Source organism: Bos mutus, chromosome 15 (assembly GCF_027580195.1).
Source record: "Bos mutus isolate GX-2022 chromosome 15, NWIPB_WYAK_1.1, whole genome shotgun sequence".
Classification (NCBI taxonomy): Eukaryota; Metazoa; Chordata; class Mammalia; order Artiodactyla; family Bovidae; genus Bos; species Bos mutus.
Window position 1 is genome coordinate 57,771,004 of NC_091631.1, and position 252,119 is coordinate 58,023,122.

General features: G+C 41.8%; 3 protein-coding genes across 10 annotated transcripts; 1 reads left to right on the forward strand and 2 right to left on the reverse strand.

Annotated features, from left to right (window-relative positions):
• The first annotated feature begins 15,510 nt into the window (after window positions 1-15,510).
• Window positions 15,511-49,798, forward strand: PPP2R1B (protein phosphatase 2 scaffold subunit Abeta). 2 transcript variants are annotated; one of them, XM_005901538.3, is made up of 16 exons: window positions 15,511-15,658; window positions 16,495-16,585; window positions 16,989-17,089; window positions 20,263-20,495; window positions 20,784-20,931; window positions 25,316-25,471; window positions 26,136-26,250; window positions 26,696-26,766; window positions 27,124-27,258; window positions 27,982-28,155; window positions 31,131-31,191; window positions 35,182-35,336; window positions 35,695-35,837; window positions 36,230-36,321; window positions 40,552-40,673; window positions 49,733-49,798. In XM_005901538.3, the coding sequence occupies exons 1-16, from the start codon at window positions 15,545-15,547 to the stop codon at window positions 49,796-49,798; spliced, it is 1,977 nt and encodes a 658-aa protein (XP_005901600.2). In that variant the 5' UTR covers window positions 15,511-15,544. The 2 variants fall into 2 exon arrangements, with proteins under 2 accessions (XP_005901600.2, XP_005901602.2); XM_005901540.3 differs by lacking the exons at window positions 40,552-40,673; window positions 49,733-49,798 and adding an exon at window positions 36,728-38,510.
• Window positions 47,740-177,627, reverse strand: SIK2 (salt inducible kinase 2). Of its 4 annotated transcripts, none has more exons than XM_070384233.1 (15): window positions 177,326-177,627; window positions 164,013-164,129; window positions 161,228-161,291; window positions 91,559-91,720; window positions 75,937-76,061; window positions 75,387-75,510; window positions 73,803-74,023; window positions 71,894-72,046; window positions 64,406-64,570; window positions 58,067-58,295; window positions 57,314-57,598; window positions 57,017-57,180; window positions 55,915-56,028; window positions 54,923-55,014; window positions 47,740-54,031 (listed from the first exon to the last, which is right to left on the reverse strand). In XM_070384233.1, exons 1-15 carry the CDS (start codon window positions 177,458-177,460, stop codon window positions 53,461-53,463), a joined length of 2,721 nt encoding a protein of 906 aa, XP_070240334.1. In that variant the 5' UTR covers window positions 177,461-177,627; the 3' UTR covers window positions 47,740-53,460. The 4 variants fall into 4 exon arrangements, 3 of the variants coding, with proteins under 3 accessions (XP_070240334.1, XP_070240335.1, XP_070240336.1); XM_070384234.1 differs by having other exon boundaries at window positions 53,893-54,131; window positions 177,326-177,626; XM_070384235.1 differs by having other exon boundaries at window positions 53,893-54,135; window positions 177,326-177,626.
• Window positions 177,628-225,144: 47,517 nt separating this feature from the next.
• LAYN (layilin) lies at window positions 225,145-248,751 on the reverse strand. 4 transcript variants are annotated; one of them, XM_070384236.1, is made up of 8 exons: window positions 248,491-248,751; window positions 244,226-244,523; window positions 234,201-234,358; window positions 232,755-232,856; window positions 229,623-229,655; window positions 228,724-228,807; window positions 227,635-227,734; window positions 225,145-225,766 (listed from the first exon to the last, which is right to left on the reverse strand). In XM_070384236.1, exons 1-8 carry the CDS (start codon window positions 248,573-248,575, stop codon window positions 225,403-225,405), a joined length of 1,224 nt encoding a protein of 407 aa, XP_070240337.1. In that variant the 5' UTR covers window positions 248,576-248,751; the 3' UTR covers window positions 225,145-225,402. The 4 variants fall into 4 exon arrangements, with proteins under 4 accessions (XP_070240337.1, XP_070240338.1, XP_070240339.1 ...); XM_070384237.1 differs by lacking the exon at window positions 248,491-248,751 and adding an exon at window positions 247,567-247,749; XM_070384238.1 differs by lacking the exon at window positions 232,755-232,856 and having other exon boundaries at window positions 248,491-248,747.
• Window positions 248,752-252,119: the final 3,368 nt, after the last annotated feature.

Below are 252,119 nucleotides of genomic sequence, written 5' to 3' on the forward strand. Positions count from 1 at the left end.
CCAAGTGGTGTCCGACTCTTTGTGACCCCATGGACTGCAGGACTCCAGGCTCCTCTGTCCCTCACCATCTCCCAGAGTTTGCCCGAGTTCATGTCCATTGAATTAGTGATGTCTTCCAACCATCTCATCCTCTGTTACCCTCTTCTCCTTCTGCCTTCAGTCTTTCCCTGCATCAGAGTCTTTTCCAGTGAATCGGCTATTCACATCAGGTGGCTAAAGTATGAGAGTCTCCATAGTCATAGAAATGGGATCTAGTCATATCTAACATTTAGGTAATTTGCCACTTTGTCAGGCACAATACAGCTTTGTGTATGTGTGTGTGAATGAACTTCTAATATCACTCCTGTATCTCGCACCTTAGAGTCAATAACTTCTAGTAGCCACCTGGCTGTTCTGTGTGGTGCTTAGTTGCTCAGTCGTGTCCACCTTTGTGACCCTATGGACTGTATGCCCACCAGGCTCCTCTGTCCATGGAATTCTCCAAGCAAATGCACCAGAATGGGTTGCCATTTCCTCCTCCAGGGGATCTTCCCAACCTAGGGTTCCACCCACATCTCCTGCATTGCAGGCAGATTCTTTTACCACTGAGCCACCAGAGAAGCCCTTTTATACCAATACCACTGGTTAACTAGTTTTCTTTCTGCAGGACCCAAAATGTCCATGAAACTTGGTTTATTTTTCACAAGTTGTTTTCGAGAAGGATGTTTTATTAATATAATTCCAGGAGGGAGAGATGCACAGCCTTAATGAATTTCTTTTCCCTATCTAGAAGGTCATCCTTCTTGTTTAATTACTCGTAGGGCAGGCTTGAGTCTCCCTCTCTTTAATTGAAGCCTTTCTAGACTTCAGACTACTGTGATTACGCCCTTAACCCTCCTGAGTATCTAGTGGCTTTACTAATGACATAGAACCTTTTCCTGTAACCCCTGTAAACCTGTCTCTCAAGAACATTGTTGGCACTTGGGAGCAAAGACCATATCGCACTTCTGTCTATTCTCAGCGTTCAACACAGCTCCCTGAATATTTTGGTACTGAACCAAAATGGTACAAATTTGGGTACTGTGTTTATTGCCAATAAAGAAAAGTACAAAGAAACCTACAACTAATATACAGCTGTTGCTTTCAGTTTGGTCAATTTTTGACCATAGGAAATAGAGCAAGTCAAAAGCCCTGTAGTGCTCAAAGAGCAATTGATATGAATGAGGCTCTGCTGCTGCTAAGTCGATTCAGTCGTGTCCGACTCTGTGCGACTCCATAGACAGCAGCCCAACAGGCTCCACTGTCCCTGGGATTCTCTAGGCAAGAACACTGGAGTGGAGTGCCATTTCCTTCTCCAATGCATGAAAGTGAAAAGTGAAGGTGAAGTCGCTCAGTCGTGTCCGACCCTCAGCAACCCCATGGACTGCAGCCTACCAGGCTCCTCCATCCATGGGATTTTCCAGTCAAGAGTACTGGAGTGGGGTGCCATTGCCTTCTCCGGAATGAGGCTCAATGCTACGTATATTTTAGGAATTCTGAAGGACACATGCTTTCACACAAAGGCAGATTCCTCAGAGTCCCTTATTGGGTACCCTTAATGAATATTTTATTATGACTTGATTTTGGAGGGTCAGACAGCCCAGGAGAACTTCTGATGAATTTGGGGCAGAGAGCCCTCTCCTCCAGGTGTGAGGAAGCGTGGGGTTCCTACCAGCTACAAGCCCTGCTAGGAAAAGGAAGTCTAACTGCAAGATGACTTCGTGGTGACATATTCAAATTCAATAATATCAAGTGGTAAGTGGTTTTTTACAGCTGAAAGATATTTTGGCTCTCCTCAGCCCTGAGTTCAGCATAGACCTGGCATGGAAACAAATTATAACCAACAGATTTGATAAATGAAGTGAGGGCCATTCAGATAAGGGATATAAGAATGTGGAATTGTAGTGATAAGGGCAGACTGGGAACTTCCGTTGTGGCTCCTTAGAATAAACAGCTCACAATTAAATTAATTGGGTTAAATAGCAGTTTACTTGAATACGAGTATTTCTTTAAAATGTTTGAGGAAATCTTAAGATATCTTCATAAAATAATTTAAAATGGTAGGGTTTTTTTGTTTGTTTTTGCTTCTAGTTCCTAGGCTGCTTCTTCTGTCTTGACATGCCTAGAGATAAAAGTATAAAGCAGGTGATTCTTGATGGTTCTAACAGCCAAAAGATTGTGTGAGATAAAACTAACTTCTTCTGACAAGGATTTTTTGCAGATCTGCATTTCAGCCACTTCCTTCCTTAGGATGGTTCTCTTTGACCTTTGTTTGCCTGCAGAATCAGTATTTGGCAATTGGTACCACTGGCCTGCAATTTGCCATTTTAACCCTTGAGTTCCAAGTTGCCAAGTGAGGAAGTTATGGATTCTGGTCTGTTTGCTTCAGTGGATTATACTGAATGCTGGAGATGATGGAGATGGAGATGATTCATAGAGCAGTGATTCTCAACTGAAGCTCCACAAGAGAATCACCTGGGGACCCTCTAATTACCCACTGCTGATGACACTAGAGACTGGAAAGCAATCCCACCAAAGATCAAAGATTATTGAGTGTGTGCTCAGTCGTGCCTCACTCTTTATGACCCCATGGACCGTAGTCCACTGGGCTCCTCTGTCCATGGGATTCTCCAGGCAAGAATACTGGAAAGGCTTGCTATTTTCTCCTCCCGGGTAATCTTCCCAACCTAGAGGTTGAACCGCGCCTTCTGCATCTCCAGCATTGCAGGCAGAGTCTTTTACCACTGAGCCATGGGGAAGCCCTCAAAGATAATTAAGTCAGCAAAATGTTTGGGGTCCTTTTCCAATGACAACCCCTGCTAACCACACTCCATCCAGGCCTCTTCCCCTCCCCCGACCCTTTATTATGCTTTTTCTATCAAACTTTACCTGTCTCATCTCTCCTTCTCTCTTGGCCCTGCTTTCTGGGAAACAGTTAACTAATGTGATACTGAAGTACATGAATGGATGTTAATAATTTACTATGGTTCCCTTCTCATTGATCCTCTCATCTCAGTACATTTGAATAACAATCTGGAAAAAAAAAAAAAAGGAATGACTAGTTTTGGCAATTTTAGACCCATTCAGATGTCATGTAATTAATTTACTTGTTACATGGGAGGAGAGTTTGAGCCAGCAGACCCGGCCTTCAGGAAGACTGCCCGGGGGTTTTCAAACGGTACTGCCTCCTCAGATAAGGACCTGTGGTTGTCTTGAATAGGAACATGTGGGTATTGGGCCCTCCTGCTCAGGACACACTGGGGAACCTGCTTTGCTGATTTTACATACTTGGCTCCCTTTATTTGACACAAGTACAGTGAAAACCTCGTCTTTGTTATTCTGCCACTGGTCTTCCACAGAGTTTCTTTGGAGCTGCTTTCCACCCCTCTCAGAAATAAGAGCAAAGGTTAATCTCGTTTTGAGAGAAGTGACCTGAAATGTGCTCATTCAACCAACAAAAAAACACCATGTATCATTCCGGAATTGGTCTTGCTCCTTGTCTCCCTATTAACAATACGTCTCTAAGCCTCCTTGGTATTTCCTATAATATGCTCCCATTTTTTCTCTCGATGAAATATTTGTGGAGTTACATAGAAAATGAGGCTGGTTCTACAGTGCTGCTTTTGTAAAAGAATCTTGTGGATTTTTAAAAACTCAGCCCCTTTCCCTATTCCTTGGGACATTTCTATAATTGTGTTCCCAGAGCCTGAAATTACCAGAGGTACTGTAAAAAACAGAACCCAAAGTTTAAATTTGTTGCCATGCTTTTTGGGTTTTGTTTTACTCCCAGGTATCAGTTTCCAGAAACTCAACGCAGCCTCGTCCGCAATGCCCTAGTATCCAGCAGAGGGCACCCTGCACTCACTAGAAGCTTCAGTGGGTTTTTTTTCCTCCAGGAGTCTGATTAGTTTCATATTAGCTGTATCCTTGGTGTCAAAATTCCAGTGTAAATTGAAATATCTGAGTTATTTCTATATGCCTATATTTCTAAACATAAATTTATTAATATAATATTAATATATACCTAAAAAATAAATATATACCTATGTGTCTAAAATTGCACAGTTTTCCTGGGAAAACCCATGTCCATAATTTGTGGGAGCTGGATCATCACCACAACAGTGGTTCCCTGCTTGGTAAATGACCCACAAGTAAAATTTTCACAGTTAATTTCCCTTCTGTTTGACGTGACCTTGATGGTATTCAGGCAGTAAAAGATATGTGTTTGGTTAAGATGGGGAAGCAACTACTTTTAAGGGGAATACAGGAGACCTGGATTCAATCCCTGGGTTGGGAAGGTCCCCTGGAGAAGGGAATGACTACCCACTCCAGTATTCTTGCTAGGAGATTTCCATGAACAGAGGAGCCTGGTGGGCTACTGTCCATGGGGTCACAGAGAGTCGGACATGACTGAGGGACTAACACACACCAGTCATTTACCCATCTTCAATTTTCCAAACATGAGCAAAGCACAGTCTTAACTTTGCTTCTGCTAACTTACTGATATCATCAAAGGCAACTCAAAGGATACACGAATGTTCAAAGTTCTCCCCTCCATCAGATGCTGACATTATCCACAGCACAGTAGCTCAACTTAATGTAGCAGGGGCTGAGCCTCTATAGAGTAAAATGCTTCAAAATACCTTTGACTGCTCCTCATGTGTAGGTCATGTGTTGAAAAGCAAACATTTGCAAAAGGAAGTAGAATTTGCATTTAAAAGCATAGGATATCCACTTAGGCCGCTGTAGGCCTTTAGGGACAGACAAGTTCAGCTCTTTGATAAAGAAGATTTCTTTAACACACAAAGATAGATACCTATTTCTGAACTCAATCTTAGAACTTTATCAGGAATGTATTGAGGTTTGGGTTTTTCATTATTTTGGGGATTTCTTGTTTTCCTTTTATGCTTTTTTACATCCTCTAGATCATCAGATTTGCTCTGTAGAGAAATAATGAGTAATAGCTGATATTTATTAAGTATTTACTCCTAGGTGGCTTATGGTAAAGAATTTGCCTGTAATGCAGGAGACACAGTTTGATCCCTGGGTCAGGAAGATCCCTTGGAGAAGGAAATAGCAACCCAATCCTGTATTCTTCCCTGGAAATCCCACAGACAGAAGAGCCTGGTGGGCTACAGTCCATAAGGTCACAAGAGTCGGACATGGCTTAGCGATTAAACCACCACATGTCAAGAATACTTCAAGTTGCTTTTTTTCCCTCATACTCATAATCTTTACAACATCTTTATGAGCTTGATAACTATTATCCTCTTTTTAAAGATAGGGAAACTGATACTCAGATCACCTAGGTAGAAAGTTGTGGACCTGGAATTCAAACCCAAGCAGTCTCTCTGGCACCAGACCTTCCCTCTTAACCATGATCTTACACTCTCATGACCTCTCTTTTAGATATTATGTCTAGGTATCTGGAATGATAAGAAGGGCATAGATAAGAACAGGCCCTTTTGCAGACACAGGTCCAGATAGCCAAAAATATGGTTTTTCCAGTAGTCATGTACGGATGTGAGAGTTGAACTATAAAGAAAGCTGAGTGCTGAAGAACTGATGCTTTCAAACTGTGGTGCTGGAGAAGACTCTTGAGAGTCCCTTGGACTGCGAGGAGATCAAACCAGTCAATCCTAAAGGAAATCAGTCCTGCATGTTCATTGGAAGGACTGATGCTGAAGCTGAAGCTCTAATACTTTGATCACCTTATGTAAAGAACCAACTCATTGGAAAAGACCCTGATGCTGTGAAAGATTGAGGGCAAGAGGAGAAGGGGACAACAGAGGATGAGATGGTTGGATGGCATCACCAGCTCAATGGACACAAGTTTGAGCAAGCTCCAGGAGATGGTGAAGGACAGGGAAGTTTGGCGGGCTGCAGTCTGTGGGGTCACAAAGAGTAAAACGTGACTGAGTGACCGAAGAATAACTACAAGAACAAGAACAGGATCTAGTCAGATTTGTTTCATTCTTTTACCACCTTCTTATTTTGCCTCCAATAATCACAGCCTAGGGGTTATCCTAGTAAGACAGAGTGTACCAATAATATATTCAGTTTTTGTAGGGGCTTTTTGTTTGTTTGTTTTTACTTTATATTGAGGTAAAGTTGATTTACAATGCTATTAGTTCAGTTGGACAGCAAAGTGGTTCAGTCATGGTATGTACATATATCCACTCTTTTTCAGATTCTTGTCCCAGGTAGGCTATCACAGACTACTGAGTATAGTTCCCTGTGCTGTATAGAAGGCCAGTTATCTCTTTTATATACAGTAGTGTGTATATGTGAATCCCAAACACCTCATTTATTCCCCTCCTTCTACCTGTTCACTTTGGTAACCTTAAGTTTGTTTCTAAAGTCTGTGAGACTGTTTCTGCTTTGTCTGTCTATGGCCATACCGCCCTGGATGCACCTGATCTTGTCTGCAGGGGTTTTCTAGAACACGGTGAGCCCTCAGCTAATTTAATCACACAGCTAGATTAGAAAGGGAGCTGCTTTCCTGAAGTTCTAGAAGTCAGTGGAAATTCCGGTTTCTGATTACAGTCCCAGTGGAATTTCTGCTGAGATATAAATGGTACATCCAGGGGTCTTGGCTCTGCTTCTTTCTTACTCCTGTGACCTTTTCCCTAACAGTTCTGCTCGGCAGATAAGGTAAAAAAAAATGAGAATACCATCTTCAGGGGACATCAGAGGGAACAGCTTTGAGGAGATCAGTAATATTTTAAGTCATCTCTGCTTTGCTAAATCAAATCTCTGTTTAACTGGGGTCTGGGGACACTGTGCCATAATCCTGAAAGCTACCTATGTTGGGTGGGTGTAGTACAATCCGTGGTGATGAGGGCTTACAAAAATGAGGGCAAAGAAGGGAATCTAACCCGTGGACATAGCAGGGCTAGACAGGGACTAGTTGGCAAGGGTTGGGGTAGGGGTGGGAGGACTATGAATACAGATCCCTGCAGGTCAAGGGTGAGACCAGCCAGGCAGAGGCAGAGTCCAGTTTACGGTATGGTAACCAATAGCTAGAAGGTTTGATTGTTTGTTTGAATATGTAATAACTTCTTTGGTTCAGAATTTAAAAAGCTTAAATGCAATGTGTTATTCTGGATTGGGTCCTGAAATAGAAAAAAAAAAAAACACTAGTGGAAAAATTGATGAAATTTGAGTAAAATCTGTGTGCGTGTGCTCAATTGCTCGGTTGTGCCTAACTCTTTTCGACCCCATGGATGGTAGTTCACCAGGCTCCTCTGTTCACACAATTTTCTAGGCATGAGTACTGGAGTGAGTTGCCATTTCCTTCTACAGGGAATCTTCCCCACCCAGGGATCGAACCCACAACTTTTGCATCACCTGCACTGGCAGGTGGATCCTTTTCCACAAGTGCCACCTGGGAAGCAGTAGCACCTAGAGCCAGACATCCTGGAATGTGAAGTCAAGTGGGCCTTAGAAAGCATCACTACGAACAAAGCTAGTGGAGATGATGGAATTCCAGTTGAGCTATTTCAAATCCTGAAAGATGATGCTGTGAAAGTGCTGCACTCAATATGCCAGCAATTTAGAAAACTCAGCAGTGGCCACAGGACTGGAAAAGGTCAGTTTTCATTCCAATCCCAAAGAAAGGCAATGCCAAAGAAGGCTCAAACTACTGCACAATTGCACTCATCTCACACGCTAGTAAAGTAATGTTCAAAATTCCCCCAAGCCAGGCTTCAGCAATATGTGAACCATGAACTTCCAGATGTTCAAGCTGGTTTTAGAAAAGACAGAGGAACCAGAGACCAAATTGCCAACATCCACTGGATCATGGAAAAAGCAAGAGAATTCCAGAAAAAAACATGAATTTCTGCTTTATTGACTATGTCAAAGCCTTTGACTGTGTGGATCACAATAAACTGTGGAAAATTTTGAAAGAAATAGGAATACCAGATCACCTGACCTGCCTCTTGAGAAACCTGTATGCAGGTCAGGAAGCAACAGTTAGAACTGGACATGGAACAGCAGACTGTTTCCAAATAGGAAAAGGAATATGTCAAGGCTGTATATTGTCACCCTGCTTACTTAACTTATATGCAGAGTACATCATGCGAAATGCCAGGCTGGATGAAGCACAAGCTGGAATCAAGATTGCTGGGAGAAATATGAATAACCTCAGATATGCAGATGACACCACCCTTATGGCAGAAAGTGAAGAGGAACTAAAAAGCCTCTTGATGAATGTGAAAGAGGAGAGTGAAAAAGTTGGCTTAAAGCTCAACATTCAGAAAACGAAGATCATGGCATCTGGTCCCATCACTTCATGGCAAATAGATGGGGAAACAGTGGAAACAGTGTCAGACTTTATTTTTCTGGGCTCCAAAATCACTGCAGATGGTGATTGCAGCCATGAAATTAAGACGCTTACTCCTTGGAAAGAAAGTTATGACTAACCTAGATAGCATATTCAAAAGCAGAGACATTACTTTGCCAACAAAGGTCTGTCTAGTCAAGACTATGGTTTTTTCAGTGGTCATGTATGGATGTGAGAGTTGGACTGTGAAGAAAGCTGAGCACCGAAGAATTGATGCTTTTGAACTGTGGTGTTGGAGAAGACTCTTGACAGTCCCTTGGACTGCAAAGAGATCCAACCAGTCCATCCTAAAGGAGATCAGTCCTGGGTGTTCATTGGAAGAACTGATGCTGAAGCTGAAACTTCTTTGGCCACCTCATGGGAAGAGTTGACTCATTGGAAAAGACCCTGATGCTGAGAGGGATTGGGGGCAGGAGGAGAAGAGGACGACAGAGGATGAGATGGCTGGATGGCATCACTGACTCGATGGACATGGGTTTGAGTGAACTCTGGGAGTTGGTGATGGACAGGGAGGTCTGGTGTGCTGCGATTCATGGGGTAGCAAAGGGTCGGACTCAACTGAGTGACTGAACTGAACTGAACTGAAATAGTAAAAAGCAAACAAAAGGATAAATAGATTGTACACTGAAAAATCTCCTATTTCTGTTTCCCAGATACTCCATCAACCAATGTGGTTAGTCATGTGTGTGCTCCTAGAGATTTAAAAAAAAAAAAAAATTTTTTTAAATGCTCATACAAGCACATGTGTGTTCATTCTATTTTACACAAATAGCTACTACACACACTGTGTAGTATTATAATGTGTTATACTACTGCACACACATTGCTTTTTTAAAAAAAAATCTTAAGGTATTTTAATATTAACTATTTAGGAACAATTTATTATTTCCAAACATTTTCAGTTCAAAGTACCCTGTGTACTACAGTTTCAGTAACACCGTATTCTTTGCTTTTTCACTTAACACTGTAACAAAGGGTATTTGTTGGACTGTGTATAGCATCTGGCAAGATACCCATCGGTCTGTCCTAGAATATTAGGGCAATGATAGGACTCAGGGGCCTAAGACTTTTGCGAAAGGTCACCATGCCTGCTCAATCACCGGGTTTGTTGCATCTTAAATATACCCTTGTGGTCAGGGAGGTACTCATTCTGACTGTTGTTATTCAGGAACTGGGGGGACAACAGACCTTGAACTTACTTACAGAGGCTTACTAACAGAGGCTTACTCCAGATGTTCTCATTATGTGTTTGGTGTGGGCACTGGATTCAAGGACTCAGTGAGCCCCTGGAAGTCAAAAACAAAACTGCCAACATTTGTGTTATGCCTGCCATTTCGCAAGTCCTTTACAGTCTGGATCTTACTCCTTGAAACAATCCTGAAAGAGAAGTAAGGTAAGCATTGTCTCTACCTTACCAATGAGAAAGCCTCCTGGAAGGCCTTGAATCAGATCATCTGACTCTAAACCATGTAGATTTCATCAGCTTTTCACATGGGTCCTCTTTGTTGCCAAAGCTCAGCTGATTGGAATGTTTTCTTTCCTGCTTCTGCTTCCTCAGTGGATAATAACTATTAATGGCAAATTTCTGAGGGCTTAATCTTGTCAGATACTAATCTAGGCACTACATCTTAATTATTTAATCTTAACAACCACGAGAAGTAAGGTTTACAACCATACTCTACAGATGAAGAAACCAAGGTTCAGAGAGGGTATGTAATTTGCCCAAAGTCACACAATTAGTTGGCTCCAAAATCACTGCAAATCATGACTGTAGCCATGAAATTAAAAGACACTTACTCCTTGGAAGAAAAGTTATGACCAACCTAGATAGCATATTCAAAAGCAGAGACATTACTTTGCCAACAAAGGTCCGTCTAGTCAACGCTATGGTTTTTCCAGTAGTCATGTATGGATGTGAGAGTTGGACTATAAAGAAAGCTGAGTGCCAAAGAATTGTTCCTTTTGAACTATGGTGTTGGAGAAGACTCTTGAGAGTCCCTTGGACTGCAAAGAGATACAACCAGTCCATCCTAAAGGAGATCAGTCCTGGGTGTTTATTGAAAGGACTGATGCTGAAGCCTAAACTCCAATACTTTGGCCACCCGATGTGAAGAACTGACTTATTGAAAAAAGACTCTGATGCTGGGAAATATTGAAGGCAGGAAGAGAAGGGGATGACAGAGGATGAGATGGTTGGATGGCATCACTGACTCAATGGACATGAGTTTGAGTAAACTCCGGGAGTTGGTGATGGACAGGGAGGCCTGGTGTGCTGCAGTCCATGGGGTTGCAAAGAGTCGGACACGGCTGTGCAACTGAACTGAACTGAACACAATTAATAATTGATAGAGCGAGGATGTCAATCAAGGTCTTCCTGACTTCACTGTGTACTCTCTTAACCACTGTATAGACTGGCCTGAGTCAGCCCATCTCTTCCCAAGAATTATATTCTTCCCAAGAATTCAAAGAAAGATTTGCTCTGGAAATCCAATACCTTTTTATTGTTTATTTTTTTGGTCACACTGCATGGCGCATGGGATCTCCACCAGGGATCGACCTCATGCCTGCTGCACTGGTAGAAGGGAGTCTTAACTGCTGGACCACCAGAGAAGTCCTCCTATACCTTTTTTACATACAGTGGTAAGCTGTGGCGTGGTGGGGGCTGGGGGATAAAGCAAGGTATGATAGTGAGCATCCCTGGTTATGAGTTCTTCAGCTTGGAGAACTTGACACCTGGAGTCACTGTGTGAGTCCAGGTAAAGTCTCTTTTTCTTTGCCAAGTATTCCCATCCATAACGTTGGGATTAAAATTTTGCCACAAAATGGAAAAAGAGAAAGAAGAAGAAAATATCAAGGTAGAGTTGAGGGGCAAATATTTGAGTCTCACAGAATGAAGACATTCTTTATATAAATATAAATTTGAAATGTCATTAATGCTGTGGTGATAATTACTACTCTGCCATGAATTAAGTACAGACCTGGGAATCGGTTTCCCAGGTTCATCTCGCTAAATGAAGAGGGTTGGAAAGTATCTGTATATGCCTCTGGTTTTCCGTGCCTGAACTGAGCCACCCACCTCTTTCTCGATGGCCTTCTCCAGAGAATGGTGCTTCTGGGTCTGCCCTGAGAGAACCTCCTATGCACAGTTCTTTCTCTGCACTCAGCCTTTGCTCCCAGTGGGGTGACTCTGGAACAGATCAGCGCTTGAAGGAGTGCTTACTTGTAGAGCTCTGCAGAAGAGGCAACCCTAATAAACGTGAGGCAAGAGGCAGGAGAACACGGCGACGTCATTCAGACTTCCTTAGGACTATCCCTTTTCTATTGTGACACTCAGAGCTGTGGATCCCGTCAGCTTGTGCTTCTCAGTATTCTCCATGCTTCATCTGACCAAGAACTGGCAAGTCTAACCTTGTCTTCCTTTGATTGACTGGATAAGTGAACTGTACGTGGGTGTCCGAATTCCGTGCTTTTGTGCTGAGCATATCACACTGCTTCCCAGGGGTTGCCTCCAATCCTGTCTCATCTCAGTGGTTGCCCCTGATGCTCCCGGGCCTCTAGTTCCTTGTCGTGGGTGTGGGACAGGGAAAGGAGACCAGAGAGAGCAACAGAGGGGAGAGGGGAGCGTGGAAACAGCTCAGCGCCACAGGACTGTATTTGTGGTGCTTTGCTAGCTTCCAGGAATCCCGCAAAGGAGGGATCTGTTTAACTGGCAAAACCCACAACCAGAAGGGACAGAACTGTTTCGCGATGAGCAACTGGAGTTGTCATTTGCTTTTTCTGGACAGAGGTAGCTTCCAGAGGCTACCTGAGCAGACTCTTCCTGAGCAGATGTTTCCTTGTTGACCTGGAAATGATTTTTCCGGATAAACTTATCAAATCAATGACTTTTGAATATCAGTGTACATTAAAATCACCAGGGGGCATGGTAAAAATGTGCCCCATTCTCAAGGGTTCTTATTCAGTAGATCCTGGATGTAGGCCAGGTATCTGCATTTTTAACAAGCATTTTAGGTAATTCAGGTAGTCAGTGGACCACACTCCCCAAAAGACTTAGATTTAGTTCCAGTTTCCCTTCAACCCAATTTTTGAAATAGGCTCTTTCTGCTGCAGTCTATTTGTTTTAATTACTTTCTTTATTGAAGGATTTACTAGCATCTCCATGTTTACTGTCTGTTTCATTCTCACATAATCACAGTAACTGGAAAGGGAGTCAGAGATGGTTAGCTCCATTTTATTGAGGGTGAGGGGGTGGAGGTGGAACCGAGGCATAGGGAGGGGTAAGTCGTGATGAGTCAGCCACAGAGGTGGGAATTGAAGTCCAGAATTGATGACTCTCAAACCAGGCAATCTTCTGGGGCCTATTTTCTCAGCTTGTGATTTCATATTTAATCATAGTTATTTCATAGGTGTCCAATTCATTGTGCTTGGGTAAGCAAAGTGTATTTGAGTTTTAAACAAAATAGCTTAGCATCCATCAGTGTACTAGGTTTTATATTCAGCGTATTGAAGCTTGTCTAAGCTTGAGTTAATATCTGCCCTGAGAGATGATGTGAAACTGACTTAATGTGCTTCTTTCTGTGCTTGCTTCCTTTATCATTTCTGACTTTTTTTTTTTTTTTGGCCTGCTTCATCATACAGGATCTCAGTTCCCTGACCAGAGTCTTAACCACTGGATTGCCAGGGAAGTCTGATGAAGACTTTTACGAGAATAGATTTCTCTTCCTCATGTCAACAGGAACCCCTCTCTGGTCTTTTGGTTAAAGGACTAAATCAAAAAACCTCTTTTATTTTTTTCCAACTTGTATAGTACTTGGAAAATCTTGAAAACTCTCAGTTTACTTATTTTTATTACAGTGTTACTTAAATGTACAAATATAAAGTAAGAATATAATGATCTTTTATTTATAGTTCTTATATAACTAAAAAATATAAGTTTGCAAGTTAAATACAAATGATATCATAAAACTAATACCATTCAAACTAATATTATAGCAATTTAACATGGCAGATGATGTATTTTGCTGAGACTAAATTATCCCTTGTATTGTGATTATGGTATTCCTGTGAAAACTCAGCTTCTTTTGAGTTCAACATACCTATACCACCAAGTGACCTATATTATCTCAATTTTCTCATCACTTTTCTGTTAGAACTACTGTGACAATGCAGTCTATGATGTGGTTTGGCTTTCATTTTGTGCATGAAAACACACTGTCATTTTAAATCCACCTCTGTTCTTTTCTCATGATCCCAGAATAGTAAAAGCACCACTAAGACACACATGCAAATGCAGGTATTGAAATCCCAAGGCCATACCAGGTTGTAAAGTGGTCATTCAAATAGTCCAGAATGCCTAAATTAAGAATTACTGTTCAGATTCACTGGTTCCTAAACTTACACTACGATCAAAAGCCTTATCTACTGTGTTTACTTCCAAGAACCCCATTTTTTTAAAGTCACCTAAATTAATAGACGGGGAAACAGTGGAAACGGTGTCAGACTTTTTTTGACTCCAAAATCACTGCAGCTGGTGATTGCAGCCGTGAAATTAAAAGACGCTTACTCCTTGGAAGGAAAGTTATGACCACCCTAGATAGTATACTGAAAAGCAGAGATATTACTTTGCCAACAAAGGTCCGTCTAGTCAAGGCTATGGTTTTTCCAGCGGTCATGTATGGATGTGAGAGTTGGACTGTGAAGAAAGCTGAGCACCGAAGAATTGATGCTTTTGAACTGTGGTGTTGGAGAAGACTCTTGAGAGTCCCTTGGACTGCAAGGAGATCCAACCAGTCCATCCTAAAGGAGATCAGTCCTGGGTGTTCATTGGAAGGACTGATGCTGAAGCTGAAACTCCAATACTTTGGCCACGAAGAGTTGACTCATTGGAAAAGACCCTGATGCTGGGAGGGATTGGGGGCAGGAGAAGGGGACGACAGAGGATGAGATGGCTGGATGGCATCACCCACTGGATGGACATGAGTTTGAGTGAACTCCAGGAGTTGGTGATGGACAGGGAGGCCTGGTGTGTGCTGTGATTCATGGGGTCGCAAGGAGTCGGACACGACTGAGTGACTGAACTGAACTGAAATTACATTTATTGATAATTTTCCTTTTTTATTCATCAGACATATAAAATTACCATTGCAGAGCTTGTGATCACCACAGGTAGTGATCACTCTAAGCAGCTTATAGTCCAAAACAAACAAAAAAGAGGACATTCTAGTTATTCTGTGCTGCCTGCCCAAGGGTAAATGGAAACTTCCTACTAAACTTTGCAAGAACTCTCATACCGTCGGACCTCCTCCCACCGCTGCCTTTGAGGACTCTTGGAGTTCTAGAGAGGTCAGGTTAGCCTTTCTTGTACAAGCAAAGCAGCCGCTTCACCCAATTTGGAAGGATTAAAGCTTGTCCTAGTTTTGCTTGATTGTTGTACTTCTAGCATGCTAAAGACCTAAAAAATAAGAGAAAGAAAATACAACAGAAGGCAGCATTCCAGTACCAAACTGAAAAGAAACACAAAAACAAGAGAGCAGCATGTTTTTAACAGCTTGCATGGAAAAAGCGGAAAAAATATTGACTGGGGTGTTTGGATAGCACTGTTCATTTTCTCTCACCGCCCGCGGTATTTGTCTTACGGAGCAGGAGCCAGATACAATTCTGGCGCACATGCCGGAGGAAGGGGTGGAGGGGTTCTGTGGAAGCTTGTGGAAGCGTGAGGATATAGCGGGGGAAATTAGGGATGGAGACCCAAATGGCTCCGGGCCAGGATGAGATCGGGGGAGGGAGGCGCTAAGTCTTTTTTCCTCCTGGCCTCAAGCATCCTCTTGGTCCCCTGAGTCCTAAGAGGGCACAGCACAGGTCACGCAGGTAGGTTCCCGACGCCTTCAGATCAGCACGAGCAAGATGAATCCCTGCCCCTGTTTCTTTCGCCTGGGAAAAGGACACGGAGGCTCCTTTCGCCTTCTAAGCCCACCTGTCTTTTGGAGTTCAGACCTACAGCTCCGGAAACGGGGACCTGGCAGGGGTCTCCACCCGCTCTGCAGGAACTCAGTTCCCGGACTTCGGCTCCGGCCGAGCTCCGGCCTTAGCCCCGCCTATCAGGGCGCGGGGCGGGGCCAGGGTGTGGGGCGGGGCCAGGGAGCGCAGCGGGCGGCCGAGTCCAGGCGGAGGAGGAAGAACATGGCGGGTGCGGCGGGGCTTGCCACCGGCTCGGGGGCCGCCGGCGGAGATGGAGACGATTCGCTCTACCCCATCGCGGTGTTAATCGACGAGCTCCGCAATGAGGACGTGCAGGTATTGGAGTCGCGCCCGGCAGCGGACGCGGGCTTGGCTGAGCGCGTGGTAGGGAAGGGGGCCAGCCGGCCCCTGTTGTGGGGGAGGCCCGGGGATAGAAAGCCGGGACCCTGAGCTGAAACTTGACGGGGAGGAGGGGAGGGACCCATGAGGGGTTCTGGTGGCTCGACCCGGCGGCCCCGGAGCCTGCCCCGCACGCCTTATTCTGACCCGCTGAGGCGGCGGCCCGGCGTCCCACCTGGTCCTGGGTGCTCGTGGGGGAACCGGCTTGCCGCCCGGGAGCCCTTTCTGGGCCGGGCGGTGAGGACGCCGGGGCCGGCGGCGCCGGTAGCGGGGCGAGCGGGAGGCGGGCGGCGCGGGGCCGCGAGGGGCTGCAGGACGCCGAGGCGCCCTCTGAAATGCAGGGGAATGACTGCCTTCCTCGCGGCCTGCTGGAAACTGGCCTGGCTTGAATGGAGGGGTGGCTAAACTAACCTAAAGGAGGCGGGATGTCATCTCTGATTGAACTTTTCTTTGAAAAGCCTGGGGTGGTACTCAACCATCTCACCTGCTTGACCACTGCTACATTTCTCTTTTTAAAATTGTCTCGCTTTTCCGGATATTGTATTTTCTTTCATTTCTTTAATGGGCCCGTCAGAGGATTTCTCCTGAGAAATAGCTAAAGAAGGCGTGTTCCCTTGTTTTTGAGGTTCCTCATAGAATAAAGTGTAAATTAAAGGTTTTTTTTTTCCTTCTTATCAGTATGCCATTACCTCACCTATTTGCAGCTACTCTCTTTTGGTCTAAATCACAACTGCTTCTTTACTTCATTCTTCTTTCTACTTTTTTTTTTAAAGCTCCGTCTCAATAGTATTAAGAAATTATCAACAATTGCTCTAGCACTCGGAGTAGAAAGGACACGAACTGAACTGCTGCCATTCCTTACAGGTATGTGACTCTTTGAGGAAAGTCCTGGGCATTTCTGTTTTCCAGTGGCTTTCAAAACTTGGATTGTTGTTTTGTATTTGTTGCCCATAGTATTAGTACTAAACTGAGCCTGTTGTTTCTACTGTGAAGAAACAGGGCAAAGCATATATTGTAATGTTGTGGCCGGACATATTCAGATATTAATTATTTAGCTAATAGAAAAGTAATTGATGTGCGATTATGAATTTCTAGTTCCTTCTATAAAACAAATCCATGAAGACACTTGATTGAGAAGGAGGAAAAGGCTGTTAGGATGGCGACAGATTGTCTAGTTACATATGGAGTGTCTTCCTAGTTTTGTGTGAGTGTCCAGCTTTGGGCCAGCTATCCTTGTTGATGAGTACTGGGTTCTTGTCATTTCCAGATACAATTTATGATGAAGATGAGGTACTGTTAGCTCTTGCTGAGCAGCTGGGAAATTTCACTGGCCTGGTGGGAGGTCCTGACTTTGCCCACTGTTTGCTGGTGAGTATATTCTGCCTGCTGTCCTTCTAGAACTTTTGCGGTATAAATAATACATTGTGTGGTGATAGGACAGTGCAGCATTTTTTTATGAAGATCTTTTTATGGATAGTCACAGGAGAACAAATTGAGAGAACAAATAATGTAGGCATTTTGGACTCAACCTTTCTTATTTTTTCTGGTTGTGAATGTGGGAACTTTCTCTTTTCTAACTTGTTACCTTAGCAGTTAGGAGAAAAAGGGCTGGATTGTTTCTGTTCATGATTTTTTTCCCTCTTATAGTGGAAATCTTAATTCTCATCTAACAATGCTGTGGCTTTGGGAATGTTTATTAGTTTTCTCTTTAATTGTAAGTGTAACTTTTGATTCTGACTTCCTTTGTGAATTTCATGAATTCAGTTTAATTCAGTTGAAATTTACTGAGAACCTTCTATATCAGTCACTGAAGTTACAATGTTCATGTTAAAGATGAGCATTGGGAGGGTAATAAGGCCTCTGTCCTTTTGTGTCAACAAGTAATTACTATGTGGTGTTAGATGGAAAAATTTGAAGCACATAAAAGAGAAAGGGATTAACCCAGGGTGATCAGGAAGACGTCCTTGGGAGAGAATGTCTGAACTAGGGTGTGAAAGATGACTAGGAATTTGACAGCTGCACAGGATGATGGGGTTGTATGCTTCAAGGCTTCAATATTGGCTGTATTATATTGCTGACTCTCATGACTTCTGTCTTTACCTCTGACCTTTCCATGGAGCTCCAGATATAGATATATGTAGAAAGATATAAATATCTGTGTTATGTATATCTGCTATGATTTTTCTACTTGGGTGTCAAACAGGCATCTCAAATTTAGTATGTCTGAAACAGAACGCAGTTTTTTCCCCAAAATGTATCCTAATTAGTTGTCCCATTGCAGTAAATCGCATCACCATCTACCCAGTTAGTTGGACAGCCAAAGCCTGGAAGATATTCTTGAATCCGTTTCCCCTCACTTCCCACATCTAATCCGTCAATCACTCCTGTAGATTCTGCATGTATTCCAAATCAGTTCTCTTTCTTCCGTCTCTACTACCGCTTAGCTCATCTTTCCACTGGTCTTTCTAGACCACTGGTCTTTCCTCTAGATTATTGCAGTAATCTAGTTGCTTTCCACTCACACCTTCTGCCCCACCACTCTAGTTGACTCTTCACCCAGAGATGGATCACTCCCTGCCATGGTTCTTAGAAAATTCATAATTTCTACCTTAGTTTGTACCTTAGTTTATAAAATTTGCCCCTATGAGCTTGTCTCATCATGTTCCCTTTAATAACCTCGTTCCATTCACAATAGTCTTTGTTCTGTTCTTTGAATACACCAAGCTTATTGCCCTGGATAGTCCCTATAATAACATGTGTTTTTGAGCTTCCTATGACTGGCTCCTTATCATTTAGATGCCAGCTTTAATGCATCTCAGCAATGCCTTCCCTGACCTCTCAACCTGAAATTCCTTCCCCAATCATCCTTCACCACATCAGCCTTGTTTTTACCCCCTCTTTGGCTGCACCACACAGCTTGTGGGATCTTAGTTCCCCAACCAGGGGTTGAACCCTGGTCCTCAGCAGTGAAAGCACAGAGTCCTTACCATCGGGCTGCCACGGAATTCCCCCTGTTCTCTTTACAGAGAGTTATTGTCCTGATGAGTTGTTATCTTCCTCCATTAGAATATAAAATTGTATTCAATGTCCTGTGATAAAACGATAACGGAAAAGAATGTATATGTGTAACTGAATCAGTTTGCTGTACAGCAGAAATTAACATAACATTGTAAGACCACGGTACTTGAATAAAGTAAATCTTTAAAAAATTAAGAAGAAAAGTCAAAAGACACCCCCCCCCAAAAGTAAACTAGCGCAAAGAAATCATGGCCTTATTTCTTCCCTCTCCTCAGTGCTAGAATATAAAAGTAATTATCATTTTAAAAGAAAGAGTTTAGGAGCCTTGGAAGTGTGAAACTGGTTGATTGCAAGAGTATAAAGTGTTGGTGCTAGAGTAGGCAGAAGTGGTGGTCCCAGGGCTGTAGGAAAAGGTCATGGAGAAATAGGCCACGTTTCAATCAAGAGACAGGAGCCTGCTCTTCTGTAGTGGTGATAGAGATTATCAATGATACTGCATGAGAGGAGGTCAGAGAAGGCAGTGGACAGATCGTGAAAGGCCTTTACTTTTAAGAAAACAGTATCTTTTCAGAGGGCTTCTGAAATTTCCCTTAGGAAAGCTGAGTACCTTGTGTCAAATAATTTTTGAAATGTATTATGTAGACACCCTTGTTTCCTTTGACTCATAATTCTATTTCACTCTCCTGGTCAGTTCTACATGTGGCTTTTGTCTTTAACATTGGCACTTCACGGTGTATCCTGAATTTGTCCAGACCGAGTGCAAACCCAGAAGAGCAGCAGTTGAGAGAATCAGCCCTCTGCACTTTTCCCTGGGCTGTGCTGCACTCGCTCACTGATCCTAGTCAGGGCCAACCCCTTTGGTCTCTCCTGTTTCTAAAGCTGCAGGCAAGGTTTCCTACTGTCTCTGTACCTTTCACTTAATTGTTCTTTCATAAAGTCCCACTCTATGTCTGGCTCATGGAAAAATTCTGGATGCATTCTGAGAAAAGTAATTTTGTACTCAGCCTTTAATAGTTTGGAAAAGGCAGTGGTGTGGAGTGAACTGACAGAGGTAGCTTCCACCTCCAGGAACGGTAGAATGATACTCCGGGCGCCGTGGCCTCAGTGTCCTGATGCGGGGTCCTCATGTAATTGTGGTGCCCAGAGGTGGTCATGTTTCTGCACTCACTCTTGAGGAAGTACACATGGTTCTGTCGACTTTGGCTATACAGCTTTTAAGTCGAGTGATTCAGCTCACAGTGATATTAATACTGTGTCAGGTCTCTTCCACCGTGTCATTCGTAGACACCATCTGGGAATCGCCATCTGGGACATGAAATCTTGGCTGTCCTACAGAAATCGTGTCTTCAGGTTGGACACAGCATATGCCATCACCGTGTGAACTGAAAGTAACCATTTGGTGTGATGTAGCTAACATTCTGGTTACTTGTCCCACCTCCCTCCAGTCACTTTAAAAGGTGATAATCTGTATCTAACCTGGTTGAGTAAGTTTTCTCACTGGTTTTCCATTTTGGTCTGTGCAGCCTCCTCTGGAAAGCCTGGCAACTGTGGAAGAGACTGTGGTTCGAGACAAGGCTGTGGAGTCCCTGAGGCAGATCTCGCAGGAGCACACACCAGTGGCCCTGGAGGCTCACTTCGTACCTCTGGTGAAGCGCTTAGCAAGTGGGGATTGGTTCACCTCTCGCACATCCGCATGTGGTTTGTTCAGCGTTTGCTATCCCAGGGCTTCCGTTGCTGTCAAAGGAGAAATTAGACAGTAAGATATGGTATTTTTTAGTTATTTGGGGTTATTGGGAGCTCACAGCTGACAGGATACACAGTACCCTGTTACCAGTGAGTGGCTGGTATCAGGGTAGTCAGATTGATGACAGCAGTTACCAGTGTCCAAGTGCACATACCAGTGGGTTGCCTTTGTTACTTCTATGAGTAGAAGTCTAATGCCTGATGTTTGTAGGAGAAAACCTCTGAAATTCCTGTGTGTGTTGGGGGATGCTTACTCAGTGACATGTAACAGGAAATACCTTCATTATTTTATCTGTTGCAGGTACTTCCGTTCCTTGTGCTCAGATGACACACCAATGGTACGCCGTGCTGCTGCTTCCAAATTGGGTGAATTTGCAAAAGTTTTGGAATTAGACAGTGTGAAAAGTGAAATCGTTCCTTTATTCACCAATCTAGCTTCAGATGAACAGGTAGGTTAACTCTTAGTAATTAAAGTACACAAATATGTTCTTACATTTGAAGAATTTCTTCGGATGTTTTGGTTCTCATGTTAGGATCATTTTTTTTTTTCAGAATTATTACTTAATTCTGGCCTGGCTAAAGTTTAAGATTACCCATCCCAGTGTCCTTATAATTCTTTCTTAGCCAAACCGTAATTTTCTTTTCCATTTAGCAGCTGTTGAAGGGGAGTTGAGGAATTGGGAGCCATAATTAGGAAGGAAGACCAAAGCCACATTAAAGAGTAACTGTACCTTTGGGTACTGCAGGCTGAATTATTGTGGGACAGTAATGTTTCCTGGAATTTTTGGCTTTCAGATAACAAGCATAGCATGTATTGGGAAAGCTTTTTGACCCTCTGCATCCTCTGTATGAGTGTATAGGATAACTTTGCATGAGGGCAGTTATAAATCCAAGGATCTCCATCTCATCAGTGTAGAAATTAGCAGTAATAATGGGTTTCCCTGGTGACTCAGTGGTAAAGAATCCATCTGCCAATGCAGGAGACGCGGGTTCAGTCCTTGGTTTGGGAAGATCCTCTGGAGAAGGAAATGGCAACCCACTCCAGTGTTCATTCTTGCCTGGGAAATCTCATGGGAGAGGAGACTGGCAGGCTGCAGTCCACGGGGTCACAAAAGAGTCAGACACAACTTAGCGACTAAATAACAACAAAAAGCAATAATGATACACTAGTAAGCACCCAAATGAATCTTTTTCAGCCTGTTTTAAGTGGTTTACATATGTGAAGTAATTCAGCCCTTACAACAGCCCCATGAGGTCATTACTTACATTTTACGTATTCGGAAACAGGCACAGGAAATTGGAGTAAATTGCTCATGGTTGCATAGTGAGCAGTGTTGGAGTGCGGACTTGAGTCTAGGCAGCTTAGCTCCAGAGTTGTGACCTTCACTGCTAAGCTGTAGTGCTCTTCTGTATGGTGCTTTGGAGAATCAGCCCCCAGAGTTCCTGGACTCTAGAGGAACAATTTACCTAGTTTTTGCCCTCGGATCACTGTATGTGTACAGGATCCAGAGCAGCAGATACATACCTTGAGTCTCATGTTCAGATTCTAGATCTGAAGATGATAAATCTTTGAAAATAATTTTTAAAATTAATTAAAATAATATATACAAAGTAGTACAAAGTGAATATGCATCTTAAGTATTACAAGGCATGTTATCCTGTAACTTTCATCTATGAAAGGAGACAGAACTTTGTTAGCCATCATCCAGGAAGCCCAGCATGATTCTGCCTCCCAAACAAACACCCCTCCCAGTTCCTACTCCCTACCCCCTTAAGACTGTAACGCTCTATCTTGATTTTTGGGGTAACCCCCTCCTTATTTTTCTTTGCATTTTTACTGTTCATAAAGTATGGTTTAAAACAACACTGTTCAACAGAAATACAATGTAAGCTACCTGTTAATCTTAAGTTTCACAGTAGCCATAGTTTACAAAGTGAAAAGCAGGTGAAATTGATTTCAATACTGTATTTTTTTAACCCAGTATATCCAGAGGAACTACCATTAGAGTGTGTGGTGCTAGTTACATTCCAGGTACTCAGAAGTAGGTAGTAAGTAGGATAATGGTTGTCACATTGGAGAGCACAGGTTTAGAATCCTCATTTGAGATTTTGTTGATTACATTTCCCATGGTATAACTCAGTGTTTTCTTTTGTCCTGCAAAATTGGTAGTTGAATCTAGAGTGGAGATTGGTGAATTTTTTCTGTAAAGGGCCCGATAGTAAGTGTTTTAGCCTTTGTGGACCGGACAGTCTCTGTTCTAACTACAGAGCTCTGCTGTTGGGTGTCACACACTGCAGTGTGCAAACTAACGGGCATGGTGCTGTTCCAGGAAAATGTTATTTACAGAAACTAGCTGCTTTCCGTATTTGGCCAGTATTTGCCTCGGCCCTGATCCAGAGGCTTAATGAGAGCTGGTTTGATATTTTGGGGGCAGTAAGATCACTTTGTTAGCTGGAGGCTGCTTTTCATCAAGAGGCATGTCTGGTTGTGGTATTAACAGCGATGGAGGCTGAAAGAATTATTTGTTTAGTTGTAACGTGTGTGTATGTTCACTGTGACCACTGATAGAATTGCTGCTCCTTTCTTAGTCATTCGTTGAGAAAGTATTTATTGAGACCCTTCTGTGAATCAGGCACTGTTCTTCATGCTGGCTTTCAGTGTTAAATGAGGGACCATGCTGTCACGCAGTTTATATTTTAATGAAAGAAGGCACAATAAACAGATAAACAAAATATTAGGGATCAAAATGATGTTTTTTGACCACCACTTCCCTGGTGGTTGGGAACCTGCCTTGTAATTCAGGGGACATAGATTTGATCCTTGGTCAAGGAACTAAGATCCAGCATGCTTGGGTCAGCTGTGAAGCAGCTAAGCCTTCATGCCACAACTGCTAAGCGCTTGTGCTCCAACTAGAGAGTTGGTGCGCTGTATCAAAAGATCCTACATGCTGCAACTAAGACCCCAGTGCAGCCAAATAAATGTAAAAACGGATGGAAATCGGGTAGGGTAACATAGTGGTGGGGCGTGATTATGGGCATTCTTTTAGACTGGTTAGTCAGAGAAGGGCCATGAAGAGGTGGCATAAACTGAAACTTGAACAAAAAAATGCCAGCCACGCCCTTTCCTAGTGTGTCAGAGCTCTAGGAAAAGAGAATTCCGAGAGGAGAGGACATTTAGTATATATAAAGATCCTGTGGTTGGAACATAGTGGGTGAAAAGGACTCTGATAGGAATTTGGATAAGATAATCAGGGCCCAGATTGTGGGGGTCCTTTAAGCAGGGTGTTGAGTTTGGGTTTTCTTTTCTAGGTGTAATGAGAACACACCAAGATTTTAATCAGGGATGTAATTTGATGTCATTTAAAATTTTAAAAGATTGTTCTGGCTTCTAGGTGGGAAACTAAATTGTAAGGTGGAGGGTGAGAATAGGAACAAGACGAGTTAGGAGACTTTCACAATAATCCTGACAAGAGACAGTGGTGAACTAGGGTGGCATGGTGAAGATGGAAAGACTCTGGTGATCGGTTTGGAGGCAGTCAGTAGAACTGTGATTGAATTGGGAGAAGGGAAGAGGCATCAAGATTTCTTGATTTTACTTGAGAAACTGGGTGGATACTGCTGTCACTGCTAAGATGGAGAAGATTCCAGGAGGAGTAGCAGATACAGGGAAGAAAATCAGGAGTTCTGGGAGAAAAGTAGTTGATTAATTGAGAAAGTATTGATGGGTATGTATTTACATCGGTGATAGTAGCTCCTTGATTCAGCATAGTTTCTGGAATCTGAAAATAGCTGTATGACCACTACCAAAGATACAGTTCTGCCTTTTTTAGCCTGTTCATTTAGATAGAGTAGTGAGTGTCTTGGGCGTGTAGTAGGTTATTGCTGATCTGTACTTTTTTTAATTTATGACATTTGGAAAGTTGGAGGCACTGTTGCCTCTTGTGTGCGTGCGTGTGCACGGATGCACACGTGTAGGTATGTTACATACTCTTACAGTTTTTGACGTTTCATCTGGGGGCTCAGATGTTTATGTATTTTCACTTCCTACTAATATATTTATGATTCCCCAATCTGTAGTCTCAATTCCTAATTTTTCACTGATCTATCTATTTGTATATTACTACTTTTACAAAGGATATATAGATACTAGGCTGATACTTGGCAGTTTACATTTGGGAAGTTGAATTCATTAATCCCTTAACTTTCTAATTTTTTCTGCTGGGTTTTCTAGGGTTGGCTATCTCAGAAGTTATTCTGTCCTTGATCATCAGCATTTAAATTTAATGTTTTTTAAAAATTACTTAAAAATTTTGTTTTTCTGTGTATTTTTCCGAGTCATTATCTCATGCCTAAACTCGGATTATTGCCATCCTAAACTGAGTGTTTTGAAAACTGAGATTCCTAAGTAACTCCCTTACCCGTACCCCCTTTCTCTTCCTCTGTTCTGATCTTCTATAAACAACTGGTACAAGCATGGTTTTCATTTTTATTGCTCAGCTTCTTAGAGTGAGGATTTAGAGACATCATTAAAATGTTCTTTTTTCACATAATCTTTACGTTTTTATTTCATTTTCCTTACGAAAAATTCTGTATTCTAACCAACGTCGTTAACTTTGCTATTCACTCAGAGAACAGTCATTTCTGCCTTTATGGCTTTGACATGCCTGCCATTTCAGGTAAAGGGAACAGCTATTTCAAGACATAAAGACATGAACTGCTTATAATGTGGTTTTTTTTTTTTTTAAGGACACCCAAGCACTACCGCAGCCACACACTGCCTCATGGCTTTCAGAAAATACTGTCTGACTAACATAAAGGAATTTTGTTCATTAGGATTCAGTGCGCCTGCTAGCTGTGGAAGCCTGCGTCAGTATCGCCCAGTTACTGTCTCAGGAGGACATTGAGGCTTTGGTGATGCCTACACTTCGACAAGCAGCAGAAGATAAATCTTGGCGAGTTCGCTATATGGTAGCTGACAAATTTTCAGAGGTAAAATTAGTGCACTGACATTTTTTAAGTACTAAAAGGAAGAAACCCCCCAAAAACCCACAGATTTGCTGTCATAACCAAAAGTTTCTGAATTGGAAGTGCTTGAGGCAAAAATATACATAGACCTTCCTAGACTCATGATGAGGTTATGTCCTGAGAAACCCATTGCAGTTGAAAGTGCATGTAATGGACCTAACCTGCTGAACAGCATAGCTTAGCCTTGCCTACTTTAAACTTTTAAAGAACACTTACATTAGCCTGCAGTTAGGCAGAATACTCTAACAGAAAACCTGTTTTATAATAAAATGTGCAATAGTTCATGTAATTTATTCACTACTGGTACTTGAAATGAAAAACAGAGCGGTTTTAAGTGTATCGGCTGTTCCCCCTTGTGATTCCATGGCTGACGGGAAGCTCTGGCCTCCCCGCTCTGCCCAGCATCACGGGGGGTGGCGCTACATAGCACTAGCCCAGGAAAGGATCAAAATTCAAAACCTGAAATTTGGTTTCTAGTCAACGTCTATTGCTTTCACAACATCCTAAAGTTGAAGAATCCTAAGTTGCACGATCATAAGTTGGGGACTGTCTATACTTGACGATTGTACTGTGCTTGTTAAGTTATTTTGATTAGAGTACATTAAAACCTGTACAAATTCTTTTATAGCTCCAGAAAGCTGTGGGTCCAAAAATCACCCTAAATGACCTCATCCCCGCCTTTCAGAACCTACTCAAAGACTGTGAAGCTGAAGTCCGAGCAGCTGCTGCCCATAAAGTAAAAGGTTAAGGTGTCGGTTTATGTTGTAACTAGATCACTTTGGTGCATTTTTTTATGTCAGTGAATTTTATAATATTTTTTGTCTTAGATTATGTTTTCAGATAAATAGAGATGATTTTAATGTGTTAAAATGTTAACATTGTCACACAAAGCTACTCCCTTATATATTTAAAACCAAATAGCTTCTGTTTAAAAAAAAAAAAAATTCCAATCCAGGTTGGATTGGTGTGGTACACAGTGGCATATAGATTGACCACAAAGTGCATTTAAAAGTAGCCATTTTTCTTCCTTGGAACTTATTTGCTTAAACATATGATTTGATTTAACTTGAAACTTGATAAATCTGGTTAAATTTCTTCATTTGGCTCCTTGTAAATGGCTCCTTCATTTGGCTCCTATGTAAATGACAACATAAGCATTTTTTTTTTCTTTCTCTTTATATATTTTAGAACTTTGTGAGAACTTGCCTATGGAAGGTAGAGAGACCATAATTATGAATCAAATTCTGCCCTATATAAAGGTAAACCTAACTTTAGTTTTTTTTTTGTTTCACTTTAGTTTATTTTTGTGAAGGTAACCCTGACCTCAGTTTTTGTTTGTATTACCTTAAAGCTCTTTGGGTTTAAACGTGGACCAGGGATGAATGGGACAGGTATATTAATGTGTGACACTGGTATTTATTACTTATTACTATTTTGTAAGTACAAAATGCTCTCTTTTGCATAGGTTTATTTTATCTGACAGATGGTCTGAGGAAACTTTATCGACTAATCAGTATTGAAAGAGTAATGTCTTTTAAAATTCCTTGGGAAATCATATGGAAGTTTCTGTTGTCTTTCAAAAAAACTAAAGGCTTTTAATTTTGACTTTATTCTAGGAATTAGTATCTGATACAAATCAACATGTCAAGTCAGCTCTAGCTTCTGTAATTATGGGGTTGTCTACCATTTTGGGCAAAGAGAATACCATTGAACATCTTCTACCTCTCTTTTTAGCTCAGTTAAAGGATGAGGTGAGTCTGGCTATAAATTTTGTTGTCTTTTGATAGTCGGTGATTTGGTTTGGTTTTTGTTTGGGATGTCACTGAAAAAGTAACTTACTTTAAACCATTTATGGTATTTGGGCATGGAGTTACAAGTTCCCGAGAAAATGGGCCACTGATACAGATGTAAAAATGTCTGTCCATCTTCTCTGCCTAATTCCTGATTATATTCATTGTTTTTTTCTTCTCTTTAAACTTAATGGATCTTTATTTGAAAAGTCTCATTAAAATTTAGATATAGTATTATAAAAATTACCCTTTTTGCCAGGCGTGATCATCAATGCTTTGCATGTGTTATTATTATGTGTAATTTTCACAGCAATCTTATTTTTGGGGGTCGGTCTTAACTATTACTCCCATTTTACAGATGAAGAAGGTGAGGCACAGAGGTAAAATAACCTACCTGAAGTCTCAGCTGTGGTCCATATGGGATTTGAATACATGTAATTTGATTTCATAGCTTATGTGCTCTTTACATTTCTATAGACTTTTCATTGAGAGTTTTAAGTCAACTAAATTATGCACTTTGAATTATTTGTGTACTCAGTATTAAGTATTTCTTCCAAGACAATAGTTTTTTCACCCAAGTAACTTTCTCATTTTAAAATTTATTTGCTCCTCATGGTGGTAGGAGAATATCGATCAGAGAACTTGATCTTTATATGTGCTTTTTTGGCTGTTGTGTATTTGCAGTGTCCTGAAGTTCGTTTGAATATCATCTCCAATTTGGATTGTGTAAATGAGGTGATTGGAATCCGGCAGCTTTCTCAGTCACTCCTTCCTGCCATAGTGGAGCTGGCTGAAGATGCGAAGTGGAGGGTCCGGCTGGCCATCATCGAGTATATGCCACTGCTGGCAGGCCAGCTGGTGAGTATGGGTATTGTGTGAGCTGAAGGATAGCATCACATAGTGGAGCAGCCTCGCCAGGGCCAGCAGGAGGCCCACATGGCTCGTGTGGTTATGTTCATTTAGATGCATGAGAAAGTATGGTCTCTGTCAGTTGCCTGTAGAATGGTTTTCATTTTCATCAGTGCATTTGTATCTAACAAAAAGGTATTATAAAAACACATTTCACCTCCCCACCATCTGAAAGCAAAGCCGTAGAAGAATATATAATTTCTTGGTATATGTCACATAGATTTTGTGATACTTAATGACTCTGTGACTTAAGGAATATTTATCTGAGAAGAAAGGGGAGTATGGTTTCGAGATTTGACTTTTGCTCAGGGAAGCTTCTTTCTCTGCCTGTACTCTGAGCAAATGTCTCTGGTTACCACTTTTCTTGCATTATGGTTAAAGGGAGTTGAGGACTCCCCATATGAAAAAGGAGTGTTGAAGTTTGTAATGCTAATATTTTGGCCAGAGTTTGTATTATCACATTATCTGTTACTATTTGAGATTTATGCATAGTTTTATTGATAACAAGTTAGTTAAAATTTCAGTGTTGGGTTTTATAGCCATATCCTTTCCTTTCTTTTATAGTAGGTACCCTAGTCAGTTCTGAGTTTGATGTGCCCTCATCATGGTGGTTGCACGTCACTATTAACTGTTAAAATGTAGATGAGGAGATAGACAACTGATCTCTTTTTGGGCAGGGCTGTGTTCAGTGTTTTATTTCCAGTGCCTCCCATGGTGTGGCATTAATCAGGCACCTAACATTTGTTGATTGTTGAGAGAAATGAATACTTGACTAGTTTCTGAGAAAGCGCATAATGTGTCAGTTTATAGCCAGTATTACTGCAGTTTGTTTCTCCTCTTTCACTTCTGTTCCTTTCATATCATAGCATATGAGATTTACTTTTTCTTTTCTTGGACTAGTGACTTTGTATTGTTATTTTGGTGTACTTAGTTTATGAAATGTGTCTTGTGCATGTCTGTGGGATCATGTTTTGTAAAACTTGAAGTGTCCCATTCTCCATAATAGATGCCAGAGAGAGCAGTGTTCAGGTTTCCCCGCTGTCTGAAAGTAGAGCATCCCTAAGAGCGCTTTTGCAAGCCTAAGGTGGTGTAAAGCAAAGAAGCAGTTACCTTAGGACACATCCTGCTAACAGATACATGAGATACTAGAGAAAGCACAGATGCCCACAGACAGTTTGGCGCAGTGGCCCCTGATGCTGAAATGAGATGTTGAGTGCAGTGCTCAGGGAAGGAGCTTGGCCGTGCCACGCTTGCTGCTGCCTGTCTAAGGGTTCGTTGGCTTGTTGCAAAACGAACACTGAATACTGTTTTCACCTTTTTTCGTTAAAGGAGAAATGCAATTTAGATTTCTTTCAGTTAGTGAAGACATGTACTCTTTTACAGCTCTTTTGTAAAAGTGAAGTGATATAAAGTGAACTTTCAAAAAGTAGAGGATACCTAATGGGGTCAAAGTCATCCTGTCGGTTTTTTCCCCCACCGTTGCTGCTGTTCAGTTGCTGAGTCGTGTCCAACTCTTTGTGGCCACAGACTGCAGCACGCCAGGCTCCTCTGTCCTCCACTGTCTCCCAGAGTTGTCCTACCATTCCCAAGTACTTAGTGTCATCTTCTGTTCCTAAGTGTTGGCTGTCATGACTCAGAGTGGAAAGCAGCAGTGGTTAACTGGTTTGCTGAAGGTTGAAGTAACTGTCCAGAAGGGACGGTGAATTTCAGTACCGTTTCTTTTAACAAACTCTGTTCCTTGGAAACAGACACTTGGTGACTTTGCTTCATGCTTGTCTAGCAGGGGTGGCATGCATCAGTCAGAAGTGTTTTATTATACAACTTCAACATCTGTTAGTGTTATATAGTTTATTCTTAAAAAAAAATCCATAAAGACTTTTATTTCAGGTAGTCAATTTATAAAATTCCTTCAAGACTTTATGTATGGCCTGGTTTATGGACCATAGTGAGTAAATGTAAGGCTAAACCACAAGAATCAGGAAATAAAAGGTAATTAGGACTCAGAGAAATCCATGATCTGAAATGAAAAATAAGTCTTTGAGAGCAGACATGGTAATCCAAATGTATGCTAAAGCCGGTTCATAACCTATTATTATGAAGCCATTTTATTATATTTTGAAAGCACTTGTATAACATTTCTATATTTAAAATATGTGGTCACTGGTCAGAAACTTCTTAGGTTCCAAAGAAGCTAAAGAGTATGAACATGTAGGCATCAAGAGAGAGGTGCGGGGAAAGCGTAGTTCACAGCCATCTCCCACATGATGTGAAGTCCACGGTGCTAGGTCTGTGTAAACCAGCTTGAGGAGCTTGTCTGTGGCCTGTGCTGGTATGGCCACCGTTGATGGGGAGAACTGGGATGGGTCCACCCCACCTGTAGTCTTGTGCCCGCTTATTCTCTCTCTGCTTTCTCCCATGGATCCCAGGGTGCTCTCTTTAATTGGGGAGGAGTCTATTTCTTGATGTCAAGTTCTTTATCCTTAAGGATTTATTAAGATATTAACCAAAAAAAAAAAAAAAGATATTAACCAAAAAGGGAGAATTTTGAGAATTATTAGTATCTCTGACTGGTATTTTCCTGATGGCTGGTTTTCACAGATATTCCATAGAGATCTTTTGGCAGACTGTCCATGCTGCGTTCTTTCTGCAGCGTAGTGTCTGGTTCCAGGCCACTCTCTTCTCTCCCACTTAGCAGTCCCTGGGCCATCTCATTTACCTTTTCTTTATGATTTCTATCCAATAAAGTAGTTTTGTAGTTTGTAAATCAGACCTCATGGTATTCTTTTTTCTGGCTGGTCCATGAATTCAGCTTATTTGGAAATAAGTGACTTTTTTTAGCTTTCAGGTCACTTTGGTGTAATATAAATAGACCTTGATTTTTAAACTTTGGAGACGTGTATTAATGGAATCTTCTGTATCCATAGGGTGTGGAATTCTTTGATGAAAAGCTGAATTCTTTATGTATGGCCTGGCTTGTGGACCATGGTAAGTAAATAAGTTAATGGGAGTCCTGTGTTTTTGCATATATCCCATTTTGTTTGTGTATTTCCTTTTCAGAAAGGAACCCTAATCTGACCATATTTTGTTTTACCAGTGTAGTGATGAAGACAGTCTTTCATTAAAGTCCAGTTAGCTTGTTCTGATAAAAAATTCGACATTTCTATCTTCTACCAGTTTTTCTATCTTAAACTTTATTTTCTTCATTGGACAATCTCTCTGTTCTATTTCTCACTCTTTCCATTATATTATTTTTTCTCTTTCATACATATACTCATTCCTTTCTGATTCAAAGGTCTTCTGTTCCACCGTCCTTTGCCATCTTTGTGTCTTCAGCCACTGTAGACTGAGTTGGATAGGGATTGGAATCAGAAGAAAGACCTGGGGGAAGAAATGGCTCGTGGGCTTCTTTGAGGTGACATAGAGAAGCAGGTGTGCAGTGGTGCAACAAAGATGTCAGGGCGTGGAAGGAAGACATCGCCTGTCCCCTAGGATAGAGAGGGCCCCGGTTTCTGGTTTGGGTGAGAGGCTCACTATCTTTTCTGTGCATTTATAGCATAACTCATTTCAGCAATCACAGAATCTTTTTCCTCTAGTGCCACATACTGTGTTAAAAAATAAAAGCTGAAACTGCTGCTTATCAAAATACACAGTTGATGTTTTATGTAAAACTATTTGATATGTTCACTTGTTAGCAGTTGACTTTTGAACAAGGTTTCAGGTCTGGATGTCTGCTTGTCTGCTGGGCAGCGATGGGTTGAGGGCCTCTGTCTACCAGTGAGGTCCAGAGTCAGCCTCCTGTCCAGACCTGGCAGCTCCCGTGTGGTCTGAGATCTGTGCAGATGAGGGCCCTGAGCACTTACAATGTCCTGGGAGCTTTGGTTCCATATTTTGGTGCTTATGATGGGTATCTTGCTTCAGTTCCACAACACCTTATTATATACTTTAGCATATCTCTGAGGGTGTCTCTGAGACCCTCCTTTGGGAGTAGAGGGGATATTGTATCTGCTTCTGCAGGTAGGTGGTTTTAAGGGTCAAAACAAACAAAAGAAAAGAAAAAACCCAGCTCTCCTGAGTGATTTAAAAGAATACCTCCAGTGTAAAGCACAGGACTTGGCGTAGTGGGTGTTAAATAACTGTGCTGAACTGAAGCTGAATCAGTGGACAGAAATGCTGACGTCCCGGATGAAGCATCACACATTTCAAGACGTCAGTCCTTGCCAAACTGATTTTTTTTGAAGAAAGTGAAAGTGAAGTTGCTCAGTCGTGTCCGACTCTTTGTGACTCCGTGGACTGTAGCCTACTAGGCTCCTCCGTCCATGGAATTTTCCAGGCAAGACTACTGGAGTGGGTTGCCAGTTGGATCATATGGTTAAAAAAGTGAAGAGGAGAGGTTCAAAAAATGTAAATTTCGTAAAGACATGTAAATGTAGATAATCTCGTTTTCAAACTAGATTGCAAAGATTTTATTTCTCTTTTTCTTGTCCTCTAAAGTTGTCTCTGTAAGGCTTCATTTTTTTTCTTCTTAGATGAAACTAAGGTTTGGTGAAATCATAGGTAAGATAGTCTTCTCTTTTTAGAAATAAAATGTTCATATTATTTCTGATAAATATTAATGTTAGTGAGTCCCAGCAGATTGGTCCATACTTTCTTTGAAAGCTAGTATTCTACACTTAATTTTGACATACTTTTAAAATCCTGATGTTCCACAAAGAATTGAATTCCTGACATCTTTTCTATATAGAATTCACCTGTCAATGCAGGTTAATTAATGCTTTCTTTTTTCTCTGATTTTTTGTCTTCCAGTTTAGGAGCAGAAGAGACCCTTGTGTCTTTTTCTGCAGCAGCATACTTAAGTGGCCTTTGCAAGCATTCTTTGAACCAATGAAGTGTCAGCTCTGAAATTGTTGGAGGTTTTGTTTTTGCATTTTAGATAACTGCCATGTAGTGATCAGTGATCTGTTAAATTTTTCGAAACTTTTTTTGCTTATTAAAGTACTAAGAGGAAATTGTGAAAAAGTACAGAGAACTAGAAGCAAGACAGTATCACTTACCCTCTTTTCCCATGGTTGGGTGGATAGTGTTGATCAGAGAGAGGAATTTAGAAGGGGAATTGATTTTTTATAGGAGGAAGGAAAAAGTACCAAAGTTAGTAATACACCACATATAGAGTGTGTTAGAAATTCAGAGGAACATTGCACATCAGCCAGACCTTGAGGGGAGAGGGAAGAAGGAGGGAGAGAGACAAAACAAGCAGAGAGGAGAGGCAGAACCGTGGAGTGGTTTGTTTGCATTCTTTTCACAGCAGAATTGAGAGGAGCCAAGAACATAGTAGGCGTCTGGCCAAGTGGAGTTGAGTGCAGTTAAGGTCTGGGTCAAGGCCGAGCTCTCGTCTCTGGTTACTCTGGCAATGAGATCGCTTCCCTATGGCAATGGCATTAGGATGAGAAGAATCTCAAGCAAATAAAAAAACAATGAGGGGAGAAGACACAGATGGGAAGAAGTTGGTGGGGGACAGTGTGCTCAAAACAAAGACTGTGCTGGTGAAGGGAGGGAGTTTTTGTTATGAGTGGAACAGGTGACTTGAGCGTGTTCCTTCGAGAGTGCTGCTGAATATCGATGGCAGGTTGCCTCTCCCACATGCTCTGGTCAGGTTGCATGTTGGTAATAATCTAGCCCCTTGTTAAAGTGTCTGGCCTGTGCTCACCAGCGGTGGCGCCCAAGAGGCTCTGGCCTGGGAAGAAGTGGCCGTTTCCTGGCTGGGAGCCGTATGTCAGCTGTCCGGGCTCAGAGCTGTGGCCTGGGTGCCTGTCACTCCCCAGCTGTCAGCCAGGAGCCTTGGGCGCACCTGGAGGGAGGGGTAGAAGAAGGAGTGAGTACTGACCTCTTCCCTGTTACCTAAGGCCAAATTTTGAGTGTATGGGACGTGTAAGATGAAGCGTTGCCACACCTGTCTTCGTTGGCTGCTGTATGTAGTAACTAGTTGTTGAGAAGATTGTGGCTCAGGCCTTTATTATCTAGATTTATGATGTCTTTGCTAAATGACCTTGTAGGGAATTACGAGATTAAAGCAGGCAGGTATATTCACAGAAGGCATTTGACGTGTTGCCTCAACAGAAACATTTTTAAGGGGAAAAAAGGCAAGTCAGTCTCAAGTTTTTATTTGCTGTTGTGTAGACGATGACAGTGGCCTCTGAATAGCCTCCTCGCTGTCGTTCTCTCAGCTGTTCTTGCTGCTGCTGGCATAATCTTGCTAAAATACCACATTGGTCATACGGCCACATCTTTGCTTTAAAAACCCGTCATTGGTTTCCTTACAGTCTAAATTTAGCTTTCATGAAGCCCGGTCTGGCTCCACCCTAACTGTTCAAACTTACAGTCTCACAGATTACAGTTTTTTCCTTTGTGTCCTGGGTAACTTTTTTTGTCCTTTCTAGGAATTCCTCCCCTCTTCTCTCCACTTAGACACATCCTCCATAATTTTTAAGGCCCAGTGCAAGGCCTGTGTTTCCCACAGCCTTCCCAGACCTCCGTGTTCTCTGTCCTCTAAACTCCTACAGCCCTCAGGGTCTTTACTATTGCATGCTTTATTATAATGCGTCTTAGACCCCATGACTTCTCAGAACGCATTATTTTTCACTTCTCTGCTTGAGTATGTGGTCTTTGGGGGCAAGTAACTTATGCATTCTTTCTGTGACACATAGCACATAGTTGGCAGGCACTCATATTTGCTAATTAATGATGCCTGTAATGAGCTCCTTACTTCCCTTTTCCTTGGACATCTTGAAACTATAGTCAGACCACATCAGCATATTAGAAGTCATAGCTGAGCATGCTTGCCATTGCAGTCTGACTAAATTTGGAGTGTTTACAGAGTTTTATTTTTGGCCCACCTTTGACGATGGCGTAAGGAAAAGTAAACTAGATTACGCCCGTGATGTGAGCAGCACGACAATATCTTCTTCACCTCTTCTGCAGTGTATGCCATCCGGGAAGCTGCCACCAATAACCTCATGAAACTCGTTCAGAAGTTTGGTACAGAGTGGGCACAAAATACCATCGTTCCCAAAGTGTTAGTAATGGCGAATGATCCTAATTACTTGCATAGAATGACCACTTTATTCTGCATTAATGTAAGTATTACATAGCTGTTTTGTTAAGCTCTGATGTTAAACCAGTTATTCAGGACTGTATTTCTGAATCCTGAATATGTTGTCCTCTGTTTGGACTATATTTCTTACTACTGATTAAGTTGGATATTTAGGAGATGAGAGAAAACCGTCAGTTTTTCAATTTGTGTTAAACTCTATAGTCAAGTCAGTTTTGAATTCTGGTCTAATTCTGGGATTCTGTTCTGCCTTGTATCTTTCATCACATACTCACACTAGAAACATTTTCCTGGTGGCCAGTTACTTTCTTATCTCTTTAGATTTGGGGATACTTTTTTTAAAAAAGGTGTTTTTTAATGTGCTGTCTTATTTCTTTTTCAAGGCACTGTCTGAAGCCTGTGGTCAGGAAATAACCACTAAGCAGATGCTGCCGATTGTATTGAAAATGGCAGGAGACCAAGTAGCAAATGTCCGTTTCAATGTGGCCAAATCTCTACAGAAAATTGGACCAATTCTAGATACCAAGTAAGATTTTTAATATTCTTTTTTAAAAAGTAGATTTAAATTTTCACCCCATGTAGGCAGAAATAGCTATAATTAGATTTGGTGATTTTCACATCACCTAAGATGTGGGTTAGGTTAAAGACAATAATAAAGTAATTGAACAACCAATTTTGAGGGTGTCTGCTCTTTTATATTTAAGCTCTATACATGTGTAGACCATTGTCCAAAGGTAATTCTGCAGAGACTTAGAGAAATTATTTAGTACTTGTCAAGTTAATATTATAGGTGTTTTAAAATATTAAAAAAATTTTAAACTGTGAAAATTACCATAGAGTATAATATATATTACATACCATAAAGCATTTCTCTGGCTCAGAAGACTGCCTTTCACAAATGATGCTGTTGGATTTTAGTGCTTTGCAGGAGGAGGTTAAGCCGGTACTACAGAAGCTAGGCCAAGATGAAGACATGGATGTCAAGTATTTTGCACAGGAAGCCATAAGTGGTATGTCTGTTTCTGCCTTCCAGCTTTGGCTTGGGCTCACAGGATGTGAGTGGTGTTAAGTGGGCCAGGCGATGAGCACCTGGGCATGGGAGGGGGTGAGCTCCTGAAACACCGTCTCCTCTTTGAGTAGAACCTTCTTGGCCCACCACCAGGCAGGCCATTTTCTCAATTCCATATCTAAGGGCTGGGTAGGGAAATAATTCTTACTGGTAAGAACAGTGTTTTGTTTGGATTTGAATCAGTTTTTAAAGTTTTAACTTTGGATTAGCCTGACAGTAAGGAAGCTGACCACTGTGAGAAGCTATTAGTCTTGCACTTCGGGATCATTGTTGCTGCGCTGAATATTCGCGTACATAGTTCATGTACTTTCTGTACCACTAACTTGATTTTGTTTGGAATTTTCTAGTGCTTGCACTGGCATAACGAGGAACGAGGGGAAAGACTTTACTAAATTCTTATCACAGACTTCTAGTCAATGTGTTCTTGAACTGGGTGGAGAGAAAAAAAATGGAAAACCTTCAAGACCTCATCCGAGCAAATGGCAGCAACTTACAAGAAATCAAATTTCAGTGACTTGATTCTTTCTAAAGATGAAATGGCATTGTTTTTCACTTGTCTTCCTTGTTGGGATAATTTAAACTGTTCTTATTGTTTGTGACCAATTTCTGATACTTGGCACAGTCATTTCTTGACTGTTTCCTAATGATTTATTTAGCACTGTCTGGGCTCCTGCATCGTCATTGTTTAATCAGGTCCCAGCCTGTTTAATAGTCCACCAAGCCTGGACGGGTTTTGGACCCAGACATGGAACAGAGTGACTCTTTGGATGTTTACATGTATCTGTGTGTCTCCATTCCAAAGTTAAATGTACATGGTTTAGAATAACTTATTTTATAAGCACTCCACTTGGGAGACACACTGAGATTCAACTGTAGTGAAAGCCATATTCTCCTGGATAATGATGGTCCGTGTCAGTGCCTCACGCGAAGGAGGAATGTGGATGCTCAGGGTTCATGTGTTCATCGTTTTGGTTTTTATTTGCTCGATTGTGGCTGTAATCATGTCATCCAGAAACCTGAAATGCAGATACATCTTGCTCCTAATGTGTCGTGTTGAAACCTAACTCCATTTCTGCAGCTTCCCACTGTGACTGCGTTCAAAAATACTCCTCTTTCTCCCTGCTGAGATGCTTAAAATTTAGTGCCCCTGAGTAAGCAGTGGTTCCACGGTATGATTGTAGGACTGCAGTTGCATCTCTAATGAGTAAAGGAACCAGTGGGACAGCACGGAGGATTTCCTGCTCCTTACCTGGTTCTGCTTCCAGCTGTGTGGACGTTTGGTTTTTGCTGTTGCACAGTAATAGCTTTCCAAACGGAAGGTTCAGTATTTGTTTGGTATGGGTGATGCTGGAATCTTATCATTTGAAATGTTATTCTACTTTTACAGTAAAACCTCATTAATTCCTCCTGGAATTGATAATGACTTAAAGCTGAAGGGTTTGCTGAAGCAAATTAATTGTATGTAAGGAAGCCTGATGTTTCTGAACTACTTAAACGCTCACCCTTTTCCCACTTGATATGCCTAGTTTCTAATCACTCTCATCAATTATATTAAAATACCGGCCACACCTTTATTTAGATACATTGAATTTGCTCTTTATACCTGATAGATATACACACATATTTAATGGAGGATTTAAGTATTTTTTCTTTTAAATTTATGAACAATTTTCACCTAATCAAACTTGCCTTGCACTAATGACTTTTTAATTAATGAGGTTTTATTGTAGCTTATTTTTCTCTCAGTGCATCTTGCTGAGTCTGAGCCTTGCTGTAGTCTGCTTGTTTCCATTTTGGTTTTCAAGTAGTTTCTTTCATTTATAGTCTCTTAAAGCCAGTGGCCCTGTTGTGTTTTGTGAAGACACAGAGACTTCTAGGAAGCTTTGTACATTAAACCATTTCAGAAAACCAAGTTTGACCAAATACTTTAAAGTTTGTCTTACCTTAGAAAAGCGGAACATTTAAAATCAAAATTATCTGAGTGCATTTCAAACTGCCAAACTAGTTTATAGTAATTTTCTATTTTATTACTTCTGGGCTAAGGATTAAATATTTTCTTAGGCAAAAAAATCTTTTCTTTCCCTGAAGAAATCATTAATTATTATGCTGTAAACAATGTTTGTTTCATGGTTCTTTTTTTTTTTTATTACCTGCAGTTAATGCTCATCTTCATTGAATTTCATATTTGAGAGACTGTTGTCTTGATTGAAACGAATTTACACAGCCATGGCTTTCCTCTGGTTTGTGGACAGACTCTTCACTGGCCTTGTGGCCCTGCTGGGGAGCACTGTGCATTGACCTCCACCCTTAGATGTGGCAGAGGGGAGACTGTGACCCTTTCTTTCTCAGGCTTGGGGCAGGGAGCTCAGCAGGGCCCTGTGTTTTTGGGTCACCCTGTAGGGACTTCATTGTTTCTTCTGACTTCAACAATAGGGATCCATTTTGTTATTCTTCAGAGGAACTGTTCTTTGGCCCATAACTTGTCCTTTTCTCCATGTATTAGTTTTCTTGCCTTAATTTCACAGGAATGTAAGCTCCAGGAGCTCTGTAAGGGCTGGGGTTTTTGTTTTGTCTTCTGCTGTATCTGTACCACCAGCATCTGGGTCAGTGTCTGGTGTACATAGTAGGTGCTCAATAAAAATGTGTTCAGTGAATTTCCAAAACCTGTCTTCTGTTGTGTTGTGTGTGTGGAACAAGTCAGCCAAGGTACCAGACTATTCTCATTCTCCTGTTGACACAATAAAAGAATTCCACTGCTCTTATGTGGCCCTTCCCCAGTCCCCAATCTTAGGCAGCAGTTGTATTTGGATTGTACAGCGCCTGGAATAAACGCCGCCATAGATACCCATCTTAGGCAGTTTACAGCAGTTGTTTGATTAGAAAAGTGAAGCAGAGACATGTATACAGTGTTATGCCAATAAAAGTCTTATCAGGAGTGGAATTCATCTTAGTGTTGTGGGGTTTAACTTTCACAGGTTTAAGAGACAAGATCTTGTTTCTCTGTCTATGCTGTCGTGAAGATACGAACCTGAAGTGCATTTGGTTTCGTAAGCATAAACAGGTTAATGTATGGTTTCCAGCGTGACTGTTTCCAGTCATGTTGGCGCCCTCAGGTCACAGAAATCCCGCGGCTTGGCCACTATGATTCTAGGCCCTGGGGGTCTTTGCTGGACAGCACGTCCTGAATCAACAGAGACGGCAGCCTGACCTTTGAGCGGTCTTCTCCAAGCGGCCAAGATACTGCATGGACCTCCAGGGGAATCAGACATGTCATTCCTGACCCAGTGGTTGGGCTGTGGTAACGCTGGCTTGTTGGCAGTGTTGTTAATCGCTGCGTTGTCATGGAGTTAAAAATCTGGTTCTTCCCTGAGGAAATCACACTGGTCCCGTTGCCCTGGGGATGGCAGGGCAGAGTGGCCCAGCAAGTTGGGTGCTTGTCTCTCGCCTTTCACTTAAATTCCTCTGACGCTTGTTTTCCTTCCTGGCCTTCTGGTCTTAAAGCCTCCTTTCTAAGCACTGCCTGGTTACAGACTGGAGGGGGAAGGAGCGGTCACCTTGTTCTCTCTAGTTAACAATGAAGAGATTGTGGTCTGATGTTATGTAATTGCTTCTCTGGGATTCTCTCATACTCCTGTTTTCCATCCAGCTCCATGCTCTTCTTTCCCGTTCACTCACATGTCTCCAGTCTTTTTTTGTACCTAGAATAGTCTTAACTATTCCCCGTTTGCCTCCATGAGCCCGCTTTTCCCAGGAAATTACATAATGTTCAGTTGAGATGGAAATCTTTCTGGAGGATGAAGAGATTTTAATTACTCATTGGGCAGAAAAGCCAAGTCATTTCTTTCTTCAGCGTTGTTGTCTTAAATTGATGTCAATTTTGCAAGGAGCCAAGTCTCTCCTGTCTGGCTGGGCTTCTGTAGGCTGTCAGTGACCCAGAGGTGGGGGAGCACCCGGCTGGCACCCTAGGCCCAGTAGGGTGGCTCTTCCCATGGCCCTTGAGGAAAAAGCACCTTCAGTCAGGTGCGGGGGTGGACCAGCTCCGTGCCCGGAGGCCTGTGTGCATCCCCATCGCAGGGCTGGCGCACCTGAGGGCCGTGGCGAGGAGGCGCAGGGGAGCTCCCGGGGACGCGGCCTGGCGGGGTCTGTTACCGTCTGCTGTCTGTGTCTCTAGCGATGGCCCAAAGGCTGAGGAAGCTAGATTTTCCTGTGAAGGACAGTGAAGAGCCCAGCACCCCTGGGCCTGACAAGAACCACTTCCTGAGACCCAGAGAGCCTGGAGAGGACACGGGGAAGGTAAGTGCCCTCACGCCGCGGGCCCGGGCCCCTCCGTCGCCTGGGCTGAGGTGTGTGGGTGGAGGGCAGCCAGCGCAGCCTGGGGCTGCTGCCAGAGGTGGCGAAGCCAGAGCTTTGAGCTCTCTCCCTGAGAGGACGGCGGAGTTCCGGGGACCAGGGGAGTCTGTTTTTATATATGTTACGTATATTTCTTGACCATTCTGGGAATGCCTTCTGAAGGGTGGGGTGGGCTTGCCAGCACCCTGCCACCCTGCCCCCAACGCAGAGGAGAGAGGTGGTTGGTAAAGAGTTGCTTATTGAAGCAGGCTGTTTCTACATACCTCCCAGAAGAGACTGTTCTTACTTGCTACAATTCATCTCAGGTAGTCACTTCCATTCAAGGAAAAAACCATTTACCATTTTACTGGGTAATAGTCTGAATGTTTTACTAGGCACCGCCCCCCGCCCCCGCCCCCCCCCCTGCTCCTTGACACCACTCTGAAGGACATGTGCCAAGTTCAAGTTCAGCAAAGTTGGTGCCAGCCAGTGCCCTGGGGCTGTTTGTGCGGAGGATGACGTATGACTTACAGACTCCTTCAGAGAAGCAGCACAGTGGGGTTGGCTGCCATGTGCTGATGTCAGGCTGCGTTTAGTTTATCTGGAAGATAATGGTATTTTTGTACCCACTCCAGTGCGTTTGCTTGGTGACAGTTCTAACATCAAAACGTTTGTCTTACAAATCTTCATGCCCTTTCCTTCATGTTTTGTGAACTGCGGCCATGAGAATCTTTTGCTCTGGCCCAGGCCCTGAGCTACAACCTCATCTTCGAATGTTCTCCCCTTCCTGCCGTGTGCACCGCTCTCCCAGGGCCAGCGGCTCAGCTCTCCCTGCAGTGGCTGCCCTGACCCGGAGGCAGGGCTGAGGTGACAGTACCCTCAGCTGCAGCAGCCTTTGGTCCTTGCCTCTGTTTCACTGAACTTGGCCTCAGGGAAACTACCACGTCTGAATAACAGTTTCACATGTTTAAGCCTAAGCCACAGACTTCCTTGAGAAGGAGTTATATTTTCCTACACATTCAGGGTCCACTGACTATGCCATTAAACACATGGTTTGCCTGTGATCTGCTCGTGGACTAGTTGAGGCGACCCCTCTGTGGCAGACTTGCCAGGTCTGGAGGCGGCCCCTGATGGCCACAAGCTGGGGAAACAGCATTTGCTGCCATGTCCTGAACCCTGAAACTTGGTAACTGCAGACAGCTTGTCAGGCTCCCAGCAAAATCTCCCTTCGTCCTCGCAGCAGCCCTGTGTGGTGGGTGCTGGTGGCTCTGTTTCTCGGGTAGAGAACCTCCCCCCAACCCTGTCCTGTCTACTGGGTGTCTTTTCCAGCACTGGAGGCCCAGCTGTGCTCTGCTTCTGAGGCTCCAAATCAGTCAGCCCGGTAAAACCCCCTGTCCTGACTCAGGGAGCCTTCCCTGAGTCTGTCTCACTGAAGGAAATGGACTCCGGGTGAGATGGAAAGGGAATTGGCTGTTGCCAGGCAGAGCCCTGTGTGTCAGGGGCCAGCAGCCAAGTGAGTGATCCAGGAAGTCATCCAGTTGCAAACCAGAAATTGTTCTTAACCCCTCACTCACTGTCAGTGGCACGTAGCAGATTGGCCCATCTGCCCCTGGCGGGGTCGGGGTGAGCCCCGGCTACTGAGAGCCCTGGGAACTGCCTCCAGTGTCCACTGGCCTCTGGGCCCTGCGGGAACCGTTTCACAACCTGGGGCTTGGCCTGCCTCTTGACCCAAGACAGGATGGCCCCGTGGGACGAGGGCCAGTTCCTGCGCTGACGGGTGCCTGTTTGGGGCCTCCCAGACTGGCCCCTGGTGGCTGCTCTCTGCTGACAGAGCTGCCGACGGGCCTCTGTCAGGCGAGGGTTAACAGAGGATTTGTTTATTGAATCGCGAAGTAGCTGTCACATGATTTTAATCAAAACACCATTTCCCTGACAACAGTGATGTCAGTCTTGTTATTGCAGGAAGGAGCAGCTGTGAGGGACAGTCAGGCTCCACGCTGAGCCCAGGTTCAGAGACTCAGATCAAGTGAAGCATCATCTGTAGAGGTCGCAGGCATGGCCCCCCTGAACCTGCTGTTGTGCTCTCTCTGACTCGACAGCCTGTGCTGTGCAGACGCTGGCCAGAGCCCGGCCACCCTGTCTCCACTGACACTGCCCCTTCTGCACCCATTCTTCCTTCCACCCTTTTTTTTCCTTCTGGTTTTTCCAGTTCTCCTTATTTGCCCCAAGCTCAGCGTGTCATTCATTTGGGCCCCTAGGATCTCTGACCCCTGCCTCTGGCACCTGTCTCCCCTCTGTGTTTTAAACCAGCAGTTCTTGCCAGCTTGAGGTGGGGCCCTCCTGCCGCTCGGGAATCTTGGCTCCTTTGGAGCTTGCTTCCTGGAGGAGAGGGACAGCTTGTCCTGTCTTTTTCTCTCCCGAGAGCAGGTTGGGGGGCCTGGGTGCTGCCTGAGGGTCTCCAGGGCAGTTCTGAGGAGCTCGGCTGAGGACGTCTAAAGGGGAGGAGCTCCTCAAGGAAGGGCCAACCTTAGGGTAGGAGGTTGGTTTTCTTGAGCCCAGAATGATGAGAGAAGGCCTGCATCCAATCTGGAGATCAGGGCCCAGGGAGGGGGGCAGCAGACCACTGCCACAGAGCAGTGTCCTCAGGGCCTGCCGCCTCTCCACACCTCTCTCAGGGGTGGGGACTGAGCAGCCGTCTCTGCAGAGAAAGACTGTGGGCCCTCCAGCCCTCCTGTATCCAGAAGCTCAGTCTTAAAAATTGGAGACGGAGGAGAAAAGCCTTCTAGGTGGGATATGGATTCTCACAGCTGTTCTTTTATCTGTGGTACCCATGCTTAGAATTCATCACTGAAAGGAGAAATCCTAGGCGAAGTTCTTGGTTCTTTGTATTTTTTTTTTTTAGTTTGTTTAGATATTTTTGGCTGTGCTGGGTCTTGGTTGCTGCATGAGCTTTTCTCCAGTTGCGACGAGTGGAGGTTACTTTTCGTTGCGGTGCACAGGCACCTCATTGCTGTGGCTTCCCTTGTGAGGCACGGCTTCTGGGGCCTGTGGGCTCAGTAGTCGCGGCTCCTGGGCTCTAGAGCACAGGCTCAACAAGTTGTGAGGCCCGGCTTAGTTGCTCCACAGCACGTGGGATCTTCCCAGACCAGGGATCAAGCCCACGTCTCCTGCATTGGCAGGCAGATTATTTACCCCTGAGCCACCAGGGAAGTCCTGTTCGGAATAGGGCACCTTAAATCTGTGACAAGATTTCATTGGCACCAAACAACTATTTTCTATGTTGAGTGCTGGGATGATCAGGAGTTAAATGGAAACAAGCGGTAGAAGTGACAAGCCATTGAAGGGATCTGGGAGTCTTCTGAGTGCTTCCTTGTTGGAGGGCAGGGCTAGGCCAGGCTGCACTTGAACCCCCCAGTAAAGCGGTTGTTGAGTCAGCTCATCTGTGTTTCGGAGTCACCGTTGGGATAATGAGCCTTTGCAGTGATTTGCCCAGGTTAGCAGTAGGGCTGGGAATAGTTCCAGGGGCCAAGGACCCAGCCAGGGGAACTTTGCTGCTTCCCAAGCTGTCCCTGGCAGAGAATGGATAGATTCCACCTGACTGGAGGGTCTTAGTGGCCAAGTGACCGCTCCAGGGAGTGGGCAGGGAGGCTGGACCCCGTTCTCCCACACTTGCTCCTGGATGGGCCCTTCTTGCCCAGCCCTTTTGTCCCTGAAGTCTCCTCCAGCTTCTTGGCTGGCGCAGGGGCCTGCTGAACATCGGGCTTCTCTAGTGACCAGGGGACAGTTCTAGTAGGCCCCGAACTGGAACCTGAGCCGCCAGCTGGTCTGTGAACTCGGGGTCCCACAGTGGGGCGTGCTTCAGGGAGAGCCCTGGGGGGCTTTCCCTCAGTTCAGTTGCATCCCACCCCCGCCCCCCAACTGTGGGTGATCCCAGTGTGGTGACGCGCTTCCTCCTCAGGGTCAGGGCTCCCAGTCAGGCCCCCTTTTGGTATCTCAGGCCCCGTTTGTTCCCTCATCTCTGGGGCGTGAAGAGAAAGACTGAGTCAGAAGCTTTCAGAGCCTGCCCAACAGGGAGGCCGACAACATCTCCCTCTGAGAGGCCGGATCCCCGACACCTCTTTCTTGGGGCCCAGACTCCCTGAGCTCTCCGCACCACCAGCTCGCAGGGCTGCGGCTGCAGCGGGGCGTCCACCCCTCCTGGGCAATGCCCTCTCCTGCACCCGGGTTCCTCACTCAGCGGCTCAGCCCGGCACCGGCTTCTCCTGGGCTGCAGACCAGCTCTGAGTCAGCGCACCTAGGAAAGTCCCCTGGAAATTTACACAAAGGGAGCTTTCAGTGTTCCCTCAGGGTATTTGCAACTGTCAGTCCAGAGGAGCTCAGCTGGGCCAGCGGACTGGCATACCTGGGGCAGAAAGGCGTATCAGTTGAGCGGCTGGAGGCACGCGCCAGCTTTGCGCTCTGCTGACCTGGCTTTGGGGCATGGCCTCGGTTGTCTGCCACTGATGTCTGAGGTGACATCCCCCTCGCTTCAGTCGGGACCCACATCTTTCTCCCAAGGGACCCTCCAAAGGATGAGCCATGAACAATATCCTATCCCTCCAGAGCTGCTCCACCCTGTCATTTCATTTTTTAAAAGATTCTTACTGGAGTGTAGAGGACTTCCGTGTAGCTCAAATGGTAAAGAATCTACCTGCAATGCAGGAGACCCGGGTTCAATCCCTGGCTCGGAAAGCTCCTCTGGAGAAGGGAATGGCAGTCCACTCCAGAATTCTTGCCCGGAGAATCCCATGGACAGAAGAGCCTGGAGGGGTACAGTCCATGGGGTCACAGAGAGTCAGACACGACTGAACGTTACGTGCCAGACGCGCCCGTTGATTTGCAATGTTGTGTTAGTTCCACGTGTTCTGTCATTTCTGTGAAGTGCTATCACTGGGACCAAATGAAAGGGGCAGAGTGGCTGCCGCCTGTGCAGGTGACACGTGTCTTGTAGCGATGTAGTACCCAGAGTTCAGTGCACAAAGCCTAGAACTTCCTCCCGTGGTGTCCTGGGGCTGCCGGCAGAGCAGGGGGCACTCTTGCTTTCAGGATCCACCCAGGGAGGGGTGGGAACACTCAGAAGCGTGAGTCCTGCTGCTGCTGAGTCGCTTCGTCGACTCTTTGTGACCCCGTGGACTGCAGCCCGCCAGGCTCCTCTGTCCGTGGGATTCTCTAGGCAAGAATACTGGAGTGGGTTGCCATTTCCTCCTCCAGGGGATCTTCTTGACCCAGGAGTTGAACCCAGGTCTCCCGCACTGCAGGCAGATTCTTTACCACTGAGCCACTACCAGGAGGGTAACTGAAGAGTGTTAGGGGTTGCAGACAGAGATGCTAGTGCTCTAAGTCGGGGGTTAGAAACCCCTCTGGCCCCACAAACGGGCCTCGGTGGGTCCGGGAAGCAACTCCTCTCCTGAAATTGTCTGTCTCAAGTTGTGTATATGTATGTTTGCTTGTTGCTCAGAAGAGGATCCAGAGCCTTTTATCAGCATGTCAGAGGCATCTGTGAAACCTGTTTAAGAACTAGTGGAGTAGAAAAGAACAGATGGTCAACAGAACCCTGGGTGGGACCCTGACTGGCCGTGATGGAGGGGGACTCTAGTGAGGAGCACTGCAGATGCTGCCTTGCTTTGGAGGTGGGAGCACTCTTGACAAGCTTTAGACCCCAGAGGTCCCGTGTCTGGAGCTCAGGGTGCCCTTGCCCCTTGCACTGAGCTTCTGGCTCATCAAGGCCACAGAACCAAGATTCTGCTTGTGAAGGTCAAGGGCTTGACTGGGGGCTAGAGTTCCGGCCAGTCTCTGCTGGCAGGGCTGTTATTTTTGCCTGTACCCTGGACACGGGAGTTGTTTTTGGCAACACAAAATCAAGAGGATGGAGAAATTTGGTGGGAAAGGGTAAAGTTTGCAAAACATTGTTGCTGAAATTGAGTGCTTTCCTTCAGAAAAAGAAAAAAAAAAAGCAGTTGAAACAGTGTTACTGAATTCTTGGGTAGCCAGACAGAGATTAAGAGCCATTTGGGAGCAGGACTGAGTTGCCTGTAGGTGGTGCTGGGACAGCAGGGTGGTCCGTGGGCAGGCTCTGCTCTCTTTCGCCCTTGGCTGTCTCCTCCAGGTGCCGCCCTCCCCCACCCCCCACCAGGGCCAGCGGGTGACCCCTCAGTTTGGGAGCTGTCTCAGTGCTGTAGCATGACTCAACTGGAATGGTCTGAGTGAAACCAAATCTTAAATTTGCTGCCAGAAAGTAGCATTTTTTTTTCCTCTGCTTTTAATTTGGCCACACCTTATGCAAGTGGGATCTTAGTTTCCTGACCAAGGATCAACCCTGTGCCCCCTACATGGAGTCTTAACCACTGAACGGCCAGGGAAATCCCCAGAAAGTGGGATTTAATACTGCCCTTTCACTTGGGGTCCAGCACTGAAACAAGTGCCGAGTGAGAGTGCCCCAAATGCCTCAGCAAATGGGTTCTCCAGCTCCCGTGGGCACTGAGCTGGTTCCTATCGGGAGGGGGACCATAGCCTGTGTGTGTGTCTGGTCCCATGGGCAGGGGGGCCGTAGTGTGTGTGTTCTGCAGAGATGTGCCATCCTGAGTAAGTGCCAGTGTCCCCTTGCCCTGCAGCTTGCTTGTCCCGGGGCGGGGGGAGCCCGAGCTCCCCCTCCCGCTGCAGAGACCCTCGCTTGGCTCCCTCTCTGCGTCCATCAGTGAGTGCCGGTGGCAACATCGCCCCCCCTGCACCCCAACCCATGTGCAGACTGCAGTCGGCTGTGCTCTGGCCAGCGTTCTCCAGCACTACCGTGTGCTTGGGTGACTTCAGAGCAAGGTATTATTTACCCTGCTGACGTCAATGAGAACATATTATCCACTGTCCTTCTCTGCAGCCTGAAATGAGCACCAGAGCTCAGGGAACACAGCCACCATCCATACTTTTCAAAATTCCACCCAAGGCCTGACGAGGGAATCGCTCTGCTTCACCCGCCTGCCATTCAGATCACCCGGGCTCTTAGAAAACAAGTTGTTTTTATTTTAATTCAAGAGGGTTGGAAAGGTAGAAACAGTACATTTTCCTTGCAGAAAATTACCCCATTTAAATTACGTTTGATACAAAGATCATTTATTAAACTGTATTTTAAGCAATTTTCTAACATTGAGTGACAGGTTACATTTTGATTTTTTTCACATTGGAGCTATTATGATTTGCACTCAAAATACCAAAGCTATTGAACTCACCATTTTTTCTTAGTAATTAAAAAAAAAAGCACACAGAAAAAATAACTACAATTAGATTAATTTTATCAAAAGTAACTCTTTCACAAAACCAAACATCCAGCAAAGACCACCCTCCTCCCTTCAGAAATAAGCAAATAATTTTGCCCTTTCTACAAAGTGCAAATATCTCTATCACTTTTGTTTTCTAAATTGCAACCCCAAAGAGAAGCAAACCTCCTTTCTCTGTGGTTCTTTTGCCTTCAGAGATTTTGGTGGAGGCAGATTTCTTTTGCCATCAATAGTGGGATGATATCACCACATGAATTTCCTTGACTGAGCAAATCTTGAACAGATAAGCATCTCACAGCCCCTAGCAAGGCCCAGTTATCTGTATTTGCTAATGTAACATTATTCCAATCTGGGGTCACATTTTTCCAGGATGTTATTTTGTACTTCTATTTTTAAAGCTTCTCCCTACCCACCCACTTTGCCTCTGAAGACAGAAGTATTCAAAGTATGTTATTTTTTTAACTCTATGGGCCTTCACTGTAAATATGCTCCACCCCCCTCCTCAGGGCTGTACTGAGCTCCTGATTCTTTTCTAAGCAGGACCCTTTCTTGGGGTTGAGTCTGTTCGTCTGCAATGGTGGCTAAAGCTGTGCAATTGGACCCCTTGGCATCAAGAAAGGGTGTGTCCTATTACCAGCTTCTGCAGGAAATTATTTTATTTTGGGAGATGGAGAAACGAGGCATCTCTGACATGAGCCTGAGCATCTGCAGTTAACTGGACACTGAAAGACGGCTCCTGTGGGCTCTCCGTCTCCCTGGGCCTTGCTCATGCACGGCTGTTAACTGGAGGGCAGCCCTTCCACCAAAGCCAGGCAGCAGTCGATTGGGAATAAGGTTTCAGGGACAATGTCACATTTATTCAGCGCTTAACCAACATGGGGCTTTGCTTATATAGCTGTTTACTCGTGAGATGCCTCAACTGCTACTGAGGAGGGAAGAGCGTCCCAAGAGCCTCCCTCAGCTCCTCTACTCCTGAGCTCTGTGGCTTGGACGTCAGTCTTCACAGAGCTTTGGTTTCCTCAGCTGTAAAAAATGAGGACTAACTGCTCAACTAATTTCATAGTACTGCTGTGAGGAATTAGCAGAGATCACTTGTGAAAGTGCTGGGTAAATCAATGAACAGATAGAAGCTACTGCTCCTTTTCGACAGATGAGCTGAGTGCCTGGCAGGAACCAGCAAACCTACCCTGACTGTGGGCAGCGCTGCTGCGTCTTTCTCAATCTCTGCAACAGCAGGTGCATGACTCTGCCCAATGTGTTGAAATCTGCATATGAGATGTGGGCAAGATGGTGGTATAACTAGGGCAGCTGTGAGTCTTCTGGAATCAGCCAGGCCACCTTCATGGGGAGGAGCAGTGAAACAAAGATGGGAGGGGCACTGTGAGGCCAGGGTCTCGGGGTCCAGGGTCTGGGGGGTGCTGGGGAAGGCCAGCCTGGGTCCCCTCACGCCTTCCAGGGGCCACGGGCTGACAGCGCTCCGTCATCAGCCTCCTCCCTGGGACCACAGGCCAGGGACCGCCGCACTACCAAACCTGTTAGAAGGGATATGCGGATTTGTTAAATTCTTTTGGTCCCAGTTTAGAAAGAGGCAGATGACACCGTTCTTGTCTTCCACACATCACTCTGAAGACAAGTTCTAGAAAAACTTCCAGAAGCAATAAAATGATCAAAGATCCCTGTCTGTACAGTGACTCCAACTTACTACCCGTTCTCCAGGTTTTACCTTTGATTTCTAGGCACAAAGAGACCGAGTGGCTTGCGTGGCTTCCGAGGAGGCAGTAGAAGCAGACCAGTTTAGGGGTCCAGGTGCAGCCAAGGTCAGCCCCGAACAGACTCCGCCACTGCTCACGGGACCAATGTTGTCAAAAGACCCTACGTATTGTCTCAAAGGAGAACAAATGTGAAAAATTAGCTGGAGTGAGATTTCTCTTAAGCCAACTGAAGTGTGACTCCTCATACAGGCTTTTAAATGTGATTGTGGCTAGAAAATTCTGACCCCAACACAGAACCCAGTATTAACCTGGGGCTTGACTGCGGCTGGGAGGACCCTGCCAGGGAAAGCATTCACCTCCTCACGTCCACACGTGGTAACTGCTCGCACCTGAGCAGGGCCTCTTTTTGACCACTACGCACTTGGACCCCTGACCGGCCAGAGCCAAGGCGGCTGCTTTTTACCTTCCTTTCGTATCTGGTTGGCCAGCCAGTCACGCTTCAGCTGTGATCACACCCTTCTTCCCAACTCTGGTAATTAGGCAGAATTCATTTCTCTAAGACCCACCCTTTCAGGCAGAGAGGAAACGGCCCGTGCCGCCACGAGAGGGCGCCACTCCCTCCCCGGCAGGGCGCGGGCCCCCCGTCCCTCAGCGGCTCCCGCCAGCCCCAGCAGACTGGCTCAGGTCACGGCTCCGACGCTGAGGGACAAGGGGACGCCGACTGTCTGTCCTTGGAGGTCTGACGCGGGGAGGGAGGAGCCCTTCAGCTCCGTCTCCTCGTCCTCCTTGACGGGCCCCTCTTGTGGAGACTGGAGGATGGCTGGCGTGGAGAACCTTCCTCCTCCTCCTCTGTTCCCAAGGCGGCAGCAAGGTGGCGGGGAGGATGGGGCGTCCGTCGCCGTTTCGGGAGGGCCCTCCACCCGCGCCTGCTGTGCTAACGTGCTCTGTTTGCCTTACAGGGACCCGCATATCAGCTGCACGTAAATACTAGAGACACATTTCCCCAATTGGACACTGCAGAAATAGTGCTTTTTCTCCCAAAGTATAGACTAATATCCCGGATTTAAAAGAGAAAGCATAAACGAAAATAAAGTACCACACATATTGCACTTTTTGCTGAATGAAGTTTTTACCTCACGTTCGTCTCACCAAAGTGTCTTCAGAGGAGCCTGGTTTACAAGAGGGTGATGCTGCTAATGGTTATCATACAGTAGTGTACACACACTGGTGTGAGACAGACTGCAAAGGCGTCGTTTCAGAGTACCTCTCTTATAAAAAGAGTAGTACAAGCCTTCTTAGTGTTACTTTAGTATTTGTGAAGAGAAAACAGCTTGGAGGCTCACACAGGTCACTAGTCAGGGGACAGAGCAAAGGAGATAGTCAGATGGGGGTGGGAAAATGCCTGACTGAACAACAGAAACAGCCTCCTCTCACCAGCTTACATTTCAGAGAATACAGATCGTTATGGAATTTATTGATTTCTGCTTGAAATAAATGAGAAAAGCAAACAGGAGCTTACAACACAGTCCAGCAGGATGGGTCATGCTCCTCGCCCGCGGTCTGCGGTCTGAACAGACCCGGGCACTGCTGGGTGCTCCCCAGAGCCTACCTCTGGGGCCGTGACACTCCCAGAGCCTCTGCTGCCTCATCCGTCAGCCCAGTAGTCCTGCCGGAGCGCCCAGCTTTCCTGGGCTCAGCGGCTCATGGCCTGGTCTGCAACTCTGCCATCCTAGGGACTCTGAAATGAGAGGCCCCCGTCTTCAATCCAGAAGGCATTTAATTCCATAAATATTATAGCACTTCTGTAGAACATTTTGGGAAAACATCCTTCAGTCTAAACAAATCAAGCTTGTTTTACAACTGGCTTATTTTGCAAAAACTTAGAACAGATTAGAGATCTTAATGAAAGGATCTCTTAGACGATGTTGCCTATTTCACAAAATCATCCATCTTAAGCATGAGGAGGAATAAACAATTCGTAGAAGGAGCCTACTTCCTTCTTGGGTTTCTGCTGCGTCTTATCCAATCACAAAAACAAGTCCTCCAAACCGCCCTCCCGTGCTCACACCGAGTCCAGCCCCGAGCAGAGTGCCTGCGGAGCGTCACCAGCACTGAACCCCTAGACCCTGCACGCTTCTCCTCGCCTGCCCTGGACACACACTACAGAGGAAAGGCACCTTAAGGGTGTTTTCTAGATGCAGCATCAGTGTAGTATCTCTCTTCTCTGTGCTTTAAGGGAGATGCTTTGTGCTTACGCGTTCATCTGCTCACAGGACAAGCCATTCTAAGGGACAGAGATGAGAGTCTTTGTACATAATACTGAATTTGTATCACTTGGATCTTACGGTCCCAATGACAGATTACTCATTATTTCTAGGTTACACAGTCAACTAGCTGTGGCATCTTTTTCACGTACTCTGAAGACTGAATTGTAAGGGTTCAGTTGTACGAGTAATATATGTTTGGCAGATGAATCTGTTCAAATGGTTAACACATCTGTGGTCTTCTGAATATTGCTGTAATACTTGAACATTTCATTACACGTCAAAACTCTAAGGAAATTAAGGATGTGATTCCCACATGGTGGAAAACAAATTCTGAAGTGACTTTGGATTTAGCGTTGACGTAAATGGAAAACTGTTGGTTTCTACAGAAAAGAAATTGTTAAAGTGTGATCTGGGGGAGGGGAAAGGCACAGCACACCACTTCACATGGGAGATAAAGTTCATTTTTCCTCGTCCTTAAAATTTCTAAGCCCTATATGAAACTGTCCAAATATACAAAGCTCAATAAACAACTAGCAACACCTAGTGTAAAGTCAAAGTAGTTATTACATTTTTAAAAGAGACACGAGGTTCCCTACAGACCAACTGCCCCAAACCGGAAGTCTCCACAGAAGACCGCGCGGGAAGAGCCCGTCTTCCCCGGCCCGGGGCTGCTGCTCTCGACCGATTCTTCATTTCCCGCCCCTGGTCTCCACTGCCGTGTGTCTCTCGGTTCCACAGGTGACATCTTTGGGAGCTCTCAGGACACTCTGACACTCTGGAACCCAGGGACCTTCCAAGGAGGTGTGTCACCCACGCTCAGACGGAGGTGGCCGCCGGTCTCAGGGGTCAGTGCCCGCTGTTCCGAAGTGGACCCTGAAACAGAGCTCAGGCTCTACCGTTTTGAGTGGTCTCGGGAACACCATGCATCAGCAGCTCAGAACTTAACGATTCAGCGACAAAATACAACTTTATTTCCTGTGCATCAGTTTCAATATGTATTCTTGATTTGCCTTTGAGGAACATGCTGTTGCTTGTTTCAGTGAAAAATATATTGCCTTTTTTTTTTTTTGCCTGCATATAATGGCACATATTTTTTTTCCTGCTTTCACCGAGGTTTCCCTTGATGAACTGATGTAGTTCTGTGTAAAACCTAGGTCTGGATGTCTTTTTCTTATTAAACTTTTGTTGGTGCCTCCAGAGCTGAGAGCTCGATCCACTTGACCTAAGGGCATGAGCTGCAGCCGACAACCACGTTCCAGCACTTGCCACAGAAAACCACGGTGGGACAGAACCAGCAGGAGGCGACACCTGGCTGGCCGGCCCTCCAATTCCAGTTGGGTGACTTGACTTCTTCCCCATTAGGGAGAGGGCGGGAAAACGAGCTTTCAAGTTTAAAAGGCTGGAATGAAAATAGAAAGACAACACTCTTTTCACCCAACCCGCCTCACTTCCTGTGAAGCTGAGGTTAATTTACCAGGACGTAGCCGCTGTGCTGTGGGTCCACGGCTTCCAGCATTTCACAATCAAAGAGTCCGGGGAACTCGGAGAGCGCCAGAGGGTCGTAGCCGGAGGGGGCCTCCTGTAGTCCTGAGCTCCTGGGACAGTCCGGCCCGTCCATGCTACTCTGCGGGGTTCCATCCGCGGGGTACTGACCGGGAGTGGGGTGCTCGGGCTCCGGGGTGGCCGCGCCCGGCAGCTCACAAGTCTGATAGAACTGTAAGGGGGCCGGGGCACCCCCCGACGGTGGCGGCGGGGGCGGCGGGGCCCCGCGGGCCCCCGGCGAGGCGGGCAGCGGCTGCAGCCGCATCTCGGGGTATGGGCTGAGGAAGGGGCTGAACGGCATGTGCTCGGAAGCCGGCTCCAGGACGGGGCTCAGGGGCTGGGTCAGGCTGAAAGGCGGCGGCGGCTGGGAGGGCTGCGGCGGCGTCTCCTGGTGGGGAAGGGGCTGTGGGTACGAGCTCTCTGCTATCTGCATCTGATTAAAATATGCCTGCAGCTGGGACTGTTTCTGGAGGAAGAGCCGCTTCTGCTGGAGTCTAAGTTGGCAATACCAAAAGAAAGAAGTTTAGGTCTTCTTCAGTGACGGCAATTCTAACGTAAATCCAGTATCAGTCATTAGCGTCCGTCCTCCCACTTCTCTCTTTCCCAAGGCAGGAAAAAAACAAAAAAACAAAAAACGGGGGTAGGAACCAGTCATGTTTGGTTTCTTAAACCCTGTCTTATTTTTTGTCCCTCAATTCTGGCTCATCCCTCCGTGCTCAAGTGAACACAGTGAATTCCTTTTCTCTAAGACCCTTAGGTTTTTCCTCCCTTTGAAGCAAGGGGCTCACTCCCCATCGTCTGGTTCTGAGGCGGGGGTGGGCCTCTGGAGGACCATGGATTAGGGGATGTCTACCTTGCTTAGCTGGTAAAGAATCCGCCTGCAATCTGGGAGACCTGGGTTTGATCCCTGGGTTGGGGAGATCCCCTGGAGAAGGGAATGACAACCCACTCCAGTACTCTGGCCTGGAGAATTGCATGGACTGTATAGTCCATGGGGTCGCAAAGAGTCGGACACGACTGAGAGACTTTTACTTTCACCTTGGCCGAGATGCCTCTACTAGGGAGGCCGGACAGCACCTATTACTACAAGGGAGGCTGGATGCCTCCTTTCCAGTAAAACCCACTTAAAATGCATTAGCCCCCAGGTCCTGAATGCTTAGGCTTATTCACAGACCAGAGGGGAAACACCAGGAGAAAATGAAAACAAAGCAGGTTTAGGGCTGCTCTTCTCTGACAGGCCTATATTCCACGGACAGTGGAACATCCGAATTAGCATATGGAAACCTGTTGTCCTGGTACAGGGAAATTTTAGAGGGAAGGACAACGCACCCAGCTGAAGTCCGCCACAAAGAAAGGGACCTCTCCGGCCGACCACCGTCTCTCACCTATGTTCTTGCAGCTGCTGTTCCAGGCTCCGTGGCGGTTCTTTGCAATAAAGCTGACAGGTGTTCTGGGCTTTTGACAGAAGGCTGGGTTTCTAGAAGAGCAGAAAAAATACAAGCATGACATGTTGTCATCTAGGACACAGTCATCAGCCTGTACTTCTGCCTGGAGGATGAAGCCACGTGAGTCCTCCAGAAGCTGCAGGCTGCAGGGACTGACGCTTGCTCGCTGAGAGCACGGGAGAGCCTGGGAGAGCATTGCGTCAGCAGGCCTGGGTGGTCTCAGTTCCAACCTGCTTTACTTTCCTGTCTCTAAAGTTCTCCAGGACCAGGAGGTTCATGGAGACTAAGAACAATGAGAAAAGTGGAGTTAAGTCTCTAGCAAAGGCACCTACTGAATGAGCAAATGATTCATTCTTTGTGGGATCTAATATTTTCAAGCACCAACAGAGAGCTTATGGTACCTTTTTGCTAAGTATTAAGAGGCATAAGGGCTTCCTGGGTGGCACTAGCAGTAAAGAAACTGCCTGCCAATGCAGGAGAGACGTCAGAGATCCAGGTTCGATCCCTGGGTCAGGAAGATCCCCTGGAGGAGGGCATGGCAACCCTCTCCAACATTCTTGCCTGGAGAATCCCATGGACAGAGGATTCTGGTGGTCCAGGGTCACAATGAGTCGTGACTGAAACGACGTAGCATGCATGTAAGAGGTGTAAAACAGAAGCAAAGAAGCCAGAGTTCCCTTCCCTGCTGCTCAGTGGCAGTACCCTTTCCAGGGGTCTGAGGACAAGCCTTTTTCTGCTGCCAAGATAGAGCATAAGGCTAAGTTTGAACATGTTTCTAGAAACTACAAATGCAGAGTCAGACCTGCTTGCCTATAAAGGAATTAAGCAGCTACCCAAAATAAATACCAAGCAAAATAGGTTCCTGCTGTGCAGAGAGGCAGAGTGGGGATGATCACGGTGAGCCGGAGCGACAAGAGGGAGGAGGATCCCACCTGGAGTCGGTGCTGCAGGTACTGGGCCTCCAGGCTGTGGCGCTGGGAGAGCTGCGGGTGTGCGCTGCCCCCGGGGAGCGCAGACACGCTCTTCTGCTGTGGAGGCGCTTCCTCCTGGGGAGCGAGGGGGGGGGACACACTTTCAGTTTCCCACGTGGGAGAAAGTTTCAAATCTGAGTGAAAGCACCTTGGCAAATGTCCAAGGGGAACTCCAGCTCTGTTAAGACTTAATCCTCAAGGTTTTTATGTAACTAGTAGGCTGAGGGTCAATCACTTTGCAGAAGAGGAATATGGGCTTCCCCAGATGGCTTAGTGGGAAAGAATCCACTGGCCGATGCAGGAAATGTAAGTTTAGTCCCTGGGTCGGGAAGATCCCCTGGAGGAGAAGTGGCAACCCACTCCAGTGTTCTTGCCTGGAGAATCCCATGGACAGAGCAGCCTGGTGGGCTACAGTCCACGGGGTCGCAGAGTCAGACCCGACTGAGCGACTGAACAACAGGATGAATGCATGCTGTTTACCCGCAGTAAACGATGACCGAGTCAGGACAGGAGCAAAGGCCCCTGCCGTCACCAGCAGTTTATTCCCTTCATGTGGCCATCAAACGTGCTAATATTTTTGATGTACTGAACATGGGCTCACATAAAATGAATTACATAAACAGCCATATTTTTTTGTACTTTTAGCACAAATAACTCACAATATTTAATGAAGTGATATCACATCAAAAATAAATGTCAACAAGCTTCTCATTTATGTTATTACTGGTAATCTCTGTGTGTGTGTGTGCGTGTGAACGTGCATGGTGGAGGGAGGAGTTCCAGGGAGACTAAGAGGGAATCCATATAGAATCTGTGTGATGAACTGAGCAGAGCATGAGTGTCTAGGCTTCCATGTGGTACTGACCACCTGGGCCAGTGGGGGTGGGCCTACCCAGCCTGTCAGGCAGACAACAGCTACCCAGAAAGCTTTCAGGCTGCAGGCTTTCCAAAAGGACGTGTCTGCTCCAGGAGGAGGAAATCCTCGGAATGAAATGACACACCTTTAGGACAGACTCATGCCTCGTTCTCACACAGCCACGGGGGCAGGGCCCAGAGCACCCACCTGCGGGCAACTGCTGGCCAGGTCCTGGAGCTGAGCGGCGGGAGAGGCCAGGCTGGGGTCTGCCTCTGAGCCCATCTGCTCATAAAGCAGCTGCACTTTGTTCAACTCTAGGATTCCTTTGGTTCTAGCCAGATTCTGAAGGTGTTGTCTAAATGCTACAATTCCTGAAAGAAAGAAGAGTGGCCAAATGGTTTAAATAAGACACAAGGCCTTTCAAGTGAGCACAGGTATGAAGCCAACATGGCAAGGGACCCCACGGAGTCCCACAGAAGCGCCCAGGGCCAGTGGAGAGCGCACCTTGGGTGAGGGAGGTGTCCGACGCCCGGCGGCCCTCTCTGAAGCTCACTGGAGACCTATTGTGGGCCTCGCGCTTCTGGGCGCTCAGGGCCTGCATGGCGGGGTTGGCAGGTCTCAGGCTCACGAAGGGAGATGTCATGCGCGGTGAGGGCGGGTTGGCTAACATCATGTCCTTGAGGGAAGGGTTGTCCTCAAGAAAGTGCAGGTCCCTCTGAACAGACCCCATATCATACTCAGAGTCCACACTGTCAAGGGAGGGATTGTCACTCATGGAGAAAATTTTCCCTTGAAGAGAAAAAAACAAAACAAAACACCAAGATCACCACCAATACACAGCATCTTCTTGGAACATGGAATACAAAGCATGCATGGCTACCATGTCTTCCACCTCCAACCAAAATGTTTTTTCAAAACTTTTTTACATGTCAACTAAATCTTGTGTGGGAAAACACTTCCAGAATTTGGGACTGTACAATCTTTGCCATTCCAGAAGAGCCAGAGTCCTTGATGCGCTACGTAGCTCTCGGATGAGTCCCAGGAGTTGGGTGTGGGGGTGGGGGGCAGCTCACAGACATTCCAGTTTAATCTCTGTGAGTTGCTGAGCAGGCCTAATCTCAACTCCTGCTGAATGCTGTCCACAAAGGAACAGGACACAAACCACGTTCCAGGAACTGGCTGGTATCACTACTATCTCTTGCAGCAGACAACACAGGATGCTGCAGAGACTCCCTCGGTGCTTACTAGAAATCATACCTGAACCAGGCACCACGACCAGCTGATTGGTCACTTCCGACAGCGTGTGCCGCCTCTGCCCGCCGCGTGTGGACTGGAAGGCGTCGAAGGCCTGACTGGGGTCTTCCTCGGCTTCGCCTTCGGTCTCCAGACCTTCATCGATGGAGGTCTCCATCACGTTGCTCGGCAGGGACTGGCACCCCTTCCTCGCCAGGATGGGAGGCACAGGGTCCAGGAGACAGCCGTTTACCTACATGTCAGGGGCAGAGGGACGCGAGAGGAAGGATCAGTTGCTGCGACATTTGAAAAATCCGCAAAGGCAAAAATGTCAAGAGACCTGCGGCCAATCAGAAATTAAGTAAAATATTAAAAATGTCCATATTTGTTACCAATGCCAACTGTGTAGACTAGAAGTTATGGCAAGTCCACTGCAGCACTAAGAGACACAAGCCCGCTATGTCCCAAACTGGCGCTGCCTCCCAGGTTTCTCTGAGTCATCATTATTACAATAAACAATTTTTTTTAGTGGTTTCCAGATGAATAGGGCATATTAGCTTGAAGCCTACCAGTTATTATTTTTAAGAAGGGAAATGAAGAGGGGGAAGATGAGATTAAAAAACATTCTACTGCATGGCTCATCGCTAAGAAAAGAGGAGTCATCAGCATTCTTCTAATTTCCAACCACAAAACATACAGGAAGGCTCCAGATATTTATGTTCAGAATCTAAGTACCTGCACATTTGATTTAGTCTTCACCTGGGTCTATGGACCCCAGGAATGGAAAAAAGAATTCTTTAAAGATGTACATAACACAAAAAGGAGTGAAAAAAAAAAAAATCCAAATGGCAACTGGCCAAGCCTTCCATTATAGAATAACAAATGACTCACAGGCCTGGAATTCCAGCAGAGGTTAACGAGCACCAAGGCTCTGAATTCTCTTTCCTCCAGCAATATACTGGGTATCCACGCTTCCTACCCCAAGGGGAAGAGCTCAGCACAGCTCCTGAGTGAGAACTCTGCCCGCCTCTGCAGTTGCCAAGCAAACCACCTCGAGGCGGGCAGGAACGCACACAAAGGGGAGTTGTGGTTTCAGTTCTGGCTGTAAAAGCCCCAGTGAGGAGACAATTATTTACCTCATTACCTTAACCATTCCCCTGTGGACACCAATCCAGCTTTCTCCTGTGAATAGCTGCTCAGGAGCAGCCAGGCGCGACACTGCGTTCCCAGCAGCACTTTCACCTGGAATACACCCGCGAGAGCTATTGTTTCCTCTGGAAGCAGGAGAGGCTCATGTATGTGAGAGGGGACGTGGAATTGACTGTGCCAGATGCAGGCAACTTTCCTCTTATGGCAACCACTCGGGAGGCGCTGTGAGGCCCTTTATTTGGAGAGGGAGATGGGTGACTCAGATGGTTGTTTGCTTGGGGGAAGGGACAGTTATTCCATAAAAAACTGTTCTGGGGCTGGAGCCATTACTAGGATAAGGCGGCTAATGCACTACAAGGTTTTAAAGTGACAAGTGGTCGTTCAAAGTGAAGGATGACAGATGCTCTTTCCTAGACCGAGACAGATCATGGCACTAGGAAACAACAGCTCTGAATGCCGGCCAGCAGCAATCAGGCCCGCCTTCCCCCTTCCCCAGACGAGTGTTTCCTTTTCAGGACAGGACTTCAAAATACAGTGTGAGTGGAAGGTACATTTTCCAATAAAGTGCTTTTGCCTTTCCTTAAACTCGATCAATCACTTCACTCTGCTAAGAGACCTCACATGCAGTAGGTAGCCTACACGTAGGAGTCAGACCCTCAGAAACTCCACCCCTAACTAATAACACCCCTGAGCTTACCACAAATACAAGATTCTAGTACAGGAGATTGGTAGACTGTTACAGACTGAATGTTTGGATCTCCCCTTAATTTACCCCCTAACTGGGGTTAAGGGAAGCCCTAACCCCAGGGTGACTGTATTTGGAGATGGAGTCTCTAGAGAAATGTAATTAAATCAGGTCTTAAGAGTGGGGCCCTGATCTGGTAGGATTAGTGTCCTTACACAAAGTGACCCTAGAAAACTCTTTCTATATATATGAGAGCATAGAGGAAAGGCCATGGAAGGACATGAGAAGGCAGTCCTCTACCAGTCAGGAAGAGCCCTTACCAGAAATCACCACAACCTTGATCCTGAACTTCCAGCCTCCAACAACTATTACGAAAATAATCTTCTGTTGTCTAAGCCACCCAGCTTGTGGCATTTTGCATGGCAGCCTGTGCTAACACAGCAGACTAATGCATAGTACAGCCAGTGAGTCTGGAGGCTGGAACATGCCTTATTTAATTCATATCTTAAGTGCCTGGCAAGTTTGTCATATATTGAAGAGGATTAAACCTCAGCTCTTATTAGGCAAGTTGCTTAACTTCTATAAAGCTCATTTTTTTCCCACTTGTAAAATGAGAGTAAAGTTTTCCAGGAGGGATAACTAAAACATTGTATATTTTATCATCATTTCTTGACTGAAGCTAATACTTTATAACAATAAAATTGTTTAAAGCATGAGAATAAAGCAACCTTTTCTTTTGAAGCATTTTTACCCTCTTGAGGCAAATTAAAATAAACAAATAACCAGGTAAGGAAGGAAAGAACTGGATAACCCCAATTCTGGAAATTTATCCTCAGGAGAGAACTGGATAACCCCAATTCTGGAAATTTATCCTCAGGAAATAATCAAAGCTAGTCAAAAATTTAGACACAGGGATATTCATATCCCTGAAGCATATATAAGGCAAAAAAAAAAAAAAATTAAAGTACTTGGTGTTTAAAAATAGGGGAGTGGTTAAATATGGGTACATCTAATATAAGGCAGTTGTTAAATATAACCCATGCTTTCAAACATGATTTCATGGTATGGAAAAAAAATGCCCATGATATATTATGTAAAAGCAGGTTTGAAATTATATATAATAGAATAAGATTTTGTTTTAACAAGACTACCTACGTGCTGAGTCACCCTATACTCATCCACCCACCCATCCATCTATCTATCCATCTATAACATACTCTAAGGAAACATGTCAAAAATGGGCTTACCTTTGTTTTGGGTAGGGGGATTATGAGTAAGTTAATTTTTTCCTTTATCCCTCTCTGAATTTTCTGTGTGTGATTCTGATTGATATTTTTTCATTATAAACTTAAAAATTCAAATTCAGAGGAATTTCTCCCCTTGACTAAGTCTTAGAGGTTAAAACTATTAAAGGTTTTGACGATCTTTTTTAGACTCTGTCTCATGTGTGCTACCTTTATAATTAAAATATTAAAAATGTCAATAGATGTGGAACAGCTCTACTTCACAGTTTCACAGTTTCCTTCCACTCTCCAGCTATGAAGATGGTAACTTGGAAAATCCTTTTATTATAACCTCTAATAAAATGTTAAAAGTATCTGTGCGTGTGTGTGGGTAAAGTCCATTATCCCCCAGAAACTCTCAAAAAAGAAAGACTAACCCTTTAGGCTTGCTCTGCCCCCTCTATGGGCCTCTGTGCTTCCCAGGGGTCGTGGTGACTGCTCAGAGTTGGATGACTGTCTCAGAAAGGTGTTATCTTTTGCAGCAATCCCAAACCCATGTTTCCACACAGACTCCCTGAAGGATTTTACTGACAGTTTTAAGTTGAAGTTGAAAACTTCTGGAAGGGAAAGAGGTGAAACCTCTGAGAGGCTCAGTACCTGCCACCAACTGCGAGCAGAAATGACGGAGCAACACATCAGTTACTCGGCATCTTCGAGACGACAAACAGGCACTGGAGTGAGGGGTACGAAGCCAGACCAGCGACAAAGGGCCGGTATCTCTGTCGGAAGGTTTTGCGTGTGCGCTTATTTATGGGCCCAGAGAGAGAGGTGCTAGGGAGGCGAGAGGCACAGAGAGCACCGCTGACATAAATGAAACGCTCCATAAATAAGACAGCAGAAGGCTACGGCCTGGCCAGGCGCCAGGGTGGCCCTGTCAGTGTGGGTGGCCAGTTCCAGCGTGGCATTGCTCTTCCTACAAATGCAAATATGCCATCTAGCTTCTGTCTATATCTTTCACAAAATCATTCATTTCCTGTCTGTTTCCTGGTTACGGTAACAATCACAAGCTTTAAAAATAGCCTGCCCTATATAATACGGCAGACAGTGCCCAATCTGTGTTTCGGGCCTGATGCCCTTACAGCCAAGCTTTCAGCACACTGCATTTTAATTTTTTCAAGGGAATTAGATTTTAAAAATAAATGAATCATGTTGTCCCAATTTATGTCTAAATTTCCGGGTGGGAATGTAACAGCAGTTTATGAGGATCTGAACATGCTAGGCAACCGCAGGCAGAGGAAACAGACCGTCCACAGGAAGTGGCCTTGTCCTCAGGGACACGGACGCTAACTCCTCGTGGTCGGGAACCCAGCTTAACACCTGCTTATGGCAGCCTAGCTTCAGGCTGTCTTGATTACGCTCTAGCTGAACTCATTACTTACCTTCCGAATCAGCTCTACCTCTGTTTCAGAAAAGGGCATTCACCTTCCTGATCCTCAAGGCTCATAATGCTGTCCTTGGTTTGGACTTCTAACAGTCTATCAATTTTATCTGTGCAATCTCGTTTATACCCTCGCCTCTTGTCCAGTTTCACAGGAACCATGTAGCTCAGTCTCTTATCAATCTCCCCTGGCACACGCTCTAACCTTCCACTGTCCTTGTCACCAGAATCTCTCCCACTCAAGGCAGGCTATGGACATTTCCAAGATTATTTCTGAAGTACAACATGGATCATGGTGCTTCCTTATCAAAAAATCTTCAGTTGTTTCCTGGAGAAATCCATCTGAGAAAAACTCTCCTGATAATACTGAAACATGTCCCCATGCTGAGAGCCTCAGACTAGAGAGAGTCTATCCCTTGGCTTTGCCATTCAAGGCAGGCTATTTGTCTTTATTTTGTACGACTCCCCTTCACAGGCCCGCTCCCTCAGCCATGCTGAGCTCCGGCTCTGACCTGTAGGGACGGGGCTTTCCTGACATTTCCCCTCCACTGAGAGAGCCAGCACACCCTCGTTTCCATCCGTCCTGATTTTGTCTCTTAATTCCCAGCTCTGACAGTTAAATTAAAGACATTACTGATCAAACTGGAACTGTCTCCTAGTCTTGCAGCATTTTAATCTTTGTCTCTTTAAGGGACCAATTAGGTATCAATTTATTCAGTTCTCGGCATCACTGCCGTTAGTTATGCATCATGTCTCTTCTGCTAGACTACAGACTTTGAGGCAGAATTAATGTCTGAGTCATCTTTTTATTACCTAATGAGGCTAAAAGACAGGAAACCAATATTTATTGAGTATCTACAATTTGCCTAGAATCTCATACGCATTCTCTAAATTAATCCTCACAACAGTCTCATAAAGTTGGTTTCCTTGTTTTACAAGACAGAATGTAAGTTCAAAGAAATCAGTCACTTTGTCCAAGTTCACACAGCTAGAGAAGAAATGAGTCTATTTTAAACATACTCTAAGACCTGCCCATTAATGTGATCTTCAGTATATCACTTGATGCTAAGTATATAAAACAAATAATAAGTGGAATAAATGTCTACTGGGCTTCCCAGCTGGCTCAGTGCTAAAGAATCTGCCTACCAAGCCTAAGACCAGGGTTTGATCCCTGGGTCGGGTAGATCCCCTGGAGAAGGAAATGGCATCCCACTCCACTATTCTGGCCTGGGAAATGCCATGGACAGAGAAGCCTGGCGGGCTACAGTCCAAGGAGTCACAAAGGAGTCAGGACATGACTTAGCAACTAAACAACAGCAAACACCCATTAAATGAGAGAAGCCATCATCTTCCACATACTAAAAGCCAACTTTATACAGCACGCCAGAATAAACTTATCTCCTTTAGGTATGTTCAAACTGGACACAAAGAGATATTTAGTTGAACAAAAAAGACTCATTATTTTGTAGCTGCAGCACATGCAGAGGAGGGGCCATAGTAACAGGCAAAGCCCAAGTCAGCACAATAGTTACGTTTTTGTTTTCAGAATTACAGTTGGCTTAAAAAAATTCAAAACCTATGAGGGATCTAGAGCTTGTGAGAAGAGACTGGTTAAGGAAACAGAAGGAAGAAAGATTCTGAAAAGTACACATGAGCTCTGACGAGTTACATAATCACGGTAAAGACAAGATGGAGAGGGAGCCGAGGTCGTCTCTGGACACGTTTCTCAGGTCTTCTGCACAAAAACAACACTCCTGAGCGCCTTGAGGAAATGACAAAGTTCAGCTAAGCCAAAGTACAATGTCTGCAGACCAAGCTGCCGGCTCCAGCCAACCCGCAAGCTCGGAGTCTCTCAAACACGTCCGTACCTTTGGAGTGTCGACACACTCTTCCTCCATGAACGCTGCCTCTGCCTGACAGCCAGACGTGGGAAACGCGAAGGCGTCCACGGTGGATGCCTGTGGGAGGAGGGAAGATCGCATCGCTCGCACGCTGGGTGAATGCACGGTCACCGGGAGCCCCACAGTCTGTGCCTGTAAATAGGGCAAGAATGGAAAGTTCGGGAACATTAATCCTCTCTCTATATACATAAATGTACAAATCCCTTGAAATATGACAATTCTTCCTGGTGCAATGAAAGGATAAACACTGATTTGTTGGAAACTCCAGAAAATGTGTGATGAAGTATGTACAGGTATAGGTATCCATCTGAAGCAGTCTCTGCCACCATTCTGAGACAGGTCGTACAGAAGTTCACTCCTGTTCCCACGGTGAGGTGCATAACTTTCACAGATATGACAAGAAAGCTAGTCTTTTCAAGAAAGGTAAGGATGTTCTTTTTTTTTTCCAATTCAACAAACATGGATCATCCGTATCCTTAAATATATTACTCCAGAAAGAGACAAAGAAGCATAGAACAGTCCCAGTCTCAGGGAGCAGGAGCTCAAAATGGAACCAGAGATAGATACGCACACAACCAACTGTAACACAAAGTACACTGCAATAAGGGCTATCTACCTGCATCTTTTTTTTTTTTTTGGTGGTATGGGGTGAGATGGTACATATTTCTTGGCAAGGATGTGTGTGAAGAGGAAGAAGAGAGAAGCAGCAGCTACTTGGCCGGGGCAGGAATTTCCTTCTCTGAAGGAGACTGCAGACTGAACACAGCCTGCTTGTCCAGCAGAAACAGAGATGCTTACTGCTGAGCAAGTTATGTTCATGAAGTCAGCCGGCTCTAGAAAGTCCACTCTCCATGTCTCCTCCATCAAACCCTCTAAGTAAACAATGTTCATGAAGGCAGCCAGCTCTAGAAAGTCCACTCTCCATGTCTCCTCCATCAAACCCTCTAAGTAAACAAGTATTACAAACTCTTCCTTTGAAAAATCATTTAAAGAAGATTTTCCTTAATGGTATGGAATGACTGGGAAGATGACACTGTTGGGTAATCCTTTCCTCCCCATCTCTTTAAAACTGGCAGAATTTCTTAGATCTCTTTTGAACATAACAGACATTGCAAAACGTCGGAAGGAACAATCATCACACCGGTTTCTAAAAGGCAGAGGAACGGCCTATATTTTTTTCTGCCATTATCGCTTCAGGAGATACAGGATGGTGAAAATGAAAAGGAACAGAATGGTATGATGCTAGCTTTTCCTTTCCCAAGACCTGGGTTTGATTTCTGGCTCCATCACTTACTAATTGTGTGAACTTAATCAGTTACCTAAACTCTTTTAATCTTATTTTCTTCACCTCCTAAAAAGGGCATAATATCTACTACACAGTGAAGTTAGGATTGTAACAGGCAACGTGTAAAGTCCTTCACTCAGTAATGTTGATTCCTCCTTCCTCCTTCTTTCTGAAGTCTTAGAATGATGACACAATTTAATATAGGAATCAGACTGCAAAATGAATATACACTTCTGTTCTCAGATACTACCTAATGGTTCTCAGTTAAAATTTCAGACCGATGGTTTTCAATAAAGCAGGGTATGTTAGAAATATACTTTATCTTTGACTATACTTTGAATATAGAGTATGCTTTATATTCCAATGTTAACATCATTAGATATACTGCATGAAATAAAGAATAAAATATAGCAATAGTAAAGTGTTGGTATTATACGGATGCTAAAAAAAAAGTAAGAAAATGCACTATATACATAAAGATAAAGAAATAGCTTTTCTTCTACCACTGCTCCTCAGGTCATTTTTGAAACTAAATATTCCCCCCGCCCCTTTCCAGCATTACTCATTTAAATTAACTGTTTTAGCTACAATGTAAAAATTAAACTTCCTAATAAAGTCTATTTGATATATTCTCCCTGCTCTTATCCTTGTCTTTTCAATCGAAGGATAAAGCTAAACTTTTGATTTCTGTTTCCTAAATTTACTTGACTGCTCCTTATTAGGGCAAAGCATTACCTATAGACGCTGCGCTGGAAATGAGAACCCAACATGACAACTAGGGTCGGGTGTGCTTCTCACTTCCTTCCTCTTATTAGCTGTGACTTTTTAAATGGCAGGATTGTGCTGGGCCAGATCAAGCATAGCACGTTTCTTGGCAACTTTCACATCCAACCTGGACTACAACAGCTTACCGTGAACTTGGTAAAGACAGAGACATAAGACATTTTATTGTGACAATCACTTCATAGGAAATACAATGACAGATTTAGAGGTCTGCTTTTTAGGATTCTTAGAATCATGGAATTAAATAAATCTTTTTGGTACAAATTACAGTATAAGTATTCAAACAGCATGCCCAACACTAAGAAGTGAACTAAATAATATGTTGTTATAATAAATAGATGGTTGACTAATATCCCAAACAAGCAGATATTACCCGTTTCTTCAAGAGTGGCCATAAACACGACTGGCACATGAAAAGATGCTTGACATCATTCATTATTAGAGAAATGCAAATGAAAACTACAAAGAGATACCACCTCATAGCGGTCAGAACTGGCTGTCATTAAGAAGTCTTCTCTGGTGGCTCAGACAGTAAAGAATCTGCCTGCAATGCAGGAGAGCAGGGTTTGATCCCTGGATCAGGAAGATCCCTTGGAGAAGGAAATGGCAACCCACTCCAGTATTCTTGCCTGCAAATCCCATGGACAGAGGGGCCTGGTGGGCTACAGTCCATAACGTTGCAGAGTTGGACATGACCGAGTGACTAACACAAACAAAAAGTCTACAAATAAATGCTGGAGAGAGTGCAGAGAAAAAGGAATCATCATATACTATTGGTGGGAGAGTAAGCTGGTGCAGCCACTATGGAAAAGTGTGGAAGTTCCTCAGAAAACTAAACACAGTATTACCATGCTGCTACGGCTGCTGCTAAGTCGCTTCAGTCGTGTCCGACTCTGTGTGACCCCATAGACGGCAGCCCACCAGGCTCCCCCGTCCCTGGGATTCTCCAGGCAAGAACACTGGAGTGGGTTGCCATTTTCTTCTCCAATGCATGAAAGTGAAAAGTGAAAGTGAAGTCGCTCAGTCATGTCCGACTCCTAGTGACCCCATGGACTGCATCTATGGGATTTTCCAGGCAAGAGTACTGGAGTGGGGTGCCATGGCCTTCTCCTAGTATTACCATATGATCCCACAATCTCACTTCTGGGTGTATATCCAAAAAAGAAAAAAAACAAACAAACTACTAATTCAAAAAGATACACACACCTCTATGTTCACAGCAGCACCACATACAACAGCCAAGACATGGAGACAATCTAAATGTCCACTGACAGACAAATGGATAAAGAAGATGTGGTACATACACACAGTGGAATACTACTCAGCCATAAAAAGAGTGAAATAATGCCATGTGCAGCAACGTGGATGCGACTGGAGATGATCACGATAAAGTGAAGTGAGCTAGAAAGAGGAAGAAAACACCATGTGACATCCTTACACGTGGAATCTAAGACATGGCACACATGAAGCCACCGAGGAAACGGAGAGAGGCTCACGGACGCACAGAACAGACTTGCGGTTATTGTGGGAGAGGGGTTTGCAGGAGGGCTGGACTGGGAGTTTGCAGACAGCAGATGCAAACTTACATTCAGAATAGATGAACAACAAGGGAACTGGGTTCAATATCCTAGGATAAACCACAGTGGAAAGGAATATATGTGTATAACTGAGTCACTTTTCTGTATAGCAGAAATTAACACAACACTGTAAGTCAATTATACTTTAATAAAAAATTTTAAAAAAGAGTGGTCATAAATAATAACCACGTCCACTAACTGCAATAACTTTTTAGATCACATATTTATTAACTGGAATCTCTTCTTCTGATTTTATGCTTTCCAGCACCATTAAAATGAAAATGCTTTTTCCTATCAGAAAAAATCTTTAGTGCTCCTGAAGGACAGCTGAAAACCTAGTAGAGAGAATTCACAATAAAAAGGCAACCAGTCCATTCTGAAGGAGATCAGCCCTGGGATTTCTTTGGAAGGAATGATGCTAAAGCTGAAACTCCAGTACTTTGGCCACCTCATGCGAAGAGTTGACTCATTGGAAAAGACTCTGATGCTGGGAGGGATTGGGGGCAGGAGGAGAAGGGGACGACAGAGGATGAGATGGCTGGACGGCATCACTGACTTGATGGACGTGAGTCTGAGTGAACTCTGGGAGTTGGTGATGGACAGGGAGGCCTGGCGTGCTATGATTCATGGGGTCGTAAAGAGTCGGACACGACTGAGCAACTGATCTGATCTGACAGTCAATTAGATGTCATGTTTCCTGCATACTATGTGGCAAATATAAGAACTCTCAATCCATCTAAGATGGGAATCTCACTGTTTTCTAAGTAGTAATCATGGGCTATTTATCACTACACCATAAATTCCCAGAGACTTGTTTTCTGGGCACCTATGAAACCGGGAGGGCTGGCACTGTCTGGCACGTAAGTGTTCTATCTGAACTGAACCGCTGGAATCAATTCACCAATTTCATCTTTGTAGGAAACTTGTGAAGTAAGTAGGTACTGCTGTTTCCATTCTATAGTTAAGGACACTGGGGCTCAGAGATGCTGACTTGCTGACGTCACTCAGCTCAGTATGGAGCCCAAGCTCTGCCTGACTGCACTGCTCATGTGACCTCTGCATGGGATCCTGTGACCTCCCTGGTTCCTATCGCTCCATCAAGTAATACGTGATCTGCCACTTCTTTAAAAAGAGAGCAGAACATCAAAGAATTCAAGGGGATAGGCTCTATTAAAACTTAAAGCATATTTATATTCACAAAAACAGAGAAATCTATTTTTTAACAAGTTCAACAATAAACATGAGAACCCCAGTCTCATAGGAAAGGGAGAACTTCAACCCAGTGCCTGCTGCTCAGCACTCAGACGGGACTCATACTCTTTAGATACATTTCAAGTCACAGGAAATAGCTTTCTATGATAATTTAGGTCAATGTATACAATGAAAAGAACTCATGGGGTGCTCTTTAATAAAAAGTAATTATCAAATAGAAGAAGCTATGCTAATACATCTGAACCTCAAGCCAAATGAAATACAACTTGAGATCTAAGGAACTTGCGTCAAATTTAACTGTGAAAAGGAAATCATGTGCAATAACAGACGTGTGTGCTTGGCGGGATCGTTTATGTAACCCTCACTTGTGTAACATCTCAGAAGAACAGAGGCCTGGGAGGGCAGCTGCTCAGTGTGGGGCTTCCCTGCTTCTTATTTTTCTGCTGCAGCATTTTCAAGAGGGAAGGGTCACCTCCATTTTCCTTTTGCTGCCCCAAATTTGGAATTCTCATTTTGTCACCCCCTCTATCTTGAAAGCAATACTGCTCCACTTTGAAGGATTACAAGTGCTCAGAGATACTTCAACCCAAATATCTGGAACTTTGGCGATACATTATTTTACTCACGTTAGTCTCAATATTCACATTATTTGAGATATTGAAGTATGTATAAGAAAGCATATCATTTGCCTATTAAAATCAAGAAGATTTCAATTTCCTTGGGTTTCTTTTTCACATACTCTGGAGAAGTCAATGCAAGATTCTATTATAATTCTATAAATTTTGCAGGACTGCCAAACAAGAAATACAAAGTGAAACCTCTTTTGTTCTTACTCCCACTTTAAATACGGTACTCACAGAAGTAGATGGAAATCCTGAAAGATCGTGTGAATGATCTGTACAGGCTATCTCCCAGTTCTCCTTAGCGCCAGCCTCTCTCTGGGGACTCAGGCCCATTCTTCCCCATCAGCTGAGTCGCCACCACTGTGACTCCCTCAGCCTTGGGCTCAACAATGGAGCCGCCTCTCCTTGTCCCTTCCTCCCCAACATTATTTATTACTTATCACTGATTATTTATTACTATATGCTGAACAATTATTTAACTATTTAATGTAAATGTCCCAGCATCTTATAATTATTCCCATTTTAAAGCTTGAGAAACTGAGGCACAGAAAGACCTCAGGTAACTTTTTTAAGGTGCACAGTAGGAGATGGCAGAATCTGGGATGTGCTCCAGAGCCCACCATGCTGGGCTGCCTCTCCAGACCAGGGCTGAGTTCAGCCAGGGCCCACCTGGGACAGCTCCTTACGCGTGCCCTTCCTGCCTACTTCCACTGGCACCATGTTAGTTTGGTCGTCAGTATTTCTCATCAACTATAATCATCTAATAGCACTCGCCAAATTTCTTCTCTCCCCTATCCAGTCTGTCCTTCACAATGTTAGCAGATTGCTTAGCTTAAAGTACAATATAGTTTTATCACTTTTTTTGCTTAATAGTCTTCAGCAGTTCCTCATTTCTTCCTGAATTATTAGTAAACCGAAGCTGAAGCACCAATACTTTGGCCACCTGATGAGAAAAGCCGACTCATTAGAAAACACCCTGATGCTGGGAAAGATTGAGGGCAGGAGGAGAAGGGGACGGCAGAGGATGAGATGGCTGGATGGCATCACCGAGTCAACAGACGTGAGTTTGAGCAAGCTCTGGGAGATGGTGAAGGACAAGGAAGCCTGGAGTGCTGCAGTCCACGGGGTCGCAGAGAGTTGGACACAACTGAGTGACTGAATAACAACTCTGTCCTTTACCTTGGCATTCAATCCCTTCACAGCATGGCTTCAACTTAACCACTCCGACTCTTTCATTTCCCTATTCTTCAGTTCAAGTGAATTAACTGGAACAAGTCTATACTGGCCCACTTGAGTACTTCTGGTCACACTGCTTCTGTCTACGTGTAATGCCTCTAGCTGCTGCCTCTCCTGAACAGCTGTGAGGCTCTATCTTAAATGCCATCTCTCCCACAAAGCCTTGCCCGATCAGATGTATCTCTCTCCCCTTTGCCCTTTTTCTAAAAAACGTTCTATGACACATCTACACAAGTTCAAAATGATGACATTCATAGCATCTTCTAAATTTTGCCTTTTCATTATTTTTGAAGGATTGCTATTCATGATGTTGTCTTATTTTGCTTCTATAATGTAATGACTCTGAGGGCACATTTATACATCCTGAAGGTACGTTTTATACATCTTCTTCCCTGTAGTGCCTAATAAGTGAAGCTTTCACAGTAAATCTGCAATAAAAATTTATTAAATGAAATTGAATGTACAGACTAGTTACATTAATTCTCAACATAAATGAATGATTTAAAAAAAAGAGAGAAGCCTCTTAAAGAAAAAAAAAACTGTCTGAAATAAAATTAAACCCTTACAAATAGGAAGATGGTAAAGTTTTTGAGAGCCTAGTAAATGACAGACAGAAACTTTACCGAGAAACAAGGTGTAGAGGATGAAATCCTAGCCCTTTGTACTAGGCCACGGAAAACGTGTCAAACGTCTGAACAGGCACACGCACCGATAAGACTATTGGCTAATAGGGCGTTACCTTGGCAACTGTTTGTTCGGCGATGGTGCTAGGCCGACGCTGGCGGGCATCAAGTCTCTGCTCCACAGGAAAACTGCTCCTGTGTGATTTCAGGCGCTCCACCAACAAGTAATAAATGGCAGCAAAGTGGTTATAGCTCTTGTTCTGCAAAGCCTGCAAGAGAAAACAAGTGCCAAAGGCGGAGAACCATAAAAACCAATGCAGTGATTTACACCTTTCTAAAAAAGAGGGAAAAGCACAACACTATAAATCAACTAATCTTCAATAAAATGAAAACCCTAAGGGAATATATGTACACCTATGGCTGATTCATGTTGAGGTTTGACAGAAAACAGCAAATTTCTGTAAAGCAATTATCCAATAAAAAAATAAATTAAAAAACAGAATGCAAGGAGTCTGGCTAAAATAAGTAAATAAATAAATAAAAAAGGGAGGGAAGAGATCATGTGTTCTTAAAAACAACAACAACAACAAAAAAAAGAGTAACAAGCAAAGTCTGCCTCAAAATGAAAGGTATTCCAGAATTCAGAAGAGAAGACAGATAACTTCATTAATTGTATAAAGGGTGATACCTCTGAATGACTTGACTGGTCCTTTTACATTAATTGAATCCATTTATTTTTCTGCATTCAGAGAAAACGCCATCATTGTCTCATGCAGCGTTCCCCAACGCTGTCACTGTGGTCCCATCTCATGGCTGTAACTAGGCTGTAAGGCTGGTTAGCAACCTGAGCCCACAGGCTCTAATTCCACAGCCTCGACACAAGCCCAAAGCACTGCCAACCCTGAGGTCAATGATTAAAGTCTTTGGGGAAATTTCTGGTGATTATTTTGGGCTGGAGAATGACGTTTGGACACTAGGTTGAGAGACGCTGTGTCTCCATTCTTAGGTAATTTTTTCCTCTTGTTTTTGCAGTCCCACCCTCGTGAAACCTTGAAAATAAAGTTGCTTCCCAATTTTTCACATCCCTAGCTGGCCAGCTCTCCAACGATGCTATTGAAAAAGAAAAACAGCGGCTCCTTTGGCTTCTAATTCCACGTGACAGGCTGCATAGGTGCTGTGCAGTGCAGCTCGTGTGCAGAGCAGCGGCAGCAAACATCACTGGCCAAGGGAACTGCGCTCACAGCTGCCGTCATGGGCAAGGACAAAGGCCTCGCTGAGCGCGTGGTGGGCAAAAGCAGGGCAGTGTGGTTTCACTTATGGCAACAGCGACGCAAAGGCAGCACGGGCCATAGTACTCTGTCTTCACCGGGGCGCATTTTATATTCTTGTTATGCTTCATTCTTAAAAATACTGTTTTTGACTGCTGTGGAGGTATTAAAAATATGTATATCCTATGAATATGCTAACTATTAAAGGACAGAAATAAAGCTGATGAGCAATTTCCCAGGTTCTTGACCTTCTCAGGTCTATGACCCATAAAACTTCCAAATCAGGAATCCACCTGTTGTTGCCTTCTGAGTTTCTTCAGCTCACATCTAAATCCCACTGGTTTTCCTAAACCTGCTGTCTTCCCTTCTTCCTTTATGTTTAGCTCTCGCCTTGTTCTGTATCTGCACACTTACATCCCATATAAACTAGCTTATTACCTATAAGAGTTTATGTTTCATCTTAGAAGAAACTTTCTAATTTTTATTTGCTAAGCTTCCATCACTGTCTTTCCTCAAACATACATAACACTTCCTTTTGAATTTTTTGGCTGATGGGGCAAAGGCAAGAATTTATATATTGATTAAAAGCAAACAAAAATAGAGTGTGATGAAATGTCCAGGAATACTAAATTGCACGCCGAGGTGCTGGTTTGGCCAGAAGACCAGGTTGACAAGTATGAGAATGAAATTTTAAGTTACTAAGTATTGATACAACAGAATCCTGAAATATCTTTAGTCAAATCTCCAATCCCTTTACCTCAATGGTTTTCTGTTGATCTATTCCAAGGCCGTGCATTAATCGCAGAACCTGCTCATTAAACTCCCCGATGGACGGCTCGTTTTCTTGCTCTTGTGGATAGAGAACAGGCCTCTGCACGGGAACTTCCACAAGCATCCACTTATGCTCCTTGATTTGCGCTATGGTCAGCCGTTTGGCTGGGTCCAGGACCAACATCCTTCGAATAAGGTGCTCACAATCTACAGAAAACACAGTGTTACGGAAGTCATGTGATTCTCCTTGCACTTTGGCGTATTTACCTGACTCGTGACTTTGTACAGTGGTGATAATCTTTGTATCCTCCACAGGGCCCACTGGAAAGCAGAAGGTCAAATGAGTAAATAAAACCTGAAAGCTATTTGTATTCGTCAAGTTCACACGATGCATGGTGACCCGTGAAATTAACCATCTCCGTGAATGAATACTTAAGAAAAACAGGAGGGTGTAGGTCTATTCAAATCTGTACTAAACGAACCTTTCTATTGAATTTCTTAATTGAAAATATCTAGACACAGACTTAGATTTCCACTAAAGAAAGAGAAAAAAAAAGTCTTTTTCCTAGAACAAGCAAATAGCAATGGATCCTTCCGGTCACTTCTGAGGCTGATATACTAAGGTTGTGTGAGGCAAGAGCCCTCCAAGGGACTGTTGCTATTCTCCATATCAGTGCAACTGAGGAAAATGTAGGTGAAACAGCAGTTACTTCTGATGACATTAGGTAAACTGTACTGCTGCAATTCTGGGCTCTTGCTTATCCTCTGAGCTGACAGCACCCTCTTTACTACCCCGCATAAGCTAACCTTCCATCACGAGTTAAGTGCCAGGCACCATGCTAAGAGCTCTACACAGATGAATTTAATTAATACCTCAACACCCCTGTTAGCAACTATTGTTACTTCCATTTTATAGAGTGAGGAAACTGAAGCACAGAAATATAACTTGCCAAGGTCAGACCGCCAGTAAGTGGTGGACTCAGGATTAAACCAGGTGGTCTGGCTCCAAAATCTACTTTCTTAAGTACTAGAACATTACTTCTCTTACTAGGAACTGCTAAGTTAAGGATGATAACCAAAATCTAAACTGAGTGAACTTAACTGCTGCCTATGCAGCAACTCAGTACAAGACTGGAAGGGATTATAGCACTTCATCTTAATTCAGTTGTTTTGCTAGTTGGTTTTAAGTTTAAATAAAAAGCTTAATTTTGTAACCTCCCACCAGAAGATATGGGAAAATCCATTTCATACTTAAGAGTGACATGGTTGTAAATCTGCATCTACAAAGTGCCTCTCAAAGGCTAAAATAAACACGTAGGACACTCACAGACGAGGGCAAACGGGAAGATTTACTGTTCTTAATCTGGGACACTTTCTGTTCCAGTTACAAGTAGGAAGGCTGGAATTTCTCTCACCTACATGGAGGGGGTTGCTTATTTCTATGACTTTTAAAGTGATTCGGTCACTTTATTTAGCACCCAAACTCTTAGAAAAAGAGAAGCCTTTCTTTAGGCATTCATTTTCAGAAAAAATTCTGTAAAGCACAATTTTAAGATAAACAGGTTGTTACCTTCTGACATGAAATATGGAATCCGGAATCTTCCTTCTAAAACTCTCTGCCTCAAAATTGGAAGAGTTGGTCCATCAAATGGTAGAGCTCCACAGACAAGAACGTAAAGAACCACTCCCATGCTCTGTGGAAGAAAATAAGGCTGTCATTTTTCTACTGAGAACTTTGAACACGCTTTGTTTTCCTAAAATATCCTCAAGCTCTTAAAATTATACGGACTGAAAATTCCTGTTTGAATTTACTACTGTCTCAAAAAAAAAAAAAAAAGCTGGAATGCTGACTACTGCAATAAAGCATCCTATAATAAATACCAAAAGAACTAAACTTAATCATTTTGATTACTAAACTTTAAATCACTGTTGATATTAGGATGGTAACATCTTCCCCTAGAAATTCTTTCCTAGAATCTTTACGCTGACTAATTACAGGCCAGTGGACAGGAAAAGTATGAACTACTATCTATGTGTTAGGTACCAAGAGCTTCAAAATGGGCCAGCGTACCCAGTATTATCATGATAGATGCATTTAACACAGCAAAGCAAAGAAATACCCAAATATCCAGCTGTGGTCCTTCATACTGCTGCCCTTCAAAGACTTCTGGGGCTGCATAAGGGGGGCTGCCACACCACGTTGCCAGCAGTTCACCACTTTTAAAGAAATTTCCAAAACCGAAATCTAGTGGGATGGAAATAAACGTTACTTTCATCTATGCTCTCAAACTATACTGAATTTCTCATACTAATTTTATAATACGCTGTATCGACAATACCACTACTAATTCACTCTGTGAGCATGGGGTGGCATGTAACTTGTGGTGTTTCCTTAGCATTCAGCACTGCTACTGCTGCTGCTGCTAAGTCACTTCAGTCATGTCTGACTCTGTGCGACCCCACAGATGGCAGCCCACCAGGCTCCCCCGTCCCTGGGATTCTCCAGGCAAGAACACTGGAGTGGGTTGCCATTTCTTTCTCCAATGCATGAAAGTGAAAAGTGAAAGGGAAGTCGCTCAGTCGTGTCCGACCCTCAGTGACCCCATGGACTGCAGCCTTCCAGGCTCCTCCATCCATGGGATTTTCCAGGCAGGAGTACTGGAGTGGGCATTCAGCACAATGAATAGCAAATATTAAGCATTCAATAAATATTTCTTGAATGAATGTGTTAATGAATTAAGTTTTCTTCTCAAAGAGAATGAGTGAGAAACTGGAAAAAGGACTTTAAATCATTTATTTTTAAGGCTGAAAAGAAAAATTCCACTGATAAGGACAACCAGCTTGAATTTGCTAATTTTAGAATTTCAATGACTCCATGATTAAGAGCTCTTGAGCTTATACAGTCTCTAAAGAAAGAAACAAATGAGTAAAACTCTAAGATATTTACCTAAACACAACCAAGGGACTGGCTGCTCTCATAGCCATTACTCCAAGGTAGCAAGAGAACCTTTTAAGGCAACTGAGGACAGTGTTTCCTAAGTAACAACTCTATGAAGTGTTGGCTCCCACATCCTGAATAGACAGATACTCATCTGAATAGCTCATTAACATGTGATGGCTCTGCGGCTCGACCACAGGCCACTTATCATCATTATCACTTATTTACTCATTTATGTAATGTGGTGGCATTATACTTCTCAACAGTTAATGGCCTTCCCCTTATGATATCAGTCACACCAAATCTGCAGCTTTGATATATAGCATGCACTCTGGAAGCACTGTGGCCTTCAATACACATGACAGTTACCACGGAAGACAAACGCAGTGAGCACTCTGGTGTAAATGCAAGCTTGTGCCCTTTTGCTAAGCCCTCACACAGTTCCGTGTTCTCAGCCGAGGAACAAATTCCTGTTATTTTGTAAGTTACAGCCATACTCTCTTTATGCTGCAACAGACTCCTGACTGAAGGACACACCTTAGTGATAAGAACTGGCTCTCCTCTGGCCAGTGTCTGCACTGCAGGGTGAGCTTTCAGAGGTGCCCCCAGGGGGCTGAAGCAAGTCTCCTGCATCAGACTGACTGTGGGACACAGGCTGTCTTCCTGAGCCTCAAGCTCCACAGCTGTAACACAGAAACATGTGTAGCCAGCAGGCTGCTGTGCAGATCCAGTAAGTTAACAGAAACTCACACTCTACTCACACCTTAAGACTATGGCGCACTTCTCTATTTATTTTTATTTTTGGTTGTGCTGGATCTCGGATGCTTGTGCTTGGGCTTTCTCTAGTTGCAGGGAGGGGGGTCTACTCTCTGGTTGCGGTGCGTGGGTTTCTCATTGCAGTGACTTCTCTTATTGCAGAGCACAGGTTCTAGGGCGTGAGGGCTTCAGTAGCTGTCTAGTAATTAAAGTTATTTAACTTTCCTGAATCTTTCTTTCTGTACCTATAAGTGTGGGGATAATTTGCCTACCCAGATAGGATGCTATGAGGAGTAAATGAGATTAGGAACGTAAGATTCTTGATTCCTGGAGCACAGTAGATGTGAAGTGTTAGCTCCCTTCTCCTGAAGTGAAGCCATCGTTACCAATGACTGCCCTTCACAGAAATGGCTCCTGAGAAAATACACTGGGAGGGTAAACAAGGTGAGGAGAGGGACTTTCCTGGTGGTCCAATGGCTAAGACTCCAGGCTCCCAGTGCAGGAAGGCCTGGGTTCAATCCCCGGTCGGAGAACTGGATTCCGAATGATGCAACTGAAAGACTCCGTGTGCTGCAGTGAAGATGGAGGATTCCACATGCCTCAGTGAGACTTGGCACAATCAAATAAATAAGCAAACAAATAAATACTAGAAAGAAAAACAGCTAAATACTAAAAAGAAAAAAGAAGCTTAAGGGTTCAGAAGAGAAAAGATGGTGCACGTGGGGAGAGGGACGGTGTGTCTAAAGCTGGAGGAACAGTGGTGTGGTCCATCCTTGGTGTCCAGAAACGCAAGGCAACGAGAATGCCGCCCTCCATCATGTGCCTACAGTTCAGTCCTACACTTGGCTTTCCAAACTGACTGTCAGAGAGGTCTTATCTTCTCAGCTCACTCCAAACCTAACAATTCACACCCCATCACAATCCATGTATTCATATTGACAGGTGTTTCTCATTTTCTAAAAAACTACACTCAAACCAGCCAAAGACAAGACGGTCAAATAATATCTAAAGAGGAAGATGTTAATTTCAGTCACATGGAAAAGCACAAGAAGCTCTGGGATGTGTGTTTGGAGATCCTGAAATAGGTCCAATAATTGCTGTCCTTTAAACCATAATCACAGGATGAGTTTCAGCACATGTAAGTTGAGGATACTCTCCAAATAGCACTGTAACATTTTAATGTCTCAAAGAGCCATTCTCATCCCCTTCAATCTGAAACCCTTCCCCCCTACCCCGCCCCGACTCCCTTTGAGTTTAAGTAGAACAAACTCAAAGAGGGACTTGGCTTGGACTCCCCTCCTCACAGCACCCACACTGGACGCTTCACTGGCAGGAAGACAGAAAAACTAGGAGAGCACCAGGGCGCCTATGGTGGCCTAGACTCAACCTCGGCTGCACCCATTTGGGAAAAGAAAGCCGCCTGCTACCTTAGAAGAAGAGGAGTGCTACACCCATGTCACCTCTGTTCCTGCAGGTAGCTGAAGAAAGCGGGAACTTGAGCCTGCAGGACATTCAAAGAGGCACCGCAACACTATCAGGTGCGTCAGAATTACTATGATAGCATTTAGGTGGGTGTTGTCTATACCCTGTCAAAGCATTAAATATTTAATTTGTAATCATGCGATCTATGGGTTAAGGAAGGCTTTGCTGCTGCTGCTGCTGCTGCTGCTAAGTCGCTTCAGTCGTGTCCGACTCTGTGTGACCCCATAGACGGCAGCCCACCAGGCTTCCCCATCCCTGGGATTCTCCAGGCAAGAACACTGGAGTGGGTTGCCATTTCCTTCTCCAATGCATGAAAGTGAAAAGTGAAAGGGAAGTTGCTCAGTTGTGTCCGACTCTTAGCGACCCCATGGACTGCAGCCTACCAGGCTCCTCCATCCATGGGATTTTCCAGGCAAGAGTACTGGAGTGGGGTGCCATTACCTTCTCCAAGGAAGGCTTTGGAGTCAGGCAAATCTTGGGTTTTCCGCTTAGCTGTGTGATCTTGGGCACATTACTTGATTTCTCAGAGTCCTGGTTTCCTTACTTGCAGAATAGAGACAATGTCTATGCTCCACAAAGTGACTATGAGCAATATATAATGAGTATATGTAGATATGTACACTTAAAGTAGATAATATATAATGCTTTAGGTATGCTATTGAAACACAGCAGGTGCTCAATAAACAGTAGCCGCTGAGTAAGCTACTCAATACGAGGGAAGAATAGCAATTCTTTCTGTTTTACTTATCTGTCTTCCCTATCAGACTAAACTCCTTGAGAGTGCAGAAAGCGGACTGCAACCCCAGACTCAGCACACTGACAGCCACTTAGTGAAGGACTGCTGAATGAATATGTTGTCATCGTCTCTTTAAAAGTGCCAGAAGCTGATCTAAGCTTTCCTAAGATGATTTCTTCTTAATAACCCCATAAGGTATCCTTATTCTAGGAGGAATGAGGGTAGGATGTTAAGGATCTTGCTAGAAATTATACTAAGCTGCAGGCTTGCAAGAGGAACCAAATCTGACTACAGAGCATTCACTGTTAACCACCTTTGTGTCCTTCTCTGGCCCAGTGACATGTAGCTATTTTTTGAACAAGTTAATAATTATCAGGCAATGGGAAGACACTTAAAAGTCTTTTTATTTCTTAGTGGAATCTGGACAACTTGCTTTGTTCACAGTCTGCAGCTTTCTGCTTAAAGGCATATAGTGAAACAAGGGGTGAGCAAGAGGGATGAAATATGAAAACAGCAGAGCTATGCAGGATTTTTTATCGTTATTTATTCATATGGAATGGGTTAATGTTTCAGCACATCAAATTCTTTCCTTCATCAAACATCTGAGTGCATACATGTGTCAACCATTCTACAAACAAAGAAAGATAGTCTCCCGACAATAGCGAAAAATCAAGGACCCCACATTATTACCTGACTTTTGAAAAGCATTATGAACAGTCATGTGGGCATTCCTCTCTAAACCAGACCCAGACCCAACCCCTGTCCTGCTGGAAAGGAAACCTCCTTTTAGTTTAATGCCTAGTTTAATGTGTTCTCTGATGCTCTGATCTGCAAGTGAATACTTCAAAGATGGCTGCTATTTCCTCAGACATTTTTTTTGATTCTTGTTTCTCTGTCATAGAATGTATGCCATGTTATGATGGATTCGTTTTGGTATTATTTAACTTTTAATTCTGAAATAAATTTAGATTTACTGAAGAGTGGCCACAATAAAGTAAGAAGAACTCCCTCTGTCCTTCATGCAACTCCCCCCTCCAGTATTAACATTCCATATAACTATAAATAATCAAAACCAAGGATAACACCGATGCAGCACTGTTAATTAAAACATGGACTTCATTAAGATTTCCCCAGTGTTTTCACTAACGTCCCTTCTCAGTGCAGGATTCCACACTGCACTTAGTTGTCATGACTTCTTCGTTGCTGTTTGGTTGCTAAGTCGTGTCCGACTCTGCCCATGGACTGTAGTCTGCCAGGCTTGGTCTTCTCTAATTTGCAACATCTCCTCAGACTTTCCTTGTCTGTCTTGACTGTGACCAGGGCAGGTCACATATTTTGTAGACTGTCTCTCAGTCTGGGTTTGCCAAGTGTTTTCTCACGATTAGATTAAGATGATTACTTTTGGAGAAGAACATCACAGCTGCTGCTGCTGCTAAGTCGCTTCAGTTGTTTCCGACTCTGTGCGACCCCATAGATGGCAGCCCACCAGGCTTCCCCATCCCTGGGATTCTCCAGGCAAGAACACTGGAGTGGGTTGCCATTTCCTTCTCCAATGAATCAAAGTGAAAAGTGAAAGGGAAGTCGCTCAGCCGTGTCCAACTCTTAGCGACCCCATGGACTGCAGCCTACCAGGCTCCTCCATCCATGGGATTTTCCAGGCAAGAGTACTGGAGTGGGGTGCCATTGCCTTCTCCAAGAACATCACAGAGGTGATGTATTCTTCTCAGGGCTTCATATCAGGGGGAGCAGGTATTATGCCTTAATGACAAGTGGGGTTAATCTTGATCTCTTAAGGTGGTATCTGCTGGGTTACCCCATTATAAAATTATTTTTCTCTTTGAAATTAATAAATATTTTAGAGAAGATACATTGGCACTATATATACCCTTTTCTCCTTAAACGTTCACCTACTAGTTTAGCACTCATTGGCAGGTCTTGACTGTAGCAATGATCACTGTGGTGGTCTAATGGGAAGCTTTTGTTTCCTGTATTCCTTCTACAGTATTAATCACAACTCTTCAAGAGTTGTCCCTTCTTCCCCTCTTATTTATTTATTGGTTAGATCATTTCTTTATTTTTTACAACACTGTCATAATATGTTCATCATAAGTATTTATTTTATTCTTTGGATTATAATTTAATACTGAAAGAAGAAAGCTAAAGTTTAATAGCTCAGTCATGTTCAACTCTTTGCAACCTCATGGACTGTAGCCTGCCAGGCTCCTCTGTCCATGAAATTCTCCAGGCAAGAATACTGGAGTGGATTGCCATTCTCTTCTTCAGGGGATCTTCCCAACTCAAGGATCGAACCTGGGTCTCCCGCATTGCAGGCAGATTCCTTACCATCTGAGACACCTTCTGATGCTTAAATAGTTCCAACTTTGGCCACTAGGAGATAATTCAGGTTGGCTCCTGTATCCTTTCAACACGCCCCCATCTTTTAAAATTTTCTTTTTATTTTAAGTATTTCCTTATCTTTTGGTACCAGAAGATGTTCCAGGCTCATCTTGTACTTTCCTGTCCCATCCCAGGAATCAACCACTTTTCCAAGGAGCCCTGATTTCTTTTACAGAGAAATGGTATTCAAGAACCAAGACTAAGATCTTGATGTACTCACTGCAGCTGGGCTGTCATCAAACAGAAGAAATATATGTATGAATGCTTATTGGTGTACACACACCCACACCCTATATTTATGTTGATTCCTTTCTATATATATATGTATTAAAAAGAAATGTTAACCTTTGAGTTCATATTGATACTTCTTACTCCAATTCAGGGTTCAGACTAGCATTATTTTGATATTATTTTTATTCCTACTTGATTGACTAAACAACAAAATTTTGAAGGTATAAAGTTTTTTTCCTTGAGGTAATTTGTTATTTGTGTGGGAGTAATTGCTTGAACTCTCACTCATAACATACGTTGAATGTGTCAGATCAATCAAGATTTTCAACATTTCCTGAGCATAGCAGGGAAAAGACACACTTTCTCAAAGAACTCTTAGCTTCAAAATTTTAAGATATGAAAGCATGTTCAGGATGGGAAACACAAGTATACCTGTGGTGGATTAATTTCTATATTTGGCAAAACTAATACAATATTGTAAAGTTTAAAAAAAAAAAAAAAGAAAGCATAAGTTTTTGAAGCAAAATGACAACTAGTCTTTCAACATGGCGTATGAGTTATAATCAAATCCAAACATCATTTAAATCTTGCCTACTTTGGACTAAGCATTACACACTTGGTATTTTTCTATATATTATCTCAATCATGAATGTCCTTACCTTACAAAGGGGGAAACTGAAGCTGAAAGTGGTTAATTGAGTTGCCCAAACTATTTACAAGTGGCTTAACCAGTATTCAAATACAAGTCCTTTGAACTCCAAGCCAGGTGGGTTTTTTTGTTTTTTATTTTTAACTGTATCACCATCACTCTTCAAAGAAGTTTAATACAACTTAAAAATGGAGGTAAGGCTATTATAAAACGTGGGGAAAATCCTTTACATTGTATGGAGATGACAGATTTTCTAATTTATCCCTCTGCTAGCAGAACTTGACAAGTGAGGGCTTTCTCATCTCTGCAATATTGATGCTTTGTTAAAAGCATCCTTAACAAGTGAATGGGAATAATTAGGATGTTTACAAGGCAAATCTCAAATATACACCTACATTCATTTTAGAAATCCATATTTATTTTAAGAATGCATGACATGTTAAAATAGACACATCTTGTCCTTTTCATATGAAGATGATTTATGGCATCTTATACTCTGAGGCATATACTCCAAGGTTTTACTGTGACGTTAGCTTTGGGATTTCCTGCTATATCCATATTTTCTCACTTGATTTACATGTCACATAAAATGTCAATAAAGAAAGCATTTGGGGTAGAGTTTCTAACTACAGAGCAGATTAATTACTGTTGACTAGTTCGCTTGGAAATCAACTTGGCTTCACAAGCTGAGTCCTCTATTTATTTATTATCTAACCACTAACAGACCATGGATGTATTTGAAAACAGTATTAGAACTGCTATTATTGTTTTCTGCTTTATATTTTTAAAGTGATTGATTGACCCAAATCTTCCTGATAAGAAAAATCAACTATTATTACTCTTATCACTAAGTTACATAAATTATCAGTGCCCAAACACCATTAGCAAAGGGCTAATGTTTTAGGAATAACAAGGCCTTACAAAGAGTAAGCAACCTGACATCTGGTCCCATCACTTCATGGCAAATAGATGAGGAAACAGTGGAAACACTGACAGACTTTATTTTTTGGGGCTCCAAAATCACTGCAGATGGTGACTGCAGCCATGAAATTTAAAGACGCTTGCTCCTTGGAAGAAAGGTTATGACCAACTTAGGCAGCATATTAAAAAGCAGAGACATTACTTTGCCAACAAAGGTCCGTCTAGTCAAAGCTTTGGTTTTTCCAGTAGTCATGTACAGATGTTAGAGTTGGACTATAAAGAAAGCTGAGCGCGGAAGAATTGATGCTTTTGAACTGTGGTGTTGGAGAAGACTCTTGAGAGTCCCTTGGACTGCAAGGCGATCCAACCAGTCCATCCTAAAGGAAATCAGTCCTGAATATTCATTAGAAAGACTGATGCTGAAGCTGAAACTCCAATACTTTGGCCACCTGATGCGAAGAACTGACTCATTTAAAAAGACCCCAATGCTGGGAATGATTGAAGCTGGGAGGAGAAGGGGATGACAGAGGGTGAGACAGTTGGATGGCATCACAGACTCAATGGACATGAATTTGAATAAGCTCTGGGAGCTGGTGATGGACGTGGAAGCCTGGCAGGCTACAGTCCATGGGGTCGCAAAGAGTCAGACACGACTAAGTGACTGAACTGAACAAAGAGTAAATAAGCTGATCCTGATGATTACTGTCTGATGGGAACAAAGCACATTAGCGAATACTGTCAGAGTGAAACAGATCAAATATTAGCATGCATACAAAGCACCTGGGGAACCACTGAAATGCGGTTCTGATTCAGTAGGCCTGGGGTAGGGGAGTTCGAGAGTCTGCAGTCCTAACAGGCTCCAAGGTGATGCTCATGCTGGTCCCCTGACCACTCTTCCAGTAGTCAGGACATAAAGAACAAAACAGAGGTGGTGAAAAAGATACAGAAGATGTTGAACAGCTTGTCACTGTTTATTGTTGTGAAATAGAATTACTAAATATTTTCAGGATTTACTATTTACATGACAAAGACTAAATAGAAGTCCTTAGGTAAACTATTTCAAGTCATTTTTTTTAAAAAAGAAAAAAGTAACCAAGACATTGAAAACCAGTCTTCAGGCTAAGAAAAAAGTAAATGATTTCCAGGAATCAACACAACCCAGGCAACTTTTAATCTCCAATAGTGTGTTATAATGTCTAATTTATAATTTTAAAAATCCTCCTACAGAGAAGCAGATGGCTTTCGTGTTAAATTTATCCTTGTTTCTAAAATTGCCAGTAGAATTCAGATATCCAGTCTTGCTGAAGAGTTACATGTCTTTTGCAGTTATTATAATAGGAGAGAAGAAGACAATTATGAGGAAATGAAAGCTGACAAATGAAAAGTAGCAGAGTGTGGAGCCAGAGCTGACCCACTGCACAAACTGAATGCCAATCAGCCATCACTGACGTCAATGCGTATTTTGTTGCCCACTGGCAAGAGAAGGCCAGCTGCACAGTTTACTGCCAAACATCAGTCACCTCCTCCCTACCTGACAGGAGGACACAAGAACAATCATCACAGCTGACGTGAAATGTGATCCTGCTGACCAGGGTGAGGCATCTGTTTGTCCAGTGAGAGAGTTTAGTGAGCTGAGAGGTGAATTAAACGCTCTTCCTCAGCCCAAAATGGAGTGAGGAGGAGGAAGGAGATGAAGAGGGGAGAAATAAGACAAAAGGAAACAGAAGCCTTTGAGCCACCTTCCATGCTCCAGGCTTAATGCCTGGCCAGGGCTAAGCAGGCTTGAAGGATAAAGACAAGGTCTCACTCTGTTTGCTGATGCAAAGCTCTCTGCACATTTTACATAATACTGGTGGCAGGAGGGTAACAAATGGAAGACTTTTAATAAACATTTTACTAACAAAACCTGTTTCAGCCTATCCCACCCTTTTTTGGTTCCAGGGCAGAAAACTAGAATTATATATACAGAAATCTGATCTCCGGTTCTTCCAGTAAGCAGGAAGATTGCTAGAAGCAATCATGAGAGATGATGGGCTACTTATAGGTTACAGGTCAGTTCAGAAAGGAAGTATTCCTCTTGGGCTAACGACAAGAGACCTGTGATGCACAGGTTAGATTTATTAGGCTTATTACACACAACTAATTACACGGAAGGTCCCTCTTAGAAAAATATATTAATTTGCATCAAGCAGAAACAATTTAGAATATAAATGATAAACTTTCCTTGTACCTCTGAGATTTGTATTGATAAGACTAAGTCTTGGTAATTAAAAAGACATGGTGAGGGGTTGTATGGCTATCAATTTTTAAGATTTGTTTTCACATGGAATCAATTATACATTGAATACAAATACCTTTTACTGTTTACATGGTGCCAGGAATTTTAATTAACAATTTATTTAACAAACACTTAACTAGCACTAACTATGTACCAGGCACTGTTCTTAGAAGTGTGCAAACATTAACTAATAACCACTATGAGATATGAACTTCCATCACTCCCTTTTAACTGATAAAGAAACTGAGGACAGAGATTAAGGAACATGTCCAAGGTCACGGAGCTAGTAAAGTGCAGAGCCAGGGTTCAAACCCAGGTAGCCTGGCTCCAGAGCCCATAATCTTACCTACGAGCTCCCTGTGTCTAACATTATCACTAATCCTTACAATGTTCCTGACAAACAGATTAATCTCTGTTTAATAGATTTGGAAACCTAGGCTTGGTGAAGTTAAATAATCAGCCCAAGATCACACAGCTACTAAATGGCACAGCTAGAATTTGCACCAGTACCGTCTGATATCAAACTCCACATTCTTTATGTGACGCCTTGTCTGACTTCTGATTATTTTTTGAAAACTTTCTCTGAGTGATTCATACACATTAATGCTTATCTAAGTATTCATTGTAAGCATTTCAGATTAGGAAAGTTGAAAAATAGCATGGAGGAAACAGTACTGCAATTATTAAAACTAATGAAAGCCAAAATTTCTTTGCATTCTGCCTGATTCTGAATGTCTCAACACTCGTATTCTGTGAAGGGTGGAGGTCTCATAATGGAGGTGATGAGCATATACAGGTGTGGGTGAATCCAAGGCTCACCAGTACCTGAAGTCTTTTACCCATTAGAGGAGCACAAAAGAGAATCTGATTTGAAAGCCAAGATTCTGTATTTATTAAAATAAAGCATGTTTGATACTTCCATTCCATTTTCTGTCTTATAAACAGAGGCAAATATTTTAATTTAAACCTAGTTTTGGTTTACACTTCTCTTTAATTTCACTGTGTGTGTGTGTGTGTGTGTGTGTGTGTGCGTGCATGCGCGCGCGTCTAAGTATGTGCTCAGGCATGTCCAACTCTGTGACCCCACGGACTGTAGCCCCTCAGGCTTCTCTGTCTATAGAATTTTCCAGGCAAGAATACTGGAGTGGGTTGCCATTTCCCACACCAGGGGATCTTTCCAACCCAGGGATCAAATCCACACCTCCTGTGTCTCCTGCATTGACAAGCAGGTTCTTTACCACTAGCGCCACCTGGGAGGTCCAAGTTCAACATAGAGGATGGCTGCTGCTGCTGCTGCTGCTGAGTCACTGCAGTCGTGTCCGACTCTGCGTGACCCCATAGACGTCAGCCCACCAGGCTCTCCTGCCCCTGGGATTCTCCAGGCAAAAAAACTGGAGTGGGTTGCCATTTTCTTCTCCAATGCATGAAAGTGAAAAAGTGAAAGTGAAGTTGCTCAGTTGTGTCCAACTCTTAGCGACCCCATGGACTGCAGCCCACCAGGCTCCTCCATCCATGGGATTTTCCAAGCAAGAGTACTGGAGTGGGGTGCCATTGCCTTCTCCATAGATGATGGCTAAAACAGTTCATTTATTCAGCCCATTTAGTAAGAGATGTTTAGAAGCAGAATAAACACAATGTATAATTTGAGGGAATAATTTTTTTGTACTTTATTCTGAGGTTCTGTAATTTTTCCATGGAGCCCCATCTTTCCTACATGTGTTAAATTTATTTAAAATTCAAGAAGAATCCTCAGAGACCAGAAGATGATGTTTTTAAAGGGAAGCAGGGCAATAAAAAAGTTAGATAAAAAGCAATGGATAAAAATAAGTACCCTGCAGAAATTCTCTAACAGCACTGGAACACACCTACACTTCTGAGGGTGTGTGGAATCCTTCATGATCCTGCACGGCTACCTGTCCAGGCTCTTTTCCTGTCACTCCTCACTGACAATTCCTCTCCACTAGCTCTGGTCTGCAGTTTCCCTACACACCGAGTTCTCTGGCCTACCTGCCTCTGCCTGAAGCTGCCATCCCTACCTCACCTCCTCAGCTCTCTTCCTTTCTTCTCCCTAATCCCACCACAAACGCCTCCCTCCTTAATAAAGTCTTACTAATGACTTTCCTCATTCTTCCAGGCACAGTCTTCTTCTAGCCTCATGGCTTGTATGACAATTATCTTTTTTGTGCTGTATTCATTTAAAGGTCTGGTTCTGAACAGATTAACTCCTTGAGGTAAGAGCAGAGTTGAGCTTTTTTGCACTGCTGTTGTTCTTACCTCGAAACACCTGAATTTCTAGGACTTAGCTGAGGAGCATAGTAGATGCTTAATAAACATTTGCTGAAATTTGGGGTCAATGGTGGTGAGGGTGACAAGAGAAAAAAATGTGGGCAGGAAGGAAATCTGAATGCTTAGCTAAACTGCATGTACATGTTTGTGTGTGTATCCACTTGTGAGACACAGAATCAAGGACACCAAATGTATAAATATGGAATGACAGAATCCAAAATTCAGTCAGTGAGTACTCCCTCAGGAGTAACTGACAAACCAAGCTGGTGAGCTCCAAGAAGCACAGATACTGTGGTCAGAGAGACCAGGCTTGAACTCCAGGTCTGCTTATTATCTGAGGCATCTTGGCAAGTGACTTAATCTCTCTTGTGTTTCAGCTTTTCGTCTAAAAACCGGCAATAGGTACGCGGCTCCTAGGGTTGCTGTGAAGGTTAATGGCACAAGTGCACAGCAGAGCGCCCGAGGATAGCGAAGGCTCAGTAAACGTGAGCGGTTACACTAGCCTCACCAGAGGGAACAACTGTAGGTTCCTGACATTTTACCTGTCTTCCAGATGAAAATGAGAGGATTTTGAAGTTCAAGTATTCAAAAATAAAAACAGCAAAAACAAACAAATAACCAGATTTCACATAATGACAGAAATACTAAGTTTATCTACTTACAGGTCAGAATTACAGAAGACATTATTATAGCCAGGCAAAACTTGGTTATAACCTTAATGGAATATTCTGCATATTCTGGTTGCAAGTTTCTTTGGTGCTCTATTTTGACATATTTGTGACAGAGCACTTTGTAATTCCTATAATATATGACTCCCACCTCTAACATTTCTTTCTCTGCCTGAAATGACTCCCAGAACTCCTTTAATAAAGGTATTGTTTTTACAGAGTAAAGAACTCCCCCCACCCCCCAAAAAAGAAAAAAAAAACCAAGAGCCTTCTCTGACAAGGACAACTTTGGGGCAGCTGATGCTTTCAAAGAGAAGTAAACAAAAAGTTCCAGTGGTCTGCACTACAGAAGGTTTGCAAAAAGAAGTGAAATGAATGGGACCAAAGGAAGGGCCAAAAGAAAAAAGGAAAAGTGGGAGAAATGAATGTACATTATAAATTACAGAACCACTAATACTGCATTTAAATTACATAAACACTAATACTACATTTTTTTTAATACTACATTTTTAAAACAAAAAGACAAATCAATACAAATCTTTATATATATATAACGGGAATATAGCAAATTAACGTAAAAACGCTGTCTTATTTAGGCAATTCTATTAGAGGAAAAAAATCGAAGACTACAGAATGAAAAATCCATTACTCCCTGAAAGATACGTAACAGTGGCATTTAATATTAGCTATTAAAATTGAAGTAAAATAAGTAAAAAAAGTAAGTAAAATTAATTTGTTTGCCTTCCCTAAATGCCCAAGACAAAAACTGATGATAAATGGCATAGAAATAGGCCAGCGAAATGCATGAATCAGAGGCTTCTCACTTCTATTTTATACCACGATGCAGCAAATTAAGGCATTTGCTTTCTCCCTAAACTTAGTCCAGTGGGTACCCACCCAAGTTAGTCATCCACTTCTTGCTCAGCTTCTCTCGTGTGGATGTCTGTCCCTTTTTAATGAACCTAGGACAAATCGCCACCTCTTGCAACTTTGCTAAACTTTTGCTTTGTGCCCTTGATGCTCTTCCAAACTCTAACCGAAACAAACCTCTCTCCTTCCCACACCTGCAGACTCTGCTGCTGCTACTCTGGTGCATACCCACATTTTCTTAACTGGACAAATGCATCAGATTCCTGATTAGTCTCCTGCCCAGCCTCACCCACATCTGCCACCTGTCTGCACTCTGTGGCCAGAGTGAGACATCCTTCTAACACGCAAATCTGATCGTCTTATCCAGTCCCGCTCCATCCCCACACCACATGAAAAGCTCCAACAGGCTATGCTCCCTATAACCTGCAGAATAAACTCTACCGTCTTTTTCATGGTCTTCAACACTTTTTTCATATTCTGACCCTTGCCTGTCTGCTCTTCCTGTATCAACCCCCCATGCCTACAGATTTTTTATTTACCCAATAGTGAGCAATCATTCCCCATTTCAATCTCAATCCCTTTCTCTCTCTTTTACCTGTGACATTTACACAGTTGGCCTGCCTGTCTGTAATATCTTACTTCTGTTTATCTCCCTGGCAAGCTTCTGACTCATCTCTCAAGCTTGAATTCAAGTAGTTCCTTCTCTGTGCAGCTTCTTGATTTCTTAGGTAGACTGATGTTCTGACACCCATACTTCTACTGCAGTCTGTACATACAGTTTTGGGCACTTATCATGTTGTATTTTCATTATTCTTACTTCTCCACTAGGCTTTTAAGATCACAAGAAATGACTTTTTGATTTGTATCCTCAGTACCTAGCACAGCACAGTACCTGACACATAAATACTTACTGACTGAATGAGAGTTTTGACCATGTGAATAAGTAAACTTGGAATATAAACTATAAAAGTCTTTGTTAATTGTGAAAAGGGTAGGAGGAAAACTAGCAAAAATAATCTTATTCTTCATGTTGTAAATCAAAACTCCACTGTATCAGAAGAAGGCAAGGTGCTTCTGTGTCCCCAGCACTCTCATTCGCCTACGGTCACCTCCTTTGTCTTATTTCTGTCTGCGACCTCTCTCCAGCCACCAGTCATACTGAAGAGAGCAGGGCAGAGCGCCAGCAACCTTCGCTGCTCCTCCAGCCCCCTCGGCCCCTCCAAACACTCACACTCTCAGCGGAGCACCACAGAGGGGCCTGAGCACAAACCAGACTGAGGATGCAAATCAGACCCCAGTCGGAGTCCTGCCATGCTGTGTGTTCAACTTATTTCCCTTACTTTTCTTTTTTTCTCTTTTTCCCCTTACTTTTCATTACACATAGGACTAAGGAACAGATTAAATACACTCTGAGAGGGTGTGACGTCCCAGGTAGGAGGGCTCCTGAACCTCTGCCTGCAGGTCTGTTTGCACACCCTGAGTGCTGTGGCTCACGTCTGACCACGTCAGAGCCAGCAGCGTCCCAGTTACCTGCTATCTTGATATTCATGTTGTTATCCAGCAGGAGATTTTCAGCCTTGAGGTCACGGTGCACAATCTGCCGACCATGACAGTAATCAACAGCAGACAGGATTTGCCAGAATTTGCGCCTGGCCTCAGACTCATTTAACCGGCCATGGTTAGCAAGGTAGTCTGTAAAAGGAGAAAGAATTTAGAATTACTCATACATACCAAAAAAAAGAAAACAACCCACTGTTAGTATCAGGATTTTTTTTCCCCTCAAAAACTTCTTTTAATAATGAGAGTTAGGGTTGAAGTAAAATAGTTTCCAAGTTCCTTGTCCTGAGAAAAATAATTCCAAACATATTTCACTGGAGTCTGGATAAGTGGACAGAGCCCAAGACCAGACAACAGCAATTGGCATAATACAGCATAATTCAAAAAGCTTTTTTAGGTTAAGAGGTACAAACTAATGTGTACAAAATCAATAAGCAACAAGGACATATTTACTGTACAGCACAGGAAAATACAGCCAATATTTTATAATAATTTTAAATGGGGTATAATCTGTAAAAATATAGAATCAATATGTTGTACACCTGAAACTAACAATATTGCAAATCAACTAGACTTTAGTAACACAACACCGTAAATCAACTATACCCCAATAAAAATTAAAAATAAAAAAACTGTACTTCAATTTTTTTAAAATGCATTTTAAAGCCTCAACATTCTCTTTGCTCTTTGTAATAAATTTTTGAATACTTTTCCTAACCATCTTTTAAAAATAAAATTTATTTAAAACAAAGAACATAAATAAATTCTCGAACCTCTCATCAGACAAGGGATATCCTTCCTTTAAACAACCATTTGTGAAGTTATTGGACAAACCATCTGTAATAGAAGATATAACAGTCCCTGGAAGTAGCTTAAATAATTCACACCTTGTTATCTTGTTCAGGGGAGCAATGCTGATCTACCCTAAAACATGCAGACTTGTTCTCAAAACCATGTCCTCTAAACAAGTATACTTTGCAAGATACATTAGCTCTTTCTATGCAATATTATAATATCTATTAAAGTATTTTATTTGAAAATTAATTCTATATGAATTCAATAAAACTAAACATTACAACTTATTCAAGTTTCACCTGAAGATCTGAAAGGCCTCTGACATGATCTTTTCAGGAAAATGGGGTCAACATAAAACCTGAAAGGCTTTTCAGTTTAAGATTTTTTCTGAAGTTAGGAACTGTATGAGTGCATTAATATTCACAGTCATCGTCACGTATTTTCTGCTCTAGGCTTTGTGGTTTTACTGGTTTTCTAATTCCATCTTTTTGGCTAATGCCATCCTCAATATTTACTATAAAGTTTACTAACATTTGTATAGCACTTTACAGTTTATCAAGCATGTTCATATCACAGTATTTCGCTTAATCTTCCTAAAAGTCCTCTATGATAACTATTACTCTAATTCCCATTTTGTAGATGAGGAAACTCAAGGCACCAAGTAATCTGGCTGAATTCAGACAATTGGTAAATGCGTGGTTGCTCTGGTACTAGAACCTTTGAAAAACATTTTTGAAAAACTGTATCAAACTTCTTTATTAGCCTCCTGCTAAAGTCCTAACTATCCTTTCAAAACCCTGCTCAAACGCCACCTTGCCCTGAAAGAGCCCCTCATCTCTCAGGTGAAGGAGTGAAGTGAAGTCGCTCAGTCGTGTGTGACTCTTTGTGACCCCATGGACTGTAGCCTACCTACCAGGCTCCATCCATGAGATTTTCCAGGCAAGAATACTGGAGTGAGTTGTCATTTCCTTCGCCAGAGGATCTTCCCAACCCAGGGATGGAACCCGGGTCTCCTGCATTGCGGGCAGATGCTTTACCGTCTGAGCCATCTCTCAGGTGGTATTTAATAATCACTCTCCTCTGGACTCCTTCTCACTTATAACGCACTGTCTTGTACTTTCATTATCTGTATGTATAGCATAAACATCTAACGTGCAGACACATGCAGCCCTTATTCTAACACTCTGTGCGTTAGAAAATAAAAGATCCCTTCATTTAGGCTTCTTGAAGACAGACCCATATCATTCTCTTCTGTACTCCCCACATTGTTTATAGCACTATGCACAAACTAGCAGAGGTAAAATACTGAGTACACAGCTGACTAAGGTCTTAATACAGATTGTATCATGAAACGTTCCAAAAACAATATGATGAAAGTATGGAGCAGGAGTGCTCTACTCTACATGCTACAGGCTTTAAATGTGAGTGAACTTTTATATATTTTTATATATGTACTGTTAACAGACTGAGATGAGTTTGTCACAACTCCCCTTTGCCTTTATAGAGCACAAAGTAGCCATTCATACTTGTAAGAGGGGAAAAAGGATCACTTAAGAACAAATCTGTAGACTTTTGAGCCAAACTGTCCAAACTATCATCAGAGTGACTCTAAATACATTGGCAAGTGAACAATGTGCTTTCTTTTCATAATAGTAAACTGGAGCCTCATTTCTCTGGATGAGCAGGGACATAGGTTAATTAAGGGCAAATGCAAATTCCCAAGGGGAATGCAGTATGCTTTATGTAGGGATTATCTTTTGACAAGTTAGTTATAACCTTCCTAAGAGTCTAGATAAATGCGACTTAAACTGTATCACTAAATGAGACAATCTTTCCACAGACAAATGACTGACTTTTCCAAATAGACAGAATTTCTTCCTGTTGAAAATTCTGAGTCAATGTGGATCAATGGAAAAAACTTTTTTGGGATTTTTGACAACAGAGAGAAACTTAACAGATGCAATATGAATAAGTACATGTAAATATATGTAGAAAAATAACCCAAACTATTGCCTACAAAATGAGTCCTGGGATGCACAATAGAATCTACAGTAACTGATGGTTTTTTGAAGTGATCAGTCCAAACTGGAACTACTATAGCCAAGGGGGTTAAAAGGCTTTGTAGCTTGGCAGGAAGGGACTGTCTGTAAAACAAAGTGGGGGTATATCCGAAGCTACAGTCATCACATGTCAATAAACCTATAACACTGTGAGAAAAACGACAACACTCATGTTCCAGAGAGTAAGACACCATTTACAGAGGTGGAATTTTCACTTCTTAAGCAAAAATCTCAGCAAGTATTTCAGCATATCTATGCTCTTCCCTACTCTTTATGATTTCTACAGTGGAGACAACCCCCAGAACTAACCCCCAGAGATCAGAAAATAACCAAGGTAAAAACCCGTGACTGCAAATTATCATCCCCATGAGAGGCACTGTTATCAATCCAACTCAAATTAATGCACAAGGTTTAAAGATAATATGCAAAAAGCACGCATTTCAGATTAAAAAACTACTTAATTATGGTTACAGAAAAAACTTATAAGTGAAATAGGAATTCTCTCTATGAACTGCCTACGTATTTTTGAGGAAGGGATAGTTCTAAAAAATTCTTTCTTATGTTTACATTTGTTCTGATTGTTAATTTTATGTTTTTTGGTTTTAATAACAAAACTTTAAAAAGTACGTATTCATTTGGCTGCACCATGTCTTCACTGTGGCACGTGCAGTCTTCAGTCTTTGAGCACGCCGGATCTTTAGCTGCAGCCCGTGAGACCTAGTTCCCTGACCAGAGGTTGCACCTGTGCCCCCCTGAGCTGGGAACAAGGAGTCTTAGCTACTGGACTGCCAGGCAAGTCCCAACAAGCCCTTTTAAGGCTATATTTTGTATGTGTGAAAGTGTTAGTCGCTCAGTCATGTCTGACTCTTTGTAACCCCATGGACTTTAGTCCACCAGGCTCCTCTGTCCATGGGATTCTCCAGGCAAGAGTACTGGAGTGGGTTGCCATTTCCTTCTCCAGGAGCTCTTCCCGACCCAGGGACTGGACCCAGGTCTCTGGCACTGCAGGCAGATTCTTTACCACTGAGCCACCAGGGAAGCTATTCTTCCTTGTGATATGGTTTATTTCACACTCCACCAACACTGCTTTAATGTCCCTGGAAACTTTCTCAGCTTTCATCTCTTATGACCTTTCAATTATTAGTTTATACTTAATTGGTTCCCAAAATAAACATCTCTTCCTGTTGATTCTGTGTTTGTCTGGTTTTTCTCCATCTCTTTCACTAATTGTCTCTACTTTCTCTTCAATCACTTAAGACTACCATAGTATAGCTCTGGCCTTTTGCTGTTCTTTTCCTATGCTCCTTCCCTCATAGAATTAATCTAAACTCTTACCTTCGTAGGGATAATCTTTGATCTGCTTCATTTTTTTTTTTTTTTTTAATGTATTTGGCTTCGCTGAGTCTGAGTTGTGTTATGAGATCTCTTAGTTGTGGCATGTGGGATTTAGTTCCCCGACCAGGGATCAAATCTGGGCCCCCTGCATTGGGAGCAAGAAGTCAGCCATTGGACTACCAGGGAAGTCCTGGTCTGCTTTATTCTTAACTGGATGATTTTAGTTTTCTTTCACATCCTTCTCATTTATTGCCAGTCTCGGGGGTACTTCTTCAGTCACTTCAAAATATGTTCTAACATCTGACCTGGAATTTTCTGGTCACAAATTCTATTGAGAATCTAATGAAAATTATACTTACATACAAAGACACATGTAAAATTTTATGTGCAATTTCAAGGGGGTCTATAAAATTTAATTTAATCAAAGTTAGGAAATTCTTCCTTAAGGGATTTCATTCCCTGATTAGAACTTCCTCTAGATCTAGCAAGGGGCTTCTCTTGTGGCTCAGCTGGTAAAGAATTTGCCTGCAATGTGGGAGACCTGGGTTCGATCCCTCTGTTGGGAAGATCCCCTGGAGAAGGGAAAGGCTACCCACTCTAGTATTCTGGCCTGGAGAATTCCATGGACTATACAGTCCATGGGGTGGCAAAGAGTCAGACATGACTGAGTGACTTTCACTAGATCTAGCAAGCACATTTAACCTTTCAATAACTAACACAATTGTGGACCTACACAGATTTTCTTTCTGCTACTGTGGTGTTATCAAGACTGAGTTCATTTTTCTTTTTATAAACTTCACTACCACCTTCTAAGTCACTATAACTATCATCTTACAGTCACTCAACCTCAAAATTTCAAGCATCATCTTCTACCAACCCCTGAATTAAGTATAGCTAAAGCCCCAATTGGGCTTCCCAGATTGTTCAGTGGTAAAGAATCCGCCTGCAATGCAGGAGCAGCAGGAGATGTGGGTTTGATCCCTGGGCTGGAGAAATCCCCTAGTGGAGGAAATGGCAACCCACACCAGTATTCTTGCCTGGAACATCCCATGGACAGAGGAACCTGGCAGGCTACAGTCCATGGGGTTGCAAAGAGTCGGACACAACTGAGAGACTGCACACGCGTGCACACAAAGCCCCCAAAAGTAGGTTTTAAGATTTAAGTTTTATATGGTATAATTAATGAAAGTTTTCACCTTGCTTTTATAGGAGTCTAGATTTCATAGCACAGTGCATGACTGTGCTCATATATGCTCAGTAAATCATAGCTGCTACCATCATCATGGTTGTTCATCATCACCACCACCACCTCACGTGGCACCCCTTGTTTTTCCCCTGGGATAAGGAGCAGCTTTCCAAGGCTCTTATCAGAGTGGAGAAACCCAGTCAGGTGACTCTTCTCAAATTTCAGGAGAGTCAGACTCTCTGAATGACTAACTTTAAGCTTAATGCTCTTCCCCCAGAAATTATTAGTATTCCTTAAAGCTGGAGCTGGGTAATAGACGAAAAGATTAATACTTTATGCAATTACATACTTAATGTTATGCTAAAAGGATTTAATTTGTAATTTCATCAGTCTGTAATCTGGGAGTAAAGTAAAAATGTTGATGCCAATTTAATATTCTATGGTGAAATAGCCTTTAAAAAAAAAAGACAAAAATCAAACGACCTCTGATAATTAAATCCTGGTCAGACATTCCTAACCCACAAATTTACAGAGACTAAATCTGAAGACAGATAGTGTTTTATGGAATCTGACCATTATGAATCCTGAAGCTCTAATAAGGTAATCAAAATTGGTTCATTTATTCTCTTCAAAATACTCTGAAGATCCATTATCTTCAAGCCCCATATTCAAATCTTTATTCATCTTTTCCTCTAACATTCCTTTCCTTTAATCAGTACAAAGTATCACTATAAAATAAAACCATCTCACTATAAATTAGGATGCTGGTCTTTGTCAATTTAGTCTGTGCTGGTTCTAACAATCACTCTTGGATAAAATATAATTAAGAAAGGAAGGTCCATTAAACAAAACCCTGAAAAACAGTTTTTAGCACGTTAATACACGTACCACTTTACACTGGTAAACACTAACAGAAAACAGATTAGTTGTATGATCTGTATTGAATTAGGATAACGAGGGTTATCCTAATTCAAAATACTAGACTATAATATTATTTATACTATTAAACTACATTAAACTTTTAATGTAGACACATTTATGAATATGAAACTATAGATTTTAAAACATTTTGCTTTTCTCTGTCTGTTTCTGTAAGTACATAATCATTTCAAATTGGGAGTTTGTCAAAAATTAAAGGAAATTGTTGCTTGTGGTATACTCTGGCAATTTAATTGTGCTTTCAGCAATTTCCCTACATTAGACTGTTTGCATCTGTTCCTCAAGCTATGTGTAACTACTGAAACAAACCACAGTCTTCTGAGAAGTAAGATGAGCTTTTAGTTACAGAGCTTAAAGTTTTAAAGATTATTTACAATCAGCTTCTTTGACTATTCATGTAAGTTTTGAGGGACAATTAAAAGCAAATATGGTCAAACTTTTCTAACGTTATTTGTAAACCCCACAGAGAAGCCAACAGATGGTGATATCCGATGACAGTAATGGACACAAGCAGATGACTTCAAAAAATTGTCCTATCTTTAGAAAAATACGTAAGTAAAATAAATTTCTGATTTCCTTGTACATAGGAAGACATCAAAATATAGCAGAAAAAGTTATGGAATCAGACAAGCCTGATTATGAATGCTGTTTCTACTTTTCACTGCTGAATGACATTGGACAAGTTATTTAGGCCCCTGTCTACTCTGACTTTTCAGTAATAAATCTCAAATTTGTTCTTTGTGGGAATGTCCTACCTTACCTGCTCCTCAGATGAAGTCTAACTTTATAGCATGCTATGCTATGCTATGCTAAGTCACTTCAGTCGTGTCCGACTCTGTGTGACCCCGTAGACGGTAGCCCACCAGGCTCCCCCGTCCCTGGGATTCTCCAGGCAAGAACACTGGAGTGGGTTGCCATTTCCTTCTCCAATGCATGAAAGTGAAAAGTGAAGTCGCCTAGTCGTGTCTGACTCTTAGTGACCCCATGGACTGCAGCCTACCAGGCTCCTCCATCCATGGGATTTTCCAGGCAAGAGTACTGGAGTGGGGTGCCATTGCCTTCTCCGAACTTTATAGCATAGAACCTTTTTCAGAGTATTCTATTTCCATATCTATTCTAGTCTATTGATTTCCATCTATACACAGCAATTTTTATCCTGTTGTATGAAAACATCATACTCTCTGCTGTGTCTGATATGAGTCTAGTAGTTATGACACAAAATAAGCTTTAGAAAAAAATTGTATTTCCAGTTTTGAAATATTTAATAGAAAAATCAAGAAAGAAGACTTGTAAAAATAAATATATACAAAGAACATGATTTGGGGTCCAGTTTCCATATATGTGTACAGATCTTAAAAAAGCACACAGACACATCTCAATTATGAATCAGAAAAAATTCAATTGCCAAGAACAATGAAAAGTCAAAGTATTAGTTGTTCAACTGTGTCCAATTCTTTGCGACCCCATGGGCTATAACCAGCCAGGCTCCTCTGTCCATGGGATTTCCAAGGCAAGAATACTGGAGTGGGTAACCATTCCCTTCTCCAGGGGATCTTCACAACTCAGAGATAGAACCTGGGTCTTCTGCATTACAGGCAGATTCTTTACTGTCTGAGCCAGCAGGGAAGCCCAGGAATAATGAGCATAGTAGCATATGATGACATGGGCCCTCAATCGTACTGATTCTTTTCAGATCAGTCTTGAAGCACAATGCTTTCTCTCTCATAGAATCAAATTAAGGAAGAAAGTCACACTTTATTGTGAGTTTAAAGTAAACAGTCATCTGTTTATTCATTCACTCAACAAACACCTTAGTGACCTCTTTGTGTCAGCCACTACGTCAGCACTTTGACCTCATGAAACTTTTATTTGGGTGAAGTAAACAACAATAAATAAGGAGATAAAAATTATAATCATGAAGTATAATAAATGCCAGAGAAATAGGGTGACCCTCTGGAAAGTATCTGGGAGAGGCTATTTTATACAGAGTGATCAGGAGAGGCCTTTACGAGAAGGTACTATTTCAACTCGGGAGAAAAGCATTCAAGAACAGAAGAAACCAATCCAAGGCTAAGTCATAAGACCAAAGAAAAGGAGAAGGCATAGGAGGAAACTGAAAAGGCAAGGTCAATTAACAACAAGATCCTACTGTAAGGCACAGGAACTCTGCTCAATGTTATGTGGCAGCCTGGATGGGAGGGGAGTTTGGGACAGAATGGATACATGTATATATTCCCTTTGCTGTCCACCTGAAACTATCACAACATTGTCAATCAGCTATATTCTAATATAAAATTAAGAACAAAACACAACAAAAAAGAAAAAATAAACAAACAAACAAAAAAAACAAGGTCAAACTCAGCAAGAATTTACAAGCCTGAAGAGGGTGTCTATATTTAAAATATTGGGAAATTTTTAAACAGTTTTAAGTAGGTGAGAGACCTGACCTAACTCACAATTTAGAAGCACTTAAAGATAATCTGAAACTTTGAACTCTATGTTAATAAGCAATACAGTTCCATCAAGTAAAAATTCAAATAAAAAATTTAAGCACCCCTATGGGAACGATCCTGATGACTGATGCAAGAGCCAGAAAGAAATAAAACTCAGTCCCTAATAACGCAAACAAATTTACAATACACATGAGAAAAGAAGGTTAAATAATAAAAACTAGCTCTTCAAGATAATAGATGTCATGAGGTAATAATACTGGCTTACAGATGTTAAGATGAGACATTGTATAAAACATAATAAAGACTCTCAATACAATTTTAGAGCAATATCTGGTTTTCTTACTGATTTTGATATATGCAGTAACATTTCATTAACTGTACCAGAACTGCTTTTAAGATGGCATTTTTTTTTTAATGTCAACTGAAGAGCCTAGGAAAGTGCCCAGACTCATATTTAATACTACCAGATGATGATGTCATCTCAATGGCATTAAACATTCCAGACAATTCCTTAAATAGGTATTTTCATCTCACCTATTTTTATCATCTTTACAGGACCTCAAGGTCTGTTGTGAATTATTTCAGAGTAATGAATATGACTGGACTGATAAATGAGTCACTCTTTAACTGAACTACTGATGTTGTATGCTATTTACCCAATTTATGGTAGTGTTATAATAATATTTATAAATGCAATCTGGTCACACTTCTAACACATTCTTTACATAGATAAATACATCCAGATAACTAGTTTGATATGCAATTATTTCTTAAGAAGGAAAGAAATACAGGCTAAAGAACAGGCTGTGGTTTACCAAACCATGCAATTTTTAGGAATTAGGATTTAAAAGCCAAACAAACAGAATAAGATGCAGATGAAGAAGGGAAAAAACATGTTAATTTTAATATTTTGGTTTCTGTATATACATACTCTAAGGACACAAGGTTAGCACATACTTGAGATCTAAGATATTGTTGTCATTCACTCATAAATCAAACAGCAAATATATTTATTTATTTTTTCACTGACTTCTTCAGGTGAATTGTGAGTGGAAAACAATGAAGCCAGGCTGGATGGGTTCATTCAGAAATGTACACAGAGAACTCAAGACTGTAGTTTAAACTGTGCTGGAAAAGAACAATTTTTCAAGGAATCTCTCTCAATAAATTTAGTTACAGAGCAAATAAAGTTTCTTGGGCAGACAAGTTCAGGAAAAGTCAAGCCCCTTAATTTATCATCCAGTGGCTTGACTATGATGTATGTTTCCTGGGGTCTTCCACAGGTAAGTAATAATGACATTGTGAAGTCACTTGTCAAAGAGGAGAAAGGAGAACAGTGAAAGGAAAGAACTATCTGGAAAAAATGAGACCCTAGGTACTTGATGAAAGTGAAAGTGGAGAGTGAAAAAGTTGGCTTAAAGCTCAACATTCAGAAAATGAAGATCATGGCATCTGGTCCCATCACTTCTTGGGAAATAGATGGGGAAACAGTGGAAACAGTTTCAGACTTTATTTTTTTGGGCTCCAAAATCACTGCAGATGGTGACTGCAGCCATGAAATTAAGACAGTTACTCCTTAGAAGAAAAGTTATGACCAACCTAGATAGCATATTCAAAAGCAGAGATATTACTTTGCCAACAAAGGTTCGTCTAGTCAAGGCTATGGTTTTTCCTGTGGTCATGTATGGATGTGAGAGTTGGGCTGTGAAGAAAGCTGACTGCCAAAGAATTGATGCTTTTGAACTGTGGTATTGGAGAAGACTCTTGAGAGTCCCTTGGACTGCAAGGAGATCCAACCAGTCCATTCTGAAGGAGATCAGCCCTGGGATTTCTTTGGAAGGAATGATGCTAAAGCTGAAACTCCAGTACTTTGGCCACCTCATGTGAAGAGTTGACTCATTGGAAAAGACTCTGATGCTGGGAGGGATTGGGGGCAGGAGGAGAAGGGGACGACAGAGGATGAGATGGCTGGATGGCATCACTGACTCGATGGACGTGAGTCTGAGTGGACTCCGGGAGTTGGTGATGGACAGGGAGGCCTGGCGTGCTGCGATTCATGGAGTTGCAAAGAGTTGGACACGACTGAGCAACTGAACTGAACTGAACTGAGGTACTTGCTCAACTATTCAGAAATCAAAGAGGACAGTTAATTCAGTAACAAACTGACATTACAAAGTTGAACTATTTCTGTGGCAGATTTTTGTTCCCGTATCTTTCCTTCACCCCTGTAAAAAGATTATATGTATCTATCCTCTCTGCCGTGTGCTTCCCAGTAGAATAGATGCTATACATCCTCGCCCTATGGCCTTTGTGCTTGGTCATGGGAAAAGTGTGTGGTCTGACTTGATCCCATATGTTTCTACCAAGTGTCACGAGAAGAGCCTCAGAATGAGAGACACTGAAGCAGACTGAACCCAACCTACAGCCTGAAATAAAGTGACCCCAGCTGACCCACAGACAAAACACAATTGTTGATGTAAATCACTGAGTTGTGAAGTTATGTAATATTATTATAGCAAAAATATGACTGATAAAGTGTCCAGTATTAGAAAAGAGAATTTGCTCAGCTATAAAATGAACTATAATTATACAAGGAAATCTTTTGAATACTTTTGCCACAGAATTTATGCAACATTTTGTTTCCTATTATATGTACACCCGTATTATTTTTACACACCTGAATGATTTTTTTAGATATCAAAACCAATTTGATTCCTTCTGAAGAACAACTGCTCACGTAGACTGTCTTAGTTATTGGCTCTGTTATATAAGATGATGCAAAACAGACTAGTCTGGTTTCCTGGCAGAAGCATGTCACGTGATCATGTTTTCCAAGCCAGTCTGCCCATTATCAGCCCCCAGCCTTGCCCACTGCCTCCTCCTTCCAGATTCAGCGCTGGGTAAGGGGGACAACTGATTAGACATGGTTCTGAAGAACCAATTACGATTCAATTCCAAAGGAAGATAAAACAGACAGAGGGGTTACTTAGGGCTATTCCTAAGTCAAGGAAGTAATTAAAGAAAATAGCACCGAAATGGACATGCACTAATGCTGAAAACACTGGACTCTACTCTCAGCTCTTATGCAAATCACTTAATCTTTCTAGGTCTCAGTTTCTAAACATACTTAATACACAATATAATTTCTAGGGCTGCTTTTTATTTTGTTTCCAGTTTTATTAAGATAGAATTGATATTCATTATTGTATAAGTTTAAGGTATATAGCATAATGATCTGACTTACAAATATCATGAAACAATTATCAAAATGAACTTCCATCATCTCATATAGATACAAAATAACAGAAACAAAAAATAGTTTTTTCCTTGTGATGTGAACTCAGGATTCACTCTTAACAACTTTCATATATAACATACAGCAGTGTTAATTATATTTATCATGTTGTACATTGTACCCCTAGTACTTATTTACTTCATAACTGAGAGTTTGTATCTTTTGACTGCCTCTAAGGCTGCTTTTTAATTCAATATTAATACTTCAGTAGATATCAACTTTGTGTAAAAATGTGACTTCAAATTTCCCCCTGGTTTATTTATTTAAAAAACTTTTTTGTGGTAAAACACACGCAACAAAAAGTATTGTCTTAACCAGTTTTAAGTGTACAGTTCTCTCTTGATTTTTTTTTAAATTTTTAATTGGAGGACAATTGCTTTACAATGTTATGTTGGTTTTTACTGTACAACAATGTGAATCAGCTGTAAGTAACCCCCTTGGTTTATTTTTATAAAATCTTTTTCCTTGTAACTGATGGTATAAAAATCCTGAGGACTGCTATTTTAGGGCTGGAGAGAAGTTAGATATATCAGGGATGTGGAAAGGACAGAATCCTAAGTGGAGATGATTCGAGAAAACAGATCAAATCCAAGACGCTCACAGGAAAGATAAAAGGTAAATGGTTAAGGTTTGGGCAGTATTCAGGGGTCTAATACAGTCTGGAAAGCTTGGATCCCTACTTCTGATAGTTTCAGATAACAATATCTGACATTTCATAAAGCTGGTAGTACTTTGATTCCTGGGTTGGGAAGATCCCCTGGAGGAGTGCATGGCAACCCACTCCAGTATTCTTGCCTGGAGAATCCCATGGACAGAGAAGCCTGGTGGGCTACAGTCCACAGGGCTGTAAAGAGTCAGACATGACTGAAGCAACTTAGCACGCACGCAGTGTGCCAAAACAAGAGTACTCAGAGTGACAAAAACAATTAAGGCCTCTAATCATGTAGCTAATTAATAAATGTTTTTTTTTTTAACAAAAGACAAGAAGCTGTAAATGCTTATGAAACCTACTGGTTTTAAGAATGTAGTGGTGAAGATCCTGAATAACAGAGGAACAGGAATAGTCTTGAGCAAAGTTCTCTCCTGTGGCCTTTGAATGATTAATATTCCACAAGGGACATGACTTCATAGAGTTGGGTGTGCAGATTCAACTCTAACATTTAATGATGTCTCCAGGTGGTTTAAGTGGCTAGCCTTGTGTTATAGGTGTGGCTAACCATAAAAGAGATCAGCATGGGTTTCTAATCATGACTATTAGGAAGACCAAACATACTATTATCATGTACTGCTGACATACAAAAGTTTACGCACTCTAAGATACAATTTGGTACCATTCTCACTAATCCAAAAAATTTTATTACAGTCAGAGTTTAAGCTAATAATGGTCAGAATTACAGAGTTTAGAAGAGTCTGCACTCTTCACAAAGCTCCATATCCACTAAAGTTAGAACATGGTTCCATGACTTGAAAAACACTAAAAGTCCTTGTATTCTCTCATAGGTGGTGTTCATGCATTTCAGAGCAAGAGTTTTCTAACTACCTTATTGTTGTTTAGTTAGCAGTTTCTCAACAGTCTCTGACCTATCTTTCTAATCAATCGTTTAGATCCTCTTGTTCCTTCCTCTTTGAACAAAGGAAAAAAATTAATAGTAAGCCCATTTTCAGAGAAGGCAATGGAACTCCACTCCAGTACTCTTGCCTGAAAAATCCCATGGACAGAGAAGCCTGGTAGGCTGCGGTCCACGGGGTCGCTAAGAGTCGGACACGACTGAGGGACTTCACTTTCACTTTTCATTTTCATGCATTGGAGAAGGAAATGACAACCCACTCCAGTACTCTTGCCTGGAGAATCCCAGGGACAGGGGAGCCTGGTGGGCTGACATCTATGGGGTCGCACAGAGTCGGACACGACTGACACGACTTAGCAGCAAGCCCATTTTACTTTCTAGGAATTTGTTAAGGCATGCTAAATCTAATCAATTAGCCAATTATTACAAGAATGTTAGCAATTTAAAAAGTAGATTCCCTTAATAATTCTGAATTTAAAATTTGCTACTCTAAGGTTTACTAAACATTCTAGGAACAGTCAAAGAATATCCTATTGGCGTTTAACATGTCCATAATACTATGGACTTTTAGAGCTGTGCAACCCTGAGAGGAGCTGAAGCTAAAGCCTTGGAGAAATTCTGAGCTTGCTCTATTTTTGAAGTCCATCATGTGCTAGTATTACCAACAGTTCAAATAGGATAGCTTATGTACTACTCAAATATTTGTGAACCATTAAGCTTTTGTATAAATAAGGATGTCTATTAACCAAACAAATTGGAAAAAAACAGTGAGATCTGTCATTGACCTTGGATTTGATCCTTTGAAATCTACAGGATTAAGCAATCAGTGCCAGCATGTGAGTTGCCTAAAGAAAATTTCATCACGAGGGTAAATGACAAACACTGGACTGGCAGGCTTTTGAACTACTATAATTAAGTTGCAGCTCAGGCCATGAAAAGAATGAGGCTTCATCAAATCTGCGTATCCCCGTAACATACAGATAAAAGGCAGTAAAGATACCTTGGAAACAGAGAACGGGGAGTAGAGTTAGGAAATGTAGTCTATAGTCCGTAAGAAAAGGATAGCCAAGATCAGAGAGGATGGTAGGGGAGTAAAGAAACGATGCATTCAAAAGGCAAAGCAAAGGTGAGGTCTAATGACCATGAAGTCATTATGGCTGGGTAAATGACCAGAGCCAGTATACCACAAAGTGATTAATATCTTAAGTGCTAAGAAGGTTTCCAACTCAGCTATTAGGGATTCCTGTGGGGAAACATTTTTAACTTAACATCCAAGTCAAAATTAAAAGAAGTTTTCTTTATAATCATTTTGATAAAGCAATTTCACAAAGACAGAATATGTAAAATTATTAATAGTAACTTTTTCTGAGGACCATCATATCTTACATACAGGTAGATTCAGAGAGAAATATACATATACAAATGTATTCTCCTCCCTTTTACCTCTCCAATCTATTACCAGTTTAATTCAATTCCATTCAAAACAAGACCTACTTGCAAGCAGAGAGAAAAGGACCATGTATGTGAGTCGTAATAAAGCAGTTAACTGTAATTCTGGTTCTCTTTTAAACTTTATCCACTTCCTTCCTAATTTACCTATTCATGACTTAATAAATCATTCATTAATAAAATATTGACCATGCTAATCACTAGCCTCACCTCTTAACTGCCTACTCACCAACCCACATGGATAACTAATAAGCATTTCATACTTAACATGCCCCAAATAGAATTCTTGATCATTTCTACTAAGCATGGACCTTTCCCAGTCCTCTTAAGAAGGGCTAGAACTTTCATCTGAGAGTTAATATAGAGACCCCTGACAAACAATCTGTTAGAAAATCAGGTCAACTCTAACTTCAACAAATGTCTGGAATCCTATCATTTTTCTTTATCATTTCTCCTTTAGTCCAAGTCACCATTATCTCCCACCTGAACCACTACAGTAGCTTCTTAACTAGTTTTCCTACTTCTGTCCTTGCTTCTTCATCTTCTGTTCTTGACACAATAGCCAGAGTGATCTTTAGAAATATTTTTATATATCATGTCAGTCCTCTGCCCAAAATCCACCCATGGTTTCCCATATAGATGGCTTTACTTAGAGTAAAGGCCAAAGTTTCACCATGGCTGAAAAAAGGCCCTAACTGATCTGAAACTGAAAAGACCTTTGACTTAATCAATACAGCAGACTCAAAAATTCTACAATATAATGAAGTATGATTGGTCATAACTCAGCCCTGAGGTGAATGCTCAAATCTGTCAAAGCTGTTGAAACCAAGGCCTAACCTTCGACACAGAATTGCATTCACAAGTCTGCAAGGATATATGCACAAGTATGTTCAGTGCAATATTATTTGAAATATGCCAAAATCAAGCAACAATTTAAATACCCATTAATATAGGAATGGTTAAATAATTTATGGCATATAATCATACTGGAAATACCATGAAGCTGTTAAAACCTGTGGTGAATCTTTATGTATTAACAGGGAAGAATTTCTCTCCCTCTCTGACACACACCCCTCACTTTAGTAATTCCAAACTGAGTGCAGTTCCCCACATCTGCCTGCCATTGCATAGGCTGCTGCCTCTGAATTTGTCTACAACACTCACTGTACTAATTTCTGTGCATCCTTCAAGACATATCACAGTAGTACCTCCTTAAGGAAGAATTTCCTGACGCCTCCAGTTGGGCAGGACAGGTGCTCAGGGTTTGTTGACGAGATTAAGAGTATCTACTGATACATTTTCTCTACTCTAAAACTAGCTTGAAACATCATTCTAAAATTTAAGTGGTATCTGTTCTCTCTTTCTCTCAAATACAATATGTTCAATAATTTATTTGTGTGTCACACATTCTACCACTGATACAGAACTATGGTCCTTCCCTAGAGATCTTAACATCTACTCAGCAATGTGTGCAGTGAGGAATAATTTTTGTAACAGCTTTACTGAGATACAATTAGCACAAACATGTAATTTAACCATTCAAATCACACAATTCAATGTTTCCTAGTATATTCACAGGGAGAATTATTATTTTTTTTAACAACACTAAAAGCATTCTTTGAGTTTGGAAACCATCAATTGTGATTATCCTAAGATGTAACACAGGGGTGGATAAAAAAAAAGAAGCAATTATTACAGCTGTGTAATCCATCTTGGGACCACATTATTGAGCTTACAGGAGTAGGAAAGAAACCTGTACTACTTTCAGTCTCATCAAATGTTTCAAAAAATCTCTCAGTTCAGTTCAGTCGCTCAGTCGTGTCCGACTCTTTGCAACCCCATGGCAGCAGGCCAGGCCTCCCTGTCCATCACCAACTCTCGGAGTCCACTCAGACTCACGTCCATCGAGTCAGTGATGCCATCTAGCCATCTCATCCTCTGTCGTCCCCTTCTCCTCCTGCCCCCAATCCCTCCCAGCATCAGAGTCTTTTCCAATGAGTCAACTCTTCGCATGAGGTGGCCAAAGTATGGAGTTTCAGCTTTAGCATCATTCCTTCCAAAGAAATCCCAGGGCTGATCTCCTTCAGAATGGACTGGTTGGATCTCCTTGCAGTCCAAGGGACTCTCAAGAGTCTTCTCCAACACCACACTTCAAAAGCATCAATTCTTCGGCGCTCAGCCTTCTTCACAGTCCAACTCTCACATCCATACACGACCACAGGAAAAATCACAGCCTTGACTAGACGGACCTTTGTTGGCAAAGTAATGTCTCTGCTTTTGAATATGCTATCTAGGTTGGTCATAACTTTTCTTCCAAGGAGTAAGCGTCTTTTAATTTCATGGCTGCAGTCATCACCTGCAGTGATTTTGGAGCCCAGAAAAATAAAGTCTGACACTGTTTCCCCATCTATTTCCCATGAAGTGATGGGACCGGATGCCATGATCTTCGTTTTCTGAATGTTGAGCTTTAAGCCAACTTTTTCACTCTCCACTTTCACTTTCATCAAGAGGCTTTTTAGTTCCTCTTCAAAATCTCTAGGGCTTGATAAATATTTGTTAAATAAAATTTCCAACTATCTAGTAATATACTGGATATCGTACCAATCCTCATATTCAACACATTCTGAATGGACCTCCTTCTTAACTGGTTTTCTTTGTAAACTCCTCATTCCTGTTAATGGCTCCAGTATTTCCTTCATAGTCAGTCTGTGACACCTGGCTCTCCTTCATCCTGTCACAGTCTGTAATTTTTACTTGTAAGGTCACATCTGCAAATTTACACTCAGGACACAATTCCCCCAACTACACAGTCCATCTGAAAACTTTCTAGCTACTAGCCTCTTAATGTGTGTGTTTTTTTTTAATTAATTTGTATTCGGTATAGTTGCTTTACAATGTTGTATTAATTTCTATTGTACAACAAAATGAATAAGCCATACACATACATATATTCCCTCCCTTTTGGATTTCCTTCCATTTGGGTCACCACAATGCATTAGGTAGAGTTCCCTGGCCTATATAGTATGTTCCCATTAGTTATCCATATTTTACAGAGTACAAATAGTGAGCCTCTTGATGTGTTTGATGTGAACCACACATTTAGGTCTCAGTCCAAACTCAGTTCACTACCACAAGTTGGGTCTACTGCATCATATAACAAAATAATACTCTTTAATGAAGATAACCAACAACAGCCATTAGTAAGCATTTTAAAAGATGCCTCTTGAAGGAGACACAAATCTCTGGTATAATCTTGTCTCTTTCTCCCTAATACTTATTATTGTTACCCATAACTAAATTTTTCTTTTTTCTACTCCCCAAAATCTGATTAGAATGCTCATGCAATCCTGGAGACTCACTTTCAATAACACACATTTTAGAGACTGTACTTATTTTTGGTATTGCAAATCAGTTAGCTATTTAGGAATCAGCTCTAACTCTCCTGTTCTCTCAGGTAGTACAAAAAAAACCATGAACACATCTTAGAACTGTAACAGAGCATAAATATGTCATATAGTTATTCTCTGCAATAACTCCTAGTTTCATAAGATTTTCTGCTCTTAACTATTATTGTCGCCAGGAGTTACTAGTTGGGTGTTTCCGGAAATTTACATTCAAGTTCCTATTTTTAGCTACATATGGCATCATAAATGTAGATTTAGAAAAAAAGATTGTTAAAGTTAAGTGAAGCTTTAATTGAAGCATTAGAAATTTATTAATCTGACGTGAAAATCATGAACATGCCCTAAAACTGAGAAAAAAGAGAACAACAATGGAAATAGAAATGTTTGGATTATGTTAGTGCCATAAAAAGAAACAATAAACAAACCAGATTACTGAAATTAGGAGTCTAGTCAGCCTTCAATTTATACCGCAAAATTCTGTTGTTGCTGCCAATAGATTGAATTACTTCAGCTTTGATAAATCACCTCTAATACACAGAGTATCTTTTTTATTTTTCAGTTTCAAACATAAATGCCTATCAGAAAGCAACTTTTAGGTAAAACTATCCTCCCAACCCCACAGAGGATTTTGATTAATTTCACAGTAGATCAGTAAATAACACAGAGAAGCAATATGATTCCCTGGGACAGTCCTTAAAGAGAATATACAGGTATCTGAAAGCCCATGTCCTTTTCATAACATCAGCATTTAATGAAAATCCCATTGCCACAGTGATGGCTTTATGCTTGTTCCACAAGATGGACTGAAATCTCTAGCTCCACCAAGATCTCCATAACGTTGTGGAGAAGCAGAGGCACCAGACCTTTAAATCTTGGAGATACAAACAGAAAGCAAACAAGAGCGTTGCTTCAGCATTGGTTGTTATATGAGTCTTTATCCCGTCTACTACATGCCAATGCAATAGTTATAGTCATATCTCTGCTCTGCTCAGTGTGGAACTCTCCAAGGTTCTGACCCATAATGGTGGCTGGCTAACCTGGAGCACTTGGAAAACCAAAGTCCAGGCAAAACAGAACTATAGGCTCAGTGGTCCTCTGCCATTTCTAAATCTTGATTCTAATCTCACACCCACTGTGGCCTTACCCTGATCACTTCATCCCACTCCGGATGTACACCTGCCTCACAGCACCCTGATACGTCACCAAATTCTATGAAGTTCCAGGAGCTGTAAGAGACACAGGTTTGACCCCTGGGTCATGAAGATCCCTTGGAGGAGGAAATGGCAACCCACTCCAGTGTTCTTGCCTGGAGAATCCCATGGAAAGAGGAGCCTGGCAGGCTACAGTCCTTGGGGTCGCAAAGAGTCGGATACAACTGAAGCGACTTAGCACTGATGTACCGCATCTACTCCCTTCTTCCCAGTTTCAAACATTCTCCCAAGTCCAGTATTTTAGAAACTGGGTTCAGTGGACTGTGGAAGAAGGGTCAGATTTAATTTAACCTTGATTTGTTTGGTTAGATTAGAGACAATACAACTGGAGAAAAGTGTTTCTCTCAACATTTTAAGTATTTCACTCCACTCATTTCTTGCTTGGTTGGTTTCTCATGGAAGCCGAATACACTGGGTTGGCCAAAAAGTTCCTTCAGTTTTTAAGTAAAAATAAAAGACACATTTTTCATTTTTGCCAAGAGCTTTATTGAACAATGTATTCACCACTTTGTTCCATTACCTTCTGCCATCTTTTCAGGCAACTTCATAATTCCATCTTCCTAAAACTTTTTATCTTTTTGGGCAAAGAACTGTCCCAGGTGCCTTTTATAGTCTTCCAGAAAATTGAAATTTTTTCCATTTAGAGAATTTTTTTTTTTCTAATTTTATTTTTAAACTTTACATAATTGTATTAGTTTTGCCATTTAGAGAATTTTATAAGGACTGAAATAAGTGGAAATCCGAAGGTGTGATGTCTGGTAAATGCGGGGGATGAATCAGAACTTCCTAGCCAAGCTATAACAGTTTTTGCCTGGTCCTCAAAGATACATGCCGTCTTGTGTTTTCCTGGTGGAAGATTAGGAAATTTTCTGTTGACTAATTCCAGGTGCTTTTCGTTGAGTGCTGCTTTCAGTTGGTCTAACCGGGAGGGGTACTTGCTGGAATTTAATAGTCTGGTTTTCTGCAAGGAGCTTATAATAGAAGACTCCCTTCTAATCTCACCATATATACAACCTCACATTCTTTGGATAAAGACAGCCTTTGGTGTGGTTGGTGGTGGCTCATTTCAGTTGCTCTATGAGCCCTTCCTTTCTACATTATTGTACAGTATACACTTTTCATCTCCCATCACAGTTTGTTTTAAAAATGGAACATTTTCATTACATTTAAGTAGAGAATTTCATGTGGAAATAGGGTCAGAAATAGGGTAAAGAAGGGTTTTTTTTTTTTTTGCTTAATTTATGTAGAATCCAAATATCAAAGCCATTAACACAACCAAGTTGGTGCAAATAATTTTCAGTGCTTGCTTTGGATATTTTGAGTCTATCAGCTATCTCCCATATGGTATAAACATTCTGAATTAATGTCTCTATTTGATCACTATCAACTTCAACTGGTCTACCAGACCATGGGGCATTGTCCAGTAAGAAATCTCTAGTATGAAACTTTAAAAACTTCTGTTACATTCAATCAGTCACAGCACCTTCTCCATATGTGGCACAAATCTCTGTGTTTCAGTTGTGTTTTTACTTTTCTTGAAATAATAAAGCATATGATGAAATGATAACATATAATATACCATTGCTTTTTATCTTCCATCTTCACCAATTTTGATAAATTTTTTAAAAAAGGCAGGCTGACGTGACAGCTGTCACAATACTACCTCACAAAACTGAAGATGAAGTTAAAGACAACTCAATGCTAATACAGACATCTTAGAGAAAACACGGAATGAACTTTTATTGCCAGCCTAATAGCTTTCATCTTTTTTCCTTTATAGGTGAGTCCTCTCCCTCAAACCTCTGGCCTCCTTTGAAGTTTTTTTTTTTAACTTTATCTTTGATTTTCTGCTGTTTGGATACAATATGCCTAGGTATAGCTTTTCTGACATTTATGCAATTTGGTGTTCTGAGCTCCCTGGATCTGTAATTTGGTGTCTAACATTAATTTGGGGGAAATTCTCAGTTATTGTTGCTTCAAATACTGTTTCTGTCCCTTTCTCTCTTCTCCTCCTTTCTAATTACTCATCTTATACCCTTTGTAGTTTTCCTACAGATTTTGGATACTCTGTTCCATTAAAATTTTTTTTTTCTCTTTGCTTTTTGGTTTGGAAGTTTCTGTTGATATATCCTCAAGCTTAAGAGGGTTTTTCCTCAGTTGTGGCCAGTCTACTAATTAGTCCATCAAAGACATTCTTCATTTTTGTTACAGTGTGTTTTTTAAAAAATATCTATTTATTTGGCTGTGCCAGGTATTAGTTGTGGCAGGCGGAATCTTTAGTGCGGCATGAGAGGTTTTTAGCTGAGGTATGCAGGAGCTTTTAGTTAAAGCAGGTGGTATTAGTTCCCTGACCAGGGATCAAACCCGGGCCCCCGAATTGGAAGAGTGGAGGCAGCCACTAGACTACCAGACAAGCCCTCTTGTTTTTGATAGCTACTATTTATTTTTTATTCTTTCTCAGAATTTCCATTTCTCTACTTGTATTAGTCATCTGCTCTTACATGTTGTCTACTTTTCCAGTAGAATTTTTAGCATATTAATTATAGTTGTTTAATTTCCAGTTTGATAATCCCAACATCCCTCTTATATTTGAGTCTGGTCTGATGTTTGCTCTGGTTCTTCAAACTGTGTTTTTTTGCCTTTTGATATGCCTTGTGATTTTTAAAAGGCGCTCCAGTAAGTAGGTTGTAGCTGTGTGGTGGGAAGATGTGGGGGAAGGGGAAGCATTCTAGAATTCTAAAACTCTGAGAAGTGTGGAGTCCCCTACCCTGCCCCCTGAAGTTCTGAGCTGTCAGACTTGTCTACACTGACCTTCCAGCTATTCATCATTCAGATTTTCCAACCCCAGTACTGGTTCCTTCAGAGGTTTCTCACTGTAGACTTCCACTCTGGTTAACATGTGGTTCTTTGCATTTGCCTGTCTGCTTTATTTTTGCGGAGGTGGGGTGGGGGGAGGGGGAGGTAGGGGGTGGTGGGGAGGAGGGAACAGGACAGTCGTTTGCCTGGTGTTGATTTTTCAGTTTGTTCAGATTTTTACTTGTTGTTAGGATGGCGTGATGACTTCTGAGCTCCTCAGATGCCAGATCAGAAAGCAGAAAAAAATGTTTCAAATATGTGAACTCCTAAGACTGCCTCCTCTCTCCCAGAAAGGTCTCTGAAGCCCTCAAGCAAAGGAGAAAAAAGGAAAAGGTAAGAGTAAGATGACGATCAGTAATGAGAGTTCTCCTGTTTCAATCATCAGAATCACTTAAGTAGTCTGGCCCCCAGAGCTGAGCTGAAAACAAAAGGCAGTTTACAACATCCTGACGGCTATCCCATCTCTCTACCAGAAGAGGTGTGCGGGGAGCGGATGTTTCAAAGAACTGTCAGAATTAACCCCAAAGAACACCTGGAATCTTATCTCACTCTCTCCCACACTCCAGTCTGCCCAGCACCAGTTTATGCTGCCCCAACCTTTTCCTGCGGTAAAAATAAAAACTCAAAAAAAACATGATTTCCCCTGAGACACTCTGAAAGTCTTTCAAAAATAGTTTCACAGAAAAACAAGGAAAAGGACAAGGCTATGCAAAATTAGCTCAAACATTTTGTAAGCAGATTAAAGAAAAACTTTGATTTTATTTCTAATGAAGTGTACATATATTCAGTTCAGTTCAGTTGCTCAGTCGTGTTTGACTCTTTGCGACCCCATGAATTGCAGCACACCAGGCTTCCCTGTCCATCACCAACTCCTGGAGTTTACCCAAACCCATGTCCATCAAGTTGGTGATGCCATCCAGCCATCTCATCCTCTGTCATCCCCTTCTCCTCCTGCCCTCAATCTTTCCCAGCATCAGGGTCTTTTCAAATGAGTCAGCTCTTCGCATCAGGTGGCCAAAGTACTGGAGTTTCAGCTTCAACATCAGTCCTTCCAATGAACACCCAGGACTGATCTCCTTTAGGATGGACTGGTTGGATGTCCTCACAGTCCAAGGGACTCCTGAGAGTCTTCTCCAACACCACAGTTCAAAAGCATAATTCTTCGGCACTCAGCTTTCTTTATAGTCCAACTCTCACATCCCTATGTGACCACTGGAAAAACCATAGCCTTGACTAGACAGACCTTTGTTGACAAAGTAATGTCTCTGCTTTTTAATATGCTGTCTAGGTTGGTCATAACTTTCTTTCCAAGGAGTAAGCGTCTTTTAATTTCATTGCTGCAATCACCATCTGCAGTGATTTTGGAGCCCAGAAAAATAAAGTCAACCACTGTTTCCACTGATTCCTCATCTATTTGCCATGAAGTGATGGGACCAGATGCCATGATCTTAGTTTTCTGAATATTGAGCTTTAAGCCAACTTTTTCACTCTCCTCTTTTCACTTTCATCAAGAGGCTCTTTAGTTCTTCTTCACTTTCTGCCATATATTGGGTGAAGATAAAAGGCACTGACCCAAGGTTTTCCTAATTCCTCCCTAGAGAGGGTAGGGGCCACGGGGACAGAATGACTTAATAGAGCACAGTGAAAGTCGCTCAGTCTTTCCACAGGAAAGTCAATCCATAGGAAAAGGATAGGTTTGTTCTGAACCTATGTAAATAATGACATGGTCATGAAAAAGTAAAGTAAAAGTAAATGGCACTTTGTGTGATAATCATTGTTCTGTAGTTTTACAGACAAAGCCAATCAGTATGTGTTACTATTTCCCCTGAATCACTTTTCTTAGTTATTGTTTTGCAACTTATACAAATATGAAATCATTATGTTGTACATCTGAAACTAAGTGAAAGGCGCTCAGTCGTGTCCGACTCTTTGCAACCCCATGGACTATAGTCCATGGAATTCTCCAGGCCAGGATACTGGAGTGGGTAACCTTTCCCTTCTCCAGGGGATCTTCTCAACCCAGGTCTCCGCACTGCAGGTGGATTCTTTACCAGCCGAGCCACAAGGGAAGCCCACAGGCTCTGGAGTTAGGATGCCTGGGTCCACAACCCAGTGCCACCAAGGAAGAGCTGTAGGGCCCTGGGCAAGCTACTCTTCTGTGCCTTGGTTCTCCGAGTTGTAAAACAGAGAAAACAACTGTACCTACCTCACAGGTTTTTTATGAAGATTAAATAATTTGGGTTAAACACTTAAAATAAAACCCGGCACACGGTATCATCAACAGAAATTCTTGTCAACTCTTAACTTTAAAACTTGTCTTTAAGCCAACTTTTTCACTCTCCTCTTTCACTTTCATCAAGAGGCTTTTTAGTTCTTCTTCACTTTCTGCCATAAGGGTGGTGTCATCTGCATATCTGAGGTTATTTATTTCTCCTGGCAATCTTGATTCCAGCTTGTGCTTCCTCCAAGCCCAGCGTTTCTCATGATGTACTCTGCATATAAGTTAAATAAGCAGGGTGACAATATACAGTCTTGATATACTCCTTTCCATATTTGGAACCAGTCTGTTATTCCATGTCCAGTTCTAACTGTTGTTTCCTGACCTGCATATAGGTTTCTCAAGAGGCAGGTCAGGTGGTCTGGTATTCCCATCTCTTGAAGAATTTTCCACAGTTTATTATGATCCACATAGTCAAAGGCTTTGGCATAGTCAATAAAGCAGAAATAGATGTTTTTCTGGAACTCTCTTGCTTTTTCGATGATCCAGCAGATGTTGGCAATTTGATCTCTGGTTCCTCTGCCTTTTCTAAAACCAGCTTGAACATCTGGAAGTTCACGGTTCATGTATTGCTGAAGCCTGGCTTGGAGAATTTTGAGCATTACTTTACTAGCACGTGAGACGAGTGCAATTGTGCGGTAGTTTGAGCATTCTTTGGCATTGCCTTTCTTTGGGATTGGAATGAAAACTGACCTTTTCCAGTCTTGTAGCCACTGCTGAGTTTTCCAAATTTGCTGGCATATTGAGTGCAGTACTTTCATAGCATCATCTTTCAGGATTTGAAACAGCAATTCATCTTAGGTATCATTAGATGATTCTTACTAAAACTTTGCTTTCATGTTATTTCTCTGCTCAAGAACACTCCTCTTTGACCTCAGCAGTTTTTCAATAAGCTCGGCAAGATGTTAATAGATGCTGTATCACAAGAGGGACTTGGTCATTAAGAAAGTGTGGAAAATATAGGGAGGAATTTGTGTTCTTTCTCAGATTCTTTAATATACTAATGTGCATTATAAATCTCCTGGAGAAAGATTTGATATTTCCCACTGTTTGTGACTGCAGAATGAATTCTTTTCAGGGAGCAGGTCAAGGACCAACTTTGTGAAAGATGCTGCAAGTACCTATGGCCATTTTCAGAACAGGCCATCAGGGCTCTAGGTTAAAAGGTGAAGAACACATTTATCTTCGGTGCTTTCCTAATTCCTTTCCCCACATCCCTTTTCCACATTCTATGGGTCCTCTTTCTTACTAACAGAACTTATTAAGGGGAAAAAAACCCATCTCAAACCACAGATATGTGTATTGGCAAATATGTCTGAAAAGAAGAGCCTTTCTGGGCTTCTAACCTACTTTAGTTTTCATTTTGATCCATAAATAATCTTGTTCTTCAATGAACATATGTTATATTTTGAATCTTTTGCTTGCATACGGTATCAAGCAGAGCGTCTCATAGTAGATACTCAGTATTTTTAGATTCATTAGTATGCACAAATTCAGCAAGATACAGGCCATGCAAAGTGTGACACTCCGTACTAAAAATTAAATCTGAAAATCATATTAGGTAACACAGCTTGGATAGTAAATCTATTAGGTTCAGGTTTTGGCAAGAATGTCTCTACTGGTACTATACTCATACTGAATGCTCATTGTGAACAAGGGACTTTATATTATATTCCAGACTTTGCAAAAATTTTATGTGACTGAACATTTTTTTATGACAATAGTAAAAAGCACTGTTTCACTGAAATAAATGTATTCATTATTGAAAATCTCCCAGGAAGGGCTGTATATGTAAGAATTCAGAAAATGGATCCCAAAGAGGTATAGACCTCATATATTTCAGGGTTCTTGTCTGCCATGACCTTTTGGGAAAGCCCTCACTTACAGTATAAAGTGGTTTTGTTTTATTCTGTGCATATTCTATATTATACCTCTCTCTCCAGGCCACTGGCTAACTGGGAAAGCGGCATATACCTCACCCAAAATAACTGTATAAACTGTCTTTCATCCGGATAGCACTTCAATTTTCTTTAGGTAAAATTCCCACAGTAAATTTCATTTTTAAAAGAGGAGTTTATATGTCAGTGTACATGGACATACACCTTTGAAGAAAAGGACTTTTCTGGGTTTCCATCAATGGACTGTCATTCCTTTCCACTCTCCAAATACAAGGCTTCATTTAGCACAGAGAAAAGTGACTTCTATTCCAGCTCCAGAGATGGGCCTGATTTAGTCTCTGGGTAATCACGTTCCCCTTGTTAGTGATGGGGCAGGAATGATACAGTCTCACCATTTCTGTTTCTTACTAAAGAGCGTATTAACTCAAACAGATCTCTAACTGCAAATTTGGTCAATGAGACATGAGGAAAAACCTGCTCATTTCCAGAGCAGATTTTAGGAAAAATTTCCTCACTCCTAAGAAAAAGCCACAGGAAGAAATGGCCACCTCCTCTTCTGAATGTTGTGTCTGGATGTGATGCTTAGAATGGTAGGAGCTATCTTACTAAGGATAAAGCCAATCCTAAGGATAGCAGAGTAGAAGGATGAAGAGAACTCAGGGTTCTCGAGAACACTGTTGAATCTCCAATCAACCAAATCTAAAGGCAAATTTCTTCCTCGGAACTTCCTATTATAGAAAATAATGCAGTTCCTCATTTTCAGCCACATTAAGTCAGGTTTTTATTGCTTGTGTTGGTTCGTTAGTCTAGGAGTATGACTCTTGCTCAGGGTGCAAGCGGTCCTGGGTTCATACCCCAGATAAGCCCGGCCTTTAAGTTTGGGCTTCCCTGTGGCTCAGCCAGTAAAGAGAAGGGAATGGCTACCCATTCCAGTATTCTTGCCTGAAGAACTCCATGGACAGAGGGACCTGGAGGCTACAGTCCACGGGGTCACAAAGAGTCAGACATGACTGAGCAACTAATACTAATTAGCTTTATCACTTGTAGCTGAATGATTGCTGGATCAGAAAGGATATGATGACTAGGACTGAGTGAGCTGGGTGAATCAGATTCACCTCTCTTGGGAAATATAAGAATTAAGAGACAAAGAGGGAAGCTGCCAGTTGTGAGGAAATGAACAAGTGTATAAAAATTTGAACTTAACCAAGCCATTATAAAAGGAGTAAGAAGACAGAGGAAGCCAGCTAGCAGAGAGAGAGAACTGGAATACAGAGATGTGTAGCAAGAAGCAGAGAAGCCATTAGAAAGAACAAGACTGCTCCTTCAAGAAAAAGACATTCTTTTAGCTTTCTAGTTCCCCCGGGGCCCACCTAAGCTTTCCCTAGCTCTGAATTACCATGACATCCCTCTAACCTGACACTGCACTATCCTGCAGGAGTTAGTTAGGCTGAGTGTGTTCTCTGCTACTTAATAAGCCCTGTCCAAGGACACATGAGGGTTGAGGGAGAGGGGAAAGTCAAATTAGACTAAAACTGTTAACTAAAAAGGGCCAAAAATGAAGGACACACAGACAAAAAATGGATGCAATGATAGCAAAAACCTAACAAGTAAGATTATAAAAGAAAATAAAAAGTGAACAAAATTATCATACAATCAGTATCAAATAAACTGGCTACCAAAAGAGAAAAAGATCATGGGTCAGAGATATTCTATACACAGCAAAAAGGTACCCCAGACCCAGCATTAGATTCTCAAATCCTTTCCTGACACATTTTTACCTTTCATTTATTCTTATGCTTTGGAAAAGAATGCCCAAGCCTGACATTTCCTCTCCACCACCTTTCTCCCATCTGGTGCCTCTTTCTTCCACTCCCCGCACAACTGAGTTTTGCTGATATTGCCTCATATTGGTCTTTATTACAGTTCACTTGGATTATTGTAATACTGGGATTCCCTGGTGGCTCAGTGGTAAAGAATCTCCTGCAGTGCAGGAGATGGGAGTTTCGATCTCTGGGTCAGGAAGATCCCCTGGAGAAAGGAATGGCAACCCACTCCAGCATTTTTGCCTGGGAAATCCCATGGACACAGGAGCCTGGTGGGCTACAGTCCATGGGGTTGCAAAGAGTTGGACATGACTGAGTGACTAAGCAACAACAAACTGTAATACTTGTCAAGGTACTCACCATAGCTCTGGAGTCTCCCAATTCCAATACAAAGGAATCTTTCTAAAGCAGAACTGTCATGTCATTCTTCTTTTTAAAAATTCTCAGTAGCTCTTACATGTTTATGGCTTTAATTAAGCCCGTATTACTTCTTAGTCTGCTTAGTATACAGAACCTCCATAATATATAGTTTCATCCCATTTTTACACCCTTCCTATTTCCCCCTGCTCTCCACCTTTCCTCCCCTATTTGCCCCAGTCAACCTAACTGCTTTGTTCTCCAAATAAACCTTATAATTTTTGAATTTTGTACCTTAGCTCATGGTAAGAAGATTCACCTTCATCTGAATCTTACCTCTCCCCACTCTAATTCTCTTCTGCCCTTGAAGGCAGCACAAAGGAGTAATCGATTTTTAGGGATAGCAGCATAGTCTAATGAATAAAATTAGCATATGAATGGATCAGAGTAGATATACACAAAATCAATCTAAGGACTACCAAATCAGTTACCCTTTACTGAAACAGAAAGACAGAATGCAGCCAAAATGGGATTTTGTCAGCAAGGGCAGCAGCGATCTAAGTGCTACCCAAAGGCACTAGTCAGAGAAACTAGATCCTTTCAATAGTCCTTCAAATTCCAACTCAAATGCCACCTTACTAAAGAAAAACTCCTGCCTTGCTCTTTAAGCTTTGTCATTGTTATAGGAATAAGTCTCATTTATTCCAACAGACTTGGAAATGGAAAACTACATCTTATTCAATTTGTAGTCCACAGCACTAAGAACAATGACTTGTAAGTAATAGATGTTCAATAAATATTTGCATAAATTTATTCTTAGGCTATTGGAGAACAAAAGAGACACTGAGGTTTCCTTTTCTAGTGGCAGGTTAAAATATTAAAGGAACAACCTTTTAAAGGGTTCCTACTTCTCTCTCAAGGAGAATTTGAGTTAGCCAAACATCTTGTTTAAAGTATAAAAACAATGAAAATGTGTGATGATATTACACTAGGGGAGGAATAGAAGCTTTTAAGAAAAATCAAATAAAAAAATTGAATGAGAACTGAATCGGACAACAAGCTTACTAGCAACTCAAGTCAGAGTTTAATAGCATAATTATTTTACTTGGAATGCCAAAATCATTAACAGTAAAGATTAAATAATACATGTAAGGAATAACACAAAATAAAAATCTCAGCTCAGACATTTCAAAAATGTTAACATGCATTTCAGAATCAAATTGAATTGGTTATTTTGCATTATGAGTAACTTCTGTTTCTTTCCATTAAAGAGTTTCTCCAAAATAGAGATAAAAGGTGGTGATAACTATATGTCAGTTATCCTCACAGAGTGATAAAATACAAATTGATAAGTTACACATATGGAGAACGGATAACAAACTTGAAGTCATTTAATAACCAGGACAAAGTATCCTTATGTTAAGGCTTATTAGCATTTGACTATACTCTGCCAACAAAGGTCCGTATAGTCAAGGCTATGGTCTTCCGGTAGTTATGCATGGTTGTGAGAGCTGGACTGTAAAGAAAGCTTAGCGCCAAAGAAACTGATGCCTTTGAACTGGTGGTGCTGGAGAAGACTCCTGAGAGTCCCCGGACAGCACGGAGATCAAACTAGTCAATCTTATGGGAGATCAACCCTGTATATTCATTGGAAGGACTGATGCTGAAGCTAAAGCTCCAGTATTTTGGGCACCTGATGTAAACAGCTGATTCACTGGAAAAGTCCCTGATGCTGGGAAAGATTAAGGGCAGAAGAAGAGGGTATCAGAGGATGAGATGGCTGCATGGCATCACTGACGCAATGGACATGAACTTGGGCAAACTTCAGGAGACGGTGAGGGACAGGGAGGCCTGGCGTGTTGCAGTCCATGGGGTCACAAAGAGTCAGACACAACTGGGTGACTGAACGACAACATACTGAACAAAATGATCTATACAGGAATACACTGAGGATGTTAAACTTCCTTGGCAAACTGAAAAATAACACATCCTCTGTTAAATAAATAACTCAACTATTAAAAACAGAGACATGGTTAAAAGCAATGTAATTATGTGTTCAGCTGACTATCTAGGTCCACAGAAGTGCAATCTTATTCTAAAACAGCAATCCCATCAATGTTGCAGAGTCAATACTCTCAATTCCTCAGTAAATATTTACATTGTATTTACAATACGCTGTGGGCTAAGCACTCAGCCAGGTACTGAAAATATAAATATAAATAAAAAGGACTTCCCTAGTGGCCCAGTGGTTAAGACCCTGTGCTGCCAACGCAGGAGGCGCAGGTTCGATCCCTGGGTGGGGAACTAAGATCCCACATGCTCTGTGCGCAGCCAAAAGATTAAAAAATAATAAAAGTGGAGAAAATTACATAAGCAAATAAATAAAACACATCTGTGCCCCCAAGGAGTTCGAGTTGGCAGAGGAGGCAGATCTAGAAGCATATAATTATAAAACGGCAAGTAGAGCATTGAGACGCACAGGCCGTTGTGGGAACACAGAGAAGGGACCTCTGCCTAACCTGCCTAGGGAGTCGGGAGAAGCTTTTCACACTCCTGTTCTTTCAATAACTCCTATCACCTATCATCAGTCTATCACCACTATCATGATCATCATCAAAAGTCTCTGTACACACCAAAAAAGCAAGCGGTAGATTCCCCACAGATTTTAAGCAAGAGCTTCCAAATGGCATAATGGTGAAGAATCCACCTGCCAATGCAGGAGACACGGGTTTGATCCTTGGGTCAGGAAGACCCCCTGGAGTAGGAAGTGGCAACCCACTCCAGTATTCTTGCCTGAGAAATCCCATGGACAGAGGAGCCTGGCAGGCTATAGTCCATGGGGTCACAAAGAGTTGGACATGACTGACTGAGCATGTTATAAAAAATAGAAATGAAAAAATTACTGACATCCATTACATTTAAGATGTCAGACTTTACTAGTAGATAAAGTGACCAAAGGAACAAGAAAAAAATTTTAATTAAAAAATCTATTATATAGGGTAAATATATGTCTAGATATGAAGGATCTGCTGATAAATCTAATAAATCGTTTGCTACATTGCACAATAATGTTTTAAATACTCTGATTAACTTTTTCCTCAAGGGAATGTGTATTCTGAAATCAGAGTTCATACTCATGATTATCTTCTAAAGGAGCTGTGCCTATGTGAAAAATAAAATCAGTCCTTACCTGGGAAGGGAAATTTTATCTCACATAAAACATAAAGTCATATTCTCCATGAAGTTTTTATACTGTACTCCTCTAAAAGTGTGAAGTTGATGAGTGTACAGATTCTTAATAAGACACAACAGATGGACATGGTTAGTGAAACATGGTTAAGACTGAGGAGAAGAAGCAGTTGATGACAAGCAGAAAAATGTACAATTCTCACTTGAATTTAGGTGTGGGGAACTAATTTAAAAGCTATTTGAGATGCCTGTCTTAGACTTACAACACTTTAAAAAGTTATTTTACACTGATGAAACACAGCACAATATTAAAGAATCTATATTTCACTTCAGTTGGGTTCCTATATAGAATTATGAACAGAGTACTAAGTGACAAATCATACAACTAAGTCAAGAAATAAGTAGAAAGAGGCAGGTAAATAATACCTCTTTTGGCTAAACAAGCTGACAATGGTCAAATACTGTTTGAATATTATATCTTGACTTAAATCTTGGGGCATTCTATACTACAGAGAATACAAACCTGCAGACAAAAGATTTCCAACAATCAGAGATTTTAACAAGCAAATGAAATGTGTGGCAGAGAAAAGGAAATCAGCTACTCTAACCCTGATTTCTATGTTGTTTTTCCCATAAGGATTCATCCCATTATTGGAGCTTCTCTAAGACTTTTTTTCGTGTTTAATCTGCACTGAAAAACATTGAAATAACAAAGCAGAAATTCCTTTAAGAGGGAATAACAAGATCTCATGGAGCAAAAAATATTTATTAATATATTCTTTATCATAATCATGTTTTACCTAAACAACTTTGCTTTCACCATGGTTTTCTGTTTCGAATTCTTAACAATAGATCACATCTTACAACTGACTATAGAATTCTAAAATACATGTACATGTGCCAAAGAATGGCTAGTCAATAAAAAGGAATAAAGCAAAGTGAAATCAGGAAGGTATTCAACCTACATAGATAACCTGTAAACTGCAAATAACAAGGATGGGGATGAAAGACAGAACTGAGAAGTGTAAAAGACCACTTGCATCCCAGAAGCCTCCCAGCTTGCCACACAGCAGCTCTAAAATCACAGGTGGAACGTTTTAGCACTGGCTCTGAAATTCGACCGAGTCTACTTCCTGATATGATTCTCTGGCATAATTCTGCATCCTGTTGCTACAGCTGACCATACCTCATTGTTTTAAGTTCTTAGAAAGCTTCCGTGCAAGGCAGTATGTACATTCATGTCTGTATGTAATCTGATAGCCATCCAACAAGAAAGACAAGCCTTCTTTATAGCAGTGTTAGAAGAAGCCTCTCTCTGAAAATGTCAATTCCCTTTCCCAGTGCCCTTCTATTAATGTTTGGATTGTCTCTTCTCTTTCCTGCTGTTGGAACAATTCTTCTAGTGCAGAGGAAGGATGGAACAAGGGCTGAGGATCAAGTCACTGAGCATTTCTGAGCTATGGAGGAAGAACAAGAGGCTGCTTTCCTCATTCTAAGCGTCCCAGGATGACTCCAGAAATGACAACACTCAAATTCAAATCTGAAGTTCTTTTTATAATGTATACTGTGACTGAAGGATCTCCAACTAAACTGTCTTTTCAGAATTGAAGTAACACTGTCTTTTCCTATTACCTTTGCTGTTGAATATTCTCCCGTCTGTCCTGATCTTGGGGTGATCCTTCTGGTGGAGGGGAAAGGTAGCGGGTCCCACAGACAAGGGTCAGGTTACCCAGACCCTCTGTCAGTACTGCTGAGCTGAGTGAAGACACACTGCTGAGACTTCCTGGAAATTTTCCTCTTGGGGCATCTGGAAAGACTTGGGGCTCAAGGTTGGGTCAAACGTCAATAGTTGGTTCATACAAGCCAAGTCACAGTTTGAAGCTCCTGCTTGGATCTGTGAGTCTAGACAGGGAAGTGATACTTAAGGTTCTCAAATTTCTATAAGTTGGCCCAGAAAGGACTCCAGCCCACTTGGGGCCTTCCAAAAGTTCTAAAAAGAAAAAAAAAAAGTGAGACAATCTGACATTTATTAGGGATCTGTATGTACTCGAAACTAGGTGAAGCAATTGGGACACAACAGTAAATAAAACAGAATATCTAGTCTGAAGGATACAGGTGTGAGCAAAGTGTAAATGGAGCAGAAAATGTTGGCATCCAACTCTATTCAATCTACCGGGGACTTCCTCCTTTTCTAAAGCACTGTCCTAACCTTTAATTTAGAGTTCAAAGTCCTCCAAGTCCTCTATATAAAAACAGTCTATGTTTTCCAGTGTTAGAAATATTGCGAGTCCATATGGAGCTTATTCACATGTTCAATACCTCTTAAGTGTCATCTCTAACATCAGAAGTATCCTTCATCCTCCTACTCACCAGTCCTTATCATTTGCATATCCAAACTTCGTACCAGTATAGTATAGAATAGTGGGTCTCACACTTTAGTGTTCGTAAGAACCATATTGGCTCAGTTAAAAACGCTAAGTCCTGGATGCCATACTCAAGAAATATGACTCAGCAGACCTGGTAAAGGACCTAGAAATCTTATACAGTTAACCAACATAATTTTTATATACTATGTATAAATTACATATATAGCATTAAAATGTATATAACTTTGATGCCTGTTGTCAACAAAACATACTCTGAGAAACACGGTTACAATGGTTAAAAACCCGAGTTTTTTTAGTCAAGACACATCTGCATTTGAATCCTACCCTTTTCACCTATATTACCTATATCACCATGGGCAAATTTTACTTTACCACTGAGTCTCCCTTTCTTCACCTATGAGGATAATGATAACACATGCACCTATGTAAGTTTAAATGAGACAAGACATACAAAGTGATTAGCAGAGTGCTTGGTACATGGTAAGGATTCAATAAACGTCAGTTATTATTATTAGCATTATTAACAATCATTTTGAATAAGCTTTTCTAATCAAGGCCATCTGAATCTGGTTAGTTCTGCCTTTTTAAGTATTTATAGTAGTTAGATGCCCTGTTATACAAATTCAAGTTACTCTCATTCATACCTAAGTGATCTGTGTTTTTCATGGCAATCTGTTTAAAACTAAAATGGTGAGCCAAAGGGCGTCCACAGCCCCAAGACAATATTAATGACATACTGTCTACCACCAAGATTCTAGGCAAAACTATAAACTAAGCGATTTGATTTTGATGTTCTATCAATTTCTGTCATTTCCCCCTCCCTCCAGCCCTACCCTACCCCACATAGTTGTAACACCCTTGACTATAAAAGGTGTTTAAAAGTCAGAGTGATGGATTTTAGTTACAGTTTCCTAGCCACCAATTTCCAATAGATCTATAGAATCTAATGGCAAGATTTAAAGTTACATGTGTTTTCTGTGTGAATTCAGGATTTGATTACATTGTTTTTATATACATAAAACTGTCATATATTTATACACATTGTTATATATACATATTCATGTTTATGTATATACACTTAGATACACCTATATATAATTAATATTTATCCATTTTTATTACTGTGTGTTTTTCAGTGTTTCCATAAATTTGACAGATTTATAAAGAAACGTCTAGATGAGATCTTATAAACACCCATGCGTCATCTTCAATCACAAAGTGATATGGGATACATATTTGTATAAAGAGCATCTGATATTGGCTCCTTGGTATAGCTAACAATTATCCTTATGTAGTATTTATATAATACTTTTGAAGTAGCAAATTACTTCCATTAAAATTATCCACCTACCAGATGCTACAGAGCCGCAAAGTCATCCTGGCCAGAGTAATATACTTGTCATTGGTAAAGCCAAAACCGTAACTTATTACACTGAAACAAATTAATCAAACTGAAGTGCCTGCCTTATTGTCGGTGTTCACTGCATATCTACTGAAAGAATGAATGGACAAACAATGGTCACCTTTGTACACATGTACTGGACCAAAAAGAAGTAAACACATTATTTTATCTTTAAAAAAAAGGCACTAAAACTAAAAAGAGCAAGTTTCCCATCAGACCTCAGCTAAAGCCCATCTAACTCCTACAGAACTGAACTGGGCTTCCCGGGTAGTGCTGGTGGTAAAGAACCTGCCTGCCAATGCAGGAGACATGAGAGACACGGGTTCCATCCCTAAGTTGGGAAGATCCCTGGAGAAGGAAATGGCAACCCAATCCAGTACTCTTGTCTGGGAAAATCCCATGGGCAGAGGATCCTGGTGGGCTACAGTCCACGGGGTCACAAAGACATGGGACACGACTGGAGCAACTCAGCACAGCTCCTATAGATCACTACATTAATAACTCAAATGTAAATTACCTTTAATTTTACTTTATTCTAGTGAATTAAAAACCAATCTTCCTTGTATATGATATATGAAATATTAAGCATTTCAGCAAAGATAATATATCTTGAGGCAACTTAACAATATTATTAATCTAACTTGAACTCAGAGGTGCTCTTCACTAAAGACTTATAAGATATTCAATAAAAGCAGTAAAAATAAATTTAATTTTTATACATAACATCAAAGGTAGAACATACAACTCTTCCTCTCTGCTGAAAGTCAAAACGAAACAGTACTATTTCTAGAAAATGCATGCCTACTGAGACCAGCCATATTATTAGGTAAACATAAAAGTAGAGTTCACTTTGGTTTTAGCTCTATTGAATACAACCTTTCTTTAAGCTTATTATTGCTATTTTCACTTACTTTGTACAGTTTTTATAAAAAAGTATTTTTCTAACTTTAAACATAAAATAACTTAGGGAAAAACAAGCAACATAATCAATTCAAAGAATGTATATTTTGCTATTTGAATTACCAGTGGTCTGAATAGAAAAAATAGAAGAGGTTAAGAATGATTTACATGAGCTCAACATGTAAATGTTTATAATATTAAATATAATATTTAGATATTGATGCCAGGCCTTTACTTTCCCTAAACTAATGATTACTCCAAAGATTTTACAACTCTACTAGGGTATTATATTATTATAATTTCTACAATAGGAATAAAGAAGTATTTTAGAAATAAATAAGCCTTTCTACTTTTTAGGGGAATACTATTTTCGTAAGCGTTTTTTCTTATTGACTTTCAATACAGAGGTCAAAATTCTTTGAACAAAGTCTTAAAGAACAGCAAGTAGAATATATAACAACTGATAATTAAAGTCATGTATTTCTATACAGATCAGAGATTTTTTTCTACTTGTTCAGTTCATAACAGAGATAGTTGAACTAAGTCATGAGTTGAAATTTAGTTATTTAGAAAAGTCAAAGAAAAGGAAAATTAATTGCTAAAGAGAAGATTTAAAATATATCTAAATGAAGGATATTAAGCAATATTTTAGTCAGACACAACTGAGTGACTCTTTGTGACCCCATGGACTGTAGCCCCACCAGGATCCTTTGTCCATGGGATTTTCCAGGCAAGAATACTGGAGTGGGTTGCCATTTCCTTCTCCAGGGGATCTTCCCAACCGAGGTATCAAACCTGTGACTCCTGTGTCTCCTGCATTGCAGGCGATATTTTAACTGGTCATCATACTGACATAAAGTGATACCTCTACTAACTCAGTGTTTTATGAGGGAAGAATCTACAGAATCACAGTCAAGCAATAAAGCTTTTGGGGCTAATGAACTATTTATAGTCAATGCTGAGAAGGTACGACTGTATTTGCATAACCTTGAATATGTGTTTATTAGGAAACCACTAAATGGTTATTTGTCTGCCTCTCTTCACTTCCTTTTTGCACTTTTGGACGTGCAAAGACTTATGAATGCTTCTGTGAAAGTGTTACACGCTCTGTCATGTCTGATTCTTTGTGATCCCATGGACTGTAACCCGCCAGGCCCCTCTCTGTCCATGGAATTCTCCAGGCAAGAATACTGGAGTGGGTGGCCATTCCCTTCTCCAGGGATCTTCCTGACCCAGGGATTGAACCCGGGTCTCCTGCATTGCAGGCAGATTCTTTACCTGAGCCATGAGTGCGCCTAGAACAGTGAAAATTGTTTTAAAAATCAAAGACCTATTCTGGAGAAAAGATCTTGTCTGCTATGAAAAAGTGATGCTGGAACAGTACCAGCGGTATCTTCTTTCCACACACCCAGCACCCCCACCAGCTGTGCCATCACAGGGACTCCCACACAACAGCAAAAGCAGATGTCAGTGTCAGAACCATATCTGCATTGTCCTTATCATTTATAAAATGCTCTCTCATATATTATACTGCTTAATCCTCAGGAATGATTGAATGTGAATTCCTTGTTAAGTTACCTCAACAGACAAGTGTTACTAGCCCCAAGTAGATGCTGCTAAGCTGCTACTAAGTCGCTTCAGTTGTGTCCAACTCTGTGCGACCCCAGAGATGGCAGCCCACCAGGCTCCCCCATCCCTGGGATTCTCCAGGCAAGAACACTGGAGTGGCTTGCCATTTCCTTCTCCAATGCATGAAAGTGAAAAGTGAAAGTGAAGTCGCTCAGTCGTGTCTGACTCTTAGCAATCCCATGGACTGCAGCCTACCAGGTACCTCTGTCCATGGGATTTTCCAGGCAAGAGTACTGGAGTGGGGTGCCACTGCCTTCTCCAGTAGATGACACACCTTATTAAATACATCAGAGAGTTAGAAATAATTACATGGAATCCTTGGTATGTAGTTAAATGACTTAGCCATTGTAGTATTATAAACTTCGAGTATTCAAATACCCTCACTTGGTTACCTGGGGTTATCTTGGTAGACGCTAACTGACATGAGGGCAAAAATGTGCTACATACTTGTAATAAGAATGTATTTTAGAACACAGTGGTCACCAGCTAAAGTGCGTACTATATGATTAACAGATTCAAAGTCAAGAGTATAGACAGATACACGCAGTATGTGCAAGGATCAACAAAATACTGTACTCACAGATGGAGAGACAAATGCGCAGCAGAAAAAAAAAAAAAAAAAAACTATTCGACACTCCCCTAACCAGCTGCAGTGTGCTGAATTATAATAGGCGCTAGAACACTGGAACTGACAAGCTACATGGCATATCAATTATAAAATATGTGTAGTCTGGCAGAATTTAGAGAAAGTAAAAAGTATATATTTTGCTGACTAACAATTCAAGAATACAAACACTGGCTGGGAGACCATAACTGATAAACAAGACATATATTCCAGCAATAGGATCTACTTGTCATAGGCTTCATCCAGTTGGACCATCTCCAAAAGATCTACATTCTAAAATGTCTTCTGAGCTTAACTGCAGAGCTGTCTTATACTTTTCCAAACAAAAATATACTTAATTTTTCCCCAACAGTGAAAGCTGTACATATTCATTGTGAAAAAATTTTAAACACAAAAACACACAAAGTACAAATGAAAGCCTCCCATAATCTCACACTTTTCAGCTCAAATCAAATTATCTGAATTTTGCCCTCTGTTTTGAAAATATGTATATATAATGAAATAAATGTATTGTGTATACATATTTTCTTATATGCTTCATATCAATATGAAAAAAACAACTTTAAATAAAGTGTTAAGTAGTATATATTTGAAAACCTAAATGCAAGTATTGGAGAAGGAAATGGCAACCCACTCCAGTATTCTTGCCTAGAGAATCCCATGGACAGAGAAGCCTGGTGAGCTATAGTCCATGGGGTTGCAAAGAGCTGGACATGATTGAGTGACTAACACACCAACGCAAGTATACTATATATGGTGGTTTAATCACTAAGCCATGTCCAACTTTTGAGACCCCATGGATTGTAGCCCGCCAGGCTCCTCTGTTTATGGGGATTCTCCAGGCAAGAATACTGGACTGGGTTGCCAGTTCCTTCTCCAACCATATACATTATTCTACAATTTATTTTTTTAATCTCTTAACAATTTACCTCTTAACTTTACAGATTAACTCATTCCAAGGGTAACTGTTCTATAGCCACATTTGATTCAGACAGAAATTTAACTATATGAAACAAATAAACCATTTTTAAGATTCTAAACTTATTTTCACCTATACATCTTAAAGAAACTGAAAGAAAAGTACTTCATTACACAAAAGGAATATTTTGATAAACCGTATCTAATATATAGTTTTGACTGTATGTGACATAAATTTAGTATTCAAATTTAAAAATCTGATGAAGATTTAATTTGTCATGTCTAGAAGGCAATCTGTAACAAAAGCTTGAATGTCTGGCTAAGCAATTTCAATTCTAGTCCTTTATCTTAAAGAAACAATTTAGAATATATTCAAAGATTTAGTTTCAAGGACATTTGTGGTAATATATTTTATGATAGTGGGAAAATATCTAAATGTCCATCTACAAAAAATTGGTTAAATACATTATATTATGTTTAACTGATGAATTACTACAAAGTGACTTAGAATAATTTTTTTATATGAATATATTTTTTGATTTGAAAATATTTTCATAAGATATTAGGAGGATACATAGGTATATTTTTTAGAAAGATCATATTTTTAGATCATATTCCTGGCATATGATCTAGTCATTCCACCCCCTGGTATTTAACCAAGAGAAAAGTTAAGTGTATATCTATATACAGATTTGTACATGGATATTTATAGCAATTTTATTTGCAATAGCCAGAAACTGGAAACAATCCAAGTATCCATCAACAGGTGAACGGATAAACAAATTGTGGTATATCCAGACGAGGGACTACAGATCAGCATTAAAAGGAATGAACTACTGACACATGCGACAACACGGATGCATTTCAAAATAATGCTGAGTGATTAAATGAGACAAAAATAAAAGTGTGTGTGTGTGTGTGTGTGTGTGTGTGTGTTTCCATTTATATCAAATTCTAAAAGGCTCATCTACAGTGACAGAAAGCAAATCAGTGGTTGCCTAGGGGTAGGGGGTTAGGAGGAGAAACAGATGAGAGGGAAGGATTATAAAGGGATATGCGGGAACTTTGGGGGCTGGTGGACCCATTCTTGATCTTGACTGTGGTGATGGTTTCATGGGTTAATACATATGCCCAGATTTTTCCAGTTGAATAGTTTAAATGTACATTTTACTGTATGTCAATTATACCTCAATAAAGCTGTCAAATAACACACACACACAGCACACACACTGTACTTATGCTATCATCCCATAGCTTTGTCTGAAATCCTAAATACAAATGGAAAAGTGCTTAAAGCACGTAGTTTAATGAATTATCAATACCTACATAAGCACCAGGGCTTCCCTGGTGGCTCAGACGGTAAAGCATCTGCCTGCAATGTGGGAGACCCGGGTTCGATCCCTGGGTCAGGAAGATCCCCTGGAGAAGGAAATGGCAACCCACTCCAATACTTGCCTGGAGAATTCCACGGCTGGAGGAGCCTGGTGGGCTACAGTCCATGGGGTCACAAAGAGTCAGACATGATTGAGCAACTTCACTTTCACTTTTCACATAAGCACCACTAAGGTCAAGCAATAGAACACTTCCAGCACACCAGAAGCACCTCCCCACACATTTCTCTTCCTAATCACAACTTCCTCCCTCTCCTCAGAGGTAATCCTGACTTTTACAGCAATCACTTCTTTAAAAAAAGAAAAAAGCTTTTTTACTATTTCAGTATGTATCCTCAAACAATATAGCTTAGTTTCTACGTATTTGGGGATTTTATGTAAATACAAAGAATGTATTCTTCTGTGTCTGTTTTCTTTCCCACAACAATATGTTTTTGAGAATCATTTATAGTGGAGCACATTGGTTTTTACTGCTGCAATTCATGGGGTCGCAAAGAGTCAGACACGACTGAGCGACTGATCTGATCTGAGTATTCTTGTTGGAGAAGGCAATGGCACCCCACTCCAGTACTCTTGCCTGGAAAATCCCATGGAAGGAGGAGCCTGATAGGCTGCAGTCCATGGGGTTGCTAAGAGTCGGACATGACTGAGCGACTTCACTTTCACTTTTCACTTTCATGCATTGGAGAAGGAAATGGCAACCCACTCCAGTGTTCTTGCCTGGAGAATCCCAGGAACGGGGGAGCCTGGTGGGCTGCCGTCTATGGGGTCGCACAGAGTCGGACACGATTGAAGTGACTTAGCAGCAGCAGCAGCAGTATTCTTGTATGAATATATTACAATGTATTTATCTGTCCTACAGGTAGTGGACTTTTGGGTGCTTCCAGTTTGGGACTATTAAGGTAGGACTGTTATGAACATTCTTTTAGGTGCATTCTGGTTTATATGTACATGAAACAGAATAAAATTTCTGGCCGGATGCTCAAAGTAGCACTGTTTACAATGACAGACATTAAAGCAACGCAAGTATCCATCAGCAAATGACTGGGTTAAGAAGATGTGGCATACACACACACACACACACACACATAAATATAGATTAAAATGGAATATTACTCAGCCATAAAAGAGCAAAATACTGCCATCTGTAACAACGTGGAGAATCCAAGAGAATATTTAGTTAAATAAGTTAGATAAAGACAAATATCATTTATACATGAAATGTAAAAAAAAAACCAACACGCACATGAGTGTGTATGCAAACAGAAACAGATTCACAGATATAGAAAACAAACTTGCAATTATCCAAGAGGAGAGCAAAGGGGTGAGGGACAAGTTGGGAATACAGGACTAACAGATACAAACTATTACATGTTAAATAGATAAGCAACAAGAATATATTATACAGCACAGAGAATTATATCCATTATCTTGTAATAATCTATAATCTGCAATAATTCTGAACCACTATGCTGTACACCTGAAACTAACACAATATTACAAATCAACTATATGTCAATTAAGAAGAGAGACCATCCCCACAAAAGAAATTTCTGGGTCACAGAGTATTATTTACTTAATAATTTACACACTACCAAGAGCATGATTTCATGTAGCTTCATATCCATGTATTACCTTCATAGCACTTACTGCTGCCTGAAAATCTGTTTACTTTTGTTTGTTTAATATTCATCTTCCCCCAGCATAGACTGTAAACTCCAGGAGAGCGGGGACTTGGCCTGTCTCGTGCACTGCTCTACTTCTAGTACCTGGAATAGTGACTAGATCGGCTCTCGACACACAACAGGGGCTGAACAAATATGTGCATTACTAAATGAATATGTGAACATTCTAGCCCATTAGCAATTTCAGCTGGGACTAAACAGAAGGACAACTGGCCTTGCTCAGCAACTTATATGTTATACGATAAAAATAATTATATGCTATACAATAAAACATGGACACATAATAACTTAAATAACATGATTTTAATTATTAAAAACTATGTGTATATACAGAGAATAAAAGTTGAAGGAAACAAACCAAAGCTTAGGCATATTTGTCTTGGAACACTGAAAGGTCTTTTTCTCTCTTTGCCCCCACCCCACCCTTACGTTTCACATGTTTTTCCAAAATTTCTTCAATAAATGTATTATTCTGGTGAAAAAGGTAAATTTAAAAGAATGAACTACTGACACATATAATAACATGAATGAATCTCACAGACATAGCTTCAGTAGAAGAAGTAGACATAAAAGAGTATTATTTTATTTATCTGAAATTAAAAACAGGTAAAACTAATCTATGGTGACAGAGATCAAGCTAATGGTTACTCTGTGGGGATACTGACTGTGGGGAAGGAACACGGGAGAGCTTTCTAGGGTGATGGAACATTCTGTATCCTGTCTGAGGAGATGTCTACCTAAGGCAAACCAGAAGTAGAAAATTTATCAAGCTATAAACTTAAGATTTGTACCCTTTATTGTGCATAAATTATACTTCAATTTTTTTTTTTTTTTTGGCTGCACCACATGGCTTATGGGATCTCAGTTTCTGGACCAGGGATCAAATTCAGGCCTTGGCAGTGGAAGCGCCAAGTCCCAACCACTGGATCTCCAGGTAATTCCTAATATACCTCAATTTAAAAAAAAGGAAAACATGTAAAGGAAGAATGTCTGGGTGGGAACAAAAAAATGGAAATGGATTTTATGGTTTTCTGTAACCATCTCTTCTAATTAAAATAAATAACAGAGGTCCAGAAAGCTTTTCAGTATGTTAGTCAAGAAAGCAGTATTAGATTTGTAAATCAAATTCCTTAAACCATAGAAAAGCAAAACCTTCCCATGACAGTTTATGAGTCTTTTAGTTTTCCTTTTCTGTGGATTCCTTCATTTTTTGCAGCATAAGACATACTGTACATTTAGAATATATGTTTGGAAATAAACAAGTGAATGTGTAGCAGAACTTTTCTCACTCCAAAAACCTGAATTTTCCAAAATCAATGACAATAACACTACTCTCAAGAGTAGAAGTCCTGAGAACAGTCACCTAAAAGTGAGATACATGCCAAGTGGCTAACATGTTATGAAAAATGCCTCTTTTCTCAGTTCCTTTTGGGAAAACAAGATGTTTACATTTGTTTGACACTGGCAGATGTTACATACTCTGTCTTACTATAATGCCAATTGATGGGTTTTTTCCTATTTTATTTTCCTGTTTTGTTTCTCAAGGTACTGTCTACTTTTCATGAATCAGTAAAATCAATATTCAAGAATTATTAGTCTCTTATCAAAAAGTTGCTATTGAAAAATAAAACCTATTCATACATTTGTAATGACAGCCTGACTACTCTATACTTTAAAAATGGAATATACCTTAAAACCAAAACAAGCCCTACCCCATTCATTCACCTACTGAGTGCCTGCTATGCCTCAGACACTTTACCAGGTGCTGAGGACACAGAAAATGAATAGATACTGATCCTGCCCTCAAGAAAATCAGAGTGGAGTAGAAGAAAGATACATAAACTGTAATGGTACTTTACAACAGACAAAACCATATGTGAATGAGCAGTTTTAAACTGGCAACTAACTCTGTACAGGACAGATTGGAAAGGGAAATACTAGATCAAGAGAGCACTTGGAATGCTAATCATAAGCTGGAGGCGAGTTAATGAGAGACGAAATGAGGGTTAAGGCAATAGAAATACACACTAAAGAGCAGAAATGAGAAACACTTTAAAGAAAAAATTTGTAAGACTCAGCAACTAAGTAGATAATAACATAAAGAAGTGTGAGTCAAAGATACAGAGTGGTGATAAGATGGTCAAAATGATGACAGAATTTTGGACACAGGAAGAGCTTATTTAGAAGAGGAGGTAATACGCTCAGTTTTTAAATTTATTCTCCAGATACCAAGGTAGAAAGCAAGGATTTGGAGGTCAGGCTAATGAAAAGGCTCAGATCTAAAATCTGAGAATCATCTTGGAGGCACTGAAGGCTTCAGAAGAGAGGAATTCACAGTGAGAGAATGTACAGAAGCCCTCCTCTTAGGGAATAGGAAAAAGAGACAGGTAGACAGGTCTTAAGCAGCAAAAGAAACATGTCCCAGAAAAGAATTTCCAAGGAAAAGAGAGTGCTTGCTAAGTGTCAAACTGTTGCAGTGAAGACAAAGAATGAGGGCTAAAAAGAAGCAAGTATGTTTGGCCATGAGGTCATGAGTGCATGCATATTAAGTTGCTTCAGTCGTGTCTGACTCTGTTCGACTTATGGACTGTGGCCTACCAGGCTCCTCTGTCTGTAGGATTCTCCAGGGAAGAATACTGGAGTGGGTTGCCATGCCCTCCTCTAGCGGATCTTCCCGACCCAGGGATCAAACCTGCATCTCTTAGGTCTTCTGCATTGGCAGGCAGGTTCTTTACTACTAGTGCCACCTGGGAAGCCCAGAGGTCAAGAGGGCCAAGAGGTCAGTCACTGGTAAACCCTTCCCAAATTACTAGTAGGTTGGTGCAAAAGTAATTCCGGTGTTGCATTATTCAAATTTGCCACTTGATTTTGGAATATATTCTTAAGTAAACATGGTTATGTTATACATTATTTTAACACACATTTCTCACTTTATTTTACTTTTTTGCTAATGACATTACTTGCTGTATATTTTATATTTATTTTAGACTAGGGAAATGTTTAGGCAAAAAGCAGATTTGAGAGATTTTCTTATTCAAGTTCAAAATGGGTCATAAAAGCAGCAGAGACAACTCGCAACGTCAGCAACGCATTTGGCCCAGGAACTGCTAATAAATATACAGTACATGGTGGTTCAAGAAGTTTTCCAAAGGAGATGAGAGGCTTGAAGATGAAGAGTGCAGGGGCCAGCCTCTGGAAGTTGACAATGACCAATTGAGAGGATCATTGAAGCTGATCCTCTTACAACTACATAAGAAGTTGCCAAAAAACTCAAAGTCAACCATTCTATAGTTGTTTGGCATCTGAAGCAAACTGGAAAGGTGTAAAAGCTCAGTAAGTAGGTGTCTCGTGAGCTGGGCAAAAATAAAAAATGTCATCATTTTGAAGTGTCAACTGGTGGCTCAGATGGTAAAGAATCTGACTGCAATGCGGGAGACCAGGATTTGATCCCTGGGTCAGGAAAATCTCCTAGAGAAGGGAATGGCAACCCACACCAGTATTCTGGCCTGGAGAATCCTATGGAGAGAGGAGCCGGGCGGGCTACAGTCCATGGGGTCACAAAGAGTCGGACATGACTGAGTGACTAACACTCTCTTTCTTTACTAGTTCTATGCAACAACAAAGAACTATTTCTCAATTGGACTGTGACGCTTGATGAGCAGTGGATTTTATACAACAATCAGAGACAACCAGCTCAGTTGTTGGACCAAGAAGAAGCTCCTTTAAAGCACTTCTCAAAGCTAAACTTGCACCAAAAAAAGGTCATGGTCATTGGTGATCTGTCTCACAACTGATCCACTACTGCTTTCTGAATCCTGGAGAAACCATTACATCTGGGAAGTATGCTCAGCAAATGGATGAGATGCCTCAAAAATTGCAAGGCCTGTAGCTGGCACTGGTCAACTGCTGCTGCTGCTAAGTCGCTTCAGTCGTGTCTGACTCTGTGCTAACCCATAGACGGCAGCCCACCAGGCTCCCCTGTCCCTGGGATTCTCCAGGCAAGAACACTGGAGTGGGTTGCCATTTCCTTCTCCAATGAATGAAAGTGAAAAGTGAAAGTGAAGTCGCTCAGTTGTGTCAGACTCTTAGCCACCCCATGGACTGCAGCCTACCAGGCTCCTCTGTCCATGGGATTTTCCAGGCAAGAGTACTGGAGTGGGGTGCCATTGCCTCCTCCAGCATTGGTCAACAGAAAGGGCCTAATCCTTCTCTACAATGCCCGACCACACATCTTACAACCAACGCTTCAAAAGTTGAACAAACCAGGCTGTCAAGATTTGCCTCATCCTCCATATTTACCTGACCCCTCACCAACAGACTACTGCTTACTTCTTCAAGTATCTTGACAACTTTTTGCAAGAAAAATGCTTCCACAGCCAGCAGGAGGCAGAAAATGCTTTGCAAGAGTTTGTTGAAGCCCGAGGCACCGATTTTTATGCTACAGGAATAAACAAACTTATTTCTCATTGGTAAAAATGTGTTGATTGTAATGGTTTCTATTTTGATTAATAAAGATGTGCTTGGAACCTAGTTATAATGATTTAAAATTCACGATCTGAAACTGCAATTACGTTTGCACCAACCTAATATATGGTTACCGAGTTTAACTCCTCATGCTGCAAATATTATCCTTGCTTGTTATGACTGCTTTGTCCTGACTTTCTACAGAACTTTTCTTGTACTTACTAATAGCACTTATCACATACCATATTCTTGCATAGCTGTATCTTTAATTCTCTCTTTAGGCAGTACCCTCTCCCTCAAATATCTAGGTAAGATATCTGATAATTATTTCTTAAGTGAAAGTCATTTAGCTGAGTCCAACTCTGTGATGCCATGAACTATACAGTCCATGGAATTCTCTAGCCCAGAATACTAGAGTTGGGTAGCCTCTCCCTTCTCCAGGGGATCTTCCCAACCCAGGGATAGAACCCAGATTTCCCACATTGCAGGCAAATTCTTTACCAGCTGCACCACAAGGGAAGCCCATGAATACTGGAGTGGGTAGCCTATCCCTTCTCCAGCGGATCTTTCTGACCTGGGAATCGAACTGGGGTCTCCTGCATTGCAGGCAGATTCTTTACCAACTGAGCTATCAGGGAAGCCTAATTATTTCTTAATTGACAGCCAAATAAATGGTCCAAAATAGGACAAAGAAGAAAAGAAAAAATGTTATAATACTTTATTGCTTACTTTGCTAATAGTGAACTGACATATTTATTTTTTAGAATCCTGATATTTAATGAAAAGCAAATCTACTAAAAATTATTGAACACAGGACCAAAAGAGATTATTCTACTGGCTTCAAGATGGCAAACTGAGAACTGGCCAGTTTCCCCTTCCTACATCAAATCTTGGAAATGAAAAAAAATTAATTAGTGGTTAACTGAAGATTAGAAACTGGAAATATTCTGTGATTGACAACAGACTAAATCAAATTAAAAAGAAAAATCAAGGGTAAGGTCAATATGGATCTTCAAAGGTAATAGAGACACAAACAGCCACAGAATTATCAGTGTACCATGCTCAAAGGTGGAATATAGGAATAGAAGAGGCCAAGGGATCCTCAACAGCATTATGAGTTGGAATACTACAGTGGGAATACAACGGCCTGTATTCCCATGTATTGTATTCTGTATTCCCCTGGCAGTGACAGAGGGTATATGACCCCACAAGGGAGTGATCTGTATAAGATCTTAAAGAGACAGGGCAGTGTCCTGGGTGAATGGTGATACCTAGAAAGAAAACGAAGTGTTCATTCCCAGTAGATCAGCCACAAGGATAGTTAGTCCAGAAATATTCTATCCACTCGTTAACTCTCACAGAAAATTGAGTGAAAACTCCAACGGCAGATTTTAGCCCTTTTCTCAAGCAAGCTGTGTAAACAGAGGCAGAAAAGAATCTAACAAGGAATTTCAATGATAAAAATACATATGCAATCAAAGAATGAACAAATGCATGAGGAATTTAAATCCCATTTAGGATATGAAACAAGCTCAATGAACACACCTAAAGAAAGAGTTAAAAATATAATCAGAATAGAATTTTAAAATAAATACATTTACTTCTGTTTCTAGCCATAAAAAAATAACAGGGACCAGATGTACCCTTTATTTATAACAACTAGAAAATTGGTCAAAACATATAAAACAACTGTGTTCAGACACAGGACTACAGGCAACATAAGCCTATGATTCCTAAGAGGGGAAACAAACGAGCTGAGGCCAACCATCTCCTAACTCTCTGTGTGGAGGTACACACTGAACTTCACAGCAGGGGCAGACATCCCAAGCAGAGCATGGATGTCTTGCAGAGTAGAGGAGACAGAAATGAGATTTAAGAAGTCTCAGGTTTCTGGAAGATGCAGCGTTCAGTTCTGGAGAGAAGGGAGTGATGCAGAAGAAAAAAGAAAAAAAGCTCACAAATCTGCTATTAAGTCTTTGTTAAATTCTAAGATATGTGTGTACAGGATGAAATTCTACAAGGTGGGCAAGGAATGACTGGGGTACTGTGAGCTAAATAGTTCCCAGAGCCACATAGGGCTGAGAATCATTCAAATTCCCAACATCCGAAGTGGAGAGTTCTCACTGATCATTCAAGGCATTCAACTAGGGACCTTAGTCGTGAGGCTAAACTGTCTCTGGCAAAAAGGTTATATTCTAAAACCCACTCTAACAAAACTTGGAAAGATCAAAGAGAACTATAACTAATGTAATTGTTGTTCAGTCACCCAGCTGAGTCTGACTCTTTGCGACCCAATGGACTGCAACACGCCAGACCTCCCTGTCCCTCACCATATCCTAAAGTTTGCCCAAGTTCATGTCCATTGTATCAGCAATGCCATCCACCCATCCTCTGATGCCCTCTTCTTCTTCTGCCCTCAATCCTTCCCAGCCTCGGGGACTTTTCCAATGAGTCAACTGTTCACATCAGTTCAGTTTAGTTGCTCAGTCATGTCCGACTCTTTGCGACCCCATGGACTGCAGCCTGCCAGGCCTCCCTGGCCATCACCAACTCCCAGAGTTTACTCAAACTCATGTCCAAGTGAGTCGGTGATGCCATCCAATCATCTCATCCTCTGTCATCCCCTTCTCCTCCCACCTTCAATCTTTCCCAGCATCAGGGTCTTTTCAAATGAGTCAGCTCTTCACATCAGGTGGCCAAAGTATTGGAGTTTCAGCTTCAGCATCAGTCCTTCCAATGAACAGTCAGGACTGATTTCATTTAGGATGGACTGGTTGGATCTCCTTGCTGTCCAAGGGACTCTCAAGGGCCTTCTCCAACAATAGTTCAAAAGCATCTATTCTTCGGCACTCAGCTTTCTTTATGGTCCAACTCTCACATCCATACATGACTATTGGAAAAACCATAGCTTTGACTAGACGGATCTTTGTTGGCAAAGTAATGTCTCTGCTTTTTAATATGCTGTCTAAGTTGGTCATAACTTTTCTTCCAAGGAGCAAGAGTCTTTTAATTTCATGGCTGTAGTCACCATCTGCAGTGATTTTGGAGCCCCCAAAAATAAAGTCTGTCACTGTTTCCATTGCTTCCCCATCTAGAAGGCAATGGCACCCCACTCCAGTACTCTTGCTTGGAAAATCCCATGGACGGAGGAGCCTGGTAGGCTGCAGTCCATGGGGTCTCTAAGAGTCAGACACGACTGAGCGACTTCACTTTCACCTTTCATTTTCATGCACTGGAGAAGGAAATGGCAACCCACTCCAGTGTTCTTGCCTGGAGAATCCCAGGGATGGCTGAGCCTGGTGGGCTGCTGTCTATGGGATCGCACAGAGTCGGACACGACTGAAGTGACTTAGCAGCAGCAGACGGGACTGGATGCCATGATCTTAGTTTTCTGAATGTTGAGTCTGAAACCAACTTTTTCACTCTCCTCTTTCACTTTCATCAAGAGGCTCTTTAGTTCTTCTTCACCTTCTGTCATAAGGGTGGTGTCATCTGCATATCTGAGGTCACTGATATTTCTCCCAGCAATCTTGATTCCAGCTTGTGCTTCATCCAGCCTGGCATTTCGCATGATGTACTCTGCATATATGTTAAATAAGCAGGGTGACAATATACAGCTTTGATGTACTCCTTTCCCAATATGGAACCAGTCTGTTATTTTATGTCCAGTTCTAACTGTTGCTTCCTGACTTGCATACAAATTTCTCAGGAGGCAGGTCAGGTGGTCTGGTATTCCCATCTCTTAAAGAATTTTCCAGTTTATTGTGATCCACACAAAGGCTTTGGCATAGTCATTAAAGCAGAAGTAGATGTTTTTTCTGGAACTTTCTTGCTTTTTTGATGATCCAACAGATAACTAAAATACTGGAGCTTCAGCTTCAGTATCAGTCCTTTCAATGAGTATTCAGGGTTGATTTCCCTTAAGAATGACTGGGTGGATCTCCTTGCTGTCCAAAGGACTTTCAGGAGTCTTCTCCAACACCACAGTGCAAAGGCATCAATTCTTTGGCATTCTGCCTTCTTTATGGTCCAGCTCTCACAACCACACATGACCAATGGGAAGACCACAGCCTTGACTAACATAATTGTCTACCAAATATCAATATGTTTTTAAAAAGACAACAAAATCCAGAGAATAGACAATGTCAAGTTCACAATGTCTAGCATCCAACAGAAGAAAAAAAAAAAAAGCACTAGACATAACAAAAAGCAGGAAAATGTAACCTATAGCCAAGAGAAAATCATGATAGAAAACAGACCCAGAAATGACATAAATGATGGAATTATCAAACAATAACAATAAAAGTGTTATTTTAATTTGCTCAAGTATTTAAAGGAAAACATAGCAATGAGAAAAAAAGTAACATAGAGAGGAAAGTATATAGGTTTAAAATCTTTCCAGATATAAGGCAATAAATCACATCTAAGAAAAAAGAAAAGGAAACGGGAAAAATAACCCATTATATTAATAGAACTTGGAAACAAAAAGTTTAATTGTTGAATTACAAACCTCAACTGACTGGAGACACCTGAAGCCTCAGCAATGGAAAACACCTTGAATGAATATTACTGACCCATAAGAACTACCCCCAAATTCTGGAACTGATGGCACAAGGAACTCTGAAAGTTGGTATGAGTGAAGCTGAAATAAAGGTGATCAGTTGAAGATGTTTTAAGAAGCAATTCAATCCCCGAATCTTCTCATTCTCCACTCCAGCAGAAATCTAGAGGCTTAGTCTCTTATGAGACTAAAACAGAGGGTTCCTAACTACAAGGATCCTAGGCATAGCTGAGGACAGGGACACCACACTGAAAATGTGGTGGCCGTTTAGTCACTAAATCGTGGCCACCTCTTGCGATCCCATGGACTGTACTGTAGCCTGCCAGGCTCCTCTGTCCATGGGATTTCCGGAGTACTAAATAAACAGATGACCACTGGATACTGACAGGCCTTAGACTTCCTTACCTATGAGGTAACCAGGTTTTTACCTTGTGGGTAAAAGACTGGAAGAATCTTCTCATGGGACTGTCAACTCAAGAGTGAAGATATAAACGTCGTGTATCTCCAATAAACGACACATACAGAGAAAAACTGGAGGAAAATTCATAACTGACAAACCCCATCCACTGGCTTAGTTTCCAGCCAGCCTCTTAGTTCCTTGTTCTTGTCAGGAATTGACAACTAAATATGCCTAGTAATCATATAGAAAAAAAGTTTCCTAACATCAAATATATAGACCAAAACTTACAAACCAACAGAAGAAAGTCAACTTGAAGGAAAAAAGGAGAAGAAAAGATACTAAAATTATTGTTGCCCTTAGAGATCTGAGACATTGCAAAATCATCAAATAAGAAATAGGTGTTCTTTTTAAAAAACAATCAGGGAAAGAAATAAAGACATTAAAAATATGACAGCAAAAGAAAGGTTGGAAGAAAATGTGTAAAATCTCCCAGAATGCAAAGCAAAAAAGACAAAAACATTGGTATTAGGAGAATAAAAAAGAAAAGCCAAGGGCCAGTTCAGAAGGATTAATATCTGAATAACAGGCATTTGTGAGAGAGAAAATCAGGGAAGAAAATTATCAACTAAGTAATTTAGAGCCATTTCCTAGAACCCAAAGCATGAGTTTCCAGGTTAAAAGGGCCCACCGATAGCCCAGTACCAAGAAGTGGGCTTCCCTTGTGGCTCAGGCAGTAAAGAACCTGCCTGCAATGCAGGAGACTCAGGTTTGATTCCTGGGTCCGTAAGTCCCCTGGAGAAGGGAATGGCAACCCACTCCAGTATTCTTGCCTGGAGAATTCCATGGACAGAAGAACCTGGTGCGCTACAGTGTATGAGGTCGCAAAGAGTCAGGTATGACTGAGCAATTAATACATGAAGTAAAACAGACTTACACTAGGGCACATCAAAGTGAAATTTCAGAAGACTAGGGATCAAGAGAAGTCTTACAAGCTCACAGACAGAAAACAATAATTCTCAACAAAGTATCAGGAATTGGATCACTCAAAGTTTTTCAAAAGCAATCCTGGAAACTACAAGATAATGGAACCATGCCCTCATTACTCTGAAGGGAAAGTATTTAATTCTATTCCAAGACAAACTATTAAAAATTTGGCAGACACACAAAATCTCAAGGCAAGTAAAGTGAAAGTCACTCAGCTGTGTCCAACTCATGTGACCCCATGGACTATACACAGTCCATGGCATTCTCCACACCAGAATCCTGGAATGGGGAGCTGATTCCTTCTCCAGGGGATCTTCCCAACCCAGGGATTGAGCCCAGTTCTCCCGCACTGTAGGTGGGTTCTTTACCAGTTGAGCCAGGCATGTATGGTTTCAAACAATTTACTACACACTCTTTCTTCAGGTTTCCGCTCAAATATGTATCAGAGAGGGTTTCCTGGACCACCTTTCATAAAAGAACAAATCTAACCCTAATCCTATGCTCCTTACCTTCTCTGAAACACTGACATAGTACATTTTCTTTCAGTCCTCCCAACCTGAAACACTCTCAGTAAAATATAAGGTTCAAGAGGGCAAGGACTATATGGTCACTGATGTGTTCTGAGCACTTAGAACTACATCTGATATACAACAGACTCTCTCTAAACAATATATTGCTCTGACAGAAATTAAAAAATAACTTTTCAGAAGTGGACAATGGAGCAACAGCAGTCAGACTATCTATTCATGTATGAGGATAAAATGTAGGCATTTTCAGAAATACAAGGTCTCAATGGTCTCTTTCAGCAACCTCTTTCTGAAAGCAGAAAGAATATTCTCCAAAAGGGGAAGGGAATATCATTCTCTATGTGGACTAAGGTTTCCCCATTTATCCTAAGTAGGAAATCTCTCTCTCTTTCCACCTAATCAGCAAATAAATCTACTTCTAGTGTTAAGTGTTAGTCACTCAGTCGTGCCTGACTTTGGGACCCCATGGACTGCAGCCCACCTCTGTCCATGGGATTTTCCAGGCAAGGATACTGGAGTGGGTTGCCATTTCCTACCCTAGGGGATTGTCCCAACCCAGGGATTGAACCCAGGTCTTCTGCACTGCAGGCAGATTCTTTACCATCTGAGCTATGAGGGAAGCCACCAAATCTATCTCTGGTTCTCCCCTTTCACAAACAGCTTTCTCTGAATTAATTCAGTCTTATTGAAATTCCTGAAAACAACGATTGCCACTTAAAAGAAATTCATGCTTAAAGAAACAGAAAACACAGACTGCCAAAAGCCTCACATTAACAGGAATGGGCTGGGTATGGTTCTGGCCAAGATCAGGACAGCCGATGCTTCTCTCTCCCTGCACTGTAGCTGAGCTGCGGCCACAGCTGCCAGGCATGAGCGAAGCTCACTGCTCACAACACAGAAGGTCAGCTTTGAGCCGTAACTAAAGGCAAGCTGCCAATAATCAGCAGGAGATAGCTGAAATTAATATAGAAGTTAACAGGAAAACTGGACTGCTTTTCAGAAACTTGTCTATTCAATTAAGGCCTGTTACACTTGTATTTCCAAATATACGAAGCTTAAAAGCAATTTACTTAATCATCTCTGACAAATCCATTTCATTCATTAAATGCTCTGAAAACTCTGTTTCTTAAGATTTACAAACATCAGCTTTTTAGACCCAGAAAAATGACTGTTCACTCTACTGCAGTGGTCAAGTCACTTATTTCTTTTTTCTTTTTCAATTCCCCGTACAAGTTACAGGATCAAGCGTACAGCACTTGGTAAACATGCACAATCTCCTCATTTCTGGATGACGCTGAGGTTCGGAAATGTTACATGGCTTGCTCCATGATGTTTATATTACAAGTAAGACCTAGGATTAGCACACAGACCTCACTTGGGATTTTTCTTTTGATGTCTGACCAAATTTTAAAAAGGTGATGGGAGACAAACAGCAACTTTTTGAATTATGAATCATGCTGACTCTTTCATGCAGTTAGTAGTTCCTAAAAGTTAACTAGAAAAATGTACAAGTAATCCAATTAGATAAGGTAACTATGTTCATGAATCAAATAAAAATCCAAAAGAAAATATCCTAAGTTTTATACCCAAGGACAGGCTAACTTTATCTGTCTGAACTTAACATTTGCATACCCCTTCTGAACTGTACATTGGTTTAATATCTTTCTACACTGATATCTACCATCCACAGGTACATGAAAGCAACATTTGCCTATACATCTGCATAATAGATTATGTCCAGTTAATTAAGCTCATAAAACACATGATGAGCTGCAACTGGAAAGGCAGACAGGGGGCTAAATCATTATATCAATTCTATATGAACTCTTGATTTTACACACTGAAGGCAATGGGGAAGAACAGAACTATTTTAAGCAGAAAACTGACAAGGATCAGATCTACATTTTAGAAAGATCATTCTGACAGCAACATGGAAGATGGATTAGATGAGGGACAAATTTGGAGGTGAAGAGACTTTAGGCTGCTCAAGTTATTAAAGTGAGAAATGATGAAGGTCAAAAGTAAAGCCCTGATGGAAGACACTGGAGAGGTTAAGGACACATTTAAGCACTACTGCACCTGGGACCCTAGTTAATAATTTTAAAACCCAAAGAATGAAAACTTAAATTCTGGAATTATAAAGTAAGGAAAACCTTCACAATTTATTTAAACTTATAATTAAAGGCAAATGAACAATTTTTCAAACATTACCTTTATGCTGTTAAGATAACCAAAGGCTGCAAAAATTGTCACTTAGGGTGTCTGAGTAACCACGTGTCTAAAGGTATTTTGGCTAAAACAAAGCCCCTTTTCAGTCACCAGAGCCAGCATCCTAATACATTTCCACTGAAAGGGAAAGACAGGAAATGAATCAATAAAGCTCAGGCATATGCTTGGCCTTGAAAGATACAGAATATCAAGGAGCAGAAATTTGAAAACAAAGGCCCTGAATAATTTAATCACCAGGCCGTAATCTGCTGACTGCTGGTCTAATTGTTTGAACAGTGCCCAAAGTGTCCGACAAGGTGACCACCCTAAGATTTTGCACCTTTTTCTGTGGGTAAATAAATGGACAAACATGAGAAATAGTTCTGAAGAATGCAGGAATCTTGAGTAACTTTCATTAATCACACACTTAATTCCAAAGGAAAATTTCAGAGTCAAAACCTTATAAATAACTCTAGGCTCTCTTCAGCAAATTCATTTGCCATTACATACTTCACCCTACTAGATTAAGAAAATAATATCCTTTAGAGGTGTGCACTAACTGCTATATAAGAATTGAAAAACAAAAATTACTCAGATTAAATTTTTTAACTCTTATCATTTTACTCCCAAATGGGTTATTTTAGGGACGTGGGAGTTGGAAGAAAGAATGTAACTATGGGGTGGTAACTACCAGTAACTACTCAAAAACTGCTCAGTACACTAGAGGAAGCCAATTTTCTCCCTTGATTCAGTTAGCATTTCCTCATTCATGTTTATCTCTTGAAGAGTAGTCCAACAGCAAACTTCTTTCAAAATCTGAACAAAGAAGTACCTTCAGACTACTTCACCTGGCAGTGTTCTCCTGTTGGCTGCACTGAGTAAATAAGGTGTATAAGGTCAAAGTAGACTATTACACCATTCATCCGACAGGTGTTTATAGAATGCTGGGTATTGTGCTAAGTTCTCAGCAGGAGCTTACAATCTAGCAGAGATAAAAAGATACATAAGAAGCCCTTCAATAATAATGAAAGGCAGTATGTAGGCAAATTTTATTTTTTTATTTTTTTATGTAGGCAAATTTTAAAGTGAGTTATACAGGAAAGAGATTGAAATGCTTTCAAAAGAGGAAATCAGTGTAGACAGACTTTATTGAGGAGATGGAATTTCAACTAGGCCTTTAAAAAAGACAAGACTTGAATATGTAGAGTGAAAAGAATTGTTCCTGGGCTCCAGGTCAACGAGAACACAGATCTGGAATCAGAAATTCACATGTTCTATTTTGAGAATCAAAATGAAGATTAGCCTAGTTATGGGTTTTGTGGTCATTAGCTTAGTAAGAAGTCCACCAGCCAGTTTCCAAAGTACTGAAGACAAGGGTTCAAATTCTTCCTACTTCCATTAAAGGCAAGGAGGGAACACAGGACCAGAACAACACAGCAGCTCTATCAAGGAGAACAGTTCCATACACCATCGTGGACAAAACTGTTACATGCTTTGCCTGTTTCTAGTTTTAATGATCATTTAATTCATTATGATTAAATCAATTACATCCTTCAAGATTCAATTAATTGACATGCTTAAGGGGATGAGGGGGAGGGCTCAGAATCCTTCAGGCAGAAGAAACAGTAATGTGCAATGACACTGTGACAGAAGAAGCTTGTTAAATTCAAAAAAACTTTAAGAAGGCACATAACCAGTTAGTACACTGGGGTCATTCACAGCCCAGGCTCTCAAGTCACACTCCGGCTTCAAGCCTTGGTTATGTTGATTATTTGCTTGTGTGCTGTGTGACTTGGGCAAACTGTGTAACCTGTTTCTCAGTATCCTCTGTCGTAAAATGGAAATATTAGTGGTCCCTATCTTATAAGGTTTTTGAGAGGACAAAGTGACACAGTAAATGAACAGCATAATGTCCAACACATGGCCAATGTCCAAGGAGCGAGTCTTTGTTGTAATTGTTTTTAAGGCTCAGACACAGCATGTAATCATCTTTACTGGCCTTGTTAAAGTTCCTGGACTTTATTCCAAAAACAATGGAAGCCTCTGAAAAGTTTTATCAGTTCTAATTGGATTTTGGTTTTAAAAAGATGGCTTACTTAGTACCTGCTATTAGAAACCTCAAAGGAAAAATTAATTCTAGAATTTACTACCAGATAATGTTTTTCTTTCTTTGAAGAATAGGTATCTTTTTTTTTAGATAAAATTCTGTAGAGGGCTACATCTTATTTTTATCTGACAGCCAGAAAGCTTAGAGCCTAACCGGAAGCTGTTAGGCCCTTCCTGCTTCTGTATTTGTGTTCTCTTCTTTCACTTTCCACAGCTGTTTTATATGTATTCTGATTCAGTTCTTTATTCTTGTTTCTGTTTTAGAATGATTGCTTTTGTATTATTTTCATTTAAAGCTATTTCAATCATCTGCGGAATAAGGTGCAATCTAATTAACCAAACAAAAATTAAGGGCATAAAGACCTGTAGCCTCATAACGCATGAATCATGCACTGTAGACGCATTCTCAGCATGCCACCAAAATCACTCTTTTGGCCTAAACCTAGTCAGATGAGGCAAGAAAACCAGATGGCGCAGGAAACCTCTCTCTATGCAAAGGAGTGGGTGAGGAGAGACGAAGACCCAAGGCCTTTCCCGAATGAGCAGGGCAGTCAGGGCAGTCAGCGCCGGAAGCACACGGGAACCTGCAAGCGGCGAGGTGTCGCGAGCTACGCACAGACTCAAGGTTTGAGTTTTTATTTTTCATATACGCATGGTTTTTCTCCCAAAAGTACTTCACCCTCCTCTTAACCTTCAGCTGCTCCACTGCTCTGTTTCTTGGCTCATGAGAGTCCTTTGTTGCTTCACTCATCTCGCTTCTGAACTCGGATCTCACGGTTAGCCACCTTAATGCTGATCCCACTGGCCACTGGAACGTGTGCGGGCCTCTGGCCTCGTCCCCTCCCGGCACCCAGCCTGGCTCATTCACGGTGTCCACTGTTTCCCCTCCCGGGTTGGAAAGCACTGCTCATTGGGAGTCTACCATGAAGGCGCTCCCACAGAGCTAATGATCGACACTTTCATTCATCCCCTGGCTGTCATATGAACACCACCAGCTGCTCTGAACCCTTCCCCACACCACAGTCTTATGGGTTGTTCTTTCCCTGATGTCTCACTTGCTACACTACAGAATTAAGTCTATTCTATACAAACAAACTCATCTTCCTTCTATGTTCCCCGAAGTGCCTTTGTAGCCATGTCCTTGGTCCGAGCTTTAATTCTCACTGAGCGCGCACCCCTGCACACCTTCTCAGAGGAGGAGGAATTCCTCTCCTCTAAGCCGACCATTCCCTCTGTGCTCCTCATCCCGCTGTTTCTTGTCTAACCTGGGACCTTGTTTCACCAACTGTTTCTTCTTTCCTATCTATATTCTTTTCTTTCCTAGCTTCTTCAAACACTAAGACCACCGTGGTGATACATACTGAATTCTACAGACCCCAATTTATCCCTCAGTTTTTTCCTTTTCTCCTTTCTACCTTAAAAAAGCCTCAAAAAAAGTTTCATAATACCTTTCTCCCTTTTCTCACCATCCATAAGTCCATAACCTTTTGAAATTTGGCTTTATTTCCCAATTTATTGAAAAGTACTCTCTTCAAAGCACTGATGATCTCTCTTCCTTTTTTTGACCAAAAACACTTTACTAAATTGGCTTTCACCTTCATCCTTTCAAACTTAGGCCAAGTAAAAAAATAAACATCACACACACACATTAGTTTTTTCCAACTTTGCTGTTGTTGTTGTTTAGTTGCTAAGTCATGTCCGACTCTCTTGCGACCCCCTGGACTCTAGCCCCCCAGGTGTCTACTGGATTTTCCAGGTAAGAATACTGGAATAGCTTGCCATTTCTTTTTCCAACTGATGATCTCTTAATGACCAAACATATTCCTCTTCATTCTAAACTTCTCTCTTGTCTAATAAGGACAGAAACTATCCTCACTTTGCAAGACACTCTTCTACTTCACTAAGTCCATTTTACTAACCTGCCTTCATAATAAAAACTCAATTTTTAGCTGCCTTCTCTCTGAGGTCTCATTATTAATTAAAGCTTCACTCATACTTCTATAGATAATTCTTAAATCTATACCTATGTTACCAAACCTCCCCCCCGCCCTTTTTTTTGAGAGAAACGATTTAGTGAGCTATAATTTGCATTACAACAAAATGTAAATTTTTAGGCAGTGATTTAGATAAGTTCTGATCATGGTATACTCCGTATAACCACTACTCAAAACAAAAATCAACATTTCCACTACTTGAGACAGTTGGCTCTTACCCCTTTCTAGTCGACTTTCCCCTCTCCCCAGAAACAATGAAAAGAGACAACCACTTTTCAACCTCATTACACATTTATTAGTGTTGCCTGTTCTAGAACTTCACGTAAGGAGGACCATAACAGTATAAACTCTTTTCTGTCTAGCTTCTTTTGCTCAGCATAACGTAGGATTTGTTTATGTTGTTGCATGTATAAGTAGTTCATTCCTTTTCACTGCTGTGTCATCATCCACTGTATTCCTATATACGTAATTTGTTTTGGATACATTTTCTTCTAGATGGACATTTGGGTTGCTCCTGTTTGTGAAAAAGGTTGCTATGAATATTCTTGTACAATCATTTTATGAACATTTGTTTTCATTTTTCTAGAGTAAATACCTAGGAATGGAATGGCTCAGTAACAGGGTAGATACATGCTTAACTTTCTAAAAAACTGAATAATAGTTATTCTGATTTGCTATACATCACATTAGACTCTCATTGGCAATATATGAGAATATTAGCTGCTTCATATTCTCACTAGTGGCTGACTTTATTTTTTGGAGCTCCAAAATCACTACAGATGGTGACTGCAGCCATGAAATTAAAAGATGCTTGCTCTTTGTAAGAAAAGTTATGACCAACCTAGACAGCATATTAAAAAGCAGAGACATTAATTTGCCAACAAAGGTCCATATAATCAGGGCTATGGTTTTTCCAGTGGTCATGTATGGATGTGAGAGTTGGACTATAAAGAAAGCTGAGTGCCAAAGATTGATGCTTTTGAACTATGGTGTTGGAGAAGACTCTTCAGAGTCCCTTGGACAGCAAGGAGATCCAACCAGTCCATCCTAAAGGATATCAGTCTTGTGTGTTCATTGGAAGGACTGATGTTGAAGCTGAAACTCCAATACTTTGGCCACCTGATGCCAAGAGCTGACTCATTGGAAGAGACCCTGATGCTGGGAAAGATTGAGGGCAGGAAGAGAATGGGACGACAGAGGATGAGATGGTTGGATGGCATCACCGACTCAAAGGACAGGAGTTTGGGTGGATTCCAGGAGTTGGTGATGGAGAGGGAAGCCTGGCGTGCTGCAGTCAATAGGGTCGCAAAGAGTAGGACATGACTGAGCGACTGAACTGAATTGAACTGATTCTCACTAACATTTACTATAATCTTTAAAATGTAAAATATTCTAGTTGATATGTAATGTTATCTCACTGTGACTTTTAATTTGCATTTCTCTGGTGATTAATTATGTTGAGAAATTTTTCAAGTGCTTATTGACCATTAATATATCTTCTTTTGTGAAGTGCTTGGTTCTAGTTTTTGCACATTGTTAAATTGGGTTGTTTGTCTTTTTTCTGTTGAATTTAAGTTCTCTTTTGAATGTCATTTGCTTCTATATCTTCAACTGCCAACAGCTCACATCAAACTAGATGTCCTGATGTTATCTCTGACAGCACATTTAAAATCTAATTTGTAAATTTCTAGTTGGGAACCAGGTCTCTCTATTGCTGTCATCCCACATCACAAATATTCTTCAATCACATCTGCTTTAAAATGTAACTCTCTCTGTTTTCCTCTCTTGTGAACTGACAGATTATAATTACTAATGTATAGACTCAGGAACTGCATGGTTCAAATTCAGACTTTCCCACATACTTGCTGTGTAGGGCTTCCTGGTGGCTCAGAGGTTAAAGCATCTGCCTGCATTGTGGGAGACCTGGGTTCCATCCCTGGGTCAGGAAGATCCCCTGGAGAAGGAAATGGCAACCCGCTCCAGTATTCTTGCCTGGAGAATCCCATGGATGGAGGAGCCTGGTGGGCTACAGTCCATGGGGTCGCAAAGAGTCAGACACGACTGAACGACTTAACTTTCTTTAACTTTCTTTACTTTCTATGGAAAAATTACTGAATCTTTCCGTGCCTATCTTATTATACAAGGTTTTTGTGAGGCTTAAATAAATAATTCATATAAAGTACTTTAAATAGCACCCAATGAAAAGGAGTACTCAATAAATGCTGTTATTTAGGAAATATCTCTTGCCTAAAATCTTTTCTCAAGAATCTGACAGTTCAGTTCATTCAGTCACTCAGTCGTGTCCGACTCTTTGCAACCCCATGAACTGCAGCATGCCAGGCTTCCCTTTCCATTGAACTCATGTCCATTGAGTCGGTGATGCCATCCAACCACCTCATCCTCTGTCGTCCCCTTCTCCTCCTGCCTTCAGTCTTTCCCAGCATCAGGGTTTTTTCAAATGAGTCAGTTCTTTGTATCAGGTGGCCAAAATATTGGAGCTTCAGCTTCAGCATCAGTCCTTCCAATGAATATTTAGAACTAATTTTCTTTAGGATTGACTGGTTGGATCTCCTTGAAGTCCAAGGGACTCTCAAAGAGTCTTCTCCAACACCACAGTTCAAAAGCATCAATTCTTCAGCACTCAGCTTTCTTTATAGTCCAACTCTCACATCCATACATGACTACTGGAAAAACCATAGCTTTGACTAGACAGACCTTTGTTGGCAAAGTAATGTCTCTGCTTTCAATACGTTGTCTAGGTTGGTCACAACTTTTCTTACAAGGAGGAAGCATCTTTTAATTTATAGCTGAAGTCACCATCTGCAGTGATTTTGGAACCCAAAAAAATAAAGTCTGACACTGTTTCCACTGTTTCCCCATCTATTTCCCATGAAGTGATGGGACCGGATGCCATGATCTTAGTTTTCTGAATGTTGAGCTTTAAGCCAACTTTTTCACTCTCCTCTTTCACTTGCATCAAGAGGCTCTTCAGTTTTTCTTCGTTTTCTGCCGTAAGGGTGGTGTCATCTGCATATCTGAGATTATTGATATTTCTCCTAGCAATCTTGATTCCAGCTTGTGCTTCATCCAGCCCAGCATTTCGCATGATGTACTCCGCATATAAGTTCTGCATATAAGAATCTGACAACTAACATCTTAATCTAGGCATTCAGCCTCCTATCTCTAGACAATAAAATAATCTCCTAGATGGCTTCTTTCCTCCTTTACTTCACACTACATACCCCTGTTGGATTTATCTTCCTAAGCAAGACCTCACACAGATAACTACCTTTTGGCTCATCATCACCTTTTGGCTCACAGCTGCCCACTCTAACAAATCATCCTAACCCTTTATCAAAACACTCAAGGTTTTTCACAACTGACCCTACACACCTCTCTAACATATGCTACTTACTTATAGGAGTAGGTAAAGAATTCAAGAAGTATTCAAAAAACTGTGCCTTAAACAGAAAAAGCCAGAAGCTGCAATATAATCATATTACTTAGGAAAATGGAAGCAAATCTGATTAATCAGCTGAAAGAAGTGCAAGTAGCAGCCCCTGTGAAAGAGAAATAGGTGTGGAGAAGAGGATGGAAAACTGGCGTTTTTTCGTAACAAATTTGGCAGAATTATTTAACTTCTTACCCAAGTACATGTTTAACTTTTATAAAAATAAAACTTGTAAGATAGAAAGATACAGACCAAGAAAGATGGAAAGAAAGAGATGGAAGAAGAGAGGGAGGGAGGGAAGAAGGAAGGAAGACTGATTATTAACTGAGGCAACTGGTTATCCATAACTAAGGATCATCTGTGGACCTATGTAAGGAATAACTGGACACATTCATTTACTTAGTGGAGCTACCCTATTTGCAGACTGAAGTCTGAATTTTATCCAATAAGTAATAGGAAGGTAAGTAACGGTTAAACAACACAGTAGTAATATAATAAAACTAATAGTTGGGGAAGATTAAACAGGAAGTATATCAGAAATGTACTTGACTGGAAAAGAAAGAGAGGGTGATAAAATATGAGGTCTTCATAATTGAAATGAGGTGATGAAAGCCTAGATAACGGTGATGACTGTGGAAAACAGGATTTAATTTTCAAGTTATTTTCCAAGAACACAAAGTATGACTTGCTGGTAACCTTTAAACTAAGGGAATGGGAAAAAAAAAAAAAAAAAAGGTGTGTGTTGTGGGGAGAACACAGGGACTTCCCTGGTGGTCCAGTAGTTAGAATTTACCTTCCAATGCAAAGGATGTGGGTTCAATTTCTGGTCATGCAACCAAGATCCCACATGCTGCAGGACAACTAAGCCCGTGTCCCACAACTAGGGAAAGCCTATGGGCCCCAGTGAAGACACACCAGCAGCCAAAAAAAAAAAAAAAAAAAAAGCCCACAATGCCCTCCAGCACAGAGGAGGCGCTAAAGGTGTATTTGTAAAGAGTAACCTCAATATTATAAACATGAACAATAGATTTTAACATATAGTTCTTCATACATAGTTCGACATCACATTTGTGTCATCTAAAACAGACTGAAAAGGTTTTCAGCTCAGAATCGACTGGGAATGTTATATATATATTTTCACTACTTGATTAATATTCTATGGACTGCATCTTCTCACTTCTATTTTACTGTCCTCATGGGTACCACATGAGAAACTGGCTTTGCTTGCAACTACTTAAATCTACAGCTTACTGTGTCTTATCTTCCATATTTACTCTGGCCATTTTACATTCAAAATAAAATTTCTATATTAAAAATCTCAAAATTATGCTTCAATTTATATAAAACAATGTGACCCAACTTTAATCATCAAAGGTCTTAGCAAGAAGGAGTAACTGAGAATTTTCCATTTTCATAAAAATGACATCTAACACATAATAGCCATTTCTCTCTAGTTTATCAATAAAACTGCAGCCTAAAGCTTGAAAAAATATTCCAATGAATAAAGATTTCAAAGTCCTTCCCTTGACCCCATTGCCCTTCTCAACTACCTTCTCCCACCTATTTTGCCCTCTCTTTGTGAAGAAGAAATCCTTTTAAGAGCTGTGTATTTGGCTCTCTCCGGTTTTCTTCTCTCATTTGCTCTTCAACATAGCTTTGGCCAATTCAATGCTTAAATGTCACTCCTCATCTTTCTTGACTCCCAGCAGCATCTGATACAGATGCTCACCCTGTCCTCCTGAAAACACTTTCTTCATGTGTTGGTTTCCAGGACACTGCATTCTCTTGGTTTTCTTTTCTTCTTTGCTGGTTCTTCCTATTTTTCCAAGTTTTTAATGTTTGACTGCCTCAGGGATGAGACATTGGTCTCTTTCCTAATATTCAATATTTGGGTGGTTTTCATCTGTCAAGAAGTCCTACTGATTCTACTCATCCAAAACAGACCATTAGCATACTTAGCACCATGCACACTTCTGCTACCCTGGTCTGAGCCATCATTATCTCTCCTACCTGGGCTCCCATTTCCATCCTTGCTCACTATTATCTACTGCTCACTACTATCTATTCATTGCAGCCAGTGATGCTATAAAAATATTAACTTCCACGGTAGTCCAGTGGCTAAGACTATGTGCTTCCTATAAGGGGGCATGGGTTTGATACCTGGTTGGGGAATTAGATCCCACAAGCTCTTGTTGTTGTTGTTCAGTTGTTGTTGTTGTTCAGTTGCTCAGTCATGTCTGACTCTTTGAGACCCCATGGACTGCAGCATGCCAGACTTCCCTGTGCTTCACCATCTCCCAGAGCTTGCTCAAACTCATGTCCATTGAGTCAGTGAAGCCATCCAACCATCTCATCCTCTGTCGTCCCCTTCTCCTCCTGCCTTCAATCTTTCCCAGCATCAGGTCTTTTCAAATGAGTCGGCTCTTTGCATCAGGTGGCCATAGTACTGGAGCTTCAGCTTCAGCATCAGTCCTTCCACTGAATATTCAGGACTGATCTCCTTCAGGATGGACTGGTTTGCTCTCCTTGCAGTCCAAGGGACTCTCAAGAGTCTTCTCCAACACCACAGTTCAAAAGCATCAATTCTTTAGTACTCAGCTTTCTGTACAGTCCAACTCTCACATCCATACATGACTACTGGAAAAACCATAGCTTTGACTATACAGATCTTTCTTGGCCCACAAGCTCTGGGATGCAGCATAAAAAAAAAACCATATGTGTGTATGCATATATATATAAATTAGATGCAATCACTTCTTTGCTCAAATACCTCTTGAATGGTTCTCTAATTTTATTGAAGGTAAGAATCACAATCCTTACATGGTCTGCAAAGCTCCCAAATCTGCCCCACTGCTGCCTCACCTCTACCTTTCTGATCTTGTCTGACCTTCCTACTGTTCCTCCTTGCTGGCTCCTCCCTCTTGCTTGCTTCTTTCCAGTTGCACTGGCCTCCCTGCTACTCCTTGAACGCACCAAGCACACTGCTGCCTCAGTACCTTTGCATTTACTCCTTCCTCTACTGGGATCACTCTCATTTCCCTACATCTACATGACTGCTTTCAAGTCTTGGCTCAAATGTCAGCAAGGCCTTTCCTGACCACTCTATCTCATACCACAAACAACTCTCCCACTCCACATGCCCCCTTCCTTCCTTTCTATTTTTATAGCATGTACTACCACCTAGTATACTATATACAATTTACTTATTTTGCATATTGTCTCTCTCTCCACAATAAAACCTAAGGTTCCTAAGATAAGGAATTTTTGTCTGTTTTCCTTATTGGGGAATTTTTCCCACACAGAAGAGTCTGTGGTATACAGTCAGTTTTCAATAAAGATTTCTTGAAAGACAATTAACATGGGGTAGCCAGCACTGTAAACTAGACTTTTTTGGCTTCAAGCCCACACAATTGTATTAAAACATCAGTTAAGAAGCTTCTAGTTGAAACAAATAGCTAAAGAATTTAAATAACTTGAAGACAGAGAAATAATAATAGCCATCCAAAATGAAATGCAGAGAGAAAGAGGAATTTTCTAAATTAGAATCGGTGAACAGCGGGAGGACTTTAAACAGCCCAATATATGCGTAATTGGAGTCTCTGAAGAAAAAGCCAGAAGAATAATGGCTGAAAATTTAATGAATTTCATGAAAAATTAACATTCACAAATTTAAGAGGCAACAAACAGCAAACCTAAGAATCACAAAGAAAACCATACAAAGGCACATCATAATCAAACTGTTAAAAACAGTGATAAACAGAAAATCTTAGGAGCAGCCAGGGGAAAAGAGCACACTTTATATATGAGATACAAAGGAAAAAAATGACAGCAGACTTCTTGTCAGAAATAATGCAAAAGAGAAGACAGTGGGGCAACATCTTTAAAGCACTGAAGGAAAAAAGTCAGCCTAGAATTACATATCCAGTACAAGTGTCATTTAAAAACAGACAAAATAAGGATTATTTTAGATACACAAAAGCTGAAAGACTTCATCAACAGACCCGCTCTGTAAGAAATGCTAAATGAAGTCCTTCAGGCAGAAGAAAAATGATGCCAGATAAAAGTATGCATCCAAATAAAAGAATAAAGATGAGAAAACATGTATCCACATATGGGGATGTGTCAATGGTAAGTCCACCAGTAAATGTATGAGTTTTAAAAATAATGAAATCTCTTTAAAACATAATTAAATTTTTAAACAAAAACGACGACACTGCATTTTGTGTTTTATCAAACAGGTATAAATAAAATGTATGACAGGACAATAAAGGCAAGGAGGCATTGAACAGAAGTATATCATCAAGGACTTCTCTGGTGATTCAGTGATTAAGAACCTGCCTTGCAATGCAGGGGGTATGGGTTCGATCCCTGGGCCAACTAAGATGCCATGGGACAACTAAGTTTGCGTGCACAACTTCTGAGCCCACGCCCCCACATGACGCAGTGAAGATCTCAGGTGCTGCAACAAAGACCTGACACAGCCAAATTAGTTAACTAATTAAAAAAAGAAGAAGTATATTATTTTAAGGTTCTCGCTAGTGGTAAAGAACCCACCTGCCAATGCAGGAGATGCAAGGGATGTGGGTTCAACCCCTGGATCGGGAAGATCTCCTGCAGGAGGAAACGGCAACCCACTCCAGTATTCTTGCCTGGAAAATCTCGTCAACACAGGAGCCTGACAGGCTACAGTCCATGAGGTTGCAAAGAGTTGGACAGGACTGAGTGACTGAGCATAGTAATATATACTATATGTTAAGCGGTGAATATTATTTGACGGTAGTCTCTAAGTTAAAGACTTACACATGAATGTTCACAGTGATTCATGTATAGTAGCCAAAAACTGAAGCCAACTGAAATGTCCATCCACATACAAATGGATAAGCAACCCGGGGTATACTTACAAAATTATATACAACCTACAATAAAATGAAATGATACACTGATAAGTGCAACTAAATGGAGGGACCTTAAAATAATTATACTGAGAGAAAGCAGCCAGATGAAGAAAAGGTACAGACTACATGAGTACCTTTAAACTGCAGAAGAAATAATCTATAGTGACAGAAAACACATCAGTGCTTGCCTAGTGGTGAAGTGGGGCAAGAGAGATTACAAAGGGTTACGAAGAAACTTTGGGAAGTGATGGTTATCTTGATGGCGGTGATGGTTTCTTTCACACGTGTGTCTGAAAACTTATTAAACTGTTCACATTAAGTACACACAATTTATTGTATGTGAAGTCCTCAATAAAGCTATTTCAAAAACAATTTTGGACTTAGGTTAAAAAACCAAATATTTAGACTATTTAGGGTGTTCTTATTCCATAAAGGAACAATAAAATAGATGAAAGCTAGAACCAATAAAATAGTTATAATTTTAAGAGTTAGAATGGGTCATACAAACCAATTAATCAAATACTTTTTATTAAGAAATAAAGAAACTGTGAGTCCCAGAGAGGTTTAGTGACTTTCCAGAGACCTACAGCTAAAGCTAACAGCCACAACAGTAGGGACTGTTATTTAGGTCACCACTGTATCCCCTACACCTAGTACAATGTCTGAGACATAGTACAAGCTCAATAAATATTTGTTGACTTATCTTTTACCCGGTAAAGAAAGTAAAAAGGAAGATTAAAAGAATCTCCTTTGCAGTATGACTGAAAGTTTCCCTCAACTTTGATTTTCCAATCTCTTTAACACAGATGAGAGAATTAAGCAATAGCTTTAATATCATAAATACAAGAGAACAAATTATATTCCATATTTTTAGCTTACTGTATATTTTATTGTAATACTTTAAAATTTCTAATTCACATTAGCAACTTTTAAGCAAGTAGGAGAATTAATAGAAAATACTCTATTCGAAAAGCTTACTGACATTTTTCAAATTAAAAGATTGAAAGAAATGTGCTTACCAAAAATTTCTCCATTTTTGGCATATTCTGTCACAAGGTACAACATGCTTTTGGTTTCCATTACCTATTGATAAGTAATTCCATATTAGTTTGACAGGAAAAGATTGCTATTTACTACAACATTCTGTGAAACCGTTGTTATTTAGTCACTAAATCATGTTCAACTTTGCGACTCCATGAACTGTAGCTCGCCAGGCTACTCTGTCCATAGGATATTCCAGGCAAGAATAATGGAATGTGTTGCCATTTCCTTATCTAGGGGATCTTCCTGACCCACAGATTGAACCTGCATCTCCTGCATTGGCAGGTGGATTCTTTACTACTGAGCCACCAGGGAAGCCCTCTATGGAATTACCTAAATTAAAACAACTAATAAAAGCATCAAGTTATAGACGATTCGGAAGCTGGTGATGTTTATAAGACTGACAATATCCTTATCCTAATACTTTTGTGAAAACTCTAGATTGTGCGTCTTCCAACGTGGTTTACAACCAGCAGCGGCAGCACTGCCCAGACGCCTGTTAGAAGCATAAACTCTCAGACCCCATGCCAGACCTACCGACACAGGTTTACACTTTCACCACACCTTCAGGTGACTATCATTCTCATTCAAGTTTGAAAAATACTGATACACGTAATAGGAGTTTTGAAGAACAACTTTTTAACCTCCTCACTGACTTTTCTAGCTGTGTTATATGGTAGATTATGATTAAGAAATGAATAATAAAATAGAGCTGTTAATCTGACCTATAACCTAGCTAATCTGTCACAGTGTGGTAATCCTCTTACTACACTTTCATGTTTTTACAAAGTACTGTTATTTTAAAACATTGTTCAAAATCTTCTTCTACAGTTCCACTGCAATACATTTTTATTTACATTAGTTTTTCTAAATCTAGAAAGGAACATACATACTGGCACATGCTAGTAAATGTAATATTTAACTACTATCTACTGAAAGGCTAAAAACCAATTTTGCTCTAACATTTGGATTTAAGACTGTTCCTAAAACAGGCTAGAAAACTAAGGGCTACCTACAATCTGGGTCTAAACAAGTCAAACAGTAAATCAATGTAACTGATTACTGGAGTTCAAATAAACACAGAATTATCATGTGAATCATGGCAGCTTTCGGTTTGTTTGCTTTGTTTATTAATTGAAGTATAGTTGAAGAATCACAGTAGTTTTAACCTCAGTTTGGGCTATGGTTCATCAGACTTCTAAGCATGTGATTAGTTTATTACAAGCATCCTCTTTAGGGAAAAAAAAAAACAGCTTAAAGGGAGAAGTACTCTGATATAAATTTGATTTAAGAGGCCCTCTGCAGTTTAGAACCTTAGGAATTGTTTTGAGTGGCACATACACCATAGTCTCTCATTCTCAGCTAACGGAAATGCTCTCCAACAGTTTCCACAAGGTTTAAACTCAAAATCTCTCTCAATAAAGCCAGATATGTATATGTATATGTAGATGTATTTATGAATATATACATGCAGAGACACAAACTGTATACTTGCGCCATTTTATAAATACATACATTATAAAATGAACACAAGAAGATAAATAGAAAAGATAAACAGAATTGGAGCTTCTAATTTTTTTTTACTATACCCTGAGGGACACTTGTGCTAACCAATCTGAGTGCACAGAGTAGTGTTCTGGGCTTCCCAGGTGGCGCTAGTGGTAAAGCACACACCTGCCAATGCAGGAGACGTAAGAAACGTGGGTTCGATCCCTGGGTCTGAAAGATCTCCTGGAGGAGGGCATGGCAACCCACTCCGGTATTCTTGCCTGGAGAATCCCATGGACAGGGGAGTCTGGTGGGCTACAGCCCACAGGGTCACACAGAGTTGGACATGACTGAAGTGCCTTAGCACGCATGCATGCAAAAGTGTGCTGGCTCTAGCTCACGGAGGGAGAAAACGGCTCTTTTAAACCAATTTCTGCAGTGCAAAAATACTCCTACCAGCACTGATTCTGAGCTATCAGCATGTTAACTGACTCACAAAACTTCTGAAAATTTGACAATCAGCTCCCACAGCAAGTATAGGCTGAGCACAGCACATCTCTAAGGTCACACACTGCACTTTGGAGAGCAAAGTTATAGACTAGCAAGCACACTATAATATTTTAGCTTAAAAATAGTTTTCTAATATAAAAATTCTAAATATTAATAGAAATATAAAACATTTTTGTATTACATTACCATTCTTAAGCATAAATTACTCTTTAGAAATCTGAGAAAAATCTTCCTTTTAAAAAGCATGGCTTACACTTGAAACTCATGCAGTTTATTTTACAAAAATTATACCTTAATAAGGTTAATTTTTTTTAAACGAAGGATTTGCTTTACCTGATAAAAGAACCCTCTTTCAAATAAAGACTTGACTTTAGGTATTATAATGTATGTCACTAAAGTAATAGTCTATTTTAGCCTTTGTAGTTTATATAATATAAACAGCATTATTTTTTAAATAAGCAAAACTGTTGTATCCATTAAACCACCCACCGCCAAAACCCAGCAGGTTTAAGCAGATTATCATAAATGCACAACTACAAACTTTGAAAGTAAATAACTTACAGTCTGAGAGACAACTGAAAATTAAGCTGGGAGTAGTTTTTATTTCCTAATTTTTAAATATAGAGAAATGGAAACATTCATATTGATAAAAGCATATAGTTATCTTTTTAGAGACTGAAAAAACTAACATAAAAGAGAAAAATGATGATGTAAAATAGAGTTCTGAATGTGAGAAGCATGGAGAAGTATAAAGTTAAGTCATACCTGATAAAGTTTGATTATGTGAGGGTGGTCTAACAGTTTCATTATTTTTACTTCTCGGTAGATTTTCTCAAGGTTCACTTCATCCAGCTGAGATTTATCTATTATTTTTATCGCCACCTGCATCCCAGACACAAATAAATACAATTAGTGTAAAAAGGTTAACATTTTCCAGTTATAAATTTTTTAAATAAATGACATCTAAGACTCTACCAGTAGGTAGGTCCCCATGACAATGATGATAACTAGTTTAAATTCAATGCTCATTCATGCATCTTACTGTCTCAAACATCTGCCACGTATAAGGCGCTGTGGCAGATTTTGCTTGGCAGTGTTTTTAATGTGGTATGATGAATAACCCTTTAAAGCTTTATTTTAATGTGTTATGAAAAATAATAACCCTTTAAAGTTTTACTTTAATAAAACATAATTCTCTTTTTCTACAACAGTTAACTCCTTACTCCATTTAAAAACTGAAGAAATAAAATCTCAGCAATTTCAACAAGTCATCTCATTGCAAAGTACCTATAAACAAATCATCAACCAAATAGAAGATAGTTTCTATGATAACTGAAATTCAATTTGTCTAGAAAAGCAAATGACAGGTTCCAAAGCATACAGACTTTTCTGGAAAAAAAAAAAAAACCTAAGTATAAATAATTAAAATCCAACTACTTGAAAAATGCCAATTGGATTAAATTTTGTTTTAAAAATCAAGTGCAAAACTTCAAATGTTAGTAATTATATGAAATTTTTACTTAAAGGAATCTGATTTTCAAAAAACATGGCCTCTTCCTGTCATAGCTACACAGAATAATTTGAAGGAGATGCATCTGAAGGTGAATAACTAGGCAGTCATAAAACAACAACTGTGCAATTTTTTTCATGGAACTAAAAATAACTATTTTTTTTTAAATTTCAGTAGGCATTTAGTTAGGAAATAAGTCATTGACTTAAATAAAACTTTCAGATAACTGGGAACCACCCAAACTTAATTATAGTAAGTTCTGAAGAAATTCTGAAATGTACTTCACATTCTACCCAAAAGTATTCTGAACATAATTCAGGTTTTATGTTGTTGTTTCAGGATAATTTTAGTATCAATTCTTGCATTGCTGGCTTCCCAGGTAGCACTAGTGGTAAAGAACCTGCCTGCCAATGCAAGAGACATAAGAGCTGTGGGTTCAATCCCTGGGTCAGGAAGATTCCCTGGAGGAGGGTACGGCAACCCACTCCAGTATTCCTGCCTGCCGAATCCCAAGGACAGAGAAACTCGGTGGACTACAGTCCAGAGAATCACAAAGAGTTGCACACGACTCAAGTGACACAGCACAACAATCATTTTACTGCCATAACATTTAGAGCTCCTAAAAAGTAACCAAGATAATTGGACTCAATTTGTCAATTCACTGATTTGAATTCACCAGGCTGATTCCTTGGTGGCTCATACAGTAAAGTGTCTGCCCACAAGGCAGGAGACCCAGGTTCAATTCCTGGGTCAGGAAGATCTCCTGGAGAACGAAATAGCAACCCACTCCAGTATTCTTGCCTGGAAAATCCCATGGACAGAGGAGCGTGGTAGGCTACAGTCCATGGGATTGCAAAGAGTCAGACGTGAAGGAGCAACTTCACTTTCACTTACAGTTTTGTCAACTCACTTAATTCCCTTCAGTTCAGTTCAGTCGCTCAGTCGTGTCCGACTCTTTGCGACCCCATGAATCGCAGCACGCCAGGCCTCCCTGTCCATCACCAACTCCTGGAGTTTACCCAAACTCATGTCCATCGAGTCGGTGATGCCATCCAGCCATCTCATCCTGTCATCCCCTTTTCCTCCTGCCCCAAATCCCTTCCAGCATCAGAGTCTTTTCCAATGAGCCAACTCTTCGCATCAGGTGGCCAAAGTATTGGAGTTTCAGCTTTAGCATCAGTCCTTCCAAAGAACACCCAGGACTGATCTCCTTTAGAATGGACTGGTTGGATCTCCTTGCAGTCCAAGGCACTCTCAAGAGTCTTCTCCAACACCACAGTTCAAAAGCATCAATTCTTCAGCGCTCAGCCTTCTTCACAGTCCAACTCTCACATCCATACATGACTACTGGAAAAACCATAGCCTTTTCTAGATGGACCTTTGTTAGCAAAGTAATGTCTCTGATTTTGAATATGCTATCTAGGTTGGTCATAACTTTCCTTCCAAGGAGTAAGCGTCTTTTAATTTCATGGCTGCAATAACCATCTGCAGTGATTTTGGAGCCCAGAAAAATAAAGTCAGCCACTGTTTCCACTGTTTCCCCATCTATTTGCCATGAAGTGATGGGACCAGATGCCATAATCTTCGTTTTCTGAATGCTGAGCTTTAACCCAACTTTTTCACTCTCCTCTTTCACTTTTATCAAGAGGCTTTTTAGTTCCTCTTCACTTTCTGCCATAAGGGTGGTGTCATTTACATATCTGAGTTTATTGGTATTTCTCCTGGCAATCTTGATTCCAGCTTGTGCTTCTTCCAGCCCAGCGTTTCTCATGATGTACTCTGCATATAAGTTAAATAAGCAGGGTGACAATATACAGCCCTGACGTACTCCTTTTCCTATTTGGAACCAGTCTGTTGTTCCATGTCCAGTTCTAACTGTTGCTTCCTGACCTGCATATAGGTTTCTCAAGAGGCAGGTCAGGTGGTCTGGTATTCCCATCTCTTGAAGAATTTTCCACAGTTTATTGTGATCCACACAGTCAAAGGCTTTGGCATAGTCAATAAAGCAGAAATAGATGTTTTTCTGGAACTCTCTTGCTTTTTCCATGATCCAGTGGATGTTGGCAATTTGATCTCTGGTTCATCTGCCTTTTCTAAAACCAGCTTGAACATCTGGAAGTTCATGCTTCATGTATTGCTGAAGCCTGGCTTGGAGAATTTTGAGCATTACTTTACTACTGTGTGAGACGAATGCAATTGTACGGTAGTTTGAGCATTCTTTGGCATTTCCTTTCTTTGGGATTGGAATGAAAACTGACCTTTTCCAGTCCTGTGGCCACTGCTGAGTTTTCCAAATTTGCTGGCATATTGAGTGCAGCACTTTCACAGCATCATCTTCCAGGATTTGAAATAGCTCAACTGGAATTCCATCACCTCAACTAGCTTTGTTCGTAGTGATGCTTTCTAAGGCCCACTTGACTTCACATTCCAGGATGTCTGGCCCTAGGTGAGTGATCACACCATCGTGATTATCTTGGTTTTTAATTCCCTTAGACTCCTATTAATACAATTAATTCTTTCTTCTTCCCTTACAGCTCTCTGTCCTGTGCTGTTAAAGTCCTACTGTAAGGTTTATTTCTTACCGTTCTCTATTTCTATTTTGCTGTCCATAGCTTGTTGCTTAATTTGAATTAACTGTAACTCATAGAACTCAAGCTTCCCATGGGAAGTCAGATTACTAAATATAATGGGTAAAATTAAATTTATTGCCTAAGAAGAAAGGCGGTAGCTCCTTCTTTCTTTTACTGAAAAGGCAGTAAAGTTTGCAGATTTTGTGATAGTTTCATTATGTTTGGCGGAGAAGGCAATGGCACCCCACTCCAGTACTCTTGCCCGGAAAATCCCATGGATGGAGGAGCCTAGTAGGCTGCAGTCCATGGGGTCGGGAAGAGTGGGACACAACTGAGCAACTTCACTTTCACTTTTCACTTCCATGCTTTGGAGAAGGAAATGGCAACCCACTCCAATGTTCTTGCCTGGAGAATCCCAGGGAGAGCGGAGCCTGGTGGGCTGCCGTCTGCGGGGTCGCACAGAGTTGGACACGACTGAAGCAACTTAGCAGCAGCAGCAGCATTATGTTTGGTGGTATTTTATTTATTCCCATGATCAAAATATTCTAGAAAGTAAGACTGCTAGATGAGTGACTGATTAAAACTGTACTTACTATTAGGAACATTATTGGGCCACCTCAAATCTAAATCTTTAAGGTGACCCCCTTCACCTAATTAAGAGTATGACAGAATACAGTATTATCAGTTATTCAGGGTAACTTTGGGTAAAAGCTGGCAGATAAAAGGGTAAGTGTATATTTTAATATCCTCAATATTCCTTAGGAAGGTAAGATGGAGGTTTACAGATGCATATTTTGAAGAAAATTTCTTGCCCTACAATTTTTGGAGTGCATCTAGAGATCAGTAGTCTTTCCCAAACAAAAAGCTTTTATAATGAAATGGGTCATAAATATCTACTAAATAGAAAAAGAATAATAAATAGAAAGGAATCATGTTTTAAAAAATTTTAGCATGATTACTGTCATTAAGAAATTTATTCTATATAACATCTTGAGTATCATATTTAATGTTCAAGAAAAAGTTTAAATACTAAATAACAATTAAAGTTAGGTATTACCGAAAAGATATCTCCTCTTTGACACTCTTTTGGAATCTTAAGAAATAAGATAAATTTTATTTCATTTATTTCTCAATTTTTAGAAGTAAATGTAACAAGCAGTACACTGATGAATTGATGAAACTGAGGTTGAAAAGATCATTACAGAATTCACAAAGGTCTTAAAGCTCAAGTGAATTAATGGGGGAAAAAAGTCACAGGCCTTCTAACTTCAAGTTCCATCTTTTCACCATTCATTGAACATATTAGTCACACATTTATTGAGCACCTGCTGTATGCCTGGAATTAGGCCTAGGATACAAAAATGAACAAGATCTGATTCCTACCTTCAAAGAACTTAATAGATCTATGAGAAAAGGAGGAAGACATTTTGGAAAACAAATTTTATCAACAAACAAACAAACAAAAAATCTGCATTTGGGGATTTCCCCAATGTTGTATGCAACTCCGAATTTACGAAAGAGTTGTGTTCCACTAGTTCATTTTAAAGGTAGCTATGAACTTAGATTTCTGGGAACTTCCTCTCTGCATCCCTTCTCTACTTAGTTCCAAACATAGTACCAAGGACAAAATCTGCATGGTCACAACAAAGTCATGCATGGAACTCTAAAAATCAATGTATCTTTTCTTTGTTGTTGCTCATCTAAATTGGGCCTTCCCCAGTGGCTCAGCAGTAAAGAATCTGCCTGCAATGCAGGAGACACAGATTCGATCCTTGGGTCAGGAAGATCCCCTGAAGAAAGAAATGGCAACCACTCCAGTATTCTTTGGAAAAGAACCCAATGCTGGGGAAGACTGAGGGCAGGAGAAGGAGGCGACAGAAGATGAGATGTTTGGATGGCATCATCAACTCAATGGACATAAGTTTGAGCAAACTCTGGGAGATAGTGAAGGACAGGGAAGCTTGATATGCTGCAGTTCATGGGGTCACAAAGAGTAGGACACGACTGAGGAGCCTGGTGGGCTATAGAACACGGGGTCGCATAGAGCTGGACATGACTGAGCACCTGAGCACTAATTCCTAATTATGCATACAATATCTTTTTAAAAAAAACTTCAATGAATTTATACAGCAATAAAAAAATTGGGGGGATACAAAAGGAAAGTTTTCTATATAACTCGGGAAACAAGGATAATTACTATCAACTAAATCTCATGTAAAGCAGCAATACTGGATATTCAATCTCATAAACAGGAAAATGTATATATACCTAACATAATGTGACATGTCAACTAAATCTCAAAAAATATTTTTCACTTGTTTATAAAGATGAAAAAGTGAGCACCCTTGTGAGCTGAAGTTCAATGAGATGGCTATATATATACACACATATGTATTGCTAGTAGGAATATAAAATTGATTATAATTTTTCTGGAAGGTAATCTGGCAGTCTTTACCAAGAACCTTAAAAATCATCCATCCCACTTGGAAATTATTTGCAGGAAATAATCTGAAATGATGATCAAGATTTATGTGTCAATATATTCAAAAGTATTTTTTATAATGTAAAAAACAGAAAACAATAATTGGGAAATCATTACATGACTTATGGTGTATTATGACTATCACATGACTTAAAATAGTTCCTTTTAACAATATGAAGAATGATGAGACTAAAATATTAAGTAAAAAAATGAGAATATCAGTGCAGTTTCAACACAAAGTATACATAGAAAAAGAGCAATAAAAACTAGATATAAATATGATGAAAATATTATCAGTGGGTGAAAAATCATGATTTTATTTTCCTAATTTACTTTTCAGTGCAATTTTTCTTCAATGAGCATGAAAAATTTCTTCAATGAGCATGAATTACTTTTCTAACTAGAAAAAATGAAAAGTGAAATAGTTAAATTTATTATACAGACTAACTTCTCCATCTGTGAAATATTGGTCATTTTCATTTTTTTGTTTTCTAAGTTCTCTATAAATGGCTATATTATTTAATAAGATTTAAATCTTAATTATGAATAAAAGTGTTTCCAACAAGATTAAGTTAAAAAAACATGTAAAAGTAACAACTATGTAAAATATAAATTTGCAAGAAGACAAAGGATTAAATATAAGATCAGAAATGAAATGGTGTTCAGCTGATGAATAAAAGGGATTTTTTTCATTTTTCAAAATGTAATTTAATGGTAAGAGTTCGCTTTCTGATACTTTTAAAAAATTATTTCACTTCTCATAAAAGATATATTAATTTCTTGCACTTAAAGAAACCACACACAAAACTGGTTTTGGGGGACTTTACAAAGAAGTTATACAATGAAGTTATTCTTCTAATGAAAAATCAGAAGGCATTAATAAATGTTTGCTGTCTCAGGTAACATCTGCTTCAGTGTTATTTACTACTAATACATTAATTATACATTGTCCTTCTGAAATACCAAGTAGCAAAATCCTTACCATATAGTGAGACCTTTGAAATTAAAACATAAACACACTTTTCAAGCTCACACATCAAATCACAGGTAGAATCTGAATATACCAGCCTATGATTTGATTTAATAGTGACTGTGATTGAGTGGTCTACAACGAAACGGTTTCTGAAAAAAGTAAACTGCTAACTGCTAAGTCGCTTCAGTAAAAGTCAGTAGCAAATGGAGTTCTCCAGTTACCCTTTTAGAATAAATAAATTTAACTTTTTCCCCAATTTAAAATTTGACTTGTAATAAACATACACTCCTTGACCCAAGAATTCCACTGCTATGGGATTATTCTAAGGAAATAATCAGATAGATGCACAAAGATGTATATAACATGATTATTCTCTGAAATACTATTTTAGAAAGAGAAACAGCAAGAGAGAAATGATCTAAATGTTCAATAACAGGAATTTATTAAAATAAAATATAGATGGTCAAATTCAAAGATACTATTTAACCATGCTTTAGACATTTTTCTGTAACCTTGGGGAAATGTTAACAAACATACTAAGTAAAACACACAGATTTTATGTATAGGTGACATCAATTTTATTACATACATATAAAATATGTGTGAACAGCTAAGAGGATAGGAACCAAATATTAAGTGGCTGTCTCTTGGTCTGGATGGTGGAATTAAAATAAGAATGTTTTTATTTTCTTCTTCAAGTTTTTCAACAATGTCTACAAAGAACATACATATATTTGTAACTGGGGAAAAACACACAAATACTATGTTTACTTTGAAAAAGAAAAAACAAATTTTAGCATCAATTTTCAGTTTAATTCACCCAAGATTCATCTCTTAACCTGTTTAAAGTATTTTTAAAATGAAAAGTTTCTGATGAAATTCCCGAATGTAACTGTCTTTCATTCTTGTAATTATCTCAAATGGGATATATGGGCTATTTCTCTTTGAAGGGTGGGAAAGCATTGTCCACAAATGTCCTGTATAAAGAACTTTTACCTAAATAACATATTTCAAATATATGGAGGTGGAAGGTAGAAGAGGTACATTAAAGAAGAAAGAAAGAAATCTTAATGAATTTCTGGAACCCATTCGGTTCCAAGGAAGTGAATTTGCCATCAGCATTGGCCATGAATCAAATATCATCATGTGAATCCAGGAATCAAGGCCAGTTTCAGTTATTTCCAAATAAATGTTTTCTTAATTGCCTGAGACAGAATTTCCCAGTAGAATTAAAAGCAGAATGCATTAAACTCTGTAAGCATTTCTACAGAATATGAACATTTATACAACTTATTTTCCACATTTGTCCCCACCCTCCCTCCCAAAGAACAGATCATTTTGAACAATATTTCGCAGAATAAACTTGGCAAATTTTACTTGTCTGGGTGCCAAGAAACTAGAGAACAATTTCAAGCAAAACATGTATGTTCCATGAAAAATCTAATTTTTATTTCAACACACAATTAAAGATCATACATAGACTTAGTTACAGATATTAGTGATCAAGTTATTTGGTAACAATTCCTCTTGTTGAACATAGTATAGTTGGTTCTTGACATCTGGAATATTTCACAGAATAAGATTAATAATATCAAGATTACAGAAAGGAGACTTAAAATTTTTAAGTAAAATATAAAACTCAAATGTATTAAAAAATTGAGTTATCCTCTTCAAGAAATTCCATAATCAGAGAGTAATATGCTCTTCTCTTGTTTCTACCTTTGCTCTAAAAATGCAATTTTGTACTTTAACTATTTGGAGAACTTTAAAAATACTTACATTTTAAAGTAGTACTTAATTTACAAATTATGCCTAAATATAAAACCCTCTGAGCACACAAAGAATTGTCTTCAGTGGAAAAAAAGCAGCTTTCCAATGTCCTTGCTATCACTGTTATATTCCAGATTTTTTAAATAAGTAATACCTGCATGCCATTTCAATAAACTAATTTTCAGAACCTGTATGAAATATATTTAAGATCCCATGGACCAAACATTTAAAGGCTCTTTAGCCAAGCAAAACAAGAGGTATGGTATTGAGGAAAACAATGACCTATTACAGAAATGGTCTGAAAATAACTAATAATGGTTATCTTTGGGTGCTAATATTATGGTTAATTCATTTTATTTAGCTACACTTCTTAAAATGTTCAATAATAAACATGATAGATTTGATAACAGAAATACATTATTTTTTAATGTAAAAATAATACCTTCTCACTTGGTAATTTCCCTTTAGGAATTTACCTCCAATCACTCCTTCCTAAAATAACTGAGAATGCAGATACAGAGTTATATACATAAAAATACATTGCAAATTATTTCTTGTAAATGAAAACTTGAACATGTATAATTAATGGTAAATAAGAACACTGTTAAGTAAAACAGGATTCATCTACAAGGAAGAACACTATGCAGCTATTAAAAATGTTTAAGAGGCTTCCCTGGTAGCTCAGTGATAAAGAATCTATCTGCTGATGAAGGAGACATGGGTTCAATCCCTGATCCCAGAAGATCCCTCATGCCCCCGCGGAGCAACTGAGCTGGGCTGCAACAGCTATGGAGCCTGTGCTATATAGAGCCTGGGAACTGCAACCACTGACCACACGAGCGCCAACTACCGAAGCCCTCAAGCCCCGGAACCTGTGCTCCGCAGTAAGGGAAGCCACCGCAACGAGAAGCCCACACACTGCAACCAGACAGGAGCCCCTGCTCCCTGCAAGTCAAGAAAGCCTGTGCAGCAATGAAGAGCCAGCACAGCCAAAAATAAATAAATAGTAAAATGTTAAGGTGTTTAATAAAGTTATATATAAGAAGCAAAATGTTGAGGCTATAATGGTAAGTGGAAAAAAGGATACAGTTTATATAAGTGTATCTACTATGTGATGTCATCTGTGGAAAAAATGCATTAAAAAAAGACTAGAGGGAAATATGCCATAATGTTAATGATTTATTTCTATTGAGGGAGGAATTACACATGTACTTTTTTGTGCACTATATTCTTTATATTTTCTACAGTAAGACCATATTTATTTAACAGTAAGAGACAAAAATATTTAAGGGCACAAATGACTTTTCTGAAATCTTACTTGATGGACAATAAAAAACAACAAAAAACTAGTCATACGCTTAGTTAGAAGGAAAAAGTTATTTACTAGTGCAGTATTAATAAAATATACTTCTCAAAGACACTAAAAGCATAGCAAAATAGCAACCATGACTGCCTAAAATAGTTTAATAGTCTAAATACTACTATTCTTTTCCATTATGCTAATTTTATAAAATTAGCTACTCTAATTCATAAATCACAAACAAATACTACAAAGCGTTTATGAAGTATTATACTAAGAAGCTGGGTTCTACCACCACCTGCCTTCCCTTTTGTGTGTAAAATTTACACAGAGATCTAACATGAGAACACTGCTTCAGATGATGATGCAATTGTATTTCTTACACAATGTTAAGCTATTTGATAGATTAGACCAAAATGAAGATCTCTCTTGTCAACTGATTTTTTTTTTTCCACCTGAAAAAGCAAACAGTCTTGGATCTCCCAAGCTCTGTAAAAATGCATTATTTTGGAGATACGAAACAAGAGATAGAGAAAAGTCAATTTAAAAAAAAGGGGGGCCCAAACGCTCATTACTTAAATATTTAAACTAAACCCTAAAAATTGCCTGATGTTCAAACTTCGGAAAAAAGACCTCTATATTTTAAACCACAAACTTACATTGATGCTAGTGCATACTATATTGAAGAAACTTTTCTAAGCAGTAAGTATAATCATGATATTTTGCCAATATTGTTCTTTATGCCATATTAATTGTTCTCGCTGTAATTAGTATGTTCAGCAATGAGAACCTCAAATGATGTTAAATAGCACTTTAAAGTTTCTACTATCCATATTACTTATAATATCTGAGGAAGTTGTTGTGCTTACCAAAGATACACATTCAGTGAATAAAAACAACAAATACTGCTTTAAAAATCCTCCTTAACAAATAGCATACTACAGTAAGGAACAACTGTATCTGTGCTAAACAATTCTTATGACAAATTACCACAGAAGTTCACAGAGCAACTTAATAAAACTTGAGATTTACAGGAACTTTTCTCATTAATGCTTTGCTGTTCCCCTCACTCCTCGTATCTGTAATACTTCCAGTTACACCAAATTACCACACTCATACTCACCCACCTTAAACTTCACAATTTTTCTTTTTATATGTTAAGAACACTTTCTTTAGGAAAAGCAACAGTAAATGGGTTCTATGTACTAGAAAGTTAGCTTTTACCTGAAATGATTTTACAAATGTAAACCATGCCCACAGTTCAGGATCTGAGTGCTCTTTCTTTTTTTTTTCTAATTTTATTTTATTTTTAAACTTTACATAATTGTATTAGTTTTGCCAAATATCAAAATGAATCCGCCACAGGTATACATGTGTTCCCCATCCTGAACCCTCCTCCCTCCCCATACCATCCCTCTGGGTCGTCCCAGTGCACTAGCCCCTTGATGTGACCTGTGCCTTCAATTACAAATGCCTTGATCTCACCGATAGCCAAACCATGATACTACTCCACACTGCCCCCTAGCTCTACAAGAGAGATCAGTTTAAAAGTAACATGGTTTGAGATGACAACCTCAAGAAAGTGTCAGTCACTCATAGCTCTACTTAAGTAATTCTTAGATACTATATACTAATATATCAGATCAGTCCTATTTACTAATAAGTAACAGCTGACAAATCTTTCAACTAACACTGATAAGAGCTGATGAGAAAAAAATAATATGAGCTGATGGGTTTGGAATTCAATCACTGAACAATACAGTTCAAAAGTTTTGTAGAAGCTCTTTCTAACTGTGAAATCTGTTTAGTTTTTAGAGTCGTTAAAAATGTGTACTTATACAAAAATACACATTAAAAATGTCTTCTTTTCATGTAACTAAAGGGCAAACAGCATGGCATTAAGCCATGTTTCTTAAGAAGAATGGAATCAACTTCTTCGTTTTTAAAAATACTGGGATCAGATTAAGTAATCTCACTACAGTCACATTATTTACATTAAAAACTTAAATTGCTAACTCTGGTAAATTTGTGAGAGGAAAATTTGTGACCTTGGCTCTGATGCTAAAAAAAAAAGACACAAAAAAAATGGTCGGAATTCGGCTGCCTCAGTCAGGATCAGCAGGGCAAGACGAAAAATGAGAATGACAGAATGACATATGCCCCTTCTTTTTGGAAACGGACTTCTTCACAGTAAGCAAAACTTCTAAGAACAACAGCTACAAAAATCACTCAAGTTTTCCGATGCCCTTCACCTTACACAGGCATTCTGAAAAAGAATCCTGTTATTTCATATCCAAACTCTGGTACCTTCGCACTAACAAGGTGAAACGCTGAATAGGATGAAAAGTGGGAAGGAAAAAAAAAAAAAAAGCAAAGGATGAAACTCCAGAACAACTACAATGAGGCAAAGTAGAGTACGCCAAAAACACAAGGTTTTATTCTAAAGAATGGTTTTGTTTCTACCGTTTTTCTAAAGTATTTAATTTGCACGTCTTAAAATAGAGACCCTGAGGAGAGCAGCTTGAGGCGGTGAAAGGAAGGGGGGGCAGGTTAGGTAAGAACAGAGACTTGCGAGAAAATATGTGCGGTGCGCGAGAATGTGCGATGGAGGGCGGGGGGAGATGCTGGCTTCCCCGTCAGGAAGCAGTCGAGGGCTTTTAGAGTAGACAGGTAGAATCTGACGCGGCTTAAGGAACGCGTATTCACCGCCAGAACGCACACCTGGTAAAGAAATCACCTAGCATAAGAAAGACCAACCCCACCAACTGTGCGAATGCCCAGATGACCATTTTAACCGGCTCTATTGTCTGGAGTACTAAGGTGGAAATGCCTCAGGCGCGAGATCCAGCGAGCCTGACACCAGGTCAGAGATACTGTCTGGCACCAGGAACGGAGAGAAGATGGGACCGTGGCGCTCCGGGCTCCCGGCCCCCGGGGGCCCCCTTCCTCGAGCGGCCGGGGAGGGGGCGCCGCGGTTCCCCCGGAGCCTCGAGGAGCCCCGTCCGGGGCGTCGGGGCGCAGGCGGTCCCCTCGGCCGGGCTGGCGACGCCTCTCATCGCGCAGCCCAGGAGCGCGGAGACTTCCCCTCCCACCCCACCCCCAGCTGAAAGCCGGGAAGACGCGGAACTTGGGCTCCGGAGCGGAGGCCCACAGACTAGGTCACGGCCCCGGGTGCGAGGCTCTGGGCGAAATTCCAGGGGGCCCCCAAGGGTGGCCCAGAGAAGGCAAAGCGCCTGGCGGCCCGGCTCTCCAAATCGGACGACACCCAGGTCCGGGCGACGCGGCCCCGGTCCCCGTGGTGTTCACCGACCCCTGGAGCTCTCTGGGTCCTCACATTCCCAGGCCCTCTCGCCTGAGCCGGTGACCCGGCCTCTCGGAGCTGCCCAGGCCCCCCGCGGCAGCCGCCCCTCTCGGCCAACAGCTCGTCTCCCGAACCCTCGCCTCGGACGCTCCCGCCGAGCCCCGGGCCGCACCTCCGTCCTGGTGATCCGGTGTCGCCCCAGCTTCACCACGGCGAAGTTGCCCTTGCCCAGCGTGCCCTCGATTTCGTAGAACCCCACCCGGACCGGCCCGCGCTGCAAGTGCCTCGGGCCATCCGCCATGACCATGCTGGGCCCCGCTGCCAGGCACGGCGGACTGGAGCGCGGACTGGCCGGCGGGCGGGCGGGCTGGCGGGCTGGCGGGCGGACTGGCTGCGCGGCTCCGCTCGGGCGACTGCGGCTCCGCTCTCTCCTGCGCTCCGTCCCTCCCGCTCCGCAGGGCCCAGCCAGGCGCGCGCCGCCGCTGACGTAAGCCGACGTCAGGGGGCCGGGACAGAGGGGCGGGGGCGGGACCGGGCCTCGATTGGTCACCATGGCGACCGGAGCCCCGCCGACGTCGGCGGCGAGCGGCCGCGAGGGAGGGCAGGTGGGAGGGGCCTGGACGGCGCGTTCCTTCCGGGCTCCGGCGCCCTCAGAGCTCACGGCCGCCTAGCTGAGGAGCGGGGCGGGGTCGCCGCCTGGCCCGCCCCGCTCCTCGGCCACCCAGCCGAAGGGTAAGAGCGAGCCCTGGTGGGCGGCGCGGAGGGCTGCAGCGACTGGGGCCGGACCTGGGTCTCCTTCCCCTGCCCCCGGCATCTCCTTCCCGGGGCCAGGCGTTCCCCGCCCACCCGTGGGACCTTCCCGCCAAAACCTCTCACCTATGACTACTGTTCTTCCTAAATTTGGCACGGGCGAAGAACTCTGGCTGAGCAATGCATTGCTCACAGGCTCCTTTCTTTGTATCTTTTTCTCATCTGTTTCTATATACATCCCTCCAAATTTGATGTCTCTTAGGGTTCATTCTGACACCCGCACCGACCCTTACAGTGTATCAGCGGTGAAGTAGACTTTGGAGATCACCAAATCGAGGGATTTGGAGCCTCAAATGGGCTTTGGGGCTCGAAACCCCTAAAATGTGTGCAAATTTCTTTCTTTTTTTTTTTTTTTTTTTGCTTCTTTGAGCTTGCCTCTGGGAAGATGGGAATATAGCTTTTAAACGTGTTGGTGACCTTGAAAAGCTTAAGAAATACTTACCTAATCCAGTTTCTTTTCAGATGAGGAATCAACCCCTTGGGAATGAAGGAAATTGCCAAGGTCACACTGGTAATGCTAAAGTTAGGATAGCAAATCACCACACTGATCTTTCATATGCTGACCCAGGGAAACAGGTACAGCGTTATTTTAATATTTTGAATAAAAGGAACCAGACTCTGGAGAAATGGCTTTATTCCCAGACAGAGAGGGAAAGTATAAAATGCACTTAAAAGGTCTTGTCCCAGAAAGCAAGATTTTCAAAGAATGCGGACATGTCAAAAGGAAACAGGAGTCAGTTCGAAGTTACCTTCACTTACCCATCTGGGACAATTGGAGCATCATGAATGAATACTCATGGAAATGGACTATAACAATGAATTCTAAAAAACAATCCACAGGTGCTTACTTATTCTTACAATGTTTCAGCTCAGTTCAGTCACTCAGTACTATCTGACTCTTTGCGAGCCCATGGACTGCAGCACGCCAAGCTTCTCTGACCATCACCAACTCCCAGAGCTTACTCAAACTCATGTCCATTGAGTCGGTGATGCTCTCCAGCCATCTCATCCTCTGTCGTCCCCTTCTCCTCCTGCCTTCAATCTTTCCCAGCATCAAGGTCTTTTCCAATGAGTCAGTTCTTCACATCAGGAAGCCAAAGTATTGGAGTTTCAGCTTCAACATCAGTCCTTCCAATGAATATTCAGGACTGATTTCCTGTAGGATTGACTGGTTGGATCTCCTTGCAGTCCGCAAGGGACTCTCAAGAATCTTCTCCAACACCACAGTTCAAAAGCATCAATTCTTCAGCACTCAGCTTTCTTTATAGTCCAATTCTCACATCCATACATGACTACTGGAAAAACCGTAGCTTTGACTAGATGGACCTTTGTTGGCAAAGTAATGTCTCTGCTTTTGAATATGATGTCTAGGTTGGTCATAGCTTTTCTTCCAAGGAGCAAGTGTGTTTTAATTTCATGGCTGCAGTCACCATCTGCAGTGATTTTGGAGCCCCCAAAAAACAAAGTCTGTTTATTATAAATAAACACCATTTCCACTGTTTCCCCATCTATTTGCCATGAAGTGATGGGACCAGATGCCATGATCTTAGTTTTCTGAATGTTGAGCTTTAAGCCAACTTTTTCACTCTCCTTTTTCACTTTCATCAAGAGGCTTTTTAGTTCCTCTTTGCTTTCTGCCATAAGGGTGGTGTCATCTGCATATTTAAGGTTATTGGTATTTCTCCTGGCAATCTTGATTCCAGCTTGTGCTTCATCCCACCTGGCATTTTGCATAATTGATATTTCTCCATATTTCTCTACATGTTCAGTTAAATAAGCAGGGTTACAATATACAGCCTTGATGTACTCCTTCCCGATTTGGAACCAGTCTGTTGTTCCATGTTCAGTTCTAACTGTTGCTTCTTGACCTGCATACTGATTTCTCAGGAGGCAGGTCAGGTGGTCTGGTATTCCCATTTCTCTTTCAGAATTTTCCATAGTTTGTTGTGATCCACACAGTCAAAGGCTTTGGCATAGTCAGTAAAGCAGAAGTAGATGTTTTTCTGGAACTCTCTTGTTTTTTTGATGATCCAACAAATGTTAGCAATTTGTCTCTTACAATGTTAAATAAGTATAAAATGGGGAGAAATGGCAATTTTTCTTGATAGTGGAATGTCAACTAATACATGTAGAAGAAATGATGAAATTAGAAAATCACCATTTTGCAACCATTATACTACTAATTGATTCAGATAATTCTATCTGAATTATCAATAGATTTTAAAATCATTGGGTGAAAATTTGCTGGGGAACATGATATTTACACAGTCTGAAAGTATCCTTAGATTTCTTATTCATTACAAATGGATAAAAACAGTACTTCCACAGTGGAGAAATCTGACAGACAGCACCATAACTAAAAGATCAAAGTTAATGTCACCAATTAACAATTAACGGGATAAAATGACATGATGTACCTCTTGGATGTGAGGTACTGAGAAGGATACAGTATCTCTTTTGTAGTATTCCTGTCAAAGATACGTGTTCTGAAAATAATCACAAAGAAACTATCAGAAAAAAATGCAAATTGAGGAACATTCTATCCAACCACTGGCCTGAATCAATGTCCTGAAAGACTGTGGAACTGTTCTAGATTTAAGAGATTAAAGAGACATGTCGCCAAAGGCAATGTGGACCCTGGATTGGGAGAAAAGTGTTAGAAAGGAATATTTTCAGGACAACTGTTAAAATTTCATAGGGATTGCATATTAGATAATAGTATTATTTAAATATTATTTAACAAACATAGACAGCATATTAAAAAGGAGAAACATCACTTTACCCACAAAGATCCATATAGTCAAAGCTATGGTTTTTCCAGTAGTCATGTATGGATGTGAGAGTTGGGCCATAAAGAAGACGAATGCTGAAGAACTGATGCCTTTGAATTGTGGTGCTGGAGAAGACTCTTGAGAGTCCCTTGGACTGCAAGGAGATCAAACCAGTCAGTCCTACAGGAAATGAGCCCTGAATATTCATTGGAAGGACTGATGCTGAAGCTGAAATTCCAATACTCTGGCCACCTGATGTTAAAGAGCCAACTCATTGAAAAAGACCCTGATGCTGGAAAAGATTGAGGGCAAGAGGAGAAGTGGGGGACAGAGGATGAAGGTTGGGTGGCATCACTGATTCAATGGACATGAGTTTGAGCAAACTCTAGGAGATAGTGAAGAACAGTGAAGCCTGGCATGCTGTAGTCCATGGGGTCACAAAGTGTTGGACTCAACATGGGACTGAACAACATTATTTAAATGTTAAGCGTTTTGAATTTTATAATTGTTTTGTGGTTATGGAAAAGGGTACCCTTATTAAGAGATACGCACAGAAGTATTTTGAGATAAGAGTTTTGATATATGCAACTTGCAATCTAGATAGCATATTGAAAAGCAGAGACATTACTTTGCCAACAAAGGTTCATCTAGTCAAGGCTATGGTTTTTCCTGTGGTCATGTATGGATGTGAGAGTTGGATTGTGAAGAAGGCTGAGCGCCGAAGAATTGATGCTTTTGAACTGTGGTGTTGGAGAAGACTCTTGAGAGTCCCTTGGACTGCAAGGAGATCCAACCAGTCCATTCTGAAGGAGATCAGCCCTGGGATTTCTTTGGAAGGAATGATGCTAAAGCTGAAACTCCAGTACTTTGGCCACCTCATGGGAAGAGTTGACTCATTGGAAAAGACTCTGATGCTGGGAGGGATTGAGGGCAGGAGGAGAAGGGGACGACAGAGGATGAGATGGCTGGATGGCATCACTGACTCGATGGACGTGAGTCTGAGTGAACTCCGGGAGTTGGTGATGGACAGGGAGGCCTGGCGTGCTGTGATTCATGGGGTCGCAAAGAATGGGACACGACTGAGCACTGAACTGAACTGAACTGAACTGATCAAATGGTTTAGCAAAGATAAGGCAAATGTAGCCAAATGTTAAATTGATAAATCTAGGTAAAGGGTATATGGCAGTTCATTGTATTGCTCTTGCAACTTTTCTATACTTGAACTTTTTAATTAAAATTAATATATTTCTGTATGTATAAATTTTATTTCGTTTCATAATTTTATGTTATTAATTTATTTTATTTTCCTTGTGTAAGATTGTTTGGCTCTTGGAACCTCCACTTGCTCACTGTGCTTCTGCCCTTCACTCTCCCAAAGCAGTACCTTATTCTGTTGTGAGTTATGTTGTTTATAAAAGTGAGAAGGAAATTGGGGCTGGAGGAGGGAGAAGGTTTAAGATTAATGATTGCTGGGAGTAGTATATGAGGGTTCATCTAAGTAGACCAGGAGCCCACATATGTACCCAGTCAAAAATAGTTCCCATATACATTTTTTCTAGTTTGATTAATGTATTTTAATTGCTCTGTGAATGGGTTCTTCTGAGAATCTGATGAAAAGCCACTTACTTAAGAACCAGAACCCCCTCCTTTAAAAATATATCTTTTGGACAGAAATTAATACTCATTTCTATCTGATTATTTTAATCAGATAATTAGGCCAACTACCTGCTTCTGCAATCTAGGAATACCACTTGGTTTAGGGATGGATGGAAAGAAGATAAAGGATTGGTGGGGAATATAAAAAGGTTTCTGGCAAGCCAGAGTTCAGTGTGAGGGTGCTGAGTGTCTAGAGGTTAGAGAAAAAGAGCCTTGAGGTGGGAGAGAAGTAGGAGGAGCTGGCGGAAAAAAAAAAAAAAAAAAACTTTGGCCACCTGGAAATGCAGGAAGGGTGCCACTGAAAATCACTGGTAGGTTGTCAATGTAACCCCGAAGAAATATATGAGGACTAAGTCAGAATATTGCAACCTTGGGATCCATGATTCAGCTCTGTTTCCTGGGCCCAAAAGATCTACTTCCCCTCTCCAGTTTTAACCCTGTATATCTCTTCTATACTTTTGCTTCCATTAATTGATAATTATATACATTGCAGCAATTACTAATACTATCCACGTCTTGCCTTTTTCTCTCCCTCTTTTTTTCTCTTCTATCCTCTTTCTCTCTCCCTATTCCACCCTCCACGCTCCACAGGCACCACCACCCTGCCCCTCAGGAAAAGAACTCAAAGGCAAAAGGGAGAAAAGAGAAGATAAGAGAGGCTTCATACAACTCCCATCTTTTTCATCTCCAGTTTATATTGGTGAGGTAGAGTACTCTAGTCACCAAATTTCCTACTTGCTTGACCTTTAAAATGCAGCATTCCCAGCTCAGGCTGTAAGTCCACTATACTTGCCATCCAGTTGCTTAAAAAATATTCAGGTAACACTTCAGAAAGCAAAAGCCTGTACACATAGAAGGAATTAAGAAAATGATGAAAGTTTGAGATAAGAATTAGTTCTATAACATACTTAGAATAAAGCAGACATAGACTGGGAATGTGGAATGGGAAGAGGAGGTAGCAAAGAGGTGATGGAAGAGTAATTTGAAATGTGAGGAAAGAAAACTTTATGGCTCAGTGCTGTACATCTTTTGCTGAAGCAGATCCCATGAACTTGAAAAATAAATAAGTACTCTATGTTTCCTTTATCATAAACAACATCTGCATTTTTGCTGTTTTATCTTTTCAGGACTGAAAAAAGTCAATACACTGGTAGGCTCAGGGCTGAATGTAGAGTTAGTCCAAATAAAAAATTGGTAAAGTCTTTATTAAAATGACTTTGCTTAGAAAAAATAGATTACAAAGTTAGAAGGACTACCTTGCTTTTTATAGTGCAAAAAGCAGAAAGGACATCAGAAATTCCAAATCATTGACCTGGGCCAATTACAAGTACTTGTTAAGGTGTTATTATGGAAACAAGCTAGAGGATTAACATTATGTAAAGAAAACTTTCTTTGGCTCTTTTAAAGGATGGGTAACCATGTCCTGGTTTTAATTTTTTTTTAAGTGTAGTTTTAGCTGTGATGGGTCTTCTCTAAATGAAGAATGTGTGGTCCTTTCTAAACTTTTGAAATAATTTGAAAGATTTTGTATCTCCTCCCAGATGACAGATTTCCTTAGGATCTTAAATTTTAAAGGGATCTTAGAATCTTTTGAGTCCATCTTCCCATTTGATACAGAAATCCCCATATACTTGACAGATGGCATCAAGCCTTGGTTTACTGCTTCATGCTTCACTACATGTCTCAGTAAAAAATATTCTTTCTTCAGTTCTCCAGGCAAAACATTCCCAAATTCACTAGCTAGCTGACAATATTTCTATTCCTTTACTCTTTCTTATGCTTTTCTGGACTCTGGTTGTCAAAGTCTCTCTTAAAATATTGTTCTCAAAACTGAATGCAGTAGCCCGGATGTAGTATCAGTGGCTTAGAACACTGGCTACTGAATAGTCCCTACTTTGATTCAGACACTCTACTCATAAGAACTCAGCCAAAGATTGTGATAGCTTTCTTTTTTAACAGCCACAGCCTACAGTTAAGATTAAAGCCAACTAAAACCTCTGGCTTTTTAAAAGTAGCAATTAATATTACCATTTTTTGGAGCAATTCCTTTTTTAAAAATGGAAATGGAAATTCTGATAGTTAAAATGTCATCTTGCTGATTTTAATTATGGTTCCAGATAATAAATTTTTTTGGATTTTTCACTCTGCTGTCTTTCATGTTACCTAATCTTAGTTCTCGGCTGCTGCTGCTGCTAAGTCGCTTCAGTTGTGTCCGACCCTGCGCGACCCCATAGATGGCAGCCCACCAGGCTCCCCCATCCCTGGGATTCTCCAGGCAAGAACACTGGAGTGGGTTGCCATTTCCTTCTCCAATGCATGAAAGTGAAAAGTGAAAGGGAAGTCGCTCAGTCGTGTCCGACTCTTCATGACTCGGAGTCATCTGCAAATTCAAAGCATGCTTCTATGGCCTTACTGCAGTTATTATTCTTTGTATCACTGCTCCTAGTACAAGTGTGTGATTCGTAGTAGGTTCATAACTAGATTGATAAACTGGTAAATAAGGCAAAGTTTGGGTCAGAATTTTAGAGCTTGTCACTAGACATCTAATTTGACTTCTAACAATTTATGGGTCAACATTCATTTGATTTGGTTTTTCATACAACTGTGAATTCCAAGAAGATGACATGTCTAATGCTGCTTGTTGTTGTTCAGTCATAAGTCGTGTCTGACTCTTTGTGACCCCATGGACCCTCCAGGCTCCTCTGTCCATGAAATTCTCCAGGCAAGAATACTGGAGTGGTTTGCCATTTCCTTCTCCAAATGCTGCTGGGGTAAGATTTAAAAGAGAGTCCTCAACAGTCTAATACCAGTGTTTCAATACATAAGCTACTGCACTCTCAGTTACTTTCCCTTTAGTTCATTTCTTTCTATTATTGTAGTATTTTACTAATCTTCCCTAACTCCTCTAAGTTGTGCACTTCTTTGAGGGTAAGGATCTAATCTTAGTCATCTTTTTAATTTCCTTAACTTTTCAGCAGAATTCAACAAGTGCAGTTTCTTTTGACACTTATTGCATTCATGTGTCTAGGCACTATGGCAGACATTGGGGATGCAAACATGAATATGGTATGGTCTCCCTTCTTGAGAATTTATGGTTTAGAATGGGAACTCTGAAATCTATAACTGAGGAGTAAGTTGTGGGTCTACCTTGGGAAAGTTGCTTAACCTTTTTCTGCCTCAATTTCTCATCTGTTCAACAGTGCACCTGCCTCAAAGTATTACAGTGGTCAGGGTAGATAAATAAACAAATACTTAAAGAGGTGAGAATTAAGATAAGAGGTTTGCACAGGGAGCTCAGAGGAGAGGTGATTAGCTCAGTTTAAGGGTTCGTAAGAGAGCCTTCCAAAAGATGAAAGTTGAGTAGAGTTGTAAATCCTAAGAGCCAGACAGCTGAAAAATGATGGGACAAGCATTTGAAGACAAAACTGTGTGAGCCATGGTCTCGAAGGGATGAAGAGACAAGATGTGCTCAGGTAACTACCATCAGTTGTGAATATCAAGACTTAGTGATAAAAGTGTTGACAGATAAAACAGGAAGATACATGGGACCAAGTGGTGAAGGGCTCCTTCTTCCCCTTCTAGCCAGACTGCTACTCCTAAACCTTTACGCAGAGAAATTATGAAGTTGCAACTGGGCAGGAAGCTGCAGGAGTGATGGATTCCAGCTGTGGCAGTGATGAGATGTGAAGGACCAGAGAGAGATGTTGAAGATTACTACCAGGTTTTTGACAGGAGTGAAGAGATACAATCAATTACTGAGAGTTTACTATGTGTCATCAATCTGTTGGACACTAAAGTGAGTGCAATAAAGATCTGGCCTTCAAAGAGCATATAATCAATATCATTCAAACATTTAAGTCCTTATTTCTTATCTATCTATCTATCTATTTACACACACACACACACACACACACACACTCTTAGAGCCTGTTAAATAATTTGTAGAAATCAATATAAATTATGTTTGTCTACTGGAGCAAGATGAGTTGTGCTAGGAGTCAGATGGGGGCTTCCCAGGTGGCCTTAGTGGTAAAGAACCTGCCTGTCAATGAAGGAGACATAAGAGACATGTGTTCGATCCCTGGGTCGGAAAGATCCCCTGGAGGAGGAAATGGCAACAGACTCCAGTATTCTTGCCTGGAGAATCCCATGAACAGAGGAGGCTGGTGGGCTACAGTCTGTAGGGTCGCAAAGAGTCAGACAAGACTGAAGTGACTTAGCACGCATGCACACATGCAGGAGTCAGATATTTTGTGTTGCTATTTGCAAGTTCTGGACACATAATTCTGGAGCTTGGTGAGGAGATTTAGGGTGAAAATTTAGAGGTTGATAGCACTGATCTGTGCAGTCAGGTTTGTGGATGGTGTCATGCAATAAAGATATCAAGACTGAAGGAAAAGATGTTGCAGCTACTTATTGCCTTCTGCTAAGTCTAGGAGCTTGTTTCAGCTCTGGGAGATAAACTCACAGATTCATGGGGGCCAGGTTTTGAGTTTTTGCCATTGTGACTCACCTCTTAAGGGAATAAACATTACAAACATTATATAGTTGTTCTTTTCTCATCTTCAGTCTTGTAAAGTGTGTTATGTTATGAAAACTGGCACTATGGTAGATGCTGATTTACTAGTGGACCTGTTCTTTTTGGTCTTGTAGGTATATTTTGGGAGCTGTGAATATGTAAATTTCAGTTTTTTTAATACAATTATCCAGTGTTGGTGACTATTAATTTTAACTTAGTCTTAGCAGTTACTTTTAGATTAAGTGTTTGTTGAATTTAAGTTTCTTATATTTGTAACTGCAAAAATTATTTTAAGATTTGCATTTATTTTTGGTTTTCCAGGATTAGGAATATATCAGTTTGCTCAGTTCACTGGCCTAAAGATAATAAAATACAAAAACAAACCAATTAAAAACTGCCCCTACCTCCCCCTCAGAAAAGAGTGAAGGAGAAGACAGAATCCTACAGCATTTGTTTTGTACTCACAGGAGTGAGCAAATGGAGAAATGCAAAAAGAAATGCAAGAAGGCAAAGTGGTTGTCTGAGGAGGCTTTAAAAATAGCTGAGGAAAGAAAAAAGAAGAGAAAGGCAAAGAAGAAAGGGAAACATACTCAACTGAATACTGAGTTCCAGAGAATAGCAAGGAGAGATAAGAAGACCTTCTTAAATGAATAACACAAAGAAATAGAGGAAAACAATAAAATGGGAAAGACTAGAGATCTCTTCAAGAAAATTGGTGATATCAAGGAACATTTCATACGAGGATGAGCAGGATAAAGGACAGGAATTGTAAGGACCTAACAGAAGGAGAAGAGAGTAAGAATAGATGGCAAAAATACACAGAAGAACTATCCAAGAAAGATCTTAATGACATGGACAACCACACTATGGTGTGGTCGCTCACCTAGAACTGGACATGCTGGAGAGTGTGAAGTCAAGTGAGCCTTAGGAAGCGTTACAACAAACAAAGCTAGTGGAGGTGATGACATTCTAGCTGAACTGTTATAAATTCTAAAATATGCTGTTAAAGTGCTTCACTCAATATGCCAGCAAATTTGGAAAACTCAGCAGTGGCCACAGAACTGGAAAATGTCAGTTTTCATCCCAATAACAAAAAATGGCAATGCAAAAGAATGTTTCAACTACTATACATTTACACACCTTTCACATGCTAACATGATAATGCTCAAAATCTTCCAAGCTAGGTTTCAGCAGTATGTGAATTGAGAACTTCTAGATGTACAGGCTGGGTTTCAAAGAGATAGAGGAACCAGAGATCAAACTGTGAACATTCACTGGATTATAGAGAAAGCAAGGGAGTTCCAGAAAAACATATGCTAAATTGATTACTAAAGCCTTTGACTGTGTGGATCACAACAAACTGTGGAAAATTCTTAGAAAGACAGGAGTACCAGACCATCTTACCTGCCTCCTAAGAAACCTGTATGTGCATCAGGAAGCAACAGTTAGATGGAGAACAGTGTGGAGATTCCTTAAAAAACTGGAACTAGAACTGCCATATGACCCAGCAATCCCACTGCTGGGCACACACACTGAGGAAACCAGCCTTGAAAGAGACACGTGTTCCCCAATGTTCATTGCAGCACTGTTTACAATAGCCAGGACATGGAGTCAACCTAGATGTCTGATGATTGACGAATGGCTAAGAAAGTTGTGGTACATATACACAATGGAATATTACTCAGCTGTTAAAAAGAACACAATTGAGTCAGTTCTAATGAGGTGGGTGAAACTGGAGCCTATTATATAGAGTGAAGTAAGTCAGAAAGAAAAACACCAATACAGTATCTTAACACATACACTCCAGTGTTCTTGCCTGGAGAATCCCAGGGATGGCGGAGCCCGGTGGGCTGCCGTCTTTGGAGTCGCACAGAGTCAGACACGACTGAAGCGACTTAGCAGCAGCAGCAACACATATATATGGACTTTAGAAAGATGGTAACAACGACCTGTGTGCAAGACGGCAAAAGAGACACAGATATAAACAGACTTTTGGACTCTTTGGGAGAAGGCAAGGGTGGGATGATTTGAGAGACTAGCATTGAAACATGTATATTACCATCATGAAATAGATGACCAGTCCAAGTTTGATGCATGAAACAGGGCACTCAAAGCTGGTGCACTGGGATGACCCAGAGGGAGGGGATGAGGAGGAAGGTGGGAGGGGGGTTTGGGATGGGGGGACACATGTAGACCCGTAGCTGATTAATGTCAACATATGGCAAAAATCATCACAATATTGTAAGGTAATTAGCCTCCAATTAAAATAAATTAATAATTTTAAAAAAGAAGCAACAGTTAGAACTGGGCATGGAACAACTGACTGGTTTAAAATTGGAAAAGGAATATGACAAGGCTGTATATTGTCACCCTACTTATTTAACTTATATTCAGAGTACATCATGCAAAATGCCAGGCCTGATGAATCACAAGCTGGAATCAAGATTGCCAGGAGAAAGATCAACAACCTCAGGTATGCAGAAAATTAGGAAGAACTAAGGAGCCTATTGATGGGGATGGGGGGAGAAGAGGAAAGTGAAAAACTGGCTTGAAACTCAACATCAAAAAGAAAACTAATATAATGGCCTCTGGTCCCATCATTTCTTGGCAAATAGAAGGGGAAAAGTGGAAGCAGTGACAGATTTTATTTTCTTGGGCTCCAAAATCCAAAAAGTGACTGCAGCTATGAAATTAAAAGTCACTTGCTCCTTGGAAGGAAAGTTATGACAAACCTAGACAGTGTATTAAAAAGCACAAACATCACTGCTGACAAAGGTCCTCACAGTCAAAGTTATGGTTTTTCCAGTTATATACAGATGTGAGAGTTGGACCATAAAGAAGGCTGAGCACTGAAGAATTGATGCTTTTGAATTGTGGTGGAGAAGACTCTGGAGAGTCCCTTAGATGGCAAGGAGATCAAACCAGTCAATCCTAAGGGAAATCAATCCTGAATATTCACTGGAAGGACTGATGCTGAAGCTGTAATATTTTGGCCACCTGATATGAAGAGTCAACTCATTGGAAAAGATCCTGATGCTGGAAAAGACTGAGTGCAGATGGAGAAGGGAGCAGTGGAGGATGAAGTGGTTGAATAGCATCAAAGACTTGGTGGACATGAATTTGAGCAAACTGTGGGAGTTGGTGAAGGACAGGGAAGCCTGGCATGCTGCAGTCCATGGGGTCACAAAGAGTTGGGCATGACTGAAAGACGGAACAACAACAATGACAAAATACTTCTCCGCCAAGAGAGGCCAGAGAAATAAAAGGAGCATGGATCAAGAGGGAAAGATATTTTTTAAGTGTAGGGAAAACTGAGCTTAAAGGAGGAGAATTTCAAGAAGGAGGGAGTACTTTCAATCCCTGAAAAGATGTCATGCAAGATCAAGATGAAAAGAAAATCTTTAGATTTAGCCATGAAGAGATAATGGATGATCTTTGCAGAGGATTTCAAAGTACTGAGGGTGGAAGCCAAACTAGTGTGAGTGGGAAGAGGTGAGGAAAAGTGAGTATAGACTGTTCTTTCAAGAAATTTGTCTGTGAAGGAATGAAGATAGAAGAGGATGCAGAGTCAAGAAAAGTTTGGTGTTTTGTTCTATTCTCACTGGTGGAAGTTGAAGCATTTCTGGGGAAGGGTAAGAAGAGAGAAAGATTGAAATAATGTGATTAGATATCTATAGAAGGCAATGAAATTTGAATGCAAGAGTCAGGAGATGAGATGCCTCCTTTACTCTGGTGTGGGGGCTGGGGAGGAAGCAGGGGCAACTTTGGCTGCAGGTAAGTGGGTAGTTGGAAGTCCAGGAAGTTTACTCTTGGCGTCAGTTTCCTCTGAGAGGTAGAAAGCAGATTATCTGCAGAGTGAAAGTGGAGGCATAGAAAGGTATCAACGAGTTGTGAGAGTTTGAAAATCTGCTCTGAGAATGAGAGAGGAAATTGATTAGGACACACAGAAAATTTCCTGAGGAATAAGAATCTCCAGTTGAGGTGAAAAAAACCACGACTTGGAAGAAACATCAATCCACATGGTCATGGGACTTTGTTTTCTTTAATTAATTCATTCATTTGTATTTTATTTTTGATTGTGCTGGGTCTTTGTTGCTGCATGTGGGCTTTCTCTAGTGGTGGTGAGTAGGGGCTACTCTTCGCTGTGTTTCACTGGCTTCTTTTGTTGTGGAGCACAGGCTTGAGGCAAGTGGGCTCCAACAGTTGCAGCACACAGGCTTAGTTGCTCTGAGGCATGTGGAATCTTCCTGGACAGGGGATCAAACCCCTGTTGTCATGGGACTTTTTGCAAACACGTTTGGTAGTGTGGTTGTCAGATTCATACAGGGCTTGAATTTGCTGGGTGGATCTTACAGAATGTCAAGGGAGTTGAGGATTTGGCAAGAAATTTGCTAAAAACAATTACCATGTAGTCAGCATATATGGGAAAAAAGCAGGAGGACTGATGGGCAAATGGAGGGCTCAAGAGTCTGGAGCATAAATGAAATGAGAGTCAGTACGGGAAAGATCTTGAGGAGTTATGTCTATGCTGATATATTTAAGCTAGATGTTGTTTTAGACGAGCCTAGGATCCAGGGGATATCCTCAAGAATGGGTGATTAGAGTGAGGAGAAATGGTTTGCCTCTTTCCTCACTGTTTTCCCAGTTACTTCACACAATTCCTGGAACACAGTAAGTTTTCAATATATGTGTGTTTAAAAAAGCAAATACAAAATCTTTATTTTCTATTCCCAGTATATTATACCAGTTCTCTTCCTCACATATTTCATTAGTTAACTATAATTATGATAAATTCTCTGAAAGAAAACTACTGCTTGCTATGAGATTGTATTACACGGGGTCCTGATTTAGTCTGGGAGTGGGGGTCAAGAAGTTTTCCTAAGGAAGTGATATTTAAGGTAGGATCTGAAGAATCAGTATGAGTAAATCAGGGAATAACAGGTGGGGAGAATCCTACCACTGATAGTGAAAAGATGTCTAAATATCTTGAGGTGGGAAAAAGCTGAAAATATTCCAACTGAATAGTAAGAATGGAGATAGAGGAATGGGCCTGAAGGGGTAGGTTAGGATCATATTACGTGGGGTCCTGTATATATAGATCTTGAAATACATTTTGATCCATTAGACTTGAATTGGGAAAAGTTGACATGCTATTGTTGTTAGCTTATAAATATTAAAAAGAATTATAATGTTATATGGATGTGTGATTATACACAGTGAAATTTGAAAGCTGAAAGATTACATTCGTTTAAGAAGTCTCCCTCCAGCAACCACCACTTCCTTCTACGCCAACTTATTCCTTTGAATTAAACAAAGCACATGAGATAGCCTTCCAAAAATCACTATCAAAATGCACTTAGGTTACCTGGAGAGAAAGTCTCTAGGGCATCTTTGCTATTTTTTTTTTCCCACTAGCTTTCATGATTGGGTTAATTAGGTTTTTGCATAGGGAAAAGATAAGCATATTGATGGAATGCAAAGAAGGCTAGTAGGAGGAGAGACCTTTGGCTGACTATGGAGAAGTGAGGCTCAGGTACACAAACATTGTTAATGGAGATTTTGAATTTTGGGCTGTCCTGTTGAAGCTTGTTGAAAACAAGTTCAGGGAATACTTGTTTTCACAATTTTGTCTAATAGAAATCTATGTAGCCTCTAATTTTGCTAAAATGGAGAATTACCACAGGCTGGTGGCTGATCCAAGATCCATTTTGGAGCAACTATAGGAAATAACAGGGGGAAACTCAAGAGAAATTGCCAGGGACAATAAAGGCTGTTTAGAACAGATGTGCGTATTTGTGTGTGTGTGTATATACACCTGAAGCCTGGGGCAGAAGACTTGTGTGGAAATTAGCAATAGAGCCCCAGACCTCTGGTGTAAGTATTCTCAAGGATGACAACCAGGGCAGAACAGAAGCCAGAGTATAGAAAGCTGGTAGAGACTGACTGACTCTGAACATTTACTCACATCTCCCTCTGCTCCCCACTCTCTCTAGCGCCTAGGAGTACTTCCTTTTAAGGCTGCTTCTCCTTTTTGGGTGCAGGGTAGGGTGAGTCTAAAAGTAGAGAGCTGGTCTGAAGAGTTACTTGGCAGCATGGTACCCAGCCCAAGCAACTAATTATGTAGTCTGGTGCTTGGAACTCTCTGACCCTAAGGTTACCCTTCCCTCTCCCCTTGATTTTGCTGGATGTTGACACAGACTGAAATCTACCCTTTTGTCTTTTCTCATGCCAAATGTGAAGACAGAACAGCTGATACCATCAGAGAAATATATGCTTAAAGGCCAAAGCAATGAGATAGTTTAAGAGCATAACTACGTCAAAAGAAAGTAACAACCTGGATTACAGATGCCACCAGAAGAAAATACATTAAATCCAATGGTTAACAAACATAAAATAAGCATACTAAGTAATTTATAAGGAAATCATAAAAGTCAAGAGGAAATACTGGACATGAAAAATATGTATGTAATAGTAGAGGGAACAGAATACTACTACTACTACTAAGTCGCTTCAGTCATGTCCGACTCTGTGCGACCACATGGACTGCAGCCTACCAGGCTTCTCCATCCATGGGATTCTACAGGCAAGGACACTGGAGTGGGTTGCCATTTCCTTCTCCAATGCATGAAAGTGGAAAGTGAAAGTGAAGTCGCTCAGTCGTGTCTGACTCTTAGCGACCCCATGGACTGCAGCCTACCAGGCACCTCCATCCATGGGATTTTCCAGGCAACAGTACTGGAGTGGGGTGCCATTGCCTTCTCCCAGGGAACAGAATAGACATAGCTAAAAAAAATTACCTAGAAGGTCAGGTTAAGAAACTCTTCTGGAAGGAAGGAGGGAAGAATAAATAAAAACATAAAAACTAAGAGATAAAGAAGACTGAATTGGAATGTGACCTTCAGCTTACAGGAAATAGGATTGTCAGAAGAGAAAAATAAAAGTGGAGAAGAGGAAATATTTTAAGAAATGTAAAAAATTTACCAGAATTAAAGAAAGATGAAAGACCTTATATTTATGCAGTTCCAATAATGAAATGGAGGTTTTACAGGCAAAAATAAAATTCTAAAAGTTTCTAGAAAGATGGAGCAGATCGACTGCAAAGGAACAAGAATCACCAGGATCTCAGGTTTTCCAAGAGCAACAGGAGATAATGGTAATATTTTTAAAGTATTGAAAATATATCCAGCCAAATTGTTATTTAACTTTGAGGGTATAATAATATTTTCAGGCATATTAGGCCTCAAAAGTTTGTCACAAAAGAACCCATATTGAAAAGAATGTTGGAAAAAGCCCTCAAATAAGGAAAGAAGCAAATCCAGGAGATGCTACTAGAAGTATATGAAGTAAAGATAATTAAATACCTGGATAAAGTTTGGTGTTGTATTTTAAAAATTACCAAAGATCAAAGAAAAGAAAACGAGAAGGTATGTCTACCATAACCTAGACTTAAATTTTATACAATATCGAAGGTGGTGTCTTTAAGTTAAACATTGTTAAGGTAGAAAAAATAAAACAATAAATTTAGAGAAAGTAGAAGGAAGGAGATGAGAAAATAGCCAAAATTAATGAAATAGGAAACAAAAATAATACAGATCAACAGGACTAAAAGCTGATTCCTTGAAAAAAACTAACAAAATAGGCAAGCCTATGGCAAGAGTGATCTAGGGAAAAACTAATTTAAAAACTAGTATTTTCTTATCACCTTTTAATCTTAACTTTAAAACCTCAGACGTCTGGAGCATGAATGAGATAAGAACAAAATGTGCCATGTTACTGTTTACAATATCATCTCCATACTGTACAAACACATTTGAAGAGTATGGGCAAATTCCTGGAAAAATATAATCTACCAATTGAATTAAGAAGAACGAGAAGGCCTTAATAGTGTTATAATGAAATTAAAGCAATTTAAAAAATCATCTCACCAATAAAATTTTGGGCCAAGTGGTTTTGCAGATAATTCTACTAAACTTTCAAGGAACATATCAGATTAAACTTGTACAAACTGTAGCAAAAACTAGAAAAAGAATACTCCCAACTCACTTTAGTTCAGTTCAGTCGCTCAGTCGTGTCCTACTCTTTGTGACCCCATGAACTGCAGCACGCCAGGCCTCCCTGTCCATCACCAACTCCTGGAGTTCACTCAGACTCACGTCCATCAAGTCAGTGATGCCATCCAGTCATCTCATCCTCTGTCGTCCCCTTCTCCTCCTGCCCCCAATCCCTCCCAGCATCAGAGTCTTTTCCAATGAGTCAACTCTTCGCATGAGGTGGCCAAAGTACTGGAGTTTCAGCTTTAGCATCATTCCTTCCAAAGAAATTCCAGGGCTGATCTCCTTCAGAATGGACTGGTTGGATCTCCTTGCAGTCCAAGGGACTCTCAAGAGTCTTCTCCAACATCACAGTTCAAAAGCATCAATTCTTCGGCACACAGCCTTCTTCACAGTCCAACTCTCACATCCATACATGACCACAGGAAAAACCATAGCCTTGACTAGATGGACCTTTGTTGGCAAAGTAATGTCTCTGCTTTTGAATATGCTATCTAGGTTGGTCATAACTTTCCTTCCAAGGAGTAAGCGTCTTTTAATTTCATGGCTGCAGTCACCATCTGCAGTGATTTTGGAGCCCCAAAAATAAAGTCTGACACTGTTTCCACTGTTTCTCCATCTATTTCCCATGAAGTGATGGGACCGGATGCCATGATCTTTGTTTTCTGAATGTTGAGCTTTAAGCCAACTTTTTCGCTTATGAGGCCATAAAATCTTGATCTTCAAATAAGGAAAGGGCAATATGAGAAAAGATAATTATAGATTATTTCCTTAGGGTTATAAGTATAGAAAGCCTAAATAAAATATTTGCCAGCTAAGTCCAGCAAAGTATACAAAGTAAAATATATCATGTAGTGTTTTCCCAAAAATGCAGATAGATTCATAGAAAATCCATAAACATAGTTCACATTAACAGCTTCAAAGACAAAAATTGTATAGTTGTCTTTAAAGATTTGGAGAAATATTTCATAGAAAATGAGCATAAATTCATGATAAAAATTCTTAACAAATCAAGAATTTGCTTAACCTAATGAAGGACAGTTATGTTATGGCAAACATTATACTTATGAGGAATCAATAGAAGTATTCCATTTAACATCAAGAATGATTAAAGGTGCTCAGTATCATCATTTCTATTCAACTTGGTATTGACAATTTTAGCTAATGCAATAAGGCAAGAAAAAGAAAGTAGAGGCATAAGGATTGAAAAAGAAATAAAATTGCCAGTTATTTGCTGATGACATGATTGTCTCACAGAAAAAGACACCAGGGGTAAAGTATTATATTATTCAAAATAATAAGAGAATTTAGCAAAGTCAGTTTATTTCTCTACCCTAGCATCAAATAACCATAAAATGTTTTAATAATTTTAAAGAAGACATCACTTATGATGTATTTCAAAAATAAAATTTCTTTAATAGATGTGAAGGACCTCCTTGGAGAAATTTAAAACTATTCAATATCAGTATCAGTTCAGTCGCTCAGTTGTGTCCGACTCTTTGCAACCCCACGAACCGCAGCACACCAGGTCTCCCTGTCCATCACAACTGCCGGAGTCCACCAAACCCATGTCCATCGAGTCGGTGATGCCATCCAACCATCTCATCCTCTGTCATCCTCTTCTCCTCCTGCCCCCAACGCCTCCCAGCATCAGGGTCTTTTCCAATGAGTCAGCTCTTCGTATCAGGTGGCCACAGTATTGGAGTTTCAGCTTCAACATCAGTCCTTCCAATGAATACCCAGGACTGATCTCCTTTAGAATGGACAGGTTGGATCTCCTTGCTGTCCAAGGGACTCTCAAGAGTCTTCTCCAACACCACAGTTCAAAAGCATCAATTCTTCAGCACTCAGCTTTCTTTATAGTCCAACTCTCACATCCATACATGACCACTGGAAAAACCATAGCTTTGACTAGACGGACCTTTGTTGACAAAGTAATGTCTCTGCTTTTTAATATACTGTCTAGGTTGGTCATAACTTTCCTTCCAAGGAGTAAGTGTCTTTTAATTTCATGGCTGCAGTCACCATCTGCAGTGATTTTGGAGCCCAGAAAAATAAAGTCTGTCACTGTTTCCACTGTTTTCCCATCTATTTGCCATGAAGTGATGGGACCAGATGCCATGATCTTCGTTTTCTGAATGTTGAGCTTTAAGTCAACTTTTTCACTCTCCTCTTTCACTTTCATCAAGAGGCTTTTTAGTTCTTCTTCACTTTCTGCCATAAGGGTAGTGTCATCTGCATATCTGAGGTTATTGATATTTCTCCTGGCAATCTTGATTCCAGCTTGTGCTTCTTCCAGCCCAGCGTTTCTCATGATGTACTCTGCATGTAAATTAAATAAGCAGGGTGACAATATACAACCTTGACATACTCCTTTTCCTATTTGGAACCAGTCTGTTGTTCCATGTCCAGTTCTAACTTGCTTCCTGACCTGCATACAGGTTTCTCAAAAGGTTTCTTAAAACTATTGAGATTCATTAAAGAAATCCTAAGGAAATGAAGAGCAATACTATGATATATATTTCTTATTTCTTAAATGGAAAAAACTTTAATATTATATTTCAATTCTCCTCATATTGGCTCATAGACTTAATGCAATTCCAACAAAAATTTCAGTAGAATTTTAATGAAACTTCATAGTTTATTCTAAAACATACATATAGTATGATGTGCTAAGTCACTTCAGTCGTGTCTGATTCTGTGCCACCCTGTGGACATAGCCTGCCAGGCCCCTCTGCCCCTGGTATTCTTCAGGCAAGAATACTGGAGTGGGTTGCTAAGCCCTCCTCCAAGGGATCTTCCCAACCCAGAGTTTGAACCAGCATCTCTTGTGTCTCCTGCATTGGCAGGTGGGTTCTTTCCCACTAGTGCCACCTGTGATACTTTTCAGAAAAATTAACTTTGGGGCAGATAAAAACTCAGAAGCTGGCCCATGTACTATATATATGGTACTTCCGTATATGATAGATGTAGCATGACAGAGTAATGGGGAGTGGAGAAACTGTTCAATAAGTATATTTGTAATAACTGGTTACTTATAATGGAAAAATATATTGATTCCTACCTCATGTCATTTGAAAAAAGTGAAATCCAGATAAATTAAAGACTTAAATATCAAATGTTAACTTTTATAAACTTTACTGGAAAATATAGGTAAATATATTTCTGACTTTGAGGTAGGGAAGCGTTTATAAATATGCCTCTAATCATAAAAGAAAAGATCAATAAATCTGGCTGCATTGAAATTAAGACCTGAACACCAAAGAAAAGATCAATAAATCTGGCTGCATTAAAATCAAGATCTGAACACCAAAAGATATCTTATAAAAAGAAAAGAGAGAAGGTACCAACTGGAAGAGGATGTCTGCAACCCAACTAACCAACAAAGGACTAATAGCAAGAATATATAGAGGTTTCCTCAAATTAATGAGGAAACCCAGACAATCCAAGAGAAAATGAGCAAGAAATACAAATAAGAATTTCACAGAGGAGAAGACACAGATTATCAATAAATCATTGTGAGAAGGTCAACTACATTGTTTATTGGAGAAGGCATATTAAAACCACAATGATATCAACTTATACCCATTCAGTGGGCAGAAATTAAGAAATGGAGCAATGCCACATATTGGAGAGAATGTGCATTAACTGGGTGTTTTATACAAACTGTTGGGCGTGTAAATGGGTATTACCATTTTGCAAAGTTTGTCATTATCTAATGTTGAACATTTCCATATCCTGTAACCCAGCAATTCTACTGTTAGGAATATACCCAAGAAAAACTGTGTACAGTAGGAGAGTTAAACAAGAATGTTCCCAGCAGCACTTACTGTATTCTTACTACTAGTAGGATAAACACCTGCAACAACCCACATACTTCTCAATAGAAAATAGAAAAAGAAATTGTGGTAATTTCACACAATGGCATGTTATATAGCAAATAAATAACTGCAAGCAAAAATATGAATAACCTGAATAATAAACTTTTTAAAAAAGGAAATTTCCTAAGATTTTATAGAACTGACACTTTTATAATGTTGAAAATAAAGAAAACTAAAAAATATAATTATTAGAAAATACATATATGTGATAAAGCTATTAATTTCAAAAGCAAGTTATAATAATAACTGCAAGATGCAAGGAAGGGGAAGTAGAAGAGTAGACTGGGGAGAAGTCCAAAGGTGGGTGTAAATGATTCTTGTATTCAGGTGGTTGGTTCATATGTGTTTATCTTATTAATAATAAACAAACTCATAAATGGATACATAGTTTATATAAATAAAAACAAAAGAGGACCATTTTTAGACAGTGATGAGCTATGAATCAAAGATAATCCACTTCTGGTCAGCTGAGTGCATGAACAACATCAGCTCCTTCACTATGTTTTGCTTTTGTTGTTAGTTATCAATAATCTGCCCGACAATCCTATTTTGGGTTACTACTATGATCTCCTTTTTATGGATGCATCAAGCTAGCACGTGGTAGATTCCAGAACTTGAAATCTCATCTGTTTGACTCTAAGGCCCAGCCCTTAACAACGGGGTTAGGCTCCTGGTCATGAAGATTGTTTTAATCACTAGGATACCAACCTTGAGTAATTGTTCTGCTGAGGATAACAGTCTCTAGATATGTGAAGGTAAGAGTTCACCAAAGAGTTCATTTAAGCATTTTGCCAAAGTATGCCATGGCAAGTTGAGGAATTTGCACATATGTGTCACAATGGAAAAACTATGTTAAAATGAAGTATCATTGAGTAAGAAGAATTTGATTGCAAGAGAGCTCAAGTGAGAAATGTCATGCACTGTTGGAAGGGAGTGATTCATTCCTCTAGTCTGCACAATGTTCCTTTCTCATATGCCCACGCAGGAATGTAAAGATACAGAGAGAATGTTCACAAAGCCTTTTAGTAGTTGTCAGTGCCCTCTACACCTAGTTCATTCTGCTTTGTGACCTCACCCAGGCACCCTTCTTTCTGGTTTCTTGTGTTTTTGAAGAATATCAAATATGAAGCCCAGGCCCCCTCTACTGGTCAGCCCCATTTTGACATATTGAATAAATGTCTTCCTAAATAGGGATCCATCCATCCCCAAGAAGGAAGATAATTTGATGCTTATTTCTAGTGCCCTGATTTTTTTTGGAGGGCAGAGCTGACAGTGAGAAAGAGAGAGGAGTATATATATATTTTTTTGTGAAGAACATAGAATGTCACCAAGAAGCTGGTTTGTGGGCAGATGTCATAGAATGACTTATACAGAAACTTTGGGGGAAGAAGATTGGAGGTGTGGAGATCAGCTTTAGAGGCAGCATCTGTAAAGTCTTTGCTTTTCCGCTTAAAAGTGTATTAGTTTTCTTTGACTCATCATCAAAGTTAAATTTATTAGGTAATCCCACAGACAGACATCTCTTTTGGGTATATCTCTACCCCATTGCCCTTGAGACTGGTGTTCTCCTCTCCTTCCTGTGTTTACATGCCAAATCTATTCATCAGAGTAAAATGAGGACTTCTGAGGGCAGAAATCACATTTAATTTTCTGTCAGGTTCAGCCCCTAACTCCCAAATAGTGCATACCACATGGTAAATAACAATTATGCTACTTAGCTACCCTTCTCAAATTGCCATGTAAGGACAGAAAACATCCCCATCCAGTAGCCCAGGGAAATCCAAATCAGAAGGATGAAAGAAGATGCTGACCACTCCCCAGAAGACTAAATACAGTAATTTTATTTTTGGGCCCATAATCACTATTTGACCGGAAACATTTCAGGATATGTTAGTTCCAAGATGTCAAAGTTCAATAATCAAATTCAGAAAACATCTATTAAAACGACTTCCCTTTTCCTCCACCCTGAACCTTCAAATCCTTAAACACGAAAGAGGGCAAAAGAGGGTGGTTCTTTTATTCTTTTGGATTCACAAGACCCTGACAGAAATGCAGAAGCAACTCTGAGCATCAAGAAGCAAGCAGAAGGTTGTGGGCCAGGAGCCAGGAGTCCCGGGTTCTGGTCTCAGCTCCACCAAATGGTGGCGAGGTTAGCACTGGAGAATCGCCTTGGTTTCTTAGTGCCTCCGTCTCTTTCTTGGTAAGCTAGGAATAATCCTATCTGCTGCATATACTAATCTCACTGGGTAGGTAGGTAATGCGTGAGCAAGCATTTTGTGAACTCTGTTCCTAGGTTCTCTTCTCATTCTGTATTCTCTCTGGAACAGAGTGGAGGGGATCATGTCATACCCACTCTACTCCATCATGTCTACATACTGGAGACTTCTGACAGCTCTCAGACTGGGCCAAGTGAGGTTTACCCTGGCTTTCAGAACCTCAGCCCCACCATAAATTATTAAAGAACATATGGCACTCAGCATTAACTTAGCATGACCATAAGCCTACATATCCACTTCAAAATATTTTTATTGGAGTAAAGTTGATTTACAATGTTCTGTTTATTTCTGCTGTACAGCAAAGTGAATTAGTTATACCAACTTAGATAGCATATTCAAAAGCAGAGACATTACTTTGCCAACAAACGTTCGTCTAGTCAAGGCTATGGTTTTTCCTGTGGTCATGTATGGATGTGAGAGTTGGACTGTGAAGAAGGCTGAGCGCTGAAGAATTGATGCTTTTGAATTGTGGTGTTGGAGAAGACTCTTGAGAGTCCCTTGGACTGCAAGGAGATCCAACCAGTCCATTCTAAAGGAGATCAGTCCTGGGTGTTCTTTGGAAGGACTGATGCTAAAGCTGAAACTCCAATACTTTGGCCACCTGATGCGAAGAGTTGACTCATTGGAAAAGATTCTGATGCTGGGAGGGATTGGGGGCAGGAGGAGAAGGGGACGACAGAGGATGAGATGGCTGGATGGCATCACTGACTCGATGGACGTGAGTCTGAGTGAACTCCGGGAGTTGGTGAGGGACAGGGAGGCCTGGCGTGCTGCGATTCATGGGGTTGCAAAGAGTCGGACACGACTGAGCGACTGATCTGATCTGATCTGATACATATATCCATTCTTTTTTATTTTCTTTTCCCATATAAGCCATTACAGAGTATTGAGTAGAGTTCCCTGTGCTATATAGCAGGTCCTTATAAGTTATCTATTTTATATCTAGTAGTGTGTATATGTCAATCACAATCTCCCAGTTTATCTCTCCCATATCCCCCTTCCCTTATAAGTTTGTTTTCTACCTCTGTGGCTCTACTTGTGTTTTGTAGATAAATTCATTTGTATCCATTTTTTAAGATTCCACATATTAACGATATCATGTGACATTGGTCCACCCTAAATATCCACTTTTATAACTAACACTCTTTGTGTGTGTGTTTGTGTGTTAAATCAGTCGTATCCAACTGTTTGAGGCCCATTGGACTCCTGTGTCCATGGAACTTTCCAGGCAAGAATACTGGAGCGAGTCCAGGGATCAAACTCACAGCTCCTATGTCTTCTGCATTGGCAAGTGGATTCTTTACCAATGGCGCCACCTGGGAAGCCCAACTAGCGCTGTTTGCCCCCAGGAATAGGTTTTCCGACATCTTTTGCCTTGTGTCATCACAACAGAACATGGTTCCCTTGGAATGTTAGGAAGGTTTGTGGATTGTGCTTTCCCAAAGATGGGGTCCCACAGTGCTGGGAAGTGTGGGGAGCATTGGGTGATGGAAATACTTGAATAAGAGGAAATACAAATTAATCAATTCTTCAGACTTCTCTTTCAATAAGAATGAATACATTTTTCCATATCCAATTCAGTTCAGTTCAGTCGCTCAGTCGTGTCCGACTCTGCGACACCATGAACCACAGCACCAACTCCCAGAGTCCACCCAAACCTATGTCCATTGAGTCAGTGATGTCATCCAACCGTCTCATCCTCTGTCGTCCTCTTCTCCTTCTGCCCCCAATCCCTCCCAGCATCAGGGTCTTTTCAAATGAGTCAGCTCTTCACATGAGGTGGCCAAAGTATTGGAGTTTCAGCTTCAACATCAGTCCTTCCAAAGAACACCCAGGACTGATCTCATTTAGAATGGACTGGTTGGATCTCCTTGTAGTCCAAGGGACTCTCAAGAGTCTTCTCCAACACCACAGTTCAAAATCATCAATTCTCCAGCACTCAGTTTTCTTTATAGTCCAACTCTCACATCCATACGTGACCACTGGAAAAACCATAGGTTTGACTGGATGGACCTTTGTTGGCAAAGTAATGTCTCTGCTTTTTAATATACTGTCTAGGTTGGTCATAACTTTCCTTCCAAGGAGTAAGTGTCTTTTAATTTCATGGCTGCAGTCACCATCTGCAGTGATTTTGGAGCCCAGAAAAATAAAGTCTGTCACTGTTTCCACTGTTTCCCCATCTATTTGCCATGAAGTGATGGAACCAGATACCATGATCTTCGTTTTCTGAATGTTGAGCTTTAAGCCAACTTTTTCACTCTCCACTTCCACTTTCATCAAGAGGCTCTTTAGTTCTTCTTCACTTTTTGCCATAAGGGTGGTGTCATCTGCATATCTGAGGTTATTGATATTTCTCCTGGCAATCTTGGTTCCAGCTTGTTCTTTCTCCAGCCCAGCATTTCTCAAGATGTACTCTGCATAGAAGTTAAATAAGCAGGGTGACAATATACAGCCTTGACGTACTCCTTTTCCTATTTGGAACCAGTCTGTTGTTCCATGTTCAGTTCTAACTGTTGCTTCCTGACTTGCATACAGGTTTCTCAAGAGGCAGGTCAGGTGGTCTGGTATTCCCATCTCTTTCAGAATTTTCCACACTTTATTGTGATCCACACAGTCAAAGGCTTTGGCATAGTCAGTAAAGCAGGAATAGATGCTTTTCTGGAACTCTCTTGCTTTTTCAGTGGTCCAGTGGATGTCGGCAATTTGATCTCAGGTTCCTCTGCCTTTTCTAAAACCAGCTTGAACATGGAAGTTCATGGTTCATGTATTGCTGAAGCCTGGCTTGAAGAATTTTAAGCATTACTTTACTAGCGTGTGAGATGAGTGCAATTGTGCGGTAGTTTGAGCATTCTTTGGCATTGCCTTTCTTTGGGATTGGAATATAAACTGACCTTTTCCAGTCCTGTGGCCACTGCTGAGTTGTCCAAATTTGCTGGCATATTGAGTGCAGCACTTTCACAGCATCATCTTTCAGGATTTGAAATAGCTCAACTGGAATTCCATCACCTCCACTAGCTTTGTTCGTAGTGATGCTTTCTAAGGCCCACTTGACTTCACATTCCAGGATGTCTGGCTCTAGGTGATTATGATTATCTGGGGCCATCATGATTATCTGGGGCCTGAAGATCTTTTTTGTACAGTTCTTCTGTTCAGTTATTGGTCTCTAATACTGCTAAGTGTACACATGTCTTTTGTGTTCACAGATTTAGGGTGATTTCACAACTATTGCATGTGGTGGCTGAGAAATATTTTGCAACATTATGTGATTTATATCCCTCTTAAATTGTATATATGAAGGTCTAATTAAAACATTTATGAAGCACAATACCAATAATTTGCATTGGCAACTAGAAGGGCAATCAGTTCGGTTCAGTCTATCAGTCGTGTCCTACTCTTTGCGAACCGTAGCATGCCAGGCCTCTCTGTCCATTACCAACTCCCGGCGTCCACCCAAACCCATGTTCATCGAGTCGGTGATGCCATCCAACCATCTCATCCTCCGTTGTCCCCTTCTCCTCCTGCCCTCAATCTTTCCCAGCATCAGGGTCTTTTCAAATGAGTCAGTTCTTTGCATCAGGTGGCCAAAGTATTGGAGTTTCAGCTTCAACAAGGGCAATAAATTCTGAATGAAGAATCATTTTATAAACCATTTAGTGAAATTTAATTACATTTTAAAACATTAAATTTAAAATACTTGATTTAAAATGTTGACATTGGATATTCCCTTGCAGTCCAGTAGTCAGGACTCTGTGCTCTTACTGCCAAGGGCATGGGTTCCACCTGGTTCAGCAGCTAAAATCTTGCAAACATCCCCCCAAAAAGTTGACATTTATTCTTTTTATGTTTTCATTTTAATAGATGCTTTTGAGTATTTTAGAAGAGAAGTAACTTGTTTGATAATATATGAAAAGTAATTCTACATTTTTATTCTTACAGTTATTTTAGTTTACATTTATAGTGAAAATATAGTAACATATAGTTTGAACACACTTACATTTTACTTTTATGTCATTATTGTCACAAAAGCACAAATCTTGTGAATGTCTTCATTATAACAGTTTAGTGACTTTGCTAAAATGAGAGAAAGTAAAATAATAGATGCTTCATAAAGATTGACTGATGGAGTAGAAAAAATGCAAGTTAAAAAATAACAAATCACCTTCAAGAGTATGAATTCTGCCTCAGAGCAAAAATCTACTATATAATTTTCTCAAGTGGAGTTTTTCCAAGTGGAAATGTGAGAGATGTTCCATGATTGAGGAGGGGGGTAAATTTTTCTTAAAGTCTTTCTTAAATAGACTATATCTTCAGGAATACAAAATTTCCCTTTAAGGTTTTATTTATATATGAAAAACAGAGTAGGTATGAGATTTAAACAAGTAAGATAGACACAGGACTTTGGAGAATGTTTATTTCCTAAAGATTGTGTTGGGCCATTTTCCCAGGGCTGTGCATTTGCACACGTGTGTGTATGTTTGCATGTGTGTGTGTGTGTGTGTGTGTGTGTGGTGCTATGTGATTTTCAATGGAAAGGTTTAAGAAGCACTGAAAGGGATAATAACTGATGGTTGGACAAGGTTATTATGCCTGGGGAGGGATTGACAAGATTCTCTTAAAATCCTTCATTTGAAGAGGAGTGAGGAATTACACCGTGTCACCAGTTTGATGGCTTATTTTTGTGTGTGGCGCAAATGAGACCAGGTCATTAATTCTCCTGCTAAGAGGGTTGGCTAGTTGAACCCTTCTACTCTGCTGAGATGGCCCTACTTTGGCCAACCTAGTGTGAGGCTGCCTGGCTATTGGCAGAAGGGCAGGAGGGAGGGCACAGTGCTTTGGAAGAGCAACTGGATGAGTGTTTTCTACTGAAGGCGGGTAAGTAGTGCTTCCATTTACTCTTCAGGGGGAAGCGAAAACCTTCCTGGAAAGTGCTCAAAAATAACCCAAAACATTAGAATTAGAAGGAAACTTAGGGATCATGTAGAGACCAAACCAGTCCATTCTAAAGGAGATCAGCCCTGGGATTTCTTTGGAAGGAATGATGCTAAAGCTGAAACTCCAGTACTTTGGCCACCTCATGCGAAGAGCTGACTCATTGGAAAAGACTCTGATGCTGGGAGGGATTGGGGGCAGGAGGAGGAGGGGACGACAGAGGATGAGATGGCTGGATGGCATCACTGACTCGATGGACGTGAGTCTGAGTGAACTCCGGGAGTTGGTGATGGACAGGGAGGCCTGGCGTGCTGCGATTCATGGGGTCTCAAAGAGTCGGACACGACTGAGCAACTAAACTGAACTGAACTGAGAGACCAAAACTCTCATTTATAAATGAGGAAAGGAGAGCCAAGCAAAGTTCAGTGAATTTGTGCTGAGTTTTTCCACAATTACTTAGTACCAAGGCAGAGCTGGGAGGAAGCCACTTAACTCCTAACATGCTTGTTTTTTTTCCTGACTCTTCTCCCTAGGGTTACCACTCTCATGTTGCAGAACTGAGGAAATAGAGCAGAGAGGAACAGAAAGGAGAATGGAGCCCACTTAGGATGTCATAGTGCCTCAGAGAAACCGAGAACTCAGAGCACAAACCTGCACAAAGGGAGCACTGCTAACTTTTAATCTGTACCTTTTAGCTGTCCTTTAGACATCTCTCACTTCTGGTTTCAATTACAAGTTTGGAGATTCCCAGGGCTTCCCTTGTGGCTCAGCTGGTAAAGAATCCGCCTGCAATGTGGGAGACCTGGATTCGATCCTTGGGTTGGAAAGATCCCCTAGAGAAGGGAAAGGCTACCCACTCCACTATTCTGGCCTGGAGAATTCCATGGATTGTATAGTCCATGGGGTTGCAAAGAGTAGGACACATCTGAGCGACTTTCACTTCAAAAGAACCCTTATTGTTCACAAGGGTTCATAAGGGACCCTAGGTCATGTCCGATTCTTTGTGACCCCATGGACTACAGCAATGCCTGGCTTCCCTGTCCTTCACTATCCCCCAGAGTTTGATCAGACTTATGTCTATTGGGTTGGTGATGCCATCCAAACACCTCATCCTCTGATGCCCCCTTCTTCTGGCCTCCATCTCTCCCAGTATCAGGGTCTTTTCTAATGGGTTGGCTCCTCACATCAGGTGGCCAGAGTATTAGAGCTTCAGCTTCAGCATCAGTCCTTCCAATAAATATTCAGGGTTGATTTCTTTTAGGACTGACTGATCTGATCTCCTTGCAATCCCAGGGACTCTCAAGAGTCTTCTCCAGCACCACGATTCAAAAACATCCATTCTTTGGTGCTTAGCCTGCTTTATGGTCCAACTCTCACATTCCAATACATGACTACTGGAAAAACCATAGCCTTGACTAGATGGACCTTTGTTGGCAAAATGATATTTCTTATTTTTAATATACTGTCTAGGTCTGTCATATTTCCTTCCAAGGAGCAAGCATCTTTTAACTTCATAGCTGCAGTCACCATCTGCAGCGATTTTGAAGTCCAAGAAAAGTAAAACCTGTCACTGTTTCCACATTCCCCCCATCTATTTGCTATGAAGTGATGGGGCCTGATGCCATGATCTTAGTTTTTTTGATGTTGACTTTGAATCCAACTTTTTCACTCTCCTCTTTCACTCATCAAGAGGCTCTTTAGTTCCTCTTCTCTTTCTCCATTAGAGTAGTATTATCTGCATATCTGAAGTTGTTGATATTTCTCCCAGAAATCTTGATTCCAACTTATGATTCATCCAGCCCAGCATTTCACATGATATACTCTGCATAGAAGTTAAATAAGCAGGGTGACAATGTACAGCCTTGTCATACCCCTTTCCCAATTTTGAACCAGTCAGTTGTTCCATGCCGGTTCTAACTGTTGCTTCTTGATCCACATACAGGTTTCTCAGGAGGCAGGTAAGGTAGTCTGGTATTACCATCTCTTTAAGAATTTTCCTCAGTTTGCTGTTATCCACACAGTCAAAGGCTTTAGTATAGTCAATGAAGCAGAATAAGATATTTTTTTGGAACTCCCTTGCTTTCTCCATGATCCAACGAATGTTGGCAATTTGATCCCTGGTTCTTCTACCTCTTCAAAACCTAGCTTGTACATGGGAATTCTTGGTTCAAATACTGCTGAAGCCTAGCTTGAAGGATTTTGAACACAACCTTGCTAGCATGTGAAATGAATGCAATTGTATGGTCGTTTGAACATTCTTTGGCATTGCTTTTCTTTGGGATTAGAATGAAAAATGACCTTTTCCAGTTCTGTGGGCATAGCTGAGTTTTCCAAACTTGCTGACATATTATGTGTAGCACTTTCACAGCATCATCTTTTAGGGTTTTAAATAGCTTAGCTGGAATTCCATCACCTCTATTAGTTTTGCTTGTAGTAACGCTTCCTAAGGGCCACTTGACTTCACACTCCAACATGTCCAGCTCTAGGTGAGAGACCACATTATCGTGGTTATCCAGGTCATTAAGACCTTTCTTGTATAGTTCCTCTGGGTATTGTGCCACCTCTTCTTAATCTCTTCTCCTTCTGTTAGGTCCTTACCATTTCTGTCCTTTATCCTACCTATCCTTGCATGAAATGTTCCTTTGACAGCTTCAATTTTCTTGAAAGGATCTCTAGTCTTTCCCCTGCTGTTGTTTTCCTCTATTTCTTTGCACTGTTCATTTAAGAAGGCCTTCTTATCTCTCTTCGCTATTCTCTGCATTCAGTTGGATATATGTTTCCATTTCTTTCTTGCCTTTTTCTTCTCTTCTTTCCTCAGCTATTTTTTAAAGCTTCCTCAGACAACCACTTTGCCTTTCTTCCATTTCTTTTTCTTTGGTGTGGTTTTGGTCACTGCCTCTTATATAATGTTATGAACCTCCATCCATAATTCTTCAGGCACTATGTCTACCAGATCTAATCCCTTGAGTCTATTTGTCACTTCCACTCTATAATCATAAGGGATTTGATTTAGGTCATACCTGAATGGCCTAGTGGTTTTCCCTAATTCCTTCAATTTAAGCCTGAATTTTGCAAGAAGGAGCTCATGATCTGAGCCACAGTCAGCTCCATGTCTTGTTTTTGCTGACTGTATGTGTACATTATAATGTTATGTTTAAGTAAAATGAACATGTTTCAGCAATCCTGTGTCTTCAGGATGGATAGAGCGTACTCGTGCTCATGTGCAAAGACCAGCATGATAACTGTCAACAAAGTTTATTCACAGCTTTTTATCTATTTTAAAACACACTTCAAGGGATAAATTAAAGATCCCTGGAGATCTGTCAGTGCCCCAGTTGTCCATACTACTACTACTTTCAGGGTGATTGTTGATTAAATCCCTATAAAATATTTATGCATTATGTCTCACTTGCCTTCTTGTAGATACTGTTAGTTATTATAGTACTTTAATCCAAGCCGTTCAGTCCTGTCATGAAGAGATGTCTTCCTCTTTCCTTAACAGTTGTCTGTATACCCCTGTAATTATGCTATAGACCAGTGATGGAGTCTTCTGGGAGAAACGTTGAAAGAATCACAACCTCAGGAAAGGCCTGCAGTGGTACTCTTCACTATTGATACTAAACAGAATAGATTCACAGGTATAGGCTTTCCAGTCTGATGTCACCAAGTGTGTGATTAAATGATGACTGAGGATTTCCAGGACTTTTTTTTTTAGGTCGAAAGAGGATGATTTTGTGACAGTACTTGGCCAATTATACACTAAGATTATAAAATAAAAAATTAATTATCTAGTTGCTGTTCACCGCTCAGTTGTGTTTGACTCTTTGTGACCCCATGGACTGCAGCATGCCAGCCTTCCCTGTCCTTCACTATCTTCTGGAGTTTGCTCAGACTCATGTCCATTGAGTCGGTGATGCCATCCAACCATCTCATCCTCTGTCACCAACTTCTCCTCCTGCCTTCGATCTTTCCCAGCATCAGGGTCTTTTCCAATGAGTTGGCTCTTTGAATCAGGGGACCAGAGTATTGGAGCTTCGGCTTCAGCATCAGTCCTTCCAATGAATATTCAGGACTGATTTCCTTTAGGATGGACTGGTTGGATCTCCTTGCTGTCCAAAGGACTCTCTAGTGTCTTCTCCATCTAGGATGGAAGAAAATTAAGATGAAAAGCTTGCTTGTGGATAGTGTTCTATTTTCTACTGGGCAAATAAGAACATCCCTTTCTTCCCAATTTATCACTAATTTTTTATTTAACAAGTTAACTCTGTTCAAAGTAGAACAAAACATTTTTAAGGGATGTCTTATAGCCATTGGTCTCCCAGAGTTCAGAAAAATCTATAAAATATCTTAGAAAATGGGTAATATAATAATAAATCAAGAGAAAAATCTAAGAAAAATATTTTTTAAAGTTACAACATTTTATTTTATTCATGTAAAAGATTGAAATATAATTGACATATAACATTCTATTAGTTTTGGAGTACAACATAATGATTTCATATTTGTATAAGTTGCAAAATAATAACTAAAAAAAGTGATTCTGAGGAAAATAGTAACACATACTGATTGGCTTTGTCTGTAAAACTACACAAAACAATGATTATCACACAAAGTGTCATTTACTTTTACTTTACTTTTTCATGACCATGTCATTATTTACATAGGTTCAGAACAAATCTATCCTTTTCCTATGGGGATTTGATAAAAATTTGTAACAGAAATGTCACACTCAAAACCAAATCTCATTTAATTAGGTATGGTAGGCTCACTATTGGAGAAGGCAATGGCACCCCACTCCAGCACTCTTGCCTGGAAAATCCCATGGACGGAGGAGCCTGGTGGGCCGCAGTCCATGGGGTCACTAAGAGTCGGACAAGACTCAGCTACTTCACTTTCACTTTTCACTTTTCACTTTCATGCATTGGAGAAGGAAATGGCAACCCACTCCAGTGTTCTTGCCTGGAGAATCCCAGGGATGGGGGAGCCTCATGGGCTGCTGTCTATGGGGTCACATAGAGTCGGACACGACTGAAGCGACTTAGCAGCAGCAGGCTCACTATTAAGAAACAAGGACTGCTCTGGAATATTTGGAAAAGATGCCTACAGAATCTTTCCAGACAACTTTCCTTGTTCATGCTCTATGACTAGTGGAATCTCAGCCTTACGGTTAATAAAGAATGTTACCTCTTGGACTTCCTTGGTGGTCCAGTGGTTAAGAATCTGTCTGCCAATGCAGGGGACACGAGTTTGATCCCTGATCTGGGAGGATTCGACAAGCCTCGGGGCAACTAAGCCTATGCTCCACAGCTAGTCCTTGTTGTAGAGCCTGTGCTCTGCAACAAGAGAAAAGAGAAAGTGAAAGTCACTCAGTTGTGTCCAACTCTGTGACCCCATGGACTGTACAGGGTGTCCATGTACAGGGGGTCCACGTACAGGGGGTCCTGAATTCTCCAGGCCAGAATACTGGAGTGGGTAGCCTTTCCCTTCTGTAAGGGCTCTTCCCAACCCAGGGATGGAACCCAGGTCTCCCACATTGCAGGCAGATTCTTTAGCAGCTGAGCCACCAGGGAAGCCTACAAGAGAAGCCACCACAATGAGAAGCCCACAAACTTCAGCAAAGCGTAGCCCCAGCTCACTGCATCTAGAGAAAGCCCGTGCATGCCTGCGTGCTAAGTGTCTTCAGTCGTGTCCAACTCTGTGTGACCCTATGGACTGTAGCCTGCCAGCCTCCTCTGTCCATGGGATTCTCCAGGCAAGAATACTGGAGTAGGTTGCTGTGCCCTCCTCCAGGCAATCTTCCTGACCCATATCTCCTATGTCTCCTTGCACTGGCAGGTGGATTCTTTACCACTGAGCCACTTAGGAAGCCTCACACCTCTTATGAGTCCTATATAAATTAAACTGGCCAAATAGGAAAAATCCACCAAGTTAATGACATGAATCAGAAAATCACTGAACAAACCTGTATGCTCAAGTTTATGCTTCAGGGGCAGGAACTTGCCAAGCAAGCAGGAGTAATACTCGTTCTGCTGGTCTCTTGACTTAGCACATCATGTACCATAGTCATAAACTCACCCCCAAATAAATCAAAAAAGAAATCCCAAATATTTGGCATTCTCTCTTGATGAAAGTGAAAGAGGAGAGTGAAAGAGTTGGCTTAAAGCTCAACATTCAGAAAACTAAGATCATGGCATCTGGTCCCATCACTTCATGGCAAATAGATGGGGAAACAGTGGAAATAGTGTCAGACTTTATTTTTCTGGGCTCCAAAATCACTTCAGATGGTGATTGCAGCCATGAAATTAAAAGACACTTACCCCTTGGAAGGAAAGTTATGACCAACCTAGATAGCATATTCAAAAGCAGAGACATTACTTTGCCAACAAAGGTCCATTTAGTCAAGGCTATGGTTTTTCCAGTAGTCATGTATGGCTGTGAGAGTTGGACTGTGAAGAAAGCTGAGCACTGAAGAATTGATGCTTTTGAACCGTGGTGTTGGAGAAGACTCTTGAGAGTCCCTTAGACAGCAAGGAGATCCAACCAGTCCATTCTGAAGGAGATCAACCCTGGGATTTCTTTGGAAGGAATGATGCTGAAGCTGAAACTCCATACTTTGGCCACCTCATGCAAAGAGTTGACTCATTGGAAAAGACTCTGATGCTGGGAGGGATTGGGGGCAGGAGGAGAAAGGGACGACAGAGGATGAGATGGCTGGATGGCATCACCGACTTGATGGAGGTGAGTTTGAGTGAACTCCGGGAGTTGGTGATGGACAGGGAAGCCTGGCGTGCTGCAATTCATGGGGTCGCAAAGAGTCGGACATGACTGAGTGACTGAACTGAACTGAACTGAACTGAAACTAAAAAAAGGCAGAATATCCTAACACTAGCCTCTGAATGCAGAGAAAGCAATGGCACCCCACTCCAGTACTCTTGCCTGGAAAATCCCATGGACAGAGGAGCCTGGTAGGCTGCAGTCCATGGGATCACTAAGAGTCGGACACGACTGAGCGACTTCACTTTCACTTTTCATTTTCATGCATTGGAGAATGAAATGGCAACCCACTCCAGTGTTCTTGCCTGGAGAATCCCAGGGATGGGGGAACCTGGTGGGCTGCCCTCTATGGGGTCGCACAGAGTCGGACATGACTGACGCGACTTAGCAGCAGCAGCAGCCTCTGAATGAAGATCTAAGTAAGTCGTTCTTGTAAGCTGCTCAGAACCTAATGCAAACAACTTTATTCCTGAGTTTTACAATATTGATATCCACAGATCAGTGACAATCCTTGCAATATGATACAAACTGATAGTAATCTTGGCAACTTCTCATTTTTAATCTAGATACCTGCTATGTTCTTTGTTTGGAGAATACGTTTGTTATGAAGTATCGTCTCCCTTATTAAATAGTGAAAGCAAAAAGTCTTTCTTTAGTGGTTCTATGTCTTGAGTTCTCCTTTCACAATTGGTAACTGTTGAAGCTGGGCAAATGAATTCTCCCTGATTTGGTATATGCTCTTGAAGTGTTAGTCACTAAATCATGTCTGATTCTGTGTGACCCCTTGGACTTTAGCTTGCCAGGCTCCTCTGTCCATGGGATTTCCCAGGCAAGAATACTGGAGTAGGTCGCCATTCCCTTCTCCAGGGGATCTTCCCAACCCAGGGATTAAACCTGGGTCTCCTGCATTGCAGGCAGATTCTTTATCACCTGAGCCACCAGGGAAGCCCTGTATATATGCTCTTAGATTTTCATAATAAAAGTTAAAACTGTGCAGAAGGGCTAGATACCATATTAAAGAGATATTGTCAGTGCTTTCATGCAGAGACACAGGGCTTAGTCTAATTTTAGTGAGTTTCCAAACTTGAAGGCTACTTGGAAGCTGTGTTCAATTGTAAAGCTGGTAGAAATGACAGATCATCACAACGATGGCACCGGAGTTGGCATCCTGGATCCAAGGAAACTTATCTTTGTGGTTGTGAAACTGGTGTTTTCTAGCCTCACTAGTGAGGTTAGGTTCTTTAATGTCAAACAAAAATGAAAGGAGCCAGAGTTTCCATATTATTTTCTTGTGTTCAGTGTGCTTGTCAAAAATACATCCCAAAGCTATGGCAACTGAAAAATATTTGTTTTAATCAGTGTTTGGGAAACAAATGCTGGTAGTTGGCTTTAGGACTGGCTTCTTCAGCACTGATATTGGCGGATTCAATTCACAATAAAGCCCTACAGCAGTTGTGTTGTTTTTAAAATCCCATATGGACTTACTCTGTAAAACCTCTTGGCACACTTGCTCATTTTTGTTTCCTGGAGGTTTCTTTGGATTTGCTTGGCTTGGTATCATAATTATTTATTATATTTTCCCTTGAAATACAAAAAGAAAGAACAAACTTGTTACATTTTGTGATCTGTATGTTTAACAAGTTTTTATTGATCTCCTACTGTGTACAAGGCTTTATTCTTGGCACTCTGGAAAGATATAAAAATCAATCAGATAAATATTGTGATCCCAAGATACTTTCAGCCCAATCAGGAAGCCAAGTTATGAGCCAGGCATTCAACTAGGTGCTGGGAATGCCGAGGTGAACATATAAAGTTCCTGACTCTGTGCCACTCTACATAATTAAGACTGAGAGCGTAGAAATCAGAGAAGGCCTTATGGAAAACGTATCCTTGATGATAGAGTCTTAAAAGATATAGAGTTAACTAGACAAAATTGAGTGGGGTGGAAGGTGTTTTTTAGGGAGAGGAAACAGCTAATATGTATAGAGGTCACGGGATAGAGAAGACTCAGTGTCATATCTTTGCAGATCTAGAATCCGGACCCTCCCTGGGTTTCAGTTGTCTCAAGATAACTTTTCTGCTTGGTTGGCTCATTTCAGTAACCAAACAAGGTCCTCACAGTTCCTTTTAATTAAAATTCCAATCCAACCCATTGCCTCACAGGAAATATTCACTATGCTCTCTTTATCAAACACACACAAAAGAGGCCGCTCCAAGTTCCCCTAACAGCTGACAGCCTCCCAGCCCATCCAACGGGGCCAAGGCCCTTCTCTGAGCCTGAGGAAGGGATGATTTGGGGTGAGTTCTGTGTCAAGTGTGGCGACCTGCTGTGCTGCCTATTCCAGCTCACTTTATTCAAGACTCTTTAAAAAAAATACATCAGTGTTTTAAAATTTAAATGAAATTAAATTATTTTTGGGTGTGTTGGGTCTTTGCTGCTGTTCAGGCTTTTCTCTAGTTGTGGTGAGTGGGGCCTCCTCTCTGCTTCTAGTGCACAGGCTTCTCATTGCGATGGCTCCTTTGGCTGCGAAGCACAGACTCTAGGGCATGCAGTCTTCGGTGATTACGGCTCTCGGGCCTACAGGTCAGAGCTGTGGCACACAGACTGAGTGCTCTGGGGCAAGCGGGATCTTGCCGGATCAGGGATCAAGCCTGTGTCTCCTGCATTGGCAGGCAGATTTTTTACCATGAGCCACCAGGGAAGCCCGATTCAAGACTCTTTTATTCATTGTCTCTGGGGTAGGGCTTGGGGTGAAATATTGAGGACATATGTGGACAGGGGGCTCAGGGGCAGTTCTTCAGCCTTCCTTCCACTAACTGATCTCAATCTTTAATAAAATTGATTTTTAGAGATTCTAGATCTCGACAAAAACAAACAAAACAAAACTACCACCAAGCTTCTTTGCCCCTTTCCCTTTCCCAGCTTTTAGAGAATAAAAGGAAATGACCAAAATTCATGGCCTGAGATGAAGAGGGATGCTACAATTATTAGATTCAACTCTCCAACCAGCAGAGGGAGGCCCTCTCTGGTATGAAGAACTAACACCTTTATAGCGCATGCCTGAGGGTCTCAAAACCATAGCGCTCCAAATCCTGACCTTCCCAAGGGGTCATGTGGCCTCTGCGTGAGCTTCCTCAGAGAAGGAAGACCTTACGTATCTCATTGTTAGCAGCTAGTCTCCTGTGTTTCACTGAAATCCCCCTCCCTGCTTTCTCTTGCTCCATAGAATGTCTTCATTTGGGTGGTGCGTGTGTGTGTGTGTGCGTGTGTAAGATATATTCAATAAATCCATAACAGCTGGAAAATGCACTTTGTAGCAGAAACAGTCTTGTTTCACACAATTATATTAGAAGTGTTCAGCGCTCCTAACAGCTGATGTGCATTAGTCCTTTTTCACATGCTGTTCATTTCCCAGGGCTGCTCTAATAAAGTGCCACCGACCGGGAGGCTTAAAACAACAGGAAAGTATTGTCTCCCAGTTCTGGAGGCTGGAAGTCTGAGATCAAGGTGTTGGCAGGCTTGGTTTCTCCTGTGGGCTGTGAGGCAGAATGTGCTCCCTGCCTCTGCCCTAGCTCCTGGTGGTTGCTGGCCATCTCTGGTGGGTCTTGGCTTGTGGAAGCATCACCCCAAGTCTGCCTTCCTCTTCACATGATGGCCTCCCTCTGTGAATGTCCGTGTCCAAGTGTCCCCTTTGTATGAGGACACTGACCATATTAGAGACCACCTGAGTAACTTCATTCGTGTGAACTAATTATGTCTTCAACGACCCCTTCTCCAAACAGGGTCACAGTGTGAGGCACTGGGGACTAGGACTTCAACATACGAATTTTGGTGGACACAATTCAACCCATGAACATATGTCCATGCTTTGCATATATTTGTGATTTTATTCTCACAACACTTTTAGGTAGGTAATGTTGCCCTCACCCTTTCCCTTATTGTCTCAGAAAGTTACTTGTCAGAAACCAATACATGTTAGCAGCGAGTAGAATTTCTATGATATCTTAACACTGCCATCTGGTGGTGGAAACAATTAAAGCAGCTTCTAACTTCTAGCAAAAGTTGTTCAGTTGCAAAGTCGTATCTGACTCTGTGACTTGCCTTACAGGAAATGTTCACTGACTTTTTTCTGTAATTGCAACAGTTCAGCCAAATAAGTATGAGTTTTGCTTGATATTGCTTTGCATCAAACACAATCCATATGAGAAAAATTAAGAACGGAATAGCACAAATTTTGAGTCCTTGATGGGCTCTAAATTTTGCTAATTAAAATACATAGCTCATTATAAAAAACTCTTGAGTGACTAGTCTGTGATAATACATATTCAACAGCTTTGTAGTTTTGGAAAAACCTATTTGGAAAAACTGGTTTCTCCTGATGCCCTTCCACTGGTGAGTCAGTCTAGACACTATTTCATTCTGCTGTTCAAACTCAGAATTCAAAAATAACTTTAGTTAGCAATTATTGAACTTCCCTGGTGACCCAGTGGATAAGATTCTGCACTCCCAATGCAGAGGGTACAAGTTCAATCCCTGGTTGGGGAACTAAGATTTTTGCATGCCTCATGGTGAGGCAAAAAAAAAAAAATTAGTAATTTCTAACCATTTACTGTTATTTAAAGGAAAAAAAGAGGCTGTAAAGAAGAATTGACTTTGTTGCTTTTCCATCTCTGGGTATGTTATTTCCTAGGCCTTCATTTGGTACCTCTCTCTGCAGTTTGCTCTCCACTATTAGGTTATTCATTTATTATTTTATACCAGTGTGGTCTTCTGTTTATCCAGTGGGTTATAATCTATCACTATAGTTATTTATTTATTCTAATGCTTAAATTATCCCACATTTGGCCAATGCTGGCTGCGGGAAACTGGCTACTGCGACCTATGACACAGGCCCCTCATTCCTGGCTGCTGCTTTGCTTTCCTGAAAAAAATCTTTTTTCCCAAGCTAATCAAGTATTTTTCCTACTCTGGCCATGGAATCAGGCATTTTTTTCAAGGAGCCCTTTTGTGAATCAGCTGTACTTCAATTTTAAAAAGGAACCCTGGTATATTTTAGTGGAGAATGTTATTTAGAAGCCAGCTAGAGAATATATGTATGTGTATATATACGGTACATTGGAAATCATGAAGTCACACCAGTATTTCAATCTAATACAAAAGCCCACTCCAGTTTTTCTCTCTTTTTTTTTTTGTATCTGCAACTCTCTCCTCTTGTGGTGAGAAACCGGGCCCTTCTCACCCTTCGTCTGCTTGTCGGTTTCATCACTTCCCTGTGTAACCCACCGCTCATTGTCCCTGCTGTCCCACAGCACGTGGGGATGGCCTCCTCGCCACTCGGGCCACACCTGAGCCAGGTTTCTGCTCTGGATTGACCTCTTCCTTATCCTGCTCCGGCCTGACACTCCAATCTAAGCTACCAAGTCTCCCCATGTCCCCGGACATGGATGCTACCTTCTTCTGACTTACCTAATGGCTTTAGGACCGAAGTGCTCAAGAACAGGAGGAAAGGGAAGAGGAGGGAGACCAGAGAGTGCTGCACACAACTAAAAAAACAAACCCAAATTACAGTAAATTCTCTTTCACTCACTTGTGTTCTGATGTAGCTTCGTCCCCTGCTGCTGCTGCTGTTGCTAAGTCGCTTCAGTTGTGTCCGACTCTGTGTGACCCCATAAATGGCAGCCCACTAGGCTCCCCTATCCCTGGGATTCTCCAGGCAAGAACACTGGAGCGGGTTGCCATTTCCTTCTCCAATGCATGAAAGTGAAAAGTGAAAGTGAAGTCGTGCAGTCGTGTCTGACTCTTAGTGACTTCATGGACTGCAGCCCACCAGGCTCCTCCATCCACGGGATTTGCCAGGCAAGAGTACTGGAGTTGGGTGCCATTGCCTTCTCCGAGCTTTGTCCCCTACTAGAACGTAAACTCCATGAGAGGAACGTGTATCTGTCTTACTTACCATTTTATGCCTAGCACTTAGCATATATCCTGACACAAAATGGGTATGTGAAAGCATTCTGAATAAAGGAATGAATGAATACCATGAAAAAATAGAGAACTTTATAGCTACCATGCTGGGAAATGTACATAATTACCAACCAACTTGTCTAAGCCTTAGCCTGACATCTGGCTGTGTGTCATATCTGGCACAGTGTGTGGCAGGCACATAGTAGGTATTCAAGAAATTATTTAAAAAATAAAACCAAAAATTTTTGGTTGCATGTGTCTTCATTGCTGTGCTGGGGCTTTCTCTAGGTGCGCCAGGCGAGGGTCACTCTTCATTGCAGTGCATGGGCTTCTCATCGTGGTGGCTCCTCTTGTTGTAGAGCATGGGCTCTAGAAGCATGGGCTTCAGTATTGCAGTATGTGGGCTCAATAGCTGTGGCTCACAGGCTTGTTCTGTGGCATGTGGGATCTTCCCGGACCAGGGATCCAACCTGTGTCTCCTGCATTGGTAGGTGGATTCTTATCCATTGTACCACCAGTGAAGTCCAGGAAATTATTTTAAAATGGATAGACCCAAGGAATTATCTGATATATTCATTTCATCCATTGTGTATCACAGTGAAGAAATAGCTGGGAACTACAGCTTTCAATGATGAAAGAGATCAACTAAACTTTCAAACAATACCAGGATGAGTAAGCTCAATGTTCAATTTTTTTCAAAAGACTTTTTAAGGGACTTCTCAGATGGCACAGTGGTAAAGAATCCTCCTGCCAATGCAGGAGATGCCAGAGACTTGGGTATGATCCCTGGGTTGGGAAGATCCCCTGGAGAAGGAAATGGCAACCTGCTCCCAGTATTCTTGTTTGGAAAATTCCATGGACAGAGGACCCTGCTAGGCTATAGTCTATGCAGTCACAAAGGGTCAAACACTACTGAGCATGCAATTATGCAAGATTTAAAAAAAATTTTTATTTGACTGTACTGAGTATTTCAAATCCTAAAATGTGATGCTGTTAAAATGCTGCACTCAATATGCCAGCAAACTTGGAAAACTCAGCAGTGGCCACAGGACTGGAAAAGGTCAGTTTATATTCCAATCCCAAAGAAAGGCAATGCCAAAGAATGTCCAAACTACCGCACAATTGTACTCATCTCACACGCTAGCAAAGTAATGCTCAAAATTCTCCAAGCCAGGTTTCAACAGTATGTGAACTGAGAACATCCAGATGTTCAAACGATTAGAAAAGGAAGAGGAACCAGAGATCAAATTGCCAACATCCACTGGATCATAGGAAAAGCAAGAGAATTTCAGAAAAACATCTACTTCTGTTCATTGACTATGCTAAAGCCTTTGTGTGGATCACAACAAACTGTGGAAAATTCTTCAAGAGATGGGAATACCAGACCACCTTACCTGCCTCCTGAGAAACCTGTATGCAGGACAAGAAGCAACAGTTAGAACTGGACATGGAACAACGGACTGGTTCCAAATTGGCAAAGGAGTACATCAAGGCTGTGTATTGTCACCCTGCTTTTTTAACTTCTATGCAGAGTACAGCATGCAAAATGTCGGGCTGGATGAAGCACAAGCCGAAATAAAGGTTTCTGGGAGAAATATCAGTAACCTCAGCTATGCAGATGACACCACTCTTATGGCGGAAAGTGAACAGGAACTAAAGAGCCTGTTGATGAAAGTGAAAGAGGAGAGTGAAAAAGATGACCTAAAACTCAACATTCAAAAAATGAAGATCATGGCATCCGGTCCCATCACTTCATGGCAAATAGATGGGGAAACAATGGAAACAGTGACAGACTTTATTTTCTTGGGCTCCAAAATCACTGCAAATAGTGACTGCAGCCATGAAATGAAAAGACACTTGCTCCTTGGAAGAAAAGCTATGACAAATCAGGACAGCATATTAAAAAGCAGAGATATGACTTTATCAACAAAGGTCCTTCTAGTCAAAGATGTGTTTTTTCCAGTGGTCATGTATGAATGTGAAAGCTGGACTATAAAGAAAGCTGAGCACCAAAGAATTGATGCTTTTCAACTGTGGTGTTGGAGAAGACTCTTGAGTCCCTTGGACAGGAGATCAAACCAGTCAATTGTAAAGGAAATCAGTCCTGAATATTCCTTGGAATGACTGATGCTGATGCTGAAACTCCAGCACTTTGGCCACCTGATGTGAAAAAATGACTCATTGGAAAAGACCCTGATGCTGGGAAAGATTGAAGGCGGGAGGAGAAGGGGACGACAGAGGATGAGATGGTTGGATGGGATCACCACCTCAATGTACATGAAATTGAGCAAGCTCCAGGAGTTGGTGATGGACAGGGAAGCCTGGCGTGATGCAGTCCATCAGGTCTCAAAGAGTTGGACACGCCTGAACTGAACTGAAGCAGGTATTAGCTGTGGGACACATGGGACTTTTAGTTGTGGCATGTGGGATCATTTTTTTCAGTTGCAGCATGCCAACTCTTAGTTGCAGCATGTGGGATCTAGTTCCCTGACCAAGGCTCAAACCCAGGCCCCTGCATTGGGAGCCTGGAGTCTTCACCACTGGATCACCAGCTAAGTTTCTCAATGTTTCATTTGGACATAACACTTAATATTTAGCAAGCCCTTGTTAAATTTGCGTGTGTGCTCACTCATTCAGTAGTGTTTGGCTGTTTGCAACCCCTGCTAGGCTCCTCTGTTTATGGAATTTTCCAGGAAAGAATACAGAGGTGGGTTACCATTTCCTTCTCCGGGGTATCTTCCTGACCCAGGGATCAAACCTGTGTCTCTTGCGTCTCCTGCACTGGCAGGATTCTTTACCACTGTGCCTCCTGGGAAGCCTGCTTTATCAAGGAGGCAAAAACATAAAAACAGGTAAAAACTATATTATTAGGGACATAGCTTAATATGTAGTAGAGCACATGCTTGTGTGCTTAGTTCCTAAGTCATATCTGACTCTTTGTGACCCCATGGACTGCAGCACGCCAGGTTTCCCTGTCTTTCACTATCTCCAGGAGTTTACTCTAACTCATGTCCATTGCAATGGCACCCCACTCCAGTACTCTTGCCTGGCAAATCCCATGGACAGAGGAGCCTGGTAGGCTGCAGTCCATGGGGTCACTAGGAGTCGGACACGACTAAGTGACTTCACTTTCACTTTTCACTTTCATGCATTGGAGAAGGAAATGGCAACCCACTCCAGTGTTCTTGCTTAGAGAATCCCAGGGACAGCGGAGCCTGGTGGGCTGCCATCTATGGGGTCGCACAGAGTCGGACACGACTGACATGACTTAGCAGCAGCAGCAGCATGTCCAATGAGTTGGTGATGCTATCTAATCATCTCATTCTTTGCCACCCTATTCTTTTGCCTTCAAACTTTCCCAGCACCAGGGTCTTTTCCAATGAGTCGGCTCTTTGCATCAGATGGCTAAAGTAGTGGAGCTTCAGCTTCAGCAACAGTCTTTCCAATGAATATTCAGGGTTGATTTCTTTTAGAATTGTCTGGTTTGAGCTCCTTGCAGTCCAAGGGACTCTCAAGAGTCTTCTCCAGCACCACAATTCAAAAGCATCCATTCTTTAGCACTCAGCTTTCCTTCTGTTCTAGCTCTCACATCCGTACATGTCTCCTGGAAAAACTATAGCTTTGACAATGTGGACCTTTGTTGGCAAAGTGATGTCTCTGCTTTTTCCTTCCAAGGAGCAAGTGTCTTTGAATTTCATGGCTGTAGTTACCGTCTGCAGTGATTTTGGAGCCCAAGAAAATAAAATCTGTCACTGCTTCTGCTTTTTCCCCTTCTATTTGACATGAAGTGATAGGGCCGGAAGCCATGATCTTTGTTTTTTGAATGCTGAGTTTCAATCTCGCTTTTTCATTCTCCTCTTTCACCCTCATCAAGAAGCTCTTTAGTTCTTCATTTTCTACCATTAAAGCAGTATTATCTGCATATCTGAGGTTGTTGATATTTCTTCTGGCAATTTTGATACCAACTTGTGATTCATCCAGCCTGGAATTTTGCATGATGTACTCTGCATATAAGTTAAATAAGAGGGTGACAATATACAGCCTTATCATACTTGTTTCCCAATTTTGGACCAGTCTAACTGTTGCTTCTTGACCTGCATACAGGTTTCTAAGGGGGCAGGTACATTGGTCTGGTACTCCCACACTGGCTGTGTATAAACACAGAATAAGAGATATAGGGGTCCCAGTAGAGACAAGACGCTAGTGAAAAAGGGAACATGCAGAGGGTTATCTCTGATTATAACCTTAAGACTGAATCCTCATTTTAAGTTTTAGTGACATACGTGTGTATGTGCACACACGCTCAGTTGTGTCAGACTCTTTGCAACTCCATGGACTGTAGCCCGCCACACTCCTCTGTTCATGGGATTGTCCAGGCAAAAATACTGGAGTGGGTGGCCATTTCCTTCTCCAGGGGATCTTCCTGACCCAGGGATCAAACCAGTGTCTCTGGCATCTCCTGCAGTGGCAGGCAGATTCTTTACCACTAGTGCCACTAAATAAGTTGTTAATTCATCAGCTTCTGTTTACTTGTCCCCATGCTTATGTCTTCCCAGGTAGTGGGAGTGCTTTCCAAACTAAAATAACTCAATTATCTTCCCCCAACACCAAGGTGGAGTGTGAAAACCATGTCCTCCAAACTTCCAAGCTGAAATATTTTGATGGATTGTACTTCACTCTGAAAGATGAACTGTTCATCCATCCAAAAAGTACTGATGGTTTACTCTGCTCACGGCACTGCCTTGGGTGCAGGAAGTACACATCTTGCTGGGTGGATTGGATCCCAACCTTCATGGAGCTTGCAGTCTAGTAGAGACCAGAAGACAGGGGAAAAGGGGAGGATAAAGAGACACATCACAGAGCCAGGAAGTTTGATGCAAAATAGGAACTTTGACGTTTTGGGCAATGGATTGGTCCTTCAGACCATATGGTCACTCTTTTTTTTTTGAACTTTTTACTTTATATTGGAGTATAGCTGGTTAAAAATGTGAAGATATGGCCACTCTTTTTGCTTGAAATAGTGTTAACTGCATGGCACCCCACTCCAGTTCTCTTGCCTGGAAAATCCCATGGACGGAGGAGCCTGGTGGGCTGCAGTCCATGGGGTTGCTAAGAGTTGGACACGACTGAGTGACTTCACTTTCGCTTTTCCCTTTCATGCACTGGAGAAGGAAATGGCACTCCACTCCAGTGTTCTTGCCTGGAGAATCCCAGGGAAAGGGGAGCCTGGTGGGCTGCCGTCTATGGGGTCGCACAAAGTTGGTCACGACTGAAGCGACTTAGCAGCAGCAGCAGCACTGCACACACTTCCCTGAAGCAGGCATGAATGGTGTTTTGTTATCCACCCTGCTCTCTGCCTTGGTAAGTCAGGCAACTGGCCGTGATTAAAATCCGCTACCTTCGATACCAGCCTGACCCAGATGAGTTTACTCTGTCTAATTTGGGGCTCCATGTGTTAAGCAAAGTTACAAACCATTCAGAAACAAGATATACGAGGAATGGTAAAAATACTAAAATCATTAAGCTGATGGTAGGAAGGTTGCAGTCCATGGGGTCGCTGAGGGTCAGACATGACTGAACGACTTCCCTTTCACTTTTCACTTTCATGCATCGGAGAAGGAAATGGCAACCCACTCCAGTGTTCTTGCCTGGAGAATCCCAGGGACGGGGGAGCCTGGTGGGCTACTGTCTATGGGGTCCCACAGAGTCGGACACGACTGAAGTGATTTAGCAGCAGTAGCAGCAGCAGGATGTTGCTGGTGTTTTAAATAATGGCCTTCAGAATTTCATATGGTAAATGACTGGTGTTAGGCCACATTTCTCTGCATTTGAGTCTTAAAGTGTTTGAGATAGTCAGCTCCCCCAAACAAAAAAAAGGTAAAATCATTAGCATTATTTCTAATATTAATGTTGAGGCTGCAGTGAGACAAACACACAAACAGGACAGTGTGCAATCAGAATCGGGAACACAGTTAAGCAGAGAAGCCTAGATTCAAACTTCATTTTTAGTTTCTAAATTGTTTCCAAGTTACATATTTCCAAGTTTGGATGTCAGGAGAAAGAAAAAAGGTCCCCCGAGGCCACATGCAGAGGAGGGACTGTAGACACAAACTGACTAACATTCTGCTTCCTGCTTTTGGTTTGATTTGATTCTCTGGGAAAAACAAAACAAAAAACAGATATAAGAATTGCTATGTGTAGGCCAGCCCGATGCCAGCATACGCCGGCTTTGAAAAGCTTCTGGGATTTCTGTCTCCTTGTAATGATGTTTGCGGCTGTACTGAAGAAGAGGGACAGAACCCAGATGTTGGTTTCCCAAGCTCCACAGCACGCCCGCCAAGGAAAGCACTCTCTCTTGAAAGTCAGTTATAACAATCAGGTATTTATTTTCTACCACTTGCCAGCCCCTGGGCAATGCTTCTTACAGGTGCCAGCCGGGTGAGGGGCTGGGTTAAGGGACACAGCCCAAACCAGGGCTCCAGCGGGGGCTCAAACCGTCTCATGCTCACCCCCAGGACCTGATCTGAGCCCCTTCGGAGACCTTCTGCGTGTTTCCCTGATAGGAAAATTGCTTCTCTCTCCCTTCCCATTCTTGTCAGTTCAGGGTTTCTTTGAGCCTCCTAATAACCGTAGATTTCATTTTCCACCCATCCGGACTCCTTGCTCCTCCCTGCTCGGCCCGGGGAGAACTCGTAGACGTCGTTGGTGATGAAGCCACTCTCCGTGCTCACCAGCGTCACGAACCCGCTCTCAGACGGGTTCACGGCCACGTTTTCGTAGTCACAAGACACGGCGTCCGGCGAGGCCTCTCCTGAGCGCGCTCTGAACGAGATGTTCTTTAGGTCCGGGCGGGTCTCGGCCAGATCAGCTTCGCTCTGCTTTCGTATGACGTTGTAAACCTCCAGGTCCGGGCTGTTCCCGGGCTGAGGAGCCGGCCAGGTGGGGCGCTGCTCCTTAGTGCTGGGGTCCGGCTGCCCCCGTTTCCTAGGAAGAGGGAGAACCAGGGCTGAGCAGACAAGGGGCCTGAGAATGTCCCTGGGCCCCTGTCCAGGCAGGAGAGGGTCATCCCTGCGCGGTCACTACGCTGCACTTCTCATCTGTGTCAACCTACAGGGCAGGGTTTCGGGTGGGGCAGGAATGAACGAGAAAAGTGCTCTATCTGTCATTCACCATGGCCTGAGCACAGAGCAGAACGGGTGATCCTAGGGTCCCCAGAGCCCCCAGAGGGTCTATGGAGAGAACTGCATGGGGGAAAAAATGCCACATTAAAACAAATCCATCTCTAAGGGAAACTGTCCTTCAATTCTGAATGTGGGCAATCAAGCTGAGTAGAATTAGTAATGTCTTTGACGTGCTCACCAACGGAAATCATAGATGTTTTCATATCACAGTTATTGTTTAAGATGCCTTAAAATATTTTATGCTCATCTCTGCTTCAATATTATGATGTTGAATTATAATTCAATAATTATACCTAAAGAAGCATTAATAAAGAAGCTCATGTATTACTGTTTCACATACATTTTTGGAAATATTTTGCTAGTATTTTTGTGTCTGTGGCACAAAATGATTAAAACTGTGAGTAGACTCCAGTTTAAAGTTACAATTCCCAGATTGGGGTGAGCTGCTCAATGGGTAGATAAGGAAGGGAAATCAAGAACCAAGCACAGAGTAAGCAGTTAGAAAACATAGTAGCAATTTTTTAAACTGAATTCTGGTTTTTTGGCCATACCAACATTTTTAAAACTTATTATTTATTTTTAATTGGAAGATAATTGCGTTACAATATTGTGTTGGTTTCTGCCATAAATCAACATGAATCAGTCAGGTATACCTATGTCCCCTCCTACTTGAACCTCCCTACCACCTCCTATGAACTGAATTCTGTCGATATTTTGGATTAAAAGGAATTAACTAATAAAAATGATCATAGGAAGAGATATTCCTGAGTGCTTATAATATACTCACTCTGCATGTATTAACTGATTTAATTCTAATAATTCTATAAGGGAGTTACTATTTTCTTAATCTTTTGGCCACGCTGCATGGCATGTGGGATCTTAGTTTCCTGACCAGGGATTGAACCCCTACCCTCTGTACCGACAGCACAGAGTCTTAATTGCTGGACCACCAGGGAAGTCCCTAAGGAATTATTATTAAATGAAGTAGGTTCTACATTGAAATCTTATTAGTTTATCTTAAATTGGTCATCAAAGGGAGTCAAGTCTTAAAATGTACCTTTGCTTTCCTGTTGTGAAGTCCACCTTCTTCTATATATACCATGATGATGGGGAATAAAAAGGCAGCTGAGAAGAGCTCTGGGTACCTCCAAAATGGTGGCTCCATTGTCCACTAACAGAGGTGCTCTAAGCTACTTAAGGTAGCTATTTTGTAGCTGTCTATACTTGTGTATTCAAGTAAAAGTCAATTAAAAGAATATGGCTATTTTATTTTGAATGACGTGGTTTAGTTTCAGATGTTTGCCAGGAGGCTTTGGGACAGTTATTTTCATATGGCTCACTATTTACTCCTTTACTCACCCAAAAAACATTTCTGGAGTGAGAATGTACAGGCATGAGAAAACTTTGCTGAGTGATGTGTGGATACACAGGTGAATAATGCAGTCTCACCCCTCAAGTCATTTAAAATCTTCCACACTAAAAAATTAAAGAATGTAAGATCACTCTGTTAATTACAGCTGAGTACAAATGCTTAGTACTTCTGAGTGCCCCAAACCCATCAGAAGATTTATTCTCAAATCTGCAGAAGAGATTCTCTTGGAGCTGCCTTGCCTTTTAATGAAGTCCAAGTTCAGAAAACACAAAGGTTTACAGGATCAACGTTTTACTTGCCTCCTTCTACAGATCCAAACCCAACATACACCTGTGGTGACCACAAGGAGGAGAACGAGAATGCTGGGGATTAGGATGTAGGCAAGATTCAAGGCAGCTTCTGAAAAGAAAAGCGCAGATAAAATGTAGTTATGGGTATGGTGTTTTTCTGAGTTCTATAAGTTGTTCTAGTGAATTACTGAAAGTGACTCATTAGAATTGCAGTCAGTTGATTAGAAGTGCGGGTGGCCTGGGGACCCCCAATCTTGTGGCTGATATCTGAAGCAAGGGCAGTCTGTGTGGGGACTGAGCCCTTAACCTGTAGGGTCTGTGTTAATTTGGGGTGGCTAGTGTCACGGCTGAATTTCAGTACTTCAGGATCCTATTTCATTATATGGACACAGTAGATGCTCTTAGGTAGGTGAGAAAAATACTGTTACTTCTATTATGTAAATAACTAAACTGAAAAATTAAGTGTTTGTTTCTTAAAGTTACCCAGTGACAAAATCTCAGATCTTTCTCTTTTTTTGTTTTAATTGAAATATAGTTGACGTACAATATCATGTTAGTTTCAGATGTATCCTATATTGATTTGACATTTACCCACATTATTAAGTCTAGCTACCAGCCCATATCTTCCTCTTGAAACTCAAGGTGAGAGTTGAGGTTGAAAGTCCATTAGCACTCCAGTTTATCACCCCATTTTCTTTTATCTTTTATGTCCATTTTCTCTATTTGTCTTGTAAAGAAATATTAATCATGGCCTGGGTCTTTCTGCTCTTATTTCTCAATATTCATTCTCAATTCCCACCCCTTCCCCCCAACCTGACCCAAACAACTTCTGGGAGGTTCTCAAGTCTCCGACTGTCTTCCTGAAGACTTTTTACCTCTTGTCTCATCTAATCGCCCTAATTGTCTTAGGAAAATTCCCTTTGTATATTTCACTGACAAAATCTAACATTTAATACAGTTTTGACAAAGCCCGAGTGCCCTGTCTGTTTTCATTTTTAAGCAGCCGTGGGATGAACAAAGCAGGGTATGTAACCATGGGGAATTTATAATCAGGAGAGTCCCATTATCTATTTTTCCCTGGGAGAATTTTATGTATACCTTTGCTTTCTTTCAGTATTTCTGTGGCATCTGCTTTCTCTGTGTCTTCTGGAAGGATGGGTGTTGCTGGCTCTATCTCTTCACCTGGAGAGAGACACATGTACTTAGAACCTGGAGAAAAGCATTAACATCCAGATATTCTCTGAGGTCCTATCAGCTTTGGGGGGGATGTCAAAAAGCACTAGCAAAGTGACCAGTGCAGTTTATAACCACAGAAAGTGAAGAACTGAATTTGCTGACCGAGAGGTCTACTTTTCGTGATCTTTCTGGTATGACTCTTGCTGCCAAGAATCAAGTAGGAACACAGCCAGCAGGCAGCTGACATCAAGGCCCATAAAGTGCTGCAGAACACGGAGGAAGGGCCGATGACTCACTTTTAGGACCAGAATTATCAGTTTGACTCACTTGTCTCGTTAGATTGAATTACTCCTTTCATATTGTCAATAAGGATAAGTAACATCCCAAACTGATTTGTAATTGTTCCTTTTCACACAGTTGAAAGGCGACCCTAGAGAGTGAGATTCTTGTCGTGAAGAGTCAGACACGACTGAGTGACTTCACTTTCACTTTTCATTTTCATGTATTGGAGAAGGAAATGGCAACCCACTCCAGTGTTCTTGCCTGGAGAATCCCAGGGATGGCGGAGCCTGGTGGGCTTCCGTCTATGGGGTCGCACAGAGTCAGACACGACTGAAGCGACTTAGCAGCAGCAGCAGCAGCAGAGAGTGAGATTAATGAATCACATGCGGTGTCTCGGTGTGACATATACCCATCCAAAGAGTTGGTGTCTTTCCATCGAATAATCTGGTATAAAGAGCATGTGACTCTAAACCTATCCAGAGGTTCTAAACCTGTGTAAAACAGCCCAAATGAACTCAAATCTCCAATGACAGTCTTACCTCCAGTCCTTGTAGAAGGAACTGTTGGCTTCTCTGCAGCAGAAAGGGATAAGAATGAGAGTAATATGTAAATTGCCATACCATCTGAGTGAAACTGGCCAGGGCACAGCTTCCATTTAGTTGCTCATTCAGTCTTCCAACAAACTTCATTTCATGCTATCAGGCTCCAGAACCTGGTTAGTAAGTCCAAAGAATCCCTTCTGCACAAAGACTAGCCTTTCCCCAGCTTTGCTTGGACACTTTTAAAAAAAGCATGAAAACTTTTAAATATGAGAACTTCCAAATATACACAAAAGTGGAAAGATTGGTATAATGAACCCCTATGCAGTGTCAATGCTTATCAACATACGGCTAATCTGGTTTCAACAATAATCCCTATTCCTCCCTGGCTACACCCAGGCCTGAATATTCTATTCTATTCTATTCTATTAGGCTGCACTGGGTCTTAGTTGTGGCATGTGGGATCTAGTTTCCCTGGCCAGAGATGAAACCCGGGCCCTCTGCATTGGGAGCATGAAGTCTTAGCCACTGGACATCCAGGGAGGTCCCCTGAACTGGTTTAAAGCAATCCAAGACATTTAATCAGTTCCTACTAGGGATGTTTTAGAGCAATGAACACCAATCTCCAAGCAGTGGAGGTGGCTGGGGACTAAGTAGACTATGGGCCGCCCCAAAGCAGAGCTGTGATCTAGAACCTGAACTATTTAATTCTAAGAGCCTCTGGAGAGTCAGGCTACACAGACAACCTACAGTAATGATTTTACTTCTGGCAGAAATTCTATCAGTCTTTTGTACTGGCAGGGACTCTTATGCTGATCAGATACTCTGGGATCATAGAGTCAGTCTTTAAGGTCAAAATTTTAGACTTTATAGTCCTAAGGCCTGGAGGGGCTTCCCTGGTGGCTAAGATGGTAAAGAATCTGCCTGCAATGCAGGTGACCTGGGTTCAATCCCTGGGTTGGGAGGATTCCCTGGAGAAGGAAATGGCAACCCATTCCAGTATTCTTGCCTGGAGAATCTTATGGACAGAGGAGCCTGGTGGGCTACAGTCTGTGGGGTTGCAAAGAGTTGGACATGAGCGAGTAACATGCACACACAAGGCCAGGATGTCAAAGTTATTCTGAAGTTTTATTCAGAAGGGAAACTTTTAATCATGTCTGTGTGTGTGTGTGTGTAGAGGTGATGCAAATCCATTTATTTATTAAAAATGTCTGCTATATGATAGAAACACTATTATGTTCTAAATGTTTTTATAAAAACAAACACAATTTATCCTGATGACAGCCTTGTGAGTAAGTGCTATTTTGAATCTGTTCACAAGGAGACTCAGGTACAGGGAAATTAAGCAACTTACTCAAATCTCATGGCTAATAAGTAGCTGAACTGGGATTTGAATTTTAAAAATTCAAATGAAAATTTAAGATCCCAAGGAGACAAACTCCATGCTAGGTATTAGAGACACACCAGCAAATAAAAAGCCATCCCAGCAGTCTAAGGAACTTACACTCTACAGGATGGCAATAAATATAGAATTATAGGAGAATATTCATACATATTAATTTTGTGATGTTATATTACAATACATCGTATATTCAATGACATTACAGAAAACGATGCAGTCATTTTGTTGTCCCTCCATAGTTCGATCCACTGGGCAAAACTGCAGTGAACGTGGCAAATTAATGCAGCATTTCCATCTCGGCTGCAATGGCCCGTGACATTGCCTCAGATAATTTGTCTCTGATTTCCACTGAATGTGTCTATGCTTCCAGAAGGAATCCAGAAGCACCCGGGACGAATCAAGTGTTCAGATCTGGCTGGCATGCTGCCTACTCTAAGTGGTCATGTCGTCAAATTTAGTTTTAGACGCTGTCTTTCAACTGGTCACTTGCCCTCTGGTATAAAACGATATTGTGCCATAATGTTGGAGCCATGCCAGGTGACCTTCCCCTAGTCCATCAAGTGCGGGGTCAAACATGTGTATTTCCAGACTTCATGCCAACCATATAGTGAAGTGGACAAACTTGCCAACAGGCAGCATACGTACTGCGTGTGTGAGGTGTTATGAGCCTCATAGGAGGAACACTTAACCTAGTTTTGAGGTTAAGCCCTGGAATGCTTCCCAGAGGAAGTGATTTTTTTTTTTAAACTTATTTGGAAATAATTTAAAATTTATGAAAATTTGCAAGACTATTGCAAAGAATTCCCATGTATCCTTCACCCAAATGTTATCATTGTATCACATTTCATTTATGTAACTATTCTGTCTCTCTCTTTATATATATCTCCATATATTTATATCTATGTATCTATATCTAAATCTCTATATATACACAGACACACATATATATTCACATACAGATACATGCATAACTTTTTTTCGGAGAATAAGTTGTAGTCATAGTTACCCTTTACTCCCTAAATACCTCAGTGTGTATTTAAAACAGGACTGGGAGGGGCATACTCTATCATAACCATAGTACAATTATCGAAACCAAAATATCAACCTTGATATGTATGGTATCATCCAATCTCCAGATCTTATTCAAGTTATGCCAATTGTCCTAAAAATGCCCTTTATGGAAAATTACCATTGTCATCATCAAAGATACAATCCAGGACCATCTATTATTGTTATGAGAGAAGGTGATGCTTAACCTGAAGGCTGAAAATGAGTTGACTGGAAAAGAGGGAAGGATGTTCCAAGCACTGGAAACAGCAGTTAAGAGACCATGGAGAACTTCACAAAACGCAGAAGGGAACTGGATGGGGGAGGGAATAAAAGCGGTGAGAACTGGGGCTGCAGAGAGGCAAGGGTCTGATCAAGCCAGTCCTTTCGTGGTGTGCTGAGGTACGTGAGCTTATCCTGAGAAGGAGGGGGCGGTCTACAGAAAGGCAATGTGCTAGTTTTCTTCCTTGTGCCCACATCCCTCTGCTCAATCTATTCTTGGTCCTTCTCTGTGTCCTGGGAGGCTGACCTCTGGGGATGTGTCCCGGGGCTCCCTTGTCCTTTGGTTCTTGATTGGACTTAACTAATAGGAGCAGAAGCAGGAGATTAGAGGGTAGGAGAAGAGACAGGTCCTAGTATGACCCCCCAGACCTCTCTCCCACATCATGGTGGTTCGACAGTACCGTGTTGTCTGGTTATAGCTCCTGTTGGGTGGCTCCTCTTGCATGACTCCAAGATTTCTCTGGGTTCCGCTAAAACCATACCCTCCCTTCGCTCCTTGAAGCCTAGGGGTAGTAATAGTTTCCTATTGCAGCTGGTCCCTGGGCACGTCACCATCTCATGCTCTGTGTCCACACTTTGGTAAATATCATTTTATTATACTCCTCCCATTAAACCCTTTGAGTGTGCCATCTTTACCCTGCCAGGACTCAGTCTAATACAGGCAACAGCACAATGAATAAACAAAATTATTTTTTAAAAAACTAACTGGTTCTAACCCCAAAATAAAAGGCTATGAAAACCAGTGCCCAAATCTCACATTTCAAAAAATGTTTAAGGTACAAAATTTTAAATCATGGTGATAATAGGATATAATGAACAAAAGTGATGGGCAGCCAGTTTGTCATAAGTGAGTTGCTTTAATTGCTCTAAAAAAGTGCCCTGCAAGTCAGCCTTGATCCTTGCAACCTCCCTGCCTGAGACAACTCTATGGTGGGGAAGACCAGGTCTCTGGAGAGAAGAATTCATCTGAAGGGGTGAAGAGGGAGGAAAAACAACTTTAGCAGCAAAGGCACAGTCAAGCTCCAACAGTTTTTAAATGACAGGATTGTTTAGTCCCCAGCTAGATGTAACTAACAAGTCATTCTACTCCTGTCAGGAAAAGATGCCGAATTGAGATCAAGCAGTTGGCTTCAGGGTGGTGAAATGCTTCAGTAACAGAAAATCCCTTCATGTTTAGATTGAAGTCCATCAAATGGAGGAATTTGGGAAAGCCCAGCACAGTGAGATTATGGGCTTGTAGCCAATTCAAAACCCTTAATAGATGTAGAAGAAAAAGCTAGTTAAATTTGCAAGGCATATATATAGACGGTGGCCTAAGGAGTTTAAGCCTGCTCATCAAAGTGACTGCTATCTGCCCAGTATCAGTAAAATTGGCATATTTTATCATCTACCTCCTGTGGTCATTATCCTGTTTCCTTAATGCCCCAGAAAATGGCTGGCAGGAGACAGGCAAGAAAAATGGCCAGCTTCCTTTCATATTTCTTCCTTATTTGAAGCTCCTACAGTGTACAACCTCACATATGGAAAGAATAAGAATTGTAACTGTCCACCTGGAAGGCTTTTTATTTCTTGAAGTTCTCATAATTCTTGCCTTATCATCCATAAATTAGACCCTTTCATTTCTTCATCTCTTAGCATCTAATACCCTCTTCTTTGCTAGAATTACTCCTCAGCGAGGAGGTATCAGGTCATCTCCCTTTACAAGAATTCCCAAAGTTTAACACTGCTGGCATTTGCAACAAGCTTTCTCAGAGACTACGTGACAAATTCTTAGAACCAGCAGCTAATTATGAAAGGAGACAGGAGGCTGAGAATGCAGCCACATAACTTGGGAGAGGATTCATTACCATCAGAATATTTGCAGATGAAATTGTTCTTCATGGTACATCGGTCGTCATTCCACTGGAACGTGTAAGGGCCCCCGATGCCGGCGGGGGCCGACGGCTGATGGTACATGACCACGCAGACCTCGCTGCCGCAGGAAGGCTCATCCACATACCAGTTCCTGTAGGAAAGGGGTCAACAGTGGAGGCAACTGGAGAAGGATCCCGCAAGACTTCAAAGCCTTTGCTTTCCTATCAAATTCCACCGAGCCAGGAACTTAAGAGAGAGGGAGGAATTGAAGTGCTGCCAATAAGGAGAACCATGCTTTCGAATATGGACATCACAATCAATCATCTGACATTTGCCACAGCTTCTTTGCAGGGAGGAATATATTACCATATGATGTCTGCAAAGTTATTATGAGAAAAAGCAGCCAGCAGGGCCAGTCTGGACAATCTTATTATTTTTTTTGCTTTTGGGTAACTGGGTTTTGTTTCTCTTTTTTAAGAAATCAGATGTACCAGGAGAGGCATGGCTTATTGCATCCAGAGCTCACCCTGCTTCCATCTCCCCATGCTTTTCAGTAGCCACAGCTGCCTTCTGAACTCTGAGGAGTGGATAGAATATTCAAGCATCTGAGGCTTCAAAGCAGGAGCCAGAGTTTGGGAAAAAGCAGGAGGCCCAGCTAGTCTTTTTCAGTGTTTAAGTTGTTTCTACTTCATCAGGCTGCTGAGACCTTTTGTTAGCCTCCGCTGCCTGATTTCTTGTCTTTGTCTCCCAGTTTCCTGGATGGGGTGCACTGCAGCCCTAGTGGTACTTGGAATTAAATGGTGCGGCTGCCCAGTTAGATCTGTGGGTGCCAGGTTAAAGCCTTGGATTCCGTAGTTTAGATGCTGTGAGCACCCAGGCCGTGTGCTGACTCAGGGCTGGGCTTCGTACTCTGCCTGGTTACTCACCCAAGCAGGTTGCTTCCAGGGCCCAGCTCTGCCCTGATGCTCAGACTGTTTAGATGAGCTCTGCTGCTCTGCCTAGCTCTCGTCACAGCCCCTCCTCATGGGCACCTAAGAGACAGCTCTCCGTGTACTACCCCAGAAGAGCTCTGCTTGAGTCTGGTGCTGCAGGTCAGCAGAAGGAAAATTCTCTGCTGAACTCACTGGGTTGAATTTGCCTGGATGATAGCTGAACTTGCAACACAGCTTGGACACTGTCTGGACAGCTGGGGTTCCTGACCGGGGCTGGGCTCTGCACCTCACCAGTCACCTCCAGGAAATTTTCCAACCTTGTTGATGGGCCTCCCCTTGTCTGTTTTCCTCCCCACTGGCCTTATGGCTTTATGTTAATTTATTTCACAGATAATGGGATGGATGCCTGGCATCCAATATGATGCCTGGAATCTAGTTTCTGGACTTGAGCCAGCTTTTAGGCTTGGAACTCACTGCTAGAAAGAGGAAGGACCCCGCGACACCCCAGTAGATGCCCATGGTGCGTGCATGTGAGCTAAGTTGCCTCAGTCATGTCCAACTCTGGACCCTATGGACGGTAGCCCACCAGGCTCCTCTGTCCGTGGGATTGTCCAGGCAAGAATGCTGGAGTGGATTGCAGTGGGTTGCCGTGACCTCCTCCAGGGGATCTTCCCAACCCAGGGATTGAACCTGAGTCTCTTACATTTCCTACACTGGCAGGTGGGTTCTTTACCACGGAGGAGCCTGGTAGGCTGCAGTCCATGGGGTTGCTAAGAGTCGGACACGACTTAGCGACTTCACTTTCACTTTTCACTTTTGTGCATTGGAGAAGGAAATGGCAACCCACTCCAGTGTTCTTGCCTGCAGAATCCCAGGGATGGAGGAGCCTGGTGGGCTGCCGTCTATGGGGTTGCGCAGAGTTGGACACGACTGATGCGACTTAGCAGCAGCAGCAGCAGCAGCAGAAGCAGCAGCACCCCCTGGGAGGCCCCAGGTACACATGATATTTTCCTCTATTCTCCCCAAGGGACCTATGGCCATTTATTCAAGGAACCATACACTGGGGAAGGAAGAATACCCTGATATTACAAAGATTGTGGAAAGAGTGTGCAAGTTAACACTGCTACCCAAAGACTTGAAGTGTCATTAAGGTTACCCATTTGAGTGGGAGCATATTGAGGCCAAGTATTAAATCGAGTTCTGTTTCAGGACTGATGTAGGAGATAGATGGGCCTCCAGGCTGAACAGCTGGTGTTTGTCAAGCAAAGTTGTGTTTGCTTGAGGCTGTGTTCTCACCCAGACACTCCAAGCAAAAAGCTAGTGGCATAAGCTGCGCTCTGCTGGAATAAAGAGATAAGATGACCACTCGAGATCAAGGAAAAGTTCCCTGTCTGCCCATGGAAGGCTTTTTGGGGGGATCAAAAAGGGAGGGGGAGCATAATAAGTAGGTGCGTGGGAGACCACATGCACCTACAGGCATCTGTGGTAAGATCCATCTTAACAAAAAGTTGTGCATGCATCTTGGGGAAGGTCCTTGGACCTGTCAGGTATGAAAAAAGAAACAAGATAACTGCCCAAAGGTAAATGAAGACCCAGAAGGTTTATCCTATATCAGTGATTAAAATCACCTCTTTACTTCACCCCTCCTCATTAGAGAGGACTCCCGTATCTTTTCTCTCCGGGTGTGTATTTCTGCCTAACTGCTGACTTAAATAAACAAATTGCTTCTCTGTGTGTTTACCCACACTTCCGTGGTGGCTCAGCGGTAAAGAATCTGCCTGCAAGGCAGGAGATGCAGGAGATCTGGGTTGGATCCCTGGGTTGGGAAGATCCCCTGGAGGAGGAAACAGCAACCCACTCCAATACTGTTGCCTGGAGAATGCCATGGACAGAGGAGCCTGGTGATCTATAGTCCATAGGGTCACAAAGAGTCGGACACGACTGAGCGACTGAGCATGCACCCATGTGCTCTCCCACTGCTGTGTTTCTAATAATAAACTTTGTACCTGTTTTTATGTTTTTGCCTCTGTGAGAAATGTATTTTTCAATGGGTCAGGGGAACTTTGCTTTTAGCCTCTAATCCCTGGTGGACTAGTGGCTAGGATTCCTGGTTTTCATCCAGGCTATGCAGGTCCTATTCCTGGGTAGAGAACTAAGATCTCTCTTCAGGACTGCTCAGTGCTGTCTCTCTGAGATAAGGACCAGCTCACAGTGGGACCCATCCAGTGGTCATTCTCCAGTTTTAAAATATATGAATTGAAAACTTATGGGATAAGAGTTATAATAGGGAGAAGGTCAAGTGGAAGCCTTGAAAACTGCATTCTTCCCTGTCCTCTTCAAGATAGTAAACAGAAAACAATACCTTATCCAGGCAAACATGACAGAAAGTAGTGCTGCCTCCAAAGACCTAGAAAATGCCAGGACGGTATTCCCCGCCACATCTCTATATAATTCACTAGTCTGGCCCCTGCAAAAATCAGGCAGATTCTGAAGGATGAAACTGGAGGAGCACAGACTCAACCAAGTAGAAGCCTCCATTGCAGCTGCTATGCCATATGTGGCATCTTTGCTAGAGCTGGTTAACATGTCCTTGGGTACCTAGTATGAAGATTTGGTGAGTACATTCCTTTTCATCTGTATCAGAAAGAGAATCACAAACAGTCTGCCTTCATTTGGGATAGACATCAGTATATATTTATGGTCTTTCCCCAGGACTATATTACTTTTCCTACCCTCTGTCATAATATGACATGAAGAGAGACTTCCAAGAACACTGGAGTGGGTTGCCATTTCCTTCTCCAATGCATGAAAGTGAAAAGTGAAAGTGAAGTTGCTCAGTCGTGTCCGACCCTCAGCGACCCCATGGACTGCAGCCTACCAGGCTCCTCCACCCATGGAATTTTCCAGGCAAGAGTACTGGAGTGGGGTGCCATTGCCTTCTCCAAAATCACCTTGGTGATTTTGCCTTCTCCAAAATCACCATATTGTTGAAAGTGAAAGTGAAAAGTTTCTCAGTCAAGTCCCACTCTTTGTGACCCCATGACTATACAGTTCATGGAATTCTCCAGGCCAGAATACTGGAATGGGTAGCCTTTTCCTTCTCCAGGGGATCTTCCCAACCCAGGGATTGAACTCAGGTCTCCCACATTGCAGGCAGATTCTTTACCAGCTGAGACACAAGGGAAGCCCAAGAATACTGGAGTGGGTAGCCTATCCCTCCTCCAGGGGATCTTCCTGACCCAGGAATTGAACCGGGGTCTCCTGCATTGCAGACAGATTCTTTACCAACTGAGCTATCAGGGAAGCCCCAAGGTTGGAGATAAATGCTATGAAGATTCAGGGGCCTGCTACTTCATGAAAATGTGTAGGTGTTTTGTAGTCTAGGCAATGGCACAACACCTCTTTCAAGTTAAGGGTTAAATTATTTCATCTCATAATACATGAAGCATCTTGCAATCATTTGAAGAAGGAAGCCTAGCATGTGGTAGGTCCCTTTGGGCTCTAGAGGTGGCATATTTCATACCTGGGAATACTGTTCTGGTATATATACCTGTTGACATGAAAGGCAGCTGTCTTTGAGTGGGATCCAGAGCCAAAAAGGACTCTGAAGTGGTTCTAGGCTGTGATTGAAGCAGACTTCCCACTTGGGCCGTATGATCCATCACACCCTATTGTTAGAGGCATCGGTGGTGAGAAAAACAATGTCATGTAGCATCCGTACAAGCTCCAGTGAGAGAATCACAATGCAAACCCTTGAGATTCTGTAGCAAGGCCATATCACCTGTAGCTGAGGGAAAAAAACCACCTTTTGCAAGGAACTCTGGCTTGCTACTAGGCAAGGAGTACCAAGAGACCATACAATCCAACTTGCTCGGTCAAAGTGAGATATTGTCAGACACACTTAGTCAAAAGATTAGGCAGGAATCAACTCATTATAAGATGGAAGAGGTATATTTAGGACCAAAGGGCATGTACAAACAGAGCAGACCGCCATGATATCTTCCTCTATTGTACCAGAGCCTATCCCTCAGCTTATACCTACAGCTGCATAAGGGAATCCCTTATGACCAGCTGATAAAGGTAGCCTTAGGTCGCCAAGCATGGGGAGACAACTCCCAGTGGGCAGCAGCTGTACTACAGCCCCACTCAGAGGTGGTTGTGAAAGGTTTAGTGGTGAAGAGGCAACCTCCCAATGGCCAGAGCTTTGTTGATGTGCCTACTTAACCACTTGGTATGGAAAGAGAAGTTATTGGACATTAGACTAAGGCAAAGAGCTTGGTCAGCTGATCAGGAGTCTAAAAGGAGAAAGAGTGGGAGGCTGAGGACAAGGAGTTCTTGGATAGAGTGACGTGAACAGACATATGGGAGTAGGTATAAAGTACGAAAATCTACCATATGTTAAAGCCCAGCAAGAAGCCTCTAGCACAGAAGAGGCACTGACTAACCAGGGAGACAAAACAGCTCAACCTGTGAGCAGCTGCCCCTGTGCTGATGTCATAGGCGTATACTAGAGTGGCCGTGGTGGCAGGAGGGAGGCCATGCATGGGCTCAGCAGTAGCTGTTCCCACTAGCCAAGGCTGATCGAGCTACTGCCAAATCCAACCTGCCAGAAACAGAGACTGGCCTAGCATTTGGTGGCAACTAGACCCCACTGGACTCCTTTCACCCTGAAAGGGGCAATGATTCATGTTGATAGGAAGAGATAATCCGGGCATTGGTTTGCCTCTTCCACCCCAGGGCCTTAGCATCACTATCCAAATACTTACACAGTCTTTGATCTACCAGCTCAGGATTCTAAATAAGATCTAATTAGACCAAAAAACCAAGTTTCTAGCAAAGGAGATGTGGGAGTAGGCAGGGGATTTACTAGTCGGACCACACGCTTCGCTCTCCTAAAGCTGCCAGTCTGACAGAAGGATGAACAAGCTTGTTGAAAATCCACCTGAAGCACTGACTGAGTGGCAATACTTGTGAGGAGGGGGCAACATCCTCCCAGATGCAGTGCAGACTTTGAATCATCGACCTTTGTGTCATGCAAGGGTATTCTGGGGTCTGGAAGCCAAGGGGTGTAGAAGAAAAATCGGAAGCTAACAGAGGTTGATTCATGAAGTTAAGGAAAGAAACTGTCTCCATAACATAAAAGTGCATGCTGAAGCAGTAGATGCTGCTTAGAGGCTGAAGCAAGTTATCCAGATCTAGCTAAATATAACTTACAAAGGTGGCCTCACTAAACAGATTTTCAGAGTAGAAGAAACAGCCTTTTATTGGAAGATACCATCTAGGACTTTCATAATTTAGACAGGAGAAATCAATGTTTGGCTTCAAAGCTTCAAAGAGCAGGATGACTGGTGGGGATGTATGTGTGCATATCTGCTCAGGCTCCTCTGCCTGTGGAATTTTCTAACCAAGAATACAGGGTGGGTTCGCATTTTCTACAACCCATGGATCGAACCTGACTCTCTTGCATCTCCTGCATTGGCAGGCAGATTCTTTACTACTGATGGCACCTGCTGCTGCTGCTGCTAAGTCGCTTCAGTCATGTCCGACTCTGTGCAACCCCATAGACGGCAGCCCACCAGGCTCCCCTTTCCCTGGGATTCTGCAGGCAAGAACACTGGAGTGGGTTGCCATTTCCTTCTCCAATACATGAAAGTGAAAGTGATTCATGTTGAGGTTTGACAGAAAACAGCAAAATTCTGTAAAGCAATTATCCTTCAATAAAAAATAAATAGTAATTTTTAAAAAAGCTGACACAGCCAGTGACTTTAAGTTGAAGCTAGTTTTCACCGATCATTTTGAAAATTTTAGGACCCCTAAGAAATATGCTAAATCTACTTGGCCTTTGCTGTATAAATGGGACAACAAAGCCTGGATGACAGCACAACTGTTCACAGCATGATTTACTGAATATTTTAAGCCCTTTGTTGAGACCTACTATCAGAAAAACGATTCCTTTCCAAGTATTACTGCTCCTTGACGATGCACCTAGTCACCCAAGCGCTCTGATGGAGATGTACAATGAGATTATTGTGATTTTCATGCCTGGTAACACAACATCCATTCTGCAGTCCATGGATAAAGAAGTAATTTTGATGTTCAAGCTTTATTCTTTAAGAAATACATTTCTCAAGGCTATAGCTTGCAAAAGGAGGACAACCCTTGCTTCCCATCCCTGGCAGTACCCACTTGGGGAATTTGTGCTTCCTGTCTCTGCAATATTGAGGCCTGTGGGTTTAGAGGGCCTGGTACCCAGAGGAGAAATCCTTCCACCAGAAGATATACCACGAATGTTGTTGAACCAATGGCTGCCACTTGGACACCAAGGGATCCTTGTGTCCAGGAACGAGCAGGCAAGAGGAGGAGTCATTGTCTTTGTAGGAGGTACTGACCCTAATCATGAAGGTATCTCTGCTGTTATAGGCAGGGGGATATGTTTGGCACTCAGGTATCTACTTGGGTACCTGTTGGTACTCATGCGCTCCATTTTGATGGTAAATAGAAAAGTGAAATCACTCCAGACTGAGAAATTCAAGTTGACTAGGGCTTCACATTCCTCAGGGATAAGGGTCTGGGTCTTCCCACAAGGTAAGCAAGCCACTGAGGCTCCCTGAGAAGAGGGGAGGGGAACCTAGACAGGATGGAGGAGGTGAGGGGGGCTCAGTAAGTATAAGTCATGGCTCTGGGGACCAGCTGCACTGGTGGAGAGGGTAGTTCCTCCTGCTAATCTTCTTTTTTAAAATTTCTCCCAGGAGTACTTCCCTGGCAGCCCAGTGGTGAAGAATCATGCCTTCCAATGCAGGGGACATAGGTTTGATCCCTGGTTGGAGAACTAAGATCCCACATGCCATTGGCAGGTAAGCTTGCCCCTGGCAACTAGAGAGCCTGTGTGCCACAACTAGGGAAGCCTGAGTGCCGCAGTGAAGACCCAGAGCAGACGAAAAAAAAAGGTTTCTCCTGGGAGGAGAGGTCCATGAGAATCTTGGAGGAGATACTCCTGGATTAAACGAAGGTGAGGGTCAGAATAGCCAAATGGGTGGGCTTCGATAAATGCTGACATGCTGTCTTAAATGGAGTAGGTAAAAAGAGATATTCTTATCTTCATTCTTTTGATTGAAACTGAGTTTAAATTTTTTCCCCATACGATTGTTTACCAGTTAGAGTGTCTATTTTGTGAACTGTTTGCTCAGGTCTTTTGCTCATGGGTTTTATTGACATTTAAACATTTAGCGTTTTACTGATTTATATATACTATTTATTATAAAAAGATAGTAACTGTTAAATTTGTTAAAGTACGTTTCCCGTCTTAAGTCTGCCTTTGCATTTTGATATTTGATGACATTTTCCCACGTCACTGCTTTCCTCAGGGAGAGACGATGGCAGTGCCATGGTGCCAGGGCGAGTATGTGAAGTGAGTCCAATACTGGAGGTTTAGAAGGGGTCTGCAAACCACAGGCTTCTTTGTGTCCCCTCTTGGCCAATCCAGAGAATTAGATCTGGCTCTAATTTCTCGCCTGTCATCATAATTCCAGAGAAGGCAATGGCAACCCACTCCAGTACTCTTGCCTGGAAAATCCCATGGACGGAAGAGCCTGGTAGGCTGCAGTCCATGGGGTCTCGAAGAGTCGGACATGACAGAGCGACTTCACTTTCACTTTTCACTTTCAGGCATTGGAGAAGGAAATGGCAACCCACTCCAGTGTTCTTGCCTGGAGAATCCCAGGGATGGGGGAGCCTGATGGGCTGCCATATCTGGGGTCGCACAGAGTCGGACACAACTGAAGTGACTTAGCAGCAGCAGCAGCAGCATAATTCCTTGTTGTCTAAAGCCCTTCAGCCCCCTAGGCCTTTAGTCTCTCACTGGGCCTGCAATCACACTCATGGGCATATACTCAGAGAAAACCATAATTCAAAATATACATGCACCCCAATATTCACCACAGCAGTGTTTACAGTAGCCAAGACATGGAAGCAGCCTAAATGTCCATCAACAGAGGAATGGATATGTGATGTGGTACATATATGCAATGGAATATTACTCAGCCATAAAAAGAACAAAATAATGTCATTTGCAGCAACATGGATGAACGTAGAGATTGTCACACTGAGTGAACTCAGTCAGACAGGGAAAAACAAATATCATATGATATCATTTATATGTGGAATCTAAAAAAATGGTACAAATGGACACATTTACAAAACATAAATAGAGTCACAGATGTAGAAAACAAACTTATGGTTACCAAGGTGTAAGAGGGTGGAGGGAGGGATAAACTGGGAGATTGGGATTGACATATACACACTGCTGCTGCTGCTACTGCTAAGTCGCTTCAGTCGTGTCTGACTCTGTGCGACCCCAGAGATGGCAGCCCACCAGGCTTCCCGGTCCCTGGGATTCTCCAGGCAAGAACACTGGAGTGGGTTGCCATTTCCTTCTCCAGTGCATGAAAGTGAAAAGTGAAAGGGAAGTCGCTCAGTCGTGTCCGACTCCTAGGGACCCCATGGACTACAGCCTTCCAGGCTCCTCTGTCCATGGAATTTTCCAGGCAAGAGCACTGGATTGGGGTGCCATTGCCTTCTCTGACATATACACACTACTATATATAAAATAGATAGCTAACAGGGACCTACAGTATGGCACAGGGAATCTACTCGGTACTCTGTAATGGCTTGTAAGGGAAAGGTCTTAAAAAAGGGTGGATATATGTATATGTATACATTCACTTTGCTGTAGTAACACAATGGAAATCAACTACACTCTAATAAAAATTAAAAAATCTCTCATTAGGGTTCTAGTCCAAAAGGCCAGGTAGCCAGAACTGCTGACATCAAGCATTGTGCCCTATTGAAGCAATGCTTCTGAGCCACCCTCCTGGGCAGAGCTCTCTGAACATGAGCTGGGCCCAAGTTAAGGCTGATTTATCACCCTTGCCACACTGCTTCGGTCTGTGGCTGTGCCAGTGCTGCTATCCCCTTGGGGCTCTGCCCAGCTGGGCTTTTCTTCCTTCCTGACTGGCACCGGGGATCTAGCCTGCCTCTTTCTTGAGCTATGTCCAGTGAGTTAGCCGCTGTGAGTTCCGCACACTTACCTAAATGCTGCTGTGCTTCCATCGATCCAGGCATAAAGGTCCTGGCAGGCTGTGCCATTGCTTTTTTGGTCCTCACGCCTCCTGAGCCCAATCCAGAAATCGCCATCAGAAGCCAGGAGGTTTTCAATGAACTTTTCTATCAGTCTCTGTTCATCTTCAGACTCAATGCTGACTAGCTGGCCCCCATTTCTCCTGCAGGCTGCTCTGGCTTCCTCAAAGTTCAGTCTTCGAGAAGCATCACGGAAGTAAATGACTTCATAACAAGGCTTCTGGGTTCCTAACCGGCAGACTGGCTGACCTGGAGAAGAAAAGAAGCCTACCTATTTTAGTGCCCCCCAACACACTCTCAGATGGTAAAGAATCTGCCTGCAATGCAGGAGACCTGGGTTCAATTCCTGGACAGGGAAGATGACCTAGAGAAGGAAATGGCTACCCACTCCAGTATTCTTACCAGGAGAATTCCATGGACAGAGGAGCCTGGCGGGCTCCAGTCTGTGGGGTCACAAAGAGTCGGACCCGATTGAGCAACTAACACTTAAAATATACCAGAGCAGAGACGCTTGGAGACATCTGAATGGAGCTGGGCAGGAATTCTGATTACTCATCAGTGGACTGTTTTAGTGTCATTTAGGCTCTCAGAGCAAATTAATACCCCTTCCAGTGCGGAGATGCAGTGATTTAGACTCTGATGGCTAAATTGTGTAGGACCTCCATGCTTTGTTTATTCCATTACAGATGACTGAAAAGCAGACATTTAAAATTAATCTCTATAAGAGCGGTGGATGAAGATTTATTGTTTCACTTAAAGGCACACAAACACTTTCATGCCATTTGGGAGTCTCAGGAGATAGTGTGGTTTAAAGTGAGTTGCCTCTGTTTGGGGTTTCCTTCGGGTAAAAGAGGCATTCTGAACTCAGGTGTGAGCTTCTCAACGCTGGAGCCCTCTGCCTAGGTTGCAGGACTGAGAATTCACCCAGTCTATGGTATAAGCAGAAGCTATGAGCATCAGATCCAAGGGGATTTCTGCTACTGGTCTTGCTTAAAGACAACAGCTAAGGTTTAGTGAACTCTTTCTGTGTGTCATGCATTACGCTAAGGGCTTTTACATTTACATACACACCTTATCTCACTGAACACTCATAGTAATCCTCTGCTGTAGACGTTGTTTATGCCTCATTTTACAGATGAGAAAACTGAGGCTCAGAGAAATTTGCTTGGCTAAGGTCACATATGGCTTCCCAGGTGGTACTAGTCATAAAGAACCCACCTGCCAATGCAGGAGACATAAGAGACATCCCCCATGCCAATGAAAGCTCAGGTTGCATCAGAAGCCTATGTAATATGTCTCATCTGACTGACACCTGAAAGGCTGAAGACAAAGACAAATGGATGGGACTCTACTGAGGACAGATTACAAATCCTTCACCAGTACACACCACCCTAGCTTGTGTCTGGGCTCCTGAAGCCATTTCTGATCTGTTCTGTTCAGTCACTAACTCAGGTTGGACTCTTTGCAACCCCATGGACTGCAGCATGCCAGGCTTCCCTGTTCATCACCATCTCCTGAAGCATGAGTTGCTCACACTCATGTCCATCGAGTTGATGATGCCATCCAGCCATCTCATCCTCTGTCATCTCCTTCTCCTGCCTTCAATCTTTCCCAGCATCAGAGTCTTTTCCAATGAGTCAGCTCGTCGCATCAGGTGGCAAAAGTATTGGAGATTCAACTTCAGCATCAGTCCTTCCAGTGAATATTCAGGGTTGATTTCCTTTAGGATGGACTGCTTTGATCTCCTTACAGTCCCAGGGACTCTCTAGAGTCTTCTCCAACACCACAATTCAAAAGCATCAATTCTTCAGTGGTCAGCCTTTCTTATGGTCCAACTCTCACACCTGTATATGACTAATGGAAAAACCATAGCTTTGACTATACGGACCTTTGTTGGCAAAGTAATGTCTGTGCTTTTCAATATACTAAGTTTGTCATAACTTTTCTTCCAAGGAGCAAGAGTCTTTTAATTTCACGATTGCAATTCTGCACCCAAAACATTAGCCTCATCGCTCCTTTGTCCAGTCAGTATGTACTGAGTGTACACATGGTGCCTGGTGCTGTGCTAGGTGCTGGGAATACAGAAACACATATGCTTCCGAGCCCACAGGAAGACACAACATGTGTTTCTGGATCCAGCTGTACAGTGAACACCAGACTTCAACAAGGAGAATCCCTTGCAATGAAGAGCCGGTTCTTGGACTCTGGATGTCAATTGCTGCCACAGAGCGAGGAGTTGAGGATTTGTGTTTGGAAAACTCTTTCCAGCTCTCATAGAATGTTCTCATTTTCCTAACTGGTTTTGCATCTGTTCAGGGAGCCAGATAGCATTCGTTATTCCCCAAACTGCCCAGAGTACCGGGCAAAAGGCCGCAGACAGTGAACTGCATTTTCAGTGCTTAAATGGGAACAGAGCCCATACAGATAATCCAGAGAGCTCTTGTGAATTCTTATTTTCAGTTTCTTCTTTCATTGCTTTTGTAACTAAATTCTTAAATAAAAAACGTTGGTTTTTCATTTTCCATCTTCTCCCTTTCTCTGCCATTTTTCTCCTGTTGCTGAATAGAGAAACTCTAGCAGGACTGCTCCATCAGAAAATTAGGAGGCCTCCTAGGAGGAACATTCTCACTGAGGAGGTATTCTGGAGACGGGAGAGAAGGCTGGGCCAGCTCAGCTTCTATGGGTCCTTAAAGGTGGCTCCAAATGAGGAAGCAGAGGAAAAACAAATGAGTCCCAGGAACCCCAAATCTGGAGGTGAATTTACTGGCAGCCTCCATTTTTCCATCGGTGGATCATCAAGGTGATCATCATAACACCCTAAACGAGTTTCCTGTATGGCCCAGCCTGGCCACACATCCCCAGTCAGCCAGTGAATGCCAGAGTGACCCAGAGCTGGAAGAAGGCCCAGGGCTCATCTGGTCCCCTTGCCTTCAGGAAGTGTCTCTCATCTCTCACTTGCAGGAAAGGGAAGGGCGGGAGGGACTTCTGTTCCTCTCCATGGAGGACAGAGCCCGGGGAACTGGTCACCCAAACAGCTGAATTCGGTTACCCTCCCATTTTGCCGCTCGGCACCCCACCCCATCCTGAAACCAACTTTAGAGTCTCTCAATCAACTTCCGAAGCATAGATAACTGAGCGGCGGTTTTCTTTCTCCTCCATCCCTCGTGGCCCATCTGTTGCCTGAAAAAGGCCATGAAGGAAACCCGAGAAGGGATATGGACATCGCCCTCCCGCTGGCCCCCGCCACGACATGTGGAACAAATGCAAGAGGCAAGAAGCCAGAGCACTGTACCTCCTCTGAAGTCCAAGTCCGCGGCTGCAGTCACAGGAGGAAGGAAGCCTAGAGTCATCCCCCCGAGTAAGGCGGGGCTTGTCCCGCGCTAACTAGGCTGCTTTTTCTAAGCGCTCTTATTCCAGGCGCGGGATCCAGCCGCCCTCCCTGCTGCTGGGGCTGCTAAGTCGCGTCAGTCTACCAGGCTCCTCCATCCATGGGAGTCTCCAGGCAAGAACACTGGAGTGGGTTGCCATTTCCTTCTACAATCCATGAAAGTGAAAAGTGAAAGTGAAGTCGCTCAGTCGCGTCCGACTCTTAGCGACCCCAGGGACTGTAGCCTACCAGGCTCCTCCATCCATGGGATTCTCCAGGCAAGAGTACTGGAGTGGGGTGCCATTGCCTTCGCCGCCGCCCTCCCTACCCCCCATCAGAAGAGACCAGGAGTAACAGGCTGGGTTCCCACAGCACAGCTGAGCTAGAATCGCTACTGTACGCACCCCTCACTCCCCCACCCCGTCCCCGGGGACAGGAGACCTCCTCGGTTGGCAGGACAAGCGCTGTGTGGGGGTCCCGGGCACCACTGAGACTCGCTCAGTGGAGCGGACCGAGGGGCGCCTCCTGGAGCAGTTTGCTCACTGTTCCATCTAGCCTCCGTCTCCCGGTATCTGGTAACCCTGGGCGGGGAGTGGACGTCGAGCTGTCCAGGACACGCAGGGAACCGACGCTGGGCTCAGCCGCCCGGCGATTGCTCCTCTAGAAGCAGCGGGAGCCGGTGGGGCTGAGTCCACTGGTGGGGCGGGGGCGCCACCCCTCCGCCCTCTCCTCCGAGGGCCAGAGAAGAGGCGCCGTGGCCCTGAAGACGGTCAGCCGCACCAGGGGTGCCGTGGGTGCCGCAGCCGAGCGCGCCTGGGAACCAGCCCCCGCCCCAGCGCGCGCACTCACCGCTGAGCAGGCGACCCGTCGCGCCCCGGAGCCCCGCCAGCAGCGCGGCCAGCAGCACTGCCTGCGGCGCCGCTCCCCGCGGCATGGCCCGGCTCGGGTGCGCCTTCGGACCCCCGGGCGCTACGGCGGTGGAGCGGGGGTACCGGCAGCTGCGTGCTCCGCAACGCCAACGGCGGCCAGCTGCAGCATCTCCCCAACACCGACGGACCCGGCACCCGGAGTAGGCGGGGAGGGCGAGGAGCCAGCCTGTCGCCCCTCCGCCTCCGGGGACGTCACTGCGGAGAGGGCAGCCCCGCCGGCGGGCCCGCCCCCCCAGAGCCTCCTCCAGCGCGCTCGGCGCCAGACACCCGGCCCGCCCCACTCGGAGCTTCCCAGGGACATCCTGCGTTTGCTCGGGGCGCAGAGCCGAGGAAAATCCCGGTCTGGCTTCTCCGAAATCCAATGAAGACGGCACGGGCTAAAAACCGACCGTGTCTCGCCCCAACTCCTCCTCCCAGCGTCCTCGGCTCCGCCTTCGGGCCAGCGGGAGAAGCAAACTCCGAGACCTGCCGGGACTCAGGAGGCTGCTGTCCGCCTTCGGGGCTACGTCTAAGAAAAAAGCGGTGGACGTAGCGAACAGACGCGCACCTAGGCGGGGTGCCCACTGGCCAGGCAAGTTATGCCGCAGCGTGGATACCGTCCAGCGGAGGCTAAGTTGGAGTTCTGGCTGAGAGAAGAATGGCTCTCCCAGAGCGTCCTTGAGACCAGCGAGGAAATAATACCGCTTTCTGCAGAGCACATGGGTGTGGGTCATGGTTCCGTCTCGTGGTAGAAAGGAGGCGACCCTCTCTCCCCATCCCCCCAGGAAAGAGTGACCCTCGTTTCCTGTGGCAAAGCTTTCCTCAGGAACCCAGCCTCAATGTGTACTCCTTCTTCCAGACTCTCACAATAGTCCTGTTTTACATTTGCACCTTGTTGTAAACAAAATGTCTTCAAATATATTCAAATAATAAAAGTAAGACTCCTGTCCAAAAACTAAAGTGCTAAGTGCTGGAAGGTGGGTCTGATTTGCATACTACCCCCCGCCCCCCCAGCCCTATCTGGTCCACTGACTTCTGAGTTTTGGTCTCAGATGGAGCCAATTGCAGTTTGAGACAAACAAGCCAGATTGATCACAGGCTGGGGCATCTGTCTTCAGTATCAGCTGATCTTTTAGGAAGCTCTGCTACTGCAGAAAGGACAGCATTGGCAGGAGGAGGGCTGACCTTTAAGGCAAGTTCATTTACAGCCTGTCCTTATGCCTGAATTAGAATATTTCATGTCCAGCACACATTCTTTCTAGAAATTCCCAATTATCAAAACATCCAAAGAGTGGGCTGATATGGTGAGTAGAAGCACTTGATTCGGCAAGTCAGCATTTGAAATTGTTTCTGGTTCTGCTTTTTTTCGCTTAATGTCTCTGTAGACTCCAGCAAGTTTCTTTGCCTACATTTAAGTTAACTCTTGGTAACAATAAAAATCACTTTAACTTGTGAAGTTTTGATAAGGCAACTGGGTATGTAAGTGTGCAGATAGCTGGACACTTAATGGCAATTACAAAGGATTTATTTCCAATCTTACAGCATATATTACAGCTTAGAGAAGCTGTTTAACCTTGGCCCAAATAATTGAATTGTGCCTTGAGTTCTCCCTTGGATACCCTGGCCCTTGGTCCAGATGGACATTGTTGAGGTATGCAGTCAATCTAATGTAGATTACAACAGTGACCCCAATTCTTCACCCCACCTTATATCCACACCCTTTAACTAGGTGAATTTGCAGTTCTTCTTACTAAAGGAGCTGGAGAAGGCAATGGCACCCCACTTCAGTACTCTTGCTTGGAAAATCCCATGGACGGAGGAGCCTGTTAGGCTGCAATCCATGGGGTCACTAAGAGTCAGACCCGACTGAGCGACTTCACTTTCACTTTTCACTTTCATGCATTGGAGAAGGAAATGGCAACCCACTCCAGTGTTCTTGCCTGGAGAATCCCAGGGACGGGGAAGCCTGGTGGGCTGCCGTCTATGGGGTTGCACAGTCGGACACGACTGAAGTGACTTAGCATTAGCATTACTAAAGGAGCAGAGTACATCGCCCCCTCCCTTGTCCTTGTGTTCGACCAACAGAATGAGCTTAGACTGGAAAAGGCCTCACATAGTTTTGTTTGTTCTCTTGCTTCTCTGCCACCCTTTGAGAGCTCAGATATCCCACTTGTCCAGGTAGAACCCAAAGAAGACACCTGGGGCAGAGCGGCCTCTGTCAATCAACAGACATATAGTGAGAAGCAGAGCTGCCCTGCAGCCAGAAGCTGAGCTATCTGGCCAGACTTAGTCAAATCCTCAGCTGACCTCCAGATATATAAGCAATAATAAATGTTTCAGATCACTTTGTTATGCAATGCTGTTGCAGCAATACCTGACCATTACACCCGGTAATACAGAGCGATGCTGCTGGTTGCTGAAAAAGCTCATAAAATGGAATTTTTCTTGGTAAAATTGTCTTGGTCCAGGCTCCAATCCTTAGTTTGACAAGCTCAAGCCCAATCTAAGAGAATAATATATTCACCCATTGAGAAACAGTCTTCTGAGCACATACTCACCCTCTGGGGGGAAAAGATTTCTCAGTGAGTGTGGCATCAGAACAAAGGGAATCAGCTATATGATTTGAAATTTAGGCTTTGATATCCAGCTATGTCCATCTTCGCGATAAGAGAGCTGTCCGGCAGACAAACACATCATCCTGACAGGGTCATTTTTAATCTTGATAATGCTGAGATGAGATTGCCAACTTGTAACTTTCTAAATTTCCCTTCTCTAGGTCTGATTACCTTTCTTTTTGTTCAAAACGTTTTTCTCCAAACAGTGTCACAGCAGAAATGCTAATATCCATTCTCCACTTCTTTTAGTGATAGAGTCCTTGAACTCCAACTAGGCAGGTATCCCCTCATCCACCCCCATTAAAGACTGTTTCCCAGCCTCCCTTGCAGTCTGGTGTGCCCTTAATGATTAAGTTCTTACCAGTGGGTCACCCGCTCTGCTGCTGGCCCTGTGGATGGAAGCCGCACTGTGCGAAGTTTATGTTCAGGAGTTGCAGGTGGAGGCTAGCAGGAAAGTGCATGGTGCTTCTAAATAGAGCTGTGAGCTCTGGAGTCTCATGTACAATCCTGAGTAGGCCTGCCAGTTGGGCAATGCAGAAGGGACAAAGTCTTAACCTTCTCTTTCCAGTGTATCCCACCTTTGTAAGTGAGGTAGGTTAGCACTGGGATTATGGACATGTGTATAAGACATGGGGATGTTGAGCCAGCTATTCACAAAACTGGAAGTAATTCACTTCTGACTTCAGACATGTCCCAGAAGCTGAATAAACCAAGTTTTGGATAATGGATTTTTTTTTTCAATAGCAAGAAGAACTTTAAAGTTTTCAGGACTGATCTTTCATCTCTATTTCCTTATTGTTTTTACTTTTGTGGAGTATGTAGTGCTTTTGTGCTGTCGCTCAGTCATGTCTGACTCTTTGCAACCTCATGGACTGTAGCCCGCCAGGCTCCTCTGCCCATGGGATTTCCCAGGCAAGAATACTGGAGCAGGTTGCCATTTCCTCCTCCAGGAGAT

Excerpts from the sequence above, each read along its gene's own strand:
- PPP2R1B (XM_005901538.3), top strand. The coding sequence starts at position 15,545 with ATGGCGGGTGCGGCGGGGCTTGCCACCGGCTCGGGGGCCGCCGGCGGA. Across the intron at positions 27,259-27,981 it reads TAGCTCAGTTAAAGGATGAG|TGTCCTGAAGTTCGTTTGAA; the intron begins GTGAGTCTGGCT and ends GTGTATTTGCAG. Across the intron at positions 40,674-49,732 it reads CTGGAGAGGACACGGGGAAG|GTTTTACCTTTGATTTCTAG; the intron begins GTAAGTGCCCTC and ends CCCGTTCTCCAG.
- SIK2 (XM_070384233.1), bottom strand. The coding sequence starts at position 177,460 with ATGGTCATGGCGGATGGCCCGAGGCACTTGCAGCGCGGGCCGGTCCGG. Across the intron at positions 72,047-73,802 it reads ATCAACAGAAAACCATTGAG|GCTTTGCAGAACAAGAGCTA; the intron begins GTAAAGGGATTG and ends TTTCTCTTGCAG. Across the intron at positions 55,015-55,914 it reads ACCTGCAGCACCGACTCCAG|AAACCCAGCCTTCTGTCAAA; the intron begins GTGGGATCCTCC and ends CTGCTCTTCTAG.
- LAYN (XM_070384236.1), bottom strand. The coding sequence starts at position 248,575 with ATGCCGCGGGGAGCGGCGCCGCAGGCAGTGCTGCTGGCCGCGCTGCTG. Across the intron at positions 234,359-244,225 it reads GGAAGCACAGCAGCATTTAG|GAACTGGTATGTGGATGAGC; the intron begins GTAAGTGTGCGG and ends CCTTTCCTACAG. Across the intron at positions 227,735-228,723 it reads AATACTGAAAGAAAGCAAAG|AAGCTGCCTTGAATCTTGCC; the intron begins GTATACATAAAA and ends TTTTCTTTTCAG.